The sequence below is a fragment of the Bos indicus x Bos taurus genome, chromosome 11 (assembly GCF_003369695.1).
Source record: "Bos indicus x Bos taurus breed Angus x Brahman F1 hybrid chromosome 11, Bos_hybrid_MaternalHap_v2.0, whole genome shotgun sequence".
In the NCBI taxonomy this organism is placed as follows: domain Eukaryota; kingdom Metazoa; phylum Chordata; class Mammalia; order Artiodactyla; family Bovidae; genus Bos; species Bos indicus x Bos taurus.
This window is the reverse complement of record NC_040086.1, coordinates 86,219,743-86,505,494: the sequence shown is the minus strand read 5'-3', so window position 1 is coordinate 86,505,494 and position 285,752 is coordinate 86,219,743. Positions and strand designations below refer to the sequence as shown.

The window sequence follows — 285,752 nt, the reverse complement described above, 5'->3', positions numbered from 1 at the left end:
GGAGAATTTTGAGCATTACTTTACTTCACTCCAGCCCTGGGCAAACACCCTTCCACTTCCTGTCTCCATGAAGATGACTCCTCTGAAAGTGTTAGTCCCTCAGCTGGGTCCGACTCTTTATGACCCCATAGACTGTAGCCCACCAGGCTCCTCTGTCCATGGAATTCTCCAGGCAAGAATACTGGAGTGGGAAAGCCATTCCCTTCTTCAGGGGATCTGGTTCTCCCGCATTGGCAGGCAGAATCGTTTATTGCACAGACTTCCATTTGGGAAGATAGAGCTCTGGAAATAGACAGTGGTGATCATACAGCAATGTGAATGCACTTAATGCCACTGAAATGTGCACTTAAAAATGATTGAAATGGGCAACTTCACGTTAGATATATCCTACCACAGTAAAAACAAAATGCCACAGTACTCGAGTGAGGGTCTGGGAGCACAAACCTGCTATGGAAACACAGCAACCAGGCCATAACCCATTCCCCCTCTCCGAAAGGCATATGGAGGGTGGGGGTGGGGAAACAGGTCCCGGTAACAGATATCAGTAGTGAGGACGGATCAATTCGTTAACAATCTCAGCAAGCCTTGACGGCAGCTTATCAAACATCTGCTGCCTCTGAGACCCGGGTCTTGGCCCACGTTAGGCACCCCCCAACCCCAGCAGACAGTGCAGGGAAGGATGTACCAGGCAGGGGAGTCAGCGGGCCCTGCCTGCCTCTGGGGACACAGCAGGCTCCCTGCAGGGGATTTTTGCCTTTCCTATTAGCCTCCATCAATAGCGCAAGTAATTTCGGGTTTGGCTGAGAAAAATTCACTCAATCAGCCGGCGTCTGTCATTTCCAGTAATGACTGTGTTCTGCTCTCGCTGTGAGGTGCCCTGAAGCACTTATTTTCTTGAACTCAAGAACAGCTGTGGGCTGGCTTGTGTGGGTCCCATTCCAGGGGTCACCGCTTCGGCCTCTTTCTCCTGCAGGAATTTAGCCATCAGTGCCGGGTGAACCGGGGCTCGTCCTGGGGTTTGTCTCCCAAGACACCTGCTCGGCTGTTAGGTTAGAAGCTGGCTGTCACCTGTGGCCTCCCTCTGAGGAGGGGCTTCATCAGGGTGATGATGGTGAGCGTGGCAGTGACCTCTTTCAGGGGTATAGTCCTTTACAGTTTATGCTGCATGTTCCCAATTGATAACCGAGTTTCATCTTCACAGCCACACGGGGGTTCAAGGACTGCCCTGGTTTTCCAGGTGAGGTTCAGAGAGAGTCAAGAAATGTGTCACCCAGTAGGTCACCAGTACAAGCCATGATCCATGGAGTCTTCCCAGGTGGCTCGGTGGTAAAGAATCCAATTCTAAAGCAGGAGATGCAGGTTCAATCCCTGGGTTGGGAAGATCCCCTGGAGAAGGAAATGGCTACCCACTCCAGTATTCTTGCCTGGAGAATCCCATGGACAGAGGAGCCAGGGGGGCTGCAGTCCCTGGGTTTGCAAAGAGCTGGAGACGACTTATCGACTAAACAATAACAGTACCACTGTTACATGACTGACTCGAGGACAGAGCTCCCTTCATTCACTGCAATGAGGTTTGGTGGCTTGGTCCTGTTTGCCACAAAATGGTGTGACCCAGGCATGATGAGGGGATTAGAGGTGCGGTGGACGGGATGGGACGGAGGCACAAACTGAAGGGCCCTGAGTAGAAGGAAGGTCGGGTTGGATGGGTGACTACCCCCACGCCGTCGCAGGACAGATCCCGGGGCTGTAAGTCATCTTGGTCAGGACAAGGGGCTCAGGGCCAGGGATTACAACAGTGGTGGGTCAATTTTCATTGGCTCCACCAGGGTGAAAACGAGTGAGACACAATCAAGCGAGTTTCTGATAGAAGCTGGTGTCACAGAGGGGGCCCATCAAAGCCAGTGCTGGGGGCGCTGATTGGGGCTCTTGGGGAGGATGCTAGATGGAGCGTGTTGACAAGCTTACTCTGGCCGAGGGTAGCCAGCAGCCGGTCCTGCACCGTCCTCGAGGGCTGGGGTCAGCAGAGCTTACCACCTTGTTTGCACAGACCAGGGCGAGCTGGAAGGGTTTCTCAAGTTCCCTCGACTTCCAGGACCTGGATTGAGGATGACTAAGCTGTTGTGTTGACTCATGCCTGAGACTGATCCAGGGTTGGAATGGGGAGGGGGAAGAGTTGCTAAAAGCCTCCTGCTTGACAGTACTGGAACCCCCTCTGTCTTCTGGGGACCTGTCCCTCACCACTCATAGTTCTTATATTCTGTTTGGAATGGACCCACGCTCCCAGGTCCGATGTGCTCCAGAGGTGGGCATGGAACTGGGTCTGTCCAACTAGAGCCTCTACTTCCTAGGTCAGGGTGGCAGGGACCCAAGGCGGGACTGGTGGGGCCAAGGCCTGTCCCTCCCCTGGGGTCACTGAGGGGATTAATAAAGGGCTGGCGATGCCAGCAGTCACCTTTGCCATCACAGAGAATGGAAGCAACTGCCAAGGGGGGCAGCTGACAAAGACCAACCTACAGATGTCCTTCTCTTGAGACCTCCGATCCAGCCAAGGTCTGAATCCAAGGCCCTCCCGCCCCTGACACTTCCAGAGCCAATAAATTCCCTCTTCTGCTTTAACTAGATGGAGCTGGTTCCTGTAGCTAGCAACCAAAAGTGCTTCAACTAAAAATACTCTAGGTATTTTAACTTCTTTAAACCTTGCTCTAAATTATGTATTGCTCTTTTTAAATATAATCATTAGTGGTTGGTAATAATTTATCTTCAGGTCTTTTAATAAAATGTTCTGCTTCATAGAAAACCCTAATTGAGTGGAGAAGCATTTAATAAAGGTGGCCTTGCTCTGACATGCCCTGGGGAGGACTTGCTGGTAGAGAAGGCTTTGCCAGCCCTTCTTGTAGCCATCACAAGTGCCCGCAGGGAAATAAAAGGCCCTTGAAGGCTGACCTCACAGGCTGGTTACCGCAGATGATGTACCAAGGAGGCTGGAAGCCCACTCAGGGGGCTGTGGGATAGGTGACCTTGGCCCAGCGGGAGGGAAGGAATGGGTTCAGCTCTGTGTCTTGAGCATTCCCCCGTGTCAGGTACCACTCTGAGCCCCTTAGATTCATCAGGTATGTTCATGCTCAACATCGAGGCTGCAGGTACTTGTCATTGTCCTCGTCTTGCTGCTGCAAACCAGAGGCTGGGACCCCACTGAGAACCCCACTTCTCAGGAAGTCAGCAGCCATTTAACTTTTGCTATGTATCACTGGGAGGTATCTGAAGCAGAAGAGTTTTGGATCCATCTTGCTGGAACCAAACTTTAATCTTTAGAACCAAACTATGGTTTTCAACAGTCATGTACGGATGTGAGAGTTGGACCATAAAGAAGGCTGAGCGCCAAAGAATTGATGCTTTTGAACTGTGTGTTGGGGGAGATCTTGAGAGTCCCTTGGATAGCAAGGAGGTCAAGCCAGTCCATCCTAAAGGAAATCAGTCCTGAATATCCACTGGAAGGACTGCTGCTGAAGCTGAAGTTCCAATACTTTGGCCACCTGATGTGAAGAACTGACTCACTGGAAAAGACCCTGATGCTAGGAAAGATTGAAGGTGGGAGGAGAAGGGGACAACAGAGGATGAGATGGTTGGATGGCATCACTGACTCAATGGACATGAGTTTTTGAGCAAACTCTGGGAGATGGTGAAGGACAGGGAAGCCTGGCGTGCTGCAGACCATGGGGTTGCAAAGAGTCTGAACGATTGAGCAACAGCCACCACCAGTGGTTAGGATCTCACCTGCTGTGTGGTATGGCCAAAAAAAAACCTGGGGCCAGGCACAGCCTCTCAGGGCTTTGGACACCAGCTAACAGCATCCTGGTGGCAGTGGGGGCTGGAGGGAGGGAAGGCTGAGGGGTTGTCACCAGAAGCCAGCAGGGAAACAAAGCAGTCACGATGGAGGCCCCCTCCTCTCCATCCTTCCTCCTTCCTTTCACTCCCCTCTGTCCTGTGAACACTTCTGTGCATTCCCTGTGCCCAGCTCTGTGCCCACATCTGCCCTCGGATCTCTCCAGATGCCATCGGGGAGACAGGCGGTGCATCACCATCATCACCATCACAGGCTGCCGCCCACCCAATTAGGGCCATTCAGTTCTCATAATTCTTAGGGGGGAGAGGTTTACCACCCCTTACCCTACCCTACTCCCACCCCCCACCCTCAACAATTAACAACTGAGAAAACAGGACCTAGAGAGTAACTCTGGCAAGCTTAACAGCATTAAAGGACAAGGGAGTCCAGATTCGTGCCCAGGCCTGCCTGACCCCAAAGCGTGGTGCCTCCATCCCCACCCCTGCCCTCTGGTGGTGTCAGGCCTGCAGTGAGCGGAGAGTGAAGCAGGACACTGGGAATCTTCCACGGCTCCTTCTGCAATGCCCTGGGGGCCTGTCCAACTTCATTGCGTAGAGTCCTATTCTCCTCCTCTCTGTGCTACATTAAGAGGTTTTTTTTTTTTTTTTTTCCTTCTTAAGTCAATTTTGTTGGTTTTGAAGCACGAGTGTTTGAACAGGCATAATGTGAGAGGTCTGGCCCCCAGGAACTTGATCCACCTCTCTTGCTCTCCTCACCTTCCCCTGTGGTTGCTAGATGCTGTTTTGTCCCAAGACCAAATCCCCTTATCCCAAGTCCAGCTCCTGCTGCCTTGTGGGGAGGTCCTGGGCTAAGACCACCATCCCCAACTCCCATCACCCCTGCTGACCCAGGTCCTGTTTCTTAGCTCCACTGGGAATCTCCCCTGAGCCTCTGCTCCGACCCAGGTGAGTGTGGCCAGGACCCAGCTGGGTTTGCTGGACCTGTGTCACCCCCTAGGCATCTCGCCCATGAAGGTTGGGGAGCTCTGGAGTGCTCCCCAGGGCATCTTCTGTGCCTCCGAAATGTACAGCTGGGTGATGTTCGGTATGGCCCTGGACTTTGCAGACCTCTGGAACACCATGTCATCTGTGACCCAGAAGCTGCTGAAATATTAAAACCCCATCAGCTCCTGAGCTTATCTGAGGCTGTAGAGTCCACTGACTTCCTCTGGCTTCATGAATCCATCTTGGATGGTGGCCATTAACCTCCCTCTACAGTGAGACAGGACTGTGAGTGGTGCCTTCCTGGTTTCCTTCATCTGCCCTCAGCCCTCGGCTACTGTCCTTACAGCCCAGTGAGGACTTGCCGGGCCCAAGCCTGAGGCACGCTACTGCTCACCTGGCCACAGAGCCTGGCAGGCAGTTATGGAGCATCAGTGACCCCCACAGTGGCACAGCTCTGACCCCTGACCTTCATCTTTGAGATCCAGCCCCTGTAGGGCTTGCGCTCTAGCATTCTCTTTTGCCCAAAGCCATCTGACTTAGGGTTTCTGCCAGCATTCCACAAGTCACTCAAACAAGGTATTCCAGTTATATATTGCTCTGTAAGAAATCACCCCAAAATATAGTGGTCTGAAACACCATGAATCATTTTATGAGCTCTCATGGTTTCTGTGATTTAGGAATCTGAAAAGAGTCCAGCAAAAAGGTTACATGTAACTCATGCGGCCGCAGTCAGACATGCGTAGGGGCTGAAGGCCTTTGGGGCAGACCAGGCATCTCTCTCTTTTCTGAATTCCCAGGTGCTATGCTGTGCTTAGTTGCTCAGTCATGTCCAACTCTTTGTGACCTCATGGACTGTAGCCCGCCTGGCTCCTCTGTCCATGGGATTCTCAGGCCCCTCCTCGTAGTCCCCCCACAGGTGAGTCTGGGTTTCCTCTCAACATGGCAACCTCGTAGTAGTTCAGCAACTTATATGGTGTCTGAGGGCCTCAAGAACACACATTGCAAGGAGCAAAGTGGAAACTGGTGAGAGATGACTGGGGGAGTTGGGGCCAAGATAGGCATACCCTGTGGAAGGTGAGCTTGAGCACAGGGTGACTCTCCAGGGGAGCCTCTGGGCTCTCAACCGTCTCCCGTGACTGCCATCGCTGGTGCCTCTGCTGGGGAAATAATGGTGTGTGTCTTGTCCTGGCCCTATGAAAGTGAAAGTCGCTCAGTCGTGTCCGACTCTGCCACCCCATGGACTGTAGAATCCATGGAGTTCTCCAGGCCAGAATACTGGAGTGGGTAGCCTCTCCCTTCTTCAGGGGATCTTCCCAACTCAGGGATCGAACCCAGGTCTTCTACATTGCAGGCGGATTCTTTACCAACTGAGCTATCAGGGAAGACGCTGGCCCTATGTCTCTGTCTTTTCTTAATCCCAGGCTTCTAGAACATTCTTCAAGTTCTTTAATCATGAGCTGTTTTTCTTTTTCTTTTCTTTTTCTGAAGTGCAGGTGCAACCACGATCCTGGCTGCTAGTGCATTAGCTTCGTTTCACCTGTTTTTTAAACGTAGATGGAATCACACAGTATATATGTTTATCTCCTCTGTCTGGATTCTTTCACCAACATAGGTTCGTGAGACTCCTCTGTTCTGTTGCATGGGGCTGCAGTTTACTCATTCCCATTTCTGTAGAGTAGTCTGTTGTATGATTGATTGTCCTTCTGTTTATTCTTCCATTCTCCTGTTCTATTTTTTGATGGGCATTTGGGTCATTTCCCTTCTTGCTAATACAAATAGTGCTGCTAAGTCATTCCAGTGTATATTTTTGGTACACAAATGTACGTATTTCTGTTGTACACAGGAGCGAACTGAGGCATAGGTCAGTATATATTATAAAGGCCGCTGCAGGGTCCATAAAGATGAATCCTATGGCTCTGGGGCTGTGGTGGGAGCCCCAGCAGGGGTGAGGGTAGGCAGAGCACCACTGGGCCACACCCGAAGGCCACCCTTCACCTTGACTCTATGACCCTTCAGAGAATCCCCAGCTATTCAACACCTGGCCCGGGCAGCCTATGGGTAAACGGGGTTGCCTGCTGCCCAGGGCCCTGGTCACTCACTACTGTTTCAGCAGGTGAACTAACCCTCTGAGGTGATGGGGGAGTTGGAGATTTTGATTGCATATTAAAAACAAACAGGGATTGTGATGAAAACAGAAGCCACAGGAGAGCAGACCTGGGATGCCAGAGGAGGCTTTGTTCTCTGGATTTGTCCAGTGGACCCCACCTTGTAAACTTTCAGTAAAGAGAGGGATTCTCCCTTCCTGGACCCAACTGGGCCTCCCAGAAGGCTCTGGAGCTGCAGCCTGGGGTCTCTGTAGCTTAGCTGGTGGTTACAAGTTTGTCTACACACTGGAATCACCTGTGGGGCTTTGAAGATACTGATGCCGGGGTCCCACCCAGAGGTTGGGATTCAGTTGGTTTGGGGTGAGATCTGGGTTTGAATGTTTCTTGGTTTTTGAAAAATAATTGTGTTTATTTCTTTATGGCTGTGCTGGGTCTTCGGTGCCGTGTGAGGGCTTTTCTCTACTTGCAGCAAGCAGGGGCTACTCTTTGTTGCCGTGTGTGGGCGTCTCACTGGGCTGGCTTCTTTTGCTGCAGAGCACAGGCTCCAGGGCATGCAGGCTTCAGTATCTGTGGTGCGTGGGCTCAGTAGTCATGGCTCCTGGGCTCTGGAGTACAGGCTCGATAGTTGTGCATGGGCTTAGTTGCTCTGCGGCATAAGGGATCTTCCCAGGCCAGGGATCGAACTCGTGTCCCCTGCACTGGCAGGTGGATTCTTTACCAATGAGCCAGTAAGGATGGGCTTGGAATTTTTAAAAGATCCCCAGGTGTTTCAGTCAGGGTCAATGGGAGAAGTAGAACCACACATCCACGTGTTACGCATGATGCCTACAAGTAGGGAGTAGCAGATATGCAGTTATGTGTGCTTGTGTGTAAGCATGTGGGGAGCGTGTAGATATTGTGTAGTATGTATGTATGTGTGCGTGTGCTTGCACGTAAATGAAGAGATATGCTATAGGGGTTTGGAAGAGGGTTAAACAGTCTCTGTAAGGCTGTTATCTTCATGTGATGATGCTGAAGCTTCAAGTCCTCCCGACAGAAAGGTGGGAGGGACGTGGGATGTCAGGTGGAAAGAACACACGTAAGCTGGAGCCCTGGAGCACAAGCTGGAGCCCATGGCCGGCTGAAACACACTTTGGTTCTTGTTGCTCCAACCTTGGGGTGAGGGTATCAGCCCCAAAACTGGGTCCTCATCATGGAGTTAATCACACACACCTGTTTTCTTAATTTCCTCTTTTTTTCTTAATTTCCTTTTTGGATTGTTCACTGCCGGTGTATAGAAACACAACTGTTTTGCGTGTTGATTTTGTGTCCTGCTGAATTTGTTAAAATAGTTCTAACAGTTTTTTGCAAAATCTTTTGAGTTTTCTACACAGAAGATCACCTCATCAGAGATCGTCTTACCTCTTTCTTTCGATTTTAGATGCCTTTTATTTCTTTTCTTCTGTTTTTTGTCTCACCACAAGGCTTGTAGACTCTCAGTTCCCCATCCAGGGATCAAACCCAGGCCCTTGGCAGTGAACATTTGGAGTTCTAACCACTGGACCTCCAGGGAATTCTCTGTTTTAATCTTTATTATTTCTTCCTTTTGCTAGCTTTGGGTTTAGTTTATTTTTCTTTTTCTCGTTCCTTAAATTGTAAATTCAGGTTGTTGATTTGAGATCTCCTTTTATTACAGTGTTTATAGCTACAAATATCCCCCTAAGTGCTGCTTTACTGCATTCTACAAGTTTTGAGGTGTTGTGTTTTTGTTTTCATTTGTCTCTAAGTATTTTCTAACTTCTTTGATGATATCTTGTTTGACTGATTAGTTTTTTGAGACTTGTTATTTAATTTCCATGGATTTGTGAATTTGCCAGTTTTCTTTCTGCTCCTGATTTCCAACTTCATCCTGTTGTGGTCAGAGAAGATACCTTGCACAATACTTCCTTTTAAAATATTTGGAGACTTAGTCTGTGGCTTGCTGTATGGTCTATCCTGGAGAATATACCATGTGCACTCGAGAAGAATGTGCATTCTACTATCGTTAGGTACAAGTGGTTTGTGTATGTTTGTTAGATCTAAATGGTTAATTTTGTCGTTCAATCCTGTTTCCTTACTTGTCTTCTATATTCTATTCATTATCAAGAGTAGGATATTGAAGTCTCCAACCATTATTTTAAAATGAGTGTATCTTTTGGGGTGGCTTCCCAGATGGCACTGCTGGTGAAGAATCCGCCTGCCGATGCAGGAGACATAAGAGATGCAAGTTGGATCCCTGGGTTGGGAAGATCCCCTGGAGAAGGAAATGGCAACCCACTCCAGTATTCTAGCCTGGAGAATCCCATGGACAGAGGAGTCTGGCGGGCTCCAGTCCATGGGGTCACAGAGAGACAGACAGAACTGAGCGTCTGAGTGCATCCTTTGGGCAAACACAATTCAATCCATCAGATCAGATCAGATCAGATCAGTCACTCAGGTGTGTCCGACTCTTTGCGACCCCATGAGTCACAGTACGCCAGGCCTCCCTGTCCATCACCAACTCCTGGAGTTCACTCAGACTCACGTCCATTGAGTCAGTGATGCCATCCAGCCATCTCATCCTCTGTCGTCCCCTTCTCCTCCTGCCCCCAATCCCTCCCAGCATCAGAGTCTTTTCCAATGAGTCAACTCTTCGCATGAGGTGGCCAAAGTACTGGAGTTTCAGCTTTAGCATCATTCCTTCCAAAGAAATCCTAGGGCTGATCTCCTTCAGAATGGACTGGTTGGATCTCCTTGCAGTCCAAGGGACTCTCAAGAGTCTTCTCCAACACCACAGTTCAAAAGCATCAATTCTTCGGCGCTCAGCCTTCTTCACAGTCCAACTCTCACATCCATACATGACCACAGGAAAAACCATAGCCTTGACTAGATGAACCTCTGCTGGCAAAGTAATGTCTCTGCTTTTGAATATGCTGTCTAGGTCGGTCATAACTTTCCTTCCAAGGAGTAAGCGTCTTTTAATTTCATGGCTGCAGTCACCATCTGCAGTGATTTTGGAGCCCCCAAAAATCAAGTCTGACACTGTTTCCACTGTTTCCCCATCTATTTCCCATGAAGTGATGGGACCAGATGCCATGATCTTCCTTTTCTGAATGTTGAGCTTTAAGCCAACTTTTTCACTCTCCACTTTCACTTTCATCAAGAGGCTTTTGAGTTCCTCTTCACTTTCTGCCATAAGGGTAGTGTCATCTGCATATATGAAGTTATTGATATTTCTCCAAGTAATCTTGATTCCAGTTTGTGTTTCTTCCAGTCCAGCGTTTCTCATGATGTACTCTGCATGTAAGTTAAATAAGCAGGGTGACAATATACAGCCTTGATGTACTCCTTTTCCTATTTGGAACCAGTCTGTTGTTCCATGTCCAGTTCTAACTGTTGCTTCCTGACCTGCATACAAATTTCTCAAGAGGCAGATCAGGTGGTCTGGTATTCCCATCTCTTTCAGAATTTTCCACAGTTTATTGTGATCCACACAGTCAAAGGCTTTGGCATAGTCAATAAAGCAGAAATAGATGTTTTTCTGGAACTCTCTTGCTTTTTCCATGATCCGGCGGATGTTGGCAATTTGATCTCTGGTTCCTCTGCCTTTTCTAAAACCAGCTTGAACATCAGGAAGTTCACGGTTCACATATTGCTGAAGCCTGGCTGGAGAATTTTGAGCATTACTATACTAGTGTGTGAGATGAGTGCAATTGTGCGGTAGTTTGAGCATTCTTTGCATTGCCTTTCTTTGGTATTGGAATGAAAGCTGACCTTTTCCAGTCCTGTGGCCACTGCTGAGTTTTCCAAATTGGCTGGCATATTGAGTGCAGCACTTTCACAGCATCATCTTTCAGGATTTGGAATAGCTCAACTGGAATTCCATCACCTCCACTAGCTTTGTTCATAGTGATGCTTTCTAAGGCCCACTTGACTTCACATTCCAGGATGTCTGGCTCTAGGTCAGTGATCACACCGTCATGATTATCTGGGTCGTGAAGATCTTTTTTGTACAGCTCTTCTGTGTATTCTTGCCATCTCTTCTTAATATCTTCTGCTTCTGTTAGGTCCATACCATTTCTGTCCTTTATCGAGCCCATCTTTGCATGAAATGTTCCTTTGGTATCTCTAATTTTCTTGAAGAGATCCCTAGTCTTTCCCATTCTGTTGTTTTCCTCTATTTCTTTGCATTGATCACTGAAGAAGGCTTTCTTATCTCTTCTTGCTATTCTTTGGAACTCTGCATTCAGATATTTATATCTTTCCTTTTCTCCTTTGCTTTTCGCTTCTCTTCTTTTCACAGCTATTTTTAAGGCTTTCCCAAACAGCCATTTTGCTTTTATACATTTCTTTTCCATGGGAATGGTCTTGATCCCTGTCTCCTGTACAATGTCACGAACCTCATTCCATAGTTCATCAGGCACTCTATCAGATCTAGGCCCTTAAATCTATTTCTCACTTCCACTGTATAATCATAAGGGATTTGATTTAGGTCATACCTGAATGGTCTAGTGGTTTTCCCTACTTTCTTCAATTTAAGTCTGAATTTGGCAATAAGAAGTTCATGATCTGAGCCACAGTCAGCTCCTGGTCTTGTTTTTGCTGACTGTATAGAGCTTCTCCAGCTTTGGCTGCAAAGAATATAATCAATCTGATTTCGATATTGACCATCTGGTGATGTTCATGTGTAGAGTCTTCTCTTGTGTTGTTGGAAGAGGGTGTTTGTTATGACCAGTGCATTTTCTTGGCAAAACTCTATTAGTCTTTGCCCTGCTTCATTCCGTATTCCAAGGCCAAATTTGCCTGTTACTCCAGGTGTTTCTTGACTTCCTACTTTTGCATTCCAGTCCCCTATAATGAAAAGGACATCTTTTTTGGGTGTTAGTTCTAAAAGGTCTTGTAGGTCTTCATAGAACCGTTCAACTTCAGCTTCTTCAGCGTTACTGGTTGGGGCATAGACTTGGATTACTGTGATATTGAATGGTTTGCCTTGGAAATGAACAGAGATCATTCTGTCGTTTTTGAGATTGCATCCAAGAACTGCATTTCGGACTCTTTTGTTGACTATGATGGCCACTCCATTTCTTCTGAGGGATTCCTGCCCGCAGTAGTAGATATAATGGTCATCTGAGTTAAATTCACCCATTCCAGTCCATTTCAGCTCTCTGATTCCTAGAATGTCGACATTCACTCTTGCCATCTCTTGTTTGACCACTTCCAATTTGCCTTGATTCATGGACCTGACATTCCAGATTCCTATGCAATATTGCTCTTTACAGCATCGGACCTTGCTTCTATCACCAGTCACATCCACAGCTGGGTATTCTTTTTGCTTTGGCTCCATCCCTTCATTCTTTCTGGAGTTATTTCTCCACTGATCTCTAGTAGCATATTGGGCCCCTACTGACCTGGGGAGTTCCTCTTTCAGTATCCTATCATTTTGCCTTTTCATACTGTTCATGGGGTTCTCAAGGCAAGAATACTGAAGTGGTTTGCCATTCCCTTCTCCAGTGGACCACATTCTGTCAAATCTCTCCACCATGACCCGCCCATCTTGGGTTGCCCCACGGGCATGGCTTAGTTTCATTGAGTTAGACAAGGCTGTGGTCCTAGTGTAATTAGATTGACTAGTAACACCGCTCAAATATACCCATGTCAGCATCCTTAAAACCTGAGAATGTTACCTGACATAGTGAAGGGCACTTTGTAGGTGTGACTAAATTAAGGAGGGAGGCTTATCCTCGATTATCCAGGTGGGTCCTAAGTGATCACAAGATTCTTATGGAAAAGAGATAGGACCTCCCTAGCAGTCCAGTGGTTACAACGCAGCGCTTCCAGTGCAGATGGTGTGGGTTTGATCTGCATGGTACAGTCAAAAAAAAAAAAAAGAGAAGAGAAGGCACGAGGGTCAGAGGCAGAGCCGGAGAGATGAGGACAGAAGCAGAGATCAGAGTGGTGCAGGGTGTGAGCCAAGAGTCAGGGCAACCCTGGAGGCTGGAAACCCTCCAGGAAATGGATTTTTCCTTCGAGCTTGCCAACCCACTTCAGATTCCTGCCTCCCAGAACCTAAGAGAATAAGTTTGTGTCATCTTAAACCACTGTGTTGGTGGCCTTTTCTCAGAGCAGCCTGTGGCATCTGATACACCCAGGCCCCAGGGGCATTTCAGGTCTGGAGACCCGGTGGGGGCTGGGTCGGGGTGGGGGAGAGTGGGGGCTCTACTCCTTGAACCCAGATTCCAGACTGTGAGGAGTTCTCTGTAGGACCCGGCAAGCTGCTCCCTGTCCTCAACCCCTCAGTCATCCTGCCTGTAAGTGAGGGACTTGAACCACATCCGTTGTCCTCAGATTCTAGAATTCCCAACTGTAACATTCCCTCCCCCTGGCCAGGCAGGACTCACAGAGAGGCACCATTTTCTCATTCCATAAAGAGGACATTTCAAGAAATAAGCAACCACAATCCACTCTCCCATCATTTCATGGCAGAAAGGACAGTTTTATACGTCTCAGCATAGGGCCAGAACTTCACACCTGGTTCTGGAAAAGTTGCCCCATGAAAACCTTTGTCATGTCACTGCAGTCAGGCCATCAGAGCCCCTCTTCCTCAGGGTTAGGGCAGAACTCCGAGATCAAGTTTCCTGATGGCATCCTCCGCCAGGCCAGCTCCCGACTGGCGCCTCTCCCCTCGCTTTCAGCTTCAGTTGCTCCCTCTCAACGGAAATCCAGTCAAGGTACCGATCTTAATAGATAGAAACCCATCAAAAACTGTTAACATGGACTTCCCTGGTGGTCCGGCGGCTAAGATTCTGTGCTCCCAATACAAGGGGCCTAGGTTTAATCCCTAGTCCGGAAACCAGATCCCACATACCACCACTAAGAGTTCACGTGCTAAGTGGCTGCAGTAGTGCCCCACTCTGCGACCCTGTGGACCGTAGCCCACCAGGCTTCTCTGTCCACGGGATTCTCCAGGCTAGAATACTGGAGTGGGTTGCTGTGCCCTCCTCCAGGGGATCTTCCCAACCCAGGGATCGAACCTGAGTCTGTGTCTCCTGCCTTGGCTGTGCTAGGTCTCTTCAGTCGTGTACGACTCTCTGCGACCCCATGGACTGTAGCCCCCCAGCCTCCTCTGTCCATGGGATTCTCCAGGCAAGAATACTGGAGGGGGTTGCCATTTCCTTCTCCAGGGGATATTCCTGACCCAGGGATTGAACCCAGGTATCCTGCATGGGCGGGTGGATTCTTTACTTCTGAGTCCCAAGAGTTCACTTGCTGTAACTAAAAATCCTGCAAGCCTTAATGAAGATCAAAGATCCCTCATGCCGCAACTAAAACCTGGCCTAGCCAAATGAATGAACATTCAAAAAAATTATTGAAAAAAAGAAAAAGAACCATCAGCCTGACTATGGGGAGGAAGGGGAGTTGAAGACACAGGACCCACGTGCTGGGAATTCGCTCCTGTGACCTCTGCTGGCCTGAGAGTCTGGAGGCATCTCCAGCATCTTCTAGGACGTTGCTGTTTTGTCTGCTGAGAGGTTCTCCTTAGACTCATCTTCTTACCTTGCCCGCCCCAGGCCACCACCGGGCATGTCACTGGCTGTGCTGAGCCTTTCATCTGTTTCCAGGTGAGCCGCTTTGCCTGGCACTAAATGACCCTGTCCTGTCTCGTGGTTCATCCTCTTGCCTTCCATTGTCAGCACAATTCTTCTCTGTCTCCCTTTTGTTTTTCTTTGAATCTCATCTTTAGGCCATGGGTTCATGGCTGTTTTTCACAGCCTGGAAGCCTCCCTTCTTGTTGCGCCATGTGCCATTAGGAGAGGTTGTTGGGCAAATGCGTTCTGGGTGATGGGTCCTGCCACAGAGCCCAGGTTGACTGAAGGCATTTGAGATCTGGTTTAGCTGTGAAAAGAAGAGAAGTGAAAAGCAAAGGAGAAAAGGAAAGATATACTCATTTGAATGCAGAGTTCTAAAGAATAGCAAGGAGAGATAAGAAAGCCTTCCTCAGCGATCAATGCAAAGAGATAGAGGAAAACAATAGAATAGGAAAGACTAGAGATCTCTTCAAGAAAATTAGAGATACCAAGGATAGAGATACCATCTTTCATGCAAAGATGGGCTCAATAAAGGACAGAAATGGTATGGACCTAACAGAAGCAGAAGATATTAAGAAGAGGTGCAGTGTCAGAAGAACTATACAAAAAAGATCTTCACGACCCAGATAATCACGATGGTGTGATCACTGACCTAGAGCCAGACATCCTGGAATGTGAAGTCAAGTGGGCCTTAGGAAGCATCACTACAAACAAAGCTAGTGGAGGTGATGGAATTCCAGTTGGGATATTTAAAATCCTGAAAGATGATGCTGTGAAAGTGCTGCACTCAATATGCCAGCCAATTTGGAAAACTCAGCAGTGGCCACAGGACTGGAAAAGGTCAGTTTTCATTCCAATCCCAAAGAAAGGCAATGCAAAGAATGCTCAAACTACCGCACAATTGCACTCATCTCACATGCTAGTAAAGTAATGCTCAAAATTCTCCAAGCCAGGCTTCAGCAATACATGAACCATGAACTTCCAGATGTTCAAGCTGGTTTTAGAAAAGGCAGAGGAACCAGAGATCAAATTGCCAACATCCGCTGGATCATGGAAAAAGCAAGAGAGTTTCAGAAAAACATCTATTTCTGCTTTATTGACTATGTCAAAGCCTTTGTGTGGATCACAATAAACTGTGGAAAATTCTGAAAGAGATGGGAATCCCAGACCACCTGACCTGCCTCTTGAGAAACCTGTATGCAGGTCAGAAAGCAACAGTTAGAACTGGACATGGAACAACAGACTGGTTCCAAATAGGAAAAGGAGTTCATCAAGGCTGTATATTGTCCCCTGCTTATTTAACTTCTATGCAGAGTACATCATGAGAAATGCTGGGCTGGAAGAAGCACAAGCTGGAATCAAGATTGCTGGGAGAAATATCAATAACCTCAGATATGTAGATGACACCACCCTTATGGCAGAAACTGAAGGAGAACTAAAGAGCTTCTTGATAAAAGTGAAAGAGGAGAGTGAAAAAGTTGGCTTAAAGCTCAACATTCAGAAAACTAAGATCATGGGATCTGGTCCCAACACTTCATGGGAAAGTGGCAAATAGATGGGGAAACAGTGTCAGACTTTATTTTTCTGGGCTCCAAAATCACTGCAGATGGTGACTGCAGCCATGAAATTAAAAGATGTTTACTCCTTGGAAGGAAAGTTATGACCAACCTAGACAGCATATTAAAAAGCAGAGACATTATTTTGTCAACAAAGGTCCGTCTAGTCAAGGCTATGGTTTTTCCAGTGGTCATGTATGGATGTGAGAGTTGGACTATAAAGAAAGCTGAGCACAGAAGAATTGATGCTTTTGAACTGTGGTGTTGGAGAAGACTCTTGAGAGTCCCTTGGACTGCAAGGAGATCCAACCAGTTCATTCTAAAGGAAATCAGTCCCAGATGTTCATTGGAAGGACTGATGTTGAAGCTGAAACTCCAATATTTTGGCCACCTGATGCGAAGAGCTGACTCATTGAAAAAGACCCTGATGCTGGGAAAGATTGAAGGCAGGAGGAGAAGGGGACGACAGAGGATGAGATGGTTAGATGGCATCACCGATTCAATGGAGATGAGTTTGGGTAAACTCCGGGAGTTGGTGATGGACAGGGAGGCCTGGTGTGCTGTGGTTCATGGGGTCACAAAGAGTCGGACACGATTGAGCAACTAAACTGAACTGAACTTGTTGGATGTGCAGCTTGGTGGGAGTGACACGCTGCACTTGGGGTGTCTGGCCCCATTTATAGTGTTGGAGGTCCCGTGGCCTTCCTGCTTAGCTCAGGGGCATTTGGCCCTGGCTCACATTAGAGTTGCCTGGGCCCCATGACAAACCAACTAGATCAGAGTCTCTGGGACCGGGGCCTGGCATTCCCTGGAGATTTTAATGGGCAGCCAAGGCTGAGAAGCAAGACTGGAACCTTCTCTTTAAAGCTGCTCACTCCCAGTGAACTAGATGGACAGGCCGACTCTGACCCAGGCCTGCCCCCTCCCAGCGCAGCACTAGGGTCTGTAGGGAAGCAGAAGAGGCCGCGCCTAAAGTGAAGAAAGTGTGGTCACAGACCAGCCCTTGATTCCAAGCCTGGTATTTACCAAGACTTTACTAGCTCTTTATCTCCCGGTCGATACAAAGCACCATGGAAACTCTGCCTGTGGGGTTGTGGGGGTGGGCAAAACCTTTCCTGGGAAGCACAAACATGCTTGTTTTTGAACCTGCCTGCAGACCTTGGGTAAGGCTGGCCCCTTCCTGGGCCTCTGCCCTTAGCAGGGTGGGGCAGGGTGGGGCCAGTCCCAATCCTTAACTGGGAGGCAGGCCTGGGCCTGGAGCCAGGCTTTCTGTAGACACCTTATTCCCTCTGAAGTGTGGGCCCCAGGATCCCTGTCTCGGGGTCTGTGAGGAAGCCCCGAGACTGACTGCAGGCCCAGAGGGGAGGAGGTATGAACATGAGGGGTGGGAGGATTGGGGGAGCCTTTCAGAAGCCCACTATTTAGGATGCTTTTGCTAGGGGAAGCACTGATTGAAACCACCCATCCTGGTAAGGAACACAGAACTAACCAGCCACCACCAACTGGAAGAACTTGGGAAAAATCAAAAGGAGATGCCACGTGTCCTACCGCCCTCCCAGAATCCTCCTCGTTAGAATCCATTTTGACTGAACAATGTGGGTGCCACCAGGAAGGACCTTGAGTCAGAAAGATTGGCCAGAGACAACCTGGAAACTAATCCCATCACCATAAAACCCAAGGCTGCCGGCAGTCCTTTCGGATTCCCTTGCCCTACTGCTCTCCACCTGGGCGGCCCATCCCAGCAACGTCTCTTGCTTTATCTGCACGTGTGTCTCCTTGGATAATTCGTTTCTGAGTATTAGACAAGAGCTCCCTTTTGGGCGCTGGAAGGGGACCCCCTTCCTGCAACACTTTGGACCCTTCTTTTTGGCAGGACCTTGAAGATCTGGGTGAGGCCAGCTCCATCTTCCTCTGAAATGACCTGATGGAGGTGGGAGACTTTGCTGAGGACACAGAGTCCTGATCACCAACAGGCAATCACTTTAACGTACTCCCAGAAAACAGCTGCACCCACATTGATATCAAGGCCAAACCTTCTTCCTCCTTCCTGCCTGTGGAATTTTTCAAAGGTGTAAGACAGAGGTTATCACTAGAGCCCAGCTCATGCACCTGCTCTGTGCTTATTTCGTGCACGTGAGCACCAGGCCACCGTCCCTCCTCCACACATCACCCACTGACCAGCCCAGCCACAGCCTCGCCCTCCGACCCTTCTCACTGTGTAGCGTGCCCTACTCTGTTACATTCCACTGGGGATCGTTCTCCCAGCGTTTAGGGTTTCTCTTCGGGACCGCAAGCCCCACAAGAAGACCACAGCTGTTCTCCCAACCAATTCAGGCGGCAGGGGAAAGGGCCAGCGAGCGGCAGTGTGTTGTTTAGTCCTTAGCCGTGTGTGACTCTTTGTGTCCCCACGGACTGTAGCCCACCAGGCTCCTCTCTCCATGAGATTTCCCAGGCAAGAATACTGGAGTGGGCTGTCATTTCCTTCTGTAGGGGATCTTCCCAATCCAGGGATCAAACCCATGTCTCCTGCCTTGGCAGGTAAAGTCTTTACAGCTGGACTGACTCCAAATTCAGATTCAGTTCCTCACCAGCTGAGGCTCTCCTTATTCATCTTAGGCAGGTGACACCACGGTAGGGACACTGCAGGCTGTTCCCAGGTCCCTTTCCTGGTTTTCCTAGATACGCTGCCCAGCCGCTCCGCAGACTGTTGCTATGGAGCCATCATTTGTTGGTGGCCTATTTGTTACAGCACCTAGAGTTATCCTAAGTATCACACTGCCTCACAGATGTTGGGGAGATGAAATAATGCATATGAAAGACACATGCCTGAGACACAGAAAGTGGGGCCCTTACTAGATGCCAGTTCATTTCTTTCTTAATATTAATTGTTGCCAAGCATGTGGACAAACATGGCCTCAGACCATTTCTAAGACTCTGGATGGATGATGTAGGTTATTTTAAATTTATATTATTAATTAGTATGAATATAACATATACGATTATAATTATTTTATAATTACTATAAGCTTAGTTGTTAGAAACCCAGTTTTTTAAAAAAATAATTTATTTTAATTCGAGACTAATTACTTTACAATATTGTAGTGGTTTTTGCCATACATTGACTTGAATCAGCCATGGGTGTACATGTGTCCCCCATCCCGAATCCCCCTCCTATCTCCCTCCCCATCCCATCCCTCTGGGTTGTCCCAGTGCACTGGCTTTGAGCACCCTGTCTCATGCATCAAAAACTGGTGGTCTATTTCATGTATGGTAATATACATGTTTCAATGCTATTCTCTCAAATCATCCCACCCTTACCTTCTCCCACAGAGTCCAAAAGTCTGTTCTTTATACCTGTGTCTCTTTTGCTGTCTCACATATAGGGTTTTTACCATCTTTCCAGATTCCATATATATGTGTTAATATACTGTATTGGTGCTTTTCTTTCTGACTTACTTCACTCTGTTTAACACGCTCCAGTTTCATCCACCTCATTAGAACTGACTCAAGTGGGAGGAACCCAGTTTTAAGGTGCCACCATAGGATACTTTGTGCTCACAAAGCTGTCGCAGTCAGCTTTGGATTGCAAGTGACAGAAAACTATTTCAAATCGGCTTCAGCAAAGTAAATAGTTGAACCCAGGTAGTGATTGACAGGCTCACAATGTGTTGCGCAGGCGTGGCTGCATCCAGCACTCAGAGCGCCCGCCCCTTGGTCTCGCAGATTATTCCAAAGGTTCTCGCATGAGGAAGGCAGGCTGGTCTCCAGCTGTCATTCAGCCACACCCTCCCAACTCAGAAGGCACTGTCTCCCTCCCAAATACTGCGCTTTGGGGCTGGATATCTAAATTTTGGGCCTCCCAGTGGTGCTAGAGGTAAAGAACCCACTCGCCAGTGCAAGATACGCAAGAGATGTGGGTTTGATCCCTGGGTCTGGAAGATCCTCTGGGGGAGGGCAGGGCAACCCACTCCAGTATTCTTGCCCGGGAAATCCCACGGACAGAGGAGTCTGGTGGGCTCAGTGCATGGGGGTCATACAGTCAGACACGACTGCGCACACATCTCCATTCTGAGCGTCATACATTTGGCTGCATGAATTGGGGCTCTGCCACTCTTGTCATGAGGCGGTTTTACTGAAATCTCCTGGCCCTTCATAAAAAGACCAGAGACACCCTCTTACTCCTGCCCTGCAGGTAAGTCAGACAGAAAACCAGACCACAGGGAACAAGCTAAAGGAACAGAGAAAATTTTAGGCCAGAGGAGGGACGCTTGGGGAGGTGCTGAGAGCCGTCTTCAGCCTCTGCCAAGGAGCCTGGATCGGCGGTCCCCACAGTTCCAGAAGGGAGCAGCTGGGACAGGTAGGGGAGTGCCTTTTGCCCGAGGGCCCGGGGGCAGCAAGGGCTGCCTGGGGACTAGGGTGAGCAATGTTGGGGCTGCGAGGGGCGCAGCTTGGAGGGGTGCTGCAGCAGCCAGGAACCTGCCTTGGAAAGCGACTCGCCGCTCTGCCTGGACCAGCCCGGCCAACTGGCCTCCCGGGCCCAGCATCCGTATCTGTCCAGAAGGAGTGCTGACGCTTTCCTTGTAGGAGATCAGATGAGGGTAATTGAGATGGAGCTTTGCACACAGGAGCACGTTAAACAGATATGACCATGTGCAGCCCAGGAAGCTGCAAGGGCAAGGGGCAGAGGGAGCTTCATGACCCAAGTAGGGGGTGGGGGAGGAAAGGTACACAGTGGGGGGGTAGGGTTAAGGCCCCCCCTCTCGGATGTGCCTGCTTGCGAGCTGGTGGTGGGGCGCCCTTGACTGGAGCTCTGCAGAAGCCCCCACTGAATGTCTTCAGATCCCTGCAACAAGGTGGGAATGAGACCCTGCCTTGGAGGGTCGGCATGTCGTGGAGAGTCAGGCAGGGGCTGAATCACAGGCGTGATGAGTGAGTCAGGTGATCAGTGCTATGGAGAAAATCAGGACATGATAAAGGAGACCGGTCGGGTGTATGCGGGGCACAAGAACACGAGGAGGCGAAGGGCAGGGTTGGAAGGCAAACTTCTGATCGGATCTGGTCTCATCACCCTGGGGAGGCTGAAGCCACTGCTCCCATCACAGGCCCCCTCTCCTGATGAGAGCTGGGCTGCGGGGCCTGGGGACCAGCAACGGTGGGGGTGGGGGAGGGGGCTCTACCCCGGGAGGATCAGGGCTAAGCTGAGCCAGGCTAGAGACACCTTTTCCCGATGGGTAATTCTGAACCACACCCGCACGGGCAGGACCCAGGCCTCCGGGTCCCCTGGATCCCTCTCAGGAGGGGTGAATTCTCCCAGCTAGCCAGCAGGGCCTGCAGACTTCATTTTATCAGGTTTGCAGGAAACACAAATCCACGTAGGCGTCCCTCTGGCTGCTTCCTGTCAGCTGGGCTCCAGGCCAGACCGGGTCTACTCTCCTGGGAACAACCTATCGGGAGGCTGCTGGCTGTAGAGTCAGGCAGAAGAGGGTCTAATTCCACTTGACCCTAGAGCTGGGATTGGCTTTGGGGGCCTTCAATTCCTTCTCTGAAAGTGGAGAATGAGATACCTGCTCTTACGGTCAGATGGGACGATCGCCGAGGAATTTAGCCAGTGCCTGGCCCTCAGGAATTGCTCGGTGGTTCCTGGTGCCTGGGGGTGTGGGTGGAGTGGGTAGGCCTTGAAGAGGTTCTGAGGGTCTGCACCCCAGCTGTGGGGCTGCAGGCGGGCCTTGTGACTCCTTCGGGACTGAGTTTCCTCATCTACAGTGGGAAGGTGCCAGCTCCACCCAGCGGGGCTGTTGGGGTATCCGCAGAGATGAGATGGGATTCGATTCCTCAGGAGAACGTGAGAATTCTCCAGACGGCCCCTCACAACATCACTGTCCTCAGAAACGACCGCCCCTTTCATCCCAGGACCATGCTTGAAAGAGTAGGAGAATCGCTCCCATACTCAACTTCCAATCCTTACACCTGTGAGCGCCTGGTCATGGGGACTTGGCAGTGACTTGAGACTTCTGATAACAGTTCTAATGTTTCCAGATTCAAGCCACATCTCTCACACACCCTTGGACGCCCACTAATGGCATCTTATTGTACCCGTTTCTCACACGAGAAGACTGAGGTCTGGAGAGGTCAGATGCTGTGCTTGGGGGCGCTCAGCCGACCAGTGCTGACTCAGTGTGGACCAGGGCTTCTAGAACAGGGCAGGCTGTTCTAAACATTCTGGTGTGTGTGTGTCACCCAGGACAATTGACAGCACCCTCTTCACTCTCAAAAGCCCCCTGTTGGATTCTAAATCACATGGTCTGAAAAGAAGGTCATGACAGTTTCTACTACGTTCCAGCTGACTTGAAGGGGTTCAGCCTACATGGGGGATTACAGCCCACACTGCAGAATTGGGGGGTGGGAAAGCAGGGAGGGGCTCTGTTCCCAGATAACCAGCTGCCACCTGCCTCTGCTTCAGGTCCTCAGTCCTGGCCTTTCCCAGCCCTGGACTGGCGCTTCCCTTACCACCACCCTCCTTCTCCTTCTCCACCCTCCCCACCAGGCTCCCTGAAGCTCTAACCACCTGCTCCCCACAGCTCCCCAGAGTCCACAGGCAGGCATCTCCACAGGTGCCCTCACGGGGCATTCTCCAGGGACAGTTCTGTCTAAAGATATCGATATGGTCCATCTGCTTCTGACCTGCCCCCCTGTCCCTCAGCACCGGAGACCCATCTTCATCCAGACGCCAAGCTCTAGGACCCCCAGCCAAGTCAGCCGGGCATTGCCAGGTGCCACTCCCTTCCCTGCTTTCCAGCTGTGTCCAACTCACTCACAGTCCCATAGCATCAATGGACCATCAGATAGGTAGTCTAGGTCCAGGTGTGCTGGGCAAGGGAGGAAGAGGGGCCCTCAGGTTGCTACCCAAGCCTGTAACGGACCCTGAGACTCTGTTGCTACCCAAGCCTGTAACAGACCCTGAGACTCTGTTGTGGAAGGTGAGTCCCAAATTCACAGCAAACGATGTTCGCGAACAGGAAGGGTCCTGTGGATGGCCTGGCTCCTGGCTGAGCTCAGGTGATGGGCTGATGCGGGTGTGCGTTGAGAGGGGGAGTGTCACGCGTCATTCTGGTCCAGATTCCCAGGAGTGTCCTGGAAAAGTACAAGCCATTATTTACAAGGCAGCAGGATGCGGGCTTCCTCTGACATCGCTTGTGGCTGGGCTGCCGCTGCTGCATCCATTTCTGAAAATGCCTCCGGTGGGTGACATTTATCAGATCAAGTGCTCTCTAGTTCTATTCCCCCAACACATAAACAATTCTCTTTGTAGATAATGTGGCCGGCCCGGCAGGCCCATGCAGCTGAGTGATCTGATTGGAGAAGATGCCATATCTCTTGCCTCCAGAAGCAAAGGAGCAGCGAGGGGGCTGGAGACCTCGTGTGATGCAAACCCAGGTCCGGCGCATCCTCTTCCGCCTCTCTCTGTTTCTAAAGAAGGCTGCATCCGCAGCGATGGGGGTGGGCATTGCACACAGATCTATGAAAACACCGAGGCCGCCTTCCTGCTGCCGTCCCTGTGTGCTGGCCACCAGGCTGGGAGGCACTGGGTCGTGTGGGCTGCAGCTGCCCTGAGATAAAGTGCTGCCAGCTGCCCACAGCAGCCAAAGAGTCGTCAGCCCTGAGATCCTGCCCAGAGCTCAGCCCCCCTCGCCACCTGCTCCAGAGTGAATGTTCAAGAACCAGCTTGCTCCCCTCCTAGGCCTTGGGTACCCCCAACCCCCTGCATGGCAGAATAGGGATGTTTACTGCCCTCTTTCTATGTGCCAGGCCAGGCTCTTTACGGTTGTACTGTTTAACCCAAAGGGTAGATTTTGGCTTCCTCCCATTTTACAAGCATGAGTGTTTCCTTGCCCAAGGTCACTCAGCTGGTGTTGGGCAGACCTGGGGCTGCGTCTCTCCTCTGCCCGCCTGTGCCGAGCACTCGACCTTGATGTTTTCAGGCCCGCTCTCCCTGCACGTACACGGGGGCTGCCCTGCTGACCGCCTCTGGGCTGCCCAGCCTCTGGGCTGGGCTCCTCCCAGGGCTGGCCTTGCTTCCCTGGACAAGTTAAAGGCTCTCCCTGGCCTTCAGGCGGGCACCCCCTTCTCCCGGCCCCTCTATGGGAAGGGCACAGAGAGGTCATGATGGCCTGTCTCTAGGTCCTAACGCTCTGGTTCCTGCAGTTGTGGCCTCTCTTGGTTTTCTGGGGGTGGGGGGTAGGTAAGCAGGAAGCCAGTCCTTGGAAGAAGGACCCCCAAACCACCAATGGAAAAGCCCTTGATCCTTCTGGACAGCCCCGCAGGGTTGACAAAGCAAGGCCACATAGCCTCCCACTCATTGGATATTCCTCATCTGCCACGTCCGACGTCCCTGAGGTCCCTGCCTCATCTGAGGCTGCCAGGAGGTATGGTCGCACCTGAATGCCCAGGGGAGGCCTTGGAAGCCAGACGAGGAGCCCACTGTCCCCTGCCCAGCAATGAGAGCGCCTCTCTCCCATCACTGTGTGAGGGTGAGGGCTGCAGCCTCTCAGATATCTGAGGCCATCTAGTTCCACCCCCTCTCTCTGCTGGTGACAAAGCCAAGGCCCAGGTGGGCAGGGACTTGCCCCAGACCTCCCAGACTTGGTGGCAGAGCCATCCAGCAGTTCTACCATCTTGGATGTGTGGCTGGATCAGTCACGGAGATGCGCCATTGTGGGTGTTGATGGCTGTGTCCACCCTGGCACCTTCCTGGGCTGCGTGGTTGACCTTGGTTTTCCTAAGGATGGCTCCCTCATCCGTCCCAAGCCCAAGAGAAGCCTGAGTGTCCAGGCTTCCTCGGCACTGCTGTGCCCGCCTCTTCCATCACCTGCCTTGCAGAGGGAGGTCAAAGGGACTGGTGCTCTGGACCAACGGGAGGCCTGGTGTGGGGTGAAGCAGGAAGGATGCTGGTTCCTGTGACAGCTCACCGCCAATACCCCCGCCCCCGCCCCAGGCCTTGGGACCAAGTCTTTCCACTGCACCCCCACCAGGGAGGCTGGAGCGGGGAGAAGACTGATGAGACATCTGTGATCTGTGCCCATAAAGCCCCACAGAGTGCCCTTCCTCCACGGCTCTGTCCTGTGCAGGGTCTCCAGGTGACCCCGGGCTGGGGGCCGTGGGGGGTGGAGAGGTAGGGCCTCTGAGGTCCTCCATCCTACCCGCAACCCAAGGTGCTCAGGCTGCATTTCCCACACCTACTTAATTCTCCTTCAAATGGAAGGGAGAAAATAGCAAAGGGAAGGTCCCAGAAGCCCTGAAAGGCTTCCACAGGCTCTGAGCAATTAGGCAGGCGGCTGAGAGAAATGGTCCGAGTGCCAGGAGGAGGCAAAGCCACTGGCAGAATTTTCCATGATGCTCTCTCCTCCCCATCGTGGTGTGTGTCCACGTGAGGGATCCTGCGGGAGAGGGGCTCCGCGCTGAACCCCTCTGAAGGTGCCCAGGGCGTGATGGCCATGGCTCTGGATGGTCATGGCGCGGCTGGCTGTGGGGTCCCTTCCTGGGGCCTCTTGCTCCTCCGCCCTGCCCTGTGTTCCCCTAGGGCTCTGAGCGCTCTCTTCAAGGCCATGCCGGGGAATATCCCGCCTTACAGGCCTCGGAGAGACCCCTACATACCCAGCATGGGGTGAGGGGGTGACCAGCCTCGGGGCCGGGGTCCTGAGCCCGGAGTGTTTTCCAGGAAATGCTGCCTGCTCCCCTTTAATGTCCCCAGGGGTTAGAAGCCTGGCCCAAGGCCTACAGTTTTCACTTTCCAGAGGCCTGTCCTTGGAGCTCAGTCATTATCTGCAAACACCACCCACTCGTGCTCATGGTGGGGTGTTAACCGCACTGCTGGCAAAGCAGAGGAGGGAAGGCTGAGACTATGAGGGCGCAAGGCTGGCGTGCTGGTCTCTGCGGCTTCTAAAGGTGCCAGAACAGGCCTAGGAGGAGGTGGGGAACCTCACCACCCCCACCACCACCCCCACCACCTCCCCAAACACCACTCCAGGGGCAGGGCTTGCGGGGGGACTGGGGGAGTGGAGATTTTGTGGGCAAGCAAATCCGCTTTCAAGCCCTACGTGCCGCTTGAGGAAACCAGTGCCCTGGAAACCCTCCCCCCGTGACCAGCTCCCCAACCCCCCACCCCCACAAGCATCTTTGCACCCACTCAGGTGGCCTCTTCTTGGGGCACAAGGATCTCTTCACGCACACAGCCAAGGGCACTGCTGATTCAACCTTGGGTTTCTAAGAAACACTCAGACTCAAGTGCAGAGTTCCCAGTGCCAGATGGAAATGCTGCCATTGATGGCTGTTGGAGGCGGACAGGGAGTGACTGCATGTGCTTTCATTCTCCTTTGGTGCTGAATCGCCTGATGGATTTTAGCTGAATCTTGGCCTGGTTATCCTAACCCCTCCCGGAACTTCGGCTCCGCCATCACAAGTGAGAAGCTTGAAGCAGAGATCACTTGAAGCTCTGAGCCTCTTGAAGGACACAGAGTCTAGTGTTTGCCAGCCAGGCTTCCATGTGGCAGCGAGCTGAGCGACCCCTTGCCAGGCAGAGAGCCCTGCACCCTCGCCCTGCCTGGCCCGGCCCAGCCTGGTCCCCACTCCTGCAAAAGCAGACAGCAGGGAAGGCCTGAAGCACCCGCTGCCGCTCTGCTCTGCAGAGGTGGGTATCCACCTCTTTCTTGGGGCGGCCCAAGAAACTGCATTTGACCTTCGCTAAAATTAGGTCCCAAGACCCAGGGGGCAATAGAAATGAGGATGAAAGTGAGAAAGCAAATTGAGGGCATCGGAAGATGTTAAAAATATGTGCGTATTAATGGAAGCGGTGAAAACCAGGCTCTGATAGGCCCAGGAAGCCCTCGCACCACTGTCATTATTTCAGTCCAGGATCAGAGGCTGTGGGGCTGGAAGGGCCCCGAGGAGCACCTGGTCCACCACCTCCCGCATCCTACAGACTGGAAAATTGCCCACAGAGGGCGGTGACATGTCTGAGGGCACACACAGAGCAGTATCCAGCTGCGATAATCATATGGAGCCAACCAATCCCACCTGGAAGTAGACCAGGAGGAAGGACCCCTGGGGCCAACCCCCCACCCCGCAGTGCCCCTGCAAGGAGCCCAGATGAGTGGGGCATGGAGAGGTTCCCTCATGGTTCGGTTCAGTTCAGTTCAATCACTCAGTCGTGTCCAACTCTTTTCTACCCGATGGACCACAGCACACCAGGCTTCCCTGTCCATCACCAACTCCCAGAGTTTACTCAAACTCACGTCCATTGAGTCGGTGATGCCATCCAATTATCTCATCCTCTGTCGTCCCCTTCTCCTCCCACCTTCAATCTTTCCCATCAGGGTCTTTTCTAATGAGTCAGCTCTTCGAATCCGGTGGCCAAAGTATTGGAGTTTCAGCTTCAGCATCAGTCCTTCCAATGAACCCTCATGGTTACATAGTGCTTATCACATTGCCCAGCATATAAGGAGCCTAATAAATCTCGGCTATTACTTTCCTTATTAATATTGACCAGCAAGTGGCGTGACGTGAGAGCCATGTTTGCAGAGGGTGGGCAGAGACACAAAGGCCTGGCTGGCCCCTCCAGGGGAGGCCCAGCGTGTGTGCCAGGTGGGGGCTTGGGGGGCTGCAGAGGAGGAGCAGGAGGGGGAGGTGGGGGGCAAGGGGGTGAAGGAGGCCGCGAGACGGGAGGCTCCCAGACACACACTCTCCACAGCACTACTACGTGCCCACCTAGCTGGGCTTTGGCTGGCATATCCCACAGCCCTTGCAACAACCCAGTTAGCACCCCGTTACACAGCCAGCATCCCAGACAAGCCACCCCTGGGCTCAGCAAGCCCCCGACAGTCCTAAGCTTCACCCAGAGTTCCCACCCTGCTTCCCCCACATGCCTGGTGCCCCTTGATGTGCTCCCTGGCAGCCTCACCCTCCCAGCCTCTGTCTTTCGCCTGCTGCTTGTCTGCAAAGCCTCCCCTGAATCAGGAGCTGGCCTGACCAGGTCTTGAGATGGGAGGCCGAGTGATCTCTGCTTGCTGGTTCTCCTGGCCCAGGAAGGGGGCTGGGTGTCAGGCCTTGGTGCAGAGCTTTGGTTTCCTCATCCATGACTGGAGGCACTGAACACTCCTGAAATGCCTCTGGCTGGGGACAAGCCCAGGAGTCTCTGCCGGCCGACTCCCTAGGCCTGGGTGGACTCTGATCCCTATGTGACGTCCTCCTCATGCTGCTGCCCCACCGCCCTGAAACCATACAGGAGAGAGACTGGGAGGAACATGGAGAGGATGCTGGTGGGCCCGAGCACCTGCCCAGGATCCAAGCCCTTGTGGGCTCAGACCCACCAGACAGCCCAGCCCCAGGGCTCCAGAGGACGGGCATGGAGGCGGAGGGCACAAGAACAAAGTGGGGAAGGTTTAGAGGGTGGCTCTTTCCCGCTTTGGGCTCTGGCTGATTGTCTATATAATCTGGAACTGTACTGGGGTGATTTTCCCTGAAAGTTACCAAACAGCACTGCTGCTACTGCTGCTAAATCACTTCAGTTGTGTCCGACTCTGTGTGACCCCATAGACGGCAGCCCACCAGGCACCTCTGCCCCTGGGATTCTCCAAGCAAGAGTACTGGAGTGGGTTGCCATTTCCTTTTCAAATGCATGCATGCATGCTAAGTCACTGCACTGAGTACATGATAAAGTCCATTCATGGTATTGGTCTATCTATTTGAAATATTTCCTAATACAAACACAAAGCTGAATACCAGAGAGGAGAGCCGTTTCATAGAACAAACAAGGAGACGTAACGAAAGCCCAGACATAGCCGTCTCAGGGCTGGTTGGAGAGGCTCTGGCTGTTTCTCGGCAGGCCCCAGGGTGCTGCCTTCCCCTCCTGCTGGCAGGAGAGGGCTGCTCTCAGCTGCCAGGGAGAACACATCCTCACCCTCTCTCTGGGGACACAGGGCTTTCCCGACCCCGATTTGGGGCAGAGCCCTCATGAGAGGTGTCCTGTGGGCATAGGACACAGCCCTGCAGGGCTTGGACCAGCTGATGGAAGCTGGGCCGAGCTCCCAGGCTGGGCTTTGCCCCTGGGCTCTGAGAAGATACAGGAAGTACTGGCCCAGCTGTTCCCATAGTGGTGATGACACACACGCTTGGCCACTCCTGGGTTCCTGAAGCCATCCTCCCAGCTGGGACTTGGGTCCTAGTGACCGACAGGCTGGTGAGGTGCTTGGCCCATTGGTCGATCCCACAAACCAACTAACGCTGGTGCCAGCTCCCTGCTGGTGCCACAGAGAGGCAGAAGCCAGTCAGACCCCAGCCAGGGGTCACAGTCTGGGGTAGAAAGACAGCTCAGCAAGAGCCATGGCTCAAGAGAGAGTCACGGAGAGAGGTCACCAGGAGGGAGGTCTCCCCAGGGACAGCCCTAGAGGGCTTCTCAGAGGAAGTGGCCTTGGCGTTGGGCACTCTGTCCTTGTGTGCCCTTTGGCTGCTCTTCCCCTGCTTGGAGGCTCTCTGGCTCCACTGTGCGTGACACTCCCTGGGGCAATCTGGGCCCCAAGGCCTGGGGATTCTGCCCTGGGAAATGTGTGTGGACTCAGGACTCTGCAAGCTTAACTGACTTAAAGGTGAGTCCAGTGTAAGCGGGCCTTGAGTGGGGCCTTCGGGGTCTTCAGGGTCTTCCTGCAGTCTCGGCCAGCTGCAGAGGCCTGGGGGAGATGGCCAGAGCCCTGAGGCCCACGAGGTGGCCCTGGTCACAGAGAAGCACCTTAGGGGCTCATGGAAGGAGAGGAGGTGGGGGGTATCTATCCTTAGTGGAGAAGTACATCACCCCCAGTGGTGTGCAGACCTCAGCCCCTGGTGACAGCAAGAGCAGAGAGGGAGCGGAGCAGGGGCGCAGTGCCCCTAAAAAGCCTTGCAAGTTTCCAGGGTGACCACCAAGATCTGCTCACCAGGGAGGAGGGTCGACTTCCGGCTTCCAGGACTTTCCTGCCAGTGGCTTCATCAGACTGTGCTTTCAGTGAAGCCTTGAATGGAACATCTAGCATCCCACATTCCAAGCATGGTGACGGTGCTGGGGACAGCTGCAGGGATGGCTGCAGGGCCTAAGCCCACTGGGCATGAATGCAGCAGAGTGCTGTGATCGCCCCAGAGAGTAGGCCCAGCACCTCCTCTAGGGCCGCTGCTCTGCTTGGGCAGTTGCCCTGGTGAGGACTCAGAGCTTCCCAGCGTTGGGTCACCACCAGCGTGGGTCACTGGTGCCAAGGAGAGAAAGGCAAGGAGCTGGCCGTCAGAGCAGGGGCCACATGAGCAGGGTGGCCAGAGAAAATAGAGGGCACCCAGTTCAATCTGAATTTTGGATAAACACCAAGTAATTTTTTCATGTGTTCCAAATAATGCCTGGATCCTGTGTTTTTATTTGGTATATCTGGCAACAGTATGTGCCAGGGCATCTATTGATCACCTTTAGGTATGCCAAGTACTCTGCTGAGTAGACACTTTCTGCTCTTCGTTCTATTAATAAATACTGACTGGGTACCTATTCTGTACTAGGACCGTTTGGGGGGACATAGAGATTCCTCAGGGAACAAAACAGAAACAGACCTTGTCTCCTTAGGATTTGCATTTGCGGGGAGTGGAGGAGCAGCGAGAAGTGAAGAGACAAATGAAAACAGAATATCAGGGGTAAAAGGGGAAAGGAGGCTGGGGGAGGCTGGGTAAAAGGAGGCTGGGGGAGCTTGGGGGGAACTCTGTGGTTAACCTGGTGGCTCAGCGGTAAAGAATCCACCTGCAATCCAAGAGACCTGGGTTGGAAAGGTCCCCTGGAGAAGGGAATGACTTACTCATTCAAGTATTCTTGTCTGGAGAATCCCACGGATACAAGAGCCTGGCGGCTATGTCCATGAGGTTGCAGAGAGTCCGACATGACTTAGCAACTTAGCACACACTGTTGTTGGCCTACATGGGGCAGAAGGAGGTCCTCTGGGCAGAAACAGAACGGAGGTGAGCACACCTGGAGGAGGCACCCCAGCAGAGGGAACAGTGCATGCAAAGGCCCGGGGGAGGCTGTGCTGGGAGAGGTCATGGCAGGCAGAGGCTGCAGCAGGGCCAGTCCTGGCAGGGAGTTTGGTCTGTGCGAGATGGGAGCCTCCAGAGGGTTTCAGGCAAAGGAGCACCAGGACCTGTGCCTGTTCAGCCTCATGCACACTGGACAGGTGGACAGACAGGGCTCTGGGTTCCCTGCTTGCTCAGCTCCGGAATCCAGGGAAGGTCAGGGCCTTGGGGACAGAGCCTGTTGGCGGTGGGCAGGAAGGGTTGCCTGAAAGCTGCTTGCTCTGAGTGAGAGGTACCACTGCCTCCGTGCCAGGCAATGGGGTGAGGGAGCAGGTGGGGTGTCAGGTGGGGTGGGTCGAAGAATTCCCCTGAGAAACTGGTGTCTAGAACAAGGAAAGGCAGTGGTGTACAGAGCTAGGGGGAACACCCAGCATCTGCCTGCCACGTCCCAGGAGGAGGTGGTCCTGACACCCCTAATTGACTCCAGGAGGCCACCCCTGGCCTGAAGGGAGCCATCCTCCTCTCTCCCAGGTGCCAGCCCATGTTCTGAACCCATCAGAAAGCGTCTGCTTTCTGTGCCCTTTCCTGGCCCAGTGAGGTCTTCCCCTGCAGCCTGATGAGAGCGGATCCGGGCCCTGCCCAGTGCCCCCTCCCTGGGCAGGGGGTGCTGTCCTGCCGGGTAGGGTGTAGGCTCAAAGTGGTCTGTTGACACCCCGCCCCTCCCATCCTGGCCACTCTGACTCTGCGGCCTCAGGATGGCTTTCCTCTCCCTTAATGGGCAGGGCTGCGCCAACTGCCACAGGGTGAGTCACTGCTGGGCCATGGGGAGCCAGGCATCCACCAGTCACCTGCCAGCAACTCTGATGCCGGCTGGGCTGGGGCACTGGGGAGACCAGGGAGGAGATGTGGGGAAATACATGGTTTTCCTTGAGAAATTCTCCATCAGGGAGCTGTTTGCTGGGCTGTGTGCAAGTGTGTGGCTGTGGGGTGTGCATGTCTGTAAATGTGTATGATTCTCTGTGTTGTGTGATGTGTGTGTGGTGTGTACATGTGTGATCTGTGGGGTGTGCATGTGTGTGCGTCTATGAGTCTATGTATTGTGTGACATGTGTGTATGTGTGTGGTGTGGGTGTGTGCTCATCTGCTAGTGGGCGCTTTGCCTGCATGACCATACATTTCAGCAGAGCCCAGGAGTGGATCAAGGGTTCCTGCTGGTGGGAAAGGCCAGCAACTCCTTTTGGGGCTACAAGCTCTGTGTCTTTGCTCCTGACCTCTGCCCTTGACTCCCTCATGTTCATCACGGCTGCCCTGGCAGGGACACCCAGGTCATACTCTGCATCAGCCCTGTCCCCCGGACCTCCCACTCCAAAGTGCAGTGGACGCTTTCTGCCTCAGTTTACCCCACCTCTGAAGACTTAGAGGAAAATGGTAACGAGCCTTCTGGGCTGTGGGGCACAGCCATGCCAGAAGAATGATTAATGCTTACTTTTCTGGGCACACCTTCACTGTCTGGCACCCAGGGGTGGGGTGAACAGTATTGGGAGTGGTGTTATTAAAACTGCTATTGCTCTATTAAATTTCTCTAGAAACACAAAGACCTTCCATCCGCAGAGAGACCTGCAATTACAGCTGAACAAATTATCGCCTTTTAAACAACCCTACATTTCTGCAAAGCTTTCCCGGGCAGTGCTTTCCCTGTCAATAAATCGCACTTCTCCTGGCTTCCCCATTCCTGTTTCGTTTGCCATTTTTCACCACCCCACCACAGCTGCCAGTGGACATTTTTGTTGATTTTGTAGTCAAGCCTTGGTGAACTGCACTATGTCGAGAATGCAGGCTTTGGGTTTATTGATCAAAAACCCTAGCATAGCAGAAAGCAAATTGGACTAGAATGAGAATCAAGAGACCTATTGAGGCTTGGATTTTTCTAAAAAATGCCCTTTGACAATCAATCATAGGATCCTGTGACTTTTTTGGTTAAATCAGATAGCACTGGGCCATTTTTTTTGTCTCTGGACACTTGTGGAAAATTTACAAATGTTAGTAAGTACAAGCTCTTTGTCAGCCCCATGCTATGCTTTGGAGATGCATTGGTGAATTAAACTAAGTCTTTGTGATAAACAGAAAGGTTTATCTTTCTGTACAGGGAATAAAGTTCCCTGCACAGCACAGGGAACTATATTCAATATCGTGTGATGAATCATGATGGAAAAGAAATTTTAAAAGAATGTATTCGTGTGTGTGTGTATGTGTGTGTGTGTGTATGTGTGTATAGTTGAATTACTTTGCTCATACAGCAGAAATTAATGCAACATTGTAAATCAATTATACGTCAATTAAAAAAAAATAAGAAGCCTAAATCATTGTCCCTGAGAAATTAAGGATATGGGGAGCAGTCTTAAGAAATATAGAAATGTCTCAAGAGCCAGGAGCCTTTCAGTTGCTTGGGGAGGAAATCAAGAATAAACTAAGAAGGGCTTGTGGGGAGTCCAGAAGAGGGGTGCAGGCCTTAGGTGACCTCTCCTGGGCCCTGTCTCCTCCTATTCCGGTTCTGCATGTCTCCACTGCCCTTGGTATGTCAGTTTCACACCCTCCTGCTTCAGACACGCCCTACACTTAGAGAAAAAGATGGCTGCTCCCAGCCCTAAGCCAAATAAAATACCAAAGGAAAAAGAAAGCCCTCTTTCAGCAGGCCTGTATGGAATTTCAGGAGAGAAGTGCTGCACCAGTTAGCGGAAGTGGAAACCAACTCCAGTATTCTTGCCTGGAGAATCCCATGGACGAGGGAGCCTGGCGGGCTACAGTCCACGGGGTCGCTGAGAGTCAACACGACTGAAACCAACACACAGGACACCCAGAGCAAAGCTCCACACCACGTGGCTGAAGGCCCGGCAGGTGTCGAGTGACCCAGGCCGGGCATAGCTGGTGGTCTCTCGAATCTCTGCATTCAGCTCCTCTCTGAGTCTGGGGCTCAGGCCCTCGCCCTGTGTCTGTGTGAGCTGGCCCTGGCTGGAGGGGAAGCTGCTGCCTGATGTGTGTGTATGTTCTCAGTCGCTCAGTCATGTCTGATTTTTTTGTGAGCCCCATGGCCCACCAGGCTCCTCTATCCATGGGATTTTTCAGGGAAGAATCCTGGAGTGGGTTGCCATTCCCTTCTCCAGGGGATCTTTCCAATTCAGGGATTGAACTCGCGTGTCTTGCATCTCCTACATGGCAGGCAGATTTTTTTTTTTTTTTTTTACTGCTGACCAGGAGGGAAGCCCGCTGCCATCTGGAGGAGGCTCTTTTCACACTGATGTGGGTGTGCAAGAGCTTGAATGGCAGCTTGCCAGGCCTCTGGAGCCAACGCTCAGGACTTGCTTCCTCTTTCTCCCACCTAATTTCACAGCCCGAAGCAAGTCCCACAGTGTGGTGGTCTGTGTGTGTCACTCCTACCCCGAAATCCTAACATTCAAGGTGATGGTAATAGGAGCTGGGATGCCCAGGTCATGAAGGCGGGGCCCCCGTTAGTGCCCAGAGGGAATCCTGCTGCCATATCAGGTTTCAGGGAAAATATGTCATCCGCAATGCGGGACGCCAGCCCCCACTGGACTCCAAATTTGCTTGTGCCTTGACCATAGACTTCCAAGACTCCAGAGATGGAAGAAATAAATTTATGTTGTCAATAAACCACCTGGTCTATAGTCAGTCAGTTCAATCAGTTCAGTCGCTCAGTCATGTCCGACTTTTCACGACCCCATGAATCACAGCACACCAGGCCTCCCTGTCCATCACCAACTCCTGGAGTTCACCCAGACTCACGTCCATCGAGTCAGTGATGCCAACCAGCCATCTCATCCTCTGTCCTCCCCGTCTCCTCCTGCCCCCAATCCCTCCCAGCATCAGAGTCTTTTCCAATGAGTCAACTCTTCACATGAGGTGGCCAAAGTACTGGAGTTTCGGCTTCAGCATCATTCCCTCCAAAGAAATCCCAGGGCTGATCTCCTTCAGAATGGACTGGTTGGATCTCCTTGCAGTCCAAGGGACTCTCAAGAGTCTTCTCCAACACCACAGTTCAAAAGCATCAATTCTTCGGCGCTCAGCCTTCTTCACAGTCCAACTCTCACATCCATACATGACCACAGGAAAAACCATAGCCTTGACTAGATGAACCTTTGCTGGAAAAGTAATGTCTCTGCTTTTGAACATGCTATCTAGGTTGGTCATAACTTTCCTTCCAAGGAGTAAGCGTCTTTTAATTTCATGGCTGCAGTCACCATCTGCAGTGATTTTGGAGCCCAGAAAAATAAAGTCTGACACTGTTTCCACTGTTTCCCCATCTATTTCCCATGAAGTGGTGGGACTGGATGCCATGATCTTCATTTTCTGAATGTTGAGCTTTAAGCCAACTTTTTCACTCTCCACTTTCACTTTCATCAAGAGACTTTGTAGTTCCTCTTCACTTTCTGCCATAAGGGTAGTGTCATCTGCATATCTGAGGTTATTGATATTTCTCCCGGCAATCTTGATTCCAGCTTGTGTTTCTTCCAGCCCAGTGTTTCTCATGATGTACTCTGCATAGAAGTTAAATAAGCAGGGTGACAATATACAGCCTTGACGTACTCCTTTTCCTATTTGGAACCAGTCTGTTGTTCCATGTCGAGTTCTAACTGTTGCTTCCTGACCTGCATACAGATTTCTCAAGAGGCAGGTCAGGTGGTCTGGGATTCCCATCTCTTTCAGAATTTTCCACAGTTTATTGTGATCCACACAGTCAAAGGCTTTGGCATAGTCAATAAAGCAGAAATAGATGTTTTTCTGGAACTCTCTTGCTTTTTCCATGATCCAGCGGATGTTGGCAATTTGATCTCTGGTTCCTCTGCCTTTTCTAAAACCAGCTTGAACATCAGGAAGTTCATGGTTCACATATTGCTGAAGCCTGGCTTGGAGATCTTTGAGCATTACTTCACTAGCGTGTGAGATGAGTGCAATTGTGCGGTAGTTTGAGCATTCTTTGCATTGCCTTTCTTTGGGATTGGAATGAAAGCTGACCTTTTCCAGTCCTGTGGCCACTGCTGAGTTTTCCAAATTGGCTGGCATATTGAGTGCAGCACTTTCACAGCATCATCTTTCAGGATTTGAAAGAGCTCAACTGGAATTCCAACACCTCCACTCGCTTTGTTCGTAGTAATGCTTTCTAAGGCCCACTTGACTTCACATTCCAGAATGTCTGGCTGTAGGTCAGTGATCACACCATCGTGATTATCTGGGCTGTGAAGATCTTTTTTGTACAGTTCTTCTGTGTATTCTTGCCATCTCTTCTTAATATCTTCTGCTTCTGTTAGGTCCATACCATTTCTGTCCTTTATCAAGCCCATCTTTGCATGAAATGTTCCTTTGGTATCTCTGATTTTCTTGAAAGGATCTCTAGTTTTTCCCATTCTGTTGTTTTCCTCTATTTCTTTGCATTGATCGCTGAGGAAGGCTTTCTTATCTCTTCTTGCTATTCTTTGGAACTCTGCATTCAGATATTTATCTTTCCTTTTCTCCTTTGCTTTTCGCTTCTCTTCTTTTCACAGCTATTTGTAAGGCCTCCCCAGACAGCCATTTTGCTTTTTTGCATTTCTTTTCCATGGGGATGATCTTGATCCCTGTCTCCTGTACAATGTCACGAACCTCATTCCATAGTTCATCAGGCACTCTATCAGATCTAGGCCCTTAAATCTATTTCTCACTTCCACTGTATAATCATAAGGGATTTGATTTAGGTCATACCTGAATGGTCTAGTGGTTTTCCCTACTTTCTTCAATTTAAGTCTGAATTTGGCAATAAGAAGTTCATGATCTGAGCCACAGTCAGCTCCTGGTCTTGTTTTTGCTGACTGTATAGAGCTTCTCCAGCTTTGGCTGCAAAGAATATAATCAATCTGATTTCGATATTGACCATCTGGTGATGTTCATGTGTAGAGTCTTCTCTTGTGTTGTTGGAAGAGGGTGTTTGTTATGACCAGTGCATTTTCTTGGCAAAACTCTATTAGTCTTTGCCCTGCTTCATTCCGTATTCCAAGGCCAAATTTGCCTGTTACTCCAGGTGTTTCTTGACTTCCTACTTTTGCATTCCAGTCCCCTATAATGAAAAGGACATCTTTTTTGGGTGTTAGTTCTAAAACGTCTTGTAGGTCTATAGTACAGTAGCTCAAACAGACTAAGACACGTGGCCATACCCAAAGGGTTCGTGTGATGGAGAAACCGCAAAGTCCGACGGCAGAGGCGTAAATGTAGGAGGGTAGGGCTGGGGCCAGTCATGCACTGACCACTGCTCGGATTGACCCTGATGGACACAGCCCTTCCCCCTATGATGGGTCAGGTCTGGATGACAAACCCACACCCGAGCCAGGGGGAGGGTCAGACACTCTGACAGATGCACCCCCAAACTGCATGGAATACCAGAATGAGGGGACAGCTTCCCAGCTGGAAAAGGGTGCTGGGCAGACAAAACTCCACAACTTCCTCTACAAGCAGGAAGCTAGTAATGGCCTCCACGGGACAGAGGCCACCAAGGGATGTGAACCACCACCAAAGGCTTCAGGAACTCAGAGGGGACAATGCAATCTGGAGTGGCCAGGAAAGGTCTTTCTGGAATAAGGCACCCAAACTGAGCCCTAAGGGAGGAGGTGCATTGCAGGCAGAGGGAACCAGCTGTCCACAAGCAAGCAGGGGGTGGACCTCTGTTCAGGGAGGTGAGTGCCTACAGCCAGGGTAGGGGTTGGGGGCAGGCCGTGGGCAGATGCAGAGGGTAAAGGAGTCTGGAGTTTATTCCGAAGGCAATGGAAATCCTTCAAGGTCTTCCTCGCTGGCTCAGTGGGTAAAGAATCTGCTTGTCAAGGCAGGAGGCCCAGGAGACAGAGTCCCTGGGTCAGGAGGACCCACTTGAGGAGGGCAGGGCCTGGACAATCCCCATGGACAGAGGAGCCTGGCGGGCTACAATCCATGAGTTGCGAAAGAGTCGAACATGATTGAGTGGCTAAGCAGCAAGCAAGTAAAGGGCTTTAAGGAGGGGTGTGATGTGATCCCACCAGCCAGTAGGCAGGTGGCACTGATATCACCCCGGGGGATAAATGAGGGGTAGGGGGTCGCTGGTGCAAAAACTGGAGACCCTTAGGGGATGGAGCTGCTGAGCTGGAGCTAGTACAGAGCGGACGCAGAGAGGGAATAAGTCAGGAGACATCCCGCACTGTTTAAGGACAAGAACGGGTTTCTCTCTGATGGGAGATGAACAAGAGGAAGAGTCTAGAATGGAATCAAGTGTCCAGATAAGGACAGTCAGCTCGCACGTCTCAGTGGCTCCCACCACGAAGCTTGTCTCCCACTCAAGCAGGGGTCCATCAGGGTGTCCTGGGAAGCAGCTCTCCTGGGCTGCTGGCTGCAGAGACTTGGGGATCCAGGGGAGTCACTCACTATAACGCATGGCTCCCCGAGGTCACCCTGGGAGTGACTCCTTCCACCCACTAGAAATTAAAGGAGGAAGAGGTGGGGGAAGGTGTTGCGGACCAAGCCTAGAAGATCCATAAATCACTCCTGCTGTAATTTCTCGAGCTCTGTCTCCTTCGCATGCTCACACCTGGGAGCCTGGGAAACACGGTCCAAACTGTGTGTCCAGGAAGAAGAGGCAGTGGACTCGGTGGTCAGCTTGTGCCACGTTGGGTTTGGGGCCTAGGGGAACCCAGGCAGGGAAGACTGCAGGGCGAGGAAGTGTGGGGAGGAATGAACTGAATCTTGGGGGACATCTAATTGTGCATCTACGTGGAATTGTGCTGCTGCTGCTGCTGCTAAGTCGCTTCCGTCGTGTCCGACTCTGTGAGACCCCATAGACAGCAGCCCACCAGGCTCCCCCGGCCCTGGGATTCTCCAGGCAAGAACACTGGAGTGGGCTGCCATTTCCTTCTCCAGTGCACGAGAGTAGTGCACAAAGCCGAGGTGACAAACCTGGGGAGGAAGACCTCCGAGGCGGCTGTCAGCAGAGGAAGGACTTTGGGCAGGAGCCTGAGAATTCAAGTCCAAGGAACAGTGACCTGTACTCTGGGGACAGTGGGACCCATGGCAGACATATGAGTGGAGGAGTAACCAGAGCCTTTTGAAGGGAAGACCTGCCCTGGGGGCGCAGTGTGGATAGAAAGGGGAGGGTCAGGAGGCCTGGGCCAGGTTAAAGGAGTGCTCCCTGAGCCCATGGGGAAGGGGTTTTTCTTGTTAATCACAAGAGGAAGCTTATTCCTTTTCTTGACAATTTTTGTTTCCTGATTAAAGCTAAATCCACTGAAAGGATTCTCTTTAAGAGAAGTCGTCAGACATTAGAACTCAGGAGAGGAGGGTTGGTCTGGACTTAGGTGAACGGAGGCTTTCTTTTTTAGGTTTATCTTTTGTATGGGCTTCCCAGGTAGCTCAGCAGGTAAAGAGTCCACCTGCAATGCAGGAGTTGCAGGAGATGCGGGTTGGATCCCTGGGTCGGGAAGAGGACATGGCAGCCCACTCCAGTATTCTTGCCTGGAGAATTCCATGGACAGAGGAGCCTGGTGGGCTACAGTCCATGGGGTTGCAGAGTCAGACACGACTGAAACGACTGAGCATAAATGCTTGCATGAATGAACCTTTTGTATGAACTTTGTGACTGCTGATGTTTTAACTTTCAGTCACAGCAGAGAAGAGAGGAAATTAATCATTTTTTCCTCTAATTGAGGCCTAATTTATTTTTCCTTTCATTTTCAATCCCTCATCTGTCATATACATCCTTTATTCTATTTTCAGATTCTTTGTCCTTTACAGCCCTCTCTAAGTCCCCCCTTCCTGCATTTATGTCTCTTGTTCTCTCTTGTCTGGTTTTGTTTGGGTATTTCCAAGGAAGGAGGGGTGATGAGAGTGAGGGGAAAGTCAGCTTTTAGAAAGTCGAATTCGAAGTCTGTTAAGAGTGGGCTGTGGGCAGGCCAAGGTGGACCGTCCAGGGAAATTTCGAAGCTTGGGTTAGCCTATGGGCCTGCAGGTACAGTCAGATGAGTTTCTGGGGTCATGGGCCCCCCAGGCTGTTATAGCTATATGGGCCTAAGTTTTGAAGGAGTCAGGGCAGGGCAGGATATGGTGGGAGACTAGAGCTTCCAAAAGTTATGTGATTTATACAATCAGCTGAAGAGCCTCAGATCTGCCCTGTCCTGAGATCTCCACAGTTAGGACCTCTTTGCTCTGCATTGCAACACGATTCCAAAGGTTGACAGTCATCAGATGCCTTTCAAGGCGCAGGATAGGGAGGAAGTAGGGTGACACAGCCTCTGAATGAAGGAGGCCCCTGCCCGTCTCAGTCCCACCAGCAGCACCAGGTCCAAAGGCACTCAGACCACCTTGCATTTCTTGGGGAGTTCTGAGTATCATCCTTACCTGATCCTCACTAGGCCATACCTTCTGCAGGTCACAGTGTGGGGGCATTTGGCCTCCAGTTAATCATGACTTATCAAACTTGAGGATAATTTCTTTCCTGGAGAGTGGGTTCATTTCCTATAGCTGCAGCGACAAATGACTGCAAACTCGGTGGCTTAAGACAACACATATTCAAGATAGTGAGAAGACTCGATCCAGACTGGGAGAAGGTGTTTGCAAAAGACATAACGGATACAGGACTGTTATCCAAACATACAAATAACTTTTAAAACTCAACAATAAGAAAACTAACAATCTGATTACAAAATGGGCCTAGGACCTTAACAGACACTTCAACAAAGCAGGCAGACGGATGGTAAGGAAGTATATGAAAAGACGCTTCACGTTTCATGTCACATGTTAATTTGCACATCAGCAAACCGCAGATTAACACCTCCATGAGACACTACTGGACAACTCTCAGAAAGGCTAAAATCGAAGACAAGGACAACGCCAGATGCCGGAGAGGATGTGGAGTCACAGGAACCCTCATCCATCGCTGGTGGGAATATGAAATGGTACAATATCTGGAAGACAGTTTGGTGGTGTCTGACAAAACTCAGCAGACAATCCAGCAATTGTACTCCTTGGTATTTACCCAAAGGAGCTGAGACCTTGTGTCCACACAAAACCCGCACATGGATGTTTACAGCAGCTTTATTCATGATTGCCAAGACTTGGAAGCAACCAAGATGTACTTTAGTAGGTAAGTGGATAAATAAACTGTGGTGCATTCAGACAATGGGATGTTATTCAGCAAGAAAAAGAAATGAGCTATCAAGCCATGAAGGGACATAGAGGAAACAAATGCGTGTTAGTATAAGCGAAAGAAGTCAATCTGAAAAGGTTACTTGGTGTATGATTCCAACTATATGACATTCGAGAAAGGCAAAATGAGGGGGACAGTAAAAAGATCAGTGGTTGCCAGGGTTTGGGAGAAGGGAAGAATAAACAGGCAGAGCACCGAGGACTTTTAGGGCCATGAAACCACTGTGTACAATATTGTAAAGGTGGATATATGTTATTCGTTGGTGCTAATCCATAGAATGGGCAACACGAAGAGTGAACCTTAATGGAAGCTATAAACACTGGTGACAGTGATGCATCAGTGTAGGTTCATCAGTTGTAACAAATGTCCCACTCTGGGGGAGACAATGCTGATGATGAAAGTGAAAGTTAATCGTTCAGTCATGTCCAATTCTTTGCAAACCCATGGACTGTAGTCTGCCAGGCTCCTCTGAACATGGAATTCTCCAAGCAAGAATACTGGGGTGGGTTGCCATTTCCTCCTTCAGGGAATCTTCCCGACCCAGGGTTTGAACCTGGGTCTCCTATATTGTAGGCAGATTCTTAACCATCTGAACCATCAGATGGGGAGGTTGTATTTGTGTGGGGACAGAGAATTTGTGTTGTTATGGGAAATCTCTGTACTTTCTGCTCAGTTTTGCTGTGAACGTAAAACTGTTCTAAAAAACAAGGTCTCTCGGGTCCCTTGTGGTCCAGTGGTTAAGACTTATGCTCCCAGTGCAGAGAGCATGGGTTCGATCTCTGGTCTGGCAAGACCTCACATGCCTGGGAGCAACTAAGCCCGTGGGCCACTACTGAACCTGCGCTCTAGTGCCCAGGAGCCGAGACTACTGAGCCCACGGGCCATAACCACTGAAGCTCGCGAGCCTTAGAGCTCACGCTCTGCAACACAAGAAGCCACGGCAGTGAGAAGCCTGCCGCAGTGAAGACCCAGGGCAGCCAAAGTAAATAAATAAAAAAGTCTATCAAAAAACAAACACACCACACATTTGTTCTCTTAAGTCTGAAATCAGTTTCACGAGGCTGAAGCGCAGGTACCTTCGGGGTTCTGAGAGAGAACCATTTCCAGGCCTCTTCTCTTTCTAGAGCTGCATGCCTTGGCTCGTCCCTCCCTCCTCCAACTTCAAGGCCAACAGTGAAGCATCTTCAGGCCTCTCTGCTCTCTCATGTTGCATTCTCCTCTCTGGCAAAAGCTCCCTTTCTCTCTCTCCCTCATTTAAGGACACCTGTAGTTGTGTTTAGGTCCCACCTAGTAATTCCGGATAATTTCCTCATCTTAAGATCCCTTACTTAATCACACTCACGAAGACCCTCTTTTCATATACGATCATGTTTATAGGCTTAGGGGTTAGGACGTGGATGGCTAGGTGGATGCCTTGGGTGGTGGGAGCACTAGCTGACCACACGTGGACGGGGGCCTGGGCCACATAGAAGCATGACAGGAACTTCCCTGCTGGTGCAGTGGTTAAGTCTCTGGGCTCCCAGTGCAAGGGACATAGATTCCATCCCTGATCAGGTAACTAAGATCCCATATGCTGTGCCACATGGCCTAAATAAATAACAAAAATTTTAAAAAATATATGGGAACGCTAATTTTAAAATAAAGTCAATAGGCTCAGAAGAGCTGGGGTTGTCCCACACCACTCTGGCCTTGCCCAGGGCTCGGCCCTCTGGGCTTTCAGGGTCTTCCTCAAGGGGTCACCTCCCCTGGAGGAGGAGTCCAGCTCACCTCTCTGAAGACGTTCTGCCCAGATTTGCCGAGAATTCCTGAACATTCCAGCAGCCTTAGCTACAAGTACCCAGTGGGCTCCGTTTTAAGCAAACCCAATATAGAAAACCCCACATGAGTCAGCCGCTATTCCCAGGCCAGATGAAAACCGCACTTGGCAGCCAAGCCACCTTGCAGATCCTTTTCAACACATGTTTCCTGGTGCATTTAAAGTTTTCAGTCCCACAAACCCTTATTTGGTGCCAAGCGCTGGGATGGGTACTGAGCTGGGGGCCCCAGAGAAAGACTCCTGTGGCTCTGAGAAGGCAGGAGCTGCGTTCTGGGCAGGGAGGGCCATCGCCCGGCAGAGGACACCTCTGCATGTCCCTGGAGCCATCACCTTCCTGAATTGGCTGAACTCAGCAGGATTTCCACCTGGCAGCTCTGTGTGGAGCAGAGCTCCCTGCCTGCTGGCACCACCCAGCTCATCTTCAGAGGCTGGAGATGCTGCCAAGAGAGAACCTCCCTCCGGGTCAAGTTACACCCTGGCTTGGCCGCGTAGCAGCTGCCCTGTGTGGACCAACCCCTCTCGGGGCTCTGCTCTCCATCTGCTTCTGGGAATTAGTCTTTGGGAACTAAGGTTTCCTGAGCTGTCAGCGTGGAACCTGGCAGCCTTCTTCCTCCTACATCTGGTGGGTGGCTCAGTGCCAGGACTTGGGCTGTAAGGACACGAAAGACCTCAGCCAGGTGGGAGGCAGACTCCCGGACAAAGTGCCACGGCGCTTCCCCAGACTGAATGCACATGCTGGAGGGTGGTGGGAGAAGAGATATCCAGGGAGGCGATGAAGTGAGGCTGGGGCTGGTGAGCACGTCTGCAGGTGAGCATGCCCACCTGGTCAGGGGCCCCCTCCACCTCTGTCCCAGGGCCTGCACTTCAGCCTTTACGTTCCAGCTAGCGTTTTCCAGCACTGGTGCTGAGAGGACCCCACTGAATCTCCCTGCCAGTGATTATTATCATCCACGCCCCTGATTCTAAGAGGCCACCTACTGAAAATGGCAACCTACTCCAGTATTCTTGCCTGGAGAATTCCACGAGCAGAAGAACCTGGCAGGATATTGTCCATGGGGGTTGCAAAGAGTCGGACACGACTGAGCAACTAACACACACAGAAAGATGCACCTGCAATCTCAAAAGATCATGAAGAGAGGGGCTAGACCACATGCAATTATGAGATCCACTAGATTTTCACAGGCACTATCATGCATGTGTGTGGCTGAGGGTTGAGGATGCAGCTTAGAATTAAGGAGATATAGTGAACGAATATGAAGCATGAGGTGAACCATATCTCAGAGAGCATAGTGCAGCAGTTTTCAAAGTCCAAGGGCACACCTGGGGTTCCCCAAGACCTTTACAAAGGATCTGCAGATCAAAACTATTACCATAGCAATAGTATGACACATTTGATTTCATTATTCTAGTTCTCTCCTGAAGGTACAGTGATGTTTCCCAAATGCGTACATGATTATAGTAAATTAAATGGGCAAGTATATTAATCCTTTACCAAGCTAGACATTAAAGTCATTTGCAAGACCATAAAAGAATGCCTGCCACTCTTCTCATTAAATGTGTTTTATTTTAGAAAATACAGACTTTTAAAAATTTAAAATGTTACTGTGTAACAGACATATTTTTAAGTTAATAAAAACATTTGAGATTTTAATTTCTAATTCCATATATTGATAAATACAGTCCCCAAATAGAGTATCTTTTGAGTCCTCAATAATTTTTTAAAACATGTATTTATTTGTTTATTTATTTGTCTGTATCAGGACTTAGTTGTGACATGTGGGATCCAGTTCCCTGACCAGGGATTGAACCCTGGCCCCTTGCATTGGGAGCTCAGAGTCTTAGCCACTGGACCACCAGGGAAGTCCTGGGACCTCGATAATTTTGAAGAGTGGAAGGAGTCCTGACACCAGAAAATTTGAGAATGCTGGTCGGGGCCAGCCCCGCCAGAGCATAAAAGCTTTGCTGTGTCACACAGGGATGCTGCAGACAGCTCCAAGCCTGTGGCAGGAGACAGGGCTTGTGGGCAGGCTCAGCTGCACCAGGCCCACGAGGCTCTGGGCAAATCATGTGGTTTCTCTGGACCCCACCATCTCCTCCCCACACCCAGGGAGGTCTGGGGAAGGGAAGGAAAATCCAGAACCAGTGAGGACCCAAGAGGACGCTGAGTATGGCCAAGGGGCACGTGGCTTCGAAGCTGTAAGCTCCATACAGATATTGGCTCTACCACCTTACATGTTGCTCCCTGGGTATCAGGAGTGTGTCACTAACAAGCCAAAACTACAGAAGCTGTGTAAATGGCAGGCAGGGAGTGATTTCGTACACACACACAGACGTGCACACCTGCTGTGGGAGGCACTCTGGTGTTGGCCTGTTTCTGGCCCCCAGCTTTGGTGTAAGTCAGATGAGCCAGGTTTTCTGACTTTGGAAGGTGGGGAGGGAGTGAGGGTGCAGGGCAGGACAAGGCTGTTCCTCTCTGCTGGTCCTCAGTCTTGTTCCCAAGCAGATGGAGCTGGGACAAGCCTGGCAGCAAGAAGGGCCCCACTCTGTTATCTCCTGGGTGGACCCCCATGGTCCTTGGGCACAGGAGGCTGGACACCCGGGCACAGAGGGTCAAGGATGGAAGAAGCTCTGGCTGACTGGCTGGGTGACCTTGGGCATGTCCTTTCTTGTTCCAGGGCCTCAGTCCACCAGCCATGAAATGAGAGAGCTAGAGTCTGCTGTGGGGTCTAGACTTTCCACGGGGAGCTTTGCCCAGGTTTCTCAGGGCTTCTCCCGGAGGGAAGGTGCCCAGGAATCAAGCCCACAAGGCTTCCTGGCTCCACCTGGTGCCAGTCCCCTTCCTCAGACCAGCAAGGAGCCTCATCAGGTCAGCCTCACCCAAAATGCCCCAAGCCAGATCTTGCAAACTTGGCATCCCAGGCTGAGTGGGAAGTGTGTGTATGTGCCTGTGTGTGCCCTGCCTCTGTTTACACAAGAAGGACTTATCTATTTGGCTCCTCCTTGACCTCAGGAAAAGGCAGAGTCAGACCCCTCCCGACATCCTTTTAGCTCCCGCCCTTGAGGGAGGGCTCACCCTTGAGACCTCACAGGAGGGTGAACTACAGGACGTGCTTTCCTGGAGCCCTGAATGCCAGGCAGGGGTGTCATGACCATGCTCCCCTGCAGGAAAGAGGTTGCAAGCCTGCACCCCATTGTGAGCACGTTTATTCATTCTCAGTATATACAAGGGTTCTTGTACTGATGTGTTATGTAAATTATGAAATGATTCCCAAATAGAAACTTTAAAAGGATGAATCAAATCGCACCAAGGAGCTGGTTTCTAACAATCAGTGGGCTGTCCCCCATCCACAACACCCCCAGGGGGTCTACGCTCTGCTTAAAACTTTAGAGAGATCCAACCTTCATCCTTCACCCTTGAGCTCAGGCTTTGTCTCCCTGCTGGCAGCATCAGCCTTTACCTGGCCCACGTCCTGGCTGTCCCCTCTGGGCAGTCTGCCAGGAACTCTTAGTCCTGAAGGAGGCCCCCAAGTCAGGCTCTAATGGCCCAGCCCCACTTTAGAGGTGGGGGGATCAGAGTACAGGGAATTCGGTAATGAGAGGAACTTGACCATGACCTCAGGAAGCTGAATCCATTCCTGTGTGTGCATATGTGTGTGTGTGTGTGTATTTATGTATATGCATGTGTGTGTATATGTGTGCATATGTATGTGTGTGTATGCATATGTGTGTGTGTGCATGCAGATGTGTACCTATGAAACCATGTAACTCACTGGGACCTGAACCCACAGTCCTTTAACTGAGATCACACACTTGGTCTCAGGACCTAATGAAGCTCAGGTTCTTCATATCTCATGGCAGAAAGAAATTGGTGAGAGACAAAGTGACGGGTGAGAAAGGAGACACACAGTCCACAGACAGGGTGTGGACCATCTCAGTTGGTGAGAGTGACACCAGGGTATGCTGCTGCTGCTGCTGCTAAGTCGCTTCAGTCGTGTCCGACTCTGTTCGACCCCATAGACGGCAGCCCACCAGGCTCCCCCATCCCTGGGATTCTCCAGGCAAGAACACTGGAGTGGGTTGCCATTTCCTCCTCCAATGCATGAAAGTGAAAAGTGAAAGTGAAGTCACTCAGTCGTGTCCCACTCTAGCGACCCCATGGACTGCAGCCCACCAGGCTCCTCCATCCATGGGATTTTCCAGGCAAGAGTACTGGAGTGGGGTGCCATCGCCTTCTCTGGACACCAGGGTATGGGGTCATCCATTGTTAAAAGAGTGGGAATTTCATAGGTTAATGAGTGGGAGGAGCATTTCAGCAATTTGGGGGAAGGGACGGGGATTTCCAGGAGTTGGGCCATTGTCCACTTTTGGGTCTCTGGTCAGCCTCAGAGCCATCATGGCGCCCATGGGCATGTCACTGAGCTTGTTAATGTGTTCCAGTGAGCGTGTGCTGAGGCTCACGTTCTGCTGGAAGTCGACTCCTCTGCCATCTTGGACCTAGTTGATCCTAATCAGCTTGTGTTGTGTCCTTGGATGTATTCTTGTAAAGGTTGTGCCCTGCCCCCTGCCCTCCTGTCTCACCCACCCCCCTGCTTCCTGTGAGCAACTTCCTTCCTTTGTGAGTGTTAGATTAGAAGGATCACAGATGGACCTGCCTTCTTCCCAGGGACTGGAGTCAGACACCCAATGGCAGCAAACCCGGAGACTTCTGCCTGATGGGGCAGGTTCTTTCAAAAGGGGACAGCGTCCTGCAGGGCCAGACCCCACACAAGCCAGGCAGACAGCCTCCCCACACCCACCCCCTGGGTTGCACACCCAGCCCTGGTTTTCTCTTTTTCCTTCAGACCGTCTAGCCGATTCATATTTTCCAAAAGCCCTAGTGACCTCACCATCTCTTGTGGTTGTGGCTGGGTTAAATTTTTTTTTTTTTCTAACTTCCTTTTACTCTTTCCAGCTGATTTAACTTTCCACGCTCAAGGCCAAATTACACACTAGCGACTCCCTACAGATGCAGTGGCAGCCATTGGTTCAGGCCGGGCTCTGAACGGGGAAATCCCAACCTCCTTCCCAGAGGCAGGAGCAAAGCTCTGAGAGGGAGAAGGCAGGGCTGGGGGTGGGGTGGGGGGGTGGGTACCAGGCACCCGGTCTTCAGGAAAGAGGGCTTCTCCTGCCCCACCCCACACGCCACACTGAATGGCCATGGCCCCCGCCCCTCCGACTGTCCAGGCAGAGCTCATCTCCCCACCCTGCCGCCTCTTTACCAGGAAAACTTACTCATCGGTCAGGACTCAGTGCAGGCAGGGCCTGCTCTGGAAGCCCACTGGGGGCCCCCAGTTTGGAGGAGACACCCTTCCCTCGCTGTTGGGGTTGAACTGTGCTCCCTCTGCATTCATACTATCAAGTCCTAACCCCAGTAACTCAGAATGGGACTGGATTTGGAGAAAGGGCCCTAAAGAGGTAATTAGAGTGAAGTGAGGTCATGTGAATGGGCCTCAATCCAACATGACTGGTGTCCTTGTAAGAAGAGGAGATGAGGCTGCAGAGAAGTCAGACAGAGGGACGGCCACATGAGGACACGGGGAGAAGATGGCCAACTCCAAGCCAAGGAGGGAGACCCCAGGGACTGCCCCCCACCCCCCACCCCCTCCCACCCGTGACACCTTGGTCTCAGACTTGCAGCCTCCAGAGATGTGAGGGAAGATATTCCTGTGGTGTAAGCCCCCTATCTGTTGACTAAGCCCCCCTCCCCCATTTGCTATGGCAGCCCCAGGAGACTAACACACCCCTCTGCCCTCCAGCCTCCCCGACCCTCGCCCTGCCAGCTAGCCCTGTGTTGAAATGCACCCCTTACCCCGATGTCCCCCTCTCTGGACGCTGACTTCCCCGGAGAAGAATTCATCTTGCCCTCAGGACCCAGATGTCTAGGTTCTTCCCAGATCATTTATCGGAGGGAACTAAGTTTTTATTCAAACACACACACTTTCTACAGCTCCCAAGGTCACGGAAGAAATGAGTAGTGAGCCTGAGCACACAGATTCTTCGACCTTCTCGAGAGTTCCAGGGGCACCCGACGGTACTTTTGACTGATGCTCTGCAGTCCTGGGTGATGCCCTCAGATACCACCGGCCCCTGGCCACAGAGCCTCCCCGGTGTCCTATGTCACTGGGATGTGACAGCTGCTAGTACTTGTCTTCGTGTGAATCCATTACATCCCCAAATCCACTTCTGTCCATTATGCTTCTTCCTAAAAATGCCTGGTGTAATAAACATATGTATAATGCTAAAATGTGGATTTAAAGAGTTGTTTGTCTGAATGCTAAGTTAAATGCTTTGAAAAGGATTAATTCTAGGTGAGTTGCTTTCAATGTCTCGATCCTGAATTAAGCTTGTTGCCATAGCCAGTCTCCAGGAGGGCCCTCTTGCTGTTCCCATCTTGTGTGACCCTCTCCCACACTGAATCGAGACTGCTCTGTGAGACTGAGGGGCAATGGCGTGACACTGAGTGTTTTCCGAGGTGAAGTCACAGAAGGTATTGCAGCTTCTGCCTGGTTTCTCCTGGGTCACTTGCTCTGGAGGCAGCCATCCTACCAAAAGGACACTCAAGCATCTTGGAGAGGCCCACGCAGAGCGGGGCTGAGAACCCACTGCCAGCCGGCCCCAGGGCTGTGAGGGAGCAGATAGGGAGGTGGACCCTGCAGTGCCCCCGTCCTGCTCATGAGGGCAGCCCTAGCTGTCATCTGGCAGCAGCCTCATAAGAAATCCTGAGCAGACGTGTGTGGATGAGAAACGTTGCCCTCTATTTCAGCAAACAAACAATGTTACCTTCCATCGGGCCATCAGCAGACATGCACCCTGGTGGAACTTCAGGATGGAGAAAAGTAGGATACTGGCCTAAGATAAGATACATATGAAAGGAATCATTTCAGTAGCCCAGACTCTTGCCTCTGCCCATATACAGAAAAGCAGTATACTTTTCCTTAACTTTTCTATGTCGGTTTTTTGGCAATCAGTAGCAATACTTTTGGAGAAGGCAATGGCACCCCACTCCAGTGCTCTTGCCTGGAAAATCCCATGGACAGAGGAGCCTGGTGGTCTGCAGTCCATGGGGTCGCTGAAGAGTCAGACACGACTGAGCGACTTCACTTTCACTTTCCACTTTCATGCATTGGAGAAGGAGATGGCAACCCATTCCAGTGTTCTTGCCTGGAGAATCCCAGGGATGGGGAAGCTGGGTGGGCTGCCGTCTATGGGGGTCGCACAGAGTCGGACACAACTGAAGCGACTTAGCAGCAGCAGCAATACTTTGGTTACATTTTTTTTTTTTTTTCAATAAAAACTCTTATATGTCCTAGCTCCTCCCTTACCTCTTTGTCACAGTCCCTCAGAGCTTCCCGAGAGGCTGCCTCCTGGTATGGTTCTTGGTGTGTGCAAGCATGCTCAGTTGCTAAGTCGTGTCTGACTCTTTGTGACCCTGTGGACAGTAGCCCACCAGGCTCCTCTGTCCATGGGATTCTCCAGGCAAGAATACTAGAGTGGGCTGCCAAGCCCTCCTCCAGTGGATCTTCCCAACCCAGGGACTGAACCCTTATCTCCTGTGTCTCCTGCATTGCAAGCAGATTCTTTACGCACTGAACAACCTGGGAAGCCTACAGTCCTTAGGAAGTTCCCCAAATAAAACATAACTCTTTTGTATTGTCCGTTTTTTCCCAGTCGACACTAGTGCGGTCCAGTTGCTCCTGAATTCCTGGCCACAGACACTGAGACAGAAAGAACGATCCTCATTGCTTCCAGCCACTGAGGACTGAAGGGATTTGTAACATAGCAATGAATAGCCAGCACCCAAATCTATGATTTTTCCAGCAGTCACATACAGATATGAGAGTTGGGCCGTAAAGAAGGCTGAGGGCTGAAGAATTGATGCTTTTGAACTATCATGCTGGAGAAGACTCTTGAAAGTCCCTTGGACTGTAAGGAGATCCAACCAGTCAATCCTAAAGGAAATCAACACTGAAGATACATTGGAAGGACTGATGCTAAAGCTGAAGCTCCAATACTTTGGCCATTTGATGCAGAGAGTTGACTCATTGGAAAAGACCCTGAGGCTGGGAAAGATTGAAGGTGGGTGGAGAACGTGACAACAGAGGATGAAATGGTTGGATAGTATCACCGACTCAGTGGACATGATTTTGAACAAACTCCGAGAGATAGTGAAGGATAAGGAAGCCAAGTGTTCTTTAGTCCACGGGGTTGCAAAGAGTCAGACATGACTGAGCGGCTGAACAACAGCAACCAGCAGCCACAGGGAAGGGCTCTGTTAGAGAACCGAAGGAAAAATCATAACAGTCTAAAGAGTTTGCACTCAGGTTGTTTAAAGAGCTCTTTAGCCTTAAAGAAGCAGGAAGTAGGAGTCATAAGCAATGCGGTGTGGGTGCTACTGATGTGAGAAGGCGACTCACGCTCCAACCTCGTGACCCAGCTTCTGAGGAGGCTTTGCCCTCACGTCACTCGACTGATGAATGTACTGTTACATGATTTAAGTTAAAGATGTTAAGGTATGCTTGAATTTTCAAAAATTATTTTCCACTGGGCCTCACTTTTTTATGAACTAAACCAACACCAGTCCAGAAAGATTGGGGAGAGTTTCCATGGGATTCTGTACATACAAGTGGATGGCCCATTGTGCATGGACCTGGAAGGTTGAATGTCAATCAAACACTAAAACATTTAATATATATGTAATTTATTTGGCTGTGTCGGGGCTTAGTTGTGGCAGGTGGATTCTTCATCATGACGTGTGAGCTCAGTAGTTTCAGCCCTTAGGCTTGTCCGAAGCATGTAGGATCCTCTCTGACCAGAGTTGAAACACATGGTTTCTTAACCACTAGACCACCAGGGGGGACTTTCCTGGCAGTTCAGATGGTAAAGGATCCACCTGCAATGCAGAAGACCAGGGTTAGATCCCTAGGTGAAAAAGATTCCCTGGAAAAGGGACAGGCTACCCACTCCAGTATCCTTGCTTGGAGAATTCCATGGGCAGAGGAGCCTGGTGGTTTTAAATCATTTTGAGGGGCTTCCCTGGTGGCTCAGACGGTAAAGAATCTGCCTTAAATGTGGGAGACCTGGGTTCCATCCCTCGGTTGGGAAGATTCCCCTGGAGGAGGGGATGGCAACCCACTCCAGTACTCTTGCCTGGAGAATCCCTATGGACAGAGGAGCCTGGTAGGCTACAGTCCACCAGGGGTTGCAAAGAGTCAGACATGACTGAGCAACACAGCATAGCACAGACCACCAGGGAAGTCCCAAAATTATATTTTAAATGTCTAATTAGATAGCTTTACACAAAAAGGGCCACAATAGACTCTTTGACTTAATCTGGGTTCAAGTCCTCAAGTGGCTTAAATGAGTAAACCAGTAACGCAGGTGGACCAGACCAGTAAGAAGAGAGTTCCCACGGAGTGCTTTCGTCTGCTGGTACGGCTGCCCCCGCCCGTCCTTCTGCTCAGCTGTCGGCTTGGAGAGAACTGTATGTTTCTTCCCTTGAGTTTTCATGAACTGAAAGGGGTTGAGAAAAGACCTGGCAGCTCCCGCAGCCCGGGAGGGCGGCTGTGGCTGGTTTCACAGGCGCGTGGCTCCGTCTCTGCTTCCCTCTTGCATCTTCCCTGGTGCTTCTGCTCACCAGGCTCAGTTGCCTCCTCCCGGCTGCCACCCCAAATTGCCCCTCGCCCAGGCATCCCGCCACTTGCAGGCATCTTGTGGATGCCCACGGCTCGCCTTCCCTAGCCCTCCTTTCCTCCCTCCCCAGCCCTCTGCCTGGCAAATGGTGCCAGCACTTGCCCCTCTCCTAAGCCAGGAGCCTGAGTTTCTTGCCTCTTCTCTCCCATATTCCTCTCCCTTCCGATCAGAGACAGAGTCCTTCCTGTCCTGTCTGCCCTCTCCTCTCCCTCTCTGCTCTCAAGGCTCAAGTACCCACCAAAAGTGGCTGCCGGGGGGCCAGGACACCTGGATCCCAGTTTCTGCTCAGCTGGGCACCAGCTGTGGGGCCTCAGGCTGACCACTTCCCTCCTCCAACCCTCAATGTTTCTGTACTTAAGAATGCATTCACGTCTTCAGCAGACATCTGTGCGGTGGCATTGTCCTAGGAATTGTCTCCACTGGAGGATGCTCACACCTGGTGGGGAACATGCATTTAATCAGATAATCATCCGCCTGGTTAATTGATCACAATTGCTTGGGTGCTACTGACATGTAAAAGGGGGTGGATCCTACCTACTGGAGGGAGGTTCCAGCAAGCCACCTGACAGGTGACATCCAAGGATCAGGAGTCAGGCTGGAGGATCCTGGGGTGAGGGCAGAGCATTTCAGCAGAGACCGTGGTGGCTGTGGACGGCCTGAGGCTGACTGTGGGATGTTGGAGGAACAGGAAGAGGGCGACATGGGCTCTGCCTTGCCAGAGTGGGGAGATGAAGCTGGTGAGGTCATGGTGGGCGTTCAGGCAACACCTCATGGACCATATTATTAAGAGCAATGAGAGACTTTATGGGTTTTACACAGGGGAGCAAAGTCATCTAATCAATGATCTGAGAGCTGATCTGTTCCACAGGGTGGAGTGGATGCCAGAACCAGAGAGAAGGTCTTCCTGAAGGTCAAGTTTGAGATGCTGGCAATTGTCATGGAGGTAGAGAGAAGCAGATAGATGTAAGGAATATTCTGGAAAGTGGACCATGGGGACTTGGTGGTGGACTGGATGCAGGAGGTGAGAGAGAGGGAAGGAACGCAGAGGATACCCGCATTCGAGGATGAGTCCCCAAGTGAAGGTCAATGCCAGTTTGAACCAGGAGCAAGAGGAAGTGGAGATGCATGACCATGTGGGTGGAAACCATGAGTCCTTTCAAATTATAAGACATTTGAAAGAGAAACGAAAGAGAAGGAGGGTAGTAAATGAAGAGGAGCGTAGAATTCTGGGAAGGATATGTTGCTACCCTTTCTTCAGATGGGGGATAGTAGAGGGTGCTTATCCCTTAGAGTTGGGTTTGCTGTGAGCTTGTTACTGACTGAGTGACTGCTCCCCTGAATCTCATATGCTGAAGCCCCAAGCTCATTGTGATTCTGTTTGGAGGCGGGGTGGACTCTGTGTTGGGGGGTGTGGGTTGGAGGGTGGGGAGGGTTGGGCAGTTGATTAGGTCATGAGGGTGGAGCCCTCAAGAACTGGATTGTATACGCATGCTTAGTCAGTTGTGACTCTCTGCAACACCATGGACTGTAGCCCGCCAGGCTCCTCTGTCCATGGGATTCTCCAGGCAAGAATACTGGAGTGGGCAGCCATTCCCTTCTTCAGGGGTCTTCCCCACCCAGGGATCTCCTGCATTGCAGTCAGATTCTTTACTGGCTGAGCCAGCAAGGATGCCCCCAAGAGGGGGGCGGATAGTGCCTTTATAAGAAGAAGAAGAGAGGCCAGGGTCTTCTCCCTCCCCTTCCCCTCACCGTCCCTCCTCCCTCTGTGAGGACACAGTGGAAGGTGTCCGTCTGCAAGCCACGAAGAGGGCTTTCACCAAGAGCCAATCTGCTGACATCATGATCTTGGACTTGCCAGCCTTCGGAAGTGTGAGAAACCAATGTCTATGGTCTAAGCCACCCATGCCGCGATATGTTGTGAGAGCAGGCCAAGCCGACAGCTTCAGAGATTGACCACAGGGTCACAAACTCACAAGAGGCTGTTCTGTCAAGAAAGCCATTTAGAGGCTGCCGTCCAGGGTGGGAGCGGTAGTGACCCCTCACGTCTGTCTTTCTGCCTGGAAAGTCTCCCGGGCGCTGCCCGTGTCTCACAAGCATGGCTCTCACTATCATCACCACCTCCTGTCGCTCTCTCACCTCTGGACACAGGGACAGGGGCAGCATGTGCCCTAGCCACAGGCTCTGGAAACCGGAGCAAAGAGTCAAGGGCTGCCTCTCTATTTGGGAAGTGAAAGCCCAGGGCTGGAAGGGTGAGGAGACATAAGAAGTGAGATGACCGTGCCTCCCCAAGGAGCAGCCAGAAGACAGCAGTGGTTCCCCTGGCACCGGGCACAGCCCAGAGAGAGAGCAAGGAAGGGCATGTGTCTGCAAACCCACCATCTCCCTGCAAAGCCTCCCATCTCATGCTAGTGCAGATCACTCCATGTAAGCTCCCCTGACCAGGGCGCCTCCTCTTATCCCTTGGAAGCTTTAGGGAGAACTTGACTGAAACTAAATCCCCCAGCACTGTGATCTCAGCCCCCAGAAGTGTGAGAAATTAATGTCTATGGTTTAAGTCACCCAGACTGTGGTATTTGGTAATGGCAACTTGTGATTTTTAATAAGAAATATATATTTGATCTCCCTCCACCCAGGTGGGTGGCATTAGTGGTAAAGAACCTACCTGCCAATACAGGAGACATAAGAGACGTGGGTTCGATCCCTGGGTTGGGAAGATACCCTGGAGGAGGGTGTGGCAACCCACTCCATAACTCTTGCCTGGAGAATCCTGTGGACAGAGGAGCCTGGCGGGCTACAGTCCATGGGGTCACAAAGAGACAAGACTGAAGCGACTTTAGTTCAGTTCAGTTCGGTCGCTCAGTCGTGTATGACTCTTTGCGACCCCATGGACTGCAGAATGTCAGACCTCTCTGTCCATCACCAACCCCCAGAGTTTGCTCAAACTCATGTCCATCGTGTTGGTGATGCCATCCTATCATCTCATCCTCTGTCGCCCCCTTCTCCTGCCTTCAATCTTTCCCAGCATCAGGGTCCTTTCAAATCCGTCAGGTCTTCACATCAGGTGGTCAAAGTATTGGAGTTTGAGCTTCAACATCAGTCCTTCCAATGAATATTCAGGACTGATTTCCTTTAGGATGGACTGGTTGGATCTCCTTGCAGTCCAAGGGACTCTCCAAGAAGACCAAGAGTCTTCTCCAACACCACAGTTCAAAAGCATCAATTCTTCGGCGCTCAGCTTTCTTTATAGTCTGACTCTCACATCCATACATGACTACTGGAAAAACCATAGCTTTGACGAGATGGACCTTTGTTGGCAAAGTGATGTCTCTGCTTTTTAATATGCTGTCTAGGTTGGTCATAACTTTTCTTCCAAGGAGTAAGAGTCTTTTAATTTCATGGCTGCAATCACCATCTGCAGTGATTTTGGAGCCCCCCAAAACAAAGTCTGTCACTATTTCCACTGTTCCCCGTCTATTTGCCATGAAGTGATGGAACCAGATGCCATGATCTTCGTTTTCTGAATGTTGAGTTTTAAGCCAACTTTTTCACTCTCCTCTTTTACTTTCATCAAGAGGCTCTTTAGTTCTTCTTCATTTTCGGCCATAAGGGTGGTGTCATCTGCATATCTGAGGTTATTGATATTTCTCCCTGCAATCTTGTTTCCAGCTTGTGCTTCAGCCAGCCCAGCATGTCTCATGATGTACTCTGCATGTAAGTTAAATAAGCAGGGTGACAATATACAGCCTTGATGTAAGCAACTTAGCATACGCATATATCTGATCTTCCTCCCTCCCGCCCCCACTTCCTGCTACAGAGCTCCTAAAACCCTTGGAATTTCCTAAAAGATAAAAGTATCTTTTGTTATTCATAATAATGCCCTTTCAACCAAGGCTGAGTTTTATATTAATGAGGTGATTTTGGAAAGCCCCCATGGAAGGGATTAGCTGACTGGGAAACCCACAGAGTGGTTGGGGGTTGGAACTTTTCATCCCACCTCCCCCTGGCCTAAGGGAAGGGGGCTGGAGAGTGAGTTCAACCACCAATGGCCAATGACTTAATGAATCATGAAGCTTTATAAGAATCCCCAAAGTTCTGGGTTTGGAGAGCTTCCTAGTGGAAGTGCTGGGAGGTGGAACCCTTGGAGGGGGCAGGGAGACTTCTCCCCACTTTCCATGAACCTCGCCCCAAGCATCTCTGACCCTGGGTGTTCTTGAGTTACACCCTTTGATGATGAACTGGTAATCTGGACATCCCTGGTGGCTCAGATGATAAAGAATCTGCCTGCAATACAGGAGACCCAGGTTTGATCCCTGGGTCAGAAAGATTCCCTGGAGGAGGAAATGGCAATGGTATTCTTGCCTGGAGAATTCCATGGACAGAGGAGCCCGGTGGGCTACAGTCCATGGGGGTCACAAAGAGTCGGACACAACTGGGTGACTAACACATAGTTGACCATCAAAACTGTCTTCTTGAGTTCTGTGAGTCCCTCTAGCAAATTAGTCAAATCCGAGGAGGGTCACTGGAGAAGGCAATGGCACCCCACCCCAGTACTCTTGCCTGGAAAATCCCATGGACGGAGGAGCCTGGTAGGCTGCAGTCCACGGGGTCGCTAAGAGTCGGACACGACTGAGCAACTTCCCTTTCACTTTTCACTTTCATGCATTGGAGGAGGAAATGGCAACCCACTCCAGTGTTCTTGCCTGGAGAATCCCAGGGACGGGGGAGCCTGGTGGGCTGCCATCTATAGGGTCGTACAGAGTCAGACACAACTGAAGCGACTTAGCAGCAGCAGCAGCAGAGGAGGGTCACAGGAACCTCCAATCAATAGCTGGTGGTGAGAAGCACAGGACACAGTCTGGACTTGTGACTGGCTTCTGAAGGGGGTGGGGAGTGGTCTCGGGGGACTGAACCCTTCCCCTGTTGGACTTCCCCCCTCCCTCCAGGTAGACAGTGTCAGAATGGTGTTGTACGGCACCCAGCTGGGGTTGCAGGATTATGTGATGGGAAAGCCAATATATGTGGAGTTCAGAATGTTCTGTAGGGCTACCGCAGGTGACACTAGTGGTAAGGAACCCGCTTGGCAATAGAGGAGACGCAAGAGACACACGTTCAATCCCTGGGTGCAGAAGACTCCCTGGAGGACGGCATGGCATCCCACTCCGGTATTCTTGCCTGGAGAATCCCATGGACAGAGGAGCCTAGTGGGCTACAGTCGGTGGGGTCACAAAGAGTCGAACACGACTAAAGCGACTTAGCGTGCAGCAAACAGAACACAGGAGTTTTCCCTAGATGCAGCTAGACCAGACTCACAGGCCAGGTTTGCGCCCAAAACCACGAGCAGCAAGTGAAATTTACCTCTTTCTGCACAGCTCTCTGTGTCAGGGTCCCCAGGAGATGGGACAACCGGGGAGAAGGGAGCCCTCATCCCCTGCACAGCGAGGACAGTGAGGGCTCGTGGTCCCCTCTCTCTGTGGGCTCTCAACCCCACACCTGATGGGGGAGATCCTCAGGCTCAGATGGAGCTGGCAGAGGAGCTGGGAAGGGTAGGGGAGGACGAGGTGTCATGGTCTTGACCTTGAAACAAACAGAGCCTTCGGCTGACTTCCAGGGGCTAGCAAGTCTGTGGTTTTACACCACCCTTTCCCCAATTTTTTTTTTTTTTTTTTTGTGGCTGTGCCACATGACTTTCAGGATCTCCCCAGGTGGCGTGATTGGTAAAGAACCCACCTGCCATTGCCGGAGACACAAGAGATGTGGGTTCAATCCCCAGGTGGGGGGAAGATCCCCTGGAGGAGGAAATGGCAACCCACTCCTGTATCCTTTCCATGGAAAGTTGTGCGGACAGAGGAGCCTGGTGGGCTACAGTCCATGGGGTTGCAAAAGAGGTGGACACGACTGAGCGTGCGCTTATGGGTGTACACACACACACACACACACACATGCACACGCACATGCACATGACTTTCAGGATCTTAGTTCCTGAAGCCAGGGACTGAACACAGGCCCCTGGCAGTGAAAGCATGGAGTCCTAATCACTGGACCACCAGGGAATTCATCCTTTCTCCACTGAATCAGTTATTATTGGGTGTCACCAAGCACAACCCAGTTCAGAGGCTTCCCATCACATGCCCACCCCTGAGAGCCCCACAGCCCCCTCTCTGGCTGCTGGTACCCTGGACATTACGGGAGGCTTCCATAGGTGCCAGCCTGTGGGGAGGGCTTTGTTCAATAAGGGTTCACGCCATGGCTGGCTGCTGACGCCCTATCCCATGTTGCTCCCGGTTGTCCTTCTCAAGGCCCTCTCACAGCCACTCCCGAGCAATTGGTCATCCCTGCTCACCCCTCCAAAATGGAACTTTCCTGGCAGGACCAGCTCCCAGCCTGAAGAGCTGAGAGCATGGCACCCCTTCTCCCCCTTTACCTTCACCTCTTTATTCTTCCACCCGCCCCCCCGCACCAAATGCTCTTTTTCTTTCATGTTAGATGCTTTCTGCAAAGGCCAGGCTAGCTTAACTTCCAGATACTTCCTGGATATAAAGGAAAACATTTGCATTTTTTCTCCTGGGAGGTGCATTCGACACTGGAATGTATTGGATCTTTCTTAGGCAACATAGAAAATGAACAAGGGAAAAAAAAATGATAGTTTCCATATCAAGCCAAGATGCACGCCATGGAGACGTTTTCCGTCTTACGCTGTGGAGACATTTGTCGTCCGGCCCCAATAAGAAGCCTGGGATGCAGAGGAGAATGAGATGATTCTTGCCCTCAGCACTCCTTCATGGAGTTTGAGCAAAGACGGAGTCACAGAGCAGAGGTACTAGAGAGAAGGGTGCACAGAGCCCCTGGTGACTCCAGGGCAAGGGCAGCAGCTACAAGGAAAAGGGGATGGTTCCCAGGTGCTGTTCCATGACCCAGACCTTGAGGCATGGAAATGGGGTGGGACGGGGGAAGGGAGTGGGGCTTCAGTCCCCTGGGAAGAAGGGAGAGGGCACCCAGGCATCCCCTTCAGGAAGACCCAGCCCCACATCTCTGGAACTCGGAGACACAGGTGGCTGAGTTAAGATAACCCCCAAAGCTGCAGGACCTCTGCCATGAGGGTGTGAGGACCAGAGGCTTGTGATGGGTCTTTTTGTCAGAGGTTGGCAAAGATGCTGGGTTGAGTACATAGCCACATGTGTCCTCTGGCAGATATTAACGGACCCTCAGGGGCCAGCTTGCTTCCCCTGGTGGCTCAGAAGGTAAAACGTCTGCCTGCAATGCAGGAGACCTGGGTTCAATCCCTGGGTTGGGAAGATCCTCTGAAGAAAGAAATGGCAACCCACTCCAGTACTCTTACGGAAAATTCCATGGATGGTAGACTACAGTCCATGGGGTCGCAAAGAGTCGGACACGACTGAGCGACTTCAGTTCAGGGGCCAGCTGAAAACAAGTGGAGTTCTGCAGGGAACTGACACCCTGTGGATAATACCTCCCCAGGCTCCATGGGGTGAGGGGGATGTGTAGCCCCCCTGCACACCTGGCAGACACACCTGTAGCTGCTCCGGGACTCAGGTGCTCCAGGAAGAGCATCCATCCCACCATCAGTCTGGGTCTCTTGATTTTTGACTTGGAAAATACAACCACCGATCCCATGCCAGCTTGCACCCCAAGACGTCAGCGGGATGCAGATAGCGTGTGACCTTCATGATCTGTCCTCTCCAGCTGTGCTAACATCTGGAAGCTTCCATCACAGGGAGCACTTCCCATAGGCAAATCCCTTCACTCCCCATGAAGTCCTGCAGAGAAACCCAGACGGACAGCCTGCCTGCCGAGGCTGGAGACAGATGTCTGGAGGAGTCAGGGAGCTGCCTTGGGGCACGCAGCAGGGGCAGGAATTTGTTTCTGTGTCTGAACTTCTAGCAGGGACCTGCTGCTGCTGCTGCTGCGGGGACCTGCAGTCCTTTGCTGTTCTGACACCACCACTGCACTTCTCTTGCAAGAAGGAAAACTTGCCGAGCGCCTCCCTGGGCCATCCCTGGGGACCCTGTAAGACCCTCACAGAGCAGAAAGCGGGGGAGCACACAGAGAGCCAACTTGCGTGCCTTGAGTGCCAACACTGAGAGGTGTGCCAAGAGCTGAGAGGCTAGACCTCCTGCGGGGAGCTGGGAGGACGCATCAGAAGCAGAAAGAACTATCTGAACAGGTGGTGGTTGCTGTTCAGGCTCTCAATCATGTCTGACTCTTTGTGACCCCATGGACTGCAGCCCACCAGGCTTCCCTCTCCTTTACTATCTCCCGGAGTTTGCCCAGACTCACGTCCATTGAGTCGATGATACCATCTACCTATCTCATCCTCTGTCATCCCTTTCTCCTCCTGCCCTCAGTCTTTCCCAGCATCAGGGTCTTTTCCAACGAGTCTGCTCTTTGCATCAGGTGGCCGAAGTATTGGAGTTTCAACTTCAGCATCAGTCCTTCCAATGAATCTTTAGGGTTGATTTCCTTTAGGATTGACTGGTTTGATCTCCTTGCAGTCCAAGGGACTCTCAAGAATCTTCTCCAGCACCACATTTCAAAAGCATCAGTTCCTTGGCTCTCAGCCCTCTTTATGGTCCAACCTTGACCAGGTAAGAGCAGGAATAGCTCTGAGAGGTTAGAGAAGGTGGGGCCTGCAGACACGGGGCCAGATGTTCAGGGAGAGAGGTCACTCTTATTTATTGATAATTTCTCAAATCTGCTTTGGGAGGAATGCTGAGTTCTAATCCCAGCTTCTTGGAGATGAAGAAACCTAGGCTCAGAGAGGTTGGGCAACATCCCCAAGGCTACACAGCTGCGAATGGATACTAAGAAGCCCAGGTCCCAAAGTCTGAACCCTAGTCTGGGGATGGCGTCTCAGAAAGGCTGGCCCAGGCCCTGGTAGGCATGAGTTCCCTGCTGGCTGGCCAGCTGGCGGAAGCAGCAGCGCTCTCGGGGCTTTCGGCGGGAAGCCGGCCCCCAGTGCTGAGTCACTCTGGCCCCTGGCCGGTGTGGGCAGGAGGAAGGTGGTTGCCTGGGCCATGGTAACCGCTTCCTTCACTCCCCCGGGTTCCCAGAAGCTCCCAGGGGCCTGTCCAGTTGCGGACTGGCCAACTCCCAGGCCACTAGCCCTGACCCTCCCTTGTCACCTGTGCGTGGGCAGGGCTGACCCACGGCAAGTTGGGTGGGTGCACCCCTCAGGGTGCTCTCGAATTGGGGGTGCCACCAGTAGGTAACCCATCCTCTGGAAGACTAACCGTAGCACTGAAGGAGGAACACAGTGCTGAGAGAGGAACAAGGGGCCCGAGGGTCTGGGGGGAGTCGGAGCTGGAGGCCAGAGGGTGCTTAGGGAGGCCACATCTGAGCCTTGAGATGAGTCTGAAGGATGTAAAGTGCCTGGTGGGTGGAGAGAGGTGAGAAGGGCCATCCCCACGAGGGCAGGGTGGGCACGTGGGGATGCAGATGGAGCCCCAGGGTGGCCCCTGCAGACTGGCCTGTAGGGGGTGGGGCAGGGAGAGTGGAGGTCGATTTGTGGGGTCCCTGAGTTCTCAGGAGGCTCCACTTTGATCAGGCTCTGGGTGCACTCTCAGCAGGCAAGGCTGGCCAAGGGGTCCTGCCCCGGGAGTGGTCAGTGGCAAGGGCGCCTGAGAGGGCCTGCCGTCTCACGTCCTCACGGAGACCGGAAGATGGAGGTCTAGGTGAGCAGGTGCACTCCGACCCAAATGCTGGGCTCTGACGGGGAGTCCTTTCTGGACAGTGGGCCTGTCAGGGCCTCATCTGGCTTCCCACAGGCGGGGCCTGGCCCTCACTCGCCCTGGCGCCTTCTGAACTGCAGCCTTCTCTGGCAAACCAGGACAGCCTTCCCGGGAAGGTGGTGGAGGTGGGAGCAGCCCTGGAACCAATCCAACCAACGCCCTCCTCCTCCCAAAGCCGAGCCCCGCGCCACGTGGCATTCCTGCGGCCTCAACCCTGAAAAGAGAAACCACCAGGCCAGGTGCTTTACCATCTGCAAAGTGCTTTCAGCTTTCTTTCATTGCTGGTGTCCGGGCCACCCCCTCCCCCCACCTGAATATGGGGTGCTGATAGCTTCTGCCCCAGTGGTTTCCAGGCAAAGCAAAGGAGGGAGGGACCAACAGAGATTGGGGTGCGGTCCAAAGAACCAGGTTCTGGAGCTTCCAGCGGCTCACGGTGCGGCCCTGCCATGCTCTCACCTCCCTCCACCGGTGACTGACAGGCTGCGGGGAAGCTTCAGACCCTAGACCCCTGGAGCCTCCTGTGAGCCTCTTGACCTTGTGCCTGAAGGCCTGGGGGTAGTTCTGCAGATTCTGCAGGCAGCAGGTCTGAACTCCAGGGTCAGCAGGCAGAGAAGGAACCATCTCCTCCCCAAGTCAGGACAGGAAGCTACCCATCAGCCAGAGTTATCCTCAAGGATAAGCCCAGGCCTGCCGAGGCTCTCAGGCCCCTAACAACTTTCTCTGGGAGATGAAATGGACTCAGATGACTGCTCTGTGTTACTCTCCAGAAATGGAGAGGGGCAGGCAGGAAGACTGGAGCCTCAAGACTTCAGGGACCAGGGTCAGGGTGAGAAGCGCGAGGCACTCATCTCACATACAAAATGAAACACAACTCTGTCATCTAGACAGATACTATTTTGTTTTTTTAATTTTTGGCCACGTCGAGAGGCACACCCTGATGTTGGGAAAGAACGAGGACAGGAGGAGAAGTGGGTGACAGAGGATGCGATGGTTGGATAGCATCACCGACTCAACGGACAGGAGTTTGAGCAAACTCCGGGAGATGGTGAAAGACAGCCTGGCGTGTTGCAGTCCATGGGATTGCAGAGTTGGACATGACTGAGCGACTAAACAACAACAGAAACATGCAGCATCTTGATTCCCTGGCCAAGGATGGAACCCGTGTCCCTTGCAGTGGAAGCTCAGAGTCTTAACCACTGGACCACCAGGGAATTCCCTGTGTAGTTCCTTGGTACACTCATCCAAATACCTCCTGTATCTGAACCAAGTGAGATGCAAGCAGAAGTCCTACAGTCAGAAGACATGATTTGACAGGTAACACTTCTGTTTTTAAAGGATAGCCAATAAGGACCTGGGCTTCCCCGGTAGCTCAGTCGGTAGAGAGTCCACCTGCAATCTGGAAGAGACCTGGGTTTGATCTCTGGGTTGGGAAGATCCCCTGGAGGAGGGCATGGCAACCCACTCCAGTATTCTTGCCTGGAGAATCCCCATGGACAGAGGAGCTTGGTGGACTACATTCCATGGGGTCGCAGAGAGTTGGACATGACTGAGCGACTAAGCCCAAAGCATAACAAGGGCCTACGGTATAGCACAGGGAACTCTGCTCAATATTATATGACAATCTAATCAGAAAAAGACATCTTAACCGCTGGACCGTCCTAACCGCTTAACCACTGTGTATTTTCCCTCAGCCTGAGGCTCAGGCATGTCTTGGGCTTCTTAGGAACTCTCAAGGCTAAAAGGGTTTACGTGGAGGGAGCAAGGGAGGGAGGTTCCCAGGTTGAGGGCACAGCTGTATGCAAAGGCCTGGAGGCAGGAACACTGACCTGCCAGGAGGACACAAGAAAATCTTTTGTGCCCCTGTATGTGCTAACAGCTTTATTGAGATGTAGTTCAGATACTATGCAATTCACCCATTTAAAGTACCCAAATAATGGTCCTTATTTACTGAGTTGGGCAACCATCACCAGGACCAATTTTAGAACTTTTTTTTTTGCGGGGGCGGGGGGTGGGGGGTGGGGGATGAATTGTGCTACTTCCAGAATCTTAGTTCCTTGACCAGAGATTGAACCTGAGCCCCAACAGTGAAAGCACCAAGTGCTAACCTCTGGACCAGCAGGGAATTCTCCAGAAAAGTTTTATCACCCTAAAAAGAAACCTTTTAGCAGCCACTGCCCATTTCACTCCAACACTGCCTCCAGCCCTAGGAAACCACGAATCTATCAAGAAAATAAAATGATTTTTATGTTGCATATTAGATCTTTGCAGATCCTAAACTTGTCTTAACTCTGTAGATACAGAAGTGTGCTGACATTCTGACATTTCCCTTCACTGGGAAAGCCCTGAGGCTCCCCTAGTCAGTGTTACAGCTTGGTGCTCTCCGTTTAAAGTATACGAAGCATTTTTATTTCAACTACTTTTTCATTGAAATCTTTCTAAGATATTCTGAGAATTGCCCCAGTAGCCATTCCTCCTGTTCTTTATCGATAGGATCCCAAATTCATTTGGAGCTGCAAAGATCTCATTTAAGGACCACACGTTTTCCAGCTTCCTTATTGGAAGGTGTAGCTGTATATAACTAAGGTCTGGCCAATGAGATGTGAGCAGAAGTATTGTGTGGCTCTTACTTCCTCTTTCGAAATGAGGGAGATGGCTCTTTCCCCTGTTTTCACCCTTCTGCCTAAATAAAGTATGTAAGTACTGGAGCTTTTGCAGCCATTTTGGACCATGAGGTGATTTTGAGACTAAAGATGCTGCAAGGAAGAGAAACACAAGAAGATGAGTCTCTGTCCCCTAGGAGCATTTTAATTCCAGACTTCCTGTCTCTGGGCTATTCAACTTTATTGTCATAAATTACATGAAATAAAATATACCCATTTTAAGTGTACTGTTCAATGAGATTTGACACATGCAACTACCATCCCAATAAAGATACAGTGTTTCCCCATTACCACCAGAAGTTTCCTTGTGCCTTTTTGTAGTCAATCCCTGTCCCCTTCTCCCATATATCTTCTCTATCTGCTTTCTGTCCTCTAGATTAGTTTTGCCCTGGGCTACTTTTATATGAGAAAGAACTAAAGGTCTGTTTTGCTGAGGGCAATATTTGGCAGGGGGGGGGGGGCCTTTATTGTTTGCAGCTGATTCTAATGCAGAACCGAATATAGATATATTACACACGGTCTCAGATAGAGGCTCCTAAACACATTGTAATATGTTTTTGGTAACTTCAGACCATTGTTAGATATCCTGTGTCTTTGATTGTTCCCTGGGAAACAGATTTTGAGATGAGATTTTCAGCAGGAGGTTTATTAGGGAGCGTCCTTGGGGACACACCTCTGCAGTAAGTAAGAGACACAGAATAAGGCAAAGATAGCTTATAAGAGAGCCTCTTATAAAAGAGCCTCAGCCATTCCCACAGGGAGCTCTGAGGTTGGGTAGACCTTCAGAGATCCCAAGCTGGGTCCCCAAGCTAACAGTTCCTGGATCTGGGCTATCCCTGGGGAGCGTTGAAACTTAGACCAGGCAGCTCTTTTCTTTCTCTTTTTTAAAAATTTATTTGACTTATTTATTATTTATTTTTGGTTGTCTTCATTGCTGCACAATGGATTTCTCTAGTTGCAGAGAGTGGGGGCTACTCTTCGTGGCGGTGCTCGGGCTTCTCATTGTAGTGGCTTCTCTTGTCTGCAGACCACGGGCTCTAGGGCGTGCAGGTTTCAGTATTTATGACTCTTGGGCTCAGTAGCTGCGGTTTGTGGGCTCTAGAGCTCAGGACTCAGTGGTTGTTACCCTGCAGCATGTGGAATCTTTCTGCACCAGAGATTGAACCCGAGTCCCCTACATTCTGGCAGGCAGATTCTTAGCCCCACTGGGCCACCAGGGAAGCCCCAGGCAGCTCTTTCCACTCGAGGGCAGTTCCCAGGATGGCATGAGGCAAGAGCTATTGGTAGTCAGTAATCAGTAGACAGGGAGGCCTGGCATGCTGCAATTCATGGGGTTGCAAAGAGTAGGACACGACTGAGCGACTGAACTGAACTGAACTGAGTCAGTCTTAGTAGTTAGTACTAAGCTATTAGTAGTCAGTACTTCCAGCAGTGTCTCGGGTCTGATGCAGAGTCTGGTGGTGTCTTGAGTTCTGGTGGTGTCCTCGGGGCAGCTCAGCAGCGTGGGAGTGGCATGTACCTGCCGGGTAAGATCTCATGTCCCTCTTGGGCAGATGCCTGGCTCTGGGGGCCCTGAAGCTCTCAGAGTAGCAGAGGGCCGTGAGTTGTCAAAGAAGTTGTTTCCCCACAAAGCTGTCTGCTCTGCTTCTGCAGGACCTTCCCTGCGTTCCTCCTCCTGGGTTCTGTCTAGGCAGGCCCCCACCTGGGAAGCTGTGGGGGCAAATGCCTTCTCTTCCTGTCTCTTAAGCTGCCCCTGGAAGGGGCTGACTTTGCACACCCTGACTTTGGCAATGTCTGCGCCCCCGCCCCCGCCCCGTCCAGCCCTTCCTTAATTGTGAGCTTCACAGTGACTTCACTGACCCTGCTAGAAAGACGTGAAACTTAACAGCCTTCTGGGCTACTCACAACAACTCCACTGTGAGAACTGTTTCTAATATTCTGCCTTATTTTACCAGCTAAGCCTGAAATTTCTACCTGGATTGGGTACCTGGGCTTTATAACAATGTTTCCTCCACGCCAAGAGCTCTTCTCTTACGTTTGAGGGCTGTATTCCAAAAGGCTGAGGTTCCTGGCACTTTGACTTTTAAATTAGCCAGACAATCCCGTAAGTCAGAATGGAGACTTATCAGATTAAATGAGGGTCAGGGGATACTATTCACGTTACTTTTTAAGGAAAACTGTTTAAAGTCCAGGTAAGTACAGAGAATATCAAACATATACGCATCCCCAACAGAGTGGCTGTCAGGACGTGATGGCTTCATAGTTTTAGAAATAACGCATGTCTGTGCTCCAGTAGTCATGTGTGGATGTGAGAGTTGGACTATAAATAAAGCTGAGCACCGAAGAATTGATGCTTTTGAACTGTGGTGTTGGAGAAGACTCTTGAGAGTCCCTTGGACTGCAAGGAGATCCAACCAGTCCATCCTAAAGGAGATCAGTCCTGGGTGTTCATTGGAAGGACTGATGTTGAAGCTGAAACCCCAATACTTTGGCCATCTGATGCGAAGAGCTGACTGATTTGAAAAGACCCTGATACTGGGAAAGATTGAGGGCAGGAGGAGAAGGGGATGACAGAGGGTGAGATGATTGGATGGCATCACCGACTCAATGGACATGAGTTTGGGTAAACTCCGGGAGTTGGTGATGGACAGGGAAGCCTGGCATGCTGCGGTTCATGGGGTCGCAAAGAGTCGGACAAGACTGAGTGACTGAACTGAACTGAGCTGTGCTGGCGAAGCCTGCTTCATTACTCCAGTCTTTTTCCACCCTGCCCTGTCCCAGAAACAACCCTTAATGTGAATGAGTGGCATTCTCTTTCAGTCCATTTTGATACTTTTTGCTGTACTTATATACATTCACACAGATGTACACTGCATTGTATGTTTTAAATAAACCTAAACAGTGATGTACCACAGTTTCCATGTCAGTTCAGAAATGTCTAGCTACTTGATGTTAGCTGTCATTTATTTTATATTCCATCGTGTGAATATAACATGCTTCATTTACTCCTCCCCCAAACGCTAGACACAGGCTGCTTTCAGTTTTCATCCTCCTTTGCTGCAGTGATGTTCTTGCTGAAAGCCTTCTGGCTTCTGCACAGAGGTTTTGTTGGGGTGTATAAGCAGAGGGATGTTTGCCTCTCAGCTTTACTAGATGTTGCCAAATTGCTCTCTAAAGTGTTTGTTGCAATTAACCCTCTTCCCCTCGGCATACTCAAGTCCCCCGACTCAACCTTTTTCCCTACTTGGTACCCTTAGGAGGGTAACCCTGTCTCGAGGTTGCTTTATTTTGTCTCAGCTGCTGAAGGGGTTGGACATCTTTCATATTGGCCACTTGGATTATTTCTCCTGTGTCAGTTCCTTTCTCACTTTATCAAAGGATTTTGCCCTTCGAGTTTCTTTTGTTTTCAGTCTTTATTTATTTTTGGCTTCTCTGGGTCAGTGTGCAGGCAAGCGAGGGCTACTCTCCAGTTGCCGCGTGTGTGTTTCTCACCGTGGCAGCTTCTCTTGTCGTGGAGCATGGGCTCTAGGCACACACAAGCTTCAGTAGTTGGGGTTCACGGGCTTCGCTGCCCCTCAGCATGGGGAACCTTCCTGTACCAGGGGTTGACCCCGTGTCCCCTGCATTGGCAGGTGGATTCTTAACCACTGGACCACTAGGGAAGTCCCAAGTTTCTTTTAATGTCATGTTCTTCCAATACAAAAAAAAAGTGGGGGAAGAAAAAAGAAAATAAAAAAAGAAAGAAGTGTAGCCCCACAGGTCATGTGAGGTCACGGGAAGAAAATCTAACGTAGGAGGCTACGACGGGGTCTAGATCCACCTGGATGTTATTATCTGTGTGATTTGGGGCAAATGTCTTCTGCTCTGATTTTTAAATTTTATTCATTTTTCAAGTGTACAATTCAGTGGTTGAAAGTATATTCACAAGATTGCACAACCATCATCCCTGTGTAATTCCAGAAAGAAATCCTGTGCCCACGAGAAGTCAGTCTTCCTCCATTTTCCTCAATTCTCAGACTCTGGCGACCACTAATCTACTGTCAGTCTGTATGGATTTGCTTATTCTGGACATTTCCTGTAGTGTGCTAAAATCAGCATGATGTTTTCAAGGTTCAGTATGCTATAGCATGTATTAGTGCATCATTTCTCATTAGGGCTGAATAATATTCCACTATTACGGATAAACTACATTTTTCTTTCTTTCTTTCTTGGCCACATTGTGCTGCAAGACTTATGGTATCTTAGTTCCTTGATCAGGGATTGAACCTGGGCCCTCAGCAGTGGAGTTCAGAGTCCTAGCCACTGGACCAGCAGGGAATCCCCAAGATCACATTTTATTTATCTGTTCCTCAGTAGATGGACTTTGGGGTTATTTCTACTTTGTAGATGTTATAAACAGTGCTGCTATGAACATTCATGCACAAGTTTTGGGGTAGACATTTATTTTCAATTCTCTTGCTTATATGCTGGGGTGTAGAATTGCTGGGTTATATGGTAACATCTGGACTTTCCAGGTGGCACAGTTGGTAAAGGATTCGTCTGCCAATACAAGAGATGCAAGAGATGCAGGCTGGATCCCTGGGTCAGGAAGATCCCCTGGTGGAGGAAATGGCAACCCACTCCAGTATTCTTGCCTGGAAAATTTCATGGACAGAAGAGCCTGGGAGGTTACAGTCCATGGTTCGCAAAGGGTTGGACACAACTGAGTGTGAACACACACACATACACACATTAACTCTATGTTTAACTGTTTGAAGAACTGCCAAACTGTTCTTCACAGCCATCATACCATTTTATAACACCTCCCCTATTCCCACCAACACTCGTTATTGTCCATCTTTTTACAGCAACCCTAGTGAGTGTGGAGCAGTCTCACTGAGGTTTTGATTTGTACTCCCCTGATGACTAATGATGTCGATCATCTTTCTTTCTGTGTGCTTATTGGTCCTATGTGTATTTTCCTTGAAGAAACAGCCATTCAAACCCTTTTCCATTTCTAAATTGAGTTGAAATTTTATTGCTGAGTGGTAAGAATTCTTTTTATCTCAGAAGTCCCTTATCAGATATTTAATTTGCAAATATTTTGTTCCATTTTGACGGCTGTCTTTTTATGTTCTTGAGAATGTCCTTTGAAGCACAAAAGCTTTTAATTTTGATGACATTTAACCTGTCAGCCTTTCCTTTGGTTGTCAGTGTTTTGGGGCTGTAGCTAAGAAAACATCGCTTGACCCAATTGAAAAGAGTCATGCTTACGTTCCTTCTAAGAATTTTATAGTTCTAGCTCTTATATTTAGGTTGTTGATCCATCCTTTTTAATTTTTTTTTAAGAGATTCATTTATTTATTTGTTTGGTTGTGTTGGGTCTTCGTTGCTGCACATGGGTTCTTTCTAGCTGGAGTGAGTATGACTACTCTCCACTGTGGTGGCTTCTCTTGTTGCAGAGCATGGTTTCTAGACTGCTGACTCAGTAGTTATGGTGCACGGGCTTCATTCTCCCTTCTAACGTGTGATCTTCCTGGACCGGGAATTGAACTCGTGTCTCCTGCACTGGCGGGCAGATTCTTTTCCACTGAGCCATGGTAAAGAATGGCGCTTCCATTTGATGGAAGCTCCTTTGATCCATTCTGAGTCAAACTTTTGTTAATGGCAGGAGGCAGGGGTCCAACTTCATGCTTTTTCAATTTGGCTACCTAGTTGTTCCAGTACCATTTGCCAAAAAGACTATTAAGTACTTGAATTGCAGCTAATCTGAACTTAGATGTGCTATAAGTACAGGATGCATGCTGAATTTCAAAGGCTTAATTTGAAGTAAAAAGAATGCAAAATATATCATCATAATATTTAGATGAATTACATGTTGAAGTTATAGTTTTAAATAGATTGAATTAAATAAAACATCATTAAAATTAATTTCATCTGTGTCATTTTACTTTTTAAAACGTGCCTACATATGTGGGTTGTGCCCTCTTCCTGTCCGGATTTGGACAATGTTGGCTTGGAAGAAGAAATAAAAGACATAAAGGGCTGCGGAGGTGTTCTTTCCACCCCACCTTAGTCGTGGAACGGTTTCAGGCAGACACCTATCCTCCTGCTCCGGGCATGGACCAATTTCTCAGGCACCAGGAACTCTGTTTCCTGGAGAAGTCATTAGGAGCAGAGCTGGAAAGGCAAGCAGCTTTTTCCGGTTTGAACTGGTTTGAAACAGCGGTCAAAGCCACTATTTGTGTCTGGCTTCAGGTTTTGTGCTTTCGATCGAGCCTTATGCAGCCAAACAGACTCTGGGCTGCTCCCCTCCTCCTTTACCAATAGAGGAAAGGTGTCAGCCCAGGGCTGGGGCTTCTGCTTTACCTTAGGGGGCCGGCAAACTGCGGCCCCGAGCTCCCTCCGGTAACGGGTAATCGTGACATCCACTGGCAGGGGGGACCTGAACACATGGCCTGGTCCATCCTGCTCCACAAACCCGCAACGAGCATCTGCTCTGGGGGCTCCAGATGAGCCTGCCCACCTCTCCTGGTGGGGCCACTGCTTCAAGATCGACACACTCGGTCCCCGGCCTGCACTGGAACAAGGGGGCAAAGCCACTTCCCATTCTGCAGCATATGTGGGCCCCTTTCCTGTAGCCACCTGAGGGCAGAGCACTCATGAGGAGATAGCTCAGAGAGGGTAGGTGTCTTGTCTATGCAACACAGCTAACGTGTGTTGGAACTAGAATCAGGACCCAGGTCTCCTGACAAAATCACTGCATAGTTTTCTTTACACCTTTGTTCTCAGTCAGCCAGCCTTCAGTGTGATGATACCTAAGCCGATGAACAGAAGGTACTGATCATTCATCGAATTTCTCTCCTACCATAGGCTCTGTACACATATCACCTCTTTTAGTCCAAGGGAAGCATTAATATCCACATTTTACAAATTAGGAAATCAGAACCCTGGATTCTGGATTAGGGCTCCAATAGGGTTGTTGAGAAGGCAATGGCAACCCACTGCAGTACTCTTGCCTGGAAAATCTCATGGACAGAGGAGCCCGGTAGGCTGCAGTCCATGGGGACACGACTGATTGACTTCACTTTCACTTTTCACTTTCATGCACTAGAAAAGGAAATGGCAACCCACTCCAGTGTTGTTGCCTGGAGAATCCTAGGGATGGGAGCCTGGTGGGCGGCCGTCTACGGGGTCGCACAGAGTCGGACACGACTGAAGTGACTTAGCAGCTGCAGCAGCAGGGTTGTTGAAGAGAGTGTTCTAGGATTGTTAAAGGAGAGAGAAGGAAGAAAGAGGAGTCAAGGAGGGAGGGGTTAATTTTTTTTTTTTCTTTTAACACATTCAATGTTGCTCATTTAAGCCTCTCATCCTCCCCAATGAGAGAATCAGTGAATTTAAGGAATCTCCCAGGAATTTCCTGGAGGTGTCGTGATAAGGACTCTGTGCTCCCACTGCAGCGGGCACAGGTTCGATTTCTGGTTTGAGAAGACTTCTGCAGGGTCCTGATGAAGGTGGCTGCAGGAACCTGGAATCTGTCGACTTCCCTCTGCTCCTCAGAGCCTGCCTCTGGTGATGATGGGAGAGGAGTTGGTCCCCGAGCCCTCACAGCAGACAGTCTCCCTTCCACACCCTTACCCTGCTCCTTAGAAGCTTGGGGAGGGCTCAGGGAGCAGGGCTAGAGGCCGACGCAAGCTCAAGGAACAGAACGAGGTCCTGAAAGCCTGTGGTCCTGAGGTTGGGTCTGGGCTCCCATCCCTGGGATTAGAGAGGGACAGCAGGGCAGATTGATGGGAAACAGAAGATGGGAAGATATGCAAGGTGTGTCTGAGGCAGCTCAGGGGATCATATCAGAAGACCCCAGACTAGGGGCCCTACAGAACACACAGTCATTTCCCACAGCTCAGGAGGCCAGAAGTCCAAGGAGGAAGCGTCAGTTGATTCAGAATCTGGTGAGGACTCTTTTCCTGGCTTGCAGATGGCCTCCCTCTTGCTGTGTCCTCACATGGCCTCTAGGGACTAAGGGAGAGATCACATTCTCTCCTCCTCTTCTTCAAGGCCACCAACCCGAAGGGATTAGGATCCTAGCTTTATGACCTCATTTAATCTTAGTTATCTTCTAAAAGGCCTAGCTTCAAAAACAGGCACTTTGGGGGTGTTAGGGCTTCAGGGTATCAATTGCGGTGTGGGGTGGAGGGGACCTGATTCAGTCCAGAGAAGGGTGGTTGCTCTAGGGGAAGGGACACTCTAGTTTGTCTTGACCACCACCCACCACTGCCCCAGAGCTTGCAAGGATAAAGAGAAGGGGAGACCCATCACAACGTGTCCCCGAGTCACATTCCCTGGGTGACTCCAAAGGTCGCAGCATCCACCTCAGGGGCTGTCACAAACACCGGTGGACCTCAGGGATAAGCTAGGTGGTTAAGGATTCATTTCCGGACCTCTGATCACTGCTAACCAGAGGCAGAATCCATTGATCCTTCCTGCTGGTGCTGCCAGCAAGTGCTCCGCCTGTTTCCTCTGCTTTGAGCTTCTGGGGTCAGGAGAAGGGCGGGCAGCGAGAGGAGCCACCTTGCCCACTCTGTTCCTGGTAGCTACATCGTAATTACAAATGAATCAAAAGAGGACCTGGAAATACGCTGGCCTCCGCTTTCTCAAACATTCAGGAGCAGGGGTTTGTGAGCTAGAACTTCATTTATTTGAAACAACCTCCCTAGAAAGACACGCACTCAAGTTCAGCAAAGTACTACAAATAGTTAATTTAAGAAGTTTTTTTTTTTTTTTTTCTACAATGCCTGTGTGGGCCCAGCACAGTAACATTTTGAATTGGCTTTAAACCTGGCTATCACTGATTGTATATGCAATGTTGGAGACCTCATTTCTCCAAGCAGAGGTGTCCTCATCTATAAACAGGGGAAAGAATCTCAAGAATGTTAGAGATAGCATATGTAAGAGTGCTTCAGAAACAGCATCATACCCCAGACACAGGAAACAAATTTATGAATACCAAAAGGCAAAGTGGGTGGGGAGACATAAGTTAGGAGTTTGAAATTAGCAGATGCGCATTACTACATATAAAACAGATAACCAGCAAGGACCTACTTTACAGCACAGGGAACTATACTTTGTAAAAACCTATAAAGGAAAAGAATCTGAAAAAGGATTATATATATATATATATATATATATATATACACACACACACACATATATGTATATGTATGTATATACACATAAGGGCTTCCTGGTGGTAAAGAATCCGCCTGCCAATGCAGGAGACACAAGAGACGCAGTTTCAATCCCTGGGTCAGGAAGGTCCCCTGGAGGAGGAAATGGCAACCAGCTTCAGTATTCTTGGGCTTCCCTGGTGGCTCAGATGGGAAAGAATCTGCCTGCAATGCGGGAGACCTGGGTTTGATCCCTGGGTCAGGATGATCCCCTGGAGGAGGAAATGGCAACCTGCTCCAGTATTCTTGCCTGGAAAAATCCCATGGACAGAGGAGACTCATGGGGTACAGCCCATAGGGTCACAAAGAGTTGGACATGACTGAGTCACTGGGCACAATATACATACACACATATATATAACCGAGTCACTTTGCTGTATATCTGAAACACTGTAAATCAACTATACTTCAATAAAATAAATAAAAAAGAAGACAGACTCTAAAAACAAATTTTGTACATACAAAATAGAATAGATGAAAATATTTAATATCTGTCTTCTGCAGAAGGTGAATGGGAATCTTCATTTCCAAGGAGATCTTAGAAATAGTGACAAAAAGGCAAGTATTTTGTAATAACATATAAAGGAAAAGAATCTGAAAAAGAATACACACACACTTATACTTGTGCTCTCGGCAGTGAAATCCTAACCACTGGACTGCTGGGGAATTATCTGTACACCTGAAACTAACACAGCATTGTAAATCAACTACCTGCCAACGTGAGAGTGTTAGTTACTCTATCACGTCCAACTCTTTGTGACCTCATGGACTGTAGCCTGCCAGGCTCCTCTGTCCATGGAATTCTCCAGGCAATAATACTGGAGTGGGTAGCAATTCCCTTCTCCAGGGGATCTTCCCGACCCAGGGATTGAACCCTGGTCTCCTGCATTGCAGGCAGATTCTTTTCTGTCTGAGACACCAAGAAAGCCAAATCAACTATACCTCAATTTTAAAAAAGCACAAAAGTAAGTCAAATATCATTAAGAATAATCAGAATCATTCCTGACTTGAAGTTTTCACAGCCATCGAATGGAAGACAAATTATATGACACTTGCTATGGATCCAATAGTTCCCCCATAAATATGTTGATATCCTCACCCCCTGGAACCTGGAGTTGTGACCTTATTTGGAAATAGGGTCTTTGTAGTTGATTCAGTTCAGTCACTCAGTCGTGTCCGACTCTTTGCGACCCCATGAATTGCAGCACGCCAGGCCTCCCTGTCCGTCACCAACTCCTGGAGTTCACTTAAACTCATGTCCATCGAGTTGGTGATGCTATCCAGTCATCTCATCATCTGTCATCCCCTTCTCCTCCTGCCCTCAATCCCTCCCAGCATCAGAGTCTTTTCCAACGAGTCAACTCTTCGCATGAGGTGGCCAAAGTACTGGAGTTTCAGCTTTAGCATCAGTCCTTCCAAAAAACACCCAGGACTGATCTCAGGAACTAAAAAGCCTCTTGATGAAGGTGAAAGAGGAGAGTGAAAAAGTTGGCTTAAAGCTCAACATTCAGAAAACGAAGATCATGGCATACAGTCCCATCACTTCATGGGAAATAGATGGGGAAACAGTGGGAACAGTGTCAGACTTTATTTTTTTGGGCTCCAAAATCACTGCAGATGGTTTTTGCAGCCATGAAATGAAAAAGACGCTTACTCCTTGGAAAGAAAGTTATGACCAACCTAGACAGCATATTCAAAAGCAGAGACATTACTTTGCCAACAAAGGTCCGTCTAGTCAAGGCTATGGTTTTTCCAGTGGTCATGTATGGATGTGAGAGTTGGACTATGAAGAAAGCTGAGCACTGAAGAATTGATGCTTTTGAACTGTGGTGTTGGAGAAGACTCTTGAGAGTCCCTTGGACTGCAAGGAGATCCAACCAGTCCATTCTGAAGGAGATCAGCCCTGGGATTTCTTTGGAAGGAATGATGCTAAAGCTGAAACTCCAGTACTTTGGCCACCTCATGCGAAGAGTTGACTCATTGGAAAAGACTCTGATGCTGGGAGGGATTGGGGGCAGGAGGAGAAGGGGACGACAGAGGATGAGATGGCTGGATGGCGTCACTGACTCGATGAACGTGAGTCTGAGTGAACTCCGGGAGTTGGTGATGGACAGGGAGGCCTGGCGTGCTGCGATTCATGGGGTCGAAAAGAGCTGGACACGACTGAGCGACTGAACTGAACTGACTGACTGATAAAAGGGGAAACCTGGCCCAGAGACAGACACGCAGAGGGAAGGTGATGTGAAGATACAGGGAGAAGATAGCCACCTACAAGCCAAGAGACAGTCTAAGCTACGGAAGCTAGGCAAGAGGCCTGTGAAGAGTTTGGTCTCTGCTGAGAAGGAAAGATGGAGACCCTGGGTACTACAGCTGGCTCCGATGATGTCATGACAGCCGGTACTGTTCCTGCTGTCATTACAGCATTTTAACATTTATTTATTTATTTTGGTTGCACTGGGTCTTTATTGCTGTATGTGGGCTTTCTCTAGGAAGAGTAGTTGGGGTTATTCTTCCTAGTAGCGCATGGGATTCTCATTGCGTGGCTTCTCTAGTTGCAGAGTAGAGGCTCTAGGCAGGCAGGGGTCAGTAAGTGTGGCATGTGGGCTCAGTAGTTGTGGCTCCCAGGCTCAGTTGCTTGGTGGCATGTCGAATCCTCCAGAGCCAGAGGTCAAATCCATGTCCCCTGCTCTGGCAGGCGGATCCTGTCCACTGCAGCACCAGGGAGAGCCCTCCTGCAGCATTTAAGGCTTCACTCAGGGCCGCCTAAGAGACTTACTCCCCCTGGGTACAGTTTTGTCATTTGCCTATAGAAAGAGGGGTCTGGGCTCAGACCACCTTGCCTGCTGGCCCCCCAATTCCCCCCAAAACCACCCATCACTCTTTCTCTCTGCAGCCTCCTGCGTGGTGGGGGTTCCACTCACCGTGCTTTTGTGGAGGAGGATTTGATGGAGATTTGAGTTTTCCCCTGGAGACGCTAGGAAGACAGTTTGTCTCAGCCTAACACTAAGGCCCAGCTCCACATTTATGGCTGTTTCTGTGGTTACCTTTCTTCGGGGATGTTTGGGGTAGGCGGTGATGGTAGAGGTGGGGGTGTGTGCACATCTGCTCTTCTAGAACCCAGATTTTCTGAAGCCACTGGCAAGGGGCCTTGGGAGGCACAGACCCCCATTTTTGCCTGCTAGCTGCTAACCACATGGCAGGCAGGAAAGTCTGCAGGAAACACAGGTCCACCTCCCCCTGAGACCTAGGGGCTCTTAGTCCAGAGGATGAGATGGCAACCAAGCCCCTTCTTCAACAGAGACCGAAGACCCACAGAATGTCAGGGAGGGAGAGGCCGGAAGAAGCCTGCTCCTGTCCATTTTACAGGTGAGGAAACCGAGGCTGAAGGAGTCCAAGTCAGTGAAAGTCGCTCAGTCGTGTCTGACTCTTTGTGACCCCATGGACTGTACAGTCCATAGAATTCTCCAGGCCAGAATACTGGAGTGGGTAGCTGTTCCCTTCTCCAGGGGATCTTCCCCACCCAGGGATCAAACCCAGGTTTTCCACATTGCAGGCAGATTCTTTACCAGCTGAGCCACAAGGGAAGCCCAAGAATACTGGAGTGGGTAGCCTTTCCCTTCTCCAGGGGATCTTTCTGACCCAGGGGTCAAACCCAGGTCTCCCACATTGCAGGCAGATTCTTTACCAGCTGAGCCACAAAAGAAGCCCAAGAATACTGGAGTGGGTAGCCTTTCCCTTCTCCAGGGGATCTTTCTGACCCAGGGATCAAACCCAGGTCTCCCACATTGCAGGCGGATTCCTTACTAACTGAGCTATCAAGGAAGCCCTTCTACATATAATGGAATAGTATTCAGCTTTAATATGGATGGAAATCATGTCACATGCTCCAACGTGGATGAACCTCAGGATGTTATACTAAGTGAAATAAGTGAAAGTCGTTCAGTCGTGTCCAACCCTTTGTGACCCCATGGGCTGTATAGTCCATGGAATTCTCCAGACCAGAATACTGGAGTGGATTGCCATTCCCTTCTCCAGGGGATCTTCCCAATCCAGCGATCGAACCCAGGTCTCCCGCATTGCAGGTGTATTACCAGCTGAGCCACAAGGGAAGTCCAAGAATATTGGAGTGGGTAACGGTCTTTCCCTTCTCCAGGGGATCTTCCCAACCCAGGGATCGAATCCAGGTCTCCCGCATTGCAGGCGGATTCTTTTACCAGTTGAGCCACCAGGGAAGCCCGAAGGAGTCCATGGACCTGTCCAAACGGCCTACAGTCAGCAAAGGCGACCAGAACTGGAACCCAGGCCTCCCTCAGCCAGGCCCCGGGCTCCTTCCCTGAACCAGGCGCGGGAAGGCTGGTGCCATCTGCTTTCGGGACGGGCAGGGGGGTAGTACCAGAAGGGGCCTAGCCGGCGGCCTGGGGCGACTTGAGAGGCTTCTTCCCCGTCCTGGGCCACCGGGGCCACACTTCCTGGCAGAGAACCCCGGAGGACGCGGGGCGGTCCTCTCCCGGGCACCGCCCCACAGGCCTCTCCCACACTCTCAGGCCAGGGGCCAAAGGTTAGGAAGGCGGAGCTGGCGCTTGGTTCCGCCCCCTGCCTCGAGATCCACGCCGGGCTGCGACCAGGTCAAGGCAGCAAGGGGCCGGCGTGGAGAGGGCGGAGGCGGGGCGCTGCAGGGCCAGAAGGGGGCGGGGTTAGAGCCGGGGGCGGGATCGCCGTGGGTTGGTGGGCGGGGCTAAATGGAGGGCGTGGTCGAGCGGGGGCGGGTCCGCAGGAAACTTGAGCTCGTGCCCCGCCTCCGGGCCCCGCCTTCGCGTCCCCTTCCTTCCCGGGGCTGGCGGGCGGGCCGCGGCGACTGCAGGCGGCGGACTGGCGGCTCTGCGGACGCGCGGGCGCCTCCACCTCGCTCCCTCCCTCTCTGCCGGCTTCCTTTTGTCTTTCCGCGAGGCGATGAGCGCAGGGCCAGCGCGGCGGCTGCGGGCGCACGGAGGCCCGCGCTCATAGGCACCCCTTCCCCGGCCTCGGCGCGCCAGTCCCTCGCAGCGGCCCGTGCCCGCCCCCAGCGCCGGCGGCGCGGAACTTGGGCTCGGGGAGCTCGGCAGATCGCGTCCTGCGACGGAGCAGGTAGGAAAGGGGTTGGGCTGCGGGTGGTGCGGGGCGTGTGCTGCGGTCGGGCTCTCTGCGTGTGTGTGTGCGTGTGTGTGCTTGTGTGCGCGTGTGCCGGGGTGATTGTGTTTCTCTGCGCTGTGGAGTTGTGGTTGACTGAGTACGGCGGTGTGTCCCTGGAATGGCGTGTCCTCGTGGGGCATCCGTGTGTGCAGCTGGAATCGGCACATTCTGGGGTTGCGTTTGTGGAATCGTGTCGGGGCGCAGTTGCTGGTGGGGACCAGTGCGCGGAGTGTTTATCGTGTGTGAGCGGCTGTGCGTGTCGGGGTGCGGATGGGCAAGGTGGGCGTGGGCGGACCAGACCCGAGCGCAGAGCCGCGCGGGTCCCGGCCGGCCGGCGCAGTGCGGAGCTATAGACAGAGCAGGGATCCGAGGCCGGGGGTGGAGGGTGGCTAGCCCGGGCTTTGGGGACAGCCGGGCGACCCCCACCCGGGGACAAGTCCGCGCCGCCCACTTGAGTCGCCTGTGCGCTCTGGCCAGGGGAGGGGGCCGGCGCAGCGGCCATCTGCTCGCCCCTTCCCAGGCGGAGGGGCGGCGGGCAGAGCCCTGCGGCGGAGTTAGGAGCCGGGGCATCGCAGGGACTAGCGCCCGCGCCACCTGTGCCCGATACGCCACCATCCCGGATCGCGGTTTTCTTATCAAATGGGGACAGTTCCCCCCTTCCTCGGGGTCTGTCGTGATGGATAAAATGAGAAACATCGAAGCTCGCTCTCGTTCGGCCGAGTGCCGGGCACACAGTAGGTGTTATGTTAACTGGATTAGCGTCTCACTTTAAAAAAATCCTTTCTTTCCCCCTTTATCGTGGGAGACGCTCCTGTTCCACCCCCAACCCCATGCCCCGCCCCGTGTGTCATGTGCTTCTCCCGCCGCCCTAACTTAACCACGAAGCTCGGAGACCCGAGAAAGTTTAGGCGGCCGGCGGCGCCGTCTCCCCGCCGCGGCTCCTGGCCGCCGCCGCCTGGAAGGTGCAGGAGCGCGCAGCGCCGGGCGCTCGCCCTTCTCCAGCCGCTAAGCCTGGCGCGCCCGAGCGGGGGTCCCTCTCCTGGCCGAAAGCAGAGGCTGCGGGAGTCAGGAGCCCTTTTGTTCAACAAGTGCCTACTCCCTGGGGGCCTGCGGATCTGCCATCTGGGAGCCCAGCGGTGAGAAAGTGGCACTCCCCGCAGAGACGCATCTCGGGCTCCCGGGGCATCCCTGACCAGGCCTGGTCACGGGAAGGCTGCCCCCTTTTCCTCCCCGCCAACATCCATTACCCCCTAGAGGAGCATGATTGTCAGGATGGCGAGTCCTGCCTTGGGCGCTGGCATCGAACGCTCTACGTTCTGCACCCCGCTCCCCCCCCGCCCCGCCCCAATATCCCTTTTCCCTCTGATCAGCCTTGTGCAGGAAGCTGAGGGTCTGCGTGGGACTCTTTTCTCCAAGTCCCACGCCTTAATTTTTAATGTTTAGTGTCAAACCTGCTGCTCGTTGAACTGCAGTGACTGTGCACGCAGCTCTAACCAGCATTGCTTTCAGGCGGAGTCCGGCCAGCCACACCAGAGCGCTTGCTCAGATCCAGCAGGGCGAGCTGGCCAGGGCTGCTCAGCCGCCTGCCTTCTGCCATAGCCTGGGATTCCTCCCCTTCATCTCTGGTTTCTTCCTTTCAGGACCCTTCTCAGACGGGGGAAAAAAAAAGAAACACAAAACCAAAAAACAACTTTCAGCAAAGGAGCAGCTGACCTCATGGTACATGTGGTTCTCAAAATGAAACGCTGGCATGGAGTGGGCAGGGGCTGCGCTTGCGTCCGGGTGCCTTTCCAAGTGTTCAATGCTCTCGGCTGGTGTTCTCAAGGAAGCTTCCGCAGGCTTCTATGACACAGGAGCAGAAACCTCTGGCTCAGTTTCTTTGGTCTGCCTTCCGCTGGGACCCAAGCCCTGAGATATCCACAGTGATTGCAGGCCAGGGGAACCGAATAATAAGCTAATTTGTCATCCTCAGTTCGTGTTAGGAGCACACTAAGAATGCAACCTGCTTTTCGTGTTTCCATAAAAAGATTTTATATCCTAGAGGAGAAGAGGGCTCTTGATCTGAATCCTATTCTCATCCTCATAATCAGATTTCAACAATAATATTAAAAAAAAAAAATCAGTCTGACTTTGTCTGCTCAGAAGACAGACCAAAAGCTGGGATTTCCCCCTCCCGCTGAGTTAAAACCAGCTCTTTGTCTTAAGGAAACCAGTGTCATGGACTTAGATCTTTTTCTGTTTCACTTTTGAAAGTGCCTGTAATTACTGAGCTCTTGAGGTTTTATTGGATAATGTGTTGGAAGAAAGGGCCAGGGACTCTGCCTCTCGCTTGCCATCGATGTGGTGCCATGTTCTCGCCTTGCCTGCTCCATTTGTGTTCCGATTTTTGTAAGCTGGGACGCATACGTCAATGTGTGATAATAATTTGGGAGACCTTGCTTTGGGAGTCAGATGCACAGGAGAACAGAGATTTGCCCCAACACTAGCCAATGACCCACTCATTTTCAACAAGCCCTTCTCGAGAAAGACTCCAAGACAAAAAGCTTGAACAAATTCCTTTAGGATTTCTTCTAAAGTCCCTTTCTGGCCGCAGGGCTGTGCAGAATTAGAAAAACAGAAGGTCAAGGAGTGGGGTCTCGTTGGCCCACACTCCCTAGCCCTGGCCTTGCGCTCACCAAGCCCCCTTTCTACCTGGAGCTTCTGTGGAGTTTCATCTGGTGCAGAGGTAGGGCTGTCATCCAGGGCTTGCAATTCCTGCCCTCAGGGCTCCGCACACATAATTTCAACATTAACATGAAATACCATGGTGAGTATTTGTGCATCCGAGTAGTCCGTCTTCCCCTTCCTCCAACAGACCTTCCCCCAAACTTACGATAAGACCTTGCCTTGCCCCTTTGAAAGTGGTGAAGTGCCACGGTCTGATAATCCAGGATACTAAATTAATGAGGAGCCCCAGAGTTTATTTGGCACTGGAGAGTAAGCCTGTCTGCAGCTGACATTTTATCTAGGTTGAGGATTGGGTTTGTATGAGAATTTAGTGTTCCAGCAAGACCTAAACTGTGCTTGTTTGTTGCAGGTTGATGCTTCCAGTTTATGAGTTGCCAGCTCAGACTTGACGGGGGATTATGTGTGTTTTGCTAGTTTGTCAGCCTCTGATGTCATTGTGCTGGGGAAAGAGAGCCCTTGGAGGCTTAATCACACTCTACTCTGGGACTCACCATTCTCCTGTAGTCTCTTCGGGTTCCTTATATGTTTTCATGCCCACCCGCAAGGCTGCAGATCTGTGCATCTCGTGTGGGTCTTATCCTCTTCCCTTTGGGCTCAGTTTCCAATCAGGATGATGGAGGGTAATCGTGTATGGAGACAGCAGAGCAGACTTAGGGTTTTTTGGTGCCTCTTGCCACATGGGAAAAAACTCTTTCAAATCACTTTCCACCAAAAAGAAGGGAAAAAAATGCGTTGGAATCTACTAGTGTGGATTTCATGTAACTTCAGGTAATCCATACAGTTTGACAGGTGGAACGTGTATTAGGCACTGAGCAAGGTGCAAGTCTAAAGAATTTTTTTAAAAATCATCTGAAAAGCACAGTGAATCCTTTCAGAGAGCCTCACCTTGGCTGTGTCATTTCAAGTCAAATTGAATTTCAGAGGCAAAGCTTCACATCTTGGTGTTCGTGACACGTGACTAAGTAAAGACACTTTCTGAAAGGCCTCAGGCTCCCTCCCCTGCTGCATTGGGGTAGCCAGGATGCTTTCTTTTTACCTTTTCATTTTCCTTCAGAGGGGCTTCCCTGGTAGCTCAGCTGGTAAAGAATCTGCCTGCAATGCAGGAGGCCCTGGTTCGATTCCTAGGTCGGGAAGATTCCCTGGAGAAAGATTAGGCTACCCACTCCAGTATTCTTTTATTTTTTTCCCACTCTAGTGGGACACGACTGAGCGACTTTCACTTGTCAGGTACTTATATTCCTTCATAAACCCAGTGCACCCCTCACCCCCACCCCCACTTGCTAATCCAGCTGCTGTGTTTCCTGGGTATTTGTTTCTTTTTCTAGTTTCAGGTACAACCCAAGTTGACAGGAAGCCAGGAGACTGGGGTGGGCCTGCCTCATTAGATGAGGAGTCTTCTTTGAGGAGCTAGTGACAGGTTTCTGACCCTTGGCTAAGAAACACTCAGGATCGTTCAACTCTTACTCCTTGGATAAAGCCGCCATGATCCTGGACACAGGAAGAAAGTTTTGGGGGATGTGTCGTTCCGCTCAGGGAGGTCTTCCCCGATTGCCGGAATAGCCTGTGATCCTAGCTGGTCTTCCCTTGCTGTGTGTCCCCTTCAGCGAGGGAGGTGTCCCCTTGGTCGGGCACCTGCTGTCACCTCGGTGAGCTCTCCACTGCTCTGACCCAGTGCTGTTGTGTGCTTCACACTTCATTGTTCAGTCACCAAGTCGTGTCCGACTCTTTGCAACCCCATGGACTGCAGCACACCAGGCCTCCCTGTCCCTCACCATCTCCAGGAGTTTGCCCAAGTTCATGAATTTGTTGCCATCCAACCATCTCGTCCTCTGTTGTCCCCTTCTCCTCCCGCCTTCGATCTTTCCCAGCATCAGAGTCTTAACCAATGAGTCAGCTCTTTGCATCAGGTGGCCAAAATATTGGAGCTTCAGCATCAGTCCTTCCAGTGAATATTTAGGGTTGGTTTCCTTTAGGATGGACTGGTTTGAAGTGTTCCGTGCTACCACACATCACAGCAGAGCCTAGAGTCCCTCCACACATCCCACCCCACCCTGAGTTTCTGGCCCCTTCTCCCTTCTTTCTCCACCCATCTAATGGGTCAGCCCCCTGTTGCCCCACCCCTCTCCCCACCCTCGTGCCTCTACTTCCCAACACCCAGCCAAGCCTCATCCCTCAGGCTGGAGCTCAGCTTGTATTCCTTTGCTGCAGGCATGCTGTCCTCAGGTCAGTTTTTCGATTTCTTCATCTCCCTTTCCACCCCGACCACCCCCCAGGTTCATTCTCTTCTTCAGTGAAAAGTGAAAGTGAAGTCGTTCAATCGTGTCCGACTCTTTGCAATCCCATGGACTGTAGCCCACCAGGCTCCTCCATCCATGGAATTTTTCAGGCAAGAGTACTGGAGTGGGTTGCCATTTCCTTCTCCAGGGGTTCTTCCTGACCCAGGGATTGAACTCGGGTCTCCTGCATTGTAGGCAGACGCTTTACAGATTGAGCCACCAGAGAAGCCCACTGCTAAACACCTTCTGTAGCCTTGCTCCAAGCCTGACTCTGAAAGCTGGGCCTGGGCTTCATCCCTGTCCGGGGAGCTTGGTTGCAGTTGTGGGGTGGGGAGACCATCCAATGAGCTGGTGGAGTTGACAGGTGCCTGGAGAGCAGCTCCTGCTTTGGCCCCAGGCCTGGGGAGAAGCACTGTTTGAGCTGCAGGATGACATGTTTCTGGAGGCAGCTGGGGACCCGGGGAGGCTGGAAGTGGGACTCCGAGGGTGAGGCAGGCCAGTGGACACGGTGTCTTCCTTCTCCTCCCACCCAGACTTGATCCACTAAATTCCTACTTCAGTCTTTAAAGACTTTTTAAATTAACAACTTTATTGAGGTATAATTTACATACTGTAAAGTGTACCCATTTATTTTTTTAAATTTAATTTTATTTTTAAACTTTACATAATTGTATTAGTTTTGCCAAATATCAAAATGAATCTGCCACAGGTATACATGTGTTCCCCATCCTGAACCCTCCTCCCTCCTCCCTCCCTATACCATCCGTCTGGGTCGTCCCAGTGCACTAGCCCCAAGCATCCAGTATCGTGCATCGAACCTGGACTGGCAACTTGTTTCATACATGATATTTTACATGTTTGAATGCCATTCTTCCAAATCTTCCCACCCTCTCCCTCTCCCACAGAGTCCATAAGACTGTTCTATACATCAGTGTCTCTTTTGCTGTCTCGTATACAGGGTTATTGTTACCATCTGTCTAAATTCCATATATATGCGTTAGTATACTGTATTGGTGTTTTTCCTTCTGGCTTACTTCACTCTGTATAATAGGCTCCAGTTTCATCCACCTCATTAGAACTGATTCAAATGTATTCTTTTTAATGGCTGAGTAATACTCCATTGTGTACATGTACCATAGCTTTCTTATCCATTCATCTGCTGATGGACATCTAGGTTGCTTCCATGTCCTGGCTATTATAAACAGTGCTGCGATGAACATTGGGGTAAGTGTACCCATTTAAAGTGTATTGTTTGATGGGACTTCCCCGGTGGTCCAGTGGTTAGGACTCCATGCTTTCACTGCCAAGGGCAAGGATATGCTCCCTGGTTGGGGAACTAAAGAACCCACAAGCCTCACTGCACAGCCAAAAATCGTGTATTATTTGATACTTTTAAGTAAACTTACAGAGTTGTACAACACAACCCAGTTTTAGAATGTTTCCCTTACCTGGAAGGCTCCCTCATGCCCATAAGCTGTCACTCCCTGTTCCCACCCCTGGCCCCGGGCAATCACCCTCTGGCTTTCTGTCTCTTGATTTGCCTTTTCTTCCCTGCTTTGTAGATTTGGCTTGAGGGCCTCTTCCTGGAGGCCTTCTTGGAGTCTTCCAATTAGAATTGGCTTCTGAAGGAGCCAGTGCTCTCTCCCTGGGGGTTGGCAAGCTCTTGGAAGGAGCCTCAGGTCTCATTGGCCCCTTGTCTACCACCTGGCACAGCACCGGGCACCTGGAAGGCCCAGAGCATGTTGACTGGCCTGAATGAAGTTGCCTCCCTTAAGTTTCTTGTGTGAACTCCTGAGTATCCAGCAAGGTATTGGAATTTAAAGTACAGGGTGGCCTTCCCTGGTTGTCCAGTGGTTACGAATCTGCCCTCCAATGCAGAGGACACTGATTTGATCCCTGGTCTGGGAAGATCACCCCTGCACCGGGCCACTAAGGCCACCAGCCACAAGTACTGAGCCAGTGTGCTGCAACTGCTGAAGCCCGTGTGCCCTAGAGCCTGCGCCGTGCTGGAAGAGAAGCCATTGCAGTGAGAAGCCTGCGCACCGGCACTAGAGTAGCCTCCACTCTCCACAACTACAGAAAGGCCAGCTTCTCACACTGTGCACAGCAATGAAGACCCAGTGCAGCCAATAATAAGTAAATATTTTTTTAAAAAATACAGTGTGTGTCATTGTGCTGTGAGGCCCTGCTGCACTGGATTACTTCAGCAGGTACGTGTGAGGCAAGTGGGATCAAACTCATTTTTTGAAATGAAAACGTGGAGGGAGAATGCCCAAATCAGAAAATAGAGGAACCAAGAATTACTTTGTTTTCCATGCATATTTGCTAGTTAGGGGCTGCCCTGCAGTTTTTCCTGCCATTGCCTCTCAAGCAATGTAAACTCCTTCCTACCTGGCTCACAGCTGACCATGTAGGAGTGACTCAGTGTAAGTGTGAGACATGCAGAGAGATCTCTTGGTCTGTAGATGGAGGGAGGCCCTGGGGAAGGGAGGGAATACTTGCGTTTTCATGCCTTGTGGGTTTCAGAAGTTTCTTCTTGCATCATTTTTGTTCTCTGAGGAAAGGAGCGGAAGAAGGAAACTTCATTTTACAAGTGTGCAGCCCGAGACACAGAAATTATGTACCCAGTGTGTATGGGTCCACGTGGGCCTGGTGTGTAGACCCCCAGGTCACAAGTGGTCTTGCTCCCCCACTGATTCAGAGAGCTTTCACAGTGGACAGTGGCGGTGTCTTGCTTCTTCCTAAGAGATCGGGGTTGTTGCAGCAATATACCAGGGGAAAGACCAGGGGTGGGGTCAGGTGGAAAGACCAGGGATGGGGGTTCTGGTCCATGTCTACTCTGTGGTTTATTGGCCAAGTGAGGCTTTCTGAGCCTGAACTTACTCAGGAACAAGAAGGGGTTCTAGGCCCCCCATCAGACAATCTCATGAAGCCTGGATATAGAAGACCCGTTGGGCTGGTCACCTGTCTGCAGAAATGGAGGAGGCTGTAGTTCTTCCTTGGCACTGAGGATTTCTGTCCAAATTTGGTTTCATTAGGCACATTTTGACCCAGACTGAGGTCACCAGGCACGTGATGTGAGAGCCTGTGAATGTGTGTGGAAGGGAGCTCGGTGCGCGGGGTGGGAGGGGTATCATTATTTGGCGTTTGGGGAGCTGCCACATTGGATTGTCCCAGCTTGCATCTTCTGTAGAGTCTCTCAGGGTCCCTGATGCAGCCACGGTGACCCTGAACTTGGAGGGCTGCGGGTTCTTCCGCAACCATTAAGAGACACACCCGCCCTCCCAATTCTTTTCCCCCTGGGGCGCTTGGAAAGCATTTATTAGTTTGGACAAGTGGGTGCCGATGGGCTAAAGGGGACCGCTGGCAATGTGGGCAGGACTGAGGTTCCGAGCAGCCGCAGGTATGGATCACAAGCGCCATTTTCCCTCCATCAGCAAAATGCTCAGGTCTCAGCTTCCTTCCTGTGCTTTAACAGGACTTTTCCAGAAAACAGAATTAATGGCAGCTCCCCACCCTTCCCTGTCACTCCCATCCTCTCTGTCCTCTCTGCTTCTGTAATCTACTTTTGGAGGGAAGTGAGAACCTCTCCGAATCAATTGCCTGGGTTTCTAGAGAATTGAGAACCTCTCCGAATCAATCGCCTGGGTTTCAAGATGATTGTGACAACGTCGTGCAATTTTCTGTATTTACCGGCGTGGCTGAGTCGTTGGGGGGCGGGGGGTGGTGTCCCCTGAGGGGAGGGGGGACAGGACTGGTGGTAGGCTCGCCCTCTCTGTCCCTCCCCGCCCTCCCCAGAGCGTGGGGCGGCGGCAGGAGCCAGGCTTTATTAAAGATCCTTCAGTGACCGGGGCTAGTGCCACCACTGGTGACGCAGCCTGGGCAGCCTGGCACAGCGTCCAGGGGTGGGGGGCGTAGTGGCTGCTCCGGCTCATTTGGGGGTCTTTCTTCCTCCCGGTAAGTAAAGGCACAGGCAGGCCTGGGACAGATGCTGAGGCCCCCGCTCTCTTGCTGGCCAAACGTAGGCTTTCTTATTCTCTGGGGATTGCGTTTTCCTCTTCTTTCTCTCTAAAGATAGGATAAAGGATTGCGGCTTTTTATTAGCATATGTTCTAGGGGATTCACTATTACCTGACCTAAAAACAATATGGCCTGGCTGATAGTTCTCAGAGCTAGCTGTAAAGTGAAAACTTAGGCATTTGGGAATTGTTTCAGCATGGTTGGTGTGAGTAGGGGAGGGGAAGGTGTAGCACAGGTAAAGGATTCCAGGTTCTCTGGACCCGGGACACTCAAGCAGGGTCAAGGTCTCACTGTGTTCCCCCCACTCATAGCTCCTTCCCCCGTGTGTTGTCCTGGGCCAGTTGCTGGCTCTCTAGTTCAACCACATCATCCTTATCCTCATCATCACCATCACCATCGTGATTACTAGCATCACTATAAGCGTCATCATTACTCAGTCTCAGCATTGCTTCCCAGCGTTTGGCTGCTGCAGCTCCTAGCCCGTTTCTGCTATATTTGCTGTTCTTTGGGGGATGCCCCCTCCTATTAGGGGGTTAATGAAGAGAGTTACGACAGGATGGTAGGCACAGAGCCCCCGAATGGGTGGATGATGGAATGTTACTCTGAAAATGGCCTCAGAGAATAACTAATCGGGATGATGCTTAGAAAGATCTCATCTGTGATGATTAATTTTATGTGTCAGATTAAATTTTATTTTTAAATTTTATGTGACAAGGCTAAGAGATGCCCAGGTAGCTGGTAAAACATTATGTATGGGTATGTCTGTGAGGGTGTCTCTGAAAGAAATTAGCATTTTATTCAGTAGATGGAGTAAGGAAGATGGTCCTCAGCAATGTGGGGAGGCGTCAGCTAATCCACTGAGGGCTTGAGTAGAACAGAAAGATGGAGGAAGGAGGAATTGGCTCTTCTCTTGAGCTAGCATGTCTGTCTTCTCCTGTCCTTGGACTTCAGTGTTCCTGGTTCTTGGGCCTTTGAACTTGAACTGCTGACTTTCTTGATTCTCCGGCTTGTGCATGGCAAAGTCTAGGACTTCTTGGCCTCAAACCGTGTAAGCCAATTTCTATAATGAACCAATCTATACATGTTTAGAGAGTAGTCTCCCCTCATCTGGGGTTTCACTTTCCACGGTTTCAATTACCCATGCTCAACCGAGGCCCAGAAATGTTAAATGGAAAATTCTAGAAAGGCACAATTCCCCAGTTTTGCATTTCGTGGTATTCTAAGTGGCATAATGAAATCTCACACTGTCCCACCCTGTCCCCCTGGCTCAGTGATCCAGGACCACCCAAAGCAGATGGCCCTCCTCCTGACACAGCATCAGGTCAGTAGAAGCTTAACGTAACATCTCAATGCCTGTGTCATTCAGTCACTTTATCTCGTGGAGGCATTTTATCATCGCATGTCATCACAGGAAGGATGAGTACAGTATAAGACAATATTTTGACAGAGAAAGAGAGATCGTATTACATAACTTTTATTCCAGTGAATTGTTATAATTGTTCTATTTTAATATTAGTTATTGTTGTTTATCTCTTACTGTGCCTAATTTATAAATTAAGCTTTATCATAGGGGTATTTGTATAGGAAAAAAAAATAGCATATATAAGGTTCAGTACTGACTGCAGTTTTAGGCATCCACTGGGGGTCTTGGAATGTATCCCTCTCTGATAAGTGGAACTAGTGTATGTGTGTGCGTGCACAAGATATAAGATGTATGCTTGTCTGTCTAGCTGGAGGGCCCTGGCGGATTCACCCCTCATTCTTTTAGGCCCAGTGGGGAGCCAGTGTCACCCTTGCCCCTCCTGGGAGGACAGTCCGCTCAGGCTTCCAGGTATGTTCTCCAGGTCCTTTGCTGATGAGCGTCTCCGGAGCCTAACCTCGCAGATTGAGTACCCAGCTGTCTGCCTCTCTCAGGGCAGTGGGCCTTTTTGCAGGCTGGGACCTGTGGGTTTCTTCTCCGTGGTGCCCCCATTCCTGGCACTGAGCCTGGGACACAGTGGATGTCCAGATGTGTGGCTGAACCATCCTCTTCTCTCAACTGTAGGGTGGTGGGTGAATTGAATTATTTAAAACTTAGCACCTTGGCTAAGGGGCCTGCTGGGCAGGCCTGAATGTGTGATTGGACGGTTCAGTGCACTAATGCTGCTTTCTGTGCGGTCGCTGGTGGCGAGTGTTTTACACGTTCATGGGAACTGCAGGACAGTGGTCTGAAAGGCGTTGCAGCTTCGTGGGCTGGTGGAGAGAACCCCATCCCCCCGTCATCCTGTTATTGTCTGGCTTTCACTTGGTGTGAGCGGTTTTTCCTCTCCAGATCTCAGTTTCCTCATTTGTCAAAGCAGCTTGGGGCTAGATAGCCTCTAAATTCTCTGCCCACTCTACAAACCAGGAAAAATGCTTAAAAATGTAAACATGAGGGACTTCCCTGACGGTCAAGTGGTTAAGACTCTGCACTTCCACTGCAGGGGATATTGTTCGATCTCTGATCAGGGAACTAAGATCCCACATGTCTCAGGACATACGCCCGACTAGAGAGGCCCACACACTACAAGGAAGAGTCAGCCCCTCCAAACAAACAAACAAATACAAACCTCTTAGGAAACAGATGCAATTGCTATGTGAGGAGCTGGTATTACCATTCAGAGAGACTGAGAATACTGAAGAACCCATTTGTGGAGCGCAAACTAGAAGGAAGGGGTCGGGCAGAATGTACTGGGGTTAGGGAGAGGACTTCTCTGTATTTCATCCATCCATCCATTCAAGGCCTTTTTATAACTTCCTGTGCCCGGGATGGTGCCATGTCTTAAGGAAACTGAGATTAAGAAGACAAGGACTCCCGGTACCAAGGAGGAGCCTGATTTTAGCGGGGTATTTGCTGTGGGAGCACGGAAGAAGGTTGGTAATTGAGCTGAGATCTTAGGCTCTAGATCTGCGCCTTTCTTGGAAACTGTTTACAATTCCTCTAAGAGGACATGCTGGCAAGAAAAGCCAGTTAGAGGATGTAGATGTTGCCCTCCTGGGTGTAATGGGGCACTTCTATTTTTTCCTGGGAGGTCATGCCACTCATGATCTAAGAAACTGGTGAACTGAGCTTCATGTTTTGACTAACTGTAAACCAGAGAGAAGTCAGAAGTAGGGAGTATTGTACAAGACAAGTGACTGTATTATTTTCAGATGAGAGTGTATGTACTGGTGTAAATTCCTGACTGGCTTTCACCTCAAATTGGTCTTTTTAATGAGTTACAGAGAATACTTTGAAATGAACACATTTCTGATAGTAAGCTAGTAGGTGTTTGCTAAAGGGGTTGAAAACAAGCAATTTAAATGTGTCGTCTAAATACGGGGCTGGAAAGCAAGATGTAGAACTGTGCAGACAACTTCATTCCCATTATGTTTAGGAGGGAAAAAAAGATCAGAGAAAATAGAAGGGAAGGAAATATGCTGAACTGTTAACAGCAGTCGAGTCTGGCAGGATTGTGTGTGCGTGTGTGCTCAGTCGCTCAGTCATGTCCAGCTCTTTGTGACCCATGGACTGTAGCCTGCCAGGTTCTTCTGTCCATTGGACTTCCCAGGCAAGAATACTGGAGGCCACTTCCTCCTCCAGGGGCTCTTCCCCACCCAGGGATGGAACCCATGTCCCCTGCATTGGCAGGCAGGTTCTTTACCACTGAGCCACCTGGGAAGCTCCGTGGGATCATGAGTTTCTCTTTTGTGTGTGTGTGTGTTGCTGTACATTCTAAATTTTCACTCATGGGCCTATATTTGTTTTGCAATTGGGGAAAAAAAAAAAAAAGGTTTTAAAAAGGAGCCTCAAGAAGGCATTCCTCTGATAATCTTGTTTATCCTCTTAATTTACTTAGCAAAGTTTCTTTTTATAGTCAGACTAGCTGGAACCCATAAATTCCATACTTGTGATGATTTGAATTAATGGAAATTTATCATACTACATTATTAGAATTTGTTAATCTCATCTAAATTCAATACTGAGTAACTCTATTAACTTGGATATAAAAAAATCGTTCCAAAAAAAAAAAAAAAATCGTTCCAAGTCTCCCAAGGAATTCACCATTTCAACATGGCAGGGGTAGAGTTTGTATATAATCAGCAGGTGCTGCTTGAATCTGGGTGTTCACTTTGTGTCTTGACCTGGACGGAGGCTTCGAGCGTCCTGCTGTGTTGATGCTAGGTGTTTTAACAAGGTTTTAGTGAGGTGGTTTGATGTCCTCGGACCTACCTGCCCCCGCTTTTCCTTCTCTGTTCTCATCACCGAGTGCTCATGCAGTGGCCTTCTTCCAGGAATAATCTCCTTTACTATTTGTCTCTCAGGCTGATGTTTTTCAGCTCCTGTTTTTGAAAATAACACTTTTGGTACCCCATCCTGGCTCTTCCTTCCTGACTCCCCCAGAGTGGAACTGCTGGTCTTCAGCTGTGAATTGAAGGACTCCCAGGGATAGTCCTTCCCCCTGCCCCATGCCTTTGCTGCTTCAGCCTTGGACTTGGGTTGATGTTGGGTTGACTTGACTTGACCTTGGGCTCACATTGGATTGACTGTCTTTATTTATGGGCTGGTGAGCAGGGCCATCTCAGTACTTCTGAGGGCCATGCCTGACTTTCAGTGGTGTCCCTCCAAAAGGCTTCTTAGGCTGTTATTCCCATCATTTTTCAGGGGTTTAATCTGTCTGAGTCCAGGATATTGAGTCAGCAGTGGAAAGTTATGAAGGCGAAGCCAGCCATCAGAGAAATTGGCTAATATGAAAGATTAATTTCAGAGTGAATGAAGGGGAGGGATGCTTGGGGCTGGGCTGTCTCTCTAGGCAAATAATATTGCTATAAAATGTGAGAAATCAGAGGCTGCCTCTGCTACTTGCTTAGTGCCAGCTTATAGTTTCTTGGATAATCTAGCGTCCATATTTATGATCTTGAGAAAAAATATAATTGCCAGCAAAATTACATGCACATCTGGTTAATTACTTCAGAATGCTCACCATGAGGAAATCATATTTTTTAAAAATTAGTCTGGCTCCTGTGTTCCGAAATTGTTATTTTTGAAAGCCAGTTGTTAGGTTATTGTGTCATTCCACAGGGCAGCAGGAAGGAAGCCCTCCTGTCACTGGAGACAGGTAGGTTACCATGGAGACGGGTGTGTCCCACTGGTTTCCTGGGTATCTCATTTGTCCTGGAGAAGGAATAAACCTCACTTTCTGTGATATTCCTGAAATTGTTTTTGTGAATTAAATTTTTCTAAACAAAGGTCCAATGTTTTATTGACTTACAAGGGGATTTCTGACATGATTTTGCCCTTCGTTCTGTTTGCTTAATTTATAATGCTGTATAACCCTACTTTTCCTATCAAAATGCTTAAAATGCATTGAAGGAACACCCATCCTGAAACAGCAACTGGAAAAAAAATCTTTTAATAAAACTAAGAATGCTCTCTTCTGTGTGAATGTGATTGCCCCAGACAGTTGAACAAATTAGTTTGATAATTCTGTGTCATAAGCCAAGCTGGGGGATACACTGATGAGCAAGATGGTGGTGGGCCTGCCCTTGTGCAGCTTATATTAAGGTTGTGACCCAAGGCAACCGGAAGCCAAGGGGGGCCCTGGTCTGAGCTGCCCTGGTTTATATTGTCAGCCACTGCCAAACCAGGGGCCTTGAACCCCGCTCACTGTCCCACAGGGCGAGGGGGCTGGGCCTTGTTGGAGGGATGACATAGCTGCTGACTTGTTTGAGCTGTTTTTATTCATGAGCATCTTCCAGAATGTGCAACAGTGCTTTATCAGTCTGCTTATCATAACTTTATACATGAAAAAATTCTATTCATGCCTATTCTTGGGTCTCTCTCCATCTAACAGTTTCTAAAGGCAACCGCTTGATGGTTAACAGTGTAGAAAGCTCCTTGTACCCCCTGGGTCTTGTCAAAAACCTGGCAGTTTCCTTCCTTGCTGCATCCCATTCGGCTTCAGCATCCTCTGATCTCACAGAAACAGAGCACCCCGCCCCCTGTCCCAGCATCAGCAACTAGAGGCCCATGGTGGGCGTCCCAGCCTCTTTCTCCCACCCTGTGCTTCTGTGCAGTCACTTCCTCAGCAGAAGGCACATCCTCTCATATCCTTCCCTTTTGCGGGTTGGTAATGAGCACAGGCCTCCTGCAGCCCCACCGCTGGACAGCCCGTTTTGTACAAGCTCCTTAACTGGTTGGGACCTTGAGTGGGATTGTCACAGTCTGAAGAGGCTGCCCCTGGTCATGGAACAGAGTTGGTGGCTCTGTTGGGTGTCGGTGAGGTTGAGAAAGTGGCAGACTCCACCCTGTGGATTTGAACAGAGATCTCGGTCTCATAGCCTCAGAGGATGCTGTGATCTGAACAGGGAAACAGGCCCCACGTGCCCTGGGCTTAGGGACATCCTGACTAGTTGAGCTCCAATTTGAACAGAACTGGAGATGTCTCTTCCTGATCCTGCCTTGACTTCCTTCCCATCTAATGGACAGGGAACAGAGTCATTCTTTTCAAAGGAGAAAAAGGCACCTCTATCACTCTGTCTCAATCCTGTTCTCCTCCCTGAGGCTCAAACACCACCCACCCTCACCTTCTTCATGCAGGTCCCCCTTGGGTCTGCCAGGCACTGCCCTGGAACATCTGTTGCCTCATCTGTGAAATGGGAAGTATAGAACGTCCCTCTTAGGATTGTTGTAAAAATAGCCATTACATTTCTTATAAACTCCAAATTGCTGTATAAATGTAAGGACCATCACCATTACCACCATCACCATCACCACCATCACCATCATCATCACCATCACCACCATCACCACCATTACAATCACCATCACCATCATCATCACCATTACCACCATCATCATCACCATCACCACCATCACCATCATCATCACCATCACCACCATCACCATCACATCACCATCATCATCACCATTACCACCATCACCATCACCACCATCACCATCATCATCACCATCATCATCACCATCACCACCATCACCATCACCATCATCATCACCATTACCACCATCATCATCACCATTACCACCATCATCACCATTACCACCATCACCATCACCACCATCATCATCACCATCACCACCGTCACCATCACCACCACCGTCACCATCACCACCATCACCATCATCATCACCATTACCACCATCACCATCATCACCACCATCACCACCACCATCACCACCATCACCATCACCACCATCACCATCATTACCACCATCACCACCATCACCACCACCATCACCACCACCATCACCACCATCACCATCACCACCATCACCATCATCATCATTACCAACCTTTTTATTCACATCCTGCTGCCCTTGACACATGATTGCCTAAAAAAGCAGGGTCTTTCTGGCTCCCTCTGTGGAATTTGAATTCCCAGTCTTCTGTCCTTTTCCTTTTTCTTATCTGGGATTAACCTGTGGTTTTCATTTTCCACCTGCAAGATGTTAGTCCATAGAAGAGAGCTGGGGAATGTTCTGTCCAAGCTTCACAAAGGACGTGGAAATCTGTATCTGCTCCTCCGTCCTTCTGGAACATTGGATCTGCTCCGTCTTTGCTCCTGTCCCCTGCTGGGCAGGGGAGTGACTGGCTGTTTGTGTGCTGGGCAGCCTGGGAACTTACTGCTCAGATTAAAGACATTTATTGAAATATGGGCAGTCAGCTTGGCTCAGGTCAGATCATATATTGAGCAAGCAGCTCCCCTTAAACCCGCTCCTGGATTACAGCCAGCTGTGTGGTACACCTTTGTCAGTGACTGAGGGGTGGGATGGGGACTTGGTAGAAAACTCTCAGGGACGTTTTTCTTTATTCTTCTTTTTGAAAGGGACTTTCTTCATATCTGGCCTCCTTGCTAAGGGAGCTGGTGCTGGGGTTTGGGGTTATGATTCTCGACCATTTGAGGACAGGAGCATTTGCTACACCCTTCTGCTTGCCCCTGTACCCTCCCAGATTGCCTTCACAACTCCTAGCCTTGCTCAGGGGTTGCCTCCTCCAAGAAGTCCCCTGGGCCTGCTCAGGCGTCTGCTCTTCCTGGAGCACGGCTGCTCCGGCTCACACGGCCATGCCATATGCAAAGCTCTGGTCCTGGCCAGTCACCTCCCGGCCCGGGGCTCCTAAGGGCAGGAACCATGTAGTGAGTAGTCTCCCTTTAAGCAGAGACTGGGCTTGGGGAGAATGCCTAGGTTGGGAAAGGTGCTCTCTCATGAGCCAACCCTCATTCATTCATTCATTCACATAGCTCCCATTGTGTGCCAGACTCTGCACTAGAGAATATCCAGTGGAAATCCTGCACTCTCAGGGCTTATGTTTCTAGCTGAACACAAGAAGCAGTAAACTAAAGTTTACTTTATATGTAAACTTTATATGTAAACTTTCAATATGTAGCATAATACTGTAATACTGTAGTATATGATATAATATGGATGCTAGGTTGCTTCAGTCACGTCCAACTCTTTGCAACCCTATGAACTGTAGCCCACCAGGTTCCTCTGTCCATGGGATTCTCCAGGCAAGAATACTGGAGCGGGTTGACATTTCCTCCTCCAGGGGATCTTCCCAGGAATCAAACCCACGTCTCTTATGTCTCTTGCGTTGGCAGGTGAGTTCTTTACCACTAGCACCACCTGGTAAGCCCAGAGTATAGTATAGTGTATACATAATAAAATATGGTAATTTAGTATAATATAGTGATAATAGAAGATGTGAGGGGGAACAAAGGGAGAATTCCTTGGCGGTCCAGTGGTTAGGACTCTGGGCTTTTACTGCTGAGGACCCAGGTTCGATCCCAAGGGGAACTAACATCCTAAGCCATATGATACAGCCAAAAAGAAGAAAAAGGAGGTGTGGAAAAAATAAGTTTAGTGAAGGGCCAGAGGTATTTATGAGGGATGGTGAGAAATGAAATTTTAAGTAGAGTGATCAGAGAAAGCCTAATGAGAAGGTGACATTTGAGCAAAGACTGGAAAAAATGAGGGAGCTGGTCACGTGGAAGCTGAGCAGGCACAGCGAATAGCAAATATGAGGGCCCCTGTGCTCAGAGACTGGACAACGAAAGGCGCCACCTTCCAGCCAGGAGAACCCCAGGAGTTTTGGCCAGTTAGATGAGTTCAAGGCCATTGGCTTGCGCTCCTATCCCCGCTCCCTTCCTGAATAAACAGCCAGAGTCCCAAGACAGGAAGCTTTTGGCCCATTCATCTTCCTGCCTGGAAAGCAGATGTAATTTGTGGAAATAGGGCAGCCATCCTGTGATCACGAGGCTGAAATCCACGTGCTAAGGATGGTGGAGCAGAAGAAGACTCTCGGTCCTTGATGGCCTTTTTGAACTGCTGCCCACGCCCTGGACACAAAGAAAAGCCTTTCTTGTTTAAGCCACAGTTTGTTGGGTTTTAGGTTGTTTTGATAGGATGTCCAAAACAGAGTCTACTATTCCCAAGCCCCCAGATAGACCCCTGCTTCTCAGATACGTGGAAGTGGTGGGGGAGGGCTGGGAGACGTTTTACCCCCTTCTCAGCTTCCCTTTCCCTCCATCCTTTCAAGCTGGTCTCTAAGTTAGTCATCAAGATGCCCCAGGTGCATCCCAGTCTCTCCAGCTTCATCGTCTGTGCTGCACTCACCACCTGCACGTGTGATGGTCAGTTTCTGGCGGCTCTCCTGACCCAGCCTCTCCCCACACCCCACCAGACCTGCCCACCCCCAGCTCCAGCCCAGCACAAGCCTTCTCTGCGCTGCTCCATGCTCTCAAATCCTTGCTTGCAAAGTTCAAATGCTAAGCATGGCCTGAGAGGCCCTCCTTGTGACCCTCGACCCTGCCTGGCCTCTTGACCAACCTTTCATCCCCCACGTGAGGTCTTGAACTCCACTGACCGGCAGGTCCTTGTCACCATTCACTCCTCTGGGCCTTTGCACCTGCCGTTCCCTCTGCTGGGAATCCCTGACTGCTCCCTCCCCCAGGAGGCACACAGACATCCTTCAAGAATCAAGCAGGGCTTTTCATGTCAGTTGATCCCTTTCCCTGTGCACCTGACTCTTTTGTCTGTGTCAGAGCATCTCTGGGGGAGGCGGGAGGACAACAGTTTAAAAAACAACAACAACACATCTTTCTTCCCAGTAGGCAGAATTCCCCAGAGAACAGAGATCAAACACACTTGGTCTAGAGAGTCTGGGCTTTCCTGGTGGCGCAGACAGTAATGAGCCACCAGGAGATGCGGGAGACCTGGGTTTGATCCCTGGGTTGGGAAGATCCCCTGGAGGAGGGCATGGCAACCCACTTTAGTACTCTTGCCTGGAGAATCCCCATGGACTGAGGAGCCTGGTGGGCTAGAATCCATGGGGTTGAAAAGAGTTGTACATGACTAAGCATACTAGACAGTCTCGTCTATGCTGGGCTTTGCATCAGGCCTTTAAGCAGCCCTTCTGGTAGGTGGATCTGCAGCTGGACTTGTTGCAGGTGGTGGGCGCCTGAGGCAGTTCCAGGTGTTGGTCCCCAGGTGAGGTCCCTACTCTCCCACCTGCGCCTGTATCTTTAGGCCCAGCAGTGCCTGTGGGGCAGCAGCCTCAGCTCACTTATATTAATAATGAAAATAGTATTACTAAAAGCTCAAGTACCTGGCACCGAGCTGAGTGCTATACACACTTCATCTCGGTAGTGAGAGTTGGTCTTCACTTCCCAGATAGCTCAAGTGGTAAAGATTCCACCTGCAATACAGAAGATGCGGGTTTGATCCCTGGGTCAGGAAGGAGGAGGAGGAAATGGCAACCCATTCCAGTATTCTTGTCTGGAAAATCCCAAGGATAGAGGAACCTGGTGGGCTATAGTCCATGGGGTCGCAAAAAGTCAGACACCACTGAGGAACTGAACACGTACACATTCATTCAACAAATGGTTATCTCAGGCCTACTTTGTGCTGGGGACTCTACTAGGCACGAGGGGTACATCAATGCGGGAAAAGAAAGATTCTGTCCCATGGAACTCACATACATTTCTGTTGTTGCTGCTTCCCACACCTTGCACTAATGCACCAAAAGCATTCTAATCATTAATTTTTAAATGTGATGCAGAAACAGTTTGAATTTCAGTTGATGAATTTCAAGATGCAGAAGGTCCTGTTGTCCTCTCAGAAAAAAAGAGGAAAATTAAGCAAAAAGGTGCTTCTAGCAAATCAGTGCAATATTTTTCCAAACACAAAGATTTTAAATTATTTGCCTTCATCTTGCTGTTTAAAGGGTCCCACTATTCAGAACTCACTCACCCTGTTGTTATTAAGGGTGGAAACCAAGATGTTTAGTTATGTAAAAGCCAATTAAAATAAATTAAATGCAAATGCCGTTTCATTGTACAATGTTAATTTTGAGAGTTGGATCAATCACAGGTTGTGGAAATGCCAAAGTTGTTAAGACTTTGGTTGCCACGACAACAGCACTCCGGCTCCAGTGGTCTGGTATTCAGGTCCAGGCTCCCAGAGAGGCAGGGGAGGGTGAAGAGACGTTTCCTGTTCCTTCCTCACCTGTCTAACTGACCTTTGGTGAAAATAGGATTCTTTATCATCATGGTGAATAACTGCCCGGGTGTTTGTTCTCTGTGTGTGTGTGTGTGTGTGTGTGTGTGTGTGTGTGTGTGTGTGTGTGTATGGAGGGTGGGGAGTTGTTGGGTTGAACTCAGTGCTTTTAACCCATTGGCTGCCATAATCACATTTCTCAGGGAGTTTTCTCTGGGGCCACCTCTGTTTTACAGATGAGGACACGGGGATTCAGAGGGAGGCTTGTCCAAGTTCTCTGGCTCCAGGAGGCCAGATCAGGATGGGTGTGAGCTCCGGGGTGCTGGGCCGGGTTGGGCTGTCTCCGTGGGGCCTCCAGGAACCCAGGGTTCTTGAGCTTTCCCTGCACCTGTTTCTGAACTGGACTGCTCAGAGTGGGTCCCAGCGGGCCTCCCGTGCCAGCATCAGGCTGACCAGACCTCAGTCGCCAGCACTGGGCCCAGAGCTGCCATAGTGTTTCTTTTGGTGTGTCCTGCAGAGAAGCTTTGGGAAGTCAAGAAGGCCTTAAGAAGCACTGCTGTTAATAAAGCTAATGGATGTGAGCCACCAGGGAAGTTCCCGAAATTCCAGCAGAACTATTCAAATCCCTAAAGGAGGATGCCATCAAGGTTTTGCATTCATTGTGTCAGCAAATCTTGAAGACCCGGCAATGGCCACAGGACTGGAAAAGGTCAATCCTCAACCCAATTCCCAAGAAAAGAAAGTGAAAGAAAGTGAAGTCACTCAGTCATGTCCTACTCTTTGCGACCCCATGGACTATAGCCCACCAGGCTCCTCTGTCCATGGGATTCTCTAGGCAAGAATACTGGAGTGGGTTGCCATTTCCTTCTCCAGGGGATCTTCCCAACCCAGGGATCAAACCCAGGTCTCCCACATCGCAGGCAGACACTTTAACCTCTGAACTACTAGGGAAGCAAGAATGTCCTAACCATCGGATAATTGCACTCATCTCCCATGCTAGTAAGGTCATGCTGAAAATCTTGAATGGTAGGCTTCAGCATTATGTGAACTAAGATCTTCCAGATGTCCAAGCTGGGTTTAGAAAAGGAAGAGGAACTAGAGATCAAATTGCCAACTTTTGCTGGAGAGAAGAGAAGCTTTCTCACCATGCATGGTTTTAGGAAGTCATGAGTCGGAACTGCAGGTGTGTGTTAAGCATCAGCTCTCCTGGCTGGAGGAGCCCAGGAATGGCGGCTCAAGTACCAGCCACCTGACTCACTGTCCCTGCCCTGCAGTCCCACTCTCCCAGCTAAATTGGGGCTGCGATCCGGGTCCTTGTTGAATGAGATCACATTGGGCTTTTTCCCACTTTTTGGGGTGCGGTTCCTGGGAAATAAAGCAGTTGGGGATTTTTAAAACTCTGTGCAAGAGACAGGTTGTTGCACTAACGTCTAACCTGCTGTAGAGCCCCCTGAAAGTGAGGTGAGGCCCAGGAGAACACGACGGGGTGAAGTTGGATGTTTGCCATGGGCCTGTGGTGGCAGGACTCTGCCTCAGTGCCTGTACTTGCTGGGGGCTCCCCCAAATACATCCTGGACGGAACAAGCATACAGCAGGGGCAGCAGACAGCCTCCATCCCAGGCCTGCTTGGGGGTATACAGGTGAATTTCTTGAGCCGTGCACTCTTGAGGTTGCTTCTCACAGTGAGTGCAGAGGGCGTCTCCCTGCCTCACGGACTGCTGGCCACGGGGACTGAGCAAATGCTGCCTGGTCGCCCCAGCACATCACAGGGCAGGTAGGAGGTTGGTTTCAGTGTGTGTTGAAAGAGGCTGGCACGTGATCCCTGTCCTCCTCGGGCTCTTAAAGCAGACGGTTGGAACCCTGTGGTGGGTACTGCTTTCAGAACTCTGATGGCCACTCTTTGGGTATGGGACTCAGATTGTAAAGAGTCTGCCTGCAACACAGGAGACCTGGGTTCAATCCCTGGGTCGGGAAGATCCCCTGGAGAAGGAAATGGCCATCCACTCCTGTATTCTTGCTTGGAGAATTCCATGGACAGAGGAGCCTGGTGGACAACAATCCATGGGGTTGCAAAGAATTGGACGTGACTGAGTGACAAACACACTTTCCTCTTTGGATATGGGGGTGAAGGTCAGGTGGTGTTGGCAGGACTCTTGGGCAGAGAGTGGCCTGGTGGGTGCGGGCCTGCCTGCCTTCTGCCTCTGTACCCTGAGCCACCCTGTTTCTACCTGCCGCTGTCAGGGTGCAAATCAGAGGGGAGAGGGTGAGAGAGGCAGGCTGCTGCCTGCAGAGCCCTGCATGAGGGCCTCACTTTCCTTCTCAGCAGCAACACTTATGACATGTGTGGTTTCTTTCTTTGGGGAGACTTGGGGTGGTCTCTCTTGACACCTTCTGGCTTTTGTAGAGCACTTGCCTCCCTTCCCCTTTCCCCATGCACTTTGAAGCTGGCCTGGCTTTCTGACAGACGTGCTGGGCTTCTAGCCGGGGTCACTGGCTACTGTGGCCTCTCGCCCTAGGTCCACCCTGAGCTCCAGCCAGTTTGGACCGTCACCATCCCCCAAATGTATCCCTTTCTCAGTTCAGTCACTCAGTCATGTCTGACTCTTTACGACCCCATGGACTGCAGCACACCAGGCCTCCCTGTCCGTCACCAACTCCCGGAGTGTCCATCGAGTTGGTGATGCCATCCAACCATCTCATCCTCTGTTGTCCCCTTCTCCTCCTCCCTTCAATCTTTCCCAGCATCAGGACCTTTTCCAATGAGTCAGTTCTTCGCATCAGGTGGCCAAAGTATTGGAGTTTCAGCTTCAGTATCAGTCCTTCCAATGAACACTCAGGACTGATCTCCTTTAGGATGGACTGGTTGAATCTCCTTGAGTCCAAGGGACTCTCAAGAGTCTTCTCCAACACCACAGTTCAAAAGCATCAATTCTTTGGTGCTTAGCTTTCTTTATAGTCCAACTCTCACACCATATATGACTACTGGAGAAACCATAGCTTGGACTAGACGGACCTTCTGGCCTCCAGCTATTTGTCTTTGCTGTTCCTTTGGCTCAGCAGCAGGCCTTGGCTCCTCTGGGACGCCCTCCTTCCCCAAGCTGGAGCCAGCTCTCTGTCTGGGTGTCTGGAGCACACACAGCTGACCCTGGCTCTGATGTGGAGCACACGTCCCTGATGGCTCAGATGGTAAAGAGTCTGCCTGCAATGTGGGAGACCCAGGTTCCATCCCTGGGTCGGGAAGATTCCCTGGAGAAGGAAATGACAACCCACTCCAGTATTCTTTCCTGGAAAATCCAATGGATGGAGGAACCTGGTGGGCTACAGTCCATAGGGTTGCAAAGAGTCAGACACAACTGAATGACTTCATTATTACTCTCACTTTACACATCTTAGAGGGAGAGAGGGCAAGAGCTTCACCATGGCAGCGTCCTCCAAGGAGATGAGCCCGTATGGGACATGGGCCAGGGCCCTTCTTCCCTGTGGCCCAAGACTCTGTGCGGCTGTGACAGGGCTTCTGTCATCCATGTCCACCTACAATCCGGCTTCACCTTCCCCCCGACCCCTGGGATTGACAGTCACAGCCAAGAGTTGGAGAAGTACTTAGTATTCTTCTACGTCGTGTGAGATGCAATTTCCAAATGGGTGTTTTGTGCACAGCAGTTGCTAACCCCAAATGTGTAAGGCAGCTCACTAGGAGGCTTTTAGGGGAGAGATGGAGGGTTGGGGGTGCTGGGTCAATTGCTTCTCTCCATGTGAGTGATGACTGGTGGTGGGTGAGTTGGTGGCTCTCTTGGTTTCTTGGTCCCATGAGCCCTGGGGCAGGTCCCTTCACTGCTCTGAGCCTCCATAAATGATCCTGACCCTAGAGGGCTGTCAGGAGGATTAGACGAGTGAGGGTTTCTGAAAGTGCTATTATATTCACGTGAGTTATCTTGGTAATGCTGGGGCTCAAGGTTTTTTTTTTTTTTCTGATTTATTTTTGTTTTAAGACTGGACAGGAACCAATTTACCAGAGTCATCTGTGGGTGTAAGTGCTCTCACCTTCAGCCAGGACTTAATTTTGGCCCAGAGCTCTGTCTTATTCCAGGAGAGAATGGTGCTATTCAGAGCCGAACCGTTCAGGACCTGGTTCTCTGGGTGGCGTTCTCTGCAGATGGCATTAGCGCTAATGACTTACTATATATGTATTCACAAGTGGGTGATTTATGGTTATACACCAGACCCGTAACTTTTCATTTCCTGACTGATGTAGCAGAAGCTTCATCTGTAATGGGCCTGGTGGATTTCGTAAGTGTAAAAAGACTTCAGTTGAGCCCATTTCTGTCCTCTGCTTGTGTGGTATGAGGCCGCCTGGCCTGCTGGGATGGGTGGGACAGACAAGGGGCGCCCGCACTTGGCTCCACGCTTGGTCTCCTTTGTCTCCTTGGGCACCCTCTGCAGTAGGTGGGTGCTGGGGAGGATCCCATTTCACAGAGGCCCAGAGAGGTTAACTAACTTCTCCGAGGGGTCACAGCTCTGCGTGGGAACTCGGGTGAGTCTGACAGTAGCCTGGAACAGGGCCTGGTGTGAAGGAGGGGCTCGGTAACCCTCCTTCTCCACCATCTGGGCGACTCCCGCACCTGGCTTTTCTTGCCCAGACTTTCTGGCCTGTGGGGGAATTGCCAGGAAAGATTATTGTTTCAGTTTTTTGGCTACACCACACACAGTGTGTTCACCCAGCAGGGATAAACCCGCTCCCCCCACCACCCCCCACCCTGCGTTGGAAGCACAGCATCTTTAACCTTTACTGGACCTCAGGGAAGATTACTCTCGAGTTGGACCATAAAGAAAGCTGAGCGCTGAAGAATTGATGCTTTTGAACTGTAGTGTTGGAGAAGACTCTTGAGAGTCCCTTGGACTGCCAGGAGATCCAACCAGTCCATCCTAAAGGAAATCCATCCTGAATATTCATTGGAAGGACTGATGCTGAAGCTGAAACTCCAATACTTTGGCCACCTGATGCAAAGAGCTGACTCATTGGAAAAGGCCCTGATGCTGGGAAAGATTGAAGGGAGAAGGAGAAGGGGATGACAGAGGATGAGATGGTTGGATGGCATCACTGACTCATTGGACATGAGTTTGAGTAAACTCTGGGAGTTGGTGATGGACAGGGAAGCCTGGCGTGCTGCAGTCCATGGGGTCACAAAGAGTCAGACATGACTGAGCAACTGAACTGAACTGAACTGAGGCAGGGTGGGGGTGGGCAGGTGGCAGGGAAGGGGTGGGGCTCGTGCTCCCGGAAGTTAGAAATGCTCGGCTCCAGCCTTGTGGAATCCAGCTCAGCCTTGTGGTAGGCTGGGTTGCTGCTGCTGCTGCTAAGTCGCTTCAGTGGTGTCCGACTCTGTGCGACCCCAGAGATGGCAGCCCACCAGGCTCCCCCGTCCCTGGGATTCTCCAGGCAAGAATACTGGAGTGGGTTGCCATTTTCTTCTCCAACGCATGCAAGTGAAAAGTCAAAGTGAAGTCGCTCAGTCACGTAGGGGCCCCCAAAAGGGATGCGTGTTTTAGTCCCTGGAGCCTGCGCCTATGATACCTTACACAGTAAAGGGCTTTGCCACGGGATTAAGACTGAGGACCTTGATGTGGGGAAAGTGGGTGGCCAGGGTGGACCAGGGGTGCCTTCTTAAAAGGCAAGAGGCTTTCCCAGCGGTCGGCAGTCCTGTGGCATTGTGACCTGAGAGACGCAGTGCAGTGCTGCGGCTGGCTTTGCAGATGGAAGAAGGGGCCATGAGCCAAGAGCTGTGGGCGGCTGGAGGAAGCTGGAAAAGGCAGGGAATGGATCCTCCCCTGGGGCCTCCAGAACTATGTAGCCCAGCAACACCTGCCTCTCAGTGAAGCCCATCTCTCCCGTGTTACTCCATGTTTTCTTCCCAGCGCATCCCACTCCCCCTGGCCCACTGGTCTCCCTGCCCACTCCCCGCAGGTTCCTGGGCTCCAGGCAGGTCCTGGGCTGGCACAGTTCCCAGCTGCAGGAACCTTGCAGTTCCTCTAACAGTGTGCGTTTGAGATGATGCTGGCCCCACCAACTAAGCCTCAGATTTGCCACTTTTTTTTTCCTATTTAAGCAGCAACAAGCCCTGTCCACCTGGTCTGTTTGGATCGCACGGGCCATGGCTGCACTGCTCGGCGCTCGGTTCCAAGAGTCTGGTTCCAGGATTAGCTGAGCTGTGCAGGGTCTCCTACCCATAGAATAGTTCCTGTTGTTTAAATCTTGGTTCTTTTGATTTTTTTTTTTTTTTTCCCTTTTAAACTAAAGACTCTGTGCAGTGTCTGTGGTGAGCCAGAGGCGTGTTCCTGTTCAGAGTGGCCCTGTGATCTCAAGCGTGTGTGATGAGGGCCTGTAATGGGGCTCAGTGTGGCCTGGATGGTCCCAGGGTGGCCACCTCTGATCAGGAGGAATGATGGCAGATCCCAAACTTTGGGGCAGGTGTTTACATTTCCGGGGTGCTTTCACAGCAGATTCTCATTTGGCCCTTTAAGGGTGGGGTTGGGAGCAATAGCTTTGGAGGGGCTGGGGGACTTGGCTCCCATGTTATCCCTTCCACGTCTCCACTGTGCAGTGGCATGTGGGATCTTAGTTCCCAGAGTGGGGATCGAACCCGGGCCCCCCGGGGGTGGGAGTGCAGAGCCCTAACCACTGGGCAGCCCGGTCTCAGTTCCTTATCCACACCTCTCTCTGTGTTTCCTCTAGCTGGGAGGCTTAAACGACAGAGCCTGATGGCCTCACAGATGAGAGCAGAGTGTTGGCAGGGTCAGCTCCTCCCAAGGGCTCTCTCCTTGGCCCGTGGATGACCATCTTTATACTGTATCCTCACCTGGTCACCCCTCTGTGCATGTCAGGGTCCTGATCACCTCCTCAAAGGATACCAGTCAGATGGAATTTGTTGGGTCCACCCATATGACCTCGTTCTAACTTAATCACCTTTAAAGAGCCTGTCTCCAGATGCAGTCACATTCTGAGGTCCGGTTGGGGGGTTAGGATGTCAGCATAGGAGTTTGGGGGACATAACTCGGCCTGTAGCACATGGGAATGAGAGTGTTCCCCTAATGCGGTTGGTAAGAGATTAATTCCAGTAATGATGTGTTTAAGTGCTTAGCACACGCAGGAGGTGGCAGCCAGCGCTCACTATGGACCCGGGAAAGGCCTCTTTCTCTAGCGCCTCTTCTGTGCTGGGTCAGGGTCCTTGCTGGGCCGTCCCTCGCTTAGGCACAGAGCAGCCTCTTTCCCTGCCTGTTTCTTGCAGCATGGACCCTGACTCTGTACCTGAGAATGCAGACATGTGGGCCCCAAGCCGGGCTCCTGGAGTCAGCACCTGCTGGGTTGGGGTCTGGGCACTTGCCTCTTAAGTAGATATTGCAAGCACAGAAACTGCAGTCGGAGAACCACTGCCCAAAGCCCTGTCGATCCTGACTCTTTAGTGCTCTCCAGTCCACACCCCTCCTGCCTGCTGTGTCGTCATGAGCACGGCCCTTTCCGTGGACCACGCTGTCCCACTTCCCCGGGCACCTCCATGTCCATCTGTGACTCTTATCTAGTCTCCCAGCTACAGGAGGAACAGAAAATAAAGCCACACATGACTGCTCCACCATCCCGGTCCATGTTTCGGAGATGTGCCCGTCATCTGCAGGAAGCACCTCCAGTTCTGGGACTGCTTGCCTCCTGCCCCCCTACCCTGCCGCCCCTCCCCAGGGGCCCTGGCCCCAAGCTTCTGGAACAGCGTCAGCCTCTCCTCCCTCCTGGGCTTTGCACGTGCTCTTGCTGTCACCCGGGGGGCCTGCCTTTCACCCTCCTCCTGCGTTTCCTCCCGTCTGAGTCCTCAAGCGCTGTGCTAGGCTTCCTTCATGCCCTTTAGGGCACCGGGCAGTGTCCTGTGATTTTCCAGGGTAGGCGGTGGACTCCCAGTGCCTTTTTTGGGGCTGCACCATGGGCCCTGGAAAAGCTGGGTTGGACAGCCTTCCTTGTCCCATGAGCTCCTGGGGAGCTGGAGATGGTTCACTTTTGTAAGTTCACGTGTTCTGCGCCTTGTCCATCTCCTCGATTGCTCTAGGCGCTGTGTCATCTCCAGATGCTCTTTTCTCCCCGTCTGACATGATGTTTCTGATCTTCTTGGACTTGGAAGCCAGTAAACCTCCATCCCTTTCTCAGCCACACTGGGCACACCATGGTGGGCCCTGGCTGAGCTCTGGCTTGTGGTGGTGATGTGCCCTGGACAGGGCTGGGGGAGGGAGCCCCGTGTCACCTGCTGTCGTCTCGCTGGGAGCTGTGTGTACCTGTCATCCTCTCACTAGGAGCCCTGTGTCACCTGTCATCACTTCACTGGGAGTCCCGTGCCACCTGTCATCACTTCACTGGGAGCCCTGTGTCACCTGCCGTCGTTTCCCTTGGAAGCTCTCGTCGCCTGTTGTTATTTCGTGAGGGAGGTCTGTATCACCTGTTGTCATTTCCCTTGGGGGGGCCTTGTCACCTGCCGTCTTGTCATGCCCTGCGATGGTTGACTGGGCTCTAACCTGGTTCTCACCTGTGCCCGCTGCCACGGGCGTGGTGGGGGGGGCCTGAGCCAGCATTGTTCCCCGCTCTGCAGAGAGGGCCTTGGGGATGCCGGGGTTGGGGCGGGAGGGCCTGAACCTGGTGAGCCTCCTCACCTGCCCTAGCCACTCTCCTCACCCCACATCTGCATTGTATCGAGGTCCTGGGTAAGATTTCATTTTTAAATCCTTAGCCAAAATGTTTGAAAACACTAGCTGAGACAATCTCCAAGGCCCTTCCAACACTCACCTTCTTTGGCTTATAAAGCACATCCCCTCCACAACTGTGGGGGGATTCTTGGGAGGTCACTTAGGTCAGGGGGCCTGTCCCCTCTGTCCCTGACAGCTGCCCTGGCTGCCCAGGCTGGGTGAGCGAGGACGGCGGAGAGAAGGCAGTTTGGAATGTGATGGGTGGACCCCCTGGGTGTGAAATGGAGGTGGGGAGCCGAGCATCTGTCCTGGTCTTTAGCATCCACCATGTCCCTGCCAGCCACTGCACAGACATGCTACCGGCCATGTGGCCGACTCAGGCTGCAACTGTCCCCTCCCTACAACATGGCAAATGTGACCTGCATTTTAGGGGCTGAATACAGCTTTAGGGATCAGGGTCCCCAGCTGACGGGAGATGGGAGGGCAGCTGGGTGGGACAGGACTCCACCATCAGCCTGTCCTGAGAGTTGGCAGCTGGCCGGTGAGCAGGAGCGGGCTTTCTAAAGGAGGGCATCTAGTTGTGATGAATTCAGTGTAGTTTTAAATGTTGATTGGTGCCATGGTGCATGGAGACAGGCCACGGTGCGTGGATTTTCCTTGTCCTGCCATAAGCATCAAACTGGAGTGCCCGCCCCCACCATGATGTGAAAGCAGAATCGCTTGTTTTGTGGACTCCCAGCCACCGTGTTTCCTAAACACTCTGCTTATCTCATCTGCCTCCCTTCCTCCTTCCGTTGAAGATGACGGAGGGCAGTCCTGGGGAAGTGACTTGCTTGAGGTCACCCACTTGGAGCCACCCCTGGACCTGAGGCTCCCTCCTCTCCCTACTCTCCTCCACACGCCCCCAGTCCCCCTCCCTTCCCTTCTCATTTCCTCCTAAGCATTTACCATCTCATTCCAGTAAAGACTGTTAGAGGACCGCGAAGTTCATCGTGTTCTCTGACTTTTTTTTTAAGTGTGTTTACATCCCTGTACCCAACAGGATTCTGTTTTCTCTAGAACTTCCCTCCTCCACCAGCTACTGTCCCCACTCCACTCCCCCACCATCTAGCTTTCTCTGCAAGTCCTTCTTTGATCTCGCCACCCCTTCTTGGGGCAGCTCTGTCTCCGTGGGCCCTGTACCCAGCCAGCCTGTGGGCTGTTACAAGTTATCCTGACATTTGCTAAATGGTAAGGAGATGTTATTCAGGACCATTGAAAAGGGGGTAAACCCTTTTTAAAATGGGAGAGAATGTAACGAGGACAAGGAACAGGGTTGAAGGGTCAATGGATGGAAAATTATTAAAAGGACACATCGGGGCTGGGGGAGTCTTGCTGAGCTAGTCTAACAGGATTGTTGCTACTGGCAGGTCAACGACTGGGACCTCAGGCAGGGGATGAGGAACGTGGTCAGAGATTGGGGGTTCAGATATCATCCAGGGTGGGGGGGGATTCTCCATCAACAGCCCTGGGCCAGGCAGGAGGAAACCAGGAGGGGCCTCATGGAGAGGAGGGCTGGACGTGTGCGAGTGGAGGTCCGGGTATGAGCCGGGTCATGCTGGGCTTGGTCTTTAATCAGCCTTTTGGGCGGATGCAGGCAAAGCTACTTCTCTTTTTAGAGTGTATTTGCTCCCATCTGATAAAAGCAGTATGTTCGCGCTGTTGAGGCTGGGGAAGCAGAGGGGAGCGTAAGTCAGGGCCATGATGAGTTGCAGAGGCCTGTGCCTGCTGCTCGTGCTCCAGGGTTTGGTGTTTGTCCTTCTGACCCCTGTCTCTGTGAACCCTCCTGGGAAAGCACAGCCTGCCCCCGAGGCCAAGGGAGCCAAGTCCACGGTCTTAGCAGCCTCCTGGCTTCAGCACAGGCGAGAGAAACCTGCGCTCCAGGAGTGGGAGCCGCTGCAGCCTCCCTAGGGTCCTGAGGTCAGGTGCACCTTCACCTGGCCACGCCTGGGGGTGGTGGCAGGGGCGGGGGCGGGGGGTGGTTTGCCACCCACGCTGAGCTTCCAGAACCTGTCTTCTCAAGGAGGGAGGTGTATTCTTTCCTATGACCCAGACCTTCCATGTAAACTGGAATTCCTTCAAGCTCTCAAAGCTGACGTGTCCAGTGTTCAACTGTGACCATTTTGCTTTTGTGTGTGTACTAAGATCGCTTCAGTCATGTCCGACTCTTTGTGACCCTGTGGATGGTAGCTCGCCAGGTTCCTCTGTCCATGAGATTCTCCAGACAAGAATACTGGAGTGGGTTGCCGTGCCCTCCTCCAGGGGATCTTCCCAACCCAGGGATTAAACCATCTCTCTTACGTCTCCTGCATTGGCAGGTTCTTTACCACTGGTGCCACCTGGGAAGCCATTTGGCTTTTGAACTTAATTTTTTGAAGAAATTATTATTGTACACAGATATTCCTGGATAAGATTGGAAAACATAGAAAAGGAAGGAAGAAGGGAAGAAGTCCCCTGTAACTACCCCATCCACCCTGTAACTCTTGCTAGCATGCTGTCGTGTACCCTGTAAGAGTCATTCCTGTCTACATAAAGGAGTCCACGAGCTCTAGAAATAGGCAGGTAGACACAGCATCGTCAAGAACGACTTCAGTCTTTGAAGGAACAAAAGGATGTCGTGTGTCCAGACTTTATAGATGGCCTGTAGATACTTGTAATGCAAATGTATATATTTAGCAAAAATTACATCATATCGTGGTGCTGGAGAAGACTTGAGAGTCCCTTGAACTGCAAGGAGATCAAACCAATCAATCCTAAAGGAAATCAACCCTGAATATTCACTGTAAAGTGAAGTGAAGTCGCTCGGTCGTGTCCCACTCTTTGCAACCCCATGGACGGTAGCCTACCAGGCTCTGGGTCCATGGGATTTTCCAGGCAAGAATACTGGAGTGGGCTGCCATTTCCTTCTCCAGGGGATCTTCCCAACCCAGGGATCAAACCTGGGTCTCTTGCATTGCAGACAGACGCTTTACCATCTGAGCCACTAGGGAAGCCAAGGACTGATGCTAAAGCTGAAACTCCAATACTCTGGCCACCTGACGCAAGGAGCTGACTCATTAGAAAAGACCCGGATGCTGGGAAAGATTGAGGACAGAAGGAGAAGGGGATGACAGAGGATGAGATGGTTGGATGGCGTCCCTGACTCGACGGACATGAGTTTGAGCAAGCTCCGGGAGATAGTGGAGGACAGGGTAGCCTGGTGTGCTGCAGTCCATGGGGTTGTAAAAAGTCAGACAAGACTTAGTGATTGAACAACCACAGCAACACATCATATTTTCACTTACTTTGATTCATGATTCCGTAAAGACTTGTAAACATGACAGATGGGTTTAAGACAGTATTTCACGGTTGTTTTAAATTATATGTTCCTGAATTCTAGTGAGGCTGAACACCTTTTCAATATGTTTATTTCCCTTTTTGGTTTCCTCTGCTGTGAATTGTATGTTCATTTCCTTTGCTCAGTTTCATTTTGTGAGTAATTATCTTTTTCTCATTGATTTATAGATATTTGTATATTGTCAGTAGTACTATTTTATCTTCTGCTTTTTAAAATTAACTTACTGAGAAAGCTTTTCTATGCAAAAAGTATGCATCATTTTCTTGGCCTTCCATTTTGGAGAGAGATGATAAATGCATAGGTAGGTAGGATTTGTTTAGCTGGTCGTTTAGCTGGTTTGCAGTTTTGCATTAATAGGAACACGGTTGTGTGTCAGTCAGCTAAGTTATGTTCTGGTAACAAATGACCGGCCCCCCCACCCCCACCCCCAGTGTCCATGGTTTATCGCAGCATAGATTTCTTTTTCACTCAAGTTACACGACCATCCCCTGCTGTCTGCAACTCTGCTTGATATCCTTGTTCCTCTGGGACCCCGGCCTGCAAAGAAGCCCCCAGGTGAGACATTGCTGGTCTCAGGGCAGAGAAAAAACATGGTGGAACACAGTGATTCTTTAAGCTTCTGCTCGGAGGTGAGAATTGACATGTACTGCATGTGAGTTCTCATCACATTTCATTAGCTAAAGCAAAGGGTACCACGAGGCTTGATGTCAGTGCGGTGGGAAATATCCTCCCCACCTGCCCACACCTCCTCCCCACCCCCCACCCTGCTGTGAGGGGAGCGGCAGTGACTGTTTTGAACACTACACTTTACCACGTGGGGGGATGAACACTGCTCTAGCCCTCCCCCAGTTTATGTGTTTGTGCCTCAGGATAAATTCTTAGAAGTAGAGTTGCTAGGTTCAGAATATGCACATTTGTTAAGCTTTTGCTATTCATTATATTTACTAGGTTTTAGCTGTTGCCCCGTGTCTGCTGTGAATTTATAAGTAATTATCAGTCTGATGACCATTTTCAAAAGGAAAACAAGTACTTTTTCATGAAAATACTTCACTGTCCTCCCTAGCCCTCCCCGTGACTGTAACAACTCATCTAGCTTGATAGTTGTCAGACTGTTTTCATGTTTTATTTACTTCTCATGGCCACCTTGCTATTTACAGATGAGATACCTGAGGTTCTCAGAGAGGTTGAGAAATTTGCTCTGGACTTCACAGCTGGTGATGAGGAGAGGCCCTGACTGATAGCAGTCCAGGCCTGGGCTCTTTCTCTGCCATTCTGGCCTGGGGAAGCTGAGACTAGACTCTTGCCACCCACCCCATTGTCCCATCCCCCAGCCCCTCCACCGCCCCAAGCAGCCTCTTCACCTTCCCCACCTCCCTTTGCAGTCGCCCAGTGGCTGGGTGCAAGGTCCCTGGGAAGGAAGCCCTCGGGCTGGGCCCTGGCCAGGAAGGCCCGGGAGGCTGGGTTCCTGGCAGCGCTGCAGAGCCTGCCCTCTGAGGACGAGCCTCCTGGGCTTAATCTGTATCACTGACCATCTTTGGATTTGGAGAGGGGATTTACTATATTTAGAAAAAGTTAAGGGAGCATTATAAATCCTTTAAGTGGGCAGAACTGAAGAGATGAGAGTCTTTATTGAGGAGGGTGGCTTTTTCTTAGGAGTAGTGGATTTTAGACCAAAGGGATTTGTTTGAGTGATGTTTAGGTCCTGAAATCTATGTAAACCTTGCGGGGCCGTCACTGTAAAGAGCAGGATTCCTTCTTCAGTCCTTCATGGAACTGCTACTGTCTGGCCGGTCTTTGGAGCAGAGGAGAAACTGAGCTCAGAGTCGTACTTCTTGTTTCTTATCTCTTTGAGATGGAAGTGACCCTCTGTCATCTTTCAAGCAGGTTATTCATTTCCTCTGAGCCTACAGTTTACTCATATGTCAAATGTAGAAAAGTCTGCTCTGCCTACTCTGTATGGTTGCTGGGAGGAGCCTGTGAGATTTAACGGACGTTTAAGACGAACCACAAAAGCATGTAATGTAAATGGATGCCTTCACCAGGATGGCTATAAAAAACTGGACAATAACAAGTGGTAGTGAAGATGTGGAGACATAGAAGAAATGGAGAAATAGAAGCGTTGCCGGTGGGCCTCTAAAATGATGTAAGCACCCTGGGAAAACAACTTGGCATTCTTCAAATAATTAAACATAGAGTTACCATATGACATAGCAGTTCCATTCCCAGAAGATAGGAAAGAAGTGTCCACACAAAAACATGTATTAAAATATTCATAGTAGCATTATTCATGATAGCCCAAATGTGGAAACAACTCAAATGTCCATTAACTGGTGAATGGATAAACAAAATGTGGTATATCCATGCAGGGGAATATTATTCAATCATAAAAAGAATGAAGTATTGACACATGGACAAAGCTTGCAAACATTATGCTCAGTGCAAGAAGCCAGACAGAAAAGGCCACTCTTGTATGTCTCTGTTTGTATGAAATGGCCAGAATAGGCAAATCTAAAGAGACAGAATATGGATTCATGGTTGGCAGGGCTAGGATAGGAGGGAGGAGACTGCCAGAGTTGGGATTTCTTTGAGGGGATGATGGAAATGTACTGAATTAGATAGTGGTGATGGCTGTACAACTTTATGAATGTGCTAGAAACCACCGAATTGTATACTGTTAAAAACAAACCATGCAAATATTAGTGGACAGTATTTTGACAAAGTACTAGAAGGCAACATCAGGGAGCGGAGTGTGGACTTGGGACCAGACTGGCCTGGATAGTAGTTGTGTGATTTTAGAGAGTCGATGGCTTTCTCTTTTTGAGCCTCAGTCTTCCCACCTACGACATGGGGATAGTGCCCAGTTTGCAGGGCTGGAGGGCAGACTCCATGCGGTGATGCCTGTCTCGCTCGGCCCTAGCAGGCACTCACGGAGTGGTGGCTGCGATCGTTGTGGCGTCTTCTCCTTGCCTGGCTCAGGGCACCGGCCATGGCAGCATGGTCACGTGGACTCATTGATTTAGCGATGGGGAGGAGTGCAAGCTAGTGTTTACTGAGTCCTTGCTCTGAGCCCCCTCCTAGCATCTGAGTGCTTTTACTTATTCCATCTCTTTAGTTCTCAGAGCAGCCCTGTGGCCTCCTGAGAGAGCTAGCAATGGACGGGGATGTTTCCAGGAAATGCCGGGTGGGGGCGGTGGGGCCGCACAAAGGAGAGAAGACACGGGGCATCTAAAGCTGAGTGATGGGTGACCATTGTTCATCACATGAGTCTCTGGTTTTGTATATATTGGAATTTTCTCTTACAATAAAAAGTTTATAAACCAGTAACACTATTATCTGTTTTAGGTGTGGGGAAATCATGGTAGAGCATACATGGTTACACAGCAAGACGCAGAGACAGTGTTCTGCACCCTGGGCCTTAGCAACCAGCCTGGGAACCAGGTCCCCCGGGCCAGCGGGCCTCCTGGGTTACTTGAGACCAGCTCTTCCTACCGCCAGAGCCGTCGAGGCCTTATCTGCCTTATCTGCCTTATCTGCCACCCAGCCCTGGCTGATCACCTCCTGTTCTTACCTCCCCCAAGAGAGCCCGGCGGCATGACAGGTGGGAGATAAAAGGCTGGGATTGAAGAGGGAAGGCGTTTTCCTTCTGCCCCTAAATGCAGGGGGACTCCTAGAGACCCTGGCCTTCATGACTTTCAGATGAAGTACTTGCCCTTGATTATGTTGATCTGGTGAAGTCTGTGGGCACGTGACATCGCTTTGTTTTTCATACTGTGACCTCTCTCCACTGGGGGTGGGGGCGTGTGCATCTGCCCTGCTTTCTCCCCTGTCTCCCCCACCCCCTGCCCACCTGCAGAGCAGAAAGGAGACACAGACCCGAGTGTGAAATGCAGCCCCCTCACCAGCTGGGTGGCCTTGGAGACGTGTTCTAGTTACTGATATTTCTTTAATGTTGGGTAACTCGGAATGTCACTTACAATGGTAGAGGCGGTGGCTTTGAGAGGCTACCTATAAGTGGATGTGGGAATGTCCCTGGGGAGGGAGGGGTGGCGTTGTTTGTCCCAGTTCAGGGGGCTGAACTGGCCGGGCCACCAGGTCTGCCTGGGCTCTAACCCCGAGTTTGTCACTTTCAAAGCTTTGCTTTTCTGCTTTCACTTCGGATACCAGGAGAGTTTCCTTTGGGACTTAGTCTGATCTCTAAAGAGCCTCTGAGAAGAAACCCCGCAGTCTGCAGGCCCTGCAAGCTTACACAGACCTATTTCTGGCTGACTCCTGTGCCCAGGGCTTCCCAGGTGGCGCTAGTGGTGAAGAATCCACCTGCCAGTGCAGGAGGCGCAAGAGACATGGGTTTGATCCCTGGGTTGGGAAGATCCCCTGGAGGAGGAAATGGCCACCCACTCCAGTATTGCCTGGAAAATCCCATGGACAGAGGAGCCTGGGGTCACAAAGAATCAGACACGACTGAGCAACTGAGCACGGTGCCAGCGCCTAGACCCTGTCTCCTCCGCTGTCCCTGTGTCCCTGTCCTATTAACTTTCCTCTGGGTAAAAAAGAGCACTTATAATCAAGACAATGTCATTAAATTAACCCTCAGACTTCTCTTTTCTGAGCTAAATCATTCCATCCCCTGGTGCCCCTTAGAACATCTGTCATAAATTCCAGATACTGTACTGGACATGCAGTAAATTCCAAATAAATTACGTGACGGCTCACTACCCTAGGCTCCATATAAATGCATCTGGAGGGAGGTTTTCAGTGGAGCCCTGCTTTAAGTTGGCTATCTGGGGCAAAGTTTCTTAAAACCTAGGTTGACTACCTAAGGGTCTAGATGTAAAATGGAAAATGTGGCAGAAATTTAACTACAGGAGTGCTTCTCTAATTATAGCTCGGCTATGACTGCAGAGTGGGGGCGGGGTCTTTAAACAAAACTCCCCTAGAGGCATGGAAGCTGCCCAGAGACTTTGGAAGCCTAACTGGGAGCTGCTGGCCCTTAAAAAATCAGGAAGTGATTCCAGGGTTACTCAGGCTGTGTTCTAAGACCGTGAGTCGGGGAGGAGCAGGAAGGCTCAGATACAGCAGAAGCTGGCATGGCCAAGTGCTTCCGGAAGGATGTGACTGTGTTAAAGCAGCGCCTTTTTGATCACCCTGGAGAAAATTCAAATATTTTGAAAAGATCCGGGAGTTTGGAGTTTCAGGGGTCCTTCATGGCAGAGCTGGGCTGTTTGATTTAGATAGGGATTTTATAGGCTTGAAGGCAGATTTTTTATTGCTAGTGAGTAATCAGTGACTCGTCACAGAAGGTGGAGGCCCTGCACGGCCCAAGCCCCAAGCTTCACTTCCCCATCCCCTTCCCTGTGCAGGCGCCCGAGTGCATGGCTGGGTAGCTCTGGGTCCTGGGAGATAGTGATAAAGCGCCTCAGCCTCTGGCCTCCAGCCTGATGGGGATGATGAACGTAAATAAAACAGCTCACGAGGACAAGCACCCAGAGAGCTCCAGGGGGGACGATTAACCCTGCGGAGGGGAGTGGTTGGGAGAGGCCTGTTGCAGGGTGCGGCCGAGAGAGTTGCTACCCTGGGCTTTTAGGGATGCTAGACTTCGACTTGGGAATAAACTGGGGTGAGCGCATTCCAGGCACAAGGAACAGCATGTGCTGAGGCATCTGGCCACCCGGCCAGATGTGCTGAAGCTCCTTCTGTGCCCCCAGTTCTCTCTCTGGTTGGGTTTGGTTCTGTTTCGGGCCAAGGAGAAGCACAGTCTGTCCTGGGCCCAGCTGGCCACCCACCCCTCCGGAGACTGGCCAGAACATTCCAGCCCAGCCTCTGAGGATTCTCTCCATCTGTCTGTCCCGCGGCTGGAATCCAGGGCTGTGACGTGTAAGTGGCTGTTTGCATCTGTCCCCAAAGTGTCCCCCGAACCCCTTCGTGGACAGGCCAATGCTCCAGCCAGGATGTGGCTGAACCACGGGTGAAATGCAGGCTTTGGAGGCGGCCAGTTCCTGATCGGGATCCCCAGCGTGGGACAGGAGGAAGGAGGAAGACTGTTCCCTTCTAACTAGGCTCAAGTTGAGTTTGGCAGAGTTTTAAAAGAAGGGAAACACTGGGTCCTTTCCATTCCTCTTTGTACCCCCTTCCCCTCCTGTGCGCATCCTGCCCAAGACTGTTCTCTTGGCAACCACGGAGGCCTGTCCCATCCCCCTGAAACAGACCTTACTACTTATCCCCTCTGCTAGGAAGGTCCATGCCCAGAGTACTGGCTTCCTTCTGGGGCAAGATGAATGCAACCTGGTGGTAATTCACACTAGAGTGTGAAGGACTGATGGCACCATATCTCCCCCAGAGTCCTTGGATGTGTGTATGTGTGAGGGGCGAATTTGGATGATGGGCCACCGGGAGGACAGGTGAGCCAGCCTAGCATCACCCACAGACTTTCATGTAAGCTCTTCCTATTGTCCTCAGAATGTCCTTTCTTCTGCTTTTGTGTTCGGAGGCTGCTTGAAGTCTGCAATATTTGCAGAGTGAGGAGGGGCTTTGGGTGGGACCTCTGGCACACAGGTTAGCACAGCTGCCTTTGACTGCAGACCCCAGATGGTGGGTGGCCCTGCTGGAACCGACTAAAACTGAGTTTGAAGGCCAGAAGCAAAACACATCCTTGCAGAGGGGCGTTTAGATGGACCATCGATCGCATATAAAGTCCCTCTACTGTCCTCTCGTGGGTGGGGGGTGATGCGGTGTGGTGGCTGCTGGGTAAACAGAGTGGAGTGACCAGAGAAGAAAGAAAAAGGGCTGAGCCTGGAGGCTGGACAGGGCTGAGCCACAGGCTTCCTAGGCAGGTAATGCCAGACTGAGCCTTGGCAGGTCTGCACTCCAGGAGGATGGAACTCCTTCCCAGGTTATTGAGAACCTCGGTGCACAGCACTCTGAAGCACAGACCCAACAGGGCGGAAGGCTGCGGAGCGCTTCTGCCTGGGGCCCTGACCTGTTGCTTTTAAACCAGGTTATTGAGCTACTGAGGGAGCAGGGATGCAGTTCCCTTATTAAAAACCAACCAAACAAACAAACAAAAAGAGAAAGGCAGAGCAGGCCAGGCAGAAGACTGAGGGCCGCGGTGACTTCATCAACTCCGAGACACTGATGCTGGAGGACGAGGGAGACGCGGGCTTTGATGTGCACTCTCCCCATGGCCGTCACTGCTGAGTCGCTGAGTCTGTGAAGGCAGTGCCACGCCTCTGAGCCAAAGATTAATTATGTAACAGAGCCCAGATCCCCAGGTGGGCAACCGCACCGCAAAGGGGCCCTGGAAGACTCCTGCCCTGGTGCCCCCAGCTGCCTGAGGATTAGCCGAAGGGAAGCAGGAATGAAGATGCATCTGTTGCTCGGATCCCTGAAATGGGGTTTCTCAAATTGTACAGTTATTGTCTTCGTGGAGTCCAGAAGGGCTTCTTGAATATTGCTCTGCAGGTCCCTGCAATGAAGCCCGCTGCAGAGATGTGAAGAAAAGCTACGGAGCATGTGCAGCCGCTCTTATACCATCTGGTGGCTCAGAAATATTTTATAATCAAATGAGTAAGACGGGTTTCTCGCACGCCCCGGTGCACGGCGTCCCCTCCACGCCCTTCCCAAAGCTCTCTCTGTCTCTCTCTTTCCTTGTCTCTCCTCTCTCTTTTTGTCCGTCCGTCCATCTCTGTCTCGCTGGCTCACTCAGCCATCTTTGGGAAACACCAGAGAAGCCGGTTCCCAGCAGTAAGATACTGTCTACTAGCTTGGTGACCTTGGGCAGCCCCGTCTGTTTTCTCATCCTTGGTTTGATCCTTTGTAATGTGGAGGCACTCGGCGCTGTTACGTGAATCAGAGTGAGATTCATATCAGAGTGAGATTCATATCTGAGCACGTCCTACTTTGATGCTGCTTACTACTTGTCTTAGGAAGACTTTTCAAAATCGTCTACTTGAACTTTTCCTGAATATAAATGTGATACTTGCGTGTTCGCTGTGGAATATTTAGGAAATATAAAGAAATTAGAAAACGAATGAAGAATGTGTACACCCCCTCCTTCCAAAGGGTCAACACTGAGAACGTTTGGCTGCTCTGGGGAAGGTTTTCTAAGTAACTTGAGCACACAGATGGTCTGTGTGCACAAACCAGGAGGAGTAACTGGGATATAAATGGAGCATGAGTCTGTGGGGATGTTTGCGTGTGCTCCCGAAGGGGCATGTGTGTGTGTATGTGTGTGCTCACATGTGTGTGCAATGCCTTGGGGTCCTCAGAGGGGGACCTCGGTCCGAGTAGGGGCCTGCAGCTTCCCTGATGGAGCACCGGTTCTGTCCCCTGGATGCCCTTCTCTGAGGGGAGGCAGGGTGCTGGTGTTAAGGGGGGATGTATGGGAACACCTCCTCCGTGCTGGCTCCTCCGTGTTCATTTTCAGCCATGCTGCAGCCCCACACAGGCCAGGCAGCTCTGGGATGTGGGCGAGGAATCCATTCCCAGATGCCCCGACCCTACCTGTCCTCGACCCCATCACGGTCCACCTGCCTCCTTCGGGCCCGGCCTTGGGAGCCCCCAGTGCTCGCTTCATCTGCCTGGCACCCCACCCCACTCCACCAAGAGGCTTTTTCCCTCTTTGGATTGAGAGGCCATTCTGTCTTCCCGAGACAGGTAAACAAAACAAACCTGCAGATGCTCTTGAGGGTGTTTGTGTCTTCAGTTGCGGGTCAGTTGGTATAAACAATCAGTGAAGAGTCTCCCCATTGACTGGGCAATGGAACTGAGGACCCCAGGCCGGGGACAGGTGTTATTTATGTTGATTGGGTGCTGGGAGAGCCTTCATCACGGTCACCCTCAAGCCGAACTAAACGTACTGTATCTGCAGGACGGTAGTATAAAACTGAAAACATGACCTAGTCTGTCCCTTTCTCTTTCTCTCCTTTTTGGGTTTCCACGTCTATTAAAGCCCCAGGTTCCCCAGCATGGATGCTGGTCCTCCCCCTCCCTCCCCTTCTCTCCCCTTCTCCGCCACCCTGCCCCACTGCCCAGACTAGTTTCTGAGGGATCAGTATTTTCTTGCTTGGGGAAGAGGGGTGTAAATTGTTTTCATCTGTCCAGGGACATGGCACTCACAGATAAGCCTGAGTATTGCAAACTGGGGTTCACTTTCTGAAGTCTCTACAACACCTGCCCCCATGCTGGCTGGTGGTGGAAGCTGGTTACGTGAGTTCAGCCTGCCACACGGGCCAACCTCATGAAAAAGAGTGTGTCTGACCATCTGGGCCCTGGGGTCCAAGTGGTAAGCCCTGATCTTTACAAGGACTTGCTCGCACAGCCACCCATCTGGTCTTCGATGCACTAGCCCCCACTTCTGAGCATCCGCTCGATGCCAAGCTCTCGGCCATGGCAGGACCACTTGGGGCCCGGGATGCAGGGCATCTGGTGAAAGCTTCTCCCAAGCTGCTGGCTGGCTTGGATCATGGTGGTTTCATTTAGGTAAAAAATGTCCCTCCCAGGGACTGACGATGGTCATTCCCGCTAAGCTGCAGCCACAGGAGTAGATGGGGTCAGGAGGAGAGGCGGGCAGAGGTAAGGGGAAGAAAACAGTTTTCAAATGGCCACACCTATCACTCTTCATTTGGAAGTGCCTCCTGCTGCCCTGGGGCTTCAGGATCTGATTTAGGGGTGTTAGTCCCCTCCTTCAAGCCCAGCTCAGATACTCTGGGTTCTTCTGCTGGCCCCTGGTCCCCTACGGATTTACTTATTTATTTGTCGGCCATGTCATACAGCATGTGGGATCTTAATTCCCTGAATGGGGATCGAAGTCACACCCCCTGAAGCTTAGAGTCTTATCCACTGGACTGCCAAGAAAGTTGATCCCCTACAGATTTAAACACACCTGGGTTATTGCCTTTTTCTAGGAGAAGTTAGAAATTTCTGGAGGCTTCTGTCATATGTGCCACTATGTATAGTCTGAAACAACTTACCTTAAGCACCCCAGTTCCTTTATTTCTATATCTTTGGTCTTTCAGACTAGGTCCTGGCTTAGCAGACTGTATTTCAGATGTGTGTGTGTGTGTGCATGCTCAGTCACTCAGTTGCAGCCCCATGAACTATAGCCCACCAGGCTCCTCTGTCCATGGAATTTTCCAGGCAAGAGAACTGGAGCAGGTTGCCATTCCCTCCTCCTTGACCCAGGGATCCAACCGCATCTCCTGCGGTTCCTGCATTGCAGGTGGATTCTTTACCACTAGCGCCGCCTGGGAAGCCCATTTAAGAATGTGGGGAGAGGGTATATAACAGAAGGATGTTTCTCAACAGCCTCTACCATTTCAGAAGGCCTGCTCTGCCGGAGAAGGACCAGTGTCCTGCTAAGCCACTCTCCGGCACATCATTCATTCTTTCATCCCTTTCCTAGCTGCCTATGAGAAACCCAGCATGGTGCTGGGGGTGTGAAAGCTAGATCGGCAGTGGAGGACTTCAGGTACAGTGAGACCGACCTCTTACCCGAGAAGCCTCGTGTCTCTTTAGAAATACTCTGGATTCTGGCCTTCTCCGAGGAAATCTAGATTTGTGTGGCATGATGTTATTCAAGCCTGTTTGATCCAACAGGCTCTGCCTCATTTCCAAAAGCAAGCCTCGCTCTTCAGCTGCTGACCCAGTATACTTAGCATAGGGGCCCCTCTTAGTTTCGACCAAATTAAGGAATCTATTTCTGTGCTTATTAGGTCAGGGAGTCCTGATGTGTTCCTTGGTTCCTGCTGTTCCCATTCCGTATCTCATTTACCTGTGTAGCCTGGGGTGCTTTATTGGTACCTCCGGGGGCAGTGTTGGCTGGGACAGTGTGGCATTCCTGAATTTCTCCCCATTACTAGCTGAAAGTAATAGAATCTGAATCTTAAAAAGGAAAATTCATCGCACATTTTCTCGGCTATGAAAGCAGCACATACTCATTAGCACATCTTGAAAATACTAGATGATAAAAAGGAGAGAGGAAAAAATGACATCTTGTCGTACTTGCTCAGGTAACCATTGTATATTCGTGTCCGGAAAAAGCCCTCTTCTGCTACCATCAGCCCTGGCAACGAGTTGCTTAATTAAAAAGAGTATGAAAGAGGGGATCATAAAAATGATGAAAATAAACTACAGGCATTACTGTTGTTTAGTCACTAAGTCATGTCTGACTTTTTTACGACCCCATGGACTGTAACCTGCCAGGCTTCTCTGTCCATGGGATTTTCCCAGGCAAGCATACTGGAGTGGGTTGCCATTTCCTCATCCAGGGGATCTTCCCTACTCAGGGATCAAACCTGCGTCTCTTGCATTGGCAGGTGGAGTATTTACCACCGAGCCACCAAGGAAGCCCTTGATACAGGCATACCTCGAGCATTTTGTTTTAATGTAAAATACTTCATTTTAACATGAAGCCTGTGTTCATTCTCTCATCTTCTGATTTAAGCCCCAGGTCTTTCTTGGATTATGGGTCCACTGGATGATGTCTGAATTATCTTTTTTGTAGCACCCTTTTATATATTTTCTGCGATTCTTGGTTTCTATCAAGTGAAGTAGGAGCTGAGTGCCCAATATGTGCAAATTTTTATACATTTCTAAATTTATTCAGCTCTTTTGTCCATGCCTAATTTAACAGCGATCTTCCTCAGATATTCGACTCATTTCATAAAAACGGTTCCTTTCTAACGCTTATTGCAACACTTGATGTACAGTTTAATTAAGTCAGGTAATTGCAGAAGTACAACTGGGATAAGCAGGCTTGAGGACAAACACAACCGTGTCTTGGTGAGCTCAGAGTACAGCCTGCCCCGAGATTCAGCAGGCCGTGGGCCTCACAGAGGGGACTGGACACTTCACACAATCTAGGGACAGCTCAGGGGAACAAAGGTAAGGAAGCTCTGGGGTTTTTTCCTAATCTTTTTCCTGTCTATGCTCATTTTTATATATGGAACATTTTGTGTGCTTTTCCCTCTTAACTCCTGGGAGAGGTCTCATAATGTTATCAACTCCAGGCTACAGTTTTTAACTTAAACATGCATCAGCTAACATCTTGCTTGTGATGAAAGACTGAGAGCTTTCCCTCTAAGATCAGGAACAAGAAAAGGATGTCTGACATCCACTTCTGTTTGACCTTGTATTGGAGGTTTCAGCCACAGCAGTTAGGCAAGAAAAAGAAAAGACAGCCAGACTGGAAAGGAAGAAGTAAAACCATTTTCAGGTGAGATGATTTTTGTATAAGGACGCCACTAAAAAACTCTCAGAGCTTATTCATGAGTTCAGCAAAGCTGTGGGATGTAAGACCAATATAGAAAAATGAATTGCATCTCTATACACTTGCAGTGAACAATCTGAGGGTTAAATTAAGAAAATCATGTCTTTTACAGTAGCATCAGGAATAGAATGCTTAGGAATAAATGTCACCAAAGAAATACAAGACTTAAACTCTGGAAATGAGTAAATATTTTGAAACAAATTAAAGGCATAATTAAGTGGAAAGACATCCCATGTTTATGGATTGGAAGGCTTAATATCATTAAGACAGCCCTGCTTCCAAATTTAATCTGCAAATTCAACACAACCCCCAATGAAAATTCCAGCTGGACTCTGCAGAAATTGACAAGCTGATTCTAAAATTCATATGGAAACCTAAGAGACTCAGAATAGCCAAAACAGTCTTAAAAAGAAGAACTAAGTAGAAGGGCTTACACTCATTCCTGATTTCAAAACTTATTACAAAGCAAGAGTAATCAAGACAGTGTGGTCCCGACACAAGGATAGACATATAGATCAAGGGAATAAAATCGAAAGTCCAGAAATAAATCCTCACATTTACAGTCAGTTGATTTTCAAAGACAGCAGATAATTCAATAGGGAAAGAATAGTCTTTTCAACCAATGGTGCTGATACATCTGGATAGCTACATGTAGAAGAGTGAATTGGACCTCAACCTCATTCCACTTATAACTTAAATTATTAACCTATATATAAACTCAAAACGGATCAAAGACCTAAACATAGAAGCTAAAACTATAAAACTCCAGAAGAAAAATAGATCTAAATCTTCTTTACCTTGAATTAGGCAATTATTTCTTAACTCTGATACCAAAAGCATAAAGTTAAAATTGAAAACTTTGGTTCTTCAAAAGACACCGTTAAGAAAGTAAAAAGGAACTCACAAAATGAAGCGAAATATTTGCACATCGTACGTTTTCTAGAATTTTATCTGGAATATGTAAAGAACTCTTACAACTCAGTAATAAAAGACAGACCAATTAAAAAACAGGTAAAGTCTTTAAATAGACATTTCTCCAAAGACTATATAGAAAGTTAGAAAGTTAAGTCGCTCAGTTGTGTCCGACTCTTTGCGACCCCATGGACTGTAGCCCACCAGGCTCCTCCTTCCATGGGATTCTCCAGGCAAGAATACTGGAGTGGGTTGCTATTTCCTTCTCCAGGGGATCTTCCCGACCCCGGGATTGAACCCAGGTCTCCTGCATTAGAGGCAGACGCTTTAACCTCTGAGCCACCAGGGAAGTCCAAAGACTATATGCAGGGGGCCAATAAGGGAAGTCCAGGAGCCAGCAGGGAAGTCCAAAGACTATATGCAGGGGGCCAATAAGCACGTGGGTTTTCCCAGGGGGCACTAGTGGTAAATAACCCACCTGTCAATGCAGACTTAAGAGACACCAGTTCCATCCCTCGATGGGGCAGATCCCCTGGAGAAGGGAATGGCAACCCACTCCAGTATTCTTGTATGGAGAATCTCATGGACAGAGGAGCCTGCAGGCTACAGTCCATAGGGTTGTAAAGAATCAGACACGACTGAAGTGACCTAGCACAGCACAATCAGCATGTGAAAAGATGCTCAACATCATTAGTCATCAGGGAGATGCAAATCGAAACCACAATGAGATACCACTTTTCACCACGGAGAGTTCTAGAATTAAAAAGTCTGATCAATACAAGTGTTGGCAAGGATTTGGAGAAATTGGTCCCCTATGCACTGCTGGTAGAGATGAAAATAGTGCAGCTGCTTTGGAAAATAGTCGGGTGGTTCCTCACATGGCTCAACAGAGAGTTTCTATAAGATGTAGCGATTCTGCTCCCAGGTATATACCCCAAACAAATGAAAACGATGTACACACAAAAGCTTGTACATAAACATGGAAAAAACTCATGTCCATCAGCTGATGAGTGGATAAACAAAAGTGATGTGTCTATACACTGGAATATTATTTGGCAAGAAAAAGGAGTGAAATGGTGGCTCAGTGGTAAAGAATCAGCCTGCAATGCGGGAGGTGCAGGTTTGATTCCTAGGGTGGAAAGATCCCCTGGAGAAGGGAATGGCAACCCACTCTAGTATTCTTGCCTGGGAAATCTTATGGACAGAGGAGCCTGGCTACCATCCATGGGGTTGCAGAAAAGTCAGATGTGACTTAGCAACTAAACAACAATAACTCCTGACGCCCCAACACAGAGCTTGAAAACAATCTGCTGAGTGAATACAGTGAGTCACAAAAAGACCACATATTGTGTGATCCCATTTATGTGAAATGTCCTGAATGGCAAATCTGTGGAGGCTGAAAATAGATTCATGGTTGCCTAGGATTGGGGTTGGGAGGTTGGGACAAATGGGGAGTGACTGCTAATAAGTACAGGATTTCTTAAAATGTTGGTTGTGGTGATGGTTGCACAACTCTCTGCAACTCTTGAGTTATATGCTTGAAATTAGTGAGTTGTGTGATATGTAGATTATATCTCAACTAGCTGTTATTTTAAAAATGAAACACCAAGAGCACTGCTGTCTATCCATCCCTCCCCCGCCGCCCCCACTGCCGTAGTCTCCCTCTTTGCCCATCTCAGATTTCTAGCAAAGGGAGGTCTTCTGCATCCTGTTCCTTTGGAGGTGTTTGGGGCCCTCCTCTTTCTCCCCTGCCATCCCTCTAGGCCCCTTCTTAGAAAGTAGAAAATGCCTCATTCCCCACCCACACGTCACTGAAACTTTTCCGTTCTAATCTTGAATCTCGTTTTCTCATAATGGGCTGTCTGGATCTAAGTTAATTATCCTGGAAGCGGTTGACTTCATCTGCCATCAGCTGGTTCCACTGGCACAGGTCATGCGTGCTGGGGCAAGACCCAGTCTTGTCTCATCCTCTGTAGCCCTCTGGGGACATCTGGAATCTGGTCTCAATGCCAAGGGGCCAGGAGAGCCTGCAGCATCCAGCACAGGCCTCCAGGGGAAAGAGAGGTGGGGTTGTTTTTAATGTCAAGAATTGTTGTTCAGTCACTCAGTCATGTCCAACTCTTTGTGACACCATGGACTGCAGAACGCCAGGCCTCTATCCATCGCCAACTCCTGGAGCTTGCTCAAACTCATGTCTGTTGAATCAGTGATGCCACCCAACCATCTCATCCTCTGTCGTCCCCTTCTCCTCCTGCTTTCAATCTTTCCCAGCATCAGGGTCTTTTCTAATGAGTCAGCTCTTCACATCAGGTGGAACCCACCCTTAAAGAGCTTACTCCTTAGAAGAATCTTGTAGTCTTTCTGCCCAACTATTAGTAGTAGTAATAGTAAGCTCTTTAAAGGCATCCTTGACATTAAAAAATTCTGAGCAGGTTAGACATGTAATGCTTTATGATTTCAATTGATCATTGAAAACGGAGACTTTTCATGAAAATTGTGCTTGGTTGGTTCTGTGGAGACAAAGTGGTTGGAGGGCTGCCTGACTTCCTTCAGATGCAGACAGAGGTAATGCCCACTACCCTGAGCTGGTCATCAGTCTGTGAAGCTTGCCATTGATATGCTGGGAGACTTGACCTTAGAGAGATCACTGGCCTTTTTGCACCTCAGTTTCCTCATCTGTCTAGTGGGAAGTATGTCTGCCCTATTGGCCTTGAAATTTGGTTTGACAAGCAGTGAGGGCCTGTGTAGGCATGTTGGGGCCTTGGACCATGGGGTCAAGGTGACATCCAGGGAGAGGCAGGTCCCCCGCACCCCCTGGCGCCTGCCACTCTCCCCGTGAGGCTGCAGCCTCCTCAGTTTCTCCCCCTGGGCTGGCTGGGAGCCTGGGGGTATCACAAAGGTGCTTCATGTGGGTCCTGGAGAGGTGAGGTGGGGGCTGGGGTCAAGAGAAGGAAAAGTCAGTTTTTAGAGCCCGAAGAGGGGGCAGTAGCTCCCAGATTTAAGGGTTCTGTGAACTGGTTTAAAAAAAAAATTATATTTTTTAAAGTTAGGGCCAAGATAGGGTTTCTACCTTCCAATTTCATCACATAAGGACATAAAGCATTCTCATCTACTGTTATTAGTCTTTTATAAGAGAAGGGGTATTTTATTTTATTTTTTATTTCCTTCCTTAGTTTTACTGAAGGATTGTTGATTTATAACATTGTGTTAGTTTCAGGTATACAGCAAAGTGAGTCAGCTATATGTATGCATATACATGATACGTATATTTCAGATTCTTCTCCCTTTTGGATTATTATAAGACATTGAATATAGTTTCCTGTGCTACCCAGTAGGACCTCGGTGGTTAGTGGTGTGAATACAGTAGCATGTGTCTGCTAATCCCAAGCTTCTGATTGATCCCTCCCTGCTCATTCTGCCCCCTTTGGTAACCCTCAGTCTGTGTTCTTTGTCTGTGAGTCTGTCTCTGTTTTGTAAATAATTTCATGTGTCTTATTTTTTTGGATTTCACATACAAGCGGCATCATAGAGCACATGTCTTCTTTGTCTGACTCACAGGCTGTCTTCGTCTTCACCCCCCGGGCCCAGCACCCTCTCTGCCGTATTCGGCCCTCAGCCCCGCATGCCAGCTCCCTCTTTTCTTCATTCCGTGAATGTTTTCTGGGGGCCTCCTCCCTGCCAGTCAGCTCAGAGGCCTCTTGGGAGCCCCAGGTGACCGCATTCTTCCCTTCACGTAAGAGGCCGCCTCCCACCACTGCTCTCTTAAACAGAACCTCTCGTCTCTTCTCAGAAATTCTGGGCTGAAACTAGGGCCCGAGTGCCCAAATCAAGGCCAAGGTCAGAGTCAGCCATGTCACACAACCACTTGCCAGGGGTCCTGTGGGCTCCCTTGCACTCCCTGGACAGAGGCGTGAACCGGGCTTCCGGGCTCATTGCTTGGCTGGCGGGAGTCAAGGCCAGGTCTTTTGATTTCAAAGCCCTCATTCTTTCCATCATGTCATACTGTCAAGGCAGGGACCAGGGGTCCAACTACTTGACTCCTTTTTGCTCCTTTCTGGGTTCTTCTGGAGACCCCGGGGTGGCAGATTCACATGGGGGCTTGTTGTACAAAGGGCCTGAGATTTTTCAAGGGCGCCTGACCCTAAATGCCCAACCCCATGGGATGGTCTAGTGAGCAAACTTTGTGACGCAGCCTTTGTTTCACAAACCGTGGTTACCTCCTCATGGGTCCTTCGATGGACCGGTCCACTGAGCCTCCTGCAGGTGCTAAGTCTGCGGAGACGGAGATGAGGAGAGGGGGGCCTTGTGCCCTGGGAGCTCACAGACTAGCAGGAGGTCAGGGGATAAAGCGGGCCCATGCATCCAGCCTTTGGAAGGTCCACTGGGAACCACGGGTGGGACCTTCCTGGGGTGGTTGGCGGCAGCAAAGATTTTAAAAACTTTTTTGGCTATTCTGGGTCTTCCTTGCTCTAGTTGCAGAGAGCAGGGGCTAACTCTTCGTTGCAGAGCACGGGCTTCTCATCGCGGCGGTTTCCCTTGTTGTGGAGCTCAGGCTCTAGGCGCGTGGGCTTCAGTGGTTGGGGCACACAGGCTAAGCAGTTGTGGTTTTCCAGCTCTAGAGCCCTGGCTCAGGAGTCATGGCTCATGGTCTAGTTGCTCTGCAGCAGTTAGGATCGTCTTGGACCAGGGATCGAACCTATGTTCCCTGCATTGGCAGGCAGATTCTTATCCACTGCTACTGGGGAAGTCTGAGAGAGGGCTTTTTTGAATTGGGTTTTGAAGGGTGCCTAAGAGTTTGCCAGGACAGCCGTACAATTAACGGATTGCTAAAAAGTGAGGATCAACCGTGGTGTTCAGTCCTGGAGACTGTCTGTGTTAGTGTGTGCGGCGACGCCCTGGAAACAGCTGGGAAAGTCAGTAACTGTTTGAATTCCTTTATTTACTTACTGCCCAGGGCTCAAGGAGAGTGAGAAGGTAGTTTTACAAACACTTTGGAAGAATAAACTCCACGAGGGCATACACATTTTTTTCCAGGTAGATAAAGAGAGACCTTATTAATAATGTTTCTGTTGGCTCCATGTGACCTTGCTCTGAGGTCTCAGAAATCGGTCCTTTTTTTCTGTTATTTGGAGACGGGGCCCCTGGCCAAGGCGATGGGCTGTGTTTTGCAGACTGTGTTCTTGTCTGTGGAACATCAGTCACGTAACACTCATTTACCTCAGGACTTATACAGAGTGGGGTGGTATTGATGTGTGAGCCATTTGGCAAAATATCCTTGCTCATAATTGGCAAGAGGACCGGGCTGAAGACGTTCTGTCTGAAGGCCGACTCCACGGTCCAGATGAGGTCCTGGACTCCCCCCGACACATTGGGGGAGAGATGATGGTACAGAGAGAAAGAAGGTGGGAGTGACAGACAGACACGGACAGACCTGCAGAGAGAAGGAGGCGAGGAGACCGGGAGAGGAGGGAGGGGAGAGACGGAGAGAGACACGGACACCGAATGAGAGCTGGAAAGAGACGTGCAGAGTAGGAGAGAGACACGGGGGGAGGGAGACTGAGAAAGACAGAAGGAAGTGGGGACAGACGGGGAGAGAGACGCAGAGACACGATGGCAGAGATGGAGAGGCAGGGAGAGAGACATGCACAGAGGGAGACACGCAGAGACAGGGTGGGGAGAGAGGCAGTAGGTACCCTACCCCGGACCCTGGGGTACGTCCCGTGAACGAGGATGTACTCAGTGCGCCAGCTCTGCCCACGTGGCCACCAGCTTTCCTGGTGACTCAGACAGTAAAGCGTCTGTCTGTAGTGCAGGAGATCCAGGTTCCATCCCTGTGTCGGGAAGATCCCCTGGAGAAGGAAATGGCAACTCACTCCAGTACCCTTGCCTGGAAAATCCCATGGACGGAGGAGCCTGGTAGGCTATGGTGCATGGGGTCGCAAAGAGTTGGACATGACTGAGCGACTTCACTTTCTTTATCTATCAATTGACACCCAGCAAGGTTAGGTAACCTGCTTAAGGACACACAGCTCCCAAGTCCAGGGTGGAGACTGTCCTCTAGCCCAGGGGTCTAGGGGGTGGCTTTGAATTAGGCCTCGAAGGACAGGTTGGGGGGAGAAACTCAGGGTGGGACAGGTAATCCAGACACTGCAGGGGTGGAGGCATCTGGTCTATGCTGGACCCCCAGGTGTGGGCCTCACACACACTGTCCCCTTTGCCTGTAGCCACTCAGAAAGGCTCAGTAACTGGATGGGATGGGAATCCAGTCTGTCTGGCCGCACAGCAAGCCCATGACCCGTGGCCACACCACCCTGGGGCTTGAGGGGAGAAAGAGCACCCGAGTTATCTCCCCAGTGTTGGCAGCTCTAAGCAAGTGGCCAGTGTATTGAGAAGCTCTCACCTTTATTCTCCGATGCCTCCTTTGGGGTCCAAGGCCCGGCAGCCTCCCCCAGACCTCAGCTCACCCGCTCTCCCAGGTCCAGCTCCTCCCCTGGGCTCCCATGAGTGTCTCAAGCTCCACCACGTTTGGGGGCTCACACTTTCACTGGTTACCCAACCCTCAATCCTAGCTGTAAATCCTCCTCGTCTTTAAAGCTGCTTAAACAGTGACGCTGGGACTTCCGTGGTGGTCCAGTGGCTAAGACTTCATGCTCCCAAAGCAGGGAGCTGAGGTTTAATTCCTGGTCAGGGAACTAGATCCCAAATGCCACAACTAAGACCAGATTGCAGCCAAAATAAAAAACAAACCAAAACAGTGATGCGCTCCACCTGTAGGATGGGTTCTTCCTGCTCCTACTATGAGCTCATATCATCCGTTCAGGCAAATATGTCCTTTTATAAAGGTTCCGGGGCCGAGTGGGGTGGGGGAGGACTGCTGGGCGCCCACAGGAGCTGGGAGGTGGCCAGGGGAGCAGGTGACAGCCACATGGTGAAGTTCACGCACCCTGGCCCAGCCCCGGTCGTGTGTACCCCGTCTCTAGTTTCCTTCTTTCCTGGACAAGCGTTTTCCTTAATAATTCTCAGTGCCTCCTATCTTACTCCTTCATCTACGGCATGAGCTGAGTGATACCAGCTCTAGTCTCACACCTGTGGTGCTGATGTGGGCAGAGGCTGCAGCAGGTGCTGATAAACAACCCAAGACGGATACGGGAGGGAGCCGGCCCTAGTGGGCTGGGACACAGCGTCCACAGAATTCTGCCCCGGTCAGTTTCACATCATCGCCAGTGATGCGATTCCCCCAAGGAATGCATTAGGGAGGGCAGAAATGCCCTCTCTTGCATCGTTATTAGAGTCCTGTAAATTAAGCGTAGAACCAGAATGTTCTCTTAAACATCACGACCGACCCTCCCCACGAGGTGTTTGCAGAACACTTGTTATTTACTCCTGTTGTTTTCCACACTTGCAGTTTAGAGAAGAAAATCAAGAAATCGTGTTTCTGTTCCCCATACAGTCCCATCCCCAACAGCAATAACGAGAGAACCGTCTTCCTGTTATGAAATAGCTGCAACCTCTTTAGGCAGGAAGAATGTTTTGTTACCAGGGAAGAGAAAGCATAAGCAGCAGAGGGAGTGGGTGGGTGGGGAGCAGCCGCACCTCCCCAGGTGGACGCCCCCGCCAGGCCTGCTAACCTGCGGACACTAGCTGTGACCTTGAGCTATACCACCTGCCATTCATCTTCCTCTCAGCCCGATTCCTTCCACGTTTCCCAGAAGCCTTTGTTCTGGTCCACAATGAATTGCCGGGAGAAAGGAAGATCGTCTCTAGCTAAACATGGTCCTGCTTGCGATGACTCTGATCCCACTTTATAAGGGACAGGTATGTAATGTCAGGTTGTCAGGATAGCTGCATCTAGCCTTACTCTTTTAATAGAAAATCCGAGGAGAGAAACGAGAATAAATCAGTAGTGCAACCATCTGAAGAGCCTCCTCTGACTTCAGAAATTCATGGCGGTCACAACAGTGGCCGTCTGGTGGGCAGAGGTGCAGGCTGGCCCACTCCCCTTCCTCCAGATGGAGTTGAGCCTGGTAGGTGATCTGGCCGCCCCTGGCCGGGTGCTTTTGCATCCGAAGGCCTGCCTTTTACCTGGTTTCTCCCTTATCTGTTTTCCTTTGTAGTCCCTGCAGGAGAGAGATTTGAAGACCAGCAGTTAAGAAGCTGAGTTGAGGCGACTTTGTGTCCCAGCCATCCCCAATCCTGCCCCGTCCTCCTGGCTGAGCTCAGAGAGTCGGCACGGAGAGTCCCTCTCCCACCCTCTGCCCTGAGCCCCGGCGAATGGGGCCCATCTCTCTGCAGAAGGAGCCTCCCGGTTAGAGACCTGGGCCTCAGAGGCCGGGAAGCCACATCTCTGAACTGTGAACATGCCGGCCTTCCAGGCCCGCCGGGTGGTGTGTGACCTCACCCTCCAAACCCAGACCATCCACAGCACCCAGTTCCTTTCTGCCCGGGACCCTGGCTTTAGTGACATTGTGGCCCTAATGTCAGGCCAGCTCCTCTCCACCCTGAGCGAGGTGCCCCCTGGCCGAGTCCAGCAATCCCAGCAGTGGTGGGTGATTCTGTTTCCATATTTAGGGTTGCAGTAATACACATGGAAAACCCTTTCCAGCAGAAGTTTGGTTCCTCTTTCTTCCCCGTCTTGAAAGACCCTGCCTTTGCTCTCCGCCTCCTTGCACATCATCACCCTCGGTTTAGCACGAGGACTGAACCTTCACTCACTTGTTCTTCGTCATTCATTCTTCAGCTGACATTCCCCTGGGTCTCATTTCAAGGGTGTTGGTCACTAGCAAAGGCTCCCAGTCTCTCGAGGGCGGTCAGACCCCAGGAGCACCCTGATGGAGGCTAAAGGGGGAGGCCTGACTCCCTCAAGGTTCGGGGTGTCTGGGAGGCGTTCCTGGAAGGGGCTGTGAGGGGAGCGCTCACTAGGGGCAGGGAGAGGGTGTGGGTCCAGGCACGTGAAGCCTTGTTCAAGAAGCTGAGACGTTCCGTGGATATCCCCCCACCACCACCTCCAGGAAGGGTGGGCTGAGCTTTTGGAGCCTATCTGACGGCCTTTTATGAAATACTGAAAAGTGGAAAGCAAAAACAATAAAACCAGACCTCATCAAACTTCGCTTGGGAGAACGAATCCCCTGTGATGGGAAACCAGCCATCTTCTGAGCATGGGACTGAGCCCTGCACATGGCCCAGGGTGGTTTTCTGGGGGTCTCACCCCTCTCTCTCTCTCCACTTCCCTCTGGTCCTCCTCCTCCTCTCTCTTCCTTTCATCACACTTTTCGTCACTTAGTCAGCAGCCGTCTCTCAGAAGCTTACTCAGGCATGTGCCATGCATCTGTGAGTAGCTGGGACCCTGTGGGAGTGAGATGGCCAGACACGAGCCCTGCTCTCACGGAGCTCATCACCTGGCCTGTTGGCTGGGGGCCTCTGTGCCTATAAATATTAGATCAGGATGGGTGTGACTATCCTGGAAACCCTGGTGTATATGGCCAACCCTGGGGCATTAGATGGTCATAGTCTCCCAGGTGATGGGGGATTGGTCAGGAGTGGGTGGAGGATGAAAGAAAGAACAAGTTGGTTTCATTTTCTTGCCATCATCTAGTGAGGAATGTGTGCAAAAGAACTCATATCTTGCTTTCTCTGAAATTTGATTCAGTTATCTTTCATTGTTATTATTCAGTGGCTAAGTCGTGTCCGATGCTTTGCGACTCCCTGGACCGTAGCATGCCAGGCTTGCCTGTCCTTCACCACCTCCTGGTGTTTGCTCAGATATATGTCCATTGAGTTGGTGATGCCATCCAACCATCTCATCCTCTGTCGCTCCCTTTTCTGCCTGCCCTCAATCTTTTCCCGGCATCGGGGTCTTTTGCAGTGAGTCAGCTTTTTGCATCAGGTGGCCAAAGTATTGGAGCTTCAGCTTCAACATCAGTTATCTTAATTGCTTTCAAATGATTGGAAGGGAGAACTCCCAGCAAAGGATCTTGGCCAAGTCCAGCTCTCTCCTCATTGTTGTTGTGAAGCCAGTCCCATTTGGGACTTGAGATGGTCAATTTGTCAGTTACTTTGTTCCCTAAGCTGTCTGTGTAATGCTTATTAACATTCTGCTCACAGCCTTTCTTAGGTTGTAGATGTTGCTTTGTTATATCCGAAGGTTGGGCTCTCTTATGGAGAAGGCGATGGCACCCCACTCCAGTACTCTTCCTTGGAGAATCCCATGGACGGAGAAGCCTGGTGGGCTGCAGTAATCCATGGTGTCGTGAAGAGTCGGACAGGACTGAGTGACTTCACTTTCACTTTTCATTTTCATGCACTGGAGAAGGAAATGGCAACCCACTCCAGTGTTCTTGCCTGGAGAATCCCAGGGATGGCGGAACCTGGTGGGCTGCCGTCTATGGGGTCGCACAGAGTCGGACACGACTGAAGCAACTTAGCAGCAGCAGCAGCAGGGCTGTCTTATGGTGACTGTGTCTTTCGATAATCACATTAATAACATTTCCATGGCTCTTGAAAGCTTGCTGAGTGCTTTCATATACATCAGCTAATTTGATTCACACAATATCCCCAGAAACTGGGGTTCTCGCCTCTCTTTCACAAGGAGGAAACCGAGACTCAGAGAGGTGAAGTGATGCATCTGAGGTCACATAGCCGATACATGGCTGAGCAGAACCTCTGTGCTGGTTCGATTTGACTGTGCTGTCCTTGAGTTTGGGTTTCTCAATCCAGCCAGTCTTTATTGAGCGCTTGCTGTAGGCAGTATCAAAGGGGAGAGTGGGGCTCAGGCATCAGAAGGCAATAGCAGGCAGAGCTGCTAGGCAGACTGGTGGCTTTGGGGGAGGGTGGCAGCCTCGGGCTAGGGGAAGAGCCCCAGGCAGGTGCGTGGGCGGCGCCTGGGCCGTCAGGTGGGGACAGCACCTGTGGGAGGCTAGTATAGCAGCAAGCAGAGCCTCGAATACCTCTGGGTCCTGCTCCCCTGAGAGATTCAGGCTGGTGTTCTTGGGGGTTTATTTCTATGGAGAGACATCCGGGGAGAGTGGTGAGAATGGGGCAGGACCGTTTTTGCTCGTCCCTTGTTTAGATGAGCCTTCATTCCTTCGGGAAAGAAAGGTGATCCTGGGGATGGAAGGAGGCCCGGGCCTTCACAGTGTGCTATTGTGGGCTGCAGCCAGTTGGCAGCCAGACGGGGGAACGTAGCAGTCCCTGTGCTTATCTGCAGACAAGGGATCCCATTTCTGCCGCTGCAGAGAGAGGGAGGCAGGCCCCAAGGCTGTGCAAAATGCCCGCTTGTTTTGGGGGGCACCTGCATGTCACCTGCCCCGGCCCCCACGCTGAAGGGGGTGGGGAGCGCTGCCTACCCTTGTCCTCTGTCAGCTAGAAGTGCTCCTTTAAGGCGCTGCTTTGAATGGTGGCTTTTGGCAGAGCCCTGGCCTGTATTGCTTCCATTGTGGCTCAGCTGGTAAAGAATCCGCCTGTAATGCAGGAGAGCTGGGTTCAATCCCTGGGTTGGGGAAGATCCCCTGGAGAAGGGAAAGGCTACCCACTCCAGTATTCTGCCCTGGAGAATTCCATGGACTGTTATAGTCCATGGGGTTGCAAAGAGTCGGACATGACTGAAGCGACTTTTACTTTACTTTCACACTGGCCTATATTAGAAAGGATGAGGTCGGGTGATTCCTGAGTAGAGAGGGATCTTAGGGGACTGTGTGGCTGGGACTCTCCAGCCTAGAGAGGGTAAGTGATTTTCCCAAAGACACACAGCCTTGCGGAACCATTCTCTCTAGTTCATGCTGAGTTTTTTGGGTTTTTTTTTTGAAGTGGGCTTGAAGATAAGTGGGATTCTCTCTCTCTCTCTTTTTTTTTAAGACAAATGCAGTAAAGAACAGTGTAGCTGTTCTTCTGAGGTCAGCGTGACACCGTGGCCAGGAGGAAGAGCATTTCTGATTCAGAGGGCTTGACCTTGTGAAGGGAGCAGGGTGCCCACCAGCGTGGGTGGGTGGAGGTCCCCCCACTGCCATCACCTCCGTTCTGTACCTCCCAGACTTGGCCGTGTCCACGTGCGCTCTCTCCCGTAAACTTTTCCTGTAGCATTTTGGTTCTATGAGAGATGCTGAGGCGTCTCTGTGTTTCTGGAAGAGGTGACCCGCTCCCCTCAGAACCACCAGGGGAGCTGGCTGGGTAAGTAAGACTCCTGGGACCTCCCAGACCTGCCGATTAGAATCCCCAGGGTGAGGCCTGGAACCTGCATTTTAAACCAGCTCCCAAGGTCAGCTAAGGTGTGAGCGCCCCTGGCCTGGAGCCAGGATGGAGGTTCAGATCTCGAGCCTGCCCTGTGGCTGTGCCCTTGGGTCTCTGAGCCTTGGGATTTAGTGTGTAAGGCGGAGACACCATGCCTGCCTTTGAGGTCAGGATCACCTAAGGTTTAGAAAGCGTTCAGTGCCTGGGGCGTGGCAGCCTTCAGTGGGCCTGCTCACTGGTGATCAGGGCAGGGTGATTTGGAGTGCAGAGGGGTGCAGGCGCTGGGTGGTGGGATGTGCCTGCTGGGAAGGCGTCTGGCCATGAGCAGCCTCCTGGAGGAGGTGGCCTTTGGGACTGGGGAAGCAACTGCATTTAGGGCCTCGAAGCTGCAGCTTAGGGAAGAGCCTATAGGGACTCCTGGAGATGGTGCCCTCTGGCCCTCTGTTGGGTACCTGGGCTCCCAGAACTTGGGGTTCTTGGGGGGCACTCAGAACTGGCTTCTTGCTTGGGGAGGTGGTGTCGGAGTACACCCACACGCTTGCCCTTCCCTCAGAGCTCCTGATTCCCGAGTGTTGTCCATTATATCCTCTGCCCTCCAGAGCAGCCGCAGACTGGGAGGGGCTGACGGAGGGCCTGGTGGCATGCGGAGGAGCCCCCAGGACCACCTGAACATGACAGCTGTTGAGAGGACACTCTCCCTACTGGTTTCCACGGCACTTCCCTTCCCTTCCCCTGACTGCCTCCTTGCCCAAGTGTCCCTCCCCCTCCTTTCATGCCTTTCCCCCTTTCCTGGGGGGACCGAGCCCCCTTCTCTGTGCTTGCAGCCCTCCCACGGCAGGGGCAGCACCTGCTTATAGGAGATGAGGGTCCTGCCCGCCCACCCCCCGCCACCACCCTGTATTCCCACTGTGTATCCTTTAGTAGCTGGGACCTTGAATTCAGGAAGGCCCTTTCCTGAACTGCATGCTCCTGCATCTAGGTGAGGTCACCTAGGTATCACCAGGCACATGCATCCTGGCCCCTCTGACACCAGCTTGAAAATGACTCACTCCAGGGAGCTGGGTGGGAGGGATTTGTGTCCCCCTCCCCTACACACACACACACACACACACACACTCACTTGTGTCCCCCTCCCCTACACACACACACACACACACACACACACTCACTTGTGTCCCCCTCCCCTACACACACACACACACACACACACACACACACACACACACACACACGTGTCCCCCTCCCCTACACACACACACACACACACACACACACGCTCCGCCAAGAAACTGAGGTCTTCGGAACTAGAACTCAGGTCCTCTGATCCTGCTTTTGCTCCTCCCTGGTGATGCTCTTGGACAGTAAGTGAAGTGAAAGCCGCTCAGTCGTGTCCGACTCTTTTTGACCCCAGGGACTATACAGTCCATGGAATTCTCCAGGCCAGAATACTGGAGTGGGTAGCTGTTCCCTTCTGCTGGGCATCTTCCCAACTCAGGAATCAAATCCAGGTCTCCTGCATTGCAAGCAGATTCTTTACCAGCTGAGTGCGTGGCCTCACCATATATCTGCCCCAGGCCCTCAAGTTTCGCCCAGGCTCTGAGAAGACAGGGCATGAGGGGAGCCCCGAGAAGCCGATCTGGACCTAACCCGGGTCTTCTGCTTTCATCTTCCCGAGGCCGCACCTCTCCTGCTGGAGGCAAGTCCCCACCACCCGTGTCCTGTGGGCCCGCTCTGAGCGCCCACCAGACCGGAATGTGGACCCCGGGGTGCTTTGTGCACCAGAAGTGCTCCTTGCTGGGCTCCTGTAAATAGCAAAATCTCAAAACTCACCTACAGCTCTGGTTTTCCCAGAGCACATGTGTCTGGCCACCCCCAGCTGACGGCACTTGGCCCACCCGATCTGAAGCCTCCTTCCTCCACGGCCTGTCCATAGCCTTGGCCTCCCACCTCAGTGGCTCCAGCCTTACCTCTGTGGCTGCTGGTCCCTGCCCTGCCTGCCTCTAGGCTCCCGCAGCCCTGCACTCCCCTGGACTGTATACTGTCCTGGTTTCTACTCCTCGGCATGGACACTCTGCCTGTGCATCTCTGAGCCTCCAGCAGTGGGTGCAGGGAGCCCTTGGCCCTTGGCACCAGTGATTTGACCTTAGGTCAAGGAGGTTAGTCTGAATTTTTGTCCAAGTACCAGAAAAGCTCTTGTCCCCTTGCACGGCCCCCTGACTAGAGCCCCCATGGATCCTTGGAATTGCAGTGAGCCTCGTGCTGGGGGTGGATCTGCCCTGGACACCTGCACTGCCCGGGGTCCTCGAGAGTCACATGGTTCTTAGTGCCTGTCCTGGGACTTCATGAGTGCATGTGTGCGCATGTGTGTTAGTGTGTGCGTGCCCACAGGTGTGCACCCATGGTCGCTGGACTGGAGGCCCCGAGTGCAGGGCAGCTCCCTCTCCTCTTTGTCCCCCAGACTGGCATTTAATCCCGTGGTCAGTGGAGCTTTGGTGATTGCTGGGGACCTGTCTCGGGATCCTTTCGATGCCTCACGATGCTGCAGGTGCTCAGTCCTCGAGCTCCATGTGTCATGTCCGCGTTGCTCCCTGGCACACCTCCCATGGTCTACACAGTATTTCCTCTGGGTCACCGCCACCTTCCCCCACTGCCCCCAGGGACAGCACGGGGCACCGGGGCTCCAGGTCCCAGGTGTGTGTTTGGGTTTGAATGATGTGTGTTCACTGAGCTTCCCTGCTGCCCGCACGAGCAGCTCCAAATGACATTTCAGGAATTGAATTAAGACATTTCAGTACTTGCAGAATCCAGGAATAGATAATTTGATTATATCTGTTGGAAGTCATTGCCACAACTGGCTCCGTTTTCTTCGCCAACATCCCTCCCTCATGGGGAGAGACAGCAGAGGAATGCCGCAAGCCCTGGATTGTCCCCAGAGTGCATCTTCCAAGCCGGTGGCTGCCGGTGGCCTTTTCTTGGGGTTGGGGAGAAGCCCTAGGCTGCCTCCAGGCAGGACCTGGGCCTGCCCTGCATGCCCCTGGTGCCCGACTGCCCAGCCTGCCCTGAGTGGCAGAGCTGACCCAGCACCCAGACCGGCTGAAGGTGCCGCTCCAGGGCGGTGGCCAAGGCAGGGGTCTGTTCCTCCCGCGTGAGGGGCCGGGGAGCGGGGGCAACCCCGTGCCTGAAGCTGCAGCAGGACCCTCCAGGCCTGACCTCTGGGCTCCATCTCGCCTCTTCCAGGTTGTTTCTTTGGGGCTCCCGTGTCCCGTGGCCCCAGCAGCCCCTGTGGCCGACTGCTGCTTCCTCTGCCTCCTAGGAAATTCTCTCTGGGGTTTCCCAGCCTCGTGGTATCAGCGAACCTGTCGAGGTCGCAGGCGCCCTTCTTGGCTCTGCAAGGACATCTGCCTTCCTGCCCTCTGGCTGGGGGTCCAGGGGCTGGTGGAGTGTAGACACGTGCCCTGGGCGCCTGTTTGGGTTCTTCGTGGAGCTGAGCTGAGCCCTGACCCGGCCCCCATCCAGGGCGTGAGCCCAGAGGTGTCCGCTGAGACACGGGGAACCCCTCCCAGCAGTGAGACAGGGGGCAGATGTAGACCCCGGTGTCCAGGAAAAAGTGAGTTTTCCTAATGAACTTAAGAAGAGAGGTTCTGAGCCAGGAAGGACAGCTCAATGCCGGCTCCTGCCCTCCTTCCCCTCTGCTCTTCTGGGGCCCTTCTCTCCGTGTTCTCAGCCTGAGGACGTAGCTGGACCCTCTTGCTTGGGTGGTTTTAGGCATAGGGTCATGCTCCATGGGATCCAGGCCCAGGGCTTGTTGTTTAGTCACTCAGTCATGTCCAGTTCTTTGTGACCCCATGGTCTGTAGCCTGCCAGACTCCTCTGTCCATGGGATTCTCCAGGCAAGAATACTGGAGTGGGTTGCCATGCCCATCTCCAGGGGATGTTCCTGACCCAGGGATCGAACCCAGGTCTTCTACCTTGGCAGGCAGATTCTTTACCATCTGAGCCACCAGGGGCTTCCCAGGGCTGGGAACCTGCTTTTGTCTTCCATGTGGGGCCTGGGCCCTGTGCCGGACACAGACCTGCGGGAGTGTAGCCAAGCTCCAAGAAGTGAGAAGGGGGCTGGCACAGGGCAGGAGGCAGGATGATAACACAGGTCTTGTTTGTGGTCGCTTTAATGAGCAGGGGCCATGGACCTCCTGGTTGCCTCTGGTTCAGTTCCTTCTGATGAAGAGCAGGTTCAACCACTGCGGAACCCTCTCCTGCCCCAGGGGCTCTCTGGCCAGCGAGAGGTGTCCTCACAGTGGTCCTGAAACGGCTCCTGTGACAAGCAGTGCTGTGGGAGGGACCCAAGGAGGAGGTGGCAGTTGAGCCAGTCGACGTTGTCACCTGTTTGATTCTCTCTTTTGTTGTTTCTGTATGTTATTTATGTATTTATTTCTGCCTGTGCCATGTGGCATGTGGGATCTTAGCTCCCTGACCGGGATCGAACCTATGCCCCCTGCATTGGGAACACGGAGTCTTAACCCCTGGGCCCTCCAGGAAAGTCCCTTGATTCCTCCTTAATCAAATAGTATATGCTGTTTGGATCCACCAGAGAAAGCTGCATGAGAGCTCAAAGGAAGCATGACTTCAACTAGACCGGAATTAATTATGCTTTAAGAGGTTCAACTTGGGATTTTGAAAAAAGCGAAAGGCGCTGGCCTCGCTGGGCCACTCCCAGTGTGTCCTTGAAACCTTTCCACTCCTTGAAATGTACTTCTAAACATTCTGGAAAAACCAACTTTCTCCTTCCACCGACAGCCCTTATCTCGACGTGCAGGCACATACCTACCTGGTCCACTTATCTTGAGAGCCGACCGGGCTGGGCCCCCGGGGCTGCTGGGGACTCAGGTATTGTGTTTGGCAGCCTGCCCAGGGCGGCTCAAGCTTGTCCTTGGAGGGGGCCCCAGTGGAGGGAGCAGAATGAATGTAGGAGCCCTTTTCTTCTTTCTCTCCCGAGTCCCCCTCTCCCCTTGATAGTCCCTGCTTCCCCATCCCAACGCCTCTGCTTAGTTCGCGTCCAGCCTGGTTCCCAGCATCCCAGTGGCGCTGGGGCGTGGGGTGGAGGACAGAGCCGCAGCACCTGTGAGTGTCCATCGTGTCCGCGGCTGCATGCACGGAACCTGGTGTGTGTGTGTGGTGTGTGTGTGTGCATGTGTGCTCACAGGGGACTTTGGGGTTAGGATTTTTTGGCTGTTCTGTGTTTGTCCCCAGCTGTGGAAGTTCAAGGCCCCTGTGTGCAGAACCAGACTGTCTCTCTGAGGATCGGTTCGTGGGCTGCGGGCAGGAAGAGGAGGTACCGGCCTCCGGGTGGCTTGGATCGCCTCGGAGCTGAGTGGGGTCCCTCGCGTAGGCAGCCCTGTGGCGCCAGGCCGGGTTTGGCCCTGGTCCCAATTAGGAAGCTGCAGTGGGTGGCAGGCTGTGACTGGGTTCACTGCACTTGGACAGTTCTCTGCTCCTTAACAGGCTGCTGCCCATCCTTATTTCATCTGCCCTACGAGCCTGCAGATGCAGAAATGTACCTCGAGGGCCTGCGCTCTCTTACCTAAAAAGCCCGAGAGCCCCGTGACTTAACTGTCGGTGTCTGGTGAACAGACCCCAGTCTCGTTTCACCAGCTGGCTCTGCTCACCCCTTGGCTCCGTCTCTGTTTCTGATCGTTCTTCAACTGGGGCTGAAGATCTAATGTGCCGTGTTTCCGGGGCGCGAGCCGCGTGGCTCTGCGGGTTGTGTGGTTCAGGTGAGGGTGGAGGGGCGCTTCTTCGGGGTGCAGTTTGGTTCTGCCTAAGTGTGTTGAGCGCCCGTTTCCTGCCCTCAATCAATTATTAAGCCCCTACTGTGTTCCAGATGCTGCGCTCCATGCGCGGGGGGAACACACGATGGGTGAGGCTTGATGCCCGAGAGCCCAGGTGGGTTGGGAGGTGAGCAGGGAGGCATATATGTGACACGGTGTCGTGGGCACTGCCACTGGGGCAGCAGGAGCCCACACTCCCTGGCCCGTAAGCTGAAGCTGGTCCTGGGGGAGATGGTCAGCCCCCCATGGCTTCTGGAAGCCCCCGGACCCTCTCCCTGCCCCTGGTGTTTCAGTGCCTCTCCGAGTTAGCAGATCGGCACTGCAGGGCCCCGCACTCCAGCCTCATTGTCCCCATGCTGGCCTTGCCCTGCAGGTGGGACAGTCTTGAACAGCTGTGACACTGGGAGCTGAGAGCTCCAGCCAAGGCCAGGCCACTGAGGCTGGAGAGCAGCCTGCGGGCTGGGAGAGGTGGGTGGGCCGACTGGAATGGGAGGCAGGCAGGAAACTGAGGCCTGGAGCAGCGGGCTTTGTCCTGGGAGGAACAGGTCCAGCCCCACCACCCCCCAGCACATTCAAGACACTGCCGCTTCTCCGTGAATAAGACATGAGATGGGCAGAGGCCTCGATGTAGCATTGTTATCATCTGAGTCGATAATAGAAAAATTAAAATTTAAAGTGATCTAAAGTGACAAGTGACAGAAATGTTCCTAGAAACCGGAGATTGGGTGGCGGAGCAGGTCCCAGGACAGATGGTAGCAGACACAAAAGCCCCTGAGTGGGTGGGTTTTAATGTTTCAGAGTCCTTAGTCGGGGACAAAAGGCCCCTTGATTCCAGGGCTGGGGTGGTTTGGAGATTCCTAGGCTGGGTCCCAGGCCTAGGCCGAGTCACACGCCATGGCTTGGTTTCTGGGAGCAGGCTCCGTGGCCCTGGGGTGGCTCCTTCCTGCTGGGGTCCAGAGCTGACCCCTTGGACCTGAGGCCGCCTTCTCACTGAGAGCCCCCCTCACCCCTGCACCAGCCTCGGGGAGCAGACGCTCCTCCACCCAGCCCTCGGCAGCTGCAGGCCCGTGGGAAGCTGAGGGCCCTGGCCTGCCCCAGCAGCGCCCCCGCCCTGAAGGTTTAGATGTTCCATTCCTAACCAGAGGGCCCTGGGGATTCTTAATCCAGGCCCCCCACCCTGCTTCCCCTGGGTCCTGCAGGCGAAGCCTGACTCCCAGGGCCGTGCATCGGAGCAGGCATGGGTGTATCTCGTTCAAAGATGAACCCTTGATAAGGGTCTGGGTGAGGCAAGACTGGGGGCTGGAGGGGGCGTGTTGGGTGGAAAGGAGAGAGCGCTTTGGCCTGTAGGTCTGCACCGGCCTCTTGGAAGGGCCTGGGAGCCGAGCTGGGACAGAGAGGAGGCAGGCAGGACTTTCTGATGCATTTTAGTCTGTGTTTTCCCCCAGGGGCCTCTAGGAAAATCCGGCTGGATGAGTCCTCGCGTCCCCGCTCCCCTGACTGGCTGTCCCTGAGCTCAGGGTGACCTAGCTGGGTTCGCTACCCGCCCCCCACCATGTCCCTATAGTCCTGTGCCTCCCCTTCCTTCCTTCTGGGTGTCCTAGATCTTCCCCTGAGCCGCTGGGCCACGACCTCTGGGTCACTGGGGCAGAACGCCAGCGCCCAGGGGACAGGACCACATAACACACTTATTTTAATTGGAAGAGTTATGTAACCACCTAAGTTGGCAGAATACAGGGCAGAAAAAAAAAGTCACTGATGGTGGCCTCCCTGCACGGGCCTCTCTCCTCTGTGTTCCCTTCTCCCCTTGTTTGTTCTCATTTCAGGGTCAATGCCTGCCTTCCAGGGTTGCCTGTTGCCCTTCACTTGGCAGTTCTTGGTGATCTTTACAGAGTGCCCTGGGGGCTGTTTCTCTACACTGTTTATGGTGCACAGGATGCAGAGATGGGGCCCTGTCCTGCCCTCTAGGGGCTGATCCTCCAGATGGGAGGCCTGGTTTGGAGCCAGCCAGTACCCCATGCCTGCCTGGCCAGAGCTGGGTGCAGGCGAGGCCTGGCTCCCAGGGTCGTGCAGGCGGACAGACACAGGTACATCGAGTTTAAAGATAAACACGTGACAAGGGTCCAAGTGAGGCAGGAGGGAGTCTGGAGAAGAGCTCTTGGGTGCAAAGGGGGAGAGTGCATTTGACTGTAGGTTCTACAGTGGCCTCTTGGAAGGGCTTGGGAGCTAAGGTGAGACAGAGAGGAGGCGGACAGAACCCCACCCCCCCCACCCCCGTCTCCATGTCACCAGCAGCAGCGTTGAGATGGTGTCCTAACCCTGCCATCCTCCCTGGTGAGGACTAGTCTGCAATCACCTCATCTGTTTGCCTGTGATTGGTCAATGGTCTGTCTCTTCTGCTCTGGGGAGGATACCCAAGGGATGGGACTTCATTGGCCTACTGGCCACACGGAAGAAATGCCTTGAAGTACTGCCTGGATGGATGGGATGGGGAGGGGTGGTAGGCTGACATCTGTGTAACAGAAGAATCCAGAAGGGTGGTCTTTGCAGGGGGACCTGAGCCCAGAGTGGGTCTGGGGGTCTCTTCCCTAGTCAGCTGTCTTTTGAGAAGAAAAATGGGACAATTGTACAAAAACAAGGCAGTGTGGGGAGGGGAGAGAATTCCTACCTATACTCCCAGTGCAGAGGCAACACTTTGGTGTACATGCTACCCTGGGATGCCCCGGACAGATCCAAAATCCTATAGACATGACTTCATATGTGGGATAATTCCTCAACTACTGTTAGAAAACTTGTGTGTGTGTGTGTGTGTGTGTGTTTCATTAGCGATGTTTTGTTCTCTATACAGTTCACCTAGCAGCACTGTATTGACAAGGAACCTGTCCTTCCTGGACACCCTGCTGCTCATCCTGGGGCTGGGGTGGTGGTGGGGGTGGGTTGAGGGCTTTTCTCAGGCCTCGAGCTGTGTGTCACAGCAGTCTGGGTGAAGCACAATGGCAGAAAGAATGGACATGGCCCCCACCCCTATCTCATATCACTTAAGAGACTCAAGACAAAGCGGTCAGACAAGCCACAGAGGAAGAACACAAATTACAACTACGTCATCATCACTGCTGGTACTTACATTAACCGTATCATTATTTGTTGGGATGAATGTGAATTCTGAAGTTGGAACTGACTTGGATTTTAGCCCCTGATTGTCCTCTTTGCAGCCAGGTGACCTTGGATGAGTTAGCTGCCCCATGTACGGCAGGGACAGTCCCTCCCTCTGAGAACTGGAGGAGAAACTGAAACCCAAAAAAAGTGTCTACGACAAGCCCTCGTGCACACGGTGCGCTAAGCACATGCTGGCTGCCTTTCTGCCCTTCTTTTGTGTTTGGTAAAATACACGGAAATCAATTGAAAAACTATCAATTAGTGAAATAATCAGGAGAGTTGTTTGAAAGCTGATACGTATTCATATTAGCCATGACCACTTATTAACATATAATTTTGAAAGATCCCATTCTTGTGCTGAAAGTGTTATGTCAGTGGTTACACAACCATATACCTTTGTCAAAACCCATTGAAACATATACTTAAAATGAGTGAATTTTATAGTATGTGAATTATACCTTACAGAGATTGACTTAAAAAAAAAAAAAAAAGACCCCATTTTTAATGCCAACAAAGCATATGAAAATAGCCAGGTCTAGCAGCAGCAGATGAAGACAAAAATGACATTTGAATATTCCAGTTTTGTTTCCTTGCTACAAGAGTTATACATATTAGTTCATCATTCAGCAGGCATTTATTGAGTGCCTGCTCTGTGCTGGGCATTGTTCTAGGCTCTGAGGACCCACCTGAAAAGTAAAATGACAAACCTCTCGTCTCAGGCGGTGTACATTTCTTGGGGGGACCTAAAATAAATGTGATGAGTGAATAAACTGTACCACCTGTCAGGTGCTAGGTGCCCCAAGAAGGCTTTGAGCAGGGTGGTGGGGAGAGGAAGCAAGTTGCTGGGAGGTCTTATAATTTTAGGCAAGTCGGTGATGGCAGACCTCATTAAGAAGGTGATATGTGTTCTGTAAAGCAATTATCCTTCGATTTAAAACTAAATTAATTTAAAAAAAACCAAGAAGGTGATATGTGAGCAAAGTGTGGGGACCGCTGTCCAGGAGGGTGGTTCAGGCCCAGCCAGTACCAGACCCCCAGCGGAGTGGAGCTGCCAGGCATTGCGGACAGGGAGCAATTTGGGGCAGCCTTGGAAATCTGAGCGAGTGAGGACATAAACCCTTGTCATCGAGCAGGGCAGCCCCCAGATCGCACTGAGAGTTCTACTTTCATGACTGCCACACGGTGCTTATTTCATGAAAGTTTACCATAATGAGGCTATATCTTTTATATACTGTGTTGTAAAGCAGCATAATAGTTTATTGAAAAATGTTAGTCTATTTATTAAAATCATCTTTTGCGGCCTGACTTTGCAGGCTTTGTTACTGTTTCATTCCTCTGGGAGCCCAACCGTTTGTTAAACCAATGCCCTGCTGTTCCGTGCTTGCTTCTTCTAGAAGGTGACACCAGGCGGTGCGGGGGAAGCCGGACAGCGGGGGTGACATCTGCCCTAAACGGCCGAATGGGACGGGGCTGGGCTGAACCACGACTGAAGGCCGGCGCCGCGTGTGTCCAGACGTGCTGGGCCCTCTGGGTTTATTCTGCTTCTCCATCGCTTTAGATGCCACACTGCTGCTGGTGTGAAGTTTGCGTCTCAGTCTGTGGACTCTAGTTAAGCGGCCTTGCCCACTGCAGCTATCTGGCTGGCACCCGAGTGCCTGGCCACACAGGACCCCTCCCACCTGGGCATGGCTCCCTCCACTCCTCCTGGTCGGTCTCCAAGCCCCAACCCTCTGCAGGCCCTCCCTTCTGGAAGCTTCCCTTCCTCTCTGCCCACATCATCCCTCCCTCCTGCATGTTGAGGGTCTCCCTAGCAGACAAGCAGCTCCCAGGGAAGTGCCCAGGGCCAAGGTTATTCACCAAAGCTCATGACCCAGACCTGCCTGCCTCTCTCCCCTCTTCCACTCCACCCAGGTGCTGGGTTTGGTGCCGAGACACAAAAGTGGTTCTTAGGAAGTTCTGTTCTGAAGAACTGTTAGCCCAGGGTGGAAAGTAAACACATGAACACACAGGAACATTGAGAGTCATTTCTGGGAGCACAAGCGGCCGAGGGGGCATGGAAGGCACCAAGGGAGAGGGCATCGGAGTGGGTGCAGAGGAGGGTGAGCTCCCCGAGCAGAAGGTGTGGGGCCGGGCTGGCCTCTTCCCTTTGGACTGAAGGCCTTCATTGAGCAAGGTGATCATTTCCAGGCCTGTGCCCTCCTGTGGGCCGGGTTTTTGGGGGGCAGGATGACGCTGGCCCTGTGGAATAACTGGTTTGGATTTGGGCCAAAGCAGCATCTTGAGGCTGCGTTCAGCTGTCTGGATTCGCTGGCATATTCCAGCACCAGGACTCTGCAACTGCAGAATGGAGGAAGGGATATTCTCAGTGTTTGGAAGTTTGGGAAAGAGCTTCCTCGAAGGGGAGCGTGGGGCTCATTTGCGTGAGGAGTTAACACTTCCAAGGCCTGAGGGGACCACAGAGATGTGGTTGCAGCTGTCAGTTTTACATCTTGTTTGCACCCCACTCCCCACAAAGAAGGTGCCTGCCGTGTGGTCCAGGATGCGGGCCCTGGGGGAGCCTGCTGTCCTCTGGGTATCTGTTGTGGAGAAGCGTGTCCTTCAAAGTGTCTTTGCTGTGATTACGCACGTGAAAGACTCCTCGTGAAAAGGGCGAAAAATGAACAAAAGCAGAAAGCAACGCAGGCCTACGGTTCAGAGATCATCACAGCTAACACTTGGGGCCGTGTCTTCTGGTCAGTATTTATTTACAGAGAGGTGAAGAGACGTTGCGGTATGTAATCATCGATGTCATGTAATGTCCATGGCATGTCCCTCCTTTTCCATTTAGTATCATTTCAGCCCATTTATCTATGTCATTAAAAAGTGCCTGTAAACTTTTAATGCAAAATCACAGGGTTTTGAACTTGGCAATGGTTCTTCCCAGCCTTCTCGTTCCATGGAAGGAGGCCCTTGGTCCCTGACCTCTCCTGGGGACATCAGAGCAGGGTGGGTGTTGGGACTGGATGTGACCCTGTGAGCTGCCCCCCAGCCCCCAGCCCCAGCTTCCTGGGTCTCTCTGCCTTCATCCGCCAGATGTACATTCGTGTCTCCGGTGCACAGGCCTGCAATTGTCCGCCTGAGCAAATGATTCCAGAGACGGGTCTTGACGTCACTGCCGCCTTCCCGGAACCCTGCCTCCCTCTTTCTGTTTGTAAAATGTCCTTCACTGTGTTTCTCAGAAAAATTGTGCAGATGATAGAGGTGTTACTTGTGGCAGTTAATTTTTTTTAAAGATTTGATATTATTCTTATTTATGTTTATTTTTTGTCTGTGCGGCGTGTGGGATCTTAGTTCCCCAACCAAGGATTGAACCCGTGTCCCCTGCATTAGAAGCATGGAGTCTTAACCTCTGGGCCGCCAGGGAAATCTGGGAGTTAATTTGAGGGGGGAGGTGTTGATGGTGCTGGGAGACAGGTATGAGGGTGGCCGTACATGAGGGCACACACCCCGGCTTTTTGATGGGCTAGGCTCTCGGAGGACAGCTGTGGGCCCAGCTGTTCAAGCTGGGCACAGCTGGGCCTCTGGGGACAGGAGCAGAATATTGGTGGTTAGATGGCCTCACCGTCAGTCAGATGACCGACCCCCAGAGGCCTTGAGTGACGGGATGGTGCTTGCCGACCGAGTCTGCCCACCGCTTTACATGATGTAGTATGCATATAGATTGGCCAAGGATATAAAACCGGAGCGCTGTCAAATTCCAGAAGCTCTGGTAGGTTGGAAGGAGGAGGGGAATGTAAGATGAATTTAACCGGGTAAAAGGTAAGCTTTGCAATTCAGTTGAGCACAGATTCATTCATTCATGAATGTTCAGGTTTGAGGAAAAAAATGGAAAGATGTGGGAGGCTTCTGTGCACACGCAATCCTGGCTCCTCCTGGTTGGTCCCCTCAGGCAGCACAGCAGCCCCCGAGCTGGCATCCGCAGCAGGCCTGGCTGGGGCTCTTCTGGGCAGAGCTCCCCAGGGACCAGGGGGCCCTCTTGTAAGGGAAGGTGGGCTCCCTGCACCGGGCCCACCTGCAGGTCCAGACAGGAATTGTCATCGCTGCACAAATGCCTCATCCCTGAAGAGGTGTCGGCCGAGCCAGCTGTGCACCTGTGGGTTGCATTGTCTTTTAACTACAGTAAATTGACAATTTTCAGAAGTCTAGCTCTCAGACAGCAAGTGCATGAGGCTGGAGTGGTCTGGGGACACAAGGCTTCTGTGCCCTGGGGATGGCGAGGGGGTGGTGGGCAGGCTGCCAGAGGTTGGCCAGACTTCTCAGGGGGCCAGAGAGTTTGCAGCGATGCTGCTGTGGGCCGGGCGGGCATGGGTGTGTATTTGCTGTTTGTGTCTTTAAGACGACTGGCTTTCTCCCCCCGGGCCAGCCCTGCTGGACACAAGCCTGTGGGCCCCCGGCAAAGGCCTCCCTGCCATGCTCCTCTTAGGCTGCCTTTCACTTGGGAGCTGCAGGTGCTGACCTCAGCTGCCTGCTGACCTGTGATGTGTCAGTTGCTCCTGCCTGGGTGAGGGAGTGTCTTAGAAGTCCTTGGAAAAGCTGCTCCCTAGTCCCCATCCCCCTGCATTTCCTCTGTCCCTGGCTGGCTCTTATTCATCCTTCAGTCTCCATTTAGATGTCACCTCCTCCAAGAAGCCTTCCTGGATCTTTAGATAGGACTGAAAGTCTCATCACGGTCCCCTCGAATCCTGCACTCACTATCCTCCTGGCACGTGTCACTTGCCTCATACTCTGATGCACCTGAGTGAACTCCTTGAAAGCAAGAATCATACTTGTTCCCTGTTGCATCGTGACACTTGGGACAGTGCCTGGCACATAGCAGGTGTTTGGTTAAATGTGTTTTGAATGAATGAAAGGATGCACAGATGAGACTTCCATTTCATCTCCGAGGCCACCCTTTCCCACGGGAAGGGTCAGGTGTGGGAACCACTGGTGTTTTGGTTGGCCTGGGTCACCGGGACTGAGGCAGCCCTCATGGGGCTTCCTGAATCCTTGCCCACTGCCCCCGAGTGGGGTGAATGTAAAGCGTGGATGTGGTCTCCACGGCAGGCCAGCGGCAGAGATTGCCCATCCTCCTAGTCCACCCTGCCCACAGCAGGCCTGGGACCCAAGTGCTTCTTGTAGCCCCTCCAGGTCTCAGAGGAGCCTGGGGAGGGGGGCTTCCTTATGTGAGACCCTACAGCAGTGGGGGCTTCCCTGGTGGCTCGGACGGTAAAGCATCTGTTTGCCATGCAGGAGACCTGAGTTCGATCCCTGGGTTGGGAAGATCCCCTGGAGAAGAAAATGGCAGCCCACTCCAGTATTCTTGCTTAGAAAATCCTGTGGACGGAGGAGCCTGGTGGGCTACAGTCCATGGGGTCGCAAAGAGTCGCACACGACTGAGCGACTTCACTTTCTTTCATAGCAGCGGGGGCAGGGTGGCTCTGTGCCCTGCAGGACCGTCCACCCGGCATTTGGGGGTGACAGCGTGGTTCCATGAGCTCTGCACTCTTCTGGTCGCTGGATGCTGAAACCAGTGGAGAAGTGGACCCCAGGGACAAGCTGCAGGGGACTGCGTTTACATCAGGGTCTTGTCCTGGTGGACAGCTTGCACTGCATGACGGCTTGTTGTGGGGTGACCTGTGCTGTGGGGTGTTTAGGAGCATCCTTGCCTTTTACCCCTCAGGCGCCAGTAGATGACCCCCCTCGACCCCCAGTTATAATGACCAGGAATGTCTCCAGACACAAACACATACACACACACTCACACACCATCTTTCCTGGTAGTTCTGGATTTGCAAGCTTACTCTACGGCCAGAATTAGTGTCCTGCTTGAAAAAGTGAAAGTGAAAGGCGTTCCGTTGTGTCCAACTCTTTGCGACCCCATGGACTATACAGTCCGTGGAATTCTTGGCCTCACTCTTTTTTTTTTCTAATATAAATTTATTTATTTTAATTGGAGGCTAATTACTTTACAATATTGTATTGGTTTTGCAGTTGTAGGCAGATGGCTGAGCCACTGCTGACCTCTGCCTTTGGAGTAGAGTGTGGGGAAGGACTAGGTTAGAATGTCATTTCTCCAGCCCGGTCAGATAAGCCCTATCTCCCCCACAAGGAGAGAGGCGAGCAGTGTCATTTTTTTTTAAAGATATGTATTTATTTGACTGCACCGGGTCTTCGGCATGCGGGACCTAGTTCCCTGACCAGGAATCGAACCCAGGCCCCCTGCTTTGGGAATGCGGCATCTTAATCACCAGACCACCAGGGAAGGCCCAGAGGTGTCATTCTTGCAGAAGACCCCGGGTGTAAGGACAGGGACAGAGGGACAGACCCGACCGGCTCACATCACATGGGACCAGTCTACAAGAGGCAGCTTTCAGCTGGCCTAGTGACGGGGGCCTCAGTGGCCCCTCTCACGCGGTCACTGCTTCACCCCCACACTTCTGTGGGACCCCGTCCCCTCCCCAACCCCTCCTCCGTGCTAAGACACCAAGCAGCGGTCCCAACAGAGTGTGTTTAGACTGAGCCGGGGGGAGTGGGAAGCTTCCCTGAGGAAGGGACCGTGGGGACCGAGGAAGTAGCGGTGCAGGGTCTGGCCTTGGCAGTCAGAATCTTCAGACTTCTCAGCTGTGAACTGAGCCAAGGCTGGGATCAAAGCTACAAACACGGGGACGAGAGGCGGGCAAAGCCCCAGCTGCGAGTGGCTTCCGCCTAGCACCCGTGAGTGACAGTCGCTCTGCAAATGTTCTTTCTTATCGTCCTTCCAGGAGCCCCCCACCTTGAGCACTTGGGGCCCCCAGAGGCCACGGACCTGACCCCGGCTGCTCGGGTCTTTGAGGCCGCCGAGCTGCTGTGGTCGATCAGAGGAGGGCACTCAGGGACTCCAGCACTTCCTCAGCTCCAAGGTGTCAGAAATGCAGTGCCCCAGGCTGAACCCCAGAGGGTGTCTGGGGGCAGGGCCTAGGCATCTGCATTTGAGTGAGCAGGCCAGCTCCAGGCTTGTGTCCTGATGGGTGGGAGGTGGGCCCTGGAGGGGAGGTCTTGGGAGACTGTAGGTGGAAGGCATCTCTTTGCCACCGAGTCCTCTGGTGTGGATGCTCTGCCAGGAGCCCCGGGCCTCCCGGGCCGGGCCAGCGGGGCTGTGATCTCCCCACAAGACACTGGGCTGGTTTCAGTCATGGACGTGGAACAGAGAGCCATGTGGGCAGCTCCCAGCAAGAGCCGTCTACACGGGGGTGGTGGCGGGACTCTGCGTCGCCTGGCTGAGCCGTGTCGCTAATAGGATTCGCAGAGCCTTTCGGCTGCCGCAGCAACCCAAAAGCTGCTCGTTTGTGGAGGAATGAATAATTTATTTGTGTTTTCAGATGACTTATCCCTTCATCACGGATACGGCGGCTCAGCTGCGTGCGCTCTGTTGGCTGCAGAATAAGAAGCTTCGCGGGAGGACTTGCCTTAATCCTCCACGGCCGCCCATTTGCAGGCTGCTTTGCAGGCTGCGTTTCAGGGACGCCCAGATCCTCTCTGGTGCATTCCTTTCTTTGTGGGGCAGTTATACTTTTCCTCCTGGCCACCTGCTTCAGGAAGCACAGCCCGGGTACCAGCTGGCCTGGTGGTGGTTTCAGGGTGGACCGGCAACTAAGGTGTTAATACCAACGATGCAGTCGAGTTCTGTCTGGGGGAGGGGGTGGTTTCCAGTTTCTGTGTGTGACCAGCTGAAAGCTACACACCATTGCAATCACCCTTAAAAATCCCCAATTTTCTCGCATGCCAGTACCCACGTTACCCCTCCCCACCCCCCCACTGACCTTCCTGACTCCAGCTTCAGTTCTGCTACTCTCTCTGCCCAGGCTGCCACAACCATCTTCCTCCTAGTCCCTTGCCCAAGAGCCCTCTGCGGCTCCCTATCGCCACAAGCCACCTGGCCCCAGCGTTCAAGGTCCTCCGTGGTCTGGCTGTGTCATTCGCTGTAGCCTCATCTAGAATCTCCACTCCCTCTGAGCCGCCTGCTTGCTGATTCAGTCATTAGACACCGACTGAAAGTCGGCGTGCCTCCAGGCCCCGTGCATGGGAGATGTGGGAGCAGAATGCGGCCCTCCCAGAGCTCAGTCTAGAAGGGCCAGGAGCCCAAGCAGGCGGCTTCCAGGCAGCTTCATGGGCCCCCAGGGGCCCCCGGAAGGAGGAGAGGCCGCATGGGAAAGTCTCTGAATTTTTCCATGTCCTCAGCCTGCTGCACTTGGTGGGATTGAGGCTCCGAGGGCACCTGGACGGGGGCCTGATTATCCGGTCCCTCAAATGGAAAGTGCTGGGGCCTTGGGACCACCAGGGTTTCAGAGAGGTGAGGGGTGAGTATCTGGAGCCTGGCCTGAGGAGACTGCTCTGCAGGGAGCCTGGCCGGGAGCCCCTCAGCCGACCCTTCCTGCCTCTACGAAGACCCCACCCCAGGGCCCACCCTCTGCCCTGCTTTGCACATCTTGCTTAACTACGCTTAAATAATTAGTGCCACTCTCCTTGCTCCTTTATTGCTCCCGGAGGGCAGGGTTTAGTCTCTGGCAGGTCCTGTGGCCTGCAGGGCTGGTCGGCTCCACTGGCATAGCACTGACTGTCTGGCTGTGTGACCTTGGGAAAGTGGCTTAACCTCTCTGAGCCTATCTGTTGGTGGCCGATGATCCTGAGACGGGGGCAGAGTGTGAGTGCACCCAGTGACCCTGAGGTGGAGCCTTAAACGCTAGGAGTTTAAGGAGCTTCCATGTGAATTTGTTACCTCCTGTGGTTCCTGCAGCCCCCCTGGGAATTCACGGGATGGGAGCAGCCCCGAAGGATGGGCCACTTGCCCAGGGCCACATGGTGACATGTCAGAGTCCAAATCCGACACTCTTGGGACCATTTCCATGAGAAGAGGGTGCTGGTCCCCAGCCTCCACTTCGGATGCTCTAGTACTTGCTGTCCAGGGGTGGCAGGTGCCTTAAGGGCTCCCCGACCCCCCGCCCCGGCTAAGACTGACCACGACGGTGGGCCTGTCTGTGGGCAGAACGTGCCCCACATAGAAATGGCTGCACAGGCTTTGGATTCCTCCCCGCTCCCCGCCTCCCTGGACCAGCCGGTGTTTCCCCCATTGCCACCTCATTGTTCTCTGTTGGCAAAGCTTTGCTTTTTCTTCCTCCCTCCGGAACAGGAGGCGCCTCAGACGCCGCCGGGAAGAACTCCAGGCAGAGATTTTATGGCCCCCGGTCCCTTTGGCATCAGGAGCTGGTCGGGGGGAGTGGATCCATGGCCTGAGCTCCGGAGGTTCCAAGAATTCATTAGTGGGCAATGAGCCATTTTATTTTCATTCCTGCCCACGGAGAATCAGGAGTGAACAAGCTTGGATTTTATGTCGGAAGGAAAAGCATTGCCTTTAGAAGTGACCTGCCACCTCTACCCCCGCCCCTACCACTGGGGGGTCCCAGGGAGCTCCCCCCTTTTTGCTTCCCTCAGTTCCAGGGACTCTTACCATCCTTTCCCCAGTACCCAGTATTTTTGTAGCACTCTCTGGTTGTCAGAGTTCTACAACAATTGTGCTTAAAATAAAAAAGTGAACTCCTTGCCCTGTCCTCTGAGCCCCTGCTCCGCGCCCCCCCACCGCTGCTCCCCACTTCTGCCTGTTGGCCATGCTTCGGCCACACTCACTTTCTTGCTGCTCCTTGATGATGCCGAGCATGCTGTACCCCAGGGCCTTTGCATTTGCTGCCCCTTCTGCCGAGAGCCCTCATCATAAGGCTATCCCTTCCTCTTCACATGTGTCCCTGACTCTGAGCATCCAAGCAAGAGTTACCGCCCCAACCCCAACCCACCGTGGCGTGCTCAGTTGCTCAGTCGTGTCCAACTCTTTGTGACCCTATGAACTGTAGCTTGTCGGGCTCCTTTGTCCCTGGGATGTCCCAGGTAGCAATACTGGAGTGGGTTGCCATTTCCTTCTCCAGGAGATCTTCCACATCCCGGGATTGAACCTGCGTCTCCTGCACTGGCTGGCGGATTCTTGACCACTGAGCTGCCCGGCAGTCTTCATCGGATCACTTCGTTTTATTCTTTTCCTAGCAGTTGGTGATCTGCTTACTCTCTCCGTTGCTGTCTTGTTACTGGAAAGGAAGCCTTTTGGAGCTTCATCTGTGTTGTGTGTTGTGGAGGTTTTTTCCAGTTGTTCTGTGGTCCCCCAGGTGCCAGCACACTACAGGCTGTCCCCCGTCGATGGCAGGTGGACGTGAGGACGGTTTTTGGGCTTTTTTAGGCTGTGCAGCTGTGAACCTTCTTGCTTGTGTCACTGGTGAACCTGCGTCCATCTTTCTGTCAGGAGTAAATCAAGGAGCTGAATTTCTGGGCCATGCAGTTTGTGTAGTCATCATTAGTAAATATGTCATTTTTTCACAATGGTTGGAGATCGTAGGTTCCTTCTGTTTTGTGACCCCAGCTCGGGTACCCTGGGGATGGGAGGGGACACAGGAGCTACAATAAGATATCATGAGCGCTCCCTGGAAGCCGGGAATGCGGCCGGCGCCCAGGGCCCCAGATGACCACAGGGCTGGTGAAGGTGCTGGCTCTGGCCCCGCAGGGCTCAGGGTTTAGCTCACTGCCGCCTTGGGCCCTCTCCAGCTCTGCCCTCTTTTGTGAAGCGTTCTGGCTGTGTGGTCTGACCTGCGAGTCTTGGCTTCCGTGGTATGTCTATGGCTTTCCCATCCCCGGGGACATCTGCAGGATACACAGCCCCTTCAACTCAGTTTTGTTTTTTTTAATATTCATTGTTTGGCTGTATCGGGCCCTAATCGTGGCACGTGGATCTCTGTTGCATCATGTACGTCTCTCTAGCTGTGGCACTCAGGCTTGCTTGCCCTGCGGCATGAAGGATCTTGGTTCCTTGACCAGAGATTGAACCCCTGTCATTTGTATTGCAAGCTGGATTCTTAGCCCCTGACCAGCAGGGAAATCCCTCTAACTCAGTTACTGAATTGAGCAGTGGAGGAAAATGCCTTTGTGTTGTGAAAGTATTTGGCGAGCTACCGCCCCGATTACCTGGGGACCGTGGTGGAATTAGTCATCCTAAAACCACAGTCACCTCAGAAATAGTCATAATCCAAAACCCATCCGTCTCTGACTCCAGACCCATTGTATTTTTCTCCCTCAGGGACTTTGCTTCCTAATTAAGTTGGATTTCAGGATATATTAAAATAATTTGTCATCTCTTGAGCACACATTTGCCCCTGGTGCAAGCGGGCAGATCAGAGTCAGCCCAGGAGGCCTGGGTCTGGGCAAGAGGAGATGTTGAGCCCTGGCAGGAGGAAGCTCGTGTAACTGCCTTTCAAGGATTGGCCAGCAAGGATGCTGGGCACTGAGCCCTCCGGGCCTGGGCCCTAGAGGAGGAACTAGCCCCAGAAATGGCCCTAGAACCCTGGTTTGTTAGCTGGTGGTTTGCAGTCAGCACCCTGGGGTGGCGGATAGGGCGGTTTCAGGGACTGAACTCCTTCATCCCGGACCCAGCGTGTATCCAGAGGGACTCCCCCTCCCCAGCCGCCCCCCAGTGCACCAGATCACCTCCTGGAATGCAAGCAATCCCTTGGAGCTTGGTTTGACTGCCCATCCCCGACATCCAGCACATGACATCTGAGGGTACCTGGTTGGGCTGTGGGTTCCTCGAAAGTCGGGCCGGTGTCCCCTGCACCTAACGCACTCAGCAGGCACTCAGCAAGTGTGGGGGGTGCAAGCTGGGGGCAGGGTGGGGAGCGAGGCTCCAAGGCAGTTTTGCAGCTCAGCTGAGGTCTGAGGCTGCCAGTTCTCACGGTTGGCCACCGTGATGAGCTCTGAGAGCTGTGAGCCCCGGCTGTAGAGCTGGGAGGCCCTGTGCTTTGCCCCCCCACGTTCCTGTGAACCTGCTCTTTGCCCTTCTGTCTTCTGGGGTACAGAAGTACAAGAACGCTGGCCTAGACTCCGGTTTGTTTGTTTTTTAATAACTTTATTAAGATACAATCCATGTACCGCACAACTCAGCCATATAAAGTATACAAGGCAATGGGTTTTAGCACATCACCAAATACACGTGCAACTGCCATTGCAGTCAATTTCAGAACGTTCCATCGCCCCCAAAAGAATGTTCGCAACCCTGAAAGAATGTTCCGTCACCCAAAAAGAATGTTCCATCACCCCAAAAGAATGTTCCGTCATCCCAAAAGGAGACCCCATACTCTTTATTTTTGTTGATTTAATTCATTCATCTCATATTTTTCTTTTACCAAACATCAGATAATATGAACAAAGTTATATTGCTCACTATAATTAAATTCTTTTTTTGCTTTATATAAGTTATACACATACTAAAGTGGGTAAAATTCACTAAAGTAAATTAGAAATATTCCAGAACTTTGACCTGTACTTCTCTACTTTGGGACAAAAGAAAGCTTGTCAAGTTTCCCTGGGATCAGGGTCAGGCAGCAAACGGAATGACTATATGCTGCTTTTAAGTTAACATTTCCCATTTTTTAAAGACTAATTTTAGGTTAGAGTTAAAATAATTTTTATCTCAAGTTTGGTGAAAGAACAGAAGCTGGCCATACAAATCCTGTTCATAACCATATGGGCCATTTAAAAAATAAGAAATAATAAAAATAAAACTATACCTATAATCAAGAAAATTCTACTCATCCTGCTAAGAAAAAACAGCTACCAATAACTTATTTTAGAATACTTTAAATACAGATGGAATTTATAATAACTAGATTTCATTATTTCATTGATTCTTAATGCTTCTCTTTTAATTTTAAAGTAACAGATTACTTCAAAATAAAGCCACACTGCTTAGTATTTTATAATTTCATTCTTTTATAAATTTAAGACTCCCCAAAAAGTCCAGATCCAGGATTACAAAACAAGCAACCTTCAAAATGTATTTTGTTTGGTAGGCGGAATGGTTCTTAATCTTTGGAAGTATAACACCTTCAGGCGGTACTTACTTGCTTGAGATGACCACAACAGTTCCCCACACTGTCACCTTCTAAGCTTGAGATGTGATACTGATGCCCTGTTTTTAATATTATAAAACACAGTTGTTGTTGTTTAGTTGCTCAGTCATGTCCGCCGACTCTTTGAGACCCCGTGGACTGTAGTCCACCAGGCTGCTCTGTCTCTGGGATTCTCTAGGCAAAAATACTGGAGTGGGTTGTCATTTCCTCCTCCACCCCAAACCCTTTCAGTTCAGTTCAGTCGCTCAGTCGTGTCCGACTCGTTGCAACCCCATGAACCACAGCACATCAGGCCTCCCTGTCCATCACCAACTCCCGGAGTTTACCCAAACTCATGTCCATTAAGTTGGTGATGCCATCTAACCATCTCATCCTCTGTCGTCCCCTTCTCCTCCTGCTTTCAATCTTTCCAAGCAACAGGGTCTTTTCCAATGAGTCAGCTCTTCACATGAGGTGGCCAAAGTTTTGGAGTTTCAGCTTCAGTATCAGTCCTTCCAATGAACACCCAGGACTGATCTCCTTTAGGATGGACTGGTTGGATCTCCTTGCAGTCCAAGGAACTCTCAAGAGTCTTCTCCAACACCACAGTTCAAAAGCATCAATACTTCTGTGCTTAGCTTTCTTTATAGTACAACTCTCACATCCATACATGACTACTGGAAAAGCCATAGCCTTAACTAGACAGACCTTTGTTAACAAAGTAATGTCTTTGCTTTTTAATATGCTGTCTAGGTTGGTCATAACTTTCCTTTCAAGGAGTAAGCATCTTTTAATTTCGTGGCTGCAATCACCATCTGCAGTGATTTTGGAGCCCCCAAAAATAAAGTCAGCTAGTGTTTCCACTGTTTCCCCATCTATTTGCCATGAAGTGATGGAACCAGATGCCATGATCTTAGCTTTGTGAATGTTGAGCTTTAAGCCAACTTTTCCACTCTCCTCTTTCACTTTCAAGAGGCTCTTTAGTTCTTCTTCACTTTCTGCCATAAGGGTGGTGTCATCTGCATATCTGAGGTTATCGATATTTCTCCCGGCAATTTTGATTCCAGCTTGTGCTTCCTCCAGCCCAACATTTCTCATGAGGTACTCTGCATATAAGTTAAATAAGCAGGGTGACAATATACAGCCTTGACCTACTCCTTTTCCTATTTGGAACCAGACTGTTGTTCCATGTCCACTTCTAACGGTTGCTTCCTGACCTGCATACAGGTTTCTCAAGAGGCAGGTCAGGTGGTCTGGGATTCCCATCTCTTTCAGTATTTTCCACAGTTTACTGTGATCCACATAGTCAAAGGCTTTGGCATAGTCAATAAAGCAGAAATAGATGTTTTTCTGGAACTCTCTTGCTTTTTTGATGATCCAGCAAATGTTGGCAATTTGATCTCTGGTTCCTCTGCCTTTTCTAAAACCAGCTTGAACATCTGGAAGTTCACGGTTCACGTATTGCTGAAGCCTGGCTTGGAGAATTTTGAGCATTACTTTACTAGCATGAGAGATGAGTGCAATTGTGCAGTAGTTTGAGTATTCTTTGGCATTGCCTTTCTTTAGAATTAGAATGAAAACTGACCTTTTCCAGTCCTGAGGCCACTGCTGAGTTTCCAAATTTGCTGACATATTGAGTGCAGCACTTTCACAGCATCATCTTTGAGGATTTAAAATAGCTCAATTGGAGTTCCATCACCTCTACTAGCTTTGTTCGTAGTGATACATAAAGCCCACTTGACTTCACATTCCAGGATGTCTGGCTCTAGGTGAGTGATCACACCATTATGATTATCCGGGTCGTGAAGATCTTTTTTGTATATATAGGTTATACACATACTAAAGTGGGTACAATTTTGGCTACCACCTTTAGCTACCACATCTCATTCCGCTATCCACCTTTCCCCAGCCCTAAGAAATGGTTAATCTACTTTCTGTCTCTATAGATTTCCTATTCTGGACATTTTCTATAACAGAATCATACAACATTTGTCCTTTTGTGCTGGTTTCACTTAGCATAATGTTTTCAAGTTTCATCCATATTGTAGCACATGTCAGAACTTCTTTTTATGGCTAAATGATATTACACTGTATGAAAATACCACATTTTGTTTATCCATTCATATAGTAATGAACGTTTGAGTTGTTTAATAATGCTGCTATGAACAAGTTTTTTTATGGATGTTTGTTTTCATTTCTCTTGGGTTTCTTCCTCAGAGTGGAGTTTCTGGGTTATATGATAACCGTATGTTCACTCATTTGAGAAACTGCTAGATTGTTTTCCAAAGTGGCTGCACCATTTACATCACCAACAGCAGTGGGATCCAATTTCTCCAAATCCTCACCAACACTTGCATTGATCTGACGTTTTCTTTTCCAAAAATTTTAGTGGGTGTGAAATGATATCTCATTGTGCTTTTGATTTGCGTTTCTCTAATAACTCATGATGTTGAGCATCTTTTCTTTCATTAGAAAAAAATTTATTTAATTTTGGCTGTGTTGGGTCTTTGTTGCTGCAGACGCTTGTCCCTAGTTCGAGCGAGCGGGGGCTCCTCTCTAGTCGTGGTGCTCAGGCTTCTCGCTGTGGTGGCTTCTCTTGTTATGAGGTCCAGGCTTAGGGCTTGTGGGCTTCAGCAGATGCAGCTCTTGGGCTCTAGAGCACAGGCTCAGTAGTTGTGAGGCGCAGGCTTTGTTGCACCACAGCATGTGGAGTCTTCCTGGATCAGGAATCAAACTCACGTCTCCTACATTGCAAGGCGGATTCTCAATCACTGGACCTCCAGAGAAGCCCCTGGAGTAAGTTTTTAAATTGAGAGCTGTGAGTTCTACTCTTTTATTTTTCCAGAACTGTTTCAGCTGTTCTGCGTCCTTTGAAGTTCCATATGAATTTTAGAATCAGCCAAATACAAAGCAGTAAGCTGGCATTCTGAAGGGGAACCTGGAGGTTAGTGTGGGGAGTATTGTCATCTTAACAGTGTGAAGTCTTCTGATCTATGAACATGGGATATTTTCCCACTTATTTAGATCTTCTTTCATTTTTTTCAACAATGTTTTGTAGTGTTCAGAATACATTTTGCATTTTTTTGTTAAATTTATTTTATAAATTTTTAAATAATTTTTGATGCTATTGCTTACAGAATTGTTTTCATAATGAAATGTGTTAATTTCATTTTTGGATTTTTAATTGCCTGTATATAGAAATACACTTAATTTTTGTATGTTGATCATGTATCCAGCAACCTTGCTTAAATTATGTCATTAGTTCTATTACATTTTTTTTTTTTAGTGGATTCCTTAGGATTTCCTATATAAAAGATCATGTCATCTGCAAATAGAGATAGTTTTACTTCTTTTCTAATTCAGATGCCTTGTATTTTTTTCTTGCCTAGTTGCCCTGGTTAGAACCTCTAGTATAATGTTGAAGTGACAGGAGTGGGCATCCTTGTCTCATTCCTCATCTAAGGGTAAAAGCATCTGGTATTTTTACCATTAAGTGTGATGTTGGCTATGAGTGTTTCACAAATATCCTCTGTCAGACTGAGGAAGTTTCCTTCTGTTCTTAGTTTGAGTGTTTTTATCATGGAAGGATGTTGGATTTTGTCAAGTGCTTTTTCTGCCTCTGTTGAGGTTAGCATGTGATTTTTGCTTTTTATTTTACTGTATGATGTACTCCATTAATTGTTTTCAGATGGTAAACTATCCTTGCATTCCTGAGATAAATCCCATTTGGTATGATGTATAATTCTTTTTATTCTTTATGTTACTGGATTTGCTATGCTGGTTTTTTGTTTGTTTGTTTGTTTGTTTGAGGACTTGTTTGTTTTTCTTTTCATCCTTGTCCATTAGGGACATTGGTCTGTAGCTTTCTTCTCTTGTGGAGACTTTGTCTGGTTTTGCGATCAAGGTAGTACTAGCCTCATAGAACCAGTTGGGAAGTGTTCCTGCCTCTTCTGTTTTTTGGAAGAGTTTGTGAAGAATTGTTATTAATTCTTTAAATGTTTATAGAACTCAGCAGTGAAACCATCTGGGCCTGGTGGGGACTTTTGTTCATGAGTAATTTTTTGATTACTAATTCAGTCTCTTGCCTTGTTATAGGTGTGTCAGACATACTTCTTCTTGAGTCAGTTTCAGTGGTCTGTGTCTTTCAAGTTGGCTTCGATTCTTACAAGAGTGTTTTCAAGGCTTCTCTGTGCTCTTTTAGTCATTGTTGACATTTATTGCATCTTCCTATGAGCAAGTATTTTGTATGTGTGTGCATTTGCTCACGGAATCTTTTAAGAGGTTGATGAACTAGGTAGGATTATCATCATCTCCATTTTACATCCTGGAAGACTGAGGCAGAGAGAAGGTAGATAATGGGTCACACAACTAGGAAATAGGAGAGCTAGGATTTGAGCCCAAGCAGCCCAGCCACGGAGCCCTCTCTGCTCTCCCAGGGCCTTGCTCTGTGCTAGGAGCTGGGAGTACCACAATGAGTCAAAGCTGGTCACGGCCTGAGTCACCCCCAACCAGAGACCCCAGACCTAGGAGAGGGAGGTGCCTTGGGCATAAAGTGAACAAAAGGCTGGGAGGTCAGGATGGGCCCCAGAAGAAAGGGACCCAGGTGAAGCGGGCCTTGAAGGAGGGTCCAATGCAGGGGGGGTGTGTGGGTGAGTCAGGGAGTGTGCTCCCTTCCCAGGGCTTTTGTCTTCTACCTCTCCTCTCTCCCAAGTGCTCGGAGAAAGGAAAGGGCGTCACAGCCCTTGGATGCTGATGCCCCGCCTGGCAGGAGTTTGGAGCACTAGGTTCCGGCCCAGGAGGTCTGTTTGAATCACCCAAGCATCCACAGTTTGTTCTCCTAGAGAGGAAGTGGCATGACCATTTGTAAGACAATTGAGAGACAGAAATCAGGAGCAACCAAACATAACTCAACATAATTATTTCTGCATAATGACTTCTGCCTCTTGATTCCGTCTCCAGCGATGACTGTCATCTGTATCTGTCACAGGAAAGCTGGTGGCCGGGGAGCCCCTGTGGCTTAGCCGATAGAGCCAGGAGGAAATTTGCAATTTGAGTTAATGGAGTGTTCCCAAGCAGACTGGGAGCCAGAGCCTTCTGGAAGGATGGTTCCTCCTGCTGGGAAACCTGGGATCAGAGCTGGCCCAGCCTCCCCAAGGGATCCGGCCCGTCCACCGTGTCACAGCTGGGGACACTGAGGATGGCGGGGGTCATAGGGCCCACCCCAGTCACAGGGCCTCCCAGCACAGAGGAGCACCTCTGCTGTCCCCACTCCACAGAGCTCTTCCTGGGAGAGCTGGGGCATGCCTGGAGAGACAGGACAGTGTCCACCTGGACTGGGAATGCTGTCACCGTCCCCGAGCAGATCCTTGAGCTTGATGTTCATGCAGGTCTGTCCCCCAGAGGCTAGAAATGGTGGGGCCTTTGTGCAGATGACCTGCAGCTGGGGGAGGCCCCCCTGTGACATTAATGGTACAGAGTGGCTGGAGGGTGCCACCCCCCACCACCACCACCTGCAGGAGGACCACAGGCCCGGGGCACACACGATCCAACGCTGGAAAAGCAAAAGCCCCCTAACCTGAGAGGGTGCTTGCCTGTGGCATTCCCACGCCTCCTATAAGCTCCTGTAATTGACGAGGGCATCTGGAAAGAGCAGAGGTGGGTTTGGGGGTGTACATTTTGGGCATCCCACTTGGCTGCATGTGACCTTGACACACGTCCCCAAATCTGTTTGCTCCTCTGTAAACTGTGGGGTTAGAATGGACCCTCCCCGCCAGGGCTGACAGGAGGTCAAGATGATAAAATGACCACCAGACACATTGCTTCTAGCACATTCTGCCACTGATTCCAACTTACTGGTTTTCACCCGGGTGACCTTGTGGAGGACCCCGGATCCTGTCCAGGCTTTAATTTCCCTGAGTGTCCAAGCAGGGCTCCAGAGTCATGAGATGACTTAGCTGAGACCGTTGACGTGAGCTCACCTTTAGAAAAATAGGGGACGAGGTGAGCAGAGGGGGATTTTAGGGCAGGGAAGCTGCCTCGTATAATATTAATATTATAACATAGATGGTGAAGGACAGGGGAGCCTGGCGTGCTGCTGTCCATGGCATCGCAAAGAGTCGGATGTGACTGAGCAACCAAACAACAGGACGTTACACGTTTGTTCAAACCCACAGAACATACAACACCAAGGACAAGCTCCTGTGAGCTCTGGCCTGGGGGCGAGGACGTGTATCTGTGTAGGTCCACTAGTTGTAACATAGGTACCCAGTCTGCAGGGGGAGGACGGTGAACATGAGGAGGGCTGTGTCTGGGGACAAGGGGTAGGTGGGACCGCTGTACTTTCTGCTCTGCTTTGCTGCGAATGAAAAAACTGCTCTAAAAAATAAAGTCTATTAAGAGTGTTACATGTAGGTACATACTGGTGTATATGTGTATACATAAAGTACGTCAGTGACCTCCAGTGAGCGTATCTGGTGGGGAGATGCGTGGTGTTTGCATCTCCAGGTCTTGAATCCTAGCAGTGAGTGTCAGTGATGTAGCGGGCATATGAAGCCCTGCATTGCTGAAGAGGGTAGAATTCTGACTGAGCACAAGTGCACTGTGATTTCACTCATGTCCATGGGATGCATTTGGGGACACTCATTTCTCAAACAGGGATTATTTATTGAGCGCCTGCTGCATGCAAGCTCTGAGCCAGGCACTGGCTGCCCAGAAATGAAGGCACAGACTCTCTGCCCTTGTGGAGCTCACAGTCAGTTCAGGAGAGATGCAGCCCTCATTCTGCAGGGGCAAGGAGAGCCCTGCCAGCCCCCACGGAGGAAGAGAACCTTGTATTACGGAAGGATCATGGGGAAATGTGTGTAAATTGTACGGAAGTGACTGGTGAGGAAGTCAGTGGGCTCTGGGTCTGGGTGGCCCCGCCACATGTGACCGATCTGTCCTCTCTTCCAGGGCATGGTCTAGCAGCCTGGGCCAGGACGTGGAAGCGGCCTCCAAGGTTCTGACCCCTGCTTTCTCTCCACCTCCTCTCGGCCTTGGGTAAGTGCTCTGGTGTGGGGGGGGCGGGGGGGGGGCGGCAGGTGAGATGGGGTGAGGACGGGCCTCTGAGGGGCCTCTCCTCTCTGTGGGGTCCTGTCCACGTGCCAGCGTGTGGGGACTTGACCCAGTCAGCGGAAAGAATGGGGAAGGCTTTAGGGGGACAGTCTGCCCAGCGCCCCCATGATGGCGCAGTCTCGCCCCCACATCCCGTGGGTGGGGCCTTCCTGCCTCTCTTGCTTGGACACCAGGGTGTGGACTTCCTGAGGGAGGGGCGTTTCTGCTGCTGCCCTGCCTTTCCTTCTCTCACCTTCCCCGCTCACCCAGTGAAAGCACTCGCCAGTGTGGGCCAAGAGACCCAGGGGACAGACTTCAGAGTGGGTCTCTGGGCTTTTCTCTCCAAAGAAAACAGACACAGCTCCATGTGGAAGCAGACACGGCCACTTTCATTGGTCTGATCTTTCACCAGCCCTGTCGGAGCTGGGAATGTGGAGGGGGCAGGAGCTGGCTCTGGCTACCTGGATATCACTTGTGTACAGAGGCCCAGCTGGAGGCTGGTGGGTGGGCACAGGGGCACAAGGGGCAGTGCCTGGCCAGGTTGGGTCCTCCTGAGGCTAGTAGCTGGGTGTCAGGAGCTGGAGCAGGTGGAGGGGTCCAAAGAGGGCAGAGGAGGTGGTCCCTGGTGTCTCCTTCCATCCCGAGGCCCCCTGGGTGTTTCATTTCTTACCCAGCAAAGACTCAGTAACCCTTAGCCCCCAACCCCCGAGAGATCAGAAACTCTGGGAGGCAGATGGCACCTCTGACAATGAATGTCCTTGGTCGGGATGTCCTGGACCAAGTGATGGGAAGTGGGAGGACCCCCTCTCTCTGCCCCTCTCCCTTTGGTGATGGACAGGAGGGCCTGTCCCCCAAGTCTTCCATCTCCGTCTACCTGCTGCAGGCACCTGAGTGCTAAAGCTGCAGGTCCCAGCCTCCTGCCAGCAATCACTCATTCATCCCCTCAACAAAGTGTGTACTGATCATTCACACTAGAGCGTCCAGGCTCTGGGCCTCCAGTGGAGAACTGACTTGAATAAAACCTGGCCCCAGGGACTCCATATTCTAGTTCAGGGAAGAGAGAGAGAATTCAGTAAAATATAGAGAAAAAAATAAAGTAAGAAAGGGGATAAGAATGTGTGTTGGGGTGACAGTTTTGGACAGAGGAGTTAGAGAAGGCCTCACTGAGAAGTGCCCTGAGCCTAGATGCAGTGGAGGTGAGGGAGCAGTTTGGTTTCAGAGGAAGAGCCAGTGCAAAGGGCCTGTGGCAGTAGCACGTCTGAGGGATTCGGGGGCAGCAAAGAGATCCATGTCACGGGAGGAGATGCACAAGTTCGGGGAGAGGGGATGGGCCAGACAGCTGCTGGGGGTGTAGTTCATGCGTGAGGAGTGGGACACTCACAACACGAGCCCAACAAGGAGCAGCATCTCAGTGCAGTCGAAACCACCCTGCATGGGGAGCCCCTCGCTCACTTCACACGTAACTGTTCCTCACAGAGACTTAAGCACTGCTCTAAAGATGCTGGATGAACAGGGGCATGGAGACAGGGCTTCTGCAGGACAAGAGGCCAGGAGAGCAAGGCTGCAGGCTGACTCTGAATGCGGTCCACCTGGCTGTCCCGATGTGGCCTCAGAGTGGAAACTGTGGTGGCTTCGAGGCAGGGCACCCGGAAAGGGAAATCCTTCCTAGGTTGTACGTTGAGGGTTATTTTTAGAGTGACCAGCAATGACTTTGCAATATCACTTCCTGTGGGTGTCCCCTCCAACCCTCAACCACAGGAACGGGCCCTGCATGACAGGCCTCGTGGGCAGATGCGTGCTCACTTGCACGTACACACACGTGCACACATGGTGGTGCACACAGGTTGGCATTCTCATCCACTGCACAGTCAGTGGAGGGATGGGGACCATGTCCTGGCCCGCCTGCAGGATGGCGAGCCCCAGGTCAGAGACACGCTGTCTTCAACATCCCTGAGCTTCTGCTCCAGGTGGGGTTCTGCACGAGATGGCTGCACGCGTGCCGAGAGTGGGAGGCCTGGCCCCGGGCTCACACCTGCTCAGGAAGGAGAAGGGCAGGGGTCAAAGGAAGGGCACCTGCCGGTCTGTCTTTGCTCAGCTCCCAAGGGGTGAGACAGAGAGAGAGGTTCCATAATGCGCAGACGAAGGATAAAGTGATGTCCCCAGGGTCTCGCTGACTGCTGGCCCCTGAGCCAGGTCTGAGCCCACCTGGACTGTCCCCCTAGATCATCCGCCTCTCCTATCGGGCCCTCACTTATCTTTCTCCCTTCACATCCAGCCCAGGCCCAGGCCCATGGCCACGATTTCTGGGACAGCCTGCATTTCACATTTCCTGTCCTGTGGATCCCTCAAATTTCCTTGGGTTGGTCAGACGCCAGGGGCACGTTGGTCACTTAGCAACACCCATGTCACAGGGCGGCTATTCTGAGGACTTCAGAGGATCTCCAGGAAACTGGCTCCTTCACGGATGTCACAGAATATCGGGGTCAGAGGGGCTCTGATGGGCAATGTGGAGACCTTAAGGGGCCAGGAAGATGGGCTCTTGGGCACGCCGAACAGCATGCCAAGGCCGCAGATGCACTGAACTGCTAAGCCTGCAGAGGATCTGGGGCTGCCTGCCAGGGGCGCCCTTGCCCTCGTCGCCCTTTTTCGCCCTCTCTCCTTGCTTCCTTTCACCAGCTACGCGGCTGCCCTGTGCTTTAGATGTGCCGATTGGCTGTGGGATTATTGCTAGCCACGCCCTGAGAAACTGAAACTCAGTTCTCCGTCTTTGGGGAAAAGAATCGGGAAGGACCTGAGCTACAAGCCTGGAATGCCGCCTTCCTTCCCTCCCCTTTCTGTCCCCACCACACCAGCACCACGCTTGATTCAGAGTACAGACTAACTCAGGGTAAGGAAGGAAAGAAGGATTCACACCTTCCTTCCTTCCCAGCTAGAGTGGAAGCACTTTGGGGGCACCTTGTACATTTCTGTATCCCCAGCACCTCACCAGCACTTCACCAGGGCTTCCCAGCTGGTGCTAAGTGGTAAAGAACCCGCTTGCCAATGCAGGGGACATAGGGGACGAGAGTTCAATTCCTGGGTCGGGAAGATCCCCTGGAGGAGGGCATGGCATCCCACTCCAGTATTCTTGCCTGGACAGTCCCAGGGACAGAGGAACCTGGTGTCCAGAGGGTCACAAAGAGTCAGACACAACTCACAACCTATCACGCACGCACCTCTTCACCATGATCCCCACTCAGTAGGTGCTCTGTTAACATGTGTTGACTGACACTTTCTGTGCGAGTTTGTGCTTTGGCGCCAGCTCTCCCTGCAGAACCTTCGGCTTCTGGTGCTGTGATTTAAGAATAAAAACAGCAAAGGGCAGTGTTTAGGAGCTGTCTTCACTTGGATTATAAATGCACTCTGATGACAACTCAAGACTGTAGCCCTGGGGCCACCAAGAAGCAGCTGGCATGTCACCGTTGATGCGCCCAGCGTCTTGGCCAGGCTGATGCCACTTTTCGGGAGAATGACTTACTGTTTTTTATTTCTCTCCAAAGACATTAAACATGAATCAAATAGCAGATGAGATGATTCACTGGAAGTTTTCTTCCAAGTTTCAAAACACACACACACAAACAACGGGATTGATGTGCTGAACCGTACGTAAGTGAAGCCAGGCAGCATTAGGCTGGAGCCCTGCCTCCAGGGGCTCTGCTGTGGGCAGCACCTCGCAGAGGGGGACCTCGCCCTGAGGTCGAAGCCCTGTGTCAACCATCACAAAACCCCAGAAGGCCATGGGTGTCTCAAAAACCCCTCAAGTCTAATGTTCATCATGACATTGCTTCCGTTTCTACCCAAGATATCCTAGAATGTGACCAAACCTCATTCATCTGGGGCACAGGAATTCACAGTTTGGAAAGGGTTCATTTGGGGCCCATGGATTGAGAATTGAGTCATCGCTGAGGCGCGGAACCTGGCAGAAATGAGCCTTCTCCCACCTGTGGGGAGAAAAGCGAATGCACCTGCCAACCAGGATCCTGGGGAGAGTAACACACACAGTCGCCGGGTGGGTGCCATCCAGGCTCCCACTGGCAGTAGATTCCAGGACGTTTTTGAGGGTGGAACGTGCCTCGGGGGCCACGTTGTCCAAACTCATATTTTTCAGATGAGGAAAGTAAAGCTGTGAGGCACGTGACTTGCCCAAGATTGCCCAGGCATCCCGACCGCACCCTCGGGGGCAGGGTGGGGACAGCGATGCTATAGTAACATCTGATTCCTGTCTGCTCACTGACACCCTTCATCTCCCTCAGGGCTCTCCCACGTTCCCACCTTTACCATCTGCCCGAGAAAGAATGCAGAGGCAGTTTTTCAGGTATTTTTCGACTCAGACTGTACCAATTTGAAGGCCTTCCCTAGTGGCTTAGATGGTAAAGTGTCTGTCTACAATGCTGGAGACATGGGTTCGATCCCTGGGTCGGGAAGATCTCCTGGAGAAAGCAATGGCAACCCACTCCAGTACTCTTGCTTGGAAAATCCCATGGATGGAGGAGCCTGGTGGGCTGCAGTCCACAGGGTCGGACATGACTGAGTGACTTCACTTTTACTTACCAGTGTGAACTGCCCTTCGGGTCATTAGTCCAAATTCCGACTCCTCAGGGTTGATGGTATCTTTTCTTCTTTCCCCCGCTGCCTCTCCTCCCTGCACCCTGCATTTGTTGATCGATCCGTTCGTTCCTCATTCCCCTGCACTGCTCTGTATTGCCCCACACTGTCCTGTGCTGCTCGGTACTGATGTGTTGTTAGACTGCTCATCGCCCAGGAAGGTGCCTGGGGAGGTAACAGGCCCAGCTGTGGAGCAGGGATGGGGTGCTTGCTGGTGGTCTCCCCAGAAGCTTGGGCCAGAGTTGCTGAAGTCACAGTGCTGCCCAGGCTCCCTGCAGCCCCTGCCCAGATGAGGCCCCGCCCACCTCCCCAGCCACACCACACAGTTCCGCACACTCATGTCTCCCCGCACGCTGACGCCCTCTGCCATGTCGCCCCAGCCCTCCTCTACTGCAGGGACCCACCCGCAGCAGAGCTCGGCTCCCGCGTGGCTCACGAGTCACACCTTCGGGTCCTGGTGCGTAAAGTGTGTGCCAGCCTAGGACGCGTATGAAGTAGCTGTGGCGGGAATGAAGAAATGGAAAGCGTGGCCCACACTGGTTTCTCCGAGATAACTGAATTCCCAGGGTGAAATACTTGTTGTTGCATACACCGTTGTGTTGGAAAGGCCTTCTCTCCCGAGAGCACCACCCCCCGCCCCACCAGACCTGGTTTCTCTCCCACTGGAGCCAGAGAACCGACTGAGGCTTCCAGGCAGCGCGTGGTGGGGCCGCAGCAGTGTGGAGGAAAGGGCCATGCCGAGTGTGAGTGTGTGTCTGTGCGTGGTGTACGTGTGTGTGTCTGTGTGTGTATGGTGTGGGGGGGCTGTGTGTGAAATGTGTGTGGGGTGGGCAATACAGTGTGTGTGTCTGTGTGGTGTATGTGTATGGTGTGTGGGGGATGTCTGTGTGACGTGTGTGGTGTGTGCAGTATGGTGTGTGTGTATGTGTGTGGTGTTGGGGGGTGTTGTGGGGGGTGTGTGTGTAACATGTGTGCTGTGTCCAGTAGGAAATGTGTGTGTGTGTGGTGTATATGTATGGTGTCGAGTGGTATTATGTGAGGTTTGTGTGTGTCATGTGGGGTGTGTGTGTGACGTGTATTGTGTTTGCAGTAGGGTGTGTGTGTGTGGTGTCTATGTATGGTGTGGGCTGGTATAGTGTGGGAGGTGTGTGTGACGTGTGTGGTGTGTGCAGTAGGGTGTATGTGTGTGCGTGAGTGGTGTATGGGTATGGTGTAGGGTGGTATTATGTGGGGTGTGTGTGTGACATGTGGGAGGTGTGTGTGACGTGTGTGGCGTGTCCAGTAGGGTGTGTGTGTGTGTGCGTGAGTGGTGTATGGGTATAGTGTAGGGTGGTATTGTGTGTGGGGGTGTGTGTGACGTGTGTGGTGTGTGCAGTAGGGTATGTGTGTTTTGTGTATGGTGTAGGGTGGTATTGTGTGTGGGGGTGTGTGTGACGTGTGTGGTATGTGCAGTAGGGTGTGTGTGGGGGGCTGTGTGTGTGTGGTGGTATTGTGTGGGGGTGTGTGTGTGGTGTACATGTATGGTGTGGGCTGGTATAGTGTGGGAGGTGTGTGTGGTGTGTGCAGTAGGGTGTGTGTGTTTTGTGTATGATGTAGGGTGGTATTGTGTGGGGGGGGTGTGTATGACATGTGTGGTGTGTGCAGCAGGGTGTGTGTGTGCACAAGTGTGTCCCAGGCCCACCCTGTCCACACAGATCTGAGCGGCCAGCCCCCGGAAACACTGGGGTTGCTCTGGGCTGGTCTTCAGTTCCTGGGAAGCTCCCTGTCCTTCAGGAGCCTGTCCTGAGTGTCCACAGGATCCTCAAGCCCGTGGACCTGAACCAGCTAGAAGCCACAGGAGACACTGCAGTTGGACAGGCGCCTCTCTCCTGGGGATGGGCCTTTGTGGCGTCCGCTGTCATGCTGGGGGCTTCCCAGGTGGTGCTAGCAGTAGAGAACCCACGTGCTAATGCAGGAGACATGAGAGAAGCGAGTTCGATCCCTGGGTCAGGAAGGTCCCCTGGAGGAGGGCATGGCCACCCACTCCAGTATTCTGGCCTGGAGAATCCCATGGACAGAGGAGCCTGGGGAGCTACAGTCCCTGGGGTCACAGAGTCAGACATGACTGAAGTGACTTAGTGCATGTGCTCCATTGTGCTGATCCTGGGGGGCTTTGACTAGAGCCCAGTTTGCCCTGGCAGTGTGAGCCAAGGGTCTGCGCTGTTGCAGGGCTGGGTTCTCCTGTCTTCTTCCCTCATTTTCTTCTTGAAGAACAGGAGTTGGAATTTCACTGGCCCTGCCCCCCGCTGCATGTATTGAGCCCCTAGGATCCCAGCCCCTCTGCCCACCCTCGTGTGCACTGAGCATGCAAGGTAGAGGGTCTGCTGAAAAGTGTGGACCCGCCTCCGAGCCTGGCTCCATCTGATACTGTGATTAAGCTCATCAAGCACTTTGCACATTTCTTTTATCATAAAAGGTGCAATAGAATTTCCATATATTTGTCTGATGCTTCATATTTGTCAGAGCCCTTTCTTGGCCTTCAGTTCCCTTTATCCTCACCACCATGCTGTGAAATCAACAGGCTGGGACTGTTCTTCCCATTTACAGCCAAGGAAACTGAGGCCCAGAGATGCTAAGAGACAGCCAAGACTAGAAGACTAGAGAGAGGGTCCTGGGAAGAGACTCAGGCTGGACATTTATGGCCCAGTGAGGGGGGGGGGGTCCCTCCTGTACACAATCCCCATCCTGCCTCAGCTCCCCGAGACTGACAGTGGTCCCATTTAACAGAGGAGCAAACAGAGGCTTTGTCTCGAGCCTTGAGACAGGGGACTGCCTGATTCCAGGACCCAGTCCAGCGCGTTCCCTGAGAGCTGCCAGTCATCAAGGCTGCGGTGTGTGGGCCCCCTGGCCAGGACGCTTGCTTCCTCTCCCACAGGGAGGACGTTGCCTTGCGGGAGGACTGCAGCTCACGTCCGGCTCGGAGAACTGGAGTAGAATTGCAGACTCACTCTGCCGCCTGCCTGCAGGTCTTTCCCACACGGGCTTGGTTTACATGAGTCACTGCACAGCCGGCCAGGCCCAGGCAGCTGGAGGAATTTACTCCACAATGTGCGAGCGCTGGTGGCCCAAACCTCCGTGTGTAATAAGCCAACTAGGATGAGGGCGCCCCCCGTCTACCATGAACTCTGTCCCCCAGGGCTGACCGAAGAGGGAGCAGATCTATCAAGGGGCTGGTATGGGGGCTTCTGAAGTCTCAGATCAGCTCCTGCCTCCAGCCAGCAGCGTCCAGTCTGCTGTGGGCTCTTAGGTTTCCTTCAAAAGAGCGTTAGTTTGCAGCCGGCTCTGGGTCCCCGAGAAGGAGATGCCCTGTGATTCACAACGTTGTTTGATTCAAACTTAAGAGCTTTTGTTGTTGGATTGAACAGGGGCAGAGCCCTGCGTCCCAGGCTAGATTCATTCTGAGCGTTTTCAGGGGGCATGGGCATTTGCTGGGGAGGGTGGGGGGGCATTACCAGCACCCCCTTCCAGCCCCCCTTCTGTTGCTCCCTATGACCGCCTCCTCTGCCGTCTGCACGGCGTTCCTGGCACTCTGTAGTCAGGCTCACCACTCCCGTCTGGGTATCAGTGGCATGGGGTGGGTTCTCTCCCGGTCCCCTCGCCCTGGCAAACCCCATTCCCTTTGTCCGCCCACCCGGAGCACTCCGGGTCCCTTGTAAGCAAGCCTCACTCGATACCTTACTCTTGTCATGGGTGTGCTCGAGGGCACAGGGGGCACCTGGAGAGGGGCCCTGTGTCTCATTCATCCTGGCGTTTCCATGCCTGACACAGAAGGGGCCTCAGGAACGTGTGTGGGCCAAAGGGAACAGATTTCCTCCTCACACCAGGCTGGCGTTCAGGGATGTGCCCCCGCTAAGCCTCACAGTTGCCTTCAAACGAGGCTTCAGCTGGGGCAGAGGAAGCCCCGGGCTCTGGGGACTCTGCACTTTAACCCCCAGCAGGCTCGCTCAGGCTTGCCCCTCACCAGGCTGCTGGCTGTGCCCTGGCCCGGCCTCCAGCTCCCTCTGCAGACACGTGGGCCTCACCTCTGGCCGGATGCGTAGCAGGGACAACGGCCTTAAGGAAAATCACGGTGTCTTGGTTTTGGTCCTACCTCAAGCCCTTTTCCTGTGCGTCAGCGATTCCGTGGAGGGAGGCTCACCCTCCGGGCCATTTCCTCTTCCTCTCCCTGTCGTGTTCTTCCCGCAGAGGCTCATTTATGTCTGATCCACCAACCTGCCTTCCTTCCCTGGGGAAGCAGCTCAAAGCACTCATCCCCTGAAGATTCAAGTAGCCGTGACCTTGGCTCTGGGGCGAGGCACACCAGGCATAGGACCACATAGCTGGGGTGTGTTCACGGGGGAGGGAGGAGATGGCCCCAGCCCGGTGAGTGGACTGCGGGTTTGACACCTCCAGGCCCCCTCTTCTGCTGCAGCTGGTCCTGTGCTGGTAGATGGAACTTTCCAGACACCACGTCTGAATTCCAGAATGTCCCTTCTTGGAGCTTGAAGTCATCCATATTCCTGATGTTTTTGTGTCTGACTCTTTGTGACACTATGGTCTGTAGCTCACCAGGCTCCTCTGTCCATGGGATTCTCCAGGCAAAAATACTGCAGTGGGTTGCCATGCCCTCCTCCAGAGGATCTTCCCAATGCAGGGATTGAACCCGAGGCTCTTACGTCTCCTGCATTGGCAGGCGGGTTCTTTACCACTAGCACCCCCTGGGAAGCCCAGGTACAGAGTCAGAAACTGTTAGAGCAACAGGGTCCTAGAGGAAACCCGTTCACTTATTCATCTGTTCATTCATTTGGGCACCGTGCTAAGCCCTTGGTCACACAAGCATTATTTCAGATATTTTGACTGAGCCCTGGTTGTGTGCCCTGTTCTGGGAACTGTGGAGATGTAGCAGTGAACAAAAGCAGGGAGTCAACCATGTATCAATACAGTACCAAGTAGTGGGAATGGCCACGGAAAGGGGCCAGGGTGAGGGCAGATGCTACTCAAGATGGTCTCCCTGGAGGAGGTTCCCCCAAGAAGACTTGAGCAAAGACGTGAACACTGAGAAAGTGTGCCTTGCAGATACTGACGGGAAGGAGGGGCAGCCCAGGTGGTGGTGGTGGTGGTTCAGAAATGCTCAGACATGTCTGACTCTTTGTGACCCCGTGGACTTGGCTCCCTGTCCTTGGGGAACTGCAGAATCAAAGACCTTGGGGCTAGAACATGCTAGCATGCTCTCCTACTGGCATAAGTGAGGTATATACTCTTTGCTCAAGGAACTCACAGTCTAATGAGGGAAAAACATAAGTAAATGATGTACTAAAAGTTGAGGTCACAAGAGAAATAGGTTTAAAAATGCTACTAGAATACAAAAGGAAGAACAACTGTAGCAGGGTTGGAAAATGCTTCCATGAGTAGGTGGCATTTGAGTTGGGCTTTGGTGGATGAATAGGAGTTTGCTGGCAGCTGAGGTGAGCAGCCACATGGATGAACGGTGACTTCAGAGGCACAAGGTGTTCAGGGAAAGCTACACGGCTCCTCTTCCTGTTGAGTGAGTGGTTCTTCAAGGGGAAGAACATCCTCTTGGGGAGTCTCCTTTCCTTTTCTCCACCTCTTCTTTCCCCCAGCCTCACGGAGGGCATGTCAACTTCAGGAAAGTGGAAGGGGAGAGTGGCTCAGATAGGGAGATTTCTCTGCCTTGCTTGGCCAGCCTGCCTCTTTCCTTCCTTCTTTCCCTTCTCTTTTTTCCCTCCTCCTTCCCTCCTTTCTTTTATATATTAAAAAAAATACTTATTATTCATTTATTTGGCTGCGCTGGCTCCTAGTTGCAGCATACAGGATCTTCCAACTTTGTTGCAGCATGTAGGATTTAGTTCCCTGACCAGAGGTCAAACCTGGGCCCTCTGCATTGGGAGCATGGAGTTTTAGCCATGGGACCACCAGGGAAGTCCCTCTTTTATATATTTTTTAAAGCTTTGGGAGCTCTTGGGATTTTAAGCTGCTGGGGCAGGTCCAGGAGTCAGGAGGACACTCAGTTGGATTTCTCAACCAAGTCACTGCTTGGAGTCCAACCAGCTGGTGAAGCTCTGATGCAATAGGCTTTCAGGAAGCCTCTGGAAATGGGCTCCCCAAGGCCTGTGGTCTGAATTTAGATTTAGGTGCACCCGGGAACCGCCGGCTCCAGAGGTGTTACTGACCCCCTCGTCCCCCAGCTCTCACCTGGGCTTCGTGTTCTCCCTCAGAAGAGGAGGAGGAATGCCCTGTCTCTTCAGCCCCTCCTCCCATCCTTACCCGTAGCGGGGACTAGACCTAGGTCTTCATTGCAGCTGGTCTCCGGCAAAATTCTTGAAGCTGCTGAAAATAGAAACTCGTGGGTCTCACCTGTAATTATGACATGCAAAACACCACTGTGTTACACTCATGGGCACCAAGGAGTGAAATAAACACAGGCCACCTCTCCCAGCTGGTCGCAGTTAGCAGTGGGCCTGCAGTCGAGGTGCTAATGAACTTGGTGGCCCCCTAAACCAGGCCCCTAGGATGTACCCAGTGCTGAGCAGTCACTAGAAATAAAACACAGCCACCTACACATATAATTTTACCTTTTCTGGTATCCGCCTTTAAAAAGTTAAACAAATGAGATTAATGTTACCAGCATAATTAACTTAACCCACTGTATCTCAAGTGGTATCATTTATCATTTCACTTGCAATTAGGAGAGAAAAATTATTAATGAAATACTTTCTCCCATATTAAGTTGTCAAAATCCAGTGTAAATTTTACTCCTAGAGAACATATATGAATTCAGACCGCACACATTTTAAGTGCTCAATAACCCCATGTGACTAAGGGTTCCTGTATTGGACAAATCACAGCTTCAGTTCAGTTCAGTTCAGTCGCTCAGTCGTGTCCGACTCTTTGCGACCCATGAATCTCAGCATGCCAGGCCTCCCTGTCCATCACCAACTCCCGGAGTTCACTCAGACTCAGGTCCATCGAGTCGGTGATGCCATCCAGCCATCTCATCCTCTGTCGTCCCCTTCTCCTCCTGCCCCCAATCCCTCCCAGCATCAGAGTCTTTTCCAATGAGTCAACTCTTCGCATGAGGTGGCCAAAGTACTGGAGTTTCAGCTTTAGCATCATTCCTTCCAAAGAACACCCAGGGCTGATCTCCTTCAGAATGGACTGGTTGGATCTCCTTGCAGTCCAAGGGACTCTCAAGAGTCTGCTCCAACACCACAGTTCAAAAGCATCAATTCTTCGGCGCTCAGCTTTCTTCACCGTCCAACTCTCACATCCATACATGACCACAGGAAAAACCATAGTCTTGACTAGACGGACCTTTGTTGGCAAAGTAATGTCTCTGCTTTTGAATATGCTATCTAGGTTGGTCATAACTTTCCTTCCAAGGAGTAAGCATCTTTTAATTTCATGGCTGCAGTCACCATCTGCAGTGATTTTGGAGCCCAAGAAAATAAAGTCTGACACTGTTTCCACTGTTTCCCCATCTATTTCCCATGAATCACAGCTTACAGGTGGAAAAACTGAAGCGCCGGCCAGGTGAAGGGGGCGTGGCAGGGGCGGGGTCAGGAAGCTGGGAGGCGGGGTCTCTTGGGGAGCCTGCCCGACTGCACCCTCTAGCGTCCACCCAACCTCGCTGCAGCCAGCGCTGCCGGCGCACCGGGTCCTGGCAGCTGACACAGGCCTTGGAACAGGACCGGCCCCTCAGAGCAGCCGCACTAGAAGCTAAGGCAGCAGGAGGCTTGCTTCCCCACCTGCTTACTTGGAGGAAAGAAGGACGCAAATGCCGTCAGCCTCTTTTCTCCCTAGGACAGGGGCTCAGCCCAGGAGGAGTGTTTGTCCACGAGTCACCAGAAAGACCCAGGGCTGGTGCTGCAAGAGAAATGACACAGACTGCCTGTTTTCTTCTGCCCGCTTCCAGCCCACTGTGTCCTTTTCTGCCCCAGACAGAACAAGCCAGTCTCATCTGGGCCCTCCCGTCCCTTGAAGTGCAAATTCACGGCCTCGCCCCTCCAGCCTCCTCCCCAGCTTTGGCCTTTTATCAGGAGTTGGTTCTTCCCACCTCTCCCATCATATTCCCTCCAAGTGTTTCTGAGTCTGCTTGGCCTAGCAAGCTTTGGAGATCTGGGTTGATGAAAGCGTTTTGGAGCAATGGCATGAAATGTCTACCCACGCTGGCAGCCGGCATTGAGCTGTGATTAATGGGACATTCGAGCCCTCAGTTCCAGGAGACTCTCTGGTCGGCAGATACAGTTACGCCATTAAAAAAAAAAGGCTTTAATTTGCAGGCAGTACTGACTTTGGGTTAAATATTTTCATAGGGCTCCCCAGCTACGTGTTTACTTTTTTTTTTCTGTTCCAATTTAGCACATTAAGAACAATAACAGAGTAACTGAGAACCAGAGAGATGGCTTTTAGGGCTACACTAACTCCCTCCCTCATTTTTCCATTACTGTGAATAAAATGTCATCTTTGAGGCTCTCAGAATGCTGTTGCTTGTCTAATGCAAGCCCTGCTTGGTCATGACGCTCTTGAAGCCCAGTAAGAGCTTGAATCAATTGCCCTCCCCCGGCACGTCTGTTCTGAACCCCATCTTTCACTGGAGATGAAAGTTAAGATTTTCTAGTAAATGAAGCCTGGGGTGTTTGCCTGACAATAGGGCCAGGGGGCCATTTCTGCTGGGAAGTGGGAGTGTTGGCTTTGTCATTGCAGAAAGCCTTGCTTTTTGTCAGCCATCTTTTCCAGCCAGGCGATTGTCAATAAGTTGGTTCATTGGCTTAATTTGTAATGGAGGGGTCACTGGGGTGCAGCGTTCCACTGTCTCTGTTCCCTTGAGGCTGCCTGCTTCAGGCCGAGAGCCTCCAGGAGAGAGAACTGGAATAAGGTTCTTCTTAGATATTTCATCTGAGCCTTTGGGCAGCACGCACAGGCCCATGCAAGGGGGGCTGAGAGTGCTGTGTGTGTGTTAGTCACTTAGTTGTCTCTGACTCTTTGGGACCGCATAGATTGTAGCCCACCAGGCTCCTCTGTCCATGGAATTCTCCAGGCCAAGAGTATGGGAGTGGGTAGCCATTCCCTTCTCCAGGGGATCTTCCTGACCCAGGGACTGAACCTGGGTCTCCTGCATTGCAGGAAGATTCTTTATCATTTGAGCCACCATTAAAGCCCGACTGGGAGGGCTGGTGGAGCTTTATTTGACATTCGTGGGCCCCTTCATGGCTTCACAGTGAGAGTCCCAGGGGGAAGGTTGTCTTGCAATACTGGTGAGAAGGTTAATGTTGTGGGGGGAGGTTGTGCAGAGGAAGTGGTCACCAGCTAGGAGCACCTTGGTGGCCTCCATCTCTGCCCATGGACTCTGGTGCTGAAAGTGGCCTGGGGAGTTCCCAGCCCCACCTGCCCCCAGACAAGCTTCTGCTCCCCAGAAGCCTCAGTTCTTTGTCTCTAAGATGCAGATGATGGAGATGGCCTTGCCTCCTCCCAGCCCAGTTGAGCATGACCCCTACCCACAGTGCCTGGAATCTGCCACGTGCCCTAGAGCTGACCTTTGGGGTCAAGCCTCCGGTGGCTTCTTAAGTCTCCTTGTCATTCAGAGTGGCTTCCACCTGCCATCTTCCTAGCAGACTGTCTCGGCCCTGTGTGGGAATAAAGGATTCCTCTTCAGAGGCTGGACTTCCTCTTGCTCCCCCCTCACCCCAGCACCTCTTTGTGTCACTTATTATGCCCCATCTGTATGCCACAAGGAGCCATGAGAACAGGCCCTGCGTCCCCAGCCAGTTGGAGGACCAAGGGGACTGGAATATTCTGGGCACACCCCGTGTACCCGGCCTGACCCCAGACCCTGAGGACACGCAGAGGGCGAGGGTGGCCTGCACTCCTGGGCGCCGGCTAGTGGACACGTGGGCACGAGCATTTGCACAGTTACGTTTGCTCCCTGTTTGTTGGGTGCAGGGTGTGATGAGGCTCGCAGGGCTCGTAGACAACGAGTTTCCAGATTCTTCCAGGGAATGCTGCAGTGCCTTCTCCGACTCCATTGCCTTTCTTGGGAGGAGGGGAGCGTTCACCCATATGGTGAGAGGCTTCCCCATCTCAGAGAGGGACACAGGGTTCTTCGACCAGAGACCTCCAGACGCAGGGATCCTAGACGATCAGACCCCAAAGGGGCCCAGAGTGGTCCCTCCACCGCCCGACCCTCCCTGAAATACACCCTGCCCTTTTGAAACTTGTGGTAAAACACAGGCACAACATAGACGTGACCATCTTAGCCATCTCTAAGTGTGCGGTTCAGTTGTGTTCAGTGCGTTCACACTGTTATGCGGCCAGTCATCTCCACTCTTTTCATCTAAGTTCAGCTTGTGCTCTTAGGGGATTTCTACAACCATAAATCCCCCCAACCCTGGATTTTTACCTGGCACCCCAGGGGGACTTTGACATCCTTGTAATTGCCTTGAACTTGCTATGGCGGTTCACTTCAGTCCAGTCGCTCAGTTGTGTCCAACTCTTTGCAACCCCATGGGCTGCAGCACGCCAAGCCTCCCTGTCCATCACCAACTCCTGGAGTTTACTCATGTCCATTGAGTCGGTGATGCCATCCAACCATCTCATCCTCTGTCGTCCCCTTCTCCTCCCACCTTCAATCTTTCCCAGCATCAGGGTCTTGTCAAAGGAGTCAGCTCTTTGCATCAGGTGGCCAAAGTATTGGAGTTTCAGCTTCAGCACCAGTCCTTCCAATGAATATTCAGGACTGATTTCCTTTAGAATGTACTGGTTGGATCTCCTTGCAGTTCAAGGGACTCTCAAGAGTCTTCTCCAACACCACAGTTCAAAAGCATCCATTCTTCAGCACTCAGCTTTCTGTATAGTCCAACTCTCACATCCATACATGACTACTGGAAAAACCATAGCCTTGACTAGATGGACCTTTGTTGACAAAGCTTTTTAATATGCTATCTAGGTTGGTCATAATTTTGTTCCAAGGAGCAAACGTCTTTTAATTTGATGGCTGCAATCACCATCTGCAGTGGTTTTGGAGCCCAGAAAAATAAAGTCAGCCATTGTTTCCACTATTTTCCCATCTATTTGCCATGAAGTGATGGGACCAGATGCCATGATCTTAGTTTTCTGAATTTTGAGCTATAAGCCAACTTCTTCACTCTCCTCTTTCACTTTCATCAAGAGGCTCTTTAGTTCCTCTTCACTTTCTGCCAAAAGGGTGGTGTCATCTGCATATCTGAGGTTATTGATATTTCTCCCGGCAATCTTGATTCCAGCTTGTGCTTCCTCCAGCCCAGTATTTCTCATGAGGTACTCTGCATATAAGTTAAATAAGCGGGATGACAATATACAGCCTTTACATACCCCTTTCCCAACTTGGATCCAGTCTGTTGTTCCATGTCCACTTCTAACTGTTGCTTCCTGACCTGCATACATATTTCTCAAGAGGCAGGTAAGGTGGTCTGGTATTCCCATCTCTTGAAGAATTTTCCACAGTTTGTTGTGATCCACACAGTCGAAAGCTTTGGCATAGTCAATAAAGCAGAAATAGATGTTTTTCTGGAACTCTCTTGCCTTTTCGATGATCCAGCGGATGTTGGCAATTTGATCTCTGGTTCCTCTGCCTTTTCTAAATCCAGCTTGAACATCTGGAAGTTCATGGTTCATGTATTGCTGAAGCCTGGCGGGGAATTTTGAGCATTACTTTGCTAGCGTGTGAGTTGAGTGCAATTATGTGGTAGTTTGAGCATTCTTTGGCATTGCTTTTCTTTAGGATTGAAATGAAAACTGACCTTTTCCAGTCCTGTGGCCACTGCTGAGATTTCCAAATTTGCTGGCATATTGAGTGCAGCACTTTCACAGCATCATCTTTTAGGATTTGAAATAGCTCAACTGGAATTCCATCACCTCCACTAGCTTTGTTTGTAGTGATGCTTTCTAAGGCCCACTTGACTTCACATTCCATGATGTCTGGCTCTAGGTGAGTGATCATACCATCGTGATTATCTGGGTTGTGAAGATCTTTTTTGTATAGTTCTTCTGTGTATTTTTGCCACCTCTTCTTAATATCTTCTGCTTCTGTTAGGTCCCTACCATTCATTTCTGTCCTTTATTGTGCCCATCTTTGCATGAAATGTTCCCTTGGTATCTCTGATTTTCTTGAAGAGATCTCTAGTCTTTCCCATCCTATTGTTTTCCACTAATTCTTTACACTGATCACTGAGGAAGGCTTTCTTATCTCTCCTTGCTATTCTTTGGAACTCTGCATTCAAATGGGTATATCTTTCCTTTTCTCCTTTGCCTTCTGCTTCTCTTCTTTTCACAGCTATTTGTAAGGCCTCCTTAGACAACCATTTTGCCTTTTTGCATTTCTTTTTCTTGGGGATGGTCTTGATCCCTGTCTCCTGTACAGTGTCACGAACTTCAGTCTATAGTTCTTCAGGCACTGTATCTATCAGATCTAGTCCCTTACATCTATTTCTCACTTCCACTGTATAATCATAAGGGATTTGATTTAGGTCATACCTGAGTGGTCTAGTGGTTTTCCCTACTTTCTTCAATTTAAGTCTGAATTTGGCAGTAAGGAGTTCATGGTCTGAGCCACAGTCAGCTCCCAGTCTTGTTTTTACTGACTGTATAGAGCTTCTCCATCTTTGGCTGCAAAGAATGTAATCAGTCTGATTTCGGTGTTGACCATCTGGTGATGTCCATGTGTAGAGTCTTCTCTTGTGTTGCTGGAAGAGGGTGTTTGCTATGACCAGTGTGTTCTCTTGGCAAAACTCTATTAGCCTTTGCCCTGCTTCATTCTGTACTCCAAGGCCTAATTTGCCTGTTATTCCAGGTATTTCTTGACTTCCTACTTTTGCATTCCAGTTCCCTATAATGAAAAGGACATATTTTGGGGGTGTTAGTTCTAGAAGGTCTTGTAGGTCTTCATAGAACCATTCAACTTCAGCTTCTTTGGCATTAGTGGTTGGGGCATAGACTTGAATTATTGTAATATTGAATGGTTTGCCTTGGAAATGAACAGATATCATTCTGTCATTTTTGAGATTGCATCCAAGTACTACATTTTGGACTCTTGTTGACTATGATGGCTACTCCATTTCTTCTAAGGGATTCCTGCCCACAGTAGTAGCTATAATAGTCATCTGAGTTAAGTTCACCCATTCCAGTCTATTTTAGTTCACTGACTCCTAAAATGTTGATGTTCACTCTTGCCATCTCCTGTTTGACCACTTCCAACTTGCCTTGATTCATGGACCTAACATTCCAGGTTCCTGTGCAATACTGCTCTTTACAGCATCGGACTTTACTTCCATTACCAGTCACATCGATGACTGGGTGTTGTTTTTGCTTTGGCTCCATCTCTTCATTCTTTCTGGAGTTATTTCTACACTGATCTCCAGTAGCGTATTGGTCACCTACTGATCTGAGGAGTTCATCATTCAGTGTCCTACGGCATAAGTACATGCTACTGACTTTTAAAGGGTAACTCTCTAAGTCAGCCCTTTAATTCAGCTGACTGAGTGTGGTCAAGAAATCAAAGCAGAGGTGGGGGGGCCCTACTTCGGAGCTGTGAGGTCTCCCTAAAGGAGACTGGAAACTCAGTGATGGATTCCTGCCATACCGTCCTAAAAAATGTGGTCTCCCATCAGCCCTGACTTTGACAGCCGCAGATGTTAGTCACTCAACCTTCAAGACAATGGTAGGAAAACATGTTTTTCCACCCACGGTTTCTTGATAGTTTCCCCCCCCAAGGAAAATTTATCTTTTTTTGTTTCCTAAACACATCCCTCAAATTCTCCCCACCTTGCTTTTCTTCTCTCTACAGCTGGGAGTGCCAGGCCTGCCCTGACCACCTCCCAGGGTTCAAGGTCAATTGTTGAGCTCTGTGGTCAAGCTCAAGATGGACTCCTGGTCACATCCTGGTCACATCCCAGCTCCAACAGCTGTGGGACCCAGGGAAAGTTACTTACCACCCCCAAGCCTCGGTTTCACCATTTATAAAATGATCTGCACAGCCCCTGGCCCAGCTTGAGTGCTTGATGAACTGCAGCTGCAGTTAGAATGACCGTGGTGGGGTTTTTGATGCTGCAGTGGACCGATGCTGCCTTCCATGCGCTCCGGCCTTGGGGAACTCTGTTCAAAGGCAGGATCCATGCCTGATACACCCATCGCAGAGTCCTGCCATCCGGTGAGCCCCAGAACCCTCAGGAAGGGCTCCCCCCAGAGGGGCCAGGATGCATCAAGGCTCTGCTGGAATGCCAGCTTTGCCAGAAACTGCTTCCCTGGTGGCTCAGATAGTAAAGAATCTGCCTGCAGTGCAGGAAGCCTGGGTTCGATCCCTAGGTGAGGAAGATCCCCTGGAGAAGGAAATGGCAACCCGCCCCAGTACTCTTTCCTGGAGAAGCCCATGGAAAGAGGAGCCTGGCGGGCTATAGTCCACAGGGGTCAAAAAGAGTCAGACACGACTGAGTGACTAACACACTTACCTGCCTCCAGAGTTAGCAGGTGTGTGTACATCTGTGTACACAACCAGGACCACCACCACCACGGTGGGAAGACCCACTCCCCCCACACTGATGCACACTCTGAGCCAGGCCCGGGGAGGGAAGAGGACTCTGAAGCCTCACATATCTGCCTGCAGGGACACGTGAGAAGGGCTGGGAAAGCTGAAGCCTCCCCAGGCAGACCTTGGAGCCCCTGGCTGTCACCTCCTAGCAGTTGTATTGACCGTCCTTGTCCCATCCCCGATATGGTCCCTTCCTCTCCATAAACATCTTCCTCCCCATAAACATCTTCCTCTCCATAAACATCTTCCTCTCCATAAACATCTTCCTCTCCATAAACATTTGTCACATCAGGCGGAGGAGGAATTAGGAGTTTGGCATCTTGTGGATCTTAAAGAATACAAATCGCCAGCACGTTCTGAGGCCATCTGATACCATGGTTCTGAGCGGCGGTTTGGTTTTCACTGAGGCAAATGGATTCTAAAGGGACTGATCCTGGGAATTCGCTGGCAGTCCAGTGTTCAGGGCTCGGTGCTGTCACTGCCAGGGCCCAGGGTTCGATCCAGGCTCAGGGAACTAAGGTCCTGCAGGCTGTGCCATGCAGCCACAAAAAAAAAGATGTGAAAGGACCGACCCTGAGCTCTCGGAGCCCAGAGCTTCCCAGAGGTGGCTCGTTTCCATGATGAGAAGGAATGCTTTAGGGAAAGGATGTGCGTTGACTATCAAGGCGGCCAGGAAGGCCATGTTCATGACCACGTTGTCCTCCCGCCCTCCCCAGGCCCTTCCTCCCCTAGCTGCCCCCAGGAAGTTGTGAGATGGGGCCAGATGATCAGGTCCGAGGGCCAGCTTTGCCTCCGGAGCCTCCCGGTCAGCTTCCTCCCTGGTGAAGCGGGACGAATACAGGCGAGGTGTCTGATTAAAAACAAAAGTGTCCCACGTCCAAGGACCTTCTTGTGGTTGTCCTTGATGCTGGCAGGTCAGGAGTTAAGCCTTTTGGAACCACAAGGCCCCTAACACAGGGTTCTGCCCCACAGACATTGATGCCACGTGTTATCAGCTCAGTTCCCTGGGCAGCTGTCTTAACACAGTACACTGGACAGCTTCAAAAACAGAAATGTATTCTCTCACAGTTCTGGGAGGCCGAACATCTGAGGTCAAGGTGTCAGCAGGCCTGGCTCCTTCCGAGGCCTTTCTTGGCCCATCGACAGCCGTCTCCCTGTGTCCTCACGTGGCCTTTCCTCTGGGTCTGCATCCCAAGCTCCTCTATTCAAGGGCACCAGTCAGATTGGTTTTTAAATACTTTTGGCCTCACCGCACCATATGAGAAGTTAGTTCCCCAACCAGGGATCAAACTCTTGCCCCCCACCCCCTTGCATGGGAAGTGCAGAGTCCTCACCATTGCCAGGGAATTCCCATGGCCTCTTTTATCTTAATGATCACTCTGAGGGTTGTGTCTCCAAATACAGCCACATCCTGAGGTCCAGGAGTTAGGAGGTCAGTGTGTGAATTTGTGGGCAGCAGTTCAGTCCGTGACAGCAGCTGGCCCTCTCTGCCGGCCTTTCTGGACACGTGGACGCACGCCACCAACAGAACAGCCTCGGGTCTCAGCGGAAGGAGTGAAGAGCGACGGTGGGTGGGTGCGGTGAGACCCTCCACATTGCAGCCCCCTCTGCACATGGGTGGCTGCCTTGGAAGCCAAAGGTGGGAGGCAGAAGGAGAGACATCTGAGACAAACCACTCCTCTCCCTCCCTGCAGCCGCTGGCTGGAAGACTCAGAACTGAGAGGAGCGTGGCAAATACAAAGCCTTGAGAGCAGCTGAACTGAGCAAAGGATCACAGATCAGCCTTTTAGTGCAGGAAATACGGAGGTGGACATGTGCAATCTGCAGGGCATCTTAGGTCGAGCCTGGGAGCCCTGGGGTGGGAGTAGGGTTGTGGGGGGTGGAAGGTGCTGGGGGCCATCGGAAACTGACAACCAATTTCCATAGCGACTTGCTGGTTTCCACTTGCGAGGATCAACCAACAGGTAAAGCAGAACGGAAAGTGGAGAGGGTAAACCCTGACCCTGTGAAAGTCATGGTTCCCACGCAGGACAGAAGCGGATGTGGAAGGGGGAGGGGAGGAGAGGGAGATTAAAAGGGGGATTAATAACTTAATCTCCCAGAGAATCAAGAGATCCCTGTCATGTTGCTGGACCGAGACATAGAGGATTCTTATGTGTGTGTGTGTGTTTTTTTTTTTAATAAAACTACAGAGTTCCACATTTGAAGTTACAAAAAGATTTACAGTAAAAACTCGCCATGTGACCCTTGTCTATCAGCCATCTCTCTTTCTGTGGTCAGTGTTATCATTTCCCAAGAAGTCATTCCGAGTATGAACAACACACGTAGATTTTCTCTTTCTTTCACAAACAGTGGCAAACTCTGTGTGCTGTCCTGCGCCTTTTCTTTTCACTTAAAAATACATCTTGAAGATTATTTTGCATCGATCGCAATGACAGATGTCTGGGTTGTTCATTATTACAGACAATAGTGCAGGCAGTGGTCTGTGTGCTGTGCGGCATCGCTTCAGGCGTGTCTGACTCTTTGAGACCCCATGGACTGTAGCCCACCAGGCTCTTCTGTCCATGGGACTCTCCAGGCAAGAATACTGGAGGGGGTTGCCATGCCCTCCTCCAGATCTTCCTGACCCAGGGATCAAGCCAGGGTCTCCTGTGTCTTCTGAGTTGCAAGTGGATTCTTTACCTTTGAGCCACTGAGGAAGCCTGGAAGTGGCTGTGCTGTACACAAGCTATTGGCATGGGTGGGAGCATCTCTAGATGTGTTTCTAGAAGTGGGGTTGCTGTGTCCATGGCAACATGTTTGTAATTTTGAAAGATATTCCCACCCCCACCCCCACCTGGGGGTTAGAAAAGGAACTTTTCTATAATTTAAATTTCTGTAAATTTAAATGTATGTAAACTTAAAGTCATAAAGTAAAAATAGTGACGTGTATAAAACTAGTAAAACCTGGGAGGAGATTGAAGAAAAAGGAATTGCTAGGGGAAATATGTGAACTGCATTGAATATCTTTCCAAATGGGGATTCAGTACATAATGTTTAGGATTCATAAAGGTTAAGAAGCAGTTCGAGAGACTTCCCTGGCAGTCCAGTGGTTAAGACTCTGTGCTCCCAGTTCAGGGGGCTCAGGTTCAATCCCCTAGTTGGGTACTAAATCCCCCACACTGCACAGTGTGGCCAAAAAAATTTTTTTTAAGATGATAAGATGCTAAAAAAAGAAAAAAAGCAGTTCAAGGTGGTTACCTCTGGGACGAGGGTGGAAAACCCTTTGTGTGTTTTTTATAATTTTATTTATGTTTGGCTATTTGGGTCTTCATTGCTGCTCCAGCTTCCCTTTAGTTGCAGAGAGCAGGACCTACTCTCTAGGTGTGGTGCTCGGGCTTCTCCTGTTGTGGGCTCTAGAGCACACAGGCTGCAGTAGCTGGGGTAGGTGGGCTCAGTAGTCACAGCTCCTGGCTTTAGAGCACAGGCTCAGTAGTTGTGGCACACAGGCTTAGTTGCTCTGTGGCATGAGGGATCTCCCCTGACCAGGGATCGAACTTGTGTCTCCTGCATTGGCAGGGGGATTCTTTATTGCTGAGATACCAGGGAAGCCAGAAAACCCTTTGTTTTCATTTTCTGTTCTGTATGCTTCGAAAGGGCTTCCTTGGTGGCTCAGTGGTAAGGAGTCCACCTGCAATGCAGGAGACACAGGAGATGTGGATTCGATCCTGGAGTTGGAAAGCTCCCCTGGAGGAGGACATGGCAACCCACTCCCGTATACTTGCCTGGAGAATCCCATGGAGAGAGGAGCCTGGCAGGCTACAGTCCATGGGGTCACAAAGAGTCAGACATGACTGAAGCGATGTAGCATGCATGCAGGGTCAGTCTTCTGTGCAGGCGTTAGGGGAAAACTCCATGGAGAGCATGCGTTTGCATGCCTGCAGTTGCCTGGGACTTTACTATGCACACTGGATACATCCTCTTGGTGCTAATTCCAGATCCACACAGTGCTCCCAACCATAGGTTTCTCAGAGGCCAAAACAAGAAGGGATTCCTTAAAAGTTTCTGGATGCCTGTTCTAAGGATAAAATCAGAACGCGGTGCCTGAAAGAGGAAAGAAATGCTCAGAACAGGGGGTGTGTGCTGCAGTCAGGGTGACAGTTTGGCTGGGAGCTGATGAAGGTGATGAGAAGGGTTTCATCCTCCAGGATTGTACAAACCGTGCTGGGCACTCATTCCCAGGGGTGAGGGCCTCATTCCCATTGATTTTATGTGACTGTTTTCTCCACATTTCCAATTCTGGAGGTCAGGATAGATCTTGCAGTGCGAGGCAGCCGGTCCTGATTCCACTGGAGCACCCGACCTTCCTCTTGGTACACAGACTAAGGGTCCCCCTCCCTGCAGGGGTCCTACACATACTGGGGACCGCTCATCACCGTGAAGGCCGGAGTCAGGCCTCTCGGGCCACTGGTAGGGGACACTCAGGGGACAGTCCTCTGACCCGATGGGCGGCCGTGGGAGGTGGGGATCCCTCCCCTGCACCCTGCCCACCCCATCTCCAGCCCGGCTTCTGTCTTGCAGGTGTCCCCACCGGCCGCCATGGGCAAGCAAAACAGCAAGCTGCGACCCGAAGTGCTGCAGGACCTGCGGGAGAACACGGAGTTCACAGACCATGAGCTGCAGGAGTGGTACAAGGGCTTCCTCAAGGACTGCCCCACCGGCCACCTGACCGTGGACGAGTTCAAGAAGATCTATGCCAACTTCTTCCCCTACGGCGACGCTTCCAAGTTCGCCGAGCACGTCTTCCGCACCTTTGACACCAATGGCGACGGCACCATCGACTTCAGGGAGTTCATCATCGCGCTGAGCGTGACCTCGCGGGGCAAGCTGGAGCAGAAGCTCAAGTGGGCCTTCAGCATGTATGACCTCGACGGCAACGGCTACATCAGCCGCAGCGAGATGCTGGAGATCGTGCAGGTGCGCCTAGGGGGCGGGGCCGGCCCCGGGGGCGGGGCCTTGGCAGACCCCGTCCACTCGGGGACCATGCGCTACTCCTCGGCCCGCCTCTGGACCTTCGGGGCCACGTGGCTGCCTGCCCCTCTTTCCTGCCCTTCAGAAAATGACTGGCTGTCGCCTGGCCAGCGGGCAGATGGTGATGAGAAGAGCCACTGTTGGGCTTCCCAGGTGGTGGCAGCAGCAGTTTAGTCGCTAAGTCCTGTCTGACTCTTGCGACCCCATGGACTGTGTAGCGTGCAGGCTCCTCTGTCCATAGGATTCTCGAGGCAAGAATATTGGAGTGGGTTGTCATTTCTTTCTCCAGGGGGATCTTCCCAGCCCGGGAATTGAACCCGGGTCTCCTGTATCACAGGCAGATTCTTTACCGACTGAGCTATGGTGGAGCAGTGGTAAAGAACCCACCTGCCAATGCAGGAGAAGGACCTTGTTTACCGATCATTGGTGGTACAAAAGCCCTGGCCTACATGCAGTTGATGAGCTGTGGTATCCCCAGTTCTGAGGCGAGGGGGTGTCATTCTGAGCATTCACAAACTCTGAGACTAGGTATGGTTGCGGGGTGGGGCAGTGCAGGAGTGTGATTTCCTGAGAGTTACCAGTTGTTGTTCAGTCGCTTAGTCATGTCCAACTCTTTGCAAACCCGTGGATGACAGCATGCCAGGCTTCCCTGTCCTTCACTATCTCTCAAGAGTTTGCTCTAACTCATGTCCATTGAGTCAGTGATGCCATCCAACTGTCTCGTCCTCTGTCATCCCCTTCATTTCCTGCCCTGCCTTCAATCTTTCCCAGCATCAGGGTCTTTTCCAATGAGTCGGCTCTTCACATCAGGTGGCCAAAGTAACAGAGCTGGGAATTATAATGGAGAGGACCCTTGACACTTGCGAAAGGCACCGCCAAGACCTTTTCATATTCCCCTATTTAAAAATGCAACAGACAGCTTGTCATGTCCTCAGGAACACACAGTTGTAAAGCCAGACTGAAATATTAGTGGTGATAGAATAAGCTCTGGCCCAGGAAGCACCACTTCAGAAAGCTCTTCTCTCCTGTCAACGACTCTGGCGGGGGAAGCTGTTTTCTGGCAAGAAACCAAGTTTTGTTCACTTCCCCGGGTTCCCGGGTGTGTGGTAGAGAGCCACAGAGCCTCCACTCCCTGGGTTCCCACCCCCTGCACCCCAACTCCTGGAGCCTGGGAACTCAGTTCTAGAATTCCTCAGAGGAGGTGTTCTCTAGTCCACACGGTAGAAACTTCTGGACTAAACCACACACAGAGGCTATCAAACTCAGGAACTCCTTGATCAGCAGCAAGTAGCCTGACCCATTTCCCAAACAGGTAGTTTGCACACCATGAGAATAAACCAGCTCAGGTTCAAGGGAAACCATCCTTCAGCCATTGATCCCGGCTCTTAGCAACAAGCAGTAGTGGAAAGAAGAGGTCTGCTTCCGGGGAATCACCTGTCCCGACCTACCTGCTGGCCCTTACCCTCCTCTGTCACTGGCCAAGCAAATTGGCCAGGCCAAAGCTTACAGACATGGCAGAGCCGTGAGAGCCGTAAGGGGTACCTTCCTGTCCAAATGGGATCTGGCTGCTAGGCCCCCAGACCGAGTTCCCAAACCCTAAGCACCTTCCCCCCATGTCGGCAGATGCTAAGCAGGACACCTGGCTGCTACACCTTCATCAAAACAGACTGGGCTCCAAGTGCATCACAGCCCAGCAGAGATGGGGAGGGTCTTGGCTCTGCCTCCTCTGCACTCGGACGAGTGCCTGGCGCTGTCCCAGGAGGGGGGCTTGTCCCAGGAGGCCCTGAAAAAAAACACACTTGCTGTGTGCTGAGGCCTTGCCACCCCTGCCTGCAGTTGGAGAGGGACCAAGGAGTACAGAGTATAATAGATATGAGAAGCCTCACTTGGGGTCATTGTTTTTGGTTTGGTTTTGTAAACCTGCTTTTTAAGACATTACAGTTTCCAGGTTTCTGCTGTTCTTGGTCTGTTGTTTGAGGAATGAGAGTATCAGTCAAGCCATTTCCGCATAGAATCCCCCAGTGGCACAGCCCCCTCTCTATCGCATGTTACTCTGATGAGCTGCTGGTCACCGGCTTCATCACGGCGCCCTGGACACACACACACACACACACTGATGCACATACACACATGCACACACCACTGGGCCTGGACTCTTGGACAGAGATGGCCTGCATGGTGCCGAGCCCTCGGATGGCAGCATCCTGAAGAGAAGGTTCTCGGTCCTGCTGGAGAGACCCATGGGCCCCGGGCCTGTCCTTTCTGGGGCTGGTGGTATGGTTTCCCCTGTGAGTTTCAGGGGATGTCTTTTTTGCTTCTCACCGAGGTACAGCAATAACGTCAAATATTTGTGGCTAAGCGTGCCGCGTGATGCACTGTGCACACATATGTCCGTGTCACGGCCATTGAGTTAGGGAGCGTCCCCAGCACCGCCCCCCCAGAAGGCCTGAGAGCTGTCCCACCTCCCGCCCCCAGACAGCCCCAGTCTTGCCACTGTCACAGTGGGTCATTTCACCTGTTCTTGAACCTCACGTAAATGAGGCTGGCTTCCTTTTGCTCATGTGCTGTCTGCAATATGCATGCATGCTATTGGGAAAAGCCCCAGAACATTCCAGCTGGGGAGGGTCCTGGAGCTGGTGGGCAGCCCAGCCTCTCCTCCTGCTGTGGGCGAGGGTAGGGGGTACAGATCAGGCCTCTGCCCCATCCCCCCAGGAGCACCTGGAACCTCTAAGCACACGCATCTGTGTGCCCCTTTGCAGGCGATATATAAAATGGTGTCCTCCGTGATGAAGATGCCAGAGGACGAGTCCACGCCGGAGAAACGCACAGACAAGATTTTTAGGCAGATGGATACCAACAATGACGGTAGGACCCCTGCATGTCTGTGCCACACTGCTGGGAGCAGAGAGGCGTTTGGGGCCTTTCCCCGCAGCTTCTGGGACCTTGCCCAGCCCAGTGCTGGCCAGTGCAACTATGCTGAGAGCTGGGCTTTGGAGTCCAGTATCCTGCCCCCTGAGCGGTAGTCTCCTCACTTCTAGAATGGGGAGACTGCGTGCGTGTGGGCATGTCCCAGGGGAGAAGAGGCAGGTGTGCCCATGGCACATTGGACCCCCGAGGGGCTGGGATCAGGAGTCCTGTGTGGTGGATGGATGGATGGCCCCCATCATCCCTCCTCCAGGCCCCAGTGGCCCCGGCGACTCTGTCGGGAGGTGCTGGCCTGTAGCAGCTGTGCCAGGCTTGCTGGGACCACACCACAGTAGAAGTGGTAGGTTCCGGGGGGGCGGCCATGGGGGCCTGGCAGGGAGGATGTGCCCCATGTTTCCTTCTCTGCCTTGGCTGTGAGCTTCTTTGGGGTCCACGCTGGGGAGGGTAACCATGAAACAGGATGGATCCGCATGAAGTGCAGCCCCAGAGCCATGTCGGATTTGCTTTTGAAGGATAAAGAAATGCAGCATTTAGAAAAGAAAAAGAGAAAATATCCTCTGCACTGTGCTTGGGGGTTGAAAATAAGCTAATGCATGGGAAAGCCCCCCACCCCCCCGGCCAAACCTTAAAGTGCAGTTTGCAGATGAAGGCCAAGGACTGAGCCAGCAGGGGAGGGGCGCGGCGGGGCTGCAGGCGCATCTACCCATGGAGACAGTTTTCAAAACACGATCAACATAAGACAAGATGGCCTTGCGCCTGGCGTGGCCTTTGGGCAGATTCAAAACATGTCTTCCACCCTCCAGGGTAGCAAGGCACAGGCTTTGGGTTCAATAGATCTGTTCCACCAGTCTTGGCTTTTCCGAACCTCTGTTTCCTCTTCTGTGAAATGGGGATAATAATTCAATCGCTTGTGGTTGTGAGGATCCAGAGGATCTGCTCTGACCTCTCAGCTCTGTGCATCTTCCTAGGCTATCCGTGAACGGGCCCGCACTTCTCCTGTGAGCCCGGGGATCGGCCCTGAAGCTTGGGGAGGGGGCTGGAGAGGCAATGTTGGGGGAGAGAAGAGTGAAGCAGGGGTGTGCAGAGTTCGGCCCTCGTCCTTCTCTGGGTTTGCCCAACACCCTTCCCACCTTCCCGGCCCCGGCTCGGAAAGCACAGGTAGTCACTGAGGCCACGGGTCCTGAGTCTGGCGGAGCACCAGGAGCATCCCGATGAGCACACCAGACTGTGCTCAGGGAGCCCCAGCCCCTTGCCAGCCCCGCTTTCTGCCCAGAGGTGAGGCTGGTGCTTTCATTAGCTCCTTGCTCTGAGTAAGTAAGTGTTAATTACTCAGTCGTGCCTGACTCTTTGCGACCCCCATGGACTGCAGCCCACCAGGCTCCTGTGTCCATGAGATTTTCCAGGCAAAGATACTGGAGTGGGTTACCATTTCCTTCTCCAGGGGATCTTCCTGACCCAGGGATCAAACCCAGGTCTCCAGTACTGCAGGCAGATTCTTTACCAACTGAGCTACATGGGAAGCCCCTTGCCCTGAGTGGTCAGGGTACAGTCTCCGTTAACCGTATGAACAGTCACAAAGCCCAGTAGCCCTCTGCATCATCCCAGGAGCCTCCTTTTCTGCTGGGGGGATGACTGCTCCCCTTCCCAATCTATCCCTTAGCCTGGGGTGGTTTAGTCTCCTGCTGGGGATGCTCTGGGGGTGTTCACGCCTTTGAGACAGGCGTAGCTGTGACCCCCCACACACAGGTGAAGACCCTGGGATGTGGAGAGATGGGTCGCTTGCCCGTGGAGGCAGAGCTAAGTGCCCACCAGTGTGCTGGGCATGGCCCCAGACTCCTGTGTTGGGGTCACTGGCTCTATTTCGTTTTACAGCTACAGAGGCAAGACAGAGGTTCCCCAAGGCACAGGTTGCCAGAATGCAGGGTCTGCTTCAAACCTAGGTCCCTCCCATATCTGTATCCTGGGTGAAGTACCACCAGTGATCAATGAAAGCCAAACGGGTTTTCCCAGAAATGCCTTCAAAGTGCATGGAGCCTGGACAGCATCCCGCTTCTGGAGGGCTCGAGACTCGGACCCCAGGAGGCTTCCCCGACCCAGGAGCTGTCCGTGTGTTCTCCCGAGGGTGGCACACAGCGAGCACTGGCTAACTCCTGTTTTTCCCGTCCTCCTTCCTGCAGGCAAACTGTCCCTAGAAGAATTCATCAAAGGTGCCAAGAGCGACCCGTCCATCGTCCGGTTGTTACAGTGTGACCCCAGCAGTGCGAGTCAGTTCTAAAGGGTTGGCGTCTGGACAGTGCAGAGAAACACAGGCTTGTCTTGCCATTTAAGCTTTGCTTGCAAAAGTGGATGCCTCCTCAATCATCCCTGCTCTCCCGGGGCAGCCAGGCGACATGTCGCCGCACCTGCCTGCCCGGCGGCTGCGCCCCACTCCTCACCTGGCCTCCTCCCACCCGCTCCCCGCCCCGGTCCCTCCAGGGCGACTTCCCGGGGATGTGTTTACGTGCAGGGCTCATGGTGTCCTTGCTGCCCGGGCACCTTCCTGCCCACAGGGAGCCCCGAGGACACGCCGAAGATACCAGTGGGACTTTCTGAGATCGCGCCAAGGCCAGCCGATTGATCTGTGATGGCAGGTGACGCTGTGGGAAAGATGGGGACAAGAACAGAGGGAGAGGAGACGGGCAAGCCCTCCCTGTGCATGGCTCCACCCAGCTCGTTCGTTTCCTCCGACCAAAACCGCTTGCACGTATATATACCGTGGTCTCCTTTCTTTTAATATATAAATTATATGTACGGTGAAGTGAAATGTAACGTGTAGGTTCCGTATTTAATGCCTCGATTGCCTTTGAAGCGTGGTTCCCTCGTGGCCTGTGATTCCCCACCCCCCGGCTCCCCCAAGTCTGGTTATTCTGTGGTATTTATGCCCTCAATCTGCCCTTCTCCAAAGGACATGCATGCATGCCCAGGGCCGTGGAGACCCTCCCATCCGTGTTGTGAACGCAGGTGTCTCTGTGAGGCTTGTCCTCCCTGTTGATTGGTCTGGCATTTCCTGTATTAAAATGATCAAATAAACGGGAGTTGTCTGAGTCTTATGTTGGCCCGCGACAGCCCCTGTTCAGCTGCCATGGCATGAGCGCTCTCTGGACAGGTGGGTCCAGCTGCTCATTGTCAACTGGGCCGCTCCTGTGTCCCTGCAGCCGTCACGGTGTCTATTAATCCTGTACAACCTCTCCTTCCATCTCTGCCTAATGTCAAGACATACATGGAAATAAAACATGACTATTCTCGGGGGTTTGATGACCAGGCTTCTGCCTCCTTCCCTCCCTCCCCCCAGCTTCTCTGCCCCCGCCCCCAGCCCAGCCCCGTGGTTTAATCAGCAAGGTCGTGAGACTGCACATCCCCAGCGATGACAGGGCGGAGACCCCGGGCACCCGCACCGGCCGGGAGAGCGGGCAGGCCTGGTTTCTCAGGCTGTGGCCATCGAGATGCTTCTGGTCTCAGAAGCAGCAGAAGGGGCCTTAACTGTGGGCAGGTGGGCACCACGTGCCCGCAAGCCCCATTCCTTGTCAGCCTGGCTGACACCACATCTTGGGGGCATCACTGAGGATGTCCTGGTTCCTTCCAGTGCCCCACCACCCTGCCCCTGGCCTCCGAGGCAGCTTCTATCCACACCCTTGAATCCTTGGAGTCCCTGCAGGGTAAGTGCGACTGACACAGGAGCCTTCCAAGACAGGACAAGAAGTGGCTCTGGCTTATTTCTTCCTTAAAAGGGAAGAGAACTTTCCAAAATTCTCCCGCCCGCCTCACCCCGGCCAGCCTCACTTCTCGGTGCCTTGGCCTGGAGTGTGAGGTGCCTAGAGGCACCCAGGGTGACAAGGACCCCTCCCCCAGGGGGCGTGGCACCAGGAAGGGTGGACAGGACTGAGGTTCTGGTTCCAGTGTCCATCATACCCGCCCACCGGCCAGGTGACCGCTCTTGAGTCTCACCTGGAGAGAGGCAGGTGATCAAGGTAAGTGGGCAGAGCATGTAGGCTGCCCCACAGCAGAGACGCTAGCTGTTTTGATGTTTTTAGTCATCTTAGTATCTTTTAGGACTCCATGCCTGCGATAGAAAGTGTGAGCCCCATCTGCTAGTGCCTTTGCGGTCAATGGCATCACCAAGTCCAAACCTTCACGGGCAGTGTCCACAGGGATGAGATGAGAGCAGGAGGCCAGGTGACCTGGGGCGCTTGCCACCACGAGGCCGCATCTGAAGGTGCCGTGAGGAGGGGTGCGGAGGAGGCTGCAGTGCTACTAATGGGATATTGCCCAGTAACGAGGCATAGATGGGAGTGCCTGCAGGTGCAGGGTTTGCCACAGAAACAGATGACAGAGTGTCTCTCTCTCCCTCGGTGGTGGTGTTTAGTTGCTAAGTCACTTTTGCAACCCCACAGACTGATCCTAAAGGAAATCAACCCTGAATATTCATTGGAAGTGCTGATGCTGAAGCTGAAGCCCCGACACTTTGGCCACCTGATGCAAAGACCAGACTCATTGGAAAAGACCCTGATGCTGGGAAAGATTAAGGGCAGGAGGAGAAGGGGGCAACAGAGGATGAGATGGTTGGAAGATATCACCGAATCAGTGGACTTGAGTTTGTGCAAACTCCAGGAGATAGTGAAGAACAGGGAAGCCTGGCGTGCTGCAGTTCATGGGGTTGCAAAGAGCTGGTCACGACTGAGAGACTCAGTAACAGCAGCAGCAATGGACTGTAGCCTGCCAGGCTCCTTCTGTCCATGGGATTTCCCAGGCAAGAATATTGGAGTGGGTTTTCATTTCCTTCTCCAGGGGATCTTCCTAACCCGGGATTTGAACCCCATGTCTCCTACATGTGGGTTCTTTACCACTGAGCCACCAGGGAAGCGCCTCCCTCTGAATACATATTCACATATATGGGGGGCGGGGTTGGGGTGGGGGGGCGGGGTTGGGGTGGGGGCGCAGGAAAGAGAGAGGCTTTATAAGAAACTGGCTGATAGGATTATGGGGGCTGAATGGTCCCAAGATCTGCCAGCTGGAGACCAGGAGAGCCTACGGCATTCGTTCCATCTGTGTCTGAAGGCAGGAGCCCGCGGTCCCAGCCCAAGACCACCAGGCAGAGAACAGAGCTTCAGTTCAGCCTTTTGTTCTAGTCCGCCCTTTGGATGAGGTCGTCACCCTGGTGGGAAGCCCTACAGTACTGTCTGCTAATGCAGTGTTAACCTCATCCAGAAACACCCTCACAGACACACTCAGAATAGCCTCGAACCACCCGTCAGGACACCCATGACCCAGTCACACGGACATAAAGTAACCATCCCTGTGCTTCCACACAAATGGGAAGGACGTGGATCTGGGGTCCTGGTGAGCCCTGCCCCAACAGAAGCTCACAGAAGTCATGGTGATTCCTTAGGGAGTCGTAGGCGATGAGGACCTGCCCCAGAGAAGGGAAGGGACCACCCACAGGCCCGTCACTGACTCGGGGACTCCCTTAGAAGCTGGCCATACCCCTCGGGTCCCAGGAAGTTAATGGCAGAAGGAGAACCAGTCAGATTATCTTATCCCCCACCCCCGACAGTGCCCCTTTCACCGTGTGTGTGTGTGTGTGTGTGTGTGTGTGTGTGTGTGTGTGTGTGTGCAGGGCGACAGGCAGTGTGGTTTCTGCAGGCAGGGCTTGGTGGGGCTCAGGGGTCCAGTGTGGGGTGTGTGTCTGTCCTGCGGGGCAGTGCACTAGGCACCGCGTAGACACTGGGTGTTGAGGGTCCCACACGCCCAGCCTGCGTCAGCAGCAGGCGAGTGGACCCTGGGGACCAGTGTGAGGCTGTGTCGGGTGCCAGCTGGGGAGGGACCTGAGCCCCCTGTCCCAGCTGGCCAGGGCTGCTTTCACAGTGGGGGCAGCCCCGGCCCCTGTCCGCAGCTTGTGGCCTCTGTGAACGTCGTGGACACCCACACACCTGCCTTTCCCAAGACTCTATGCCAATGGAGCAGAAAACTTTCTTCCAGAAGGTCACCCCACCCCTCTCAGGTACCCCTCACAGTGCCCACACTTGCCTCGCTCACTGCACTCTTCCCCTTGAACTGACCTCACAGTTCACTCCTTCCCCTCCCCGGAGCCAGTGCCCAGCCTGGCTTTGCATTAGCTGCTCAGGGTGTTCCCTTGGTGGCCTCCTGGTTAGGACTCCAGGCCTTCACTGCAGTAGCCTGGCTTGATCCCTGGTTGGGGTCATGAGGTCCCACAAGCTGAGCAGTGCAGCTTAAAAAAAAAAAGGCAAAAAAAACGAAGCTCTATGAGTGAGTGAATGAATGAAGAGTTAGTGTTGGAGAGTTCCCCAGTGGTACAGTGGATAGGAGTCTACCTGCCAATGCAGGAGACATGGGTTCAATCCCTGGCCTGGGAAGATTCCACATGCCACCGAGCAACTAAGGCGGCGTGCCACAACTGCTGAGCCCAACAACAAGAGAAGCCCCTGCAATGAGACGGCCCCTGCCCGCTGCAACGAGAGAAAGCCTGAGTAGCAACAAAGACTCAGCACCACCCAAATATTAATTTTTTTAAAAACTCAGTATTGGGGGCCCACCTTATGGTCTGGAACTGCACCCAGTGGGCCCTGGACACAGAGGCAGAGGGACAGGTCCCAGCCTGGCCACTGGTAACTACATGACCCTGGACACATGTGACAGGGCCCCAGAGAGCCAGAGGTGCTGCCTTTGACCCTGTAGGTCAGCTGGCGCAGGGGTGGGGCGGGCAGGTGCAGGGCCTTGAGGGAGAGCAAGGATACCTATGGGCCAGGACCTGCCCCTCTGACTTTCTAGCTCAGAGCAAGGGCTGCGAACAGCTCACGGCTTCTCCAGAGAGGGGCCAGAACCAGGGTGGGACCAGGCACCCGGGGTAGGAAAAGCATGGACCCAGGGCCATGCAAAAACGGGGAGGGAAGCACACCAGCAGCCATCGGTACCCAGGTCCCAATGTGTGGAGACAAGCAGGACCTAGGCCTGGGCATCGAGGGCTGGTCAGTGGGTGAGGGGAGATAAGGGCAGTGCCCCTCGGCTTCTCATGCCACCATGCTTCAGTAGGGGGAGAGGACGGCTTGTCTTCACAGCCAAGGTGGGAGGGGTGGCCCTCCATGTCACCAAGCATGGTGTGGGCACCTTAGGAACCCAGGGTGGGGGCATCACCCACCTGGTACAAGCAGAGGGTGAGAACACAGGCTGTGGGAGACCACCAGCTGTTCCCTGGGTATGAGGCAGGAATGAGGGCTGGGCTCACCTGTTGGGGCTTCACTTGTGCTCAGGAAGATTCCGGGGGAGCAGCCTGGTCCAGGACAAGCTGTCTGGAGCCTCAGAGCCTAGATACCCGGTGTGGCTGGCCCTGGATCTCCCTCTGAGCTGGGCCACGTTCCAGTGCCCACAGCCCTCCTATCATAGTCAGGCCTTTACCAGCAGCATCTGTTGAGTGGCTAAATGTTAGTGTTAGTCACTCGGTAATGTCGGACACTGCAACCCCATGGACTGTAGCCCACCAGGCTCCTCTGTCCATGGGATTCTCCAGGCAAGAATACTGGAGTGGGTTGCCATGCCCTCCTCCAGGGGATCTTCCCGACCGAGGGATCAAACGTGCATCTCTTACAGACCCAGGGATCGAACGTGCGTCTCTTACGTCTCCTGCATTGGCAGGCAGTCTTTACCACTGAGCCATCAAGGAAGCAGGACCTGACAGCTTGGTGGCAGTGCACACCACCACAGAGGAGTCTCAAGCACGAGGCACTGCTGCCCTCTGGTGGCCGTGGCTGGGAGGGCCATCTAGGCTTGAGTGTGCAAATCCCCCAGCCTGGTTTAGGAACCTCCGGGGCCAGATTCGTATCTGAGCTTTCTCTCTCTGCCCCATTTGACAGGTGAGGAGCTTGAGGCCCAGGGGTGACCTGATTTTCCATGAGACACACAGCAAACAGAAGCTGCAGCTGGGCTCCTGGTGCCCAGGACTTGGAATCCCTGTTGATAGGGTTGTCACATAAAATAACAGGGTGACCAGCCAGCAAGTAGAGTAACCTAAGAAAACCTGACAGAGAGGGATGGAGTCTGCATAGACATGCAAGGTCACTATCTTCGGGGTCACTGTGAGGGGTACGAGGAGCACAGGGTTACAGAGGACAGGCTGAGTGGAGCCTGTGCAGCACCAAGGATGGTCAGCTGGGAGGCTAGAGAGGGCTGTCGAAGGCCTGGACAGCGGTCTGTGCGCAGGCTTCCGGCTTGGCTCTCAGTGCAGGCTGGTCCAGCTGCAGACTCAGGTCTGACCTTGGCCCCAGGTGGGTGACCCCAGATGGGGCAGAGAGCCCCACCCTGGCAGGGGTAGGGGCGAGGGAGAGGTAGAGGTTAAGTCCTTGACCCCAGGGGCTCTGATGTCTCCATTAGCCCCCGGAGCTGGATGGGCACAAGTCAGAGCCCCCTCACCCTGCAAAGTTGCCAAGGAGGCCTTGGTCAAGCCCATCCAAGACCCCGACCAAGCTCACCGGCCCTTGTTCAGCAGCTCATGGGCACAGGAGCCACATAACTGAGGATTTTTTCTCTGCTTCCTCACCTGGGAGGCACATTTTATATAATTCCTTTAAAGTCAGCAATAGACGCATGTAAAGGTGAGTATGAAGTCAGTCTCCACTTGCCTCCTCAGGCCCTCCATTTTCCTGCTACGTCTCTGTGTCAGTTCTTCCAGAAGTTTCTGTATATGCAGGTAGCTATGCGTGTGCACAAGGTTTGGTTTGCTCTTTGCACAGACAGTAGCTCACCACATGCCCACAGTCCCACCAGCTCCGGCAGGGCCCTGCATCTCGCAGCGGCTGTGTCCCAGTGATCATCTCAGTGGTTCCCTCCTGGTGAACACACAGGTGCTTCTCACACATGCTGTACAGACACTGTCACAATGAAAAGCCTAGTAAGTGGCCGTGTCCGAGATTTCTTACAGGTTAGCATTGTTGGGGCAAAGAAAATGTGGATTCTTTTTTTTAATTGTGCATTTGTTTGGGGCTGTACTCGGCCTTCGTTGCTGCACAGGCTTTTTCTCTAGCTGCGGTGCGATGGGCTTCTCATTGCAGTGACTTCACGTGTGACACAGGCTCGAGGGCACGTGGGCTCAGTTGTGGCTCCAACTCTAAAGCACACATCCGCTCAGTAGCTGTAGCTCTGACTCTAAAGCACACGCTCAGCAGTTGTGCCACATGGGCTTAGCTGCTCTGCGGCATGTGAGATCTACTCAGATCAGGGATCGAATCTGTGTCTCCTGCACTGGCAGGCAGATTCTTTACCACAGAGCCCCTGGGGAAGCCTAGATAATTTTTTAAATTGCCAGACTCCCTCGAGAGATTATTCATATTCTTGCCTTCCCAAATGCCATGGGTGAGCTTGCCCACTTACCCAGCCGGGAGTGAATTCTCTTTGCCACACTGACAGCTGAGAGATTCTCATAGTTCTAAAGGTTTAAGTTTTCTGTGAAAAGTTCACATCTTGCCCACTTCCTACAGCATTGTTCCTCCTTTATTGGAACTTTTATTATGAATAAAATCGGCTACTTCTATGTGTGTTGTTTTCCCCTTTGCCCCCTACATTTTTTGCTTCAAATGTTTTCTTCTACTAGCTTCATGGCCTAATCCATCACAGTGAAAACTTCCACCTGGGGTTGGTTTATTGTGGTACAAGGAGCATCAGCACCTTCTGCTTTCCCAGGGGGTTACCTGTTGCCCCACAGTCCCTGTCCCGTCTGGGGCAGGCCCAGCAATCTGCGTTCTGAGATACCCTAAAGTGACTTGAATACAAGACCTGCCCGGCTTGTCTTTACCTTGGACCAGGAGCGCCTCCCAGTGGGGGCCTGTGTGGGGACTCCAGCACCATGTCAGCACCTTATGGAGGCCTGAGCTGTCCACTTAAAACCAAGATCTAGAAGTGTCTGTGAATGACGGACAGTACCATCTTTATCAGAGGTAGCTAAGTCTGCACCGCCACCTAGAACCTTCTAAGAGGGTCCAAGAGGTAGTGTTGACGCCCACCCAGCTGTCTGAGCTCTCTATCCTCTTGCCAAACTCACATGCTCACACCCAGGTGTAGGGGACAGGGGAGGTCGTTTGGGCCAGCCCAGGCCATGTCACCATACAGACTCCAAGTGGCTTCACCAAACCCTCAGGAGCCAGGATCAGAGGCTGTGGTGTGGGGTCAAGGGACGTCCTGTGACTACTTCCGTCCCCACCGGCACTGGCTGGTTGGTCAGACTGTACTTTACCTAAAGTGAGGGAACAGCAGTTCCCAAGCCCTCAGTACAGCCTACTTTTTGAGAGGAAACCCTCTCCTCTTTTCAATCCATCATCAGTGCTTGTCACTAAGGTAACTTGTTATTCCTAACTTCTGAAAGTAAGACTACTTTACCAAAACCTTGGTGCCTAGCTTGTACTTCCTGGCACTAATCCACAAACATCAATTCCTCTATCTTGAACGTTAGTGGGCAGATTGAGGACCCAGACAAGGATCTGCTCACAGGAAGTGGGGCAGACTGTTCATTTGAGAGTTCTTCCGCCTCTTCTGCCCAGACTCGCCAAACCTACTTTCTTGTGGCTCCTGAGAGGTCTCACTCAGTGGTCTGCCAACTAGAGCAGTGCTCTCAGGTCCAAGGACACCGGGAGTGGTGATGAGCCAAGGCCTAGTCTGGCTAAGTGGCCAGGAGGCAACAGCTGTCACAGCAGTGTGCTGTATCCAGGTGGAACTCAGGTCTGGGGGAAGGTGGCTTTTCAGAAACTAAGAAGTCACTCCCCTCAACTCCCTGGTAAAGGTACTAATAGCATCAGAAGTATTTAATCCAGCCCGAGAGGCAAGACGCTGCAGCCTCCGTCTGTGCCTGTGTGCTATCTCCCGGTGTCCCTCCAACAGCGCTGGCGAGATACTCGATGTCACCTGCAGGGACTGGGGCCAGTGAGAGACTTACTCAAGTGACTCTGGCTCTTACGTGGCCTGCCCTCCTGTCCAGAGCTACGGCAAGGATTCACAATTCCTGTCTTTAAATTTAAATGCGAGCCTGCCACCCTTTTTCTGAGGTGTGGGGTCCAAGTTGAATAAGAGAATACAAAAGGCCAAGGTCAGATGAAGAGCTACAACTCTGTATCAAGCTAGTTTGTAACTGTACCTTTTCCTGTGTGTGAAGTCAAGGTGCAAATATGAGACTGGTCTCTGGAGGCAGGGCTCAGAGGGCCCTGTGTACCCCGCCTAGGCAGCCGCTGTAACAGGCAAAGACCACTTAGTTAACAAGGGGCTCTGGCGTGCCAAGCTCAGTCAGCATCCAGGGTGGGGAACCACTGACACCTGAGGCTGCCCATGGTCTCGCCTGTCCTTTTCCTCCCCCTGCTGTGGGGTTAGATGCCCTCACTACTCTTTGAAACGCCACAGCAGACTTTCTCCAGGACTCAGACTTGAAATAAAAATGTCAAAACAGAAAAAAAGTATTCCACAGATTTTTAAAACATTAAAAACCTGTCACCTCCTCAGTCTTTTGGGGCAATTTTCTCAGCCTACAGGGAAAAAAACAAATTCCCACCTATAACACACGCTCAGGTGAGCCGCCTGAAATGAACACACCGTAAAAACTTCCCAGTGCCAAGTTATGTCAAGATCCTTTATTCCTTTTTGTTAAAACCGGTCACAACACTAAGCTTCTGGCCTATCCTGCTGATACACAAGCCACAAACGCTTGCTCAGCAGTTGAAGCCTTTAGTAGCATGTTTGAAAAGTGAATAAAAATCCATATAAAACAAATATTCAAATAGTTTCCATAGGAACACAGATAAGTGTGACCCCATCTCCCAGTCTTCCACATTGGTGCACCTGTGCCAACCCTACTCACATAGACATCTCAGAACTAGCAGTAATTAAGTTAAATGGTCCCCCCCAAACCCTTAAATCAAGCTAAACTCGCAGTTAACAGCTACAAGAGTGGTATCTACACGTTAATACGCGTGGAAGCGCAGGCTGCCGAGTGCCGCTTCATGCCGCTCTCCCAGGCACAGGACACGGGCAGGGGACCGACGTCCGGCTCCTCCACTCCAGGCGGGAAGTCCTGGGTCCGGATCTGCTGCATCAGTTGCCTGCAGGAGACAGAGGTGGCAGTCAGAAACCCTGAGTCACCGCCAACCAAGCGGCTCCACACTGCGTGACACAGTAACCTATTCATGAGCCTATTTACATCTCTGGTCACTATGTCATCAGGAAGCAATTCAATGTAGTGCTACAGCAAGCATTTCTTCAGAATCATCTTTTTGGTAAGAAGAAAACCACAAGTCACACGCACGAATTAAAGTATTCTAGGTACAGAAATAGACTGACCAGTCTTTTCTAAATCAACTTTGCCTTAAAATTCTGCAACTATATACATCACTATTACTGGAGGAATTTTCCTTTCATTGTAATTATTCCAAAATTTTTAAAGCATATATTCTTAATATGGGGAGAAAAACAAAAAATAATTGTTATTATTTAATTCTAAGCAATTTCTTAATTCTACTGGACAAGAACAAGCATAATCAACCCTGGAAAGTACCTAATTCTTATCAGAACCAAACACACACTGTCACTAACCACGTTGGCCCTGACATCACATAGTAGATGGTGGGTCTCTGGAATCCATTGAAGGTAGAAGCAGCAGCAACAGTGTAAGCACCCATGTTCTCAAAGAGCATCCAATCACCCACATGCATCTCAGGCAGGTTACAGCGCTCAACAATGCGGTCCAGGCCGTCACAGGTCGGTCCCCAGATGCTGGATGAATAATACTTCTCATCTGGTTTGGGTCTCTACATTTGAGACAGAGAAACACACCTGCTTACACTTGTTCTGACCAGTCATCTTTCAACTGGTGTATACAACACATTTGGAAGGTACCTTCTGCAGAAGAGGCTTCACGTGTGCGTGATCATAAAGGATGCAGTTGAATGACCCATATACTCCATCGTTCACATAATACATAAATGTCCGATCAGTTGACTCCTCTTCATCTAGAAAAGCAAATTTAAAAAAAAAGAAGAAAATAATTAGAAAAGCAGAAATAGTCTCAATTACCACTTAACCATTTTAGATACGAACTTTCAGTATATATATGTAATGATTCAATCCTGATACCTACCATCAGAGCCTGTCTGTTCCTTTAATACAAGTTTTTTGGCAATAATATTAACTGCGAGCGTGAAAGCTGATGCAACATAGTATCTGCCCGGCTCAGCTATGATTCTCACTCCAGAGTCTGATGGAAAATACTTGTCCAGTGCTGGGTTGATTACACTGGTGATCTACCAGAGTGAGACAGAAAAGAGCAGTTGGTCATCAAGGAACTCACATGAAGCAGTGCTTTGAAACACACCATCAAAAACATTGAGAGCTGCCATCAGCAGAGGTTTATCTTCAAACAGTAAAAGATAAACACCTCCCTGAAAACCAGTCTGCATATCCTGTGGTTTCATTTTGATTCCCCTCAAGACTTTTTACTCTTTATTATGGTATGATTTTATTAAGCAATGGGACAAATTTATTACCAGTGCCTAAATATTTTTATCTAACATGTAAATATATACTAACAAGGTAAACTCTGTATTCTTCCTATTCACATAAATTTTACCTAAGAATAGATTTTATAAGTGGCATGTAATGGCTTACCTTCTTAAATGACTAAAAAGCAATGTTCTAAGTAAAGGAAGCACAAAATCTAGCAAACGATGTACTAAAGTCAACAGGTTCTCTTAACTCCACAGTGACAATCCTCAATTTTCCTAAGACTTTTGAAAATATTGTCTCATTTTATTTTAGAAAACCAGTAAGATAATACAGGGCTTCCCTGGTGGCCCAGAGAGTAAAGAATCTGCCTGCAACGCACAAGACCCAGGTTTGATCCCTGGCTCAAGATGATCCGCAGAGAAGGAACTGGCTACCCACTCCAGGATTTCTGCCTGGAGAATTCCATGGACAGAGGAGCCTTGCAGGCTACAGTCCATGGGGTCACAAAGAGTTGGACACAACTGAGAGACTAATTAATTAACGTAATACAATTTTAAATATCACAGAAGTCATTCAAAATACCATACAAGACATTTACTTTCATGTTTGTACAGTCCCTTTTGGTTATTAGTTGTAACATATAAGTTTTGAAACATTTCAAAAAGGAACCTAAGAGCTACAGACTGTAATTTTGTTATAAATTACCTCTTCAAATTTAAGCTTTACATCCTCTGATCCAGGAAAGCCACCACCAATATCAAGCAGATACATGTTGAAACCAACCTCAGCCTAGAGTCAAGAAAATTAAGTCAATCAGCCAGATTAACAAGTCATGAAAAATGTATGCAGCAGGTTAAGGTTAAATATGTAATATGAGATGACTTTTACAAAGGTAAATTCTAGAACTGGGACTAGTTGTTAATGCCATCCCTGCCCCCCTCCTCACACATGGGGCTCACAGATACTCACGCCCATGTCAAAGACACAGCGGGCATCAGAGATGGCCTGCACAAAGGTCTCAGGATCAGTACAGCCACTTCCCACGTGGAAGCTGGTGTCAAAACACAAAAAATACGCTATTTCTTACTATTTCTGGAAATAACTATTCATGGTGGGAGAAAACTTGCATTGTCTAATACTTCATCTCCATCTCTGCCATCACCAAGATCTCACCTGACACCAATGACATCAATATCTAGCTCTTTCGCCCGTTCCAAAAGAAGCCTGCTGGTTTTGAGTGTGGCACCAAATTTGACACTGAGGCGACAGACTGCTTTGGAATCATCAGTGGCGATCCGTAAAACCAACCTAGAAGCAAGAAAAGTATATCAAATTTCCCACCGACACAAGATCATCTACAGCCGTGGTTAAAATAAGACTCCTTGGCTCTGATACCCTGTGGTCTGAGTCTAATTTGGTTTAACTCAGTACACAGATAATTTACTAGTATGGAAATCTAACAACTGGAAATTTGAGTTTGTTCACATTATACACGTCCCATATCTGATCCGCCCTCAAATGGAGTAACTCACTTGGCCTTTGGATGTGCCCTGGCAACTTTCATCAGCTCAACTTCACTATCAAAAGTCATCATCTGGACTCCGTTATTGGCAGCATACTTAATCTGAGACACTTGTTTACATGGATTTGCATAGATAATCCTCTCTGGGGGCACCCCGAGACTCTGCACCAATTGTATTTCAGTCTGAAAAAGAAGAGGTATTTACACATGTAGTTAATATATAGAAAAGCTGGCCCATGCCCACTCTCTTTAGCATCCTCTGCTCAAGCAAAGTAATTCTGATCTGCCCTGCTGGGAGCACCAGGGCCATTACAGACATCATTTGAGTTCTGCTGCTTTTGCTCACCTTGCTGGCACAGTCAAATCCTGTCCCAATGGCAGCGAGTGTCTTCACTATGGTTCTGCTATCATTGCATTTGACGGCATAAAAGGGGGTGACCCGAGGAAGAGCTTTCAACCATCTCAGATGTTTCTTCAGAATGTCTCCCAGGTCCGCAACATAGAAGGCATCCTTATCATCCTGCAATAAGAGTGGTTACAGGAGACCCATCAGCAATTTAACAGATGTGACCAAGGCACAGCCTTCCCTTCTCTTGCCCATCATTCTCATGAACCCTACTCTAGTCAATCATGGACATGATAATCACTATTGTTACTGGAGGATCCACAGCCAATTAAACTCCCAATTCCCTAACAAGACATTTCCATAAGACCCCTCTCAAGTTTCCCATTCATCTGCCTAACATTCTCAAAGCTGCACTACCAGCATAGACTTCATATATACTTACAGAATAAGAAACTTCATTAATTTTTTGGTCCAGAATGTCCTTGGCAGTAAAGCCTTCATCCAAGAAATGGCAGTCAAACTCTTCATTGCTAAAGCTGTTCATGGTTTCTTGACGTCTTTTTGAGACACAACAAACTGCAAATAGGGCAGACAAATCTACTCAGAAGTCTTAATACTTAGTAACTCCTAAGATAAACTTGTAACAATCACAAATACTTACATAGAAAACGTAAAAGAGATGGAATTTAAAGGGATTATGCCAACTTTTCACAAAGGCAATTCCCCAGGAATTCCAAGTCCACCGAAGATGCGTGTGCTCTCTGTGCAGCAGTGGAAATGTTCAATAAACACACAATCTGCTGTCTACCTTCAGAACACATTAAATTGGAAGATCAGGTATTGACAGCACACAGACACACACACACACAAGAAGCAGGGCTACTAAACCACCCTCCAGACAGCTCACTCCCTGGGTTTGGAAATCCTATTATTCCTAGGTTTAAGTACCATGATTCTATAAATCTCAATGGAATGAACCTCACAAATTCAACACTAGAGTTTTTCACACTCAGCTTCCATATATAGTACTGTACTTAGTCACTCAGTCGTGTCTGACTCTTTGTGACCCCATGGACTGTAGCCCGCCAGGCTCCTCTGTCCATGGGATTCTCCAGGCAAGAATACTGGAGTGGGTTGCCATGCCCTTCTCTAGAGAATCTTCCCGACCCGGGGATGGAACCCAGCATTGCAGGTGGATTCTTTACCAGCTCAGCTACCAAGGAAGCCCATATAGTTTTGTCCACCTCAAAAAAGGCACTCCAAACATTCCTGCTAAAATGCAGAATACAGGTTTCAGAAACTTTCCTGCACTTAGTCCACTGAGAGGGAAAAGGCTTCATGACAGTTAGCTTACTTTATTTCAGACCTGTTTTTCTCTCGAAGCTTAAAACACCATGATAGCAATTTAGCAAAGCTGCCATATAAACACCTTGCTATTTCTGACATTTGCTAAGTCTTATACAGAAGAACTTTTAGTGAACAACAGGCATTGTTATCAATTTACTGAGTGCTCTAAATTTTCCTGAGAAATGAGCTAATTTTCATGCTAGGCATGTGTTTTTTTAAAAAATGCAATCTAAAAAAAATCAACAGAATGTATTACAGCTGCTGTATCTGAATGGCAATCAATATTCTAAAACCAGTGCTGCCTACTTAACTACTTGGGATTCTGGGAATCCCAACTATCCTCACAGGCACTCTAACTTACATGCTTGGCTATGAATGATAATCACCTGGGAGTCATTCTCAACTATGAATTACAAAAATTAGCAAACAATGATTTATGAATAAACAAAAATAAAGCTCATTTAACCATCAGAGCCACTGTCCTTGGCGTTCATGAAACGTGACATAGGTCAATGAGTTACCTTAAAATAATTATTTTAATCTATTTAATCTGATAGGGAGGGCATCTTTTCCACTGTGCAACCCACTTCAGTGCCTGCAGCCTACTGCCAGAGGCCAGGCAATGGTTCGGGCCGGATTTACTCTGGCATGGGACACTATGAGAGGCCCAGGGGGACGAGCCTGCCATAAATCCAAACCCATGCATGGGAGAACTTTCGAGACTTGATCTAATGTGACTTGCTGGCTTTGTCAACCTCCTAGTTTCCTAATTCGCCCAGAGGAGAAGGGAACAGACCAACAGCCAGCACACACATTCTGTTTACATAAGTAACATTTAAATAGGGTCACCAGTGATAGACTGGGCCGTTTAGGGTCTTTAAAAAAAAAAAAAAGACAACATTCAGGCTTAAACTTAGCAAGTGTGTGTTTCTCTGAAACACACCACTATTAAGTATTTTGCTTCCTTGTATCTTTCAAAGCTTTACTTCAGTAACTTTTGATACAGAGAAAGTTCACCCTAGAACACCTTTGGGTGTTTTCTGTTATGGCTACGTTACTTAAAATGACATGGATTAGCAAAACGTGGTCCTTCTCTGGTAATTGGGAAACGTTAGACAGGTACCAATTCAAACCGCAACTGAAAATTTACAAATCGATTAAAATTTATGTTTGAATGAAATTAGCACATTCTGTCCTCCCTACTAGACACTCCTAAGAGGTTCTGCTCCCCACATCTTGCCTCATTATTTCGGATTCTCAAACAGTAGGCCGTTTGGGGAAAATCTTGGGACTGGCTCCTACGTCTTGGTCGTTCTCCTGATCTTAATAATCTAAGGACTTTTCTTAAATCATCAAGTCATTCAAAGATTCCGTCAACATTTCTAAGCCCGGCCGAGCAGTATCAGTTACACACGGGTTATCTCAGCTCTAGCGATCTGAGTGGCTTTCTATATTGGGCCATTCGCTCTGTACACACAGCAAGGTAAAAAAAAAACAAAACCTAAAATTTAAAAAAAAAAAAAAAGGAAATTCCAGGGCAACACGGCGGAACGGCATGTGCACGAGAGGCCGGCACCCCGAGACCTGTGCCGGGCTCGCTTCCTGCCTCTCCTGCACCTGCTACCGGACCACCACATGCGTTTAAAAAAAAAACAGCGGCTGAATGATCGAGCTCCTCAAAGAGCTTCCGGCTCAGAAAACCCTCACTGACGTGGTTCAGAAAAGGTGAACCCCGGGCCGTTCCAGCGCCAGGCTGCCCTTGAGCCGGGAGGGGTCGGGGCCCGGCTCCACTCGGGACCCCGAGGGCCGACGAGCCGGGCTCTGCGACCACGTGTCCTCGCAGCTCCAGGCGCCCGGTCGGCTCCGGCCTCCGGGACACGTGGCCGGCACCCCCTGCCCCTCACCCGCGCCCGCCCGCCCGCCCGCCGGCCTCCCTACCGCCCGGACGCGACCCCTTTTACCTCAGAGCACAGGGGCGCGGCGGGCCAACCCCATGGAAACAACGCGCCGCCGCCGAGCGCTGCAGGATCCGCCGGCCGCCCCGCCGCCCCCGTCAGCCGCTCGCCCGGCCGCCCGCCGCCTCGCTCCCTCCCGCGGAGGACCGCCGGCCCGAGGTGGCGCCGGAGCGCTGGCAGAGGGGCGGCGGCGGCGGAGGCTCAGGGGGAACTGACAAAGCCCGGCGCGCCGCCGCGCCGCTACTTATAGCGCCGCGCGTGTCGTCATGGAGACGCACCAGCTCAAACCAGCCGCGATCGGTTCCGTCCGGGCGTCCTCCCAGGGAGGGGGCGGGGCCAACCCGGGATGGGGACAGGGAGGGGTGGGGGTCGCCGGCTGATCGACGTCAGCACCTCCCAGCCCCGCCAACCCCGCCCCTCCCTGGCCCGCCGCCAGCCCGCGCATGCGCACCAGCCGCGGGCTGCCCGGGGCTCCGCGCGCCCGGCCGGCCGCCTAAGGCTGCTCTCCTCTGGCACGCCAGCCGAAGGATTGCAAAACCTGCCTCTGAACGCCCGCCGGATGGCAGCGTGTGCGCCAAGCCAGCGCTCTCCTTCCACCTGGCATCAAATGCCGCGTGCCCTCAGGCAGAGAACGGAAATCGCTTGGCGCGAGCGGGCCACGTGGACCCTACCTGGCGGACCCGGGCCCCTTTCTTTCTGCGGGGCGTCTGTATATGCCGGTGGGAGGACCTGGAGGTGATCCTGGAGCAGCTCCAGCGCACGATGAAGGGGGGCAGGAGGCAGAAGGGGCAGCGGTCAGCGGGCAAATTAAGAGGCACAGCTCTGGGCAGCTCTCGAGCCGCTGAGCGTATTGAACCGCGTCTGACATGTCCGGGTGTCTTCCTAGAAGGTAGAGGGCACGCGAAGAGGCACGTTGCGCTTGTTAAGCCAGAGAGACTCTTCTAAGGGCATTAGGGCAAGGGGTGGGAGGTAACAGGTCTGCAAGCCACCGGGCGATCCACTGTCCTTCGTATTGTTCAGTCGCTCAGTCGTTTCCGACATTGCGACCCCAGGGACTGCAGCACGCCAGGCGTCCCTGTCCGTCACCATCTCCTCCTGGAGCTTGATCAGACTCCTCTTGGTTGAGTCGGTGATGCCATCCACCCATCTCATCCTCTGTCATCCCCTTCTCCTCCTGCCTTCAATCTTTCCCAGCATCGGGGTCTTTTTCTAGTCAGTGGGCTTATCAAATCCGGTGGCCAAAGTATTGGAGCTTTAGCCTCAGTCCTTCCAGTGAATATTCAGGATTTATTTCCTTTAGGATGGACTGGTTTGATCTCCTTACAGTCCAAGGGACTCTCAAGAGATTTCTCCAACACCACAGTTCGAAAGCATCAATTCTTCCGTGCTCAGCTTTCTTTATGGTCCAACTCTAACATCCATATATGACTCCTGGGAAGACCATAGCTTTGGCTATTCAGACCTTTGTTGGCAAAGTTATGTCTCCACTTTTTAATATGCTGTCTAGGTTTGTCATAGCTTTTCTTCCAAGGAGCAAGCATCTTTTAATTTCATGGCTGCAGTCACCATCTGCAGTGATTTTGGAGCCTAAGATAATAAAGTCTGTTACTGTATTGAGTGGCGCTTATCAATGACTTCTCTGAGGGCAGCTATGATTGGCTTGCTTTGGGAGGTTATGTGAGTCCCAACACAGCACCAGTGTCTACAGGAGGAATACATATGGCAAAAACTGGGAAACTGGGAGTCCCCAGGAGTGCAGCCAAGACTCTGGTAAAGAACTGGCCTCTCCTAGATGCTGCCCACCCTCACCACCGCTGCCGACCTCAGGGAGGCACGTGGGGCATTTTTTTCCCCTTGCATTTAAAGTGTTCCTTCCCTTGTAGACAGTCCAACAGACACCATTATGTCCCAACGTCGGGTGTGAATGACCTGAGGGCTGCGGGTGGGAGTAAAAAGCTGTGAAACTAGGGCCCGCCACACAGTCAGTGCAGGGAACGAGCCTGGCAGAGCTCAGTACTATTGTCTACCTCGGTCTCAATTTGCTGTGTGATCTTGGGTAAGTTACCTCCCCTCTCTGGGCCTCAGGAGAAAAGTGGACTAGATGACCCAAGGATCTTTACTGCTACAAAAACCTCCTTTGTGAAGAGTACTAGTTTGATGAATGCAGAAGTGAGTGAGTAATCTAACTTTCCCTGGGCCATGCATGGCTCCCACAGAATCAAGAGACACCAGAAGAGGGTAAACAGCAGCGAGTCCTCGTCCGTGAGGGGACATGACAGCTGCCTTTACTCTTGGTCGCCCTGATCAATTTCATCTTTACATAGTCCTTGAGCAACCACTGAGTACCAGGTACCACTATGGGGGGCCGGGGGCGGGGGGCTGGGGGGGAGTTACTCCACCCCAGAAAGTTTAATTCCTAGGAGGGATTGAGATTAACAATGCAATAAACAGTCCCATCTGAGAACATTATAGCCCCAGGCACTAACTAAGTGGGACAGCTTGGATTTCGCGGTGAACACTGGGATTTGTCCCCGCTCTGTGAAGAAACATTTTGTTCCAGTGACACGCAGATTTTTTTCCCTCAAACTCCGGAAGTCTCCCGTGTCCAGTGCCAAGGCCAAGAGGGAGCATTGTCTGTGCTGCCCCGCTATCCCAGGCCCATCAATCAACCAGTCCTTGTGGCGATCATTGTCCCCTGCTATTGGGCTTCCTTCCAGCGGGGGGAACCGGATGTCTCTGAGTGTGGGATCCTAGTGGGAGCCTCATGTGGGGAGAAGGCCAGCCAACCCCCCCCCCGCCCCCTCCCAACCCCGTCCTGCCTGCAGCTTGCTGTTCTGTGACCTTGGCCATCTCCTTGACCCTGAATGAGCCTCTCTGTCTCCAGCCATCAAGGGTCTGGCCCTGGTCTAGGGTCTCTTTCAGCTCAGTCCTGTGATTATATTTTAGAATTAGAAGTATTCACTAGAACAAAGAGGCGATTCAGGAAGCCAGGTGGTCTGTCTCTCTGCCACTCACACGTGCCACTCCCGCACGGGTCACCCCTACACACGGCATCTCCTGCCAGCCCACCTCTAACATACACACTGCATGTATGTTGCACTCTCCCGGAGGCCTGGCCATGCCCAGATGACCCATCTTGACCCAGATGGGGAAACAGAAGCAAGGGAAGGAGGAGGTGCTGGTTCCCTGAGGTCTGGCCCTGGGGCTGCAGGCAGACTCTTGACTTTGGCCTTAGGCCTGGGAGTCAGCAGGCCTGAGTCATTAAACCCAATTACTAATCTGGATCCGAGAAGATAAATCTACAGTGACTAAACCTGGTCTTGTTCAAATGCATGGCATTCTTGTATTTCTGCATAAATTCCATAGACTTTATCTTCTCCCTTACAATTTTATTTTTTTTTTCAGAAAAGCAGCAGATCCTTGCAAACTATGAAGTTACCCTTACATGGAGATAAGGTTTTTGTGTTTGGTGCAGAGGCAGTAACTTAGAGAAGTAAGCAAAAACATCCGAATGCACATGGGACATGCCAGTAAGATCGGTGCCCTTGGTCATCCCACCTCAGTTCTGGGACCAACTCCAATGATTTTAGCTGCCTTCAGCACCTAGCTCATCATGAAACCCTGAATATCACTTCTGCTCTCTGAATCTCAAGGCCTTTCGGTAAAATGTTCTTTAGCTGGACTGGACTGGATCAAAGCACTGATGTCCTAAGAATCTCTGACGTATTTTACAAAGAACTCTGTATAAATCTGCTGACCACATTTTCTGACACCAAAAGTGAGGACATGTCTGGCACAAAAGGTGTTTTTTCTTAAGTTATTTACCCGAAAGGACTAATAAAGGTACATGATGATTACAAATGCATGGAGTCACCTTTACTGAACAGAAGTAACATCAAAGATGATGGTCAGCAAGAATTTACGTATCCGTGTCCTCAATATTGAACAGTCAACGTCGAACTTTTCAGAAAATGGGTTTGTGTCTGGTCCACTTGTCCGTTGTCATATTCCACACCAAGTTTCTTCCCAGGAGTGTAGTAAGAGTTGACTCTGGAGTGAGGTTTATGACATCCGGCCACAGGAGGACGTTGGGACCTGTCCTGCCAGGGTGCCACTAACTCAGGGAAGTGGGACTCAGTCACGGCACACAGCTAGTCACGTTTGGACGTTTGACCAAAAATAGAGCTCGGAAGTTCAGTCACTCACTAACCCTCCAGCCCTGCCCTTGAATTGTTTTAGGTGTTTCCAAAAGTCCAATCCACCCTCTGAGGCGGAAAGTGTATGTCTTTGCCAATTTCCAAATGATGTGCCTGGGGCAGCTGGGAGCTTCCCGGGAGGCCCTCCTTGCTCTGAACCACACAGGTGTCATCGGAGAAATGGAGCATCCCCAAAAATACCTGTCAGAAGCCAAAGACACCAGTGGAAACCCCAGGACATTTGTGTTACGAAGCGTTGTTGCATCACCGCCCCACCCGGCCTCCACCCTGGTGCGGCTCCCTGGGAGGTGCTGGGACAAGGGCTACCTGGCAGGAAGTGGGTCAGGGCCTCCGGGAGCCCAGCAGGGCCTGCGGCTGGTCAGTGCCCACACGGTACATTGCAAAGAAGAGGTGGCCTCTGTCCAGGGGTTGAAGCAGGCGCTCACTTGCCTGGCGCATTGATTGTAGCGATGCTTTGCTTCCCCCTTGCCTGCCTTTTCAGCGGACAGAAGTCAAGAGTCCGAGGAAGCGTGTGCCCGGCCAGCTTCGGACACTCCACCTACCTCAGATGTGGTTTCACAGCAGGACGGGTTTCAGATCTGACCAGGCATTTGTTTGAAATCCTTCACCGGTGGCCCTTGGTCCACAGGGTAAAGGCCTAACCCCTTAGGCTGGCACCCAGGACCCTCTGACTCTGCCCTGCTCACCTCCCCAGGCTCACCCACCTCCTGCTGCCCCAGGCCCTGCAGGCCTGACATCCCAGCCCAGATCACACTGGACAGGCTCCTTGGGTCTCCCACTCCTGCTCCCTTTGAAGTCAGGACCACGATTTATTTCTTTGTTTAGGTGTCTAGCCCAGGACCCGGGACACAAAAGCCTATCGCTGATGTTAACTTGAAACTAGGGCCATCCTGAGAAATCTGTGATTTGCATTTGCTGCATGACTGACAAACTGATGGGAGTTTCTGAAAGTCAGGGGATAAAAAATTCAGAATGTTTTTCTTTGGTCATCTGTTCGTTTATTCAATACACATTCGTATTGTGTCTGCTACGTGCAAGTGAGGTACTAGGTGAGGGAAGATCCCACCTCTGGATCCAGCTACGGGCTGGCTTCTTGGGGACCAGCAGGGAACTGATGGGTGCCCAATGAAACCTGACCTTCTCCCCAATGCTTAAACAAAACTGATTTCTTTTATTTTCTCTTAAGCTCCTGGTGATTGCATCTGACCCGACATGCCGCAGCATCTCTTCTAGGTTTGCCATGGCCCCATTTTTGCCAGAGCCGCACCCTGGTGGGGCCCCACCTGTGGGAATCCCCAGAGTCTACAAGACTTCTTCCTCCCATGGCAGGGAACAGCACGCAGAGGGCGCTTGCACAACTTAAGCCATCTGGGAGGTGTGCGCTCTCTTCCCAGGAGCAGGGTGAGCATCACTTTCCTGCCAAGTCAGAACCGAGGCTGTCCAAGCAGCCAGCAGGGTCACTCTGGTCTGAGCCCTGGGGGCCCCTGGACACAAGACAGCCATGGGATCCCCAGTAGGGGCTGCAGGAACACCTAAAGAGGAGGCTCATCGCCTCCCTTCAGACAGCCTGCGGGCCCTTGTTCTAAGCCAGGACCCTCCTGCCGCTGCAGGGAAGATGAGCAAAGGAGGCCCCTGCCCTCAAGGCGCTGACAGTCCGAAGAGGAGACTGATCCCAGGGTTTTTGCTCTGCACGTCTGGTCACTGGGACAGTGGTCACCCAGGGCAACCACCATGGGGCCCAAGGGCAGAGGGGTGAGCTCCATCTGGGTGCTAGGAAGAGGTCAGGGAGACCTCTGGGCCTGGGGAGGCTCGTTCAGGGCTGAGGTGGGTCAGGGAGGTGCCCGGGGCACACAGGACTGGAACAGGACCTCGGGGTACCACCACGGGCCCCGCCTCACTTGAAGAGAGGACCGAAGAGTATGGTGGGCGGGGGTCACTCTAGGGGTATCATCCGACCCCCAGGGGCTATTGCCTCACTGAGCAGACAGTCTGGCTCTGGCCCCAACCTGCATTTTCCCATCAGCCATGCCAGATCCTCACTGACAACAGCACCCAGTGATCTGACAACTTTTTCATTTATTGGCCGTACCTGGAGACTTGTGGGATTTTTAACTCCCTGACCAGGAATTGAACCCAGGCCCTAGGCAGTGAAAGTGCCAAGTCCTAACCCCTAGACCACCAGGGAAGTCCCAGGACCCCGTGGTCTTAGAAGGCAAGGAGGGCCAGCAGACACAAGTACAAATCCTCCCGCCTCAGCATGCCCTGTATCACTGAGGCCAGAGCAGGCAAGGCAGTTCAGCAGAGGGAATTGAACTGGGACAGGAGCTAGCTCCAGAGATAACTGGGTATCTGACAGCTGCAGGAAGCACCACCACCCACAGGGCTGGGCGATCGAGGGCCACCTGCAGGGGACCTGGGGGCTGTCCAGTGGGGACCTGGGGCTGAAACAAAGAGGATGCTGCCTGAAGCAGAGAGACAGGAGGGCAAAGATCAGCTCCTGCCATCCTCCAGGCTCCTGCCATGGCTTCTGCCCTGAACCTGTTGGCCAGAGAGCTGGCAGGCGCGATTTCCCGGGGTCAGCCCCCATTTCCACTCACCATGAGACACAGAGCAGGGCCTGATGGGGTAGGGAATGGGTCTGAGATCCAGCAAGCCAAGGAGAGGCCCAGTTCCCTTTCCAAAGGCTTCTCAGAACCTTCCTGCCTGCTTGGGAGGTCACTTCCCAAGAAGGGTCTGAAGGGCACAGTGTGACGTTATAGGCTGGCTTAGGCAATAGGGAGAATTAATCATCTGCTCTAAGGAGAAGGCTCAAGGAAGGGAGGTTCCAGTATCATTCACTCAGAGCCTTGAGGGCAACGCTAGAGACCAGACCTTTCCAGCATTCTCATTTCTGTGCCTGGAGTGTGGGCCCAGCTCCCCTCATGGTTCCAAGATGGCCCCAGCTCTCGGCACCAGGTACAGAGAAGATGAAGGCTGGTGGAAAGTGGGAAAGGACATCTCTACCTCTTATCTAACAGATCGTTTCCCTCAGGACACTTCTGTTCCTGTCTCTCCATCCCTGGAAAGGAGAGTAGGGCCTCCAGGGTTGGTGATAAACTGATGGGAGTTCACTCCCTAGCCCTGGGTGTGGTCTCAGGCCTCCCACAAAGAGCATGATACCTGGAGGATGCTATCTGTTAGGCGTTCAATTGTATCTCCCCCTCCCACACACACCCCTAATTCTCCCAGGCGGTGCTAGTGGTAAAAACTGGCCTGCTAATGCAGGGGAGATGCAGGTTCAATCCCTGGGTCAGGAAGATCCCCTGGAGAAGGACATGGAAACCCACTACAGTATTCTTGTTTTTTAATTTATTTATTTTAAATGGAGGAGAATTACTTTACAATATTGTAGTGGTTTTGCCATACATTGACATGAATCAGCCATGGGTGTACATGTGTTCCCCATCCTGAACCCCACTCCCACCCTAGCCCCATCCCATCCCTCTGGGTCATCCCAGTGCACCAACCCTGAGCACCCTCCATGCATCGAACCTGGACTGGCAATCTGTTTCACATATGATAATGTACATGATATTCAGTGATATTCTCTCAAATAATCCCACCTTCGCCTTCTCCCACAGAATCCAAAAGACTGTTCTATACATCTGTGTCTCTTTTGCTGTCTCACATATAGAGTTATTGTTACCATCTTTCTAAATTCCATATATATGCGTTAGTATACTGTATTGGTGTTTTTCTTTCTGGCTTACTTCACTCTGTATAATAGGCTCCAGTTTCATCCACCTGATTAGAATTGATTCAAATGTATTCTTTTTAATGGCTGAGTAATACTTGTGTATATGTACCACAGCTTTCTTATCCATTCGTCTTTTGATGGACATCTGGGTTGCTTCCATGTCCTAGCTATTGTAAACAGTGCTGCGATGAACATTGGGGTACACGTGTCTCTTTCCCTTCTGGTTTCCTCAGTGTGTATGCCCAGCAGTGGGATTGCTGGATCATAAGGCAGTTCTATTTCCAGTTTTTGAAGAAATCTCCACACTGTTCTCCATAGTGGTTGTACTAGTTTGCATTCCCACCAACAGTGTAAGAGGGTTCCCTTTTCTCCGTACCCTCTCCAGCATTTATTGCTTATAGACTTTTGGATAGCAGCCATTCTGACTGGGGTGAAATGGTACCTCATTGCGGTTTTGATTTGCGTTTCTCTGATAATGAGTGATGTTGAGCATCTTTTCGTGTGTGTGTTAGCCATATGTATGTCTTCTTTGGAGAAATGTCTGTTTAGTTCTTTGGCCCATTTTTTGAATGGGTCGTTTATTTTTCTGGAATTGAGCTTCAGGAGTTGCTTGTATATTTTTGAGATTAATTCTTTGTTAGTTGCTTCATTTGCTATTATTTTCTCCCATCTGAAGGCTGTCTTTTCACCTTGCTTATAGTTTCCTTTGTTGTGCAAAAGCTTTTAAGTTTAATTAGGTCCCATTTGTTTACTTTTGCTTTTATTTCCATTACTCTGGGCCACTCCAGTATTCTTGCCTGGAGAATCCCATGGACAGAGGAGCCTGATGGACTACAGTCCATGGGGTCATGAAGAGTCAGACACGACTGAAGTGGCTGAGTACACAGCACCCAATCCATCTTTCAGATCCTCAGCCCATTACCATGGAATGGGACCTTATTTGGAGACAGGGTTTTCACAGTCAAGTCAAAGGAGGTCATCAGGATGGACCCTCATCCCACACGACTGGGGTCCTTATAAAAGGGAAATTTGAACACAGATGAAGGAGGAAACAGACAGAGCTGGACTCCATCTTAGGCCAGGCTGCGAACATTAGGCTACACGCATGGTTACTCTCCCAATGGACTCTGAACTTTGTGCCCGGTGTCTACAGAAATGGCATACCAATGGGAAACCAGACCCCCCGGATAAAAGAGCCTCAGGACTTGTACTTGGACTCTTCGTTGCCTAAAAGAATATGCTAATTATCTCTGTAACAGAACAAAGTTGTAAATTCCATTATGTTTATCGGGATATGACCACAGTCCTATTGATGAATGTCCACTGTTTATCTAGTCTTGTGACACATGAATCATGAGTTAACTTTGGTTGTATCTCTCTTTTATCTTGTCCAGACTAGTTTCAAGGAATCTGGGGATGTGGGTTTGAGCAAGTACACTTAGGGTATATAAGGTTTTCACAAAAACTGGTCGGGGTCCTTGGCCAGGAGGAGACTCTGCCTTGGGCCCGCCGGAGTAATAATCTGCACTCCACTATCTGCATTGTCCTTCTGAGTGAGTTCGTTTCCCTGAACGTGTGCCTAGAACACAGAGACAAACGAGCACAGAGGGAAGTGGAGCTGAAGACCCAGGAAAGATGAAGGCAGAGATCAAGACGATGCTTCCACATGCCAGGAAACACCAAAGATTCCTAGAAACCCCTTGGAAGCTGGGGGAGATGCCCGCCCTGGAAGAGATCCCACCTCACAACCCTCAGAAGAAACGAACTCTGCTGACACATTGATCTTGGGCTTCCAGCCTCCAGAGTTGTGCGAGAATGCGATTCTGTTGTTTCGGCCCCCAGTCTGTATAACTTGGTTACATCAGTCTGAGCAAACAAATTTGCTGTTGTTGTTTAGTGGTTCAGTCATGCCTGACTTTTTTGCGACTCCATGGACTGTAGCCTACCAGGCTCCTCTGTCCATGGGATTCTCCAGGCAAGAATACTGGAGTGGGTTGCCATTTCCTCCTCTAGGGGATCTGCCCCATCCAGGGGTCCAACCTGGATCTCCTTCATTGCAGGCAAATTCTTTACCTCTAAGTCACCTGGGAAGACCAGGAAACAAATACATTATCATTAAACTGTCTCCATGACTCTGTCTCCAGCAAGTGAAGCCCCCAGGACCTGCTTCCTCTTCTCCCTTCCTCAGCAGACTGCCCCACCTGTGTTACTTGCCCTGCTGGGCCACTCCCCTCACAGCTGGGCTTCCCTCCTGCCCTCCTGACTTGTCCCCTGGTCTCCATTCTGTTGACTTTTCTGGATGCTGGAGCGGGAGGGCAGAAAAGCAAAGCAGGCCCCACCTTCCTGGAGGAATGGTAAAGGGTGGGTATTGAGAAGAGACAAGACCAAAACGATTCAGTGAATCAGGGAGGGACTTCCTTTAAAAAAAAAAAAAAAAAGTCAGCTCTGGAATTTCAAGGTCTGAATAAACGTTTTCACCAACAGTCCAGGGAGCTAGCTTCTGCATGGTGGTTGGTAGAAAGAAGCCTTCAGAGCTCAGCAGCTGGCATATACGTGACAGGGCTCTTCTTATCTGCTGCCCCTCCCAGAGCTGCACCCCAAAAAAGCTCTCTGAGTTGGGACTGCCTGACAGGTCTGTGATAGGCTGGGAGCTGGAGGAGTCCCTGGAAGGGCCCAGCTGAGGGCTGACGGAGCTGGGAGAGTCAGGAGCAGCTGGGCAGGACACAGGGGAAGCGAGAAGAGAGGTGAACTGGAATTTACAAGGACAGCTGCCACCTTCATCAAGGAATGAAGTGGAATCTAGACAGGCGTGTGACTTGTTCAAACCCAGAAAATGTGGGGAAGATGGTGCCGCTTCAGCCTTGCTGGCAGGGATGCTCACCTTTGGAAACCTCTCCCTGTAAGGGCTACCCTGAGGCCATCAGGAGGGGAGACACCGCAGGCCACATGGAGAGCCCGTGTGCAGGTTCTGAGCTCCCGAAGGCTGTGAGTGTGGACACTGGCAGATAACACCTAGCCCCAAGCCAGGGAGTCTCTCTCAGCCATCAAACCTTCCCAGCTGAGGCCCCGCCCGGTATCACAGAGCAGAGATAAACCCAGCACCACTGTTCCTGACATACTGAATCAGTGCACGTAACAGATGGGTGTTTTACCCACTAAAGTTTATGATATTTGTTATGTAGCCACACAAAACTTAAAGAAACACCTGTAATATTCCGGCCAAAAAATTTTTAGCCAGACTAAAAATTTTTAGTCTGGAGAGTGGCCCTCACACTCCAGCAAGAAGCGGTCTCTGCAAGAACTCAGTCTTGGAGTTAAATATGTCCCAGTAGAGTAGTTGGGCTTCTCTGGTGGCCCAGATGGTAAAGAACCCACCTGCCAATGCAGGAGAAATAAGTAGACACGGGTTCAACCCCTGGGTCTGGAAGATCCCCTGGAGGAGGAAATGGCAACCCATTCCAGTATTCTTGCCTGGAGACTGCCATGGACAGAGGAGCCTGGTGGGCTACAGTCCATGGGGTCACAAAGAGTTGGACATGACTGAGCGACTTAACACACAGACACACACACACACACACACAATAGTAGGGAGAACAGGCTCTGGGGACAGACCGCCTGGGTCTGAACCCCAGTCCTCAGTGGGCCTCAGTTTCCTTGGCTCTGAAAGAAGATAGAGAAGCCACCTCATAGGGTCCTTGTGGGGATTAAATGAGGTCATGCAGCATCCGTAGCTCCAATGTTGTGCCTATTGGACTTGACCCCGAAACAGAAAAGCTTGTCATACCCCCTCCTTGATACAAGATTGTTTTCTGTAGTAACTTATGTAAAACAAAAACAAAACAAAACAACAACAAAAAAACAACAGTAATTATTATTTTCTTGATGTTTTCTTTGGGTTTTTAAAAAAATCTAATTTAAAGAAGAAACTTCAGTTCTAAAGACATTATTCCAATTAAGTTAAGCATTTCACATACAAACGAAATTTGTACCTACTCAACAAAAAGATGGCATCTCGCAGTTTGCATTTTTGCTGTTTAAATTTTCAGCACCCATACTACAAGTGGAAGGACAGAATTGCAACGATTCAAGCTGTGTTTTGTGCCTTCACAACCTCTGTTAGATCTACGTGTTTGGGATGACCAGCGCTGAAGCCAGAAAATCCTAGGTCAGCCCACTGAGGCATCATCCCCAGATAGCAATACTCAGAATGAACCCAGGTGGCCTGGTCTGTGGGAATCAGGTCCAGCTTGGACCTGGGAGTTCTGGGGATTAACTTAGGTGCAGAACACGACCCTCATGAAAGGGTGAGTAATGAAAGGGTGAGGTTTCCATCTATGTTACTGAAACACAACCACAGCAATTGTTTTGAACAAAGGAATTGTTTTCAATGAGGAGCATTTTATCAGACATTGTTTACAACTAGTGGGCACAATGATAATAATATGCAGAGCAGCTTTTGGTCAGTTTTATTATCGCTTTGAAACTTATCTACAAGCTATGCCGGTCCTCACTGCCTGCACCAGGGCTCCACTGCCCCGCCCTAGAACCACAGCACCCTGTCAGCATCAACGCTGCTCTCATCAGAGCCAGTCTCGGGTTCACAGGTCCTTCCACCCTGTGTCTGAGCATCTAACGATTCTTTCTTTCATTTCTTTTTTTTTTTTTGGCTGTGCTACACAGCATGCAGGAACTTAGTTCCCTGACCAAGGATCGAACCAGTGTGCCCTGGTGCAGCAGTGCAGAGTCTTAACTGCTGGGCCACCAAGGAAGTCCCATTGAGGGTGTTCTGACTGATCTCATAGGAAATTGTACCAGTTGTTGTTCAGTCGCTGTCATGTCCGACTCTTTGTGATCCCATGGACAGCAGCACACCAGGCTTCCCTGCCCTTCACTATCTCCCAGAGTTTGCTCAAGTTCATGTCCATTGAGTTGGTGATGCCATCCAACTATCTCATCCTCTGTCACCCCCTTCTCCTTTTGCCCTCAGTCTTTCCCAGCATCAGGGTCTTTTCCAATGAGTCGGCTTTTCACATCATGTGGCCAAATTATTGGAGCTTCAGCTTCAGCATCAGTCCTTCTGATGAATATTCAGGACTGCTCTCCTTTAGGATTGATTGGTTTGATCTTCTTTCAGTCCAAGGACTCTCAAGAGTCTTCTCCAGCACCACAATTTTAATTTTTTGGTGCTCAGCCTTCTTTGTGGTTCAACTCTCACATCCGTACATGGCTACTAGAAAAACCATAGCTTTGACTATATGGACCTTTGTTGGCAAAGTAATGTCTCTGTTTTTAAGCATGCTGTCTAGGTTGGTCAAGGCTTTTCTTCCCAGGAGCAACTGTCTTTTAATTTTATGGCAGCAGTCACCATCTGCAGTGAATTTGGAAGCCAAGAAAATAAAAGTCTGTCACTGTTTCCATTGCTTCTCCATCTATTTGCCATGAAGTGATGGGACTGGATGCCATGATCTTAGTTTTTTGAATGCTGAGTTTTAGGCCAGCTTTTTCACTCTCCTCTTTCAACTTTATCAAGAGGCTCTTTAGTTCCTCTTTGTTTTCTGCCATTAGGGTGGTGTCATCTGCATATATAAGGTTATTCATATTTCTCCTGGCAGTCTTGATTCCAGCTTGTGATTCATCCAGCCTGGTATTTCACATGATTTACTCTGCATATAAGTTAAAGAATCAAGGTGACAGTATACAGCCTTGATGTCCTGCTTTCCCAATTTTGAACCAGTCTATTGTCCCATGTCTGATTCTAACTGTTGCTTCTTGATCTGCTTACAGGTTGCTCAGGAGGTGGGAAAGGTGGTCTGGTATTCCTATCTCTTTAAGAATTTTCCACAATTTGTTGTAATGCACACAGTCAAAGACTTTAGTCAGTGAAGCAGAAGTAGATGTTTTCCTGGAATTTTCTTGCCTTTTTGATGATCCGATGGATGTTGGCAATTTGATCTCTGGTTCCTCTCCTTTTCTGAACCCAGCTTGTACTTCTGGAAGTTCTTGGTTTACGTGCTGTTGAAGAGGGGCAGCCATTCTTTCCTCCTTTTCCAGCTGCCCTAGGGCACGGGGGCCTCCCCCAGTCTCGGAGTAAATCTACCCTCAGGCTCAAGCCGTCAGATCTAGGAGAGATACCTGAGCCAGACCTTCGGGGCCAGATTCCAGGGGTCACGTAGCCTGGGCCTGGACTGCTGAGGTGAGTGCTGGCATCTTGGAGGCAAGAGGCCCGGGAACCCACCAATCAGGATCAGCTTAGATGGCAGCTAAGGGAGCCATTTAGGGTAGGCATGCAGAGAACAAGCCCATGGCCTGTGGCCAAGAGAGCAGGAAAAAGTGAATGCAGGGGGCAGCTACCCCAGGCCCGCAAGGGGTCACTTGCAGCCCCGCCAGGGCAGCCCTGACCCCCTCAGATGTCATGAGGTTTCCTCAGCTCCTTAGAAGAAATCTCCTTTTGCTTAACCTAGGTAACTTTGGTTCCTTGAGAGCAAACATGCCCTCAGAATAAATGGGAACATTTTCCTGGAAGAATATGATTCAATTTATGATAATCTCCTCACAATTGGATTTCTAGGACGAAAAAGACATGCAAAGTGAACAACAAGAGATGCCTATGGCTCCTTTGTGTCTCTTGTGAGTCCCCCCGCTAAGCGGGGTTCATTCTGGAACTTGCTCCAGGCAGAACTGATTTGACACCAGAGGATGACGTGCACGGCCCGCAAGTCTAGATTTTCTCACTGCATATAAACTTGCAGACTCGCTGAATGGCTCAGGCCTTTCTGAGGGGTTCCCTGGGTCTGTATAAATACTCTTTACACCCACTCCCGCCAGTGGTGCTCCCCCTCTAGGCCAATGCCATGGGATTCTCAACCCTGTAGTGTTCTCTGTTTTTGCTGTTCAGTATGGCAGCTACTGGGCCTCCCTGGTAGGTCAGCTAGTAAAAAATCCTCCTGCAAGGTAGGAGACCCCAGTTCGATTTCTTGGTTGGGAAGATCCCCTGGAGGAGGACATGGCAACCCACTCCAGTATTCTCGGCTGGGGAATCCGCAGGGACAGAGGAGCCTGGTGGGCTGCAGTCCGTAGGGTCACAAAGAGTCAGACACAGCTAAGCGCAGCACAGCACAGCACAGCACAGCACAGCACAGCACATGGCAACCACTAACATGGCCTTTGGACCCTCGAAATGTGAGGAAAATGATTGAGGAATTGAATTTGTAATTACATTTAATAATGATTAGTTTAAATAGCCATGCCTGGCTGGTGGTTACCATGTCAGATGCTGCAGTTCTAGGTCAAAGCTGTAAACGTTGATATTAGATATGCAAATAGCGACACACCCCGACAGCATTTGCATTGTGAAGACCCCCTGCACTTGCTGGGAGTGTAGTCCCCTGTCAACTTGGCCTTTAAGACCTGTGCCCTCGAGGCAGGACTCTGGCCTGGGACAGCATATTCCTTGGACGGTCTGTTAAGTCAGCAACTTCAGAAGCAAGTGGGAGCAGCTCCCAAAGCCACAGGCTGTACCCTCTCAGCTCTGACCTCCCCTTGGAAGAAAGCACCCCTCTGAGGTGTCATCACTGTCAGACTCGGAGAGCCTCCCCATGACGTCATCTTAACTTTAAAACCGCTTTTTCCTGCTGCTGGACAAAGGCAGTTCTTCCTGTCGTAAAACCAAACCCCTTATTACTCGAAATGGACTCACAGTTAAGCATCACTTTTGTGAATGAAGGATCCAGAAAGATGCTGAGCTGCAGATTTGAAACACAGGGGAAGTGGACGCGACACCGTCACACCTCTGTGAAGTCACAGGTGGACAACTCCCAGTGACATCATTGAGTGCAGCTCACAGAGCGGCCTTGTGGCCCGGCCTGCTGACCGCAGTGGGAGACAGCTCCCGACCGCTTAATTGCACATGTGCACTGGAGCCTGGGGAGTGACAATTATTGTGTCCTGACCTGCACCCTGCCAAGACAGCAGGCAGCGGGCATCTGGAGGCCTGGTTTCTAGCCCTGGCTCTTCCTTGTTCTGTTGTTTCCCTGTTCTTTTTTTTTTTTGGCCGTGCCACATGGCATGAAGAATCTTAGTTCCCTAACGAGGGATCGAACCTGTGCCCCTGCAATGGAAGTGCAGAGTCCTAACCACTGGACTGCCAGGGAATCCGGTCGTTTCCCTGTTTTTTCTTTTTCTTTCTTTCTGACTGGACTGGGTCTTCATTGCAGCTCACAGGCTCTCTCTAGTTGGAGCTTAGTTGCTTAATTGCTTTGCCACATGCAGGATCTTAGTTTCCCGACCGGGGATCAAATCCACGTCCCATGCATGAGAAGGCAGATCCTCAACCACTGGACCGCCAGTGAAGTCCCTTGCCTCCCTGTTCTGAACCTCACTTTTTTCCATCTATAAAATGAGAGCGCTGATGATAGAGAGCGTTCAGTGTCCTTACGATGCTGACTATCTCCATGTTCTTAGTGAAGCAAAGGGAAAGAAAAGACTTGCCCAGTGAGTGAGTGGCCACGTCGGGCAGAAGCTCCACACTTGTGCACAAGCAGAACTGTCCTTAGGGCATTTTGCAAACGCCAGCTTTGTGACCCACCTTCACTGAGAAGTAGATCAGTGACTGGTTAGCTAGTCAGCAGCAGTCTCATGCAAAACAGCTCTTTCTCCTCTGAGAAGAGCTTGGGTTTTGAGGTTAGAAAATCTTTGGTTCAGGTCCCAAGATCTGAACTGCTTTCTGCTGAACAATTGCAATTTTTCTAGGCCTCAGTTTCTTCATGTGTAAAACAGGGAAACACTGTCTACCTTCCAGGGCTGTCATTTCTTTGTGTACTTAATTTTTGCCTTTTACTCATGGTGGTCCTAGTGGTCAAGGACCCACCTGCCAGGGCAGGAGACATGGGAGATACTGGTTTGACCCTTGGGTCAGGAAGATCCCCTGGAGGAGGGCATGGCAGCCCACTCCAGTATTCTTGCCTGGAGAATCCCATGGACAGAGGAGCCTGGTAGTCCATGGGGTCGCAAAGAGTCAGACATGACTGAAGTGACTAAGCATGCATGCACATATAAAATAACAACCATATTAGTGCTAGTTGGAGTAGGTATTCAGATGCTAGGGCCATACCAGCTGTTTATATATTGAAATAAATCCTTAGCCCTGAGCCCTCTGACTGTTGCTCCCGCCCCACCTTGGGACCCTTCCTCCCTCCTAGTCTACCTGCAGGATTCAGCAAAGATAGAGCTGCTACCTGTTTCTCAGGGGGCCTGTGAGACCCTTCTTATATCTGATTGGCCAGGGTCTGTGTGGTACCAGTTTATCTGAATGAATGTGTCAGTTGCTCAGTCATGTCCAACTCTTTGCAACGCCATGGACTGTAGCCCTCCAGGCTCCCCTGTCCACAGAATTCTCCAGGCAAGCATACTAGAGTGGGTTGTCATTTCCTTTTCCAGGGAATCTTCCTGACCCAGGGATCGAACTCTGGTCTCTTGCATTGTGGGCAGATTCTTTACCATCTAAACCACCAAATAGACTTGATTTTTCAGAGCAGTTTTCAGTTTATAGAAAAATTTCTCAGAAAATTCAGAATTCTCATTTATAGTTTGGCCAAAAAGTTCCATTGGTTTTGCAGTTTAAAAAAATAAGAGATACATTTTTCATTGTCAACAAAAACTTTATTGAACAACATAGTCATTGCTTTGTTCCTCTACCTTCTGCCATTTTTCAGGCAACTTCAGGCATCTTCCCCAAACTTTCTTATCATTTTGAGCAAAGCACTGCTCCAAGTGTAACTGAAAGCTTGGCCTCCCGGTACATCCATGCGGAATCAAATCCTAGAGGCAGAGTTTTGCATGAAGCATAAAAGGAGAGCTTTATTGCTTTGCCAGACAAAGGGGGATATAGCAGGCTCCTGCCTCGAAAAACCACGTGTCTACCCCGGAGAACTTGATGAGGGGAGTTTATAACAATGAGTCAAAATTGGAGTCCCTAACAAGATTAGGGTGTGAGCAGGGCTTGCACCCACTTAATCTCATCTCAGGTGGTTGGTCTCTTAATCGTGATGAGCTTTTCTGGTTCCTGTAATCCTGCCTCAGGTGGTGTCTTGGCTGCTTCTCCCTGGCTGTTGTTCAGTTGATAAGTCACGTCTTTCAAACCCCTTGGACCGCAGCACACCAGGTGTCCCTGTCCTTCACTATCTCCCAGAGTTTGCTCAAATTCATGTCCATTGAGTTGGTGATGCCATCCAACCATCTCATCCTCCAGTGCCCACTTCTCCCACCTTCAATCTTTCCCAGCATCAGGGTCTTTTCCAATGAGTCAGCTCTTCACATCAGGTGGCCCAAGTATTGGAGCTTCAGCTTTGCATCAGTCCTCCCTTGATTAGAAACAGTTCAAATCTGCCCTTTGGAGCTCAGGGGAGGTCATGGAGGCTGGAGTCTTGCCTATAAGAAATGGGGGACAGAAAGGCCTCTGTGCCTGGGAGCCCCACAGGGACTTGCTTGGTTTGCCAAGGTGTCTTTTGCAGCGTTCCAGAGAATTGAAATTTTTTCCGTTAGGAGAATTTTTTAAATACAATTTAAAAACATTATTTTTATTATTTTTAAAAATTTGGCTGCTCCCTGCAGCATATAGGACCTCGGTTCCTCAACCAGGGATTGAACCTCTACCCCCTGCATTGGAAGATGGAATCACTGGACCACCAGAGGAAGTCTCTTCATTAAGAGAGTTTTGTAAAGGCTGAAATAAATGGAAATCTGAAGGTGCGGTGTCTGTGAATACAGCGGATGAAATAGAACTTCTCAGCTAAGCTGTAACAGTTTTTGCCTGGTTATCCAAGAAATGGGCTTCCTTGGTGGCTCAGATGGTAAAGAATCCACCTGTAATGTAGGAGCCCTAGGTTCATTCCCTGAGTTGAGAAGATCCCCTGGAGAAGGAAAGGGCAACTCCAATCTTCTTGCCTGGAGAATTCCATGGACAGTGGAGCTTGGCGGGCTACAGTGCATGGGGTCGGAAAGAGTTGAACATGACAGAGAGACTCACACTTTCACTTTCCAAGAAACAGGTGGTATTGCATTATCTGGATGGAAGATTATGCATTTTCTATTGATTAATTCTGGACGCTTTTTGTCGAGTGCTGCTTTCAGCTGGTCTAATTGGGAGCAGTGCTTGGAATTAATCATTTGGTTTTCCAGAAGTAGCTCATAATAGAGGACTCCCTTTCAATCCCACCAAATGCACAGTAGCATCTTCTTTGGATGAAGACTGACCTTTAGTGTGATTGGTGGTGGTTCCTTTCATCTGTATCACAATATCTTCCATTGCACATTATTGTACAGTATCCACTTTTCATCACCTGTCACAGTTGATTTTAATAAAGGAACACTTATGTCAGTTTTAATCACATGTGGAAATACAGTCAGATTTTTTTTTTTTTTTGCTTAACTTACATGGAACCCAAACATCAAAGCAATTAACATAAGCACATTATTGTACAGTATCCACTTTTCATCACCTGTCACAGTTGATTTTAATAAAGGAACACTTGTGTCAGTTTTAATCACATGTGGAAATACAGTCAGATTTTTTCTTTTTTTTTTGCTTAACTTACATGGAACCCAAACATCAAAGCAATTAACATAACCAAACTAGTTATCTCCTGCATGGCATAACAATGATTGTTCTCAATTACTGTCTCAATTTGATGGCTATCAACTTCAAGCCATCTACTTGACCATGGAGCCTTATCTAGCAAGAAATCTCCAGTAGGAATCTTTGCAAGCCACTTTTGACACATTCAATCAGTCACAGCACCTTCTCCAGACACTGAACAAATCCTTTTCTGTGTTTTTCAGTTGCATTTTTGCCTTTCTTGAAATAATAAAGCATAATATGCCAAAAATGTTGCTTTTTTTCCATCTTCAATATTAAAATGGTTACACAGAAGTTCACTAATTTTGATTTTTTTAAATGCATGCTGATATGACAACGGTCAACAATACAATCTAATGAAATTGTTTCAAATGAAGTTAAAGACAACTCTAAGCACTACTAGAACCATCTTACAGGAAAAAAAAATCAACTTGTAGGCCACTGAATATCCACTCCTTTGCCTACCCCACTTCCGTATTATTAACATCTTGTATCAGTGAAGTGTGTGTGTGTGCTTAGTTGCTCAGTCATGTCTAACTCTCTGTGGCCGCATGGATAGCCCGCCAAGCTCCTCTGTCCATGGGATTTCCCAGGCAAGAATACTGGAGGGGGTTGCCATTTCCTATTCCAGGAAATCTTCCCAACCCAGGGATCAACCCCACTTCTCTTGCATCTCCTGCATTAGCAGGCAGATTCTTTACCACTAGTGCCACTTGGGAAGCCCTCTTCTATCAGTGTAGTATCATTAAAACTGATGATCCAATATTGAAATATCACTGCATTATTGTTAACGCAAGTCCGCAGTTTCCATGAGGCCTCACTTTGTGTATTGTATAGTTGTTAACTGTTTTTAAGATCGTCATGCCCTGAGTTTGGGAAAGTTCTTGTGATGGCATCGGTAGAAAAATCCAGGCACCAAAGCATCATCTGTCTCCAATGGCATCCAAGTATCGACTCCTTTCAACCTATGGAGGTCAACTGTCAGATCTGACTCAAGTCCACTGTGGTGAGTTGTGAAGGGGCTCCATTGCACCTCACTTCAGGTGAAGGGAAAGGGGGGCCTGGGGGAGCCTAGGAGCCTGAGGGGTCATGAAGTTCAAGGTGGCGCTGCCAGAGGAAGACAGACTGCTCAAGGAGCCTCAAGTCAGCTTGCTTAACATTCTTAACTTTCTCAGTTAAGCTCAGAATGAGCTTAACATTCTCAGCTGTCTGGCACACCAGAACCCACAGCCCGAGTTTCCCAGAGAGAAACACGGGGCAGACATGGAGGGCTGGAGGTACTGTGAGAGCAGGTGAGAGGGAGCTAATGAGGTCTCCATCCACCGGTTAGATTGGACCCATCTGGACGCACAGACAAGGTCTTGTTGATATTCTCGGGCCATTCTTTTCTATCACTGGCAGCTGATAAGTGTGCAGTGCTTCAAAACACATGGGCTAACCTGGTTTTGTGGGTTATTTTGGGCAACTTTCACAGTAGTGTGTCTATAGTAAAACACACCTCAAATTCCAAATAACTAACTTTCAAATGGAGAAGGAAATGGCAACCCACTCCAGTATTCTTGCCTAGAGAATTCCATGGACAAAGGAGCCTGGCAAGCAGCAGTTCATGGGGTCGCAAGGAGTTGGACATGACTGAGTGTTTAATACACACACACAGCTTTCAAACAAAACCTTATTATAGCCCACTCTCCATTCCAGAAGCGGGGAGCTGCTGAGTGCTGCATGAGACGGAAAAGCAACAGGTGGGCTGCCTTTGCTACAAATAACACAATCCATCCTCTGAAAAAAAGAAATTAGTTCCACAGTCCCCGTGTCCATCTAGCCGGTCTCAGAGCCCAGCTCCTAAGCAGTGAGCCCCTGGTCGCTCCAGCCATGACTAGCATGACTGCATGTCTAACTGGGAGGAACCTGTCTGTGGGGAGGATTGGGGACCCTGCTGTGTCCTCCACACTTTGCTCCCCACCACATGATGAAGGAAAGGGTCCTGTGAGGGGTAGGGGAGGGGGGAGTGAGTGGCATGTGCATCTTAATAATATGATGTTTCTGCTTCAAACGTGAGGCTCTTAGTAGGGGAGATAAGGTCTGCAGCCCAGGGTAGAAAGGGTCAGGACATATGTGAGGCAGAGCAGGGGTTAGAAAGGGCTGGGGCATGGACAGAAGTCCTTCCATTGTTGCTGTTGTTCAGTCACTCAGTCGTGTCCAACTCTTTGCGACCCCATGGACTGCAGCACGCCAGGCTTCCCTGTCCTTCACCATCTCCCCGAGTTTGCTCAAACTCACGTCCATTGAGTCGGTGATGCCATCCAACCATCTCATCCTCTGTCGTCTCCTTCTCCTCCCACCTTCAATCTTTCTCAGCATTAGAGTCTTTTCTAATATGTCGGCTCTTCACATCAAGTGGTCAACGTATTGGAGCTTCAGCTTTAGCATCAGTCCTTCCGATGAATATTCAGGCTTGATTTCCTTTAACATTGACTGGCTTGATCTGCTTGCAGTCCAAGGGACTCTCAAGAGTCTTCTCTAGCACCACAGTTCGAAAGCTGCTACCCTTTATTTATTTTAATTTTTTGATCTTGCCAAATGGCATGTGAGATCTGAGCTCCCCGACCAGGGATCAAATCCAGCTCCCTGCCTTAGGAGCGTGGACTCTTAACCACTGGACTCCCAGGGAAGTCCATCTCTTTAAATAAGAAAGGCAGATGGCCCAGAGAATGGGAGAGGACAGGGCCCTCAGGGGCTGGACTTGGGTGGGGATAACCATGGCCAGGTCCTTGCCTTTCGAGGCCCAGACACTCCCCACTGGTCAGGGCTCGAGGGACTGGCTCAGGCCAACCCAGGTAGGGAGGCCGAGGGGATAGAAATTTTATCGGGGAGCCAAAGACCCCAGATGGCTATAAGCAGGCAGGTGACCAACCCCAGCTCTCCAAGGCTGCGGGCATCACATGTCAGAGTCTGTCTGGGGCCAGTATGGTAGCCATGTATGCTGTTTTCCTCTGAGGGCTGGTCACCTGGAGACTCCATGCTTCTGTTAATGGACAGGCCACCGCTGGGACATGCCTTCCTAGTCCCTGAGCTGTGGGACACACTGTCTAGTCGGGGGTGGGGGAGAGCGGCCACCGGGCTTGTCCAGCAGGCAGTGGCCCAGGATGCCTGGTCTAAGGGGCACAGTGACCTGGCTGCCTGAGGACCCCATGGACTGTAGCCCACCAGGCTCCTCTGTCCATGGGATTCTCCAGGCAAGAACACTGGAGTGGGTTGTCATTTCCTCCTCCTCCAGGGGATCTTCCCAACCCAGGGATCGAACCCGGGTCTCCTGAATTGATAGGTGGGTTTTTTACCACTGCGTCATCTGGGAAGCCCCAGGTTCCAACATGCCTGCCCAAAGTTGCTTCAAGACATCTTCTGGGGACTTGCCCTCCAGCCTCAGTGATGGGGGCCATCCTTAGGGCACCTCTGGCAACACTGGCTCCTCTCACGGGCTCCCTGCTCCTGCTGCCAGATGCCCCCCTCCCACAGGCGCCCCCCACTTCCTCGAGGTGCCTGACAGGCTCCAGGCCACGCGGCCTCAATGGCTTGTGCAGGGTTGAGCCTGCTGTGCTCCGCAAGGGGGAAAGCAGGCCAAGCCACCTAGCCTGTTTGTGGCGGGAGCAGAGGAAAGGCCAGTCCAAGAGAAACCTTTCATTCCTAGCTGACCAAGACCTTGAGCACGTCTGGGGAAGGGGTCCTCACAGTAAACCCAGATTCAACAGCTGAGCCTGAAAGGAGGTGTCCTGAAGAGCAGAAAGAAACAGCAGCAGCAAAGGGGAACCCACAGGAAAAGGAGAGAGAAAGGGATTTCAGAACTTGTTGAAAGCTTAAATGCTGCTGTGTAAAGATTCTTATTTTTCAAAGCTATCCTTCAGTAGATAACTCTGTTCATTGCTCTCAGATTTGCCCTACCTGAGAGAAGCCCAATTCTTCAGGCCGTATGAGCATCCTTCACCCAGGGCCTACCTGGTTTCCTGAAGCTGAACTTGTGACTCCAAGGTGATCAGGGCAGAGGATTCCTGGGACATCAGGACTGGAAGGCTGGACAGGAGTGACATCCAAGATTGGTGAGAGGTGGGCTTGGGTGGCTGTCACTTAGGACAGGAAGAGAATCGGTCAGCACCAGTCTGAGTCACCCAGGTAGGATATGGGCAGTGATCAGACACGAAGAGGAAGGCAGAGCGGGCACGGACGTTTACTAAGCACTTACTGTATGCCCGACCCCGTGCTTCATGCATTGTGCTCATTAACACTGAATCCTCGGGGCAGCTCCTCTGCTGGTGAGGAAACTGAGGCGCGGGGAGGGGTTGGGGCTTGCCCGAGATTAGCCATGAATGAGTACAGAACCAGAATTCAAATCCAGGCTTGTCTGACTTCAGTCGTCACTTTGGAGGAAAGAAAGCGAAGCTTCTGGAGTCTCTCTGATGTCTCAGGCCTGCGGGAAGGAGTTTTGCTGCCAGGGGTGAGAGGCCATGGAGTCAGGAAAGGTGAGATGGGATCAGCAGACAATGGGAGCCTTCTGCCCCCTCCAGTCCTGTGGACGGGGTCTCTGGAGGAACCATACTCCTTTCTGAAATCTTGCATACAATCAGAACTTCCCAGGAGAGTCCCTTGTGAGTTGACCCATCTAAGAACAGAAGCTATTAGCGTGATCATCTACCATCACCCCTTGGAAATGCCCTTGTAGGATCAATTACCCTCCCTGCCACATAACTGGACACCAGGTATCAGGTGGGATGTGAAAAGATCACCCATCCTCGAGCCAGAACTTGGTGTGTAACCCCAATTCCACTGGGTGACCTTGGATATGCCACTTCACTTTCGGAGCCTCGACTGTCCTCATCTATGAAATGGGGATAACAGTAGTCACTCATACAGTTGCCAGAGGAATAAAGTCAGAAGAGATGGCACAGGCCAAAAAGAAAGCCACTAGTACACTGTCTGGCACAGAGCAGATGTTTTGTTTGAGTCCAGATCTGGGGGAAATGGAGTTTTGTAACAGGAGCATCCTGATCTAAGAAGTGGGTTTGCAGGCTTTGCTCAGCTTACCTGAAGATAGGCCAGTACCCAGGGGCCAAGTGAGTCAGCCTACATAATTCCCCATAACGCCTGTAAGCTGTCCAACATATATTTAACAGGGGCCCTGCAATTGATCGAGGCCTCCCCATCAATCATGCCCTGGGGCTGAGGGAGACCAGCAGGGCAGCCCCAGTGGGCCAAGCGAGGCCCGAGACAGGCATTCTTTGGTCTTGTTCAGACTTAGCTTCTGACTGCTTTGAGGCCTTTGGCGGATTACTTAACTTCTCAATGTCTCGCTCTCCTTATCTGTAAAATGGGGATAATAATACTTACCTACCTCATGGGGCTTGTTGCAAGAATTAATTAAAGTTTATGAAGAGCTTTGAGATTCCCGGATAAAAGGTTCTGTGAAAGTACAAAGTATTATTATCATAATCCAGTAGGCTATAAAAGATAATTTTGCAGGAAAAGGCAAAAACTTAATTTCCATACAAGCAGAAACAAAGGCAGATATAGTCATAGAAAGTGGAGGAAAAAGGTCTAGAAGATAATTTATATAATTTTTAAAAATTATACCATATTTTCTCCCTACCAATAATCAATGCAGGATGATAATTACAGATTTCAGTCATAGACCAGCAAATGTTAATAATAATAAGAGTCTCTAATAAGTGTACCAGGGCCTGGGCTGGGGACTGTGCATGAACTATGTCCTAGAATCCTTTGACCACCCCATGAGGTGAATGTCACCACTCCAGTTTAACATACGAGACAAGGACTCCAGGACTAACTCCAGAATTCTCTCCTGGCCTTAGCTTGAGCTCTGAGGAGTGCTTGGTGACACTCTAACTCCCCTTTGCAGATCTGAGAGGTAACCACAGGGGAAACTGAGGCAAGGGCTGGGATCAGGTGTCTTGTAGGAAAAATGAGCTCTTACCACCCTATGTTCTAGATCATGCTCAAACACCAATCCCCCAAGAAAACCACCCAGTCTGTGTCTCTAGGCTCCTTTCTTCCTAAGAAAAAAAGAAAGACTGTCTCCACCTGCCTCCGAGCTCTGTTGGGAGAGTCAATTACCTTCTTTAAAAAAAAAAATTAATAGATGATAAATAGATAGATAGAGCTTTCAGACGGGAGGCCCATGTGTGGAAAATTCCATATTGCTGATCCCTTTCATGTCTGCTTGAAGCCTTTCCACAAGTGTAATTAAGTCCCAGGCTGGGGAGCCTGGGATGGGGGGAGCAGACAAACCCAGGCCTCTAAAAGGGTTCTCTACAGGGGGAAGTAGAGGCAGAGTGGGGTAACCATGGCCTTGGGGTCCAAGGAGACTGGATGGAATCCCACGCTGCCCCCCTCAATAGGTGTAAAATTTGGGGTGAATTCTCTGACCCCCATGCCCCTTAGTCAATGCCTGGAAAGCATCTGATACTGAAAAGAGTGATTTTTATTATTCTTTTGTATATTAGATACACAGAAAAATAGGAGGGTGCAGGGTGGGCTGAATAGTCATATAATTTCACAACTTACCTGGCAAATGAAAAAATACACATTTAGACTTGAAAATTATAACATGAAATGAATGGGGCCCCAGGAGGAAGATGTATCTGTCTTGCTCACTCCATGATTCTGTGTGTCTGAGGAGGTGTCTTTGCTTTGGCAGGCAGGGGCAGAACTGGTTGATGGAGAGGAAGGCAAAGCCTGGAGATGGGGTCCCAGGAGTGTGGACCACTGAAGGGAGAACCCGGGTCCAGCCTTCCCAAGACACTGCCTCTGGGCGACAGACGGTGAAAGTCCTATAATTTCTGGTCACTTTTTTTTTTTTGCTTGTTTTGTTTTTTGGCCGAACCATGTGACTTGTGGGGTCTAGTTCCCTGGACTGCCAGGGAAGCCCCTGCAGTCACTTTGTTCAGATATCAGCTTTGCCGCCCACTATCTGTGACTTCAAGAGGGTTTGAATTAATCTGGGCGTTTCCTAATCTGAAAAACTGGGAGCCCCCCGCCAACTCCAGAGCGTGCTGAGTATTCAGACAGTCAGCACTGGGCTAAGTGCCCACACAGAGGCTCTTGGTCCCAAGAGGACCTGCTGTGCGCAGATCTGGGCCAACTCCTCTGAGTGTGTACTCAGTGACTCCCCACTGGGAATCGATGAGGTCAAGAACTAGTATCTTTTTTTTTTTTAATGTTTATTTATTATTTATTTTATCTGCATCAGGTCTTAGTTGCAGCACAGGGGGTCTTTCAGCTGTGGTGTGCCAACTGAGTTGAGGCATGTGGAATCTAGTTCCCTGACCAGGGATCGAACCCAGGCCCCAGCACTGGGAGATCAGAGTCTTAGCCACTGGACCACCAGAGAAGTTCCAAGTGTTAGGATCTTAATTTTACCTTCAGTAAATCATTTCCTACAAGAACAAGGTCCTACTGTATAGCACAGGGAACTATATTCAATATCCTGGGATAAATCATACTGGAAAAGAATACGAAAAAGCATGTATACGTATGTATAACTGAATTACCTTGCTGAAGAGTAGAAATTAACATTATACATTCACTATGTGTGCTCAGTCACTCAGTCGTGTCTGACTCTGTGAAGCTGTGGGCTGTAGCTTGCCAGGCTCCTCTATCAATGGGGTTCTCCAGGCAAGAATACTGGAGTGGGTTGCCATGCCCTCCCGGGGATCTTCCCAACCCAGGGATCGAATGCAGGTCTCCTGCATTGCAGGTCTAGATTCTTTACTGTCTGAGCCACCAGGGAAACCCAAGAATACTGGAGTGGGTAGCCGATATCTTCTCCAGGGGACTTCCCGATCCAGGAATCAAACCGGGGTCTCCTGCATTGCAGACAGGAGAGTTACCCAGGAAGCCCATACAGTCTCTATACTTCAACAAAATAAATTAAAAAAAAAAATTTCCCATGAAATTCTCTGTTCTATAAAGAAAGAGTGAAAGAGAACTTGTGACATAACAGAATACAGAGGTGAAATCCCTCACCCCACACCCAAAGGGCAGGAAGCAGCGCTCTGTGAGGGTCTGAGGAGGGTCTGAGATGCTCTGTCGTGTCCCTGCATGCTGGCCTCCCTGGGCAGGTGACAAAGAGCCACGGAGGGTCGAACACTTGCAGACCCGGCCAAGGCAGCCACTGTTCCCACCAGGTATGGGTCCCAGAGTCGGCCCAGGTTCTCTGCAGGGAGAGACCGCCCCCTTCCCCTCCTACAAAGGGGCTGACACAGATTGTGGAGAGGAAGGAAATCCAAGTTCTTTGACTCTTTGAATCTGAGGGGTTGAGTGTTAGAAGGGATTTTGAGATTGTCTAACTTTACAGATGGGCTTCCCAGGTGGTGCTAGTGGTAAAGGACCCACCTGCCAAAGCAGGAGACGTAGGAGAACTGGGTTCAATCCCTGGGCTGGGAAGATCCCCTGGAGGAGGGCATGGCAATTCACTCCGGTGTTCTTGCCTGGAGAATCCCATGGACAGAGGAGCCTGGAGGGATCCACGGGATCCCTGGGATCACAAAGAGTCAGACATGACTGAAGTGACCTAGCACACCTGCACGCAATCTTATAGATAAGAGACGCTGAGACTCAGATAGTTCTGGGGGCTTTCCAAATATGTCCCTGGAGAGGGAAAGTCAAGGTTCCCTTCCTGCGTTTCCTACTGACTCTTTGATTTTGGTGGCCTCTGAGCCTTGGTTTTCCCATCTGCAAAGCCAGGGTAACAATAGTTCCCTTGCCCGTCCCCCAGGACAAAAGTAAGAGGCCAAAGTGACCATAAGAATAGAAAGTCTGGCAGGAGGGCTTTGGGAGCGTGGAGGCCACCAGGAATTATCAACCAAGAGAGGGAGGGACTGGAGGGTACAGCGTTGGTGCTCCTCCTCTACTGGACCTGCTCATGCAGAAATGGTCAGGGAGGGCAGCTGGGGCCTTGGCAGGGCCTTGTCCTGGTCGCTCAGGTCCAGGGGACTCCCAAGAGCTTCTGTCACCTCTTCTACTGGAGGCTCTTCCTCGGGGTGAATCAGGGCGGGGTCCCAGCCCTGAGCAGAGGCAGGCCTCCTTCAGGGACAAGGAAGCGGTGTGGGGAGATGACCCCTGCTCCCTGACTGGTACCCACTCCCACCCTACCCCAACACTGGCTTTCAGGTGGCTGGTGTTTCTCCTCTGTTTGGCTGCGTCCTGAATGCGCCACATCTGAAGACACCATGGCTGAGGTTTATAGAACGACCATTGCGTGCGGGGAAACGCTCCTCTCCAGTTCTCAGCCATCTGGCTCAGCCAGCCATGAAGTCTGGTTGTGGGAGCCTCGTTTGACACATGCAGGCCCCAGGGTTCAGGGCTGTTAGGCAGTTGGCCCAGGGCCACACGGCATGGGAGGGCACAGCCAGTCTCCTGGGGTCCATTCCCACGCTCTGCGGCCCCTGGGGGATGGGCCCTTCCTCCGGCAGAGACTGAGACATGATCAGGGTCAGTGAAGGGAGCCTGGGGTTTTTTCCAGCCTCAGGCTGCTAGTCCGTGCAGGGAGATGTTGGACTCAGGGCTTGCCTAACCCTTTTTTTAGCCTCCATTGTGGGGCCTGGGGATGAGTCCCCTGGACTATGGTCTGGATAAGGTCCCCACGGGGCTCTGACCCTCCGCCTGGGGCAAGAGACAGGACTGCACAGACAGGGCTCCAGCCTGCAGGCTTGGAAAGACCTCTTGTCTCAGTGGGCCCTGGACTAGTGTAATATTAGGAGAAAAAGGCCTGGTCTGGACCTTTGGCCCCCTGGACTCCCCACACCCTGGCACAGTGGACAGATAAAATGCTCTGGGCCAGCGTCCTTACCTGTCAGAATGAAAGGGGTGTAGGTGCTGATTTTAGGAAAAAGAAAAACCTCCACATTCTGCTGTGAAAGAGATCTTCAAGGTACACTGAGAGAAAAGCATGGTGCTTATGCAACATGCTAACTAAAAATTCTGTATATATTATATATGTTTAAAATATGCTTATATATACATGACATATACCTATTCAGGGTATGATCAATCATGTCTGACTGTTTGTGACCCCTTGGGCTGTAGCCCACCAGGCTCCTCTGTTCATGGGATTTCTCAGGCAAGAATACTGGAGTGGGTTGTCATATCTTCCTCTAGGGGATCTTCCTGACCCAGAGGATCAAACCCACCTGGGAAGCTCCATATTCTGTGTATGCTATGCTATGCTATGCTAAGTCACTTCAGTCATGTCCGACTCTGTGTGACCCCATAGACGGCAGCCCACCAGGCTCCCCCGTCCCTGGGATTCTCCAGGCAAGAACACTGGACTGGGTTGCCATTTCCTTCTCCAATGCACGAAAGTGAAAAGTGAAAGTGAAGTCGCTCAGTCGTGTACGACTCTCAGCGACCCCACGGACTGCAGCCCACCAGGCTCCTCCGTCCACGGGATTTTCCAGGCAAGAGTACTGGAGTGGGGTGCCATTGCCTTCTTCGTATTCTGTGTATAAACAGACTCAAAAGATATATTTGCTTATTTTTCACAAAGAAACAATGCTAGAGTAAACCAAACATTTCTTTCTTTCTTTTATTTTATTGTAGTATAATTGATTTACAATGTTGTGTTAGTTTCTGCTGTACAGCAAAGTGACTCGGTTATACGTGTATTTTCTTTTTTCGTATTCTTTTCCGGTATGGTTTATCCCAAGATACGGGATACAGCTTCCCATGCTAGATAAGTAGGATCTTGATATTTATCCATTCTGTGTATAATAGCCAAACATCTATTCTTAAAGGGTTGCCCAAGGGAGGAGGGAGAGCCAAGACGGGTGGAGGGGGGGACCCAGGCATGGAAGCTGGACCTCTCTGAATGTGCCTTGCTGCACGGTGCTAATTTTGGAGCTGTGCACATATTTCATGTAAATTTAAAAAATGAAGGTAACTAAAAAAAAAACCCAGCAAAGCAATCTACAACATTAATTACAACACACCGGTTAAATAAAAGTTTGCATATCAATGTAGTGACATAAATACCCAGAGAAGAACAGCCTCTGCTGAGTGCCTGGATGTCACAACTTGGTGACACTAAGCCTCCTAAGGACCCACGAAGATTGCTTTCAGTGCCTGTCTCCGTGGTGCTGATGTGGGTGTTGTGATTCTGAAACGGTGACATGTGTGCATGTGTGTGCGTGTGTGCTCAGTCGCTTCAGGCGTGTCCGACGCTTTGTGACCCCATGGACTGCAGGCCACCAGGCTCCTCTGACCATGGGATTCTCCAGACAAGAATATTGAAGTGGGTTGACTGCCCTCCTCCAGGGGATCTTCCTGACCCAGAGATCGAACGTGCATCTCCTGCGCTGCAGGCGAATTCTTTTACCACGGAGCCACCAGGGAAGTCCATGTGAATGTGTACCACAGGATAAATGTCAATGCTGTTAAGAACCAAGGTTCTCAGAGGAAGAGAACGCAGAAGCAAATTGGATGCCAAATCTAGACGTTGTAGTAAATGCTTCCGGACTTGTGTGTCCCTGAGTCCGAGGGCCCCTTGGGGAGACCCCAGAGAATTCCACCCAGCTCTGCTCTGCACCTACCCCTAGCTCTTAGCCACAGTCTTTGCTAGCTGTATACTCTCTGGGGGAACAAATGTCTTGGTTTGAAAGAAAATTATCTGGCTTTTAAAAACACTGACACAGAGAAGGCAATGGCACCCCACTCCAGTACTCTTGCCTGGAAAATCCCATGGGTGGAGGAGCCTGGTAGGCTGCAGTCCATGGGATCGCAAAGAATCGGACAGGACTGAAGCGACTTAGCAGCAGCAGCAGCAGCAGCATATTCAGCTAAAACATTTGAGCAACCAGAAGTAAGTTCTCACATTGTGCAACTACCACAACAGTAAAACGTAATAATACTACTACAGAGCTCATAATCTCATAGGAAGCATGTGAGAAAAGCACGAGGCATTTTTATAGATCATAAATTCTAACGATTGGCATTGGGTAAAAGAGAAAAGAGGAAGTAATTCTAACTGCAAAGATCAAGGAGCACTTCACAAGTAAGATAGCAGATGATCTTATACAACATTATGGCTTAATTTGCTTTGATATAAGCTGACAAGATGTTATAAATACAACATCCATTGTCAATAAAACATGTTTATTCTACCTAAAAAAAAAATAAAAAATAAAAAAAAATAAAAACACCAACAGTCTGGAACTGCCAATGGAGAGGCTCACTGACTGTCTCTCAGGGCTGACATTTCCTGGTTCTGGAAACCCAGGTGCTCAGCGAGCCGACTTACACTGACTTGTGTCTAACGTGCTGCTGCATAGGAGCCCCATGGGTGGTGGAGCTGTTCTTGTACTTTGCAGCGAAGCACTGCCTGGTCAACTCTGCCTGAGTCAAGGGCTGTGTTTGCTCTGGTCCCTGCCTTCTGCAGCTTGGGCTTGTCACTCTGACTGACCCAGATGTGATGGTTTGCGATGTCCCTGAACCTGCTGTGTGTTGGGAACTGTTAACATGTGTTGCCCCACTTCATCCCTGCCAAGACCTCTTGAAGAGGGGACTGTTAACCCTGCTTTCACAGGGGAGGAGAAGAAGCGTGCGGCTGCCCAGCCCTGGACCCGAGGGGCAGTGGGGGACCCAGAGGGGCAATGGTGGGGCCAGGGGCTGAGTGTGGCCCGACTGACCCCAGAGCCCCTGTGTTCCTGTCATGGAGAGAATGGTCTCATGACTCCTCCTATTTTTGTTTTTGAAAAGTCCTTTGGCCATGCCACATGGCAGGTGGGATCTTAGATCCCCAACCAGGAATCAAACCTACCAGGGATCAAAGCATGCAGTCTTTGTTAACCATTGGACCACCAGCGAAGGCTTTCTCCAGGCTCTTTCTAAATGTGTGAGGCAGGCTGTGAAGGAGTTAAGCTGACAGCAAAAGACTTGGTAGCAGGCTGGGTGCTCCGGCCTGGGACTGGTCCCAGCCTGCCCTGGCTCAAGAGAAGTGTACACACAGCAAGGTTCTCCACCACGTACAGGGCACCACCTCCGTCAGTGTCTGGATCTCAGCCATCCATGCTGGTGCAATGGGCCTCGTCCATACTTCACAGGTGGGGACACTGAGACTGCGAGATCAGAGGGCTTGTTAGGATCATTTGATCTCAGAGGAAGGAGACCCAACTCCGGACTAGGCTGTAGTACTGCAAATCTGTCATGGAGAACTGTGACTTTGACCTCCATCTTCACTCTACAGGCTAGGAAGAAGACATCAGGAGAAGGAAGCATTCTCTGACAAAGGAAGCTTCTGAGTTAAAGCTCCAGGTACTAAATTTTGTTCAGAGCCGAAGAATAGATCTTATCGGTCTAATCCAATGGTTCTCAGCTAGGGATGATTCTGGCCTCCCAGGGGACATCAGCTGTGTGCAGAGACATTTCAGGTTGTCACAGCCAGGAAGGGGTGTGTCCTCCTGTCGTCTTGTGGGTAGAGGCTGGAGATGCAGCTGCACATCTCGCGATACACAGAGCAGCCTGCACAACAAAAGTGATCTACCCCCAAAGTCAATAGTGCCAAGGTTAAGAGACCCCACTGTGCCTGCCTGCAGGGCAGCAATGGAGATGCAGACACAGAGAACAGACTTGTGGACAGAGTAGGGGAAGGAGAGGGTGGGACAAGAGAGTAGCTTGGAAACGTATACATTACCATGTGTAAAATTAGATAGCCAGTGGGAATTCGCTCTGTGATGCAGGGGGCTCAAATCGGTGCTCTGTGACAATCTAGAGGGATGGGATGGGGTGGGAGGTGGAAAGGAGGTTCAAGACGGAGGTTGGGGGGAGAGGAATGATAAAATGAAGCCCCGATATGGTCTAGACTTTGGAGCAGGTCTCTCCCCTTTCAAACCTATTCCTCTTCCTACTTGTTAGTACTCTTCAATCACTCAGTTTTCAAGAGAAAGTAATAAGCCACCTGTTCTTAAAAGTTTTGGGAACGTCTCCATCAGCAGCAGTCAGCTCAGTTATAGGGAGGTGTCTCTTTCATCTCTCCAGGAGGGTTGGATGTTGGGAGACAGTGTTTGGGAACCCACGTGATGCCAATTAGTCACATAGGCTTCTCCTCTGAGAATTCACCCTCCTCTGAACTTCAAACATCTTGACCAATACTAATCTCGCAGTAGAACATCTCAGGGAGATTCTATCTGCTCTCAAACCAATTAGTTAAACTCTGGGCAAGTTTACCAAACAATCTTCTTTGATCACAGAATTAATTTTTTTTTCAAATGATACGATGTTCTACCCATATGTCTTCCTTTGACATTATTTATAGACCGGCAATGAGAAGAACATTCCGCTTTTGGAGACGTCATTGCATTTCAGAATCAGGTTTAAAATTGCATTTTTTCATTATTTTTCTGCAGTTTGGGACAGAAAGAAAAAGGATCTTGATGTTTGGAGGCACCCAGCAAGCACTGAGAGATCAGAATGCCCAGTTCCAGGCTCCACAAAAGGAGAAAGGACACCAAGTTCCCTCTGGGCCGGGACAAGATGGCACCCACTGCAGGGTCAACCGAGTGATGGCCTTTGTTTGACTCACTCTCCATTCACTGAGTGGCCCCACCAGCAACAAGCCCATTGTGAGGTGCTGGGGCAGCCATAGAGGAAGGAAAGGCCATCTGTGCCTTAAAGTTTATAGTCCAGTGGACAAGAGGCACAACTCAACAAATAATGATGGTGTTTTTGTGTGCCTCTTCTGAACATTTCCACCTGCCGGTTCTTTTCCTGGTGAATTCTATTCATCCTTCCAGACCCAGCTGCAGCATCAGCTCACCTTGCTAGCCGTCCTGTCCCAAGCTGAGCTGGTGGCCCGTCTGTATACTGAGTGTTTTCTCTACCAGGACCCGGGCCACTGGCCCTTTGTTGCTGTTCTCCCTCTGCTACGTGAAAGGTGTTCAGTCGTGTCTGACTTTTTGCGACCCCATGGACTATACAGTCCTTGGAATTCTCCAGGCCAGAATCCTGGAGTGGGTAGGCTTTCCCTTCTGCAGTGGATCTTCCCAACCCCAACCCCAACCCCAGGGATCAAACCCAGGTCTCCCGCATTGCAAGCAGATTCTTTACCAGCTGAGCCACCAGGGAAGCCCACCCCCAGGGAAGTCTCCCTCTGCTGCCCACCCCCTAAATGTGAGCCCCATAAGGTGGGACCTGGGGATTTTTTGTCTGTGAGTCCCCTGAACATGGAAGAAACTGGATAAGTACTGAATGAATGAATGAAATGTGTGTGTATAGAGGCCCGAGGGCAAAAAGGAGGTAATGGTGAAGAAATGCCGAGTTGGATGGAGAAACAATTTCAGCTGATGCTTTGTTAAGCCTGTTTGCTGGTGCCCTTCTGGCATTCCCCCCACCCCGAGAACAATGCTGACAGGCATCCAATCAAACAAATTAATATTCTCTTCCCACCATGAAAGGCTCATTTCATGGGAACAACAAGTCCACACAGCCATGTGTGGGTGTGTGCCCCATACATCAACCTGACCAGAAACCACCATGGGTTTGCCTGCGTCTTCCTGCTGCAAGAGGTGAGGAGTGTTCAGCTTTCCTTTCTCATGGGAGCTGTTGACCCTCATCTGACCTTTGTGATGGCTGAAAAATGAAGAGGTAGGAGCGTAGAGAGGGGAGATGAGAGGGGAAATGTTTATCAAATGTGAATACAGGCACCTCTATTGTAAGAAAAACCAACATAGTTTCCACTATTTAAAGGTCATAAACTTTGGGCCTGTGGAATATTCTCCTGGACGTTTCAATTTTTAAAAAGCACTATTTTTTTTTTTTTTTTTTATGAACAGGAAAATGGAGACTCTCTTCTCAAGACAGTAAAAATAAATTTCTCTGGTTATATAGGTAAGATGGATTTAAAGCTAAGAGCAATCATCACTGAAATTTTAAATAAAGTGTGGGCCACCTCCTAATTTAAAGTTGATATTTGAATTTTTGAGTAAAAACAACCATGATTTAGCAGTTTGGGGGCCTCTAAACTGACTCAATTTAGCCTCAATAGATATGCTCATTTAAGAATATTTACGAACTGCCACTTTGTTTCAAGATGGCCCAAACCCACACCTTTACCCAGTGGCATATCGTGATACTTTTAGTAGAATGCTGCTGCTGCTAAGTCGCTTCAGTCGTGTCCGACTCTGTGCAACCCCATAGACAGCAGCCCACCAGGCTCCCCCGTCCCTGGGATTCTCCAGGCAAGAACACTGGAGTGGGTTGCCATTTCCTTCTCCAATGCATAAAAGTGAAAAGTGAAAGTGAAGTCGCTCAGTCGTGCCCGACTCTTAGCGAACCCATGGACTGCACCCTACCAGGCTCCTCCGTCCATGGGATTCTCCAGGCAAGAGTACTGGACTGGGGTGCCATTGCCTTCTCTGAAGAATAAAGTGATCTAAAGTCTGCCAACTTCTGTGCAGGTTATTGGGGAGCCAAAGAAGGAAGTCAACGCAAATATGCGATGTCATTGAAGCCAATTCATCGTTTTGTTTGGTTGATGAATGAGCATTGCCTCGGTCATCAATAACAATACATGTTTATCAAGTGCTTGCTGAGTGCCAGAGCCTGTGCTAAGTATAATGCTTGACACCTCCTTCAGCAGAAACCCATGAGGGATGTGGTGCCACCACCAGCTAACAAGTAAGTATGTGAAATGAAGCCCTGCCTGGGCCCAGAGCTGGGGTGGCCTGGGTCTGTAAGTGTTGGTCTCCAGGGAAAGCACGTGGAGCAGAGCTCGGTGCACAGCGAGGTCCACGGGGGCATCTGCGTCATCATTGATGCTCAACACCTATAGAAATCTATTCCTGCCTGGGATACCCTCCAAGGAAGAAGACACCAGAGGCAGGAGGCCCTTGCTCTTCCAGAACCCACAGGGACCTGGAGACAGGCTCTCCCTCATTAGCCTGAACAGGGCGGGGACCAGGAAGTCTTGGGATGCACAGCACTCCTCACGCACTGTCCTGCCCAGTCCTGCCCTTGCCTGCTCACTGGGCCCTGGTGGCACCTCATCTCAGTGGGGAGAATGCCTGCCTTTCCTTCCAAGCCTGTCCCAATTGCTGCAAAGCCTCCTCAGAGTCCACGTGTCAGAACTACCTGCTCCCTCCTGTGACCAACAAATAAGAATTCTTACTATTTCTTAGGGTTCAGGATATAGACAGAAGAAGGGTTTGAGGTTTCCTTAAGGGCTCTGTATCCACATTCTATCTAAACTTCTCTGGCTTCAGGGGTCAGAAACTTATTAACATAATTAAATGGCAGTAGTTAACAAAATGATACAGGATGTGCAAACGTGGCTGCAGCTCTTCAAAGCTCCTTCATGAAACGTTGAGTCTCTAAGTGGAGTCTTTTCCTCATTCCTTGAATCTGGCCTTAGCAGAAGTGACATTGGACTTCTGTGCCTAGAACTGAAGAGGTTTGCCATTTCTGCCCTTGGGCTGCAAATTCTCTGCCAGGCCCCAGTTAGCCTGCTCAGTGATGAGAGACACAGAGATGGATGCCCAGACAAGTGAGTGACCCAACTAGCACAGCCAACCTCAACACAGCCAGAAAGACAACCTCACAGAGCCCGGCTCAAATCATTGACACACAGAATCATGAGCTACATAAAATTATTGTTTTAAGCTGCTACACCTTGGGGATGTTTGTTACACAGCAGGAGATAACTGGTGCACAGTGCAAGCTCATGGAAACAAAGCCCAGTTCGTAGGAATGGAAGCTGGGGGCTAGGAAGTCATTGAGGGCTTGGTAGCTAATCTCTCAATTTCTCTCTGGGGATGTGTGATGGTTCTTACTAGAGTCTGCCCTTTCTCCCCCATCACTCTCTCATTCCTGTTTCCTCAGCCCCAAACAGTCACCCTAGCCCCAACTCAACATGGCCTTTCAATGCAAGAGTTCATCATCACCAAATGACTGGTCCCAGTCTCTTCTGCATTCATGTGTATCCTGAATCCAGTTGACACCTGAGTCCCATGGCCCTGTGGTCAACAGGCATTTTAGAGAGGGAGGTTGTCCAAGAAAGTGTTCATGGTGGGACAGGCAATACAAGACTACATTTCATCACCCATATGGGGAGTGAGATTTCACTACTGACTAACTGATGAAACAGCTACAGTAGAAATGATTTTACTGACTAGCACTGGGTCATCGTAGGCTGAGCTGGTGAGCTTGTGCCTTCCAGTTCCTACTTGCTAAATACTAGAGACAAGCCTCCATGCTGTGTCTCTACTGGCAAAGACTACAAATCTCACTGGACTTCCCCTGGGTCCAGGCCAAGGGAGAAGGCCCAGAATGCACCATCTCCACCATCCCTTCTGGTTTATTTTTCTTATCAGGGGGTAATTTTCTTCCTTTGCCTTTTTTTCTGCCAGCCCTTCATACCCCTTCCAACTACACTTACTGGAGCTCCCCTGGACATCTATGATAACAACCTAAAATATATTCTCCCTTATGGAATAATGCACAAGCATATATGAAGTTTTAATAATATTGTTTACAAAAACAGAGTCATTACTTTATACAGGTTTTCGCATCCTAGCATTCTCAGAGAGGTTAACATTCATAGCTCCAATTCATTCTTATTAATGGTTATATAATATTCTAGGGTGGGAATAACTATGCTTTATCCAAACTTCACCTATTGATAGGTATCCCCTTTGTGCCCACATTTTTCCAGGGCTGCAATGCAATTCTTGAGTATAAAGCCTTATATACTGATGCTTTTATTTCTATGCATTAGATACCCAGACCTGGAATTATTGTTAAGCTGAAGGTCAGGGGTGGCGGCCGAGAGGAGCAACCCCACGTCCAAGGAGCTGTGGCTGCTCTGGCGCAGGAGGGCTAAGAGGAGCTATTCCACGTTCAAGGTCAGGAGGGGCGGCGGTGAGGAGATACCCCTCATCCAAGGTAAAGAGCAGCAGCTGCGCTTTGCTGGAGCAGCTGTGAAGAGATACCCCATGTCCAAGGTAAGAGAAACCAAAGTAAGATGGTAGGTGTTCCGAGAAGCATCAGAGGGCAGACACACTGAAACCATAATCACAGAAAACTAGCCAATCTGATCACACGGACCACAGCCTTGTCTAACTCAATGAAACTAAGCCATGCTGTGTGGGGCCACCCAAGACAGGTGGATCATGGTGGAGAGATCTGACAGAATGTGGTCCACTGGAGAAGGACATGGCAAACCACTTCAGTATTCTTGCCTTGAGAACCCCATGAACAGTATGAAAAGGCAAAATGATAGGATACTGAAAGAGGAACTGCCCAGGTCGGTAGGTGCCCAATATGCTACTGGAGATCAGTGGAGAAATAACTCCAGAAAGAATGAAGGGATGGAGCCAAAGCAAAAACAATACCCAGCTGTGGATGTGACTGGTGATAGAAGCAAGGTCCGATGCTGTCAAGAGCAATATTGCATAGGAGCCTGGAATGTTAGGTCTATGAATCAAGGCAAATTGGAAATGGTCAAACAAGAGATGGCAAGAGTGAATGTCAACATTCTAGGAATCAGCGAACTAAAATGGACTGGAATGGGTGAATTTAACTCAGATGACCATTATATCTACTACTGTGGGCAGGAATCCTTTATAAGAAATGTAGTGGCCATCATGGTCAAAAAAAAGAGTCTGAAATGCAGTACTTAGATGCAATCTCAAAAATGACAGAATGATCTCTGTTCATTTCCAAGGCAAACCATTCAATATCACAGTAATCCAAGTCTATACCCCAACCAGTAAAGCTGAAGAAGCTGAAGTTGAACGGTTCTATGAAGACCTACAAGACCTTTTAGAACTAATACCCAAAAAAGATGTCCTTTTCATTATAGGGGACTGGAATGCAAAAGTAGGAAGTCAAGAAACACATGGAGTAACAGGCAAATTTGGCCTTGGAATACGGAATGAAGCAGGGCAAAGACTAATAGAGTTTTGCCAAGAGAAGGCACTGGTCATAGCAAACATCCTCTTCCAACAACACAAGAGAAGACTCTACACATGGACATCACCAGATGGTCAACACCGAAATCAGATTGGTTATATTCTTTGCAGCCAAAGCTGGAGAAGCTCTATACAGTCAGCAAAAACAAGATGGGGAGCTGACTGTGGCTCAGATCATGAACTCCTTATTGCCAAATTCAGACTTAAATTGAAGAAAGTAGGGAAAACCACTAGACCATTCAGGTATGACCTAAATCAAATCCCTTATGACTATACAGTGGAAGTGAGAAATAGATTTAAGGGACTAGATCTGATAGATAGAGTACCTGATGAACTATGGACAGAGGTTTGTGACATTGTACAGGAGACAAGGATCAAGACCATCCCCATGGAAAAGAAATGCAAAAAAGCAAAATGGCTGTCTGGGGAGGCCTTACAAATAGCTGTGAAAAAAGGGAAGAAAAAAGCAAAGGAGAAAAAGAAAGACATAAGCATCTGAATGCAGAGTTCCAAAGAATAGCAAGAAGAGATAAGAAAGCCTTCCTCAGCAATCAATGCAAAGAATAGAGGAAAACAACAGAATGGGAAAGATTAGAGATCTCTTCAAGAAAATTAGAGATACCAAGGGAATATTTCATGCAAAGATGGGCTCGATAAAGGGCAGAAATGGTAGGGACCTAACAGAAGCAGAAGATATTAAGAAGAGGTGGCAAGAATATACAGAACTGTACAAAAAAGATCTTCACAACCAAGATAATCACGATGGTGTGATCACTCACCTAGAGCCAGACATCGTGGAATGTGAAGTCAAGTGGGCCTTAGAAAGTATCACTACGAACAAAGCTAGTGGAGGTGATGGAATTCCAGTTGAGCTATTTCAAATCCTGGAAGATGATGCTGTGAAAGTGCTGCACTCAATATGCCAGCAAATTTGGAAAACTCAGCAGTGGCCACAGGACTGGAAAAGGTCAGTTTTCATTCCAATCCCAAAGAAAGGCAATGCCAAAGAATGCTCAAACTACCACACAATTGCACTCATCTCACACGCTAGTAAAGTAATGCTCAAAATTCCACAAGCCAGGCTTCAGCAATATGTGAACCGTGAACTTCCAAATGTTCAAGCTGGTTTTAGAAAAGGCAGAGGAACCGGAGATCAAATTGCCAACATCCACTGGATCATGGAAAAAGCAAGAGAGTTCCAGAAAAACATCTATTTCTGCTTTATTGACTATGCCAAATCCTTTGACTGTGTGGATCACAATAAACTGTGGAAAATTCTTCAAGAGATGGGAATACCAGACCACCTGACCTGCCTCTTGAGAAACCTGTATGCAGGTCAGGAAGCAACAGTTAGAACTGGACATGGAACAACAGACTGGTTCCATATAGGAAAAGGAGTACATCAAGGCTGTATATTGTCACCCTGCTCATTTAACTTCTATGCAGAGTACATCATGAGAAACGCTGGGCTGGAAGAAGCACAAGCTGGAATCAAGATTGCCGGGAGAAACATCAATAACCTCAGATATGCAGATGACACCACCCTTATGGCAGAAGGTGAAGAGGAACTAAAACGCCTTTCAATGAAAGTGAAAGTGGAGAGTGAAAAAGTTGTCTTAAAGCTCAACATTCAGAAAACTAAGATCATGGCATCTGGTCCCATCACTTCATGGGAAATAGATGGGCAAACAGTGGAAACAGTGTCAGACTTTATTTTTTTGGGCTCCAAAATCACTGCAGATGGTGATTGCAGCCATGAAATTAAAAGACGCTTACTCCTTGGAAGGAAAGTTATGACCAACCTAGATAGCATATTGAAAAGCAGAGACGTTACTTGGCCAACAAAGGTCCGTCTAGTCAAGGCTATGGTTTTTCCAGTGGTCATGTATGGATGTAAGAGTTGGACTGTGAAGAAAGCTGAGCGCCAAAGAATTGATGCTTTTGAACTGTGGTGTTGGAGAAGACTCTTGAGAGTCCCTTGGACTGCAAGGAGATCTAACCAGTCCATTCTAAAGGAGATCAGTCCTGGGTGTTCTTTGGAAGGACTGATGCTAAAGCTGAAACTCCAATACTTTGGTCACCTCATGCAAAGAGTTGACTCATTGGAAAAGACTCTGATGCTAGGAGGGACTGGGGGCAGGAGAAGGGGACGACAGAGGATGAGATGGCTGGATGGCATCACCGACTCGGTGGACGTGAGTTTGGGTGAACTCCGGGAGCTGGTGATGGACAGGGAGGCCCGGTGTGCTGCACTTCATGGGGTTGCAAAGAGTTTGACACAACTGAGTGACTGAACTAACTGACTGATATATATATATATATATATTTAGTTTTGATAGATGTTGTCAGATTGCCTCTCTATTAAGCTGTAACCAGTAATTGAGTACTCATTTCCGCATATCCCCAAGAGCAAAAGATATTCTTACTGTTTTTAAATTTTGCTCATTTGATACTTACGAAGAATTATCTGGCTGTTAATAACCGTGTTTTCTATAATATGAAGGTTCTGATAAACTTAAAAAAATTGTTAGTCATTTGGATTTGCTCTTCTGTAAATTGCTTCTCTATATCTTTTTCCATTTTTTATTGGGTAATTGTCTCTCATCAATTTCTAAGAAGTCTTTGTAACTATTAATAATAGATACTAAGCTGCTGTCTGTCCTCTGAATTGCAAATAGATATAATTGGCACCTTGTTTAAGGTATCTTTTGCCATAAACAATTTTAAATGGTTTAATATTGACAAATATGTCTGTCTTTTTTTAAAAAATAGCTTAGAAGTCTTCATTCTTGATAAAAGTATTTTCCTACTGCTAAATTGTGTAGCCTATTTAAAATAAAGAGCATCTTTTTTTGAGGTTTTTGTCTTGCTTTTTATATATAAGTTTTTATTTGGAATTGATCCCTGTGTAAGTCATAAGGCTAAGAACCAATTAATCCATCTTTTAGGGCTTCCTTGGTGGTAAAGAATCTGCCTGCAATGCAGGATACCCAGGATCAATCCCTGGGTCAAGAAGATCCCCCGGAGAAGGGACTGGCTACCCACTCCAGTATTCTTGCCTGGAATGGGCTATACTATAGTCCATGGGGTTGCAAAGAGTCAAACACCACTGAGTAGCTAACACTTTCACTTTCTTTTCCATTAGTAAAAGACCATCTTTTTCATGTATTAGATTCATAAACACATCGAATCTACTTCTGTGTTCTCAGTTTGGTTCCAGATCTAGTTTCTGTTCCTATGCCAGTACCATATTTATTTGAGTAGAGTGTCTTTCTGGTATGTCCTGATCTGGTAAAGCAAATTCCTCTATTCGTTTTCAAAAAGTTGATAGTCTTAAGAATTTATTTTATCCAATTATCTGTCCCTTAAAGAAAAAAACTCTGTTAGAATTCTATTTGGAATTTCATTAAATATGTACATTAATTCTGGGGGAGGGGGTGGCAGCTATTTTTTAAATTGTTTATTTACTTATTTATTTTTGGCCACACTGGATCTTTGTTGCTGCATGGGCTTTTCTCTAGTTGTGGTGCATGGACTTATTACAGTGGCTCCTCTTGTTGCGGAGCACTGGCTGTAGGCATGCAGGCTTCAGCAGCTGCAGCACATGGGCTCAGGAGCCGTGGTTCCCCGGCTCTAGAGCACAGGCTCAATACTTGTGGTGCTTGGGCTTAGTTGCTCTGTGGCATGTGGGGTCTTCCTAGACCAGGGATCTAATCTACCGAATTGGCAGGTGGATTCTTTACTACTGAGCCACCAGGGAAGCCCTGAGGGGTGAGTTTAAATATTTTGCCTTCCCATTCAAGAATAGGGTATGGCTTTGCCTTTATTGAGGACTTAAAACTTAAGAAAAAGATGCTAAGTTTTTTCCAAATGCTTTTTAGACTCAATTTTGTGTGTGTATGATTTTTTTTTCTTTGAATTGCTGTAACTTTGCTTTTAAAGAAGAAATTTGCATACTTGGAAATTTACATAGGCTTATAGTCTTTCTTGAAGAAGGCAATGGCACCCCACTCCAGTACTATTGCCTGGAAAATCCCATGGACAGAGGAGCCTGGTAGGCTGCAGTCCATGGGGTCACAAAGAGTCGGACACGACTGAGCGACTTCACTTTCACTTTTTACTTTCATGCATTGGAGAAGGAAATGGCAACCCACTTCAGTGTTCTTGCCTGGAGAATCCCAGGGACCGGGGAGCCTGGTGGGCTGCCATCTATGGGGTTGCACAGAGTCGGACACGACTGAAGCAACTTAGCAGCAGCAGCAGCAGCATAGTCTTTCTTATTTTAATTCATCTCTATAGTTTTCTAAAGACAAAAATCAAGAAGTTTTCATACATGATGAAATACTGTATCATTTAAAATAACATATTTCCAAAAAATTAAATAAATAAAATAACATATTTCTAAAAATATTGTCATAAGAAGAGAATTGTGAAATAAGTTAAAGTGGAGAAAAAAATAGAATGCAAAACCATAGACAGCAATATATTAATTATTTTTTTAAAAAGAAATACCTATCTATTCATGAGAGAGCACCAAAAGGAAATATAGTGTTAAGAGATATCTGGGTGTTCCTCATGCTGCTGCTGCTAAGTCACTTCAGTCTGTCCGACTCTGTGCGACCCCATAGACGGCAGCCCCCAGGCTCCCCTGTCCCTGGGATTCTCCAGGCAAGAACACTGGAGTGGGTTGCCATTTCCTTCTCCAATGCATGAAAGTGAAAAGTGAAAGGGAAGTTGCTCAGTCGTGCCCGACTCTTTTCGACCCCATGGACTGCAGCCCACCAGGCTCCTCTGTCCATGGGATTTTCCAGGCAAGAGTACTGGATTGGGGTGCCATTGCCTTCTCCAGGGTGTTCCTCATAGTCTTCTGTATTTTCAAGGTTTTCTATAATAAACTTGTCATGCCGTTATAATCAGGAGGAAATCTACAATTTAACTTTGAAATATCTGTCAATAGAAGGAATTTTTCATATTTGTTTGTATTTATTTATTTGACTGCGCCAGGTGGGTTCTAGTTACCTGACCAGGGATCACACCCGAGCCCCTGCACTGGGAGCACAGAGTCTTAGCCACTGGACAACCAGGGAAGTCCCTTGACAGTAAGAATTTTATATCTCCTCCATATGTAAACAGCACCCAGAGTTTTCACAGCCTGGTGGGGCTCAGTTGATGACTAAAGGTTACAGATTCTGGAAGGCTCAGGGGCTCCTTGGCCACCCGATATGTCCCAATATAAGGACCTATATTACAGTTGCTTGTTTAACCCAAGTCCTTGCTCCTTCCAGCACTTGCTGTCCCTCCACCTCAGGACAGCACCACCTGACAAGAGCTTCTCTACAACATGTCCTGGGGTAGTGGAGGAAGTCTAAAATGGGGACAGAAGACCAGGCCAGCCCTGGCTCTGTCTTTTTTCCTGCTGTGTGACCTTGGGCAAGTCACTTGGCCCCTCTGAAGCTTAAAATAATCCCTCACCCATAAAATGGGGGCAGTCATGCCTGATCTCCTTGATTGCGTGGATCAAAATCTAAAGGAGATCCTACAGGTAGGGTAACCCTACAGAGACAGAGAAGTATAAACCCAAGGGATTGTCCTTGCTTCCACAAAGAGAGTGCTTTGCCATCATCAGAACATTCTGATTGCAAAACAATTCTTATTTAATTGGATCCATCTGAGTAGGTCAAATAGTAATAACAATAATTACCAAGAGTGGTAATCATATCAAGAACAGCTCACTACGCTTCTATTACTAACCTGCGCTTCTCTCCAACGCCCCAGTTTGAAAGCCTCTCCCACTTGCCTGCTCGTGACTCAGGGATCACAGATCAATCCTATGCTTGGAGAAAGGCCCTCGGCGCCTTCTCCCACGAGGCAAACGAGTGGCCAGGGTTGTCATTCTTGCATTGGTCTCTTCACACCCAGCCCCAGATATGAATGGATTGCTCATCCAGCCTTGACACACTCCTGCATGGACAGGTGTGCCGTCAGATGAGGGATTTAAAAAAAGCCGAGCGGGGCATGATGCTATGGCATCACCTGTACCTTCAGCCAACATCCCTTTGAAGCACTCGTCCCCCACCCAAAACAGGTATGCCCTGTGGCAGCCACCAAGGGTCCCTTCCTGCCCCAACACCTGCTGCTAAAACAGGTTCTTTTCCTCAGTTCCCCAGGGAGAGTCAACAAGGAGCCTGGACCCCTCCTCCCAATGAGGTCCAGCCTGGGTGGGACCCCTCCCCACAATAAGGCCCAGCCTGGGTGGGAGGGGTCCCACCCAGGCTGGGTCTCATGACACTTTAGTAACCCTCTCCACTGATCAGACACCCCTTCAGTCCAATGTTTCCTGCCATGAAATCTCCTTTAAAGAAAAACCCCAGAAGACCCCCCCAATGTGGTAAGGAGCGAGCATGCTCTGAGGGGTGTTGGGGGGCCCAGGGGCTGAAAATGAAGGTCGCTCAGTCGTGTCTGACTCTTTGCAACCCCATAGACTGTGGTCCAGTTCTAACTATTGCTTCCTGACCTGCATACAGGTTTTTCAAGAGGCAGGTCAAGTAGGCTGGTATTCCCATCTCTTTTAGAATTTTCCACAGTTTATTGTGATCCACACAGTCAAAGGCTTTGGCATAGTCAATAAAGCAGAAATAGATGTTTTTCTGGAACTCTCTTGCTCTTTCCATGATCCAGCGGATGTTGGCAATTTGATCTCTGGTTCCTCTGCCTTTTCTAAAACCAGCTTGAACATTTGGAAGTTGGAAGTTCACGGTTCACGTATTGCTGAAGCCTGGCTTGGAGAATTTAAAGCATTATTTTACTAGCGTGTGAGATGAGTGCAATTGTGTGGTAGTTTGAGCATTCTTTGGCATTGCCTTTCTTTGGGATTGGAATGAAAACTGACCTTTTCCAGTCCTGTGGCCACTGCTGAGTTTTCCAAATTTGCTGGCATATCGAGTGCAGCACTTTCATGGCATCATCTTCCAGGATTTGAAATAGCTTAACTGGAATTCCATCACCTCCACTAGCTTTGTTCGTAGTGATACTTTCTAAGGCCCACTTGACTTCACATTCCAGGATGTCTGGCTCTAGATGAGTGACCACACCATTGTGATCATCTGGGTCGTGAAGATCTTTTTTGTACCGTTCTTCTGTGTATTCTTGCCACCTCTTCTTAATATCCTCTGCTTCTGTTAGGTCCCTACCATTTCTGTCCTTTATCGAGCCCATCTTTGCATGAAATGTTCCCTTGGTATCTCTAATTTTCTTGAAGAGATCTCTAGTCTTTCCCATTCTATTGTTTTCCTCTATTTCTTTGCTCTGCTTATTGTCACCCTGTTTATTTAACTTATATGCAGAGAGTACATCATAAGAAATGCTGGGCTGGAGGAAGCACAAGCTGGAATCAAGACTGGCAGGAGAAATATCAATAACCTCAGATATGCAGATGACACCACCCTTATGGCAGAAAGTGAAGAAGAACTGAAGAGCCTCTTGATGAAAGTGAAAGAGGAGAATGAAAAAGTTGGCTTAAAGCTCAACATTCAGAAAACTAAGATCATGGCATCCAGTCCCGTCACTTCATGGCAAATAGATGCGGAAACAGTGGCTGACTTTATTTTTCTGGGTCCCAAAATCACTGCAGATGGTGACTGCAGCCATGAAATTAAAAGACACTTACTCCTTGGAAGGAAAGTTATGACCAACCTAGACAACATATTAAAAAGCAGAGACATTACTTTGTCAACAAAGGTCCGTCTAGTCAAGGCTATGGTTTTTCCAGTGGTCATGTACAGATGTGAGAGTTGGACTATAAAGAAAGCTGAATGTTGAAGAATTGATGCTTTTGAACTGTGGTGTTAGAGAAGACTCTTGAGAGTCCCTTGGACTGCAAGGAGATCCAACCAGTCCATCCTAAAGGAGATCAGTCCTGGGTGTTCATTTGAAGGACCGATGCTGAAGCTGAAACTCCAATACTTTGGCCACCAATACTCCAATACTTTGAGTCAGTGAAGAGCTGACTCATTTGAAAAGACCCTGATGCTGGGAAAGATTGAGGGCAGGAGGAGAAGGGGACAACAGAAGATGAGATGGTTGGATAGCATCACCGACTCGATGGACATGGGTTTGGGTGAACTCCAGGAGTTGGTGATGGACAGGGAGGCCTGGCATGCTGTGGTTCATGGGGTTGCAAAGAGTCGGACACGACTGAGCAACTGAACTGAACTGAGACTGTAGTCCATGGGATTCTCCAGGCCAGAATACTGGAATGGGTAGCCTTTTCCTTCTCCAGGGGATTTCCCAACCCAGGGATCAAACCAGGATCTCCCACATTGTGGGAAGATTCTTTACCAGCAGAGCCACCAGGGAAGCCCAAGAATACTGGAGTGGGTAGCCTATCGCTTCTCCAGGGGATCTTCCTGACCCAGGAATCAAACCAGGGTCTCATGCATTGCAGGCATTCTTTACCAGCTGAGCTACCAGGGGAGCAGTGTGGGGGGCAGGAGGTTGGGCATGCTAAACTTCCCTTTAGTTCCATTCCTGCTACAAGGCCTTTGCACCTACCAGAACTAGGAATATTTCCCAGAAGCCTCCGTCCTCTCACATTTCAGGGGCAAAATGACTGCTGACAAGTTTTCAGAGAAATAAAACAAGCCCTTTCCAGGAAGGCCTTGGTCACAGGTGTACTTGCCTCTAATGAGCTGGAACTAGGGGACATGTCATTCTGGACATTCAGGCCTTTTAGTTTGGGAAATTTTTCTTAAATTATTTCGTCCATTATTTTCTCTCCCATTTTCTCAGTTCCTCTTTCTAGATTACTTTTTGAGTTCGTCGTTCAGTTTCTAAGTCATGTCTGACCTCTTGAGATCCCATGGACTGCAGCACGCCAGCCTCCCCTGTCTTTCACTATCTCTCAGAGTTTGCTCAAATTCACATCCACTGAGTTGATGATACCATCTCACCATCTCATCCTCTGCCACCCCCTTCTCCTTTTGCCTTCAACCTTTCCCAGGATCAGGATCTTTTCCAATGAGTCAGCTCCTCACATCAGGTGGCCAAAGAATTGGAGCTTCAGCTTCAGCATCAGTCCTAATGAATATTTGGGGTTGATACCCTTTAGCATTGGTTGGTTTGATCTCTGCTGTCCAAGGGACTCTCAAGAGTCTTCTCCAATACCACAGTTTGACAGCATCAGTTCTTTGGTGCTCAGCCTTCTTTATGGTCCTGCTCTCACATTCATTCATGACTACTTTGGGGAGAGTTGTTTTTAACTGGATTATGTGGTTAGTGTTCTTGTCTTCTCCTGGATGTTCACCTTGCCTTTCAACTTTACTTCTGTGAGACGTGTTCGACCTCTTTTTCCTGTTCTTTGGTTATTTCCTTACCAATATCAAATATTGAATCCTCCAGAACTGTTAGCTGTTTTCTGAGTGTTCTTTTTGTCTATTATTTGCTTCTTGTTTCATGAATGGAATTAACATTCTTTTCAGGAGTTCCCTAAGAATGATTTTCCCTTCCTCCTGTAGAGATATTCTCTTCAGGCTTATTTGTTTATTTGGGTCTCTGTATTTCAAGGTCCCAGATCCCTGGTTGCATGTTCTTATTTCACAGCGAGGTGCTAAGAGGTTATCCTGGGCATGTGGGCAGGGTGACAGGGCCGTTTTCTTAGACCCCTCCTCTTTTTTTGGTCTTTATTTTGGTGCTGGTGGCGACTCCACCAGGCAGCCTGGTACAAAGATACATTAGGGTTTTTTTCCCCCACTAACTTCTTTCATTTTAGAGCCTGGCTACAGACCCAAATAGGCTTACCTGGTGGCTCAGATGATAAAGAATCTGCCTGCAATGTGGGAGACCTGGGCTCAATACCTGGGTTGAGAAGATCCTCTGGAGAAGGGCCTGACAACCCACTCTAGTATTCTTGCCTGGAGAATCACTATGAACAGAGGAGTCTGGAGAGCTACAGTCCATGGGGTGGCAAAGAGTCGGACATGACTGAGCGACTAAGCACACACACAGGACCTAAATACCATGAACAAACATTTGAGAACAGATTCACGCAGAGCCTGATGGGAGTCAGGCTCTCCCATCAGGAGAGCCCTCCGCAAGAAAGACGCCCCAGAGTGTAGGACCAGACCAGGCAGCGCTCACTGCATCTACTTTGGAATTTCTGACAAACAAAAACTCCCCAGCGAAGTACAGCAAGGATTCAGCTTGCTTCTCTCAAAAGAAGTGTGGACCAACTTGGTATCTGAACCTCAGAGGGATGTCAGCCTCTGGGTCAACAGGATTTCTCTTGATGGACTAACTTGGGGAGAACCTCCCAGGTGAGGAGCCAGGCTCTCAGAGGAGTCACAGCTTTCTTTCCTAATGATGCTCATATTCATTCAGCCTCTGGATCTATTAATAGTTTACAATGTGCCTGGTGTTTTCCGTTCTGTCTGGTCCTGTTTCTACTGGGAAATTTCTGTCCCTGGAGACGCTGCATCTCAGAAGCAGCACTGCTGACATTCTCCTGAGCTTCTCCTGCGACTGAGTCATGGTTCTTACAGTTCGCAATTCCTTTCTGAAAGTGCTGCAGGTTGCCTGCGGGTTTTGGAAGGCGCCAGCCAAACGAAACGTTTAATTTAAAGACTTAGCCCCCAGGAGAAGCGAGTATTATTATTAATATTATTATTATTATTTATCACAGTTAAAGTGTTCCATCTATGAGCCTCTGGGTAGTCATAAAACAAACAATGCTTCCATTTAACCTCCCAGTTAGAGCTAAATGCCCTGAGTCTGGTCAGTTGGAAGCAAGCTGTGAAATGAGACTGAATGGCAATCTCCAATCAGGCTTAGAATGCTTAGATTCCAAAGAGAGAAGGATTTTTATTCACCGGACATGCCATAGGATCAACCCTGCCCTGGAACATCTCCAAATGTACTCTTTGGTGAAATTCATAGTTGTCTAGATCCCGGGAGCTGCCTTGTTCCACAAACATTAACAGAAGCCCTGGAGTCAAACCCTGGAGACACAGAGCTGGCCAAGCCTGGGTCACTGCTTTGAATGGGTTCATAGTGTCCTGGGGCAGGCAGACAACAACCCAGGATCAGCAAGCTGAGGCCTAGGAGTGTGAGGGTGGAGGTCAGCGTGGCATTCTAGGGTGCTGTGGAGCCCCCAAAGTGCAATTCTCCCCACCTGCCATGCAAGCCAGAGTGAGACCTGTGTTTAAGGTTCTTGGTCCCACAGCATCGGAGGGACCTGGACAAACAGGAATACATCTCAGAGGGCCACCCAGGCAGTGGAGGGGCTTATAATCATCTCCAATGTGTTACCTTCTGGGATTGCTGCTGTTTCAGCTGGAAGGAAAAGGCAAGAGGGGCAAGAGGAAGAGGAAGAACACTGCTGAAAGAAAGACCTAAATAAACAGAAAGACATCTCCAGTTTATGGACTGGAAGATATAGTATTGTTGAGACAGCAATACTCCCAAATTCACCTACGCAATTGGTTGATGCAATCCCTACCAAAACGCTAGATGGCTATTTTGCAAAAATTAACAAGCTGATCCACAGATTTATGTGGAAATTTAAGAGGCTCTGAACAGCCAAAACAATATTGATAAAGAAGAACAAAGTTGGAGGGTGCCCACTTCTTAACTTCAGAACTTATTACAAAGCTACTGTAATCAAACAATATATATACAGAGGGATAATAATAGAGGGATATACATAGAGATCAATGGGACAGAATTGAGAAAGTAGAAATAAATCACGTATGAACAATGGATTTTCAACAATGGCACCAAGGCAATTCAATGGGGGAAAGAAGACTCTTTTCAGTGGTGCTGGGGCTGATGAAGGAAGTTGGATTCCCCCACAGCATACCAAAAAGAAATCTCAAATGGGTCAAAGGTTTTTTTTTTAATGTAAGAGTTAACTCTATAAAACTGTTAGATACTAAGTCCTCGTGCCCTTGGATTGGGCAATGATTTCTTAAAGGTAATACCAAAAGCATCAAAGACAAAAATAAAAAATAAATAGACTTCATCAAAATTTAAATTATAAAAAAAATCACTATGCTGTATAGTTCAAATATGTTACAGCTTTATTTGTAATTGTACCTCAGTAGAAGTGGCCATGAATGACCCTCCTAGGCACTAAGTCTTATACACTGTCAAGGTACTGCTGCTGCTGCTGCTAAGTCGCTTTAGTCGTGTCCGACTCTGTGTGACCCCATAGACGGCAGCCCACCAGGCTCCCCGGTCCCTGGGATTCTCCAGGCAAGAACACTGAAGTGGGTTGCCATTTCCTTCTCCAATGCATGAAGGTGAAAAGTGAAAGTAAAGTTTCTCAGTCGTGTCCAACTCTTAGCGACCCCATGGACTGCAGCCTACCAGGCTCCTCTGTCCATGGGATTTTCCAGGCAAGAGTACTGGAGTGGGGTGCCATTGCCTTCTCCTACACTGTCAAGGTACAGAGCCCTTTAAACCACAAGGAAGACCATGTTTCAATAGGGAAATGACAAACCCACTTTGTGGATTTGCAGACAAGTCTGACTTTCCCTAGAGTTAAGTTTGATACTCAGGTATAAATAAAATAAAGAGAATTGGCCTTTGGAGAACATGGGCTGGGGCAAGAATCTCCAGTGGTTGTATAAGGAGCCTGGATTTTACTTGCACTGGGCCCTGCCTTCCTTTTGCTGGAAGCGGCTGCCTTAGGCTGGCCATTTGTGCAATTCAGACAGTGACGCCAGGGTGGGACAGCATATCCCAAGACAGCAGACTTTCTACAAATCACTTCCTGGAAAGAGGGGAACCCCCGGGAGAGAGGGTGAGTACGTAACAGGATGTGCAAGCTGTCCCACTGATTCACCCACGACCATTCAGGGAACCAGCCAGGCTGAGCCGTGTTTACTTTTGAAAAACTCAAGTCGGTGCCTTGGACACCAGCGAGCTCTGGAAACGCCCACACGACGGAGGAGGCCCCCGAGCTGGAGACAGAGACAAGGGAAAGCAGCCCATGGCCGCGTCCACACATGTCAGTCTGCCTGTTTGGAATCGTGGAGACTGACCCTTGGCACACCAAGGTTTACCCAAGGGGGGAAGCACCACGGACTCCCCATGCGCTGTAGCCAGCACTACCCCATAAGAAACACCCTGCCCTTGAGCACATGTGTGTTTTGCCGTAGGCCGAGGTCCTCTGCGTGCCTGACCTGGCTCAAGCTTGGTAATGGCCTCATGTGTTCATGCCCATTTCACTGATGAGGAAATTGAGGATTTGGTGGAGCTGGGGCCAGAACCCAAGTCTTCAGACACTTGGTTCGGAACAATTTCTGTTGTGCCTCCAACTGGGCACAACCAGTTGTGCCTCCTTTGAGTCATGGGGTATCTGTGGTATAAACAACCCAACACCGAAGGACCGGATCCAGGCTGCCGCTGGCCTCCTGGATGAGCCCCACGCTCAGGACAAGAGGGTGGGAGCCTTCTGCAGAAGGATGCGGCTGTACCTTCATCTTTCTTCTCTCCTGACTCTTTCCCCGCTGCCTAGAAAATTTGTTCAATTCAGTTCAGTTCAGTCGCTCAGTTGTGTTCGACTCTTTGTGACCCCATGCACCGCAGCACACCAGGACTCTCGTCCATCAACCATCTCCCAGAGTTTACCCAAATTCATGTCCATTGAGTCGGTGATGCTATCCAACCATCTCATCCTCTGTCGTCCCCTTCTCCTCCCGCCTTCAATCTTTCCTAGCAACAGGGTCTTTTCAAATGAGTCAGCTCTTCGCACCAGGTGGCCAAAGTATTGGAGTTTCAGCTTCAACATCAGTCCTTCCAATGAACACTCAGGACTGATTTCCTTTAGGATGGACTTAACCCACCTGAAATTAACCCTTCCTGCTCAGCCCCCACCCCCTTCTCCCTGCCTTGTGGGATGAGCCACACTTCCTCCATCTGGGTTCTGGTGACTGACCTCATGTTTGCTTCTCATCCCCCAGCTCACTTGCTGCAGCTCCTGCTCAGCTCTGGGAGAAGTCTCCAGTGGTGGCCATGTTGACAAGTGCAATGAACAAATGTCACATCTTACCGGTGGATTCCTGTCCCACGTGATTCCTGACCTTCTGTCTTGGTTCCCACGACACCGCTCTCTCTTGCCTGCCCCAATCATCCTTTATGTTGAGATGCCCTTGACTTGACCTCTGCCTTTCTCACTTCTGAGGTTTCCTCCTGAGTGACTCATTTGCTCCCCATCACTTTCAAGTTCGACCTCCATTTACAGCCATGACTAAACAAACATTAAGCATCCACTTCCTGGAAACTTCCAACAGCAGGTCGCTTGGGATCTTTGTTGTTGCTGTTGTTGAGTTGCTAAGTTGTGTCTGACTCTTTGTGACCCCGTGGACTGCAACACACCAGGCTTCCCTGTCCTCCACCATCTCCCAAGTTTTGCTTAAGTTCATGTCCATTGAGTCGGTGATGCTATCTCATCCTCCACTGTCCTTGGCTCCTTTTGCCTCCAATCTTTGCGATCTTTGCTTTTAGCCAAATTTGTCCTCCTTGGGGAGCCATCCCACACACCTCCCTGCCCAGGATCCAAAATTTGCAAACTATCCCAAATGAGTAATCCAGGGCCCATCCAGGGACTTGCCCCCATCTGCATCTAATCAAACTTAGTCTTGCCAGCTTTCCTGTCAAGTTTCACCAGCCCGGGGTGAGACCTTCTCCCCTTTGCAGCAGCTCCCAAGCTGGTCTTTGGCTCTCTCAAATCTCCCTGCAGTTGGGAAATGAATTTTCTAGGACACACGTCTTAATGCCAGTTATTCTTTCACCTGGTGGAGCCCCTGGGGGCTCTTCCTCGGCCTCCAGATGAGTGGCCAGATATGCAGGCTGGCTAAGTGACTGCCCGCCACTTGCCCTGCTTTGTCACCTGCCACCTCTGACCTCACAAGTCACCCTCGTGCAGACCTTCCCAGGGGTCACTGCGGGCCTTGCATGTTTATGCGGGCTGCTCTCACCAGCAAAAGGCCACCCCTGCCTGGAACCTTCATCTCAGGAAGGCCCCTGTCTTGTGCTCATCTCTCAGAAATGACCTGTTCATGTGTCTCTCTAATTAAACTGGAAGCACTGAGCAAGCAGGTCCCCTCTTTCCTTCATCTCTGATACCTCAGCTATAGAATGTGCTCAGTCATCTCTGACTCTCTGTGACCCCGTGGACTGTAGCCCGACAGGCTCCTCTGTCCATGTGATTCTCCAGGCAAGATTGCTGGAATGGGTTGCCATGCCCTCCTCCAGGAGATCTTCCTCACCCAGGGATCGAACCCAGGTCTCCCCCATTGCAGGTGGATTCTTTATTGTCTGAGCCACCAGGTCCTCATAAAAATCTATAAAACTCCTTATTAAATCCGTGTCCCATTTCAGAGAGCACACATGTCCTGAATAGACCCAAGTGTCAACCCGACTCAGGCTGATTTTTATTTCATCATTTTATTATGAAAAATTTCAAACTTATACCAAGAAAACAGACTATATGAACCATGTAATGAACTCCCGTAATCATCTCCTCACTGTAATAATTATCCACATTTTGCCATTTTTGTTACATCCTTCTCACCATGACCTGTTGTCCCCAACTCAATTATTAATCAATTTTGTAATTCAAAGATTGTGCTGTATTTTGTTTCTATGCTTCACCACTATCTCTCATGGAAGTGAAGTATTTGCATTCGGCAATTTGCCCAATAGTAAAGGAAAAAAAGTCAAGCGTCATTATAGCAATCAACGGAGGCCATATATGATTGCATCCTGGTTCTGCATCAACCTTAGATCAAGCATCATCTCCATTAACCTTTTTTTTTTTCATTTTCTTGGCCATACCACATGGCATGTGGGATCTTAGTTCCCTGACCAGGAAGTAAACCTGTGCCCCTTGTATCAGAAGTGCAGAGTGATAACCACTGGACCACCAGGAATGTCCTCATCCCCTTTGGGTGCAGAATCGGTGTCTTTATTATTCCCACTTGATAGCTGATGAAACTGGGCTTTGAGATTCTAGAAATGCACACGGAGTCACAGCAGGTCAGTGGTAGAGCTGGCGTCCGCGGATACCCCAGCCCTTCCTTAGAGAGACACGTGCCCGTTTGCACAGCTTACACCAGCACTCATCGGAAGCTGGCCCCTGGGCCTCTCTGGTGGCCGGTCCTGGGGGAGCCAGTGCAGAGGGAACTCCGGCTCCCATGGAGCCCTGTGCAAGCACTCTGAGCCGCCTGGCCTTGGGAGACAGACTATTCCCGCCAATCTCATGGTAACGATCTCGGGGAGAAGAAAAGCCAACGGTGCCAAGGCAAGACGGGGCCCGCAGCCGCGTGGGGAGGCGGTTGGGAGTTGCCGTCATGATGGCTCACTGGCCAGGGCCCGGGCCGGGGCTGGGCGTTGTCCCGTGTGTTTGGGTGGGTGACAGGCAGCCGGGTGTGTGGACTGTGATGTAACAGACCTGCCACAGCTGCAGCCAGGTGGCAAGGCCGCTGACTAACTTTCCTCCTCTGTCAACAGCCTCTAATCGCCTCCATGGCCCGAGAGGGCGGGATTGGCAGCACCCACGTCTGAGGCCACTGGCCAGGCACCAAATGTCAAGGACGCCATGCCTCCACCAACCCCGCGAAGCCGCCGCTACCACAGCCTTGGACCACATGGACTTCTAGGTCTGTCCTGGCCCCGAGCGTCTGTCAGGAGAGAAAGAAGTGCTGGGCAGGCCCCAAAAGCAGACTGACTTGTGTGTGAAGGATGGTTTTCTCCTTCTGACCTAGAGAAGGAGACAAAGGAAGGAGGGACCAAGGACCTCCTGAGAGTCAGGATCAGGGTAACAGCTGCATGAGCTGACTGTCTTCACAACTGCCCAGTAAGATGGCTATTGCTCATGCATTCGCCTGTCCATTCATTCCCTCAAATATTTCTGAGCACCTGCCAGGCACCAGCATGCACGTCATCATTTTACAGATAAGAAAAGCGAGGCTCAGAGGTCGTCTGACTTTTCTGGTGAGGCTGGAACTGGTGCTCACAGCCGTCTTCACGTGAATGAGAAATGACTGCACCTCTGGGGAGATCTAGCCTCCCACCAGGACACAAGACTCGGCGCAAGAAGTGGGTCCTTGGCAGGCACCCCCGATCTGCCCCTGAGATTGAGTGGATGGAGCAGCCAGGACCCCGGGAGCCAGCCACACGCTCCCTCCCACACGACACCAACTTTCTCTACCAGCAGAGGCCCCTCACAGGAGAAGGTCACCTTAATGGACTTGTTGGCAAACTCTACCAATGAAAATAGACACTCCTGGTCTTGAAACAGAAACTAGCAGTGCTCTTACAGAACAGTGAGCAAGCCAAGAACCCAGCAGGACTGCAGGGCTGAAGAGAAGGGCCTGGTTGAGTTTGATGGAAGGGACAGAGGCTGACACTGGTCCTACACTCATGGCGGCGGGGCCATGTGATTGGTTTGTGGAAGTGATGGCAGCTTTGTTTTGCCCACCTGAGTCCTGTTTTTCTAGCACTTGAAATGCTCCAAGGAAAAGGAGGCACATTGGTTGGGACTGCCCTAAGGATGTGTGGGTGTAAACGACTAAGTGAAGTGAGTGAGTGAAAGTCAGTCAGTCATGTCTGACTCTTTGTGACCCCATGGACTATACAGTCCATGAAATTCTCCAAGCCAGAATACTGGAGTGGGTAGCCTTTACCTTTTCCAGGGGATCTTCCCAACCCAGGGGTTGAATCCAGGTCTCCCACATTGCAGGCGGATTCTTTACCAGCTGAGCCACAAGGGAAGCCCAAGGATACTGGAGTGAGTGCGTAATCTATCCCTTCTCCAGCAGATCTTCTCGACCCAGGAATCGAACCAAGGTCTCCTGCATTGCAGGTAGATTCTTTACCAACTGAGCTACCAAGGAAGCCCCATAAATGACTAAGGGGAACATCTGAGAAAAAGTTTCTAACAAGATCCATTGAGAAGTGGAATGGGGTGTCCTTAAAGGTAATGATGTTCCCATGGGCTATCCACTTGTTTAGGTCATGTCATTATGGATTGCCTAATGTCAGGGGACTTTCCAGTGGTGAAACTCAAGGATTCAGGTCTGACAAACTCAGACGACTGCATTGAGCCACGGTCACAGAATCCCTTTCCGTGCAAATGGGAATCACCAAATTGAAGGCTGCCAGGCCCTGAAGGAGGAAGTGAAGGATGGCTGGAGGGAGGTGTGTCACCAGGTGTAGCTGGGGAAGTCAGGGTTCTGGGACAGCCCTGCCAGCTGTCATGCCAAGCTGATCTGTTTGAGCGTTGCTCTGAGAGCCTGGGCAGGTCCTTGGCATGGCCAGCACATGGCCCAGCTGCTTCCCCCACCACCTTGGATCCCGTGAAACATGGGAGCAGAGTCTGGGGCAGAAGTGGAAGAATAGGGGTCCGGGGTTGTGCACCCCAAGCACCCCAGCTTGTCTATGCTGTTAAAATAGGGACATACTTCTGCACCAGCTGGCAGAGCAGCACTCCCCTGGCCACCCTACCCTCCGAAATTTTGAGTGCCTAACACAGGCTGTGCCCAGTGTATGTAGGTTGAATTTAAATGCATAAATATCATGGATAAATGAAAAATACAGCACGGCTATGACCTTGGGTTCCTTGGGCTCCTCCACCCAGGAGCCCCTCAAAAGCACCAGGCCCACGCTCGAAGTCTCCTGCAGTTGTAGGGGTGCGGGCTGGGCCCCAAGGGCTTCACAGAGAGAACCACTGGGTTAACGTTTGTCAAGTATGCCCGTGCTGGTTTTTTCTATAAAGTGGCTTTGGTTTCAAACTACATTTCAGAGAGAAGCTGCAAAATGGTAAGTAAAAAAAATCACTGGCTCACGATTAATTTGCATGTCTTTATACTGAAAATTGTTGTTCCATCACTAAGTTGTGTGCACCTCTTTGCGACCCCATAGACAGCAGCACGCCAGGCCTCCCCCGTCCCTCACTATCTCCCAGAGTTTACTCAAACTCATGTCCATCAAATTGGTGATGCCATCCAACCATCTCATCCTCCGTCGTCCCCATTCTCCTCCTGCCCTCAATCTTTCCCAACATCAGGGTCTTTTCCAATGAGTCAGCTCTTCAAAACAGGTGGCCAAACTATTGGAGCTTCAGCTTCAGCATCAGTCCTTCCAATGAATATTCAGGGTTTATTGAAAATACAGTTAACTTATTGTGCTGGGGCTACTGCTATCTAGTTTGCATGGCTGTGGACAGCTTTCATACACCTCAAAGATGGTAACTCTGTCAAGGAAGTTAGAAATTTCTCAGCAAAAGCCAAGTTCTTCAAGGCAAAGACTGGCAGCGTGGGGGCCCTTCCTATCTCTAAGCCCCTTCCTGGGTGTCTGGAGTCATCCAGGCAGGTCAAAGAAGATGTCCATTCAGCTCTGGCTCATACCTGGAAGTGCTCCTTTTAGATCTGTTTTATATCTTGGGGATCCCATGTGAAATTTCCATTGAGTAAGAGTTTATGATGATTAAACTCTGGGCTCACTTCTGGTCCAAAGTGCTCATTTTGCCCATGTGGAAGCTCATGACTGGGTGACGAGTAAGTTGTTCTGCACACATACACACACACCCCCCACACCACACCACACCACACCCTCCACATGCTCTGGGAGTCCCGAGTCCTGGCATCCTGCTTGCACAGGTGGACAGCAGCATCCGGAGTGCAGCGCTGGCTTTGGTCCTGATGCGGTGGCCGCAGACGCCTGCCTGTTTCCCCATCTGCAAAGCGGGGGCATCACTGGTTGGCTCCTCTTTCATAGGCCGCGATGAAACTTAGATGGGGTAATCCATGTGAAGGGCTAAGGGGAGTGCCGGCAGAATGCTCAATAAAAGTTAATTATTATTATTTGGCCCGGGGCCTCTTACCTATTAGCCGTTCAGTTTACTTTCCTCTCCTTCCCAGCCCCGGGGACGCGTGAGCCCGGGAGGCTGCTGGGCCTGGGCCCTGAGCACCCCCTTAGTCAGAGCCTTGAGTGGAGATGAGACCCGCATGCTCCTCCCTCCCTGCAGGGCAGCAACACTGCCCAGTCACAGCAGACCTGGCAGAGCCTCAGCCCAGAGTCAGCACCTCCTCTCTGGCCCCACCGTGTTGTCATCTTGGACAATCAGACATCCCCTCTCCCGCTCCAGGGACCTCTCCCCTCCTCCTCACTGCTCCCTCCTCATCTGTAGTCCTTGTCTTTCCACATCCTGGACGTCCCCGAGTGCCCTGGTCACCAGGTGAAGGGTCAGGCTGCCGGTGCCCCCAGCTAGGGCAGAGTCGCACAAGACCTGGGCTCCAGCTTGTGGGCCCTGCTCTGCGGCCCATCCTCAGTTCTCTGCTGTCCCCCAGTCTCCTTGGACAGAAGCCCAAGCTGGCTTCAGGGTGGGTTGCCTCCAGCTGTGGGTGCATCTGGCCGGCGGGAGGTGGGATCCGAGATATTGCTCCCTGTGGGCCCACAACGCAGATTTCGAGCCTAATCTCCGACCCTCTCGCTGGAGCGTGGGTGGAGAGTGGGGGAACTGGGAGTTAGGACAGGCTGCCTGAGCCCTGTTGCTCACCCCTACTCAGAGGGTCAACTGGGAGGAGCTGATTCTACTTCCCTCGGCGACTCAACAGAGCAGCCCAGGTGCTGGGGAGGAGCCCCAGCAAAACAGGGAAGCCCTGTCCTTGTGGGAGCCTGTGGGAGGGCAGGGAGCCCCACCTGGACCATCAGCTCCTGCCCAACTGGAGGAGGAGGGGAAGAATACTGGAGTCCTCTGAGGACGAGGCTGGTCCCTGAGATGAGCCTCCATAGCAGCAAACCTGCCATCCAGCCTGATGGCCCCTGGGTTCCCATGGCCCTGCTGGAAAAGGATAGGGCAGGTCCAGGATTGGCCCACAGCCTCTGGTGCCCAGCTGGGTCCTTCTGCCCCATGGAAGGGTTTCTGTCCTCCTCCACCAGGGCTTTCCTGATAGCTCAGATGGTAAAGAATATGCCTGCAGTGTAGGAGACAGAGGTTCAATCCCCAGGTCGGGAAGATCCCCTGGAGAAGGGAATGGCTACCCACTCTAGTATTCTTGCCTGGAGAATCCTACGGACAGAGGAGCCTGGTGGGCTACAGTCCATGGGGTCGCAAAGAGTTGGACACAATGGAGTGACTGACACACGCACATGCACACGCCACCAGGGCAACCGGCGTCCACAGACGGGAACCCCTCCACCCCTGCCCGCCCACCCTCCAACACCATCACACCCTCCACACTGTGGACAGTGGACCCCGGCCCCAGGCTCTTCTGTACCCCCTCCCACAAGCTGGCTCCCTCCTCTTCCTGCCTCGCTCTGTTCTCCCATCTGCACACAATCCTGTGTGAGTTTTGAAACCTGCTGCCCTTTTTGCCACCATCCCGACCTGACCACCTCCTCCCTTCGCTCTCCCACCGTGCATCAGCTGGGCCCCCTTCTTCTTCCGTGCCCTCGTCATCTGACACTGTCCTCACCTGATTTCCCACCTCCCTGTGGCCATGTGCTATCAGCCCTTCCTGTCCTCCTTTCCCGGCTTGGCCACGCATTCCTGGCCTCAAAGCCTCCTCCTTTTGCTTCAGTGGGTGCTTCCATCCAGCTCACCTTGCCCGGACTCTCTGCCCCACACCATCCTCCTCACCTCAGCCCCTGTCCTCCAGCACTCCTTAAGTGCGGACCTCCCCAGAGAGCTCAGACACAACTCCAGGTCTCAAATGCCCCCTGGAGCCCAAGTCTAGGTCTTTCCAGACCTTCTCTCCAACCTCCTCAGAGGTCTAGACCCGCAGAGCCATTTGTGGAGAGGGCGAGTGAACGTCTCCCTACATCTACACTGGCGGGAAGTCCACAGCCACTGTCCTCCTGGGGTCCGTCCCTCGAAGACTGGGCACTTTGGTTGCTCACAGCCCCACTGCCCCCAGCCGGCTGCTGAGTCCTGTTCATCTCCCATCAGGTGGCCCTGTTCTTCCTCCCCTCTGCCCCAGTTCCTGTCCACCTCCCAGCTCCACAACTGGCCTTTCCGCCCGCCGCCTCCCGGCCCCTGGTCTCCATGCCCAGCTGCATCCCTCTCCCCATTGCCATACTGAACTCCTGCTTCTTAACATGAGCCTTTTTGCACAGGCTGTTCCCTCCGTGAACGATGACGTTCCTGCCTCCCCTGCCTGAAGATCTCCTCTTCACTCCTCAATTCCTCCTCCTCCAGGAACCCTGCTCTAGGGGCCCCAGGAGGTCCCATGTCCTGGGTGCCTGCCCCACCATCCAACCCCACCTGTGGCCTCCGGACTCCTCTCCCTAGTGGCGTCCACTCCAGCATGAGCCTCGTGTGCACACAGGCTTTGGTCCCCACAGCTCGGAGGGCTCCCAGATGGGGCAGCCTCTCTGACCCAGCTCCGGGTCCCCAGCCCTGAGCATGGCCCAGCACACAGGGCCCAAGCTGTGACCGATGGTCCAGGGTCTCTGCTGCAGGAGGAAATGGGGGTCCAGAGAGGGAACAGGGGTGGGACTGCGGGAAGAATCACCCCACTCCGACACACACACACACAATTAGGAGCCTGAGAACTTGGTCAAACCTGCCCAGAGCGGCAGTTGCTGTTTCGAATAATTAGTGAACTCTGTAAAGTACTTTGAACATGAAACGCACTATATAAAAGCTAAGTATTATTATTAAAAAGTAAGAAGTTCTCTAATACGCCAGGCTGGAGAGCCTCAGGCTAGTCTAAATAAAATGAACGAATGCAGAAAATGAAGCAATTAAAAGGTGATACTTCAAGATTTGCCAAAAGCTGAAAGTATCAAATGGCCCCATCTGCTGGGCACTCCTGGACCCCCACCCCCACCCCCACCCCGTCTGCATAGAAGGCCCTGCGAGGGCAGACCCTGAGACGGCCGCTCATGCATCTGTCCTGGACCAGTCAGCTGGTGGGAACCCCTGTGCCAGTGAAGTGAGCTTCGCCGTGTCAGGCCTCCCCTCCGAGCCTCAGTTTCCCCGAGTGTAGGACGGGCAGGTATAGGCAGCATCAACCCCAGCATCACCCCTGACCCCACTCACTAGCCAGAAGGCTGAGCGGAGGCAGAAAGGGGTGATAAACAGCATCAGCTCCATCCTCACGCCAGGTGACCCCCGACGGGACTTGGCTCCCTCTGAACCTGCTCGCCCTTCTGCACTTGGGGACAGCAACTTCCTCCTCACAGAATTGTCATGGTTAAGAAATGAAAATTAGATACACATACATGGAAAACTAGGGATTCCCAGGTGGCTCAGTGGTAAAGAATCCACTTGCCAGTGCAGGAGATGCTGGAGACCCTGTAGGGTTTGATCCCTGGGTTGAGAAGATCCCCCTGGAGAAGGAAATGGCAACTCACTCCCGTATTCTTGCCTGGAGAATCCCATGGACAGAGGAGTCTGGAAGTCCACAGGGTCGCAAAGAGTTGGACATGATTGAAACACTGAGTGTGCACACATATGGAAAACTATTGACCACAGCACACGACCTGGGGTTGCTTCCTGGCTCATCTGTCAAGCTTGACATATTGAAACTTTATGGATTTCTTTCTTCCTTTTCTTTCTTTGTTTCTTTCTGTGTGTGTGTGTGTGTGTGTGTGTATTATCTTTTCTCTCCCTCTCTTCCTTTTCTGGAGCTTGGTCCTTGTCCAAGGGTCAAGGTTCAAATGCCAGCCCTTCACTGACAGGCAGTGTGACTTTGAGCTCTTCCCATCTTTGTGGAAAGGAGATAAAGATGCCTACGTCTGAGCCTTGCTGTCCCCAAGTAGAAGCCCTCAGTCCAAGGTCAGCCTCAAGGTAGATAGTGGAAGTAAATAATTAGCAGAGGTCAGTGGCTTTGCACGTACAGTTTCGTCTAGGCTGAGCTGAGGGCCTGGATGAAACCCGCCCACAGCCCCTCTCCCCAGAACCTCCATCTGAAGCTCCTTTCCCATGCTTGTCTTGAGGCAGGAACACCCAGTCATGGGCCCGCCTGAGAAAGGGACTGAAAAACCAACACGAAGTCGAACCCCTCAGCTTCAGGTAACAGCTGAACAGAAATGGTCCCAGATTTGGAACATGGAATCCTGCGCTTAGCTGCTTGGCCTCAGTTTGTTTATCTGTAAAATGGGCTCTTTGGACTAGAGGATGCCCATGGTCATGGGTGCTCTGACCTTGCTTGTACTTTGCATAAATCTCTAGCTTAGGCAAAGGTGTCTGGCATCCTGGTGGGCCCTGCTCGTTTTGACCTTCTCTGGCCTGTGTAGGTGTGGTGCTCCCAGGTTGGTCCCTGGGCTCACTACCTCTGTGAAAGGGGCACAAAGCAGCCCCTGGGGCACTCTCACTCTGGACGGGCCCTGAGCCCCCAGCAGTCGTGGAGATATCTCCAGGCACTGCTCCAGCCCCACTCCCAGCTCAGGCCTCTGCCCAACAGCCACCTGGGGGTCCGGCCTCTACTTGGCCCCCACCTGAGTCGTACCCCTGCTTCTTTGGCCTTTCCCCCCAGAAGCCCAGCACCAGGGCTGATGCGGAGCTTGGGCCTTGCTCCCCCGAGGGGTGGCTCAGCCCCTCACGCTAGCACCACCTGTGGGGCAGGCCTGCAGGGATCTCCCATGGAACAAATGAGGAAACTGAGGCACACTCTTCCTGTTCAGAGCACCTGCCCTCAGCCCCACTGGGTCTGACAGCTCCTCACCATCCACCCCTGCAGGATGCAAGCGGCTGGCGGGCCTCCTGGGAGACCAGAGGAGCCCCTTCTAAAGTGCCTCCCAGGCTGGGACTCGGCAGGGGGGACACACCAAACCTCACATCTGAGCATCAGTCATTGAAAGTACAGGCTCCTGGGTTGTGCCACTGGCCCGCTAGATCAGAAACAGAGGCTAGGACCAGGAGTCTGACTTTGTACAAAACTCCCACAGGGAGAACTAACTGTTCAAGTCACTAGTTCCTGGGGATTCCCAGTCTAGCCAAAGCCTTTGTCTTACTGAGCAGCACCCGAAGCCCCAGGAAGGTGTGTAGCCTGCCAGGGGCACACAGTTGGTGTCCAGCCAGGCTTCCACCATCCCGCACAGCCCCGCCAGCACCCACGCCCTCTTGCTGGGTGTCTTCAGGCAGTCAGAAGGGGCTGAGGGATCAAAGCTGCCCCGTGTTCAGGGGACGCAAGCTGCTGCTAGGAGCTGGCCCTCAGCCCAGCACACTTAAATTCAATAAACATTACTGATGACCTAGTGTGAGCAAAGGGCTGGGCTCTGGCCAGACAGAGCCGGGGAAGCCTTCTTCAAAGAAGTAACCTGCTTTAAAAAAGTAAAGAAGGGTCTCGTTGGGCGGCAGAACTTTACAGCCAGACGGTGCGGTGGATGCTTTAGAAAGGCAGGGAGAAGCCACTTGATGTTGTGTGTTCACAACATCACAACTGCTTGATGTTGTGTGTTCACAGGAGGCTGGCGTGGTTACAGCGCAGGTGTGCGGGAGAGCGAGGGCGCTGGGGGGGCAGGGACACCGAAAGCTCCCCAAAGGCGAGGGTTTCTGTTTGCACCACTGCCATGTCCCAGCACATAGAACAGGGCCTGGCACATAGTAGGAGCTCCTATCTGTTGTATATATGAATGAAAGGATGAATAAAGCTGGAAAGGTAAGTTGGGGACCACCAAGCCAAAAGCCTGCACACCATTCCTTGCAGACAAAAGAGCGCCTTTGAATCAGATCAGATCAGTCGCTCAGTCGTGTCCGACTCTTTGCGACCCCATGAATCCCCAACACAAAATAAAAGGTTCAAAAGGAGAAAAAGAGAGAGAGCCCTTTGAGCGTGGGGGGAACCCACCTCATTGTGCTTTGGGAAGATCACTCTGGTGGCCAGTGTGTAACAAGTGTGTGCAGAACTGACTGGCAGACACAGGCCCCTTGACCCAGAGAAAATCACTTGCTCCCAGAGGCCCACAAACCAGCATTGAGGTTCCCACTGGCAGAGACTGAGGCAGAGAATCATTAGCTCCAAAGTGATGAATTATGAAAGCCGGCCAGCTGGTCTCTAGGCCTCAGAGGTCAGACCTGGGAGAGGACACCCTTCACCTCTCTCCCCACTGACCCCCAACCAAAGGCAGCTTGAGGGACCTGTGCTGGGATCTAGGCTCACTGCAACTGCCTTGAACCCCAGGGTCACTGAGTCCCTGCAAACGCAGGTCAGGGCTTCTACTTAGGCATCTATAATGGAAGCACAATCAGATAAATGCTTTCAAACGCAGCAGTGAGAGCAACAGTTGGTAAAACCCTTTGGGCCTCCCTGGTAGCTCAGCTGGTAAAGAATCTGCCTGCCATGCAGGAGACCCTGGTTCAATTCCTGGATTGGGAAGATTCCCTGGAGAAGGGATAGGAAAGCCCAGTATTCTTGGGCTTTCCCAGTGGCTCAGCTATTAAAGAATCTCCTGCAATGCAGGAGACCCTGGTTCAATTCCTGGGTCTGGAAGATCCACTGGAGAAGGGATAGGCTACCCATGCCAGTATTCTTGGGCTTCCCTGGTGGCTCAGCTGGTAAAGAATCTGCCTGCAATGCAGGAGACCTGGGTTTGATCCCTGGGTTGGGGCGATCCCCTGGAGAAGAGAGTGGTTACCCACTCCAGTATTCTGGCCTAGAGAATTCCATGGACTGTATAGTCCATGGGGTCACAGAGAGTCAGACATGACTGAGCAACTGTCACTTTGCTTTCCAAAAAGGAATTTGTATTCAAATGCTTTGACCCAGATCAGATCAGTCGCTCAGTCGTGTCCGACTCTTTGCGACCCCATGAATCACAGCACACCAGGCCTCCCTGTCCATCACCAACTCCCGGAGTTCACTCAGACTCACATCCATCGAGTCAGTGATGCCATCCAGCCATCTCATCCTCTGTCGTCCCCTTCTCCTCCTGCCCCCAATCCCTCCCAGCATCAGAGACTTTTCCAATGAGTCAACTCTTTGCATGAGGTGGCCAAAGTACTGGAGTTTCAGCTTTAGCATCATTCCTTCCAAAGAAATCCCAGGGCTGATCTCCTTCAGAATGGACTGGTTGGATCTCCTTGCAGTCCAAGGGACTCTCAAGAGTCTTCTCCAACACCACAGTTCAAAAGCACCAATTCTTCGGCACTCAGCCTTCTTCACAGTCCAACTCTCACATCCATACATGACCACAGGAAAAACCATAGCCTTGACTAGACGGACCTTTGTTGGCAAAGTAATATCTCTGCTTTTGAATATGCTATCTAGGTTGGTCATAACTTTCCTTCCAAGGAGTAAGCGTCTTTTAATTTCATGGCTGCAATCACCATCTGCAATGATTTTGGAGCCCAAGAAAATAAAGTCTGACACTGTTTCCACTGTTTCCCCATCTATTTCCCATGAAGTGGTGGGACCAGATGCCATGATCTTCGTTTTCTGAATGTTGAGCTTTAAGCCAACTTTTTCACTCTCCACTTTGACTTTCATCAAGAGGCTTTTTAGTTCTTCTTCACTTTCTGCCATAAGGGTGGTGTCATCTGCATATCTGAGGTTATTGATATTTCTCCCAGCAATCTTGATTCCAGCTTGTGTTTCTTCCAGCCCAGCGTTTCTCATGATGTACTCTGCATATAAGTTAAATAAACAGGGTGACAATATACAGCCTTGACGTACTCTTTTTCCTATTTGGAACCCGTCTGTTGTTCCATGTCCAGTTCTAACTGTTGCTTCCTGACCTGCATACAGGTTTCTCAAGAGGCAGGTCAGGTGGTCTGGTATTCCCATCTCTTGAAGAATTTTCCACAGTTTATTGTGATCCACATAGTCAAAGGCTTTGGCATAGTCAATAAAGCAGAAATAGATGTTTTTCTAGAATTCTCTTGCTTTTTCCATGATCCAGGGGATGTTGGCAATTTGATCTCTGGTTCCTCTGCCTTTTCTAAAACCAGCTTGCACATCAGGAAGTTCACGGTTCACATATTGCTGAAGCCTGGCTTGGAGAATTTTGAGCATTACTTTACTAACGTGTGAGATGAGTGCAATTGTGTGGTAGTTTGAGCATTCTTTGGCATTGCCTTTCTTTGGGATTGGAATGAAAACTGACCTTTTCCAGTCCTGTGGCCACTGCTGAGTTTTCCAAATTTGCTGGCATATGAGTGCAGCACTTTCATAGCATCATCTTTCAGGATTTGGAATAGCTCAACTGGAATTCCATCACCTCCACTAGCTTTGTTCGTAGTGATGCTTTCTAAGGCCCACTTGACTTCACATTCCAGGATGTCTGGCTCTAGGTCAATGATCACACCATCGTGATTATCTGGGTCATGAAGACCTTTTTTGTACAGTTCTTCTGTGTATTCTTGCCACCTCTTCTTAATATCTTCTGCTTCTGTTAGGTCCATACCATTTCTGTCCTTTATCGAGCCCATCTTTGCATGAAATGTTCCTTTGGTATCTCTGATTTTCTTGAAGAGATCCCTAGTCTTTCCCATTCTGTTGTTTTCCTCTATTTCTTTGCATCGATTGCTGAGGAAGGCTTTCTTATCTCTTCTTGCTATTCTTTGGAACTCTGCATTCAGATGTTTATATCTTTCCTTTTCTCCTTTGCTTTTCACTTCTCTTCTTTTCACAGCTATTTGTAAGGCCTCCCCAGACAGCCATTTTGCTTTTTTGCATTTCTTTTCCATGGGGATGGTCTTGATCCCTGTCTCCTGTACAGTGTCATGAACCTCAGTCCATAGTTCATCAGGCACTCTATCTATTAGATCTAGACCCTTAAATCTATTTCTCACTTCCACTGTATAATCATAAGGGATTTGATTTAGGTCATACCTGAATGGTCTAGTGGTTTTCCCTACTTTCTTCAATTTAAGTCTGAATTTGGCAATAAGGAGTTCATGATCTGAGCCACAGTCAGCTCCCCATCTTGTTTTTGCTGACTGTATAGAGCTTCTCCATCTTTGGCTGCAAAGAATATAATCCATCTGATTTCGGTGTTGACCATCTGGTGATGTCCATGTATAGAGTCTTCTCTTGTGTTGTTGGAAGAGGGTGTTTGCTATGACCAGTGCATTTTCTTGGCAAAACTCTATTAGTCTTTGCCCTGCCTCATTCCGTATTCCAAGGCCAAATTTGCCTGTTACTCCTGGTGTTTCTTGACTTCCTATTTTTGCATTCCAGTCCCCTATAATGAAAAGGACATCTTTTTTGGGTATTAGTTCTAAAAGGTCTTGTAGGTCTTCATAGAACCATTCAACTTCAGCTTCTTCAGCATTACTGGTTGGGGCATAGACTTGGATTACTGTGATATTGAATGGTTTGCCTTGGAAACAAACAGAGATCATTCTGTCGTTTTTGAGATTGCATCCAAGTACTGCATTTCAGACTCTTTTGTTGACCATGATGGCCACTCCATTTCTTCTGAGGGATTCCTGCCCGCAGTAGTAGATATAATGGTCATCTGAGTTAAATTCACCCATTCCAGTCCATTTCAGTTCGCTGATTCCTAGAATGTCGACATTCACTCTTGCCATCTCTTGTTTGACCACTTCCAATTTGCCTTGATTCATGGACCTGACATTCCAGGTTCCTATGCAATATTGCTCTTTACAGCATCGGACCTTGCTTCTATCACCAGTCACATCCACAGCTGGGTATTGTTTTTGCTTTGGCTCCATCCTTTCATTCTTTCTGGAGTTATTTCTCCACTGATCTCCAGTAGCATATTGGGCACCTACTGACTTGGGGAGTTCCTCTTTCAGTATCCTATCATTTTGCCTTTTCATACTGGAGCTTTCATAAAGGAGCTATCCCATGTTGAAGGTCAGGAAGGGCAGCGGTGAGGAGATATCCCTCGTCCAAGGTAAGGAGCAATGGCTGCGCTTTGCTGGAGCAGCTGTAAAGAGATAGCCCATGCCCAAGGTAAGAGAAACCCAAGTAAGATGGTAGGTGTTGCAAGAGGGCATCAGAGGGTAAACACACTGAAACCATACTCACAGAAAACTAGTCAATCTAATCACACTAGGACCACAGCCTTGTCTAACTCAATGAAACTAAGCCATGCCTGTGGGGCAACCCAAGATGGGCGGGTCATGGTGAAGAGATCTGACAGAATGTGGTCCACTGGAGAAGGGAATGGCAAACCACTTCAGTATTCTTGCCTTGAGAACCCCATGAACAGTATGAAAAGGCTTTGACCCAGGAAACCTGCTATTGAGAAACTACCCTAAAGCAATCACTAGATTCAGCAGAAAGAAGTTCATCTAAGCATCATTCATGATGAGAAGCAAGTTTAACAGTAGCGAGATGGCTGCGTACTGCAACGTGAGGCTGCTGCTGCTGCTGTTGCTAAGTCACTTCAGTCGTGCCCAACTCTGTGCGACCCCATAGATGGCAGCCCACCAGGCTCTCCTGTCCCTGGGATTCTCCAGGCAAGAATCCTGGAGCGGGTTGCCATTTCCTTCTCCAATTCATGAAAGTGAAAAGTGAAATGTAAGGCTAAGTACCTACAAAAACTGGATGTAGGGAATGCTTAATGATGAGAAAATATTTATTACAACTTTAAGGAAAATAAAGCTGTATGCATCAAATTGCATTTAAAATTAGACACATCAAATGAAGATTAAAGTGGAATCGCTGAAAAAGAAAAAGGAGACATAAAAGAGGAAATTAATGAAACCAACACTTGAGCAAGAAGATTGACCAAAGAAGAAAAGAGAGACGTCTGAGATTACCAAAAACAGGAGTGAAAGAGGGGCCATCATGGCCGACTCTACCAAAGTTAAAGGATTATCGGAAGTACCAAGGAAAACTCTACATCAACAAATAGACAACTAAGATGAAAAACATACATTTCTAGAAATGCAAGTGACCAAAACGAATTCAAGAAGAAAGAGATAATATAAATATTGTAAAGAAACTGAATTAATCATTTTAAAAGTTCCCACAAAAAGTCCAGGCCTGGATGACTTCACTGGTGAAATCTACCTCACATTTAAAGAAGAAATAACAACAGTCCTTCACAAATTCTTCCAGAAACTAGAGGAGGAGGGCATAATTTCCATCTCATTCTATGAAGCCAGAAATTCTGGGATAACAAAACTAGACAAGGACATCACAGGAAAATAAAACTATAGACCAGTATCTTTTATGAGAGTAGATGCAAAAATTCTCAAAAAATACTGGTAAAACAAATCAACTCTAAAACAACATATGAAAAATAAGTATACACCATGACCAGCTGGGAATTTTTCCAGGAATGTGAGAAACTGAATTAATGTAATACACTGTATCAATAGAATAAAACCCCTAAACCGCATGATTAATAGATACAGGAAAAAAAAAATGCACTTGACTCTAACACACATTCATGATAAAAATTCTCACTGAATTAGTAATAGAAGGACATTTCCTCAACCTAATAAAATATCTTTAATAAACACTTACAGCTAGCAACATATTTTGTGGTAAAACAACAGGTTTCTCCTTAAAATTGGAAACAAGATGAGAATGTTCAGTATTACCACTTCTTTTCAGCCTTCTACTGGAAATTCTGGCCAGTGCAATTAGGCAAGAAAAAGAAATAAAAGTCATCCGGATTCAAAAGAGAAGAGCAAAATTTTCCTATTAGCAGATGACATGATTGTGTATGTAGGCATACCTAGGAGAAATTGTCAGTTCAGTGCCAGACCACCACAGCAAAGCAAATATAGAAATAAAGTGAGTCACACAATTTTTCTGGTTTCCCAGTGCATATAAAAGTTGTGTTTATACTACCCTGTAGTCTATTAATTGTGTAATAGCATTATGTCTAAAAAAAATCATACCTTAATTAAAGAAAAACATTAAGTATTGCTAAATAACCACAATCTAAACCTTCAGTGAGTTCTCTCTTTGCAATAGTAATATCAAAGATAGTATAGTAATACCAAAAATGTGAAATTTTGGGAGAATTACCAAAATTAGTAAGTGAGCAAAAGCTGCTGGGAACCATGGTGACAATAGACTTGCTGGGTGCAGGGTTGCCACAAACCTTCAATTTGCAAAAGATACATTATCTGTGAAGGGCAATAAAATGAGGTATGCCTGCATAGAAAGTCCTAAGGAATACACCTCCCTGCCCCCACAAACACCTAGAAACAATGAACAAATTCAGCAAGGTCACAGTTTGAAGATCAATTTCCAAAAATCAGTTAAGAATCCAACAAAGAAATTCCATTTACCATGGTATGAAAAACATGCTTGCAGATAAAGTTAACTAAAGTAGTACAAGCCTTACACACCAAAAACTATGAAACTTCCCGGAGAGACACTAAAGACAAATAAATAAGAACACATCTCATGTTCATGGTTTGGAAGGTTTAATATTGGATAAAGGTTGAAACTCTTCAAAGTGAATTACAGATACAGTGCAATACCTATCAAAATCTCAGCAGGCAGACTTCCCTGGTGGTCCAGTGGTTAAGTATCTGACGGCTAATGCAGGGGACACAGGATTGATCCCTTGTCCAGGAAGATCCCACATGCCGTGGAGCAACAAATCCCGCGAACCACAAGTACTGAGTTCGTGTGCCTACAGCCTGTGCTCCACAAGAGAAGCCACCACAATGAGAAACCCACGGACCACAGCAAACAGTAGCTCCTGCTTTCTGCAACTAGAGAAAGCCCACATGCAGCAACCAAGACCCAGCTCAGCTAAAAAATAAAATTGGACTTCCCTGGTGGCTCAAATGACATGTAGGTAAAATCATCCTGACTTTGGGCTAAGTAAAGAGTTCTTAGATACAACACCAAAAACACAAGTGATAAAAGAAAAAACAGGCCCTGACACATTGGACTTCATCCAAAAATTAAAATCTTTTGTACTTTAAAATATATCATTAGGAAAATGAAAAGACAAACCACAGACTGTGAGAAAACTATTTGTCAATCCAGGTAAAGCACTTGTACCCAGAATATATAGCTCAATAAAAAGACAAATGACTCATTTAAAAAGAGGCCAAATATTTGAATAGACATTTCATCCAAAAAGATAAACAAATGGCTCATTAATCATTAGAGAAATGCTAATTGAAACCATTTCACAATGAGATCACACTGGATCTGATTTTAAAAACTTGCAATACTAAATGTCAACATGGCCCGTAGGAATGTATTGGGTCAGTCAAAAAGTTCTTTTGGAGTCTTTTCATTTTCACCAAGAACTTACTGAACAACATATTCACCATTCTGTTTCAGTCCCTTCTGCCATTTTTCAGGCAACTTCATAATTTCATCTTCCCAAAGTTTTTATCTTTTTGAGCAAAGAACTATTCCAAGTGACTTTTACAGTCTTCTAGGGGATTGAAACTTTTTCCGTTAAGAGAATTTTGTAAAAAACAAAATTCCTAGTGTGCAATGTCTGGTGAATATGGCAGATGAATCAGAACTTCCCAGCCAAACTCTAACAGTTTTTGCCTGGTCATCTAAGAAGCATGAGGTCTTGCATTATCCTGATGAAAGATTATGCATTTTCTGTTGATTAATTCTGGATGCTTTTCATCACATGCCACCTTCACTTGGTCTAATTGGGAGCAGTACTTGGTAGAGTTAATCATTTGGTTTTCCAGAAGGAGGTCATAATAGAGGACTCCCTTCCAATCCCACCA

The 285,752-nt window shown here is 50.4% G+C and overlaps 2 protein-coding genes and 1 non-coding gene across 6 annotated transcripts; 1 reads left to right on the top strand and 2 right to left on the bottom strand.

The window, feature by feature from the left end:
- Positions 1-79,335: 79,335 nt before the first annotated feature.
- On the top strand, positions 79,336-196,983 carry HPCAL1 (hippocalcin like 1). Of its 2 annotated transcripts, none has more exons than XM_027556093.1 (5): positions 79,336-79,625; positions 166,599-166,685; positions 190,540-190,935; positions 193,749-193,854; positions 196,092-196,983. In XM_027556093.1, exons 3-5 carry the CDS (start codon positions 190,558-190,560, stop codon positions 196,187-196,189), a joined length of 582 nt encoding a protein of 193 aa, XP_027411894.1. In that variant the 5' UTR covers positions 79,336-79,625; positions 166,599-166,685; positions 190,540-190,557; the 3' UTR covers positions 196,190-196,983. The 2 variants fall into 2 exon arrangements, with proteins under 2 accessions (XP_027411894.1, XP_027411895.1); XM_027556094.1 differs by lacking the exon at positions 79,336-79,625 and adding an exon at positions 142,790-142,813.
- Positions 196,984-205,549: 8,566 nt separating this feature from the next.
- Positions 205,550-212,819, bottom strand: ODC1 (ornithine decarboxylase 1). Of its 3 annotated transcripts, none has more exons than XM_027556091.1 (12): positions 212,615-212,819; positions 209,968-210,114; positions 209,749-209,882; positions 209,307-209,480; positions 208,971-209,143; positions 208,612-208,746; positions 208,408-208,489; positions 208,144-208,227; positions 207,074-207,236; positions 206,833-206,945; positions 206,530-206,744; positions 205,550-206,039 (listed from the first exon to the last, which is right to left on the bottom strand). In XM_027556091.1, the coding sequence occupies exons 3-12, from the start codon at positions 209,848-209,850 to the stop codon at positions 205,895-205,897; spliced, it is 1,386 nt and encodes a 461-aa protein (XP_027411892.1). In that variant the 5' UTR covers positions 209,851-209,882; positions 209,968-210,114; positions 212,615-212,819; the 3' UTR covers positions 205,550-205,894. The 3 variants fall into 3 exon arrangements, with proteins under 3 accessions (XP_027411892.1, XP_027411891.1, XP_027411893.1); XM_027556090.1 differs by having other exon boundaries at positions 209,968-210,110; positions 212,615-212,800; XM_027556092.1 differs by having other exon boundaries at positions 209,749-209,903; positions 209,968-210,110; positions 212,615-212,723.
- On the bottom strand, positions 211,226-211,357 carry LOC113901967. The gene has a single exon (XR_003513623.1). It is a non-coding gene; the product is annotated as a small nucleolar RNA SNORA42/SNORA80 family (small nucleolar RNA).
- Positions 212,820-285,752: the final 72,933 nt, after the last annotated feature.

What these genes read in the sequence shown, in the direction of transcription:
- HPCAL1 (XM_027556093.1), top strand. Translation starts at nt 190,558, where the DNA reads ATGGGCAAGCAAAACAGCAAGCTGCGACCCGAAGTGCTGCAGGACCTG. An exon ending in AGATGCTGGAGATCGTGCAG is followed by an intron (nt 190,936 to 193,748) that starts GTGCGCCTAGGG and finishes GCCCCTTTGCAG; the next exon opens with GCGATATATAAAATGGTGTC. An exon ending in GATGGATACCAACAATGACG is followed by an intron (nt 193,855 to 196,091) that starts GTAGGACCCCTG and finishes TCCTTCCTGCAG; the next exon opens with GCAAACTGTCCCTAGAAGAA.
- ODC1 (XM_027556091.1), bottom strand. Translation starts at nt 209,850, where the DNA reads ATGAACAGCTTTAGCAATGAAGAGTTTGACTGCCATTTCTTGGATGAA. An exon ending in GATTTGACTGTGCCAGCAAG is followed by an intron (nt 209,144 to 209,306) that starts GTGAGCAAAAGC and finishes CTTCTTTTTCAG; the next exon opens with ACTGAAATACAATTGGTGCA. An exon ending in GTGATGTCAGGGCCAACGTG is followed by an intron (nt 206,040 to 206,529) that starts GTTAGTGACAGT and finishes TGTCTCCTGCAG; the next exon opens with GCAACTGATGCAGCAGATCC.